This window comes from Callorhinchus milii, unplaced genomic scaffold (assembly GCF_018977255.1).
Source record: "Callorhinchus milii isolate IMCB2004 unplaced genomic scaffold, IMCB_Cmil_1.0 Scaffold12, whole genome shotgun sequence".
Classification (NCBI taxonomy): Eukaryota; Metazoa; Chordata; class Chondrichthyes; order Chimaeriformes; family Callorhinchidae; genus Callorhinchus; species Callorhinchus milii.
This window is the reverse complement of record NW_024704753.1, coordinates 5478189-5766546: the sequence shown is the minus strand read 5'-3', so window position 1 is coordinate 5766546 and position 288358 is coordinate 5478189. Positions and strand designations below refer to the sequence as shown.

General features: G+C 39.1%; 1 protein-coding gene across 2 annotated transcripts; it reads right to left on the bottom strand.

Moving 5' to 3' along the window:
* Nucleotides 1-91044: 91044 nt before the first annotated feature.
* Nucleotides 91045-234637, bottom strand: suclg2 (succinate-CoA ligase GDP-forming subunit beta). 2 transcript variants are annotated; one of them, XM_042339477.1, is made up of 11 exons: nucleotides 234506-234637; nucleotides 189361-189502; nucleotides 163966-164065; nucleotides 162546-162636; nucleotides 162112-162264; nucleotides 161623-161712; nucleotides 160201-160297; nucleotides 152804-152965; nucleotides 152264-152406; nucleotides 110050-110170; nucleotides 91045-92048 (listed from the first exon to the last, which is right to left on the bottom strand). In XM_042339477.1, the coding sequence occupies exons 1-11, from the start codon at nucleotides 234584-234586 to the stop codon at nucleotides 91933-91935; spliced, it is 1296 nt and encodes a 431-aa protein (XP_042195411.1). In that variant the 5' UTR covers nucleotides 234587-234637; the 3' UTR covers nucleotides 91045-91932. The 2 variants fall into 2 exon arrangements, with proteins under 2 accessions (XP_042195411.1, XP_042195412.1); XM_042339478.1 differs by lacking the exon at nucleotides 234506-234637 and adding an exon at nucleotides 234459-234501.
* Nucleotides 234638-288358: the final 53721 nt, after the last annotated feature.

The following is a 288358-nucleotide window of genomic DNA, read 5'->3' as shown; positions in this document are numbered from 1 at the left end:
CCTTCCTCTTTGACCGTGCCTTTGTTCACCCTCCTTCCCCCCTTGCCCTCCACCCTCGCCCCTCGCCCCAGCTCTGGTCCGAAACACTGATTGTCCAGCGCCTTGGGACATACTCCCGACGTGAAAGGTGCAATACAAATGTAATTTTTGTTGTTTGTTTGTTGTCTCGAAGACATGATAAGGTGTTATATTAAATGCAGGGTTCTTATTATTTTAAATAAATTAACAGGTCTGTATATTTCCTCTTGCACTTAAGTCTAGATTTATTCTATTTTCTTTCTCTATTTTAGATTTGAAGACCTGCAGAATTTGGATTCTGCATTTTAAAATGTTGCATTCAGTCTTTGAAGTTGGTTTTCTGTAGTTTCTTTAAAGAAACTTACAAAAATCTGCCTTCAAAGTTAAGAATCTTTGCCAAATTTTTGATATAATCCACCACACAGTGTATAAGAGCCTTATATTTTAGCTTTCATAAGTTGTTATGTTTCTACAATATTTAGTTGCAAGAAAAATAAATTACGTGTAAAATGAGCATACAATCTATGAGGGAGTCAATAGGCAATAACAACTATGGTTAACTTCACCGGTTGTAGAAGCAACGTGTTGTGGAATGGATCACAGTATGTCTCTTTGTTATTCCACTAATACCAAGAATGAAGCAGACAAACTATATAAAGGACCTCTCATTTTCTCCACTCTTCTTGAATCATCGCAAATGATAGTGTTGATGCAATATCGGACAAAGTCTGTTCTCACTTGGTTCTTAGATGCTGTTTATCACGGTCTGCCCGGGTATCAAAATACAAATCACGTGTATGCTAGCGCTAAGAATACAGCCAGAAAATGATCTCTCTGTAATTGAAGTGTGTTGTAATGTTTCTAATTTATAAATCAGATTTATATTTACCTGAATGCTTAATTCAGTGTTGGCAGAGATGAGTCAAAGGTAGAAGTGGGGAATGTAAACTGCACCAGAAATAGTTTATCTTTCAATAGGAGATTAAATCTTGATGATTCTGTAATTGAATGTTGTGGATTTGATTGGAAGCAGAGAATAATACAAGGGTTTCAAATTGCTGGGCTGAACTGAGGTCTCTCAGGAGGAAGGTTGCCAAGTGCTGACAGAAAGCTAAAATGGAATATTTCAATAGTGTAAATCAGAGAGCTGCATCTATCAGAAGCCTCTGAGTAGAATAGAATCAACTTTAGATTGCACCACTTGAAATCTCAGTAGCATTTCTCTCTGGGTTTTAAACATTTCAATGAGCTAGGTACGGTGGGGGTGTGTGTCTAATCAATCTTTCAGAACAAATAACTCCAGGAGGCTAGGAAGGGAGAGAGTGTGTGGGGGAAGAATGTTCTTCCTCCATACACTCTCACTTCAATCATCCCAAACTTACATTTTACTTTAAGGAAAGCGCTGCAGGATTGAGATTTGTGTCTTTCTAGGATTAGTTTGGTTGCATTTCCATAACATAACAAAGAATCCATTTCACCTTGCTGTCTGGAATGGATACTTGCAGGCCATTTATTGTTCAGGGATACATGATTAGTGGAGTGTTTCTGGATTTACAATGCACTTTTTATACTGCGAACTGTGAGCTGTTATTCAGCAAGCAGTGGCATCTAACATAGGGTTAAGTGGTGTGGGGCCTATCTGGCAGTATCTAACCAAAAAGGTCCAGTCTAATGTTCCAGTATGTTATTCCAGATGGATCTTGTCAATATTAGGGTTCCCTAGAGAACTTTACTGGGTCCACTGATTTTCTTAATTGGCATAAAGTCTCTCCCATCTGCTCTTGATAAAGTGTTTTCTGCCAAACTGTATAATCTTAGTGGCATCTTGAGCTGCTTGCATTTATAAAGACATCTACCAGTAAAGAAGGGCCTTAATGGTGCCTGGAAAGCTAAGTATCTGGCTCAACAAATATAAACTTTGGTCCACCTAAATAAAATGGACGTACGTTTGATAGAACTTGGCAGGTAATTTAGATAAGTTTATTATCCTAATACTGATTCACTGTTTTGTAAGAAGTAACTTAAGGGGTTGAGCAGATTTTTCCCCCTATGTCTTAGAAACACGGTGTGGGGAGGGGTGAAGTGGGCACTCAAAGGAGAAGCTTCACTTTCTAAACAGGGAATACTATTTGTTTGACAGGAATGGGGTATTGGTGCTGTTTGCAAACAAAACTGGATGAACATTCTGTGAGTGCAGCCCTATTGGATCGTATGGTGAGGATGAGGGAAATTGTGACTAGGATTATTCTAGATGTTAAATTAATCTCCACTGACTGAAAATAACGAAGTTCAGTATAGAAATAGGTCATTTTGTGAACTTTACTGTTAACTGGATTGTGGTTCTTGCTTTGAAATTATTCTGATTAAAAAAAACACATGATTGCATCTGATGGTAAGAATTGCCATCTTCTAAGTAAGATTGGTGACATACCAAGAGACTATACTTATTTGAGAAGTAGATACCACCACAAGATAATAGACAGTAGTAGCGGACAGGTAGATGAAAGACAGAGGTCTGAACATCGAATGTTAAATTTTACAGGCAACCTTACAAGTCCAGAGTCAGCATTTACAAAGCTGTTGAGCAAACAGTGTTACATAAAGTACATGAGACACAATCCATCATTGCTATTAGTTCAGTCTCCCAGCTCTCTGGGACTGCCTCTGTGAAAGTAACCATTTAATGAATGATGACTTCGGCAAAGGAAGTGGTTCAACCAATCACTGGGAAAATGGGACAAAGAAACCATCCCATTGGAACTGTGTAATAGATCCTTGAGCAGATTCCCAAACACCTGCCTTCTCGTTTCAAACATGGCCAAGTCTTGTTACAGGAAACGTGTTATCTGTTCATACTAAAGAATGCTCCGTACCTTATCGCAACTGAATATTCTCCAATTCGTGAGGTGACCCTTTATATAGTAACTCATTCTCAAACACAGTTCTCCTCATCTGAAAGCACTCCTAATGCCCCTTCCCAGTTCCCTACTGATATCAACAACAACTACAAGATTAAATTTGTATAGCGCCTTTCACATCGGGAGGACGTCCCCAGGCGCTGGACAGAGTACAGCATTTCAGATATCATCTATTTATAATAATAATAATTATAATAATTGCATTTGATATAGCGCCTTATCACATCATTGAGACATCTCAAAGCCCTTCACCGAATATATTATACAGTGGGTTGACTGTATTTTGTTCCAAATGAGCAGAATAAGACTGCCTTCCTTCTGTGCTGTAAATTCCAATGTTGTATTTTACTGAAATATTAAATTTTTTGCTACAAAGCTTTTACTTTCTAAATTTAGCAGCTGATGCAGAGATACATATTTGGAGTCCTGAGCCTAGTTTGAAGAAACCTTTCAGATCCACCAAGTCTCGGAACACGGGGAGAAGACGTGTGCTGCCTAATTGACATCTGCTTTATTTCCTTTGCTGGGAATTGATGTCAAGGCAAAGTTGGGCCTTTGCTGTCCCTGATAGATTTCTCATATGCTAAAGCTGCCTTTGGGCTTCAAATATCCATTTGGCACCTGACAGTATTCCTGTTCCTTATCTATGTATCTTTGCACCAAGCACAAGATCAGTCTCCCTGACGGCAATTTCGAGCGGGATTTGTTCTGCTAATTTCTCTATTAGAACACAATGATGAAATCTTCAGCCCATCAGAGTGATGCATGATGTGAATATTCATAAGATTTCTATACAAAGGCTTTCTGGTGATGGTTCTTTCCTTCTGGAGGCTTGATGTGAAAAGCCATTCATATTCATCTTGTCATGTTTCTCAACCTGACTGACTGCAGCAGTCTAAAGACAGTTGCTCAATCATGAAGCTACATAAGCAAGATATAGTTGGTGAAACACAAGTGCGGGGCTCTAAATTATGTGTATATCTCTGTCTCACTAAGCTGGATCCTGTAAATGCAGAATGTAAATTCCACAAAATTATTAAACTGAAAAAAACACCTTATTTCGTTCTTGGAATACATTGAAAATGCAAAACAACCGAGCGATCTATTTGCTAATAACTATAATGAATGTCACATCATATTTTATGCTGAACAGGAGCAGAGAGCAGTACTTCATGTTTTAATTAGTTGAATTAGTTAAACATCCAGGAACAGTTATTATATCCATCAAGCAGACAGTATATTTTACACTTAAAATACATCATACGAGTATTACATAAGTCCTTACAATTGTAGGCAGTGAAAAACTGGAATGTCACTGGGATTCCAGCTCTGGGATGTGGAATTTAATCCAGACAGATTGATTGGATTCAAGTTATAACAGAAGTTATAATAACAGCAATTTGCTTTTATATGCAGTTGTGCTCTTTAAGATAATGTCTCGAAAGTCCTTCTTTTGTTGTGCTAAGCAAATTTTTCCAATGCGTTTGTTCCCGTTTGGTTTTGCTTGCTGCTGCTCTCTATCAGAGAATCATTTTGATTTAGTTGGAAAGATTCTGGGTTAGAAGGTTGTGGGTTCAAGACCCAACATTCGGTCTTGAGCTCCTAGTCTTGGCTGACACTCTTAGATTATGTTGCATTGTCATAGGTGCTTTCTTTCAGTTGAGATGTTAATCCTGTTTTGCGGTGGATGTTAAAGATCCCATCGGACCTTTGCAAAAGAGAAGGAAGCTTCTCCTTTGTGCCTTGGCTAGTAATCATCCAGATAAATTGGTCATTAACCCTCTGGCTGTGTGTAGCACCCTGTTGTCGCAAATGGGTGCCTACAAAACCAATCACTGCACTTTGAGATGTTTCAATGTGATAATGTGTTATAAAAAAGCTAGTGGTGTGTGTGTGTTTAGGGGTAGAGGCAGTATTTTAGTTCTGCGCCTGAAATGCCAAACTAACTTTCTCTTTCAGGCGTTTAAGCTCTGGGACGCTATGTTACATGAGGGGCGCTATATAAATGCAAGTTGCTGTTGTTGATGTGCCATGGCCAGCAATTCGCCCAGATAAAATGGATCATTCACTTTATAGCTGTTTGTGGGACATTGTTGTGTGCAAATCAGCTGCTGTGTTCACCTGCAAAATATACAATCACTGCACTGTACAGTAACGTATCAAGTGATTTGAGATATTGCAAAGACATGATAAGGTGTTATATCAAATGCAAGAATTATTATTATTATTGATCTGCTGTGAATTCACTGCATTCCTAATTTTATTTTGGATTTCCAGTGTCTACATTTTCATTTTATTTTTCTGAACAAGCAATTTGAGTAACAGGCCACACAGGAGAATTATCACAAGTAGCACCGTGTTATTGAAGGGACAGCCCAAGATCACAGCATCAGCATTGGTCTCACAAATACTAGAGGAAATACACAGATGAGAAATTTGCTGCACAGCAGTTAGAGATGTTGGGGCAAAGGGCACTTATCTGATGTTTGCCTGTAGGAAGGTCTTCCTTTCTGTGATGAGATATATAAGCTCCTGCAGTCCTTAGAGAGTGAGGTAAAGGAGAAACGTTGCCTTTGTGTGCTTAATGATTTAATCAGAATCTGCCCTGAAGGCTATTGATGAGGGCCATTCAATTTGCCTCTCAGCATGAGTGTCCGTACACAGCAGTTCAGCTATTCCTGACTGTGCAACACCGGGAAATTTAGAAGGTATTCAGTATTCAGCACAATGAATAGATTCCACGACACTTTTCAAGACCTTGTGTAACTAACACTTGAGCAACAGTAATGGAACAAGGATATGGAACTTTGAAGCTTTAACAATCTTGCATAGCTTGGATGAGGGTGAAACCCAGTATTATGAATAGACAGGCTGTCAATCTATCTTTGGTAGATGTGACAGGAATAGGATTGTCCTAATAGTTTCATGCTGTGTTTAGTTTGCAAGAGTCTAACATACTCTGACTGCTAAATGTTATGCTGTCTTTTGCAACATTTTATAATAGTTTCCAATTATTAGAATTTTGCAGAGAAGATTGCTCCATTTTGCACTCAGCCTTTTCTAGATCCCAAAGGCCATAGAATACACAGAAATCGCTGACACAGCCAATCAACACATTGAAGTGCCACACCAGCTTACAATTGACCTGTTCTCAGGTACTCTGAGAGAGCTAGTGCCTGTAATTACTAGCCATTTCACCCCACCGTATGAAAGATTACCTTGGGAAGTTGATGTTATCACCTACAGAAGCAATGGGGTCACCTCACCCATCTATCTCCCAAAGCTACCACCATATGCTGGGGTCCAGACAGAGGCAAGTTATTACTGACCTGTTGGGGCTGAGTGCCATGTGTTTTGGGGGGACTGTGGTGGGAATGCCCTTTAGACCGATATACCTTAGTGTTCCATCCCATTGGAATCTCCAATGATGCCTGTTTTGCACTGTAGCCAAAAGCATACTCAACTTAAATACAGTTAAAATTCATTACTTACGATTAATACACATCCATGTGTTAATATCTCTTGTAAAGTACTGTGGTGTCTACAGTACTGAACACATATGTGCAGACATTAATATGGCAGCTCAGGAGTCCAAATGTTTGCCTGGAAAATATGATTTGTTAATTTCAGTGGATATTGGAAAGCTTCCAAATGTTACTTGCATGAGATCGTGGCAGCTGTTTTTGCTGCAGACTCTGGAGAACGTATTTTTGCAAAATCGGAGTAAAACCAGCAGTAATAAAGTTTAAAGGCCGATTGCTTAATCTCTCTCTGAAATCAGGCGCAATATATGACACCATCGGTGGCCGTGCCTTCAGCCACTATGCCCCGAAACCCTGGAACTCTCTCCCTCAATCCCTTTGCCTTGCCCCCTCCCTCCTTCACAACTTTCAAATCCTGCCTAAAGACCTTCTTTTTGACCGTGCTTATGGTCGCCTCCCCATTCCCTCTCCCCCGGCTCGTTGTCGGCCACTGCCAAGTGTTCCAGGCACTACCCCATGTGAAGGGCACTTTATAAATGGAAGTTGTTGTTGTTGTTGCTGTGCGCAATTAGCTGCCAGGTTTCACCCACAAAATATACAGTCAATTCACTTTACAGTACATTAACAGACGTGTTCCCCCCCAACCCCCCACCCACCCTCCACCCCACACACACTCCAATTACCTTTTCCCCCCACTTCATCCTCTCCTGATTTATTCTGGGCTCTGGTTCTGTGGACATTGATCAACATTTGGTAGCTTGGCCAAATGACCACTCTTTCTTTGAGAACAGAGACAGTGAAGTGTCATGCAAGTTAATTATCCATAAGGCACATCACTGCCAAACCTCATCCTGGCTTAACCTGTGTCACACTTCCCAGGGAGGAGGAGGAGGAGAGGGTCACTGGAGAGTCATAAGGACATGCAACAAACCTGACTGTTTCTCTCCTCCCTTAAGCACGGTGGTTATCAAGTGTCAACCAAGGTGGAATGAACTAATTCAACACAGATCAGGTTTAAGCATAAATGAAGTACACAAGATGTTCCACTTATGTGAAAAGCACAATGTTAGTGTGAGTTGCTGTTGGTAGTGTTGGATCTGACTGGTTTATGGCTCTGTTCCTGAGCAAGCAGATATAGAATGAAATGCTGAAATAACACATTGATACACACATGTAGAACATCAATTATTGAACGCACCCAGAGAAACAGAATGAAATTTATTCTTGCCCTGAAGTAAACATCAAACCCATCAAAGTAATGTTAACATCTGCCAAGCATTCCTTCGAGCTGAAATCTTTAAAGGTTCAACAAAAATGAAAAGACTTTTATGACCCATCGAGCCCAACCCATAATAATAATAATAATAATCCTTGTTTTTTATAAAGCACCTTTCATATCAGGCAAACATCTCAAAGAGCTTCACAGGATTCACTGTGAAGTGTAGTGACTGTATTTTGTTGGCAACCACAAGACAACAACCCAATTTGTGCACAGTAATGTCCCACAAAACAGCCTTGAAGTGAATAATGAATTTTATCTGAGGGATTGTTGGCCAGTAATTAGGAGAAGCTCGCTTCTTTTTTTGAGGAAATGTGTGTACTAAGGAGTGTTAATCAAGCATGTTGACTCATGTGTATCATTATTTGAACCTCTAAATAAAAATGCAGTTCCAAATGATACTCTATGTTAAATGCCAGATGCTTTTCCGTTTTCCTCTCTTCTTCTTGTTCAATATTCCCACTCGCCAACTTTCTAGTGGCTCAATAAAGGTACCCATCATCCACCTCGTGAGGGCTCAAATCCACGCTTGTCGGATGTCAAGTGACCAACTAGTGACTATCCTCCTTGGGGGGAGGTAAGAAGGGTCTCCTTGGAGCTGAACTGGTTCCAATGTGACATGTCTGGCAATGGAATGCCAGAATCGAGCCAGTCCTCTATGGTGGTCTCAGTAGTCCTGTTCCTCTGCCAGGCGGGTCCGCAGTATTCCAGGGCACTGCTGATGACACAGCAGTGGCTCATCTGCAGGACCTGAAAGGGCAGACCAGTCACTGGGAGCAGGGATTCATTCCTCGCAGTTCCTGTTAACCCTTCAAGCCAAAGACCTAATGGGTAGGGTGGTCCCAGCTGGACAAGCAGAGGGAAAGCTTACCAGAAGCAATGTCACTGGCAATCTATGAAGCTTTCGCTGGTTAGACTCCAGCAGTACCCCAATGCACAAGCTTTCGCTTTTGCAAACCTTCGCCTAATACTTTCCAGAATGAGCTAAGTAGGATGTATTCCTCCAGGGAGAGAGTGTGCATTCCAACAATCTAACTCTGGGATTTCCATGTGTAGGTGGGATGCATGGAAATCTCAGATGGGTTTGGACACCCTTAAGGATGGTGATGAGTTTCCACGTGTGTCAGACATTCAGCTGACCCCCAAAAAAGTGATCAAATAGAAATCCTGGCTTATTCTTCTCCTTCTTACCCTTAGCCCAGGAAGAATAGGACCAATTGTAACATTCCAGCTGCTTCTTCTCTTATATTACCTAACTCAGCACAGACTGGGAATTGAACCTGCAACCTTTTGGCTCAGCAGTGATCCCTCCTCATTTGTTACAGTTGAATCAATTGAAGTGTTAGAGATTAGTGATCACCTTGAAAGACAGTCCATAGTTGACGTTTTGAAGCATAAAATACATGAGATGAATTAACATACCTGGATTGATTTTTCTGTACCAGTCTTTATAACTTCAGCTAATTCTCATAAACCTGCGCTGATTCATAATACACACACACGAAAACCAGCATGTGGGGCATTCAGATATTTGTATGTAAATCCTATTGGAAAGAAGGACTTGTATTTTTTCATATTCCAATGCATCTTAAATGAATCCGCTTCTGCAACGCTGAGAGGAATTTCATCTAATCTCTCAGTATTTGACTTCAATTTTTAAAATTCAGTGTGAAGAGATCTTGCCCAGTGGTGGATCAATTTGGAGTGCTTGCTTTGAATTCCTTTGGCATTACAAGTGCTTGTTGCCCACTTAGAGACAAGCTACTGGAATCAGCGTCGCCAGTTCAAGATCACAAGACAGGTTTTGATAAAGAAGGTTCTTCAGCCCATTTCGAGATCTTATCTGGTCTGTGCCCATTCAGGTGGACATTAAAGATACCATGGAACTATTCATCTCTCCAGAACACTCACCTGATCATTCTCCCATCATAGGACCAAGATTTTTCTTAAATGAGTCCATCACCCTGGCTTCAACCACCTTTCCTGGTAAACTTGTTCCAGATGTTAATTACCTTCAAAGTAAAGAAATACTTTCTGGTATCTGTCTTGAAACTGCCCTTTGAAACCCTGAACCTGAGTCCTCTGGGTATACTGCTGAGCTTGCATTTGTAAAGTGTAATGAATGTGTATCTGTCGGAGAACACGGCAGCTAGTTTGCACACAGCAACGCCCCACAAATGGTGAATGAAGAGAGTGATCAATTTTATCTGAGAGATTGTTAGCCAGGGTACTGGAAGAAACTGCCTTTTATTTTTGAATAGTGCCATGAGATCTTTAATGTGCACCTGAATGGGCACAGACCAGATAAGATCTCGAATCGCCTCTTTAAGGATCACCCGCACGGTTGCTTCAGAGCAGAACTTTCTTGGATTCTGTGCAGCACCTGGTCAGAAGACAGTGTAACATTTTTAATGTAGACAATTAGCCGAAATGAACCCTAGATTCTCTACATTGGCAAACGATAGCATTAGTTCCACAAACCGTGTTGATTAATAGTTTTAATTTGCTTAAGCTGTCTACAGAATTCTTCGGAGGCAGACATTGCTTAAATCCCTATAATTAGAGCTACGAATGCCAAATTTGCATGTGTTAACTAGGGTGCAACATTAATTAAGTATTGCAGGCGCAACTCTACAAAGGGAGTTCCTGAAAGTTTGAGCACTGTTGACACTTCCTTGGGGATTTATTATGTTGACAAACAGCACATGGCACACACAAATATGCAAACAGACACTCTTAGCCATTCATGTATGCAGTAAATCTATGTAAACTGAGTTCAGTTATGTCTAGTGGGTCATTAGCAGTGGCAGAGTTGTGTATTGTTATGGAAAATTATCTGATAAACATAGCACTACGATACTTTGACTCAGTGTGATTTGTGTTTAGATGATCTTCAGTCATTATTTCCTACTAGATCTGCATGCCTTACTCTGTCAATCACATATAATTCCACAGGAATTAAACGCCAGCAAAGTGCTTACTTAAACTACGTTTGTTATTCCTGTATATTCTAAAGCAGCGGCCTATAAATACATGGGATATTAATTCCTGTATAACATGAAATATATCACTGTGACTACAGTTCGTTTTCATATAGGCATAGGGGTTACATTTCAAAATTTTGCAAACCTTGTTATGTTCAAAATGTAATAATCTTGTGATTACATGAGCAATGTGTTCACTGGATAAAACAACTTACTACAATTTAAGCCAATTCAGTCACTGAAATTATAGCATTAATAAGATTAAATCCAATAGTAATTGATCTAGAGCTCCAGTCACATCACTTTTATACTTGAATGAATCTTGAAACGTTTTACTCATCCAAACAAGAATTTGATTTGAAATACTATAGACATTGGTGGTGTGATTGACAACTAAGATGTGCTTTGTCTACAAACCGCACCTTAAATGACAGGGAAGACATCTGATGTTGAGATTATTCCTCGATCGAAAAGTTATAGCTTTGCAGAAGGATTGGAGTGACTGAGCATCAAAGTGGTAGGGAATTTGCTTCATATGTCTCAGTGGAGCTTGATACCAATTCACTCAACAGACATTTTGAAAGTAGCTACTGAGGGAAGGCAAATGGTAACTTGGCTCAGGGCTGCTGACTCCCAGAACACTCCTCTGTGAGAGTGGTAGGGTGTCTACTATCATCCCCTTGACCTGCTCACTGTCCTAAAGTTTATAGAAATGGGACGAAGAGTTTCAAAGCCATGTCAAAGGAGTTAAAACGGGAGCACAATAGAGAGCTATATTAGGTAAGATGTATTTGGTCATGCATATAACTCTTCATGCTCCACACAGCACTTTCTGATTGTACCTGTCCCCCAACAAAAGAGGGATTGAGGGATTGAAATGCTCCCTCATAAGGAGGGAGGACAAATTTCCGAGCAAAGTACCACTGGCAGCACCACTCTTGGTCTCAGACCTGTTGCGGGGGAATCTGAAAAGCGGCGAAAAATAAATTACAGAAAGAACGTTTTCTGAGTATAATACAAACTCCTTTAGGCTATTTTTTTGTTTCATCTTGGGTTTATCTCGTGTTATTAGCTTCTTTCAAATAAACAGTCATAGACTTGTGAATAAATAAACAAAGTTTGGTCCACAGATTGTGCTCTAAAACCTATAGAATTGTATGTTTGGAGGCATCTTCCAAAGTAAAATGTTGCAGGTTGAGAAAATCGACAATAACAGGTAGCATTGTCATACTTAAAATCAGAAGGAAATACAATTGTGTGTTTTTTTTTCTTTTGCCGACAATATTTAGGAAACACTGGCTGGCTAATTCTGAGAATATGACATTCACTCCAAATCAATTTTTTTTTGAGCTGCGCTGCATTAAAATATTTAAACAGACTAAGATAATAATATAACGCCAGTTAAATTGCTTTATAATTCTTAATCAAAATGCATCCTGTAATCATGAGCAACAGCCATCTCTGAATTCCACTGCTCTGTTTAGCAGAGCAAGTTGCACTTGTGTTGTTGCTATGCAACAGCATGAAATGTCCTCCTCCACAAATAGGATTGTGTTAAAAATGAGCAGTTGTACCTTGGGGTATTTGTCTGAAAATTGAAATACTTGTGCAAGGACCAACGCTATCATGATTCCCAGCATTTTGTAGCTTCTAACTACAAAGCTAGGTTGGTCATGTTTAGGCTAAAGATTTATATTCTTATCGAACCAGGGCTTCAAATAATGAAAAAAATAATGAAACATTTCACTTGTGCACATTACCCAATGACCTTGACTTCACAGAGTTCAACCGCCTCAAACTATTTTTTTCTCTGACTTACTAATGAACTATTTGTTCCTGGCTTCGCTGTCTTCTGCAAGTCTTCAAAACTGGCTTGTCTCCAATCATGTAGAAATATTTAAAATTATGAGAGAGCTCCTTTAAGCACAGGTGGGCAAGATAACAAAAGTGATCTTGAAAAAGTGCTTTTGTAGAAACTTGCTCTCGATTTTTTTGGGTTTTCACTAAGTCAGTAAGTAGGAGCGCGGGATGAGTTGGAATACACTGCAATCAGCGGTTTGCCAGTAAGTCTGGTTAGCACCAAGAAACTGATTAGGTGTTCTTGCAAATTACCTTTTATGCTATGTAACGGTTTCTAATAAAATTGCCGATGGTCCACAGAAAAGGAGATTTTAATTCTTGGGGATTTTCACACAGAATGGATGAACTGTAAAATCAAGGTCCCATCTGCCTGTTCAGGTGTAAGTTAAAGATCCCATTGCACTATTCAAAAAGATAAGGGTGTTTCTCCCTGTGTACTGGCCAACAATCCCTTATAAAAAAAAGGGCATTCATTTAATGCCTGTTTGTGACACAGATAACAATTGTTAACTATCTTAATGAGAAATGACCCTGTTAAAACCAGTTGGAGATTTGTACTGTGAATGTGAATAAATATTTTGATATTTAATCATTTAAAACATTTTTTAAAAATGTTAAGACATTACAAGAGACAGTGAGTAGATTGACAGAATTTCACTCTTCCAAATGTATAGATTTTTAATTTATATTGGTCTACATTATTCCCAAAGCCCAGGCTCACAAATTTGAATCCCAGGCTTCCCAAATTGATTGCTATCATTGGAAAATCCATCAGGTTTTAAGCAGACCACTAGAGGGTGCTCCGTGAGAGAACAAAATACAACAATAATCCTTACATTTGATATAACGCTTTTCATGCTTCAAAGGATATCCTGTAAAATCCACGACTGTTTGTGGGACACTGCTGTGCGCAATTGGCTGCCACGTTTCGCCCACAAATATACGGTCAATTCACTTTACAGTCTATTCTGTGAAGCGCTTTGAGATGTCGAGAAGATGTGAAAAGTGTTGTATAAAAAAGGATTATTATTATATTATAAGTGTAGTAACTGTGTATTTTATACACGAGCGGTAAAGCAATGCCTCACAAACAGCCGTGAAGGGAATGACCAATTCTATTTGGGGCATTGTTGGCCAGGACACCGGAGAAACTCCCTTCTTTTTTCGAATGGTGCCATGGCATATTTAAACCAAGACCTTGATTTAACATTTCATCCAAAGGATGACACTTCTGACAATGCAGCCCATCCCCAGTACTGTACTGGATAGTCAGTCTAGACTATGTGAGTGCAAAGTCCCGACATAGGTCTTGAAGCAATTAAGTCAGGCTGCCATAAATAGCTTAATGTGATGAAAAACATGCAAAATACCTTGTGGAAGAACCACTATAACAACAACAACTTGCAGTTACAGAGCACCCCTCACACAGGGTAGCGTCCCAGAGTGCTTTCAGAAAGAAAGAAAGAAAGAAAGAAAGAGAGAGAGAGAAGGAAGGAAGGAAGGAAAAGAAGGGTGCTTTCTGTCAGTTGGTCAATAGCGCCATTGACTGGGGATAAAGCAATAGGCGACTTAGCTGTCCCAGGTGAAGGAGCTTAGCAACTGTGGAGGACCTAATGAACGTAAGATATAGATATAATAGCTTTAAAAAAACATCTTCACTCATTGCCAAAGAGGGTTTGTCCTTCGATGTTCTTCAGCACAAGAAGGCAAAATCTATTCTCATTGAGGTAGTAGTAACCTGTGGAGTCCTGTAGCTTAGTGGTTAAAGCACTCGCCTTGCAAGCGAGACACTTGGATTCAATTCCAGGCAGGGCGAAACCTTAGGCAAATTTCTCCACACGCCTAATAATAATCCCTTCAAAAAAACAAAACAATAATAAATTGGTCATTTTTCAATCCACGACTGTTTGTGGGACACTGCTGTGCGCAATTGGCTGCTGCGTTTTGCCCACAAATTTACAGTCAATTCACTTTACAGTCTATTCTGTGAAGCGCTTTGAGATGTCGAGAAGACGTGAAAAGCGCTATATCAAATGCAAGGATTATTATATTATTATTATTTGTGGAGTCCTGTAGCTCAGTGATTAGAGCACTTGCTTTGCGAGCGAGAGACCTGAGTTCAATTCCAGTCAGAGGGCGAAACCTTGGGCAAGTTTCCTTACTCCACACAGAGCCTAATAATAATCCCTCCAAAACCAAAAACAATAATAAATTGGTCATTTTCAATCTACGACTGTTTGTGGGACATTGCTGTGCGCAATTGGCTGCCGCGTTCGCCCACAAATATACAGTCAATTCACTTTACAGTGTGTTCTGTGAAGCGCTTTGGGACGTCCTCCCGACGTGAAAAGCGCTATATCAAATGCAAGGATTATTATTATTATTATTATAACCTTTAGAAGTTATGGATAGTCTTGATGTGTTCTATCATAATAAAGAACTAGGGACAAAACAAAGCAGACTGAAAGAGGTTTTTGTTACGAGAAAACATTGGAAACACCAACTGGATTGGGACTTTTACACCACCCTCTCCTTAATGAGGGGCCAGGTAATTAAGCACAAGCAATTGGGATACCTCGCCTGGACAGGGAATAAATTGCTAAAAGCAGAAATGAGAATCTTTTTATTCACTACACAACACTGTTAGTCGCGACATGTTAGCACAACTATCCCTGCTTAGCCCATCACTGTTTGCAAAATCATAGTCATCGACTATATGCCAAATAATCATGGCAGTCTCTCATTCAGATTGAAGTTGCCATTCATGTTCAAATAATAATAATAATAACCCTTTGCGTCGTTGAGATGTCTCAAATCGCTTCACAGAATATACTATAAAGTGCAGTGACTGTGTGTTTTGTGGGTGGAAACCATGCAAGTTGGGAAGAGTAAAGAAAGGTTTAAGCAAACTGAGTTCAGAGGGGAAGAGAGCTGCCTGCTTCTCCGCACACAATGTTAATTAAAAGACAATATGCTCACAGCACAGAGTGTATTACACACAGTGGCAGCCACCTTTCAATTAAGAAGAAATTACCCTGCAGAGAAGAGACTCCAATAAGTGAGCAACGGTTTCACCCATCACTGTGAAGACAACCATGATTTTAATTTGCTGAAGCAATGGCAAATTTGTATGTTATTTAAGGGTATTTTTTTTCTGTTGATCCGTTGTGATAACAACCTAGATCAACACAACAGGAACTCGAACAATGAGCCCTGGAATCTGCAGGAGATAACATAAAAAAAGGACTGGGTCAGAAATTCTTCCTGCCACCAAGGATACTAGCAGTGACGAGGTGCATTCTACTCTATTAGCAGCACCTTGTCAATGTCACTACACATGGGCAAATTTTCACCCTAAATGTCTGTTTTCTGCAATGTAGAAAAAAGGATTTGACCCCAATGGATCAGCGAGTTTATTCAATGTTCAGCTGAGCATTGCAAGCCAGGGAATATCTCAGGTTAAATCCCAAATGTGCCCTAGATAAATTAGCTGATTTCACCCAAGGTGCTATACACATGGCTTGTGTTGCTCCTCTTAATATCATTCCAACAGAAATATGCTGGAGATATACAGGGCTATCGGGATAGAGCTGGGGAATGGGATTAATTTGGACAGGTCTTTCAAAGAGCCAGCAAAGACACAGAGGGCCGAATGGCCTCCTTCTGAGCTGTATGATTCTATGATATACATTTATCACATTGGATGAGTACAGTATTGAGTTTGGCTTCAATGCTCTTACCTTCTCTGCACCCGTCAATGAGCCTGGCAACACTCACTGTCTAGGCTTATCATTAATAATGGATGCTTAAGTGAGGTATAAGAGGATGACTGGCACCCATAGAACCCAATAATACAAATAATAATCCTTGCATTTGGTATAGCCCTTCTTGTGTCTTCTAGACGACTCAAAGCGTTTCACAGAATATACTGTAAAATGAATTGACCCAATGGAAACAAATGGAGACCTACGCCCTCTTAAGGCACTGAAGGATAGTGTGGGTGATTGTAGGGGAGAATTGAGCAGAAGAGAACCGAAACATCTCGTCATTCATTTCTCGGTTTATCCAGCTTTATCTTTTCTGATACCTGCATTTATCCAGGAAACTTTCAAACCAATTGATTTAGCTGAAGGAGTCATGTTTGTGATTAGTTGTCTAACGCAGTTGAGGGTCGTTGAGACTTCGATCCTATCACACCCTGGGGACTCTGGCCGGACTGCTCCAGTTAACTGCAACAGGTGAGAGGCATCTCGCTCTGTAAATCAGCAGAGGCAGGCTCACATTTAAATCGAATTATCAGCCAAGATAAGATACAGGTTAACCATTTGGTGGCTTGCCTTCCCAGTGCAGCCGATGCTTGATCTGAACTGCATTGAGTACACGTTCTGCTGTAAAGCAAAATCAAGTTCCAAACAACAAAGTATACAGATGATTCACTTTATAATATATTCTGTGAAGCACATTGAGATGTCTCAATGAAGTGATAAGATACTATTTGAAATACAAGGATTATCATTTTTTTTAAAAAAAGATTTGCATTTCAATTTACAATTTTATCTTTAATTTTTTATCATCTCCCTACAAAAAATGCACAGGCACTACACTGTACAGTGATTGCTGTGAAGTGCTTTGAGATGTCTGCCATATGTGAAAGGCTCTGTATCAAATGCAAGAGTTATAATTTTTTTGCATTCGATTTGGTTTATAACAGAGCAGAATGTAGTCCTGTAACTGTGCATCTCTGGGAGAACTTAATTTCCATTTCTCTCATTCCTTACAAACTTTTCTGATATTGGCATCTACATTGCTTTATTTATTTAAGGAATATCATTAAGATATACCACAAATTAGATCCCGATACTCCTTAAAGGGATGCTGTTGGAATTCTGGTCGACCTATGCTTTGGGAGTAGATTGCGTTGACATGAGGAATGCAGGGATTCAACTGAAAGGAATTAGGAATTTTACCGCAGCTTTGAGATCCTGGAAGAGAATGTCTTTCAAGAGAAATGGATTGAGTCTGATCTCAGGGCAAAGTCGGCCCTCTAAAAAACTAATCGGTGGATAATCTTTGAGTTTAACAAACTGTGCAGCCTAATATTAATCTTCCTGGTTAGTGTTGCAATCACCTTTCCTGCTGTCATGTTGAATTAATCAAAAAGTAATAAATCAGTATATGTGCGTGATACCCCATTCAGCTACAGTTACTACAACATCAATGCAATAAAACACTTGTCTGGACAGTTAGCGTAGACTAATGTGGTCACAACGCATTGTCTTGTGGTAACTGTTCTATAATCTTTTCATATCAGTAACTGACTATTTATTTGCCAAGGGATGATGGTGTAGATGGTTATGCTTCTTGTGGCTGGTGTGGGCCTTATCAGAACAAGTTTTTGTGGTATGTGGAGGGATTATCAAGATGCGTCTTAGTCTATTATCAGTCTGTATAATGTTATAGCTGTCAAAACAAATGTGACAGATCTTAACAGATGAAAAGTTAATATTCAAGTATTTCTAAATTGGACACATGGTCAACTTTTTGTCAACCTAAAACACTGAGTGCCATTGCTATTGATTTTACAAAGTGCAGATGTGCTGCAGTTGCAAAGGCGGCAAATGAAAAACTACACAGTGATGTTCAATATTCCCTATTTATTGCAAGATGAGCCTGTACTTAAAAGTCCATCATTAGTAGCTTTCCGAATGCAGTCATCTTGGATCATCAAACCATTCCCGTCTCACAAGCCTACACTCCAGACATCCAGGAAGGAAGTCATTAATCTTTGCCTTCATTTTTCATTTCCTCCTTTACATGTCTCCTCCAAAGACTGAAAAATCGTACATTGATTTCACTCAGAGATAATGTTAATTCAATCAATACGCGGCGATGAGCAGTACACATCAGGATGTGTCATCTCTTCTACCTGTCAATAGACAGGCACTGCAGGAAGTTATAATTATGAACCAAAAATACCAGAAGTTCCCTCGTTCGGCTCTGGTCACAGCTGTTTTCAATGCAAGATACTCTACCTTCCATCTCTGGCCTACACAAAACCTCCGTGTAATATCATTCTAGGTTTGCCGTGTCTGAAATAATTAAATAAATGAGCTCTCTACTGCACTGGGTCGAAAGTATTAATACACTAGTTAATAAAGCTGGTTCCAGTTCAAAGGATAAAACGCTTGTAGGTTCCTACCTTTATTATATACTTTCATGCAAAATCTGCTTCATATTCATAATTGAAAATGGTTTTCTTAATCTGGAAGCATGTCACAATTTGAGTGGGGAATTTGGTCTGTTCAGTAACAGTTCACCCTGTTTCAGAATGCTTTTCACCGAGACGGATGCTTCAACCCTCTCAAGGGGATTGCAAACCTAAATTAAGAGAACATCGTAATACAGAACGAGATGACAACAACAACAACAACAACTTGTATTTATATAGCGGCCTTCACGTGGGGTAGCGTCTCGGAGCACTTAACGTCTTACAGTGGTACATTTTCCCAGTAAGTCAAGCGCTTATTTTCTTTTTAATACTTCCTTTTCTAGGTGCAAACTATTCTGAAGTGTTCGCGAACGTGATATTTTGAAAGCCGGTCAATTGATTTCAGGCAATCGAGCTACAGCCAAGAAAACAATTATATCCATCGAACTATTGGTCAGAGTAATGCACCTCAGTGTTACCCTCTTCACCAAGCAGATCAATTGCCAACTGTAAAAACCTCCTTTGTTTAGCTTTTAGGAAACAGGTTCAGTTGGTAACACTATACTATCACTGAGGACTCAAATGAGAGGACAGAAAGCTAGCAAATTTCAAAAAGCTACGAAAGCAATTGCTACCAAATAAACATATATTCATAACAGCTGTTGTGAAAGTGGAATGCATCAATGCTATGAAACGTACTCATTACCATATCATATTATGTCATAGCCCATTTAATATACATTTCTAAACTACCAAACTACATCCGAGCAATTTCTGGATAACCTGCCGCATTACGCAGTAGGTGTAAAGAGCTCTCTTTAATGCTATGACAAACCATGAATGCTTTATCAAACAAAATGAACAAGCCTGACTGCTAAGTTAACTCTTCACCTTCATTGAAGAGGCACCAGAAGCCGTTCATTACTTTTCCTTTATCTTCTGAGAAGAGTGACAGGTTTATTCCTTTAACCCATTTTCACGTGCTTTTAATTGCTCTCAACTTCTCTCTTTCAGATATCTTTATTTCACTTAATTTTCATTGATTTCTTTTCCTTTTAATCCAGCTTCTACTTGTATTGATTTTGGTATAGGTCTTTGGCATTTTCAAGAAACTCGGCAGAAATGTAGTGCAAGCTACCACTGACAGCATGCAGGACTTCAGTGAATCTAAGGGCTAGACTAACTGACTAACTGATGACCTTCCTCTTTGACTGTGATTACGGTCACCTCCTCCTTCCCCCCAGCTCAGCATCAGGTTCCATCACTGTTAAGCGCTCCGAGACGCTGCCTTGTGTGAGTGCGCTATATAAATGCAAGTTGTTGTACCAAAAAGGAAAAACAAAAAGAGCTCTTTTAATTAGGTTATAACCACAAAGTACAAATCAAAAATCCACAAGATATGAGAGAGGATTTGGCTGAAATATTCATTGGCAGCTCTGGCCTATTTAAACCTGAATACTCCCAGCTGTTTAGGTGAAATTATACTGTCATTGAGATGTTTGCTACTTTTCTTAATGAAACATAATTTGTCTACAAATAAACAGTCACTACATTCTACAGTAAATTCTGTGAAGTGCTTTGATGCTACATGAGGGACAAAACATTTTGCAGTCAGAGAAAGGACATGAAATGTCAGTCTGATCTCTATTTATAACAGCAAAAAGGGTCTGATTTATTTTGACATTTGATTTCCATTTGCTGTCGTAATGCACCCACTTTGGCTCTGATTATGCAGTTTCAGAATTTAAAAAATAAGGTATTTTTCCTAGTTAATTCCCCTAGGTTGCATTCTTCTTAAAAACATGGTATTTCGTATTTAATATGCATTATTATCTTTAGCTGCTGTGCACCCTGACATGCTTATAATTGTGTAGTGCATTCTTCTGCACTAATAAACTGCTTTTCACCCCAACCTTTGTTAATGTTTATTGTACTGTTCGTAGGCTAGCTCTCTTAATAAAACCGAGTACTTCAGGAGGTCTTTACTACTAAGATACCTTTTGGATCAATGTGACTAATAGAATCCTGGTTTAGTCATTCACTTTATGGCTTTTTGTGGGACATTGTTGCGCACAAATTGGCTGCCTCATTCACGTAAAGAATACGCAAACACACTTTACAGGAAATTCTGTGAAGCCCTTTGAGATGTCCTCCCGACAGGTAGTATCCATAACTCTATCTGTCTAGCGCCTTGGGACGTCCTCCCGATGTGAAAGGAGCTTTACAAATGGAATTTTGTTGCTGTTGTTGTATATGAAATGTAAGGGTTATTTAGCAGTGCAGTGCAATACAGTGAAGTCTGTTCATTCAGCAAACAGAATGTAAGGTACCGACTTATGCCCACATTTGTCCATACAGCTGAATATCAACATCAGACACATACCCAAATAATACAACAATTAGAGGCCAGGTGTATTTCACAGAGAATGAAGAAATTCAACGTGTCTGCCGCCTTTCGCCCACAAATCTATAGTCAATTTACTTTACAGTCTATTCTGTGAAGTGCTTTGAGATGTTGAGAAGACGTGAAAAGCGCTATATCAAATGCAAGTATTATTATTATTATTATTATAACATCTCACCTCTGAAGGGATGAGATCAGAGTTAGCAGAGACATGAAAAGAGGTTAGTTGTCTGCCCTATGAACACAGTGTGGAGATGGGTAGAACATAAATATGGAACATAAGTGTTTGATAAAGAATTTTTTTTCATTTATACAACATAACCACAAAAAATCCCCATGGTTTTAACCTTCAAGTTTTACTGATGTTTCTTAGAAAAATAAAGTGAATTCCAGATTATGGATGGGTTTGAGAATGCTCCAAAATTCTGCAAGATTTTAAATTTTAAACTAAACGATCCTAATGATAGGGAGGGACCATGTGAAACTTTGGGTCTATAATATATAGCCTGTGTTTCATGTAATGAGACAAAATCACCTCATTTGTCAAACAATTGGCAAACTCTCGAAGACTTTAAGTAAATAAGATGTGAATTCCATGATTAGCAACATTTATCTTAAAAGCAATGCTTTGTTGGCAAATTTTATTTCTTTTCGGGAGGAATTTGATTCTGTTCTATTTGATTGTACTGACCAAAACAATTACTTATCTAGCTGGCCACACAGGTTTACAGAACACTTTGCTCTATGCACGTTCCAAATGAAACAAACAGGATTTGCCATTGATTTAAACGCACTTGTAAATCTCCTTGGTTTGAGGTTTTCTCATTTTAAATCTTCCATTGGCAGGAAGGGTGATTGGAAGAAAGGACACTTGCTATAGACTCTTACTCCATTTGAACAGGTAATCTGAAATATAGCATTCCTTTCGTGGAACTTTTGCGGGAATTATATGGGTGAATCCCATATCCCTTTTCTCAAACAAATAAGGGGAGACAATGAAACTGCACTGCAGCTTTTGCAATCTCTATTGTAGTTAAGTCAGATATCCAGGTCAGATAAATAACACAATTATTATTATTTTTTACATTCTGTACAGTATTATGCTGTTGCATTATTTTTCCAAAAGCTTCTTAGGTTTTGTTAATCTATAAAATTGCTGTGCTTAATCCTACGATCTTTTCTGTAGTAATAAAACAATCTAAGCAGTCTTTCATTCTTTATCATTTTCATTCTTTATTATGCTATGCTTGTTTTATCAAACTTTTTTTTAAATGCATGAGCTGCAATAAACAGATAGCATTTAATGGAAAGCATGTACCATAAGCACTAGAAAATAGCACATGTAATTTAGAAATTATATGTTAGTCCATATTATATGTTAGTTAGAAATTAATTTAATCCAATCTCCGATTCCTTTGGAAATCAGAGATTGGATTGTTGAACCATAAATTATTTTTAAAGATGCCACAAATATTTATTGTAATTTTCCAATTCTATCTTTAATACAACTTTTAAAGAGTAGTCTATTTGGCAAGTTGTGCATAGCACATAACTTGAACAATTAGCAATACTGCAGTTAAGTGTTTTAAAGTAATTTCTTTGACTTGCAATATTATAAGATTGCGGTGTGACATTGGGGTCAAATTTGCAGATTGTTTTATTCCATTCCATATGCTAATCAGCACAATTAATAATAATCCTTGCATTTGATGCATTTGATCCTCGCTTCCTCTCTTGCCTCCTTCAAGGCCGGTCTCAAGATCCTTCTCTTTGACCGTGCCTTTGGTCTCCCTCCCACCTCTCTGCCCTCGCCCCTACACCACGCCTCCCCTATGTTCAGGCCCTGACACCTGACTGTTCAACAAAAACAACAACAAAATTACATTTATAGAGCGCCTTTCACGTCGGGAGGACATCTTGGGGATGCCTTGGGAAGCCCTTCAGCGCTTTGGGCTGTCCTCCCGACTTGAAAGGTGCTCTGTAAATGTAATTTTTTTGTTGTTGTTGTGTGCTAATTGCTGCCCATTTTCATTCACAAAACACACTTTCCAAGATATCCTCTGAAGAGCTTTGAGACTTTCTCCTGATGTGAAAGACACTATACAGAAAGGAATTACGATTAATGTTGTTATTATTATTACATGGGGAACACAAAGAACTTTCTCACAGCTTGCTTCGCTTGATTCTCGAGGCATATTGAAAAACATCTATAAGGTTAGGTTCTTTTTGGCACAGTTGAAAATTCACCTGCATTGCTCAGGCCCCCTTCCCCCAAACCAAACCACCGCTCGCTGCTAGCTCATAGATTAAAGAAGAGTGGGATCAGCTGACGAACTATACAGAAGGCTGCCAGCTGTTTGGTTATAAAAAACATCTGGTAGTTTTCAGCTAACATTTTCAACTTTGCTGTGTCTTCTAATGAGCAGGTGAACTTTGGCAGAAAAATGTTGAAATTCTTATTAATGATAGAAACTCAACTGAACAGATGGTCACACATCGAAGAGGTCAAAATCTATTTCATTTATTTTCCCGAGCATTTTTATCAGGATGCAAAACTCATTGTAATGAAAATGGAGTTTATATTTCTAGAGCATGTTACAGTCGAGTAAAATTGGAGCCTATTATGAAGTGGAATTTGGAGTCATAAAATTCCTAGTCATCTTATAGCAGGATGTGATGAAGAGTGATCAGTAGAAGATGTATTCTTGTTGTGATGTGGTTTGGGCAGTCCAATGTCAGGATTTTTAGATAAGATAAAATGTTGGGATCTACAATTCAATTGTCTTATAAGTGAACCCACCGCTGTATATGTTTCTCCAGATAACAGTAAGTAATAAACAATCCTTATAGCGCCTTATCACATCTTCGTGACATCTCAAAGCGCTTCAGAGAATATACTGTAAAGTGAATTGACTGTATATTTTGTCGGTGAAACACGGCAGCCAATTACGCCCAGCATTGTCCCACAAACAGTCGTGGATTGAGTTACCAATTTGTTTTAATTTTTCTTTTTTTTAAGGGATTACCCCCGGAAAAGTGATCCGCCAATCGACTAACAATAACAAGATGACATTTGTTTAGTGCCTTTCACGTCGGGAGAACGTCCCAAGGCGCTGACAACCAGTTTCCTACATACTGCTAGGTAAACAGAGGCGTGGGCAGTAAGGAAACTTGCCTAATATTTCACCCTGCCCAGGAATCGAACCTAGGTCTTCTCGCTTGCAAGGCGAGTGGTCTAACCACTGAGCTACAGGACTCCACATTATTATACTGTTCAGCAAGATTTATACATTTAAGGCTAACGTTATTTCAGGGGAAATATCCATAATATCTTCATCAAAGTATTTAGGTTTATCTAAGTTCTAGTCTAGGGGAACTTCAGCTTTCCTTATGGTCAGAAGGGCAATACCAATCAGCATGGAAATTGCTGCTTAATATGGACAGTTCAGCCTTTTGGGAATGTGCTTGGCTTCAAGCGCTTAAGTTAATCTATCAACCTTTGATTCAATGAATGGATATTCCATCTCACCAGGAACCAACCCACTGTGTCGTTGATTGTATCTATTATATTTGCCAAATTTAAGCTGTGTAAGTCTTTGGGAATGAACCAAACTCTATAGAAAATGTTGAATGCTTACAATGTACCTAAATACTTGGACTGACTTCATTGATGCCTTCTGATTATTTTTTCACTAGCTCAGCTTTCTGGACTGTTTCTCCAGTGACTTTCCCAATGACTCCTGTAGTTTATACATTATATACTTACATGTTATGCCTTTTATGTTCCTTTAGAAATCTTTCTTTCTCTGATAGTTGCTGTTCTAAAAATAGTTGGCCCTAGATTGTTTAAACTGAAGGATCTGAGCAGTAGGAGTTGAAAGAATCATTCTTCAAGGAGTTTATGTTTCTTGCACAATTATCCTAAATTTAGTCTTATGTTTGAGCAATTCCTAGTCTTGGTTGACACTCCGATGATCTCCCAAGTCAACCAATTTCTGCAAGAAGTGGATAGAAACTCATTGTAATGTTTATTACACCAAAACCAAAGTGCCAAATAGTTTCAATATAGAATGATGACTTGCCACAGTGATTAGAAATGAAATGAAAGCAAAATAAAAGAGAGGCCAACAACAAATTTCAGAAGAGCTTCTTATTACACAACAGGAATTGGCGCTATTTTTGCAGAATATGCTGCATAGTGTTGTCTTGACTCGGATATTTTGGCACAAGTCGATTCATTAATTAAATCTTTCACATACAAATCATGCAAACAAGTCAAGTCAGTTTCCAAGGGCTCATTAATTTTATGACATCACATTAGGAACAGACATCTTTGAAAACAAGCATATTATTCTTCATTACAATACAATACAAAATTACATTTGTATAGCACCTTTCAAGTCGGGAGGACATCCCAAAGCACTGCACAATCAGAGATTTGTGATCATGTGGATAACTCTTTAGCCTTCCCAATTAAACTAAAATTAAGTTTTGTAACACTGCATAGCCTTCAATCTGGCAACAATTCCACGTCCACTTTCCTAGTTCTGAGATTCTAAGAGCTACGATTTCTCAGAAGACAACTGAAGTGGGTATTGTGGACATTTGTGGAGTCCTGTAGCTCAGTGGTTAGAGTACTCGCCTCGCAAGTGAGAGACCTGGGTTCAATTCCTGGCATGGTGAAACGTTGGACAAGTTTCCTAACTCCACACGCTCTACTTACCTAGCATTAAGTTATTAGTCGATTGGCAGATCACTTTTCCGGGGTAATAATTCCTTCAAACAATAATAATAAATTGTTCACTCAATCCACGACTGTTTGTGGGACACTGCTGCGTGCAATTGAATGCTGCATTTCACCCACAAAATATACAGTCAATTCACTTTCCAGTATATTCTGTGATGCGCTTCAAGGACGTAATAAGGCGCTATATCAAAATGCAAGGACTATTTAAAGCTTCTCTGGGATTTGACAAGTATGTGCTGGTGAGCACTTTACAGTTAATGCAAGATCAAATGCAATTTTATTAGAAATAGATGGATATGGGGGGAACAGAAAGTTTAGAAATATCAAAAGGCGGTATGGTTAGTGTATACACCCTGAGAAGGACGAAACTTCTGTACCAATAATTAAATGAAACATTTTATAGTTCTATTGTATTCTATGCTGAACCATAACTGAGCTCTTTTCTTTGCGGACACAACTTGCACACAGTCATGTATTCTGGACAAAGCTAACAACGTACCTGGGGAAAACAGGAACAAACTGCAACTTCAAACCTCATCTTAGTCACTTTTAACTGGAGGCAGATTAAGATGGATTCCTCGCGCACACTTTCTGGGTAGAAGAGATCAATTTACATTGGAAAAGTAAACGTATCTTTTAATGTCTCCAATCAGCACAGCTGCGCAGGAATCAGATATTCAAAGGCTTATCTTATTATCTGCCACTTTTAAACATCATTGCATAAATAGGTGTTTATAACACACACATAGGTAGTATAATCTGATTTGACTCAGCAAAAAATAATCCTGTGGCTCCGGTGGTGCCAGCAATATGAAACATGAAGCCATGGTTTTAACATGGTTAATAAAGACAGAAGTCGCTGGGAACACTCATCAAGTCAGGCAGCATCTATGGAGAGAGGAAAGTGAGTTAACGTTTCAGGTTGTCTGACAGATTTCCAGCATCTGCAGTATTTTGCTTTTTGTTTAACATGTGCTCCTTGATGTCTCTCCAGTCAGTGATCTTGCTGAATTTTCCACAGAGCTGAGATCTGAGGAGCCTCTGAATATTGGCAAATCAACAGGACTTTTCAGGTCCGTCAAAATAAAAAAAAAGTATTTATGTTAATGTAAAAGGAGAAAGAAAAAAAAGACTTAAAGCAACTGAGATCAGGCACTTAAGACAATCTCAGAGTTCAGATTACTTAGGCCAAGTGATTAAAGTTTCTTGTCGTGGTTTCTGTCAGTCTCTGAAAGCTCCCCCGCCCCTCCTCAATATTTTGCAACTCCATCAGATGTCCACATTTTAGCTAAAGATATAAACAAAGCCTGGCTTTCAGTTTTAACAGACTGGTTAAATCCAGTTCAAACTCAACTCATTGGTAATATTAACGCTTTTCTGAATCTTTGCAGTGAAAATGCAAACCACAGGTTAAAATGCACAATTAAAAACAACTTTAACAATTGACCAAATCTGAACCATAGGATATGTTTCAATAGCTAAACAAATAAAACAACACTTAAGAGAGTTCTTATAACCTGTGAAAATTCATACTTGTCAGTTTTGTACGTGTGGAAAATTTCCAATAAATCGCAAAGTAAACTTGATACCGCAAGTAAAATCAATGTGAAATTGAAGCCAATGTGAAATTAATTTCCAGGGAATGAAAACTACGAAAAAAAGTAATGCTCTGTTAACTCATTTTTTTAATTAAATTGAGCAAATCAAAGTTTAATTTTTTTAAAACATGTTTGTTTACAAAATATAGTCAGTACACTTTACAGTAAATAATGTGAAGTGTTTCCTAACATCCTCTCGATGTGAAAGGTGCTATATCAAATGTAAGGATCATCATTAATATCATTACATACTAATATATACATTTATCTTCATCCTCTTGAAGAAGTTGGTATATATAGGGCAGGATTTCCTCTGTATCTGAAAGACTATAGTTTTTCTTAGCATTCAGCTTTTTCTAGCCTGGAAAACTGGCATCACTTTAGGATAGATGAATTTGAAAATTCCTCCTTTATTTCTAACCCAAAACCTAGAAGTGCAAGTGCTCATGAGAAGTGACGATTTACCGAGAAGAAAGGTACACACTTTATGTGTGACACTGAAAATACCCCCCAGTTCTTAATAATTATCTGGAGAGAAGCTCAAGAATTTCTGGAATAATTGATTGGTAAGTCACTTGGACTGTTGTTAGAGAAAAGCACTAAGACTGACCTTGGTAGGATTTAACACAGTAAAATGCAGCTTTAACCTAAAGGCGTGTGCCCTTCTAACCACCAAAAGAGCTGTAAGATGGGCTCCTACTGGGATTAAAAGCCTCATTGGAGATGTAGAGAGTAAATGAAGCGTGATGCACAGAGCGTGTGCCCATGAGTCAGTGACTGAGAGTGGGCAGACTATATTCCGCTATTTTAAACCATCACTCGAGATCTGTAGCCGAGCTCTCTAGTGGTCTAGTTCTAGCTAAAAGGCTTACAGCTGAGTGGTTTTGATCATGTAAGTTTGTTTAACATGCATAATTCATGAAGGGTACATATCACCACCCTTGAATAACTTTTCACTTACAGCATGCTTGATGGGAAGAGATTGACAGGAGAGTACGACCTGGGAAATCTGACATTATCACATCACGTGTCCCAAGGAAGGACATCAGGTAGCAATCAGTTCACGAGTGCGGCTACAATTCTGTACAGAGCTGACTCCAAGTGCAGTAAACTTTGCTCAGCTCAGCCTTTGCTGGTGTGTGTGTGTCAGCCTGGCTCAGTGATAGCACTCTCACCTCTGTGTCAGAGGTTGTGGGTTCAAGTCCCCACATCGGGACTTGAACTCACATAGTCTAAGCTGATACTCCAATGCATTGTCAGAGGTGCCGTCCTTCGGATGAGACCTTAAACTGAGGTCCAGTCTGCCTGTTCAGGTGGACATTAAAGATCCCATGCTATTGAACAAGGGAAGTGATTTTCCCCTGGGGTCCTGGCCAAAATAAAATTGGTCATTGTGGAACATCGCTGTGCGCAATTGTGTTGCAGTGTTTGCATGACAGTCACTCCATTTCTGTGGAGTGCTTTGAGACAGCCTTCCGTCATGAAAAAGCACTATACCAAATGCAAGAATATTATATTGATTTCAAACAGTGCCGTGCGATCATGAACAGGTAGAGGGGGCTCATTTTGATGACTCATATGAAAGACGGTACTTCCAACAACACAATTCTCCCTCCAGCACTACACTGGTGCGGCAACCTAGACTGCGAGCGAATTATTATCAATTTTATATCTATTTTATATCTATTTTTATCTCCCCCTTTGTCTCCTGAAGTTTAAATTTTACGAAACATGTTTTTCTGAATTAGATTATGCCCTGGAAATTGATTTGTACAGCATCTACTTTCTTCTCTGATTTTAAAGAATACTTTAAGAAACTCATCTTTTTTATTTATGTAATTTAGCTTTTTCTTCGCAGTTCCACATTTCTGTTTCACAGCTGAGAATACCCGCAGTTAATTCCCTCTCTGGTGTACATATGATAGAATCTCAATGGTCTAAGCTTGACTGTCAGATCAGGGACGAGGAAACAGCGTCAGACAGGGATTTAGATACCTGATAAATTATTCATTATCCATTGCAATCAACAGCAATTACCTCATTGAAATATATATTTTAAAACATTTCATTTACAGGGTATTTATACACTTAGAATATCATTGTGCCAGAAGCAGCCAGTTGGCTCAATCTAATACATAACCTTGGGAGCTTCCCCAGTAATCTCATACCCTGGTAATTGAACAATTGTAACAAAACCAAAAAAAATTAAGCATGCACTTTCCACCCCGAACACTTACAGCAACTAAATCACACAAGACATTGACTCAGAGGTGTGAGAAATAGGACCATTAACCCACACACTGCCAGGAGGTTACTGATAAATTCCAAGCTTCCTGGGTCCGCATATTTCTTTAGGTTTTCATTCAGTCCTCGTGTGAAAACTAAAACAAGCAATAATATTACACTCTACAGATACACAGATAACAGATGTTTATTGCTAACGCTATTCACCGTGTAGGATAAGCTTTGGAGAAAATTAGATTGAAATCATTCAATGGTTGACTTCTGTTTGACCCATCTTCCTTTTTGCTCCCTCTCTTCTTTTTCATTCTTAGCATTCTTAACTTTGCATTGAAGGTAAAACTGATGAACACTGTAAATATTTGAAATAAACAGATTGACCTGCATCTGAAAGAGAAAGTGAGCTCAGTATGTCGGGTGTAAACTCTTCAAAAGAACACATTATTTTCCTCGGTCCTAAAGATGGATCATGTGTTAACCTGACTTTCTCCCCCAATGATCGCACCCAAAACTGACTGAGGTACAGAAGGACACTCGAGATGTAACCAAAGAACGTCCCGAAAATGTATGTACAGTAAACATGTGCGCATACAGTGAACATCGGGGCACTTTCTGAAAGCAGCAAGTGCACCTTATCAGGGTGTGTGAGGGCGCACACATGGATTGGTCTACATGGGGGCGATTCCCAACTGTGTTAAAGGGAGCATCCCAAAATACGTGTATGTGCGGTGAAGGAATGTACCGTAAACAAAGGATTGCATTTTGTATCGGGAGAAAAGGGAAAAATTGTAACAGAAGATGTTATGTTTGTTTTGGATTTCTATTGTACTAAATATTATATTTATAAATAAATATATATTTTCAAAAAAAACAAAGTTAACCTGTCTTTCTCTTTCATATAATGGTCGAGCTGATGTGCGTTTGTTGTGTTTTGGGCCACAGCTTCATATTAGGGCTCGTTTTCCTGCAGATAAAGAGAAAACATTTATCACACAGTATGGATTATCCTACTCTTTTGTCCTGTTAATTTTTATTGCCGTTAACCTGACAAAATTTTATTTTGCTGTTGTTAAAGTCTACATGAGAAATATTTGCAACAGTGTTCATCTGTAGAAAAATAAGATTCTCCTGCACCCAAACCACATTGAACTTTCTCTCTTAATTTATTTGTTCTTTTCATCATTCCTTTCCTTCTCAGCTTCTCTAATCTTTATTTAACCCTCCACCCAAACTCCCCCACCAATTATTTTGATGCCATGGAACTGAAAAAACACTCTTGAAGTGAGACAAGTCCTAAAGGAACTATTTGGATGCAGAGGAAAGATAATAATAATAATCCTTACATTTGACATAGTGCCTTATCACATCGTTGAGATGTCTCAAAGCCCGTCACAGAATATATTGTAAAGGGGATTAATTGTGTTTTCTGATTAGATTGTAACCCTGATAATGTTATGGCTCTCTATGGTCTTCACAGATGTACAAGGAGGCTCTGCCAAACAGGTAAGTATCAGGTGAAATATTTAACATTCACAAACCACTCACGTTCCCAAGTAAAGAAATGCCCCTTGAATAGATAATAGATTCCACATCCAAATAAGAGTCTTTACTACTGTTCAAGATGTTTTACTTAAAACAATTGTGTAGAAAAGTATAAATTACAACTTCATCAAAAAGACATAAATTATGAACTGAAAAATTTCTTGCTGCTTAAATTTAAATGCTATAGAAGTTACATCTGGTTGGTGCCTTTTGATTATAGAATTATCCAAAGGGTTGACTCAAGTGAAGCAAGCGAATGTGACACATTCGTTTTTCCCCTCATCTTACCCCCAAATGATAACATCCACAGACTTTATTTACCTGAAGATCAGAAGTAAACAACATTTTGAGGAATCTAAATTTTGTTTTAAAGCAAATACAAACATGTTCCCTATTAATTGGGGAAGGCAAATTTGCCTTTTTTCCTTTTGTCTTGCCCTCTATTTCCTACAGGTTTTATAAAAATAAGTGGCGATGTGAAACATGAATTTAGTTCATTCTGACCGGTACATGAATTTTTAAGCATGACTGTCATAGAGTATTATAGTTTCAAAGCCTTCTAACAGTGTTGCCAAATTATATGTTTCTTGTGTAACATTAAAAGAGTCTCCCTTTTGCACGATTCTAAAATAATTAAATCGACTGAATTCACGCTTTGCTGTTTCAATTCGGTCTGTGAACTGTATAGAATTCTACAATAATGGCAAAACCCCAACTCATTCCAGATGTTTGTTACAACAACAGCAACAACAACAAACACTTGCATTTATATAGTGCCCCTTCACGCCAGATGGCGTCTTGAAGCACTTTGCTTTATGAGGTCCTGATAACAACATATCATTTCATTTGGAATGCAATACAGCATCCTATAATTAAGCATGCAGATGATGTGCTTTGCATAGTGCGATAAACCCAATGTTTCTAAGCAGAATAATATGTTCAAAAGATTCAAAAATAGTGAGTTAAACACATCAGTAATTTTGATAACTTCATATTCAATGAAAAATATAAATCTAACTCCTTATACTTGATATAGTGCCTTTCATGTCAGGATGATGTCTCCCCTCTCTTTTTGAAAAGAACTGTGGAATTGTTTCACCCATAAAATACACAGTCAATCCATTTAACAGCTGTGAAGCGCTTTGAGACGACATGATAAATAAAGCGCTATATCCAACACAAGGATTATTTATTTGGAGTCCTGTAGCTTAGTGGTTAGAGTGTAATAATTCCTTAAAAAAAGTTAATAATAATAAATTGGTCATTTCAATCCACGACTCTTTGTGGGACACTGCTGTGTGTAATTGGCTGCCGCGTTTTGCTGACAAAATATACAGTCAATTCACTTTACAATATATTCTGTGAAGCGCTTTGGGATGTCTCGAAGATGTGATAAGGCGCTATAAGGATTGTTTATTACTTACTGTTATCTGGAGAAACATATACAGCGGTGGGTTCACTTATAAGACAATTGAATTGTAGATCCCAACATTTTATCTTATCTAAAAATCCTGACATTGGACTGCCCAAACCACATCACAACAAGAATACATCTTCTACTGATCACTCTTCATCACATCCTGCTATAAGATGACTAGGAATTTTATGACTCCAAATTCCACTTCATAATAGGCTCCAATTTTACTCGACTGTAACATGCTCTAGAAATATAAACTCCATTTTCATTACAATGAGTTTTGCATCCTGATAAAAATGCTCGGGAAAATAAATGAAATAGATTTTGACCTCTTCGATGTGTGACCATCTGTTCAGTTGAGTTTCTATCATTAATAAGAATTTCAACATTTTTCTGCCAAAGTTCACCTGCTCATTAGAAGACACAGCAAAGTTGAAAATGTTAGCTGAAAACTACCAGATGTTTTTTATAACCAAACAGCTGGCAGCCTTCTGTATAGTTCGTCAGCTGATCCCACTCTTCTTTAATCTATGAGCTAGCAGCGAGCGGTGGTTTGGTTTGGGGGAAGGGGGCCTGAGCAATGCAGGTGAATTTTCAACTGTGCCAAAAAGAACCTAACCTTATAGATGTTTTTCAATATGCCTCGAGAATCAAGCGAAGCAAGCTGTGAGAAAGTTCTTTGTGTTCCCCATGTAATAATAATAACAACATTAATCGTAATTCCTTTCTGTATAGTGTCTTTCACATCAGGAGAAAGTCTCAAAGCTCTTCAGAGGATATCTTGGAAAGTGTGTTTTGTGAATGAAAATGGGCAGCAATTAGCACACAACAACAACAAAAAAATTACATTTACAGAGCACCTTTCAAGTCGGGAGGACAGCCCAAAGCGCTGAAGGGCTTCCCAAGGCATCCCCAAGATGTCCTCCCGACGTGAAAGGCGCTCTATAAATGTAATTTTGTTGTTGTTTTTGTTGAACAGTCAGGTGTCAGGGCCTGAACATAGGGGAGGCGTGGTGTAGGGGCGAGGGCAGAGAGGTGGGAGGGAGACCAAAGGCACGGTCAAAGAGAAGGATCTTGAGACCGGCCTTGAAGGAGGCAAGAGAGGAAGCGAGGCGAAGGGACCGTGGGATGGAGTGTGGGGGCAGAGAGGCTGAAAGCCCGGCCACCGATGGTAGGGCGGGTCGGGTGGGAGACACAGAGCAGACCGGAGCCCGCTGAGCAGAGGAAGCGGGCAGGTTGGTAGGGAGTCAGCAGGTCAGAAAGATTGGAGTGGGTAAGGCCTCGAAAGGCCGATGAGGAGGGAGTTTCCGTAATCGAGCCTTGATGTGACAAATGCATGGGTGAGGGTTTCGGCAGCCTGAGGGATGAGGCAGTGGCGGAGTCTGGCAATGTTGCGGAGATGGTGGTAGGCAGTGCCGGTCATTGTGCGGATGTGGGGTAGAAAGGACAGGTCAGGGTCAAGCAAAACACAGCAATGTCTCACAAACAGTCACAAAGTGAGGGACCAATTTTTATGTGAAGAATTGTTGGCCAGGACACCGCGGGAAACTCCCTTCTCTTTTCAGTTAGTGCAATGGAATAATTTACGTCCACCCAAACAGGCAGACAGGGCATTGATTTAATGTCTCATTCAAAAGATTGTATCTCCAACTCCCCCAGATTTGTTCTGAAGTATTAGCCTGGAGCATGAGCTCAAGGTCCTGACAGGGAGGCTTGAACCCACAAACATTTGACTCAGAGGTGAGAGTCCTACCAACTGAACCAGGTTGACATAGATGTAAACAGATGCCCCTCCTTATTTGGCCAAGCAACAATTTACCAATAGAATTAAGTTTTGTTTATAAATTTAGGCCCTGTAGAAATCACAAAATCAAACTGTGTTTTCAAATCCCTTCATGCCCTGGCACCTCCCTACCTCTCCAACCTGCTTACTCCCCAACCCACTACCCACTGCCTCCGTTTGACTGGCTCCGGCCTCCTGCATGTCCCTCGTGGCCTCCGTTCCACCATCAGTGGCTGCCCTTTCAGCCACTACTCCCCAAAACTCTGGAACACTCTTCCTTTATCCCTCTGCTTTGTCCCTTCCTTCCCAATCTTCAGATCATGCCTGAAGAACTTCCTCTTCGACCGTGCATATGATCACCTCTCCCCTCCCCCTGGCTCGGTGTCATGCTCCGCCATTGTCAAGCGCTCAGGGACGCTACCCTGTGTAAGGGACGCTATATAAATGCAAGTTGTTGTCCTATGTTTCATTATCACCAATGAATCTTCTCTTCAAGAATTTCTTTTCCTGCTCACCCATTACTCAGCAGCGAGCCTCTGTGCAACCCAAGCTGGGATGATTAATTCAGAATTGACCAGGCATTGAGTCACATCCACCTTCTCTATGGGCTTTTGGTGGATTTACTGACTGAAAGGGCACACCTCCAGCACTGCCTATACTCTTATATATCCTATGTACAGCACGAACAGATCTACAAATGTTACATGAATAGTCCATCCATAACAACTGTCTCAAAGTCTGACATCAGAAAACTGATGGAACAGGTTAGCAAGTCATTCATTTTGAGACAGCAATTAGTTGCTCACTGGTTAAAAAGTAGTTCCCCCAAAGCAGTTAAATTGGCTGCAATCTACAAACAAACTAGTAAAAGATTTTGAATTGCTTATGAGGATTTGTATGCAATGTGTGTTTTACAATAGATAAAATGGAAAATGTGCTGTATAGGTGTCTACACATATGGCAATTCTCTAATCAGTCACTACACTTCAAATTATATCCTGCAAAGTCCTTGTGATGTGAAAAGCTGAATAAAATATAAGGATTATTATTGTTCATGTTATTATTAACCTATCTGCCATGTTTGTCAGCATACAATACAATTTACATTTATATAGCGCTTTTCACGTCGGGAGAATATCTCAAAGCTGGAAAAAAAATCCTACGTAACCTCCATTTAATTTCTAATGAATCTTATTCAGTAAAACATTTCCTTTGTGTAAAACATGTGAGATACATTCTTGTTGTTGCTGCCTCCTGACTGTGCTGTTGTTTATACAGTGTATACGTTCTGCACATTTTATTCCAGCCTAAAGTCGTACATCTTCAGTGACAGACACAAAGAAAGATTAAAACCCAGTAAACCCTGAGCACCCAGATTCCGTGGAGTTTAGTTTGCATGACTGAATAAAGAGCAGGGCAGCAGCATTAAATCCTCTGAGAGCAGGGAAACATTATCGGTATCCCTCAGTGTTAGAGTGGAACATCATCTGGACTCACCAGTTTGAGAGAGAAGCATTAAAGGCAGAAACAAGGAGGGATAACAAGATTTGTAATTACTTTCTGAGCGCAGTTTTTATTACAGAAATCAAAGCGAAATATTAATATGCATTCCATTTGAAGGTTGTGCTAAAGTTCCTTTTAAATTCTAGTCCATGCTCAGGAACTTACTAAAGAAAACCATGTCAGTTGTTGGCGGTGCTAGTACAGAAGGCAGGCTTATATGAATGGGGTGCACTTTAGCTGTGATAGAGGCGAGAGTGGGAGGAAGGGAAGGGGGTATATTCTTCAATAGCATTGCCTGCAGCTGGTCATTCCTCCTGCCTTCTGCTGAACTCAGTTTGAGGATAAAGTGTTGGCTCAGTAAAATCTAATATGACAGCGAGAAAGTGGTGTTAAATGATGTCAAATATCTCAGAGTTTGAATCCAACCAGAGGCAAGTGATGAAGGTCATATACCGCTGACTAGTGTTTAGTTCGCAAATGATATGAGATCTGTCAATTCAGTGCGGTCGTTAACTGAGGTAAAGCAACCTCGCCAATCTCCTACTGCAGTCAAGATATACAAATGCGCGTAAATGATCTTAAAAAAACAAAGATTTTGGATTGTGGATGTTAAAGTTTCGGTAATCAACTATTGATTGATTGACTAAAAATAGTTGCGTTTTTTAGTTCTTTATGACAGGTATTTAAAAGTCATTCCAGCCTTGCCAACAATGCAAACCTGTGTTGCCATTTCTTAGCCCTCAGATTTTTGCTTCTGTCTGGATGATCACATTTAAAAAATTGCTCCCCTTCTTCTCTCACTGCACAGTCAACGACAGGCAACAGTCTGTGCCACAATCTAAATTTCCTTTTGATTCTTAACACTGAAACATCAGTTACATGTGACTTCATAATTCAGAGCTCTGAGACGCCATCTAAAAAAAGACTATCCAATAAAGTACAATAAATGTAACAATGCTTTGTAAAATCTGCTGTCAAAAATAGACTGTCAGTTAAAAGTGCCCTTCAGCTATCAGTGGGGTAAAATGTTGAATGTTGAAAGGGTTACTATTTTAGCATCAGCAACAATTGCAACCGCTTTGTATCTCAAAGACTCTGTTTTCCAGAATCTTGGAGATACAAAGCGGAAATGAATACAGTGCAGTCTGTCTGTGCATCTTGTGCATGATATACATTGTATTAAACAGAAAATTCATTTCAGTACAAATGAATGGATGGTATTACAGCATATCTGACCTGATCTTTCCAACTGAGAACATGAGCTGAGGAAAACAGTTTTGTAACCAAATTACGCAAAAGGGAGGAAGCCACGAATGGCACTCAGTGAAATGGAACATTTATAATAATATATAATATAATAATCCTTGCACTTCATACAGCGCCTTATCACATCTTCGAGACGTCTCAAAGCACTTCACAGAATATATTGTAAAGTGAATTGACTGTATATTTTGTGGGCAAAACGGGGCAGCCAATGTCCCACAAACAGTCGTGGACTGAGTGACCAAATAATTTTTATTTATTTTGAAGGAATTATTACCGCCTAGTACCATTTCCTAGTACTGAGCTGCATTAGTACCATTTCCTAGTTGTGAGCTGCATTATGCTCAATAAATATTCCATTGCAGTATCTTTCCAGTTTACATCATTCCATTTATCAAACCCTTGGGGTAATTTATATTGAACTGGTCCAGCTTTGCCCTCCCACTCACCATCTGCCCAGATGACTGATATATTGGAAATCAAAGCCAGAACAAAACAGCGTCAACCCAAGGGCACTGCTTTGCTACCAGACCAGGTGCCAAACTGCCAAGTAACCCTGAGAGCCCAATGGCTAACATACTGTCAGATTTCTTTCCTGCATCTTTGCCCCTCTTAAACAAACCACTCTAGGCTCTGGATATGTATGCCTCTGTCTCCTTTTATCTTTTCATTTGCATTTTGTATTTCTGATGCAATATGATGCACAAGGCCTTGAAGAATTAACTCTTTCACAAGCACAGATGCTTTCCTCTTTGGCTCTCCCTTTATACATATTTGCTTCAGACAAAAAAGCGAAGGCAAGGCTTAACGTGGATGGTTAATAATAAAATAACTAAACTGTACATTTCATATAACGCCTTTCACCTTGAGAAAACATCTCAAAGCAACAAAACAACAACTTGTGCACTTCACATGGGATAGTATCTCGGAGCGCTTAACAGTGGCGGAACCTGGCGCCGAACTGGGGGGAGGGAGGAGGTGACCGTAAGCACAGTTAAAGCACTTCAAAGGATTTACTGAATTGTGTAGTGACTGTATTTAGCAGACACATTTTAAGGAACTAAGCAACTAATCTACCTATTGGAGTCCAGTACATTTGATTTTAGGCAAAAATATATTAAAACAAGTTCAGACACCTTGCAGAATGAGCTGAGAATGAATTGTTGGAGCAGTTTACTGGGCAGCGTGTTGGACAGTGTGTGGACAATGTGTTCCACAGTGTGCAGTGCAGTGTGTGGGCAGTGTGCTGGGCCGTGTGTTGTGCAGCGTGTTGGACAGTGTGTTGTGTAGTGTGTTGGACAGTGTGCTGAGCCGTGTGTTGTGCAGTGTGTTGGACAGTGTGCTGGGCAGTATGCTGGGCTGTGTGTTGGCCAGTGTGTTGGGCAGTGTGTTGTGTAGTGTGTTGGGCAGTGTGTTGTGTAGTGTGTTGGGCAATGTGTTGTGCAGTGTGTTGGGCAGTGTACTGTGCAGCGTGTTGGACAGTGTGTTGGGCAGTGTGCTGGGCAGCGTGTGGGCAGTATGCTGTGCAGCGCGTTGGACAGTGTGTTGGGCAGTGTGTTGGGCAATGTATTGGACAGTGTGTTGGGCAGTGTGCTGGGCAGTGTGCTGGGCAGCGTGTTGGACAGTGTGCTGGGCAGTGTGCTGGGCAGTGTGCTGGGCAGTGTGCTGGGCAGGGTGAGTGCTGAGCTGGGCAGTGTGCTGGGCAGTGTGTTGGGCAGTGTGCTGTGCAGTGTGTCGGGCAGGGTGCCGGGGTGAGTCCTGGGCTGGGCAGTGTGCTGGGCAGTGTGTTGGGCAGTGTGCTGTGCAGTGTGTCGGGCAGGGTGCCGGGGTGAGTGCTGGGCTGGGCAGTGTGCTGGGCAGTGTGTTGGGCAGTGTGCTGGGCAGTGTGCTGGGCAGTGTGCTGGGCAGTGTGCTGGGCAGGGTGAGTGCTGGGCTGGGCAGTGTGCTGGGCAGTGTGTTGGGCAGTGTGCTGTGCAGTGTGTTGGGCAGGGTGCCGGGGTGAGTGCTGGGCTGGGCAGTGCACTGGGAGTTAGGATCCTAAATGTGTTGTAAGGTTCGGAAACTGAAGCTCTGCCTTTTGCATTACCCTGTCATTCTTTTTACTCCTTATTAGATCTTGTTACCTCACTAGCTGGCATTTTAGTGCAATCAATTATAATTTAATGAAACTGCAGAAGTAGTTTAAAAATCACATTTGTGAGGTCTTTCGAGTCTGTTCAGTACTGCTGGCCTGGAGACTCCAGGTGACGGTGATGACAGATCTGTTTCGTAGGCAGGTCTTGAGGGGCAGACCAGTCACTGGTATTCTTGCTAGACTGCTCTCTATGGCAAGCCATGGGGTTTCAGCTGGTTAAACTCCAGCAGTTACCCCATCACACAAGCTGGGATCCCCAAGATTTGGCTGTTGCCAACCTGCACCTAATACTCTCCAGAAAAAGATTTAAAAAAGGTGTGTCCCTCCAGGAAGAGAGTATGCATTTTCTGGGAGGTGTTGTGGGCAGTGAGGGAGTCCTGTAGCTCAGTGATCAGAGCACTCGCCTTGTAAGCGGGAGACCTGGGTTTGATTCCTGGCAGGGCAAAGTGTTGGGCAAGCTTCCTTGCTCCAAAAAAATTTGGTCACTCAATCCCTGATTGTTTGTTGGACATTGGTGTGCAAAAATTGTCTGCCGCGCTTGCCTGCTAAATACATCGTCACTACAGTTTTAACAGTATATCTTTGAAGCCCTTTGACATGTGCTCTAGATATCAAATGCAAAAATTACAATTATTATTTAACTTTAAATACAAAGGAGTGTGTTTATGAAACGGTAATGAAAATGAAAACATGAAGGAGCTCCACCATTTGAAATGACACTGGTTCCTTGGAGCTCATGGTAAAACATTTTGACTGAATTATGATTTCCTGCCTTCACTTTCCTGCACTGCTTTCCAACCTTTTCTCTCTCCTAGTAGCTAAATTAAACCCCCTGCACCTGAACTAGGTTTTTATATCTTATTAGTATCTATAGGTCACAATTTCCATATTGCTCTGTTGCTTTTATGCAGTCATTCCTCTGCCTGCTTTGAAGTGCTTGTGAGCAACCTGACAGTAATTGCCTGTGTCTGTAATTGGCTGCTCAGCTGTGGCAAGGCGAGGGCTGGGGAAAAACACATATCAGAACAGCTGTCAAACACCCAAACCTGGACAAGCGCCATGGAAACCAGTCAGTGAGAGCATGAGCCAAAGCTGCCTCCGAGAAAGCACACAGTGCCTGTCCGTCCACTTAAACAGGGTTGCGTACCCCAAAAGAAAACAGCTTTCAGTTACATAGTGCCCTTCATGTCGGGTGACGTCTCCGAGCGCTTTACAGGATGTCAGATGCCAAGCAAGGGAGAGGAGGGAGGGGGGAGGAGAGGAGGGAGGGATGGGGGAGTGGGGAGGCTGCTTTAGGCATGTTCACAGGGGTAGGTTTTGAGGCAAGACTTGCAGATGGACAGAGAGAGAGGTGATGAAATGGCGGGACAGAGGAGGAAATTCCAGAGGTTAGTGTGAGGGAACTGAAGATTCAGCCACAGATGGTGATCCGAGAGATAAGGAGGTACCAGGGTGTAGATGGATTCGTAGGTGATAATATTACAATGTGACAGGCAGTTTTGTGAAGTAACAATGGCGCTCATTTTGCTTGATAACTTCAAGCAGGAATAAGCACGACAAAAATAACAAGGAGCCCAGAAGGCTCTCCCCTCCCATTTTGCACAACAACAGATGGAGATGAAGTATTTTGGGTTTGATACTGATGCTCTGTTTAATCTGGAGATTGATTCTAATATTCGTTTGGATGTAACACATTGTGCGTAGTGTTGGAAGGAAAACAATGTGGCACAGGATTTTACAGTAAAATCCTGTGTAGCAATTTCAGATGTTTTGACTACATGACAATGTGCAAATGCAAGGATTATTATCACTTTAATATGAATAAGATACATGAAAATCTAATCACAAAAGCTTTGTAAAAGCATAAATACAGTAGTTTGGCAAAGGTTGTTCTATATTGAATTTTCCATCTATAAAATGCATCGGAATAAAAAGTGATGCATACTGGTTAGGGTTTCAAGGATGAGCCCATTCATTAATAAATATCTTCATCCAGCAAATGTCAATACCACCCCCTTATTAATGGAAGGATCAGAAGGCAGCAAATCCACAGGTTCTGCAACACTCAGGCACGCTCAATACTGAGAACAACATTCAGACACAGGAGTGCAGCATTTGCTAGGCACGACCGACATGCTATAAACAGATTTCAGGCCGAATTGAAACGGATTAACTTAATGAACATTGCAATCTTGTTAAAACAAAAAAATCGATCGTGTTTGGAAATGTTTGGAAACATTTGGATTACCAAAGCGATTTCGTTTCACTGTTAAGTAAAACCTAATTTTAACAATTTGATCAATTGCAAACCCGAACAAAGCACAAAAAATGACCAAATCATTTTCTGTACCATATTTCATGTGAAATCCACCTATTCATTTTCTGAGAAAGAACAAAGGTATTTATATACAGATGTGCTACCCACTTATCTCGAATTTCTGCTTTCAATTCCATCCCAGCAACACCTGACCTCAAGGTCTCACTTGTGCCCAGTAAAACCACCACAGTGACACAATATCTAGTAGCTTTCAGCCTAATTTGATGCTTTGCAGTTTCTTTAAAGCCTAGAGATTTGCTCCATAGGAGGAAGTGGCACTAATTTTCACCTGACATGGACAGAGTGTGAGTGCTCATTTTATTGCAGCTAACCTCTCGGCGGCTTTTAGTCTCATTAGTGGGATCTCTGCTTGTTGCTTCCAGTGAGTATCCCCCCCATCTTCGCCATGCAAATATTACGATTCATATAAGTATCGCCAGATCAAATCCTACAAAATACTGCATCAGAATGCCTGATACTCTACACAGTAAAACTGATACACCGTACATCACAGTTTATTTCTGCTCCTGAAATCTGTGCAAGTGATACATATTTGCCTCATTTGCAAAAGTCAATTGAACTTTAATCTCAAAGTTTGAAGTTCACAAGATGACAATTGGGAGAAATTTCACCTGGGTCTAGACTTATTCCAGTAATGTACTATTTGAGAAGGTTCAGAATTTATTAAATTCTTGAATACAATCTTTTAACTTCGAAACCAGCTTTCTGGAAGTTTCATAGAATCATATAATATTACAGCTCAAAAGGAGGCCATTCAGCCCAACATGACTGTACTGGCTCTTTGGAAGAGATGCCCAATCAGTCCCAATCCCCCGCTCTTTCCCCAAACCCCTGCAATTTTTTTCTTTTCGAGTATCTATCTAATTCCCTTTTGAAGGTTATTATTGAATCTGTTTCCACCACCCTTTCAGGCAGTGCATTTCTTCATAACAACTACAGCAAACCAGTTCAGAGTTAAAGCTATATTGTGTAGTTGGTTTGTGTCTATGTCTCAGCAGCTGTATTATAAGTGGTGCAAAAACAAATTTCCAGGTCATCAAATCACTTCTGATATCACTTGAAGGAAGCACAGCTAATAACACTTTCTCCCACTTAAGACCCATTCTATAAGTGAGACAGGGTTATAATACTTAACAAGACAGTTGAACAAGAAAACATTGGTTTAGAGTCATGAAGGGTAGTTTCAGTACAGATGTCAGGACATTTTTCTTTATGCAGGACAATGACTTGAACTGGTTGTTAGGACAGCTAATTCATGCCAGGATACTGGACTTATTTGAAAAGCAGCTTGATGCCTCAATGAGGGGATAGTAGGGTGGGTATCCTGGAGGGCTGACATCAGGGCTGTTGGGCCTTCTTCATCCAGACTGATCTTGTGATCTTAAAGGGTCCCTCTTTGATTGTAAGGAATAGCACCCGCTGTTATTTTGTAGTTTATTGACCAGTTAGCAGATTTCTCCTATATTGTTGCAGGATGTTGGATGTTTTTCTCAGCTCTTACTGTATTTGTCAAAAACATTCCATCGTCAAAGCTCACAGAAATGTGACTTTTCAATTATAACCTTGTAAAAGCTGCGTCTTTATCTATATTTTGAGAGAAAACTCGATTTCCAGATTATTGCCTGCGGTGAAAGTAGGAGAAGCAATCATCAACGCAACTCGTATCTGCTGGAAGAATCTTCAAACCTTGATGCCCAGATTTCAAACTCTAATGGTTTATCCAAAATGGACTCTCTTTACCCGTAGGTGGTCAGGTTAAGTGGAATCCTATGGATGCACATTCCCCTTCCCCAAGAACTGAAGACTTAATTCTCATCCCATTTCACTGTTTGAAACACAATCTGCACAATTCCATTGGTGAAAACTAATACTACAACTGCAATGCACTTAGAATTGCATTCTGTATCTAAGAAAACATTTGATTGAAGCTTCCCTTTACCATAGGTCCTTTCAAAATATTTCTGAAAAGAATCATTTTGGTGGATTTTTGTGCAACAAAACTAGCATTTATATAACTTCTTATACCTCCCCTGACATGTTGTGAACTTGTATGTAGTTTTGAGCACCCATAACCACTACAAATTAGATTGAGACTTTTCAAAATCATTTTGCATGGGACCCTGTGATCGGACAGAAACAAAGAGACCATTATTTAATATATATGCCATTATTTAACGGACTGAACGAAAATCCCAAACCCAAATTGAAAGAAGAGTGCAGTAACTTCCTGTACCATCAATTTGTATACTGGGTTTTCTGTTATCTGTGAATTCCTGCAACAAATTAATTAAACTTTTTATAGGAGCGATGGGGTTTAATTTGCACAATTTCTTAACGGATTTATTTATAAGAAATGTACATTTATCAAATTCTCAAAGATTGGTTGTGTTGGTGAATGCATTATTGACTGTATAAGACATTACTGAGTGCATTCTTCAGCGTGTTCCACCTTTGAGAGATTTGATTTACAAAGAACGTACTGCCTGGAAAATGCCACTTGGCCCAGCCGGTCTGTGCCAATTATTTCCAATTTCATATTTAACATTCTGTCAGATAATCGGAGCCTAAGATAATTCAAGCTTTAGGCAGGTTACAAACAAAATATTAATAATATAGGCATACCGATTAAAAACACATACTGAATCTCACATCTCCAGGCACTATTATCCACCTCTCTTAAACCAAGTCTCTTGTTGTGTAATGATATGCCATGTCAACCAGATCCTTTCAATGGCAGAGTGAGTTGGAAGTAAAAGACTCTTTATTTAAGTATTTAAGTACTTCATTTATCGGTGTCTGGCCTGAAATGATCTGTATTTCTTTATCAGCAAGGCTCAACTAAGATCTATTGGTTGCTGTTGCTACCCAAATCACAGGGGTGCACCTACTTAAAATGTATTTATAATAATATAATTTATAATAATAATCCTTGCATTTGATATAGTGCCTTATCACGTCTTTGAGATATCTCAAAGTGCTTTACAGAATACATTGTACAGTTAATTGACTAAATATTTTGTGAGCAAAATGAGGCAGCCAATTTCGCACAGCAGTGTCCCACAAACAGTAATGGATTGAGTGACTAAATTATTATTATTATTTTTTTGAAGCAATTATTACCGCCGGAAAAATGATCTGCCAATCAATTAACAACCGACTTCCTACTTACTGCTGCGTAAACAGAAACGTGTAGAGTAAGGAAACTTGCCCAATGTATTGCCCTGTTGGGAATCAAACCTAGGTCTCTCGCTTGTAAGGCAAGTGCTCTAACCACTCAGTCAAAGGATGTGATTGCTTTGGGGAATGTAACACCTTTACACTTCTTTGCACCCCAGTGCTAGGGTCAAAAATACTTCTAGGACAATTTAGATACAGAGCAAAGTTCCCTTTGCATGATTCCAACAAAGTACCTTAACCTCCAACTCCAGATAATTGCTCCTACTGGATTAATGTGCCATTGCCATCATCCACACTAACAATACTTCTTTGAGTAAGAACTGTCACAGATTTGAGACTTTATTTCCCTTAGGACAACAGAATACCAAAGACTTTGAGCCCTTCTGTCTGAAAAGATTCAAATCCAAGTCACATTGCACAATATAATGCCTTTTTGACAAAATACATATTTATCCCATGAAACACTTAGAGATAGCAAGAACTCCCAAGGTGATCAATTTGTCCGGATGATTATTGGCCAACACATCAGAAGAACCGCATTTCCTTTTCAAATAGAACCATGGATTTTCTAATTCTATCTGAACAGGCAGTTGTGACCTGTGTTTATAGTTTCACCCGAAGGACAGCAACTCTGACAGTGAAGAATTCTCCCAGTACTGCACCGGATTTTAACCTAGACTATGAAAGTGTGGATCTTGAACCCATACCTGAAGAAAACACTGCTAACTAAGCCAAGCTGACACTTAAAAGTATTCACTTAGCTGGAAAGTCATGGTTGCTGAGAATACTAGTTTTGCAGAGGTTTGGCCTAATCGTAATCCAACTCTAATTAAACTGAGAGATTGCTGAAAAAATACATTACCACACTGTGATTACTTGTTCCTTAAAATCATGCCGATGACATTGGCTTAATCTTGCTGAACTACTGATGTGACATTTGAAATGGTCTGAAACTATAACGTGACAGAAAGATCAATGATTCTCATCTAGGAAAGGACATGACAAGTCTCATTATAATCCCCTGATATCACGTTATACACGAGCCCCTAAACCACATCAATACTCCATATTCACATGACATTATTCACCCATGACAAGCTTGGGTCCAACTCTGCTCCTGTAACATTTGTTAGCTAACAACTAAATGGTTAACTACTTAACCATTTCTGTTCCTGAACACTTCAAGCTGCATAGATAGATATTAATACGTTTTAAACACTGTAATTCCACCAAGTCGTTTCCCTGGAATACTGCTTTTGGCTTAAATGTTAAGATCATGCAGAATTGTGGAAAATCATTAATTTGGAAGCCAGTTTTCTGCAGTTCTTAAAAAATACTGAGACTGAATTTAAGAATCTTTCAAAACTCTGCAAAATCTTAATTTTAAGACAAAATTGTCTTACTGGCTAAGACAAGATGCAATTTCATTTTTTTGGAGTGAAAAAGAAATTAATGTATTTGAGTAAATATTTTTGAGTAAATATAAGGCATTTTTTTCCAGTTTGGCAAGTGATCATATAACATGCTCTTTGGTTAAAAAAATGCAATACAATTGGGGGAATGAAAATGACCCTGAAAATGTTAACTTCACTCAGCCTCACAATAGTATGTTGCTCTACTAAAGGTATGCAATTATTTCTGCCTCCCCTGCGAGGAATTGATAAATTATTGCCATATCGAACGGGAAACTCAAGCCCAGTGGGAAATGGACTGAGATTCTCAACACTCATTTAAATCCAACTAGTATTAAGCGAGGATATCTTCATTTTATCCAGGTTTGACCGAAATAAGTGTTCTAAATCTAAGTAGAAGCCAATGATTACAGATTGTGTGTGCTCTAACTCTAGTTGGCATTTATAACTGGGTTCCTCTCATTCAGTTGTGGTAGCACAGGCTTGGCATCAACTTTGGAGTTTGTGGCTATCTAAATCTGGATCATACGAAAACAAAGACAGCATTCACCATATGATAAGCGCTGCCAATGCTGCCCCGCATGAAGGATGTTATATAAATGCAAGTTGTGATTGTTCTATTCACTCTAATTCACTGAAGACTTTCATATCTCCTCCAACCTAAAATCTAATCTTCCTTCAGGAACACTTGCAAAGACCCTTCAGAATGCATACAGCGAACATACACCTGTAAAGGTGAGTTAAAATGAAGAGCATACGAGTGGAACATAAAGGTCTGGGAAGGGTAAAGTGAAGAGTGAATGGAACTGCACCCTATTATCTTGGCCTAAATCATGCACTGCACTGCTGAACTGACTCCATGTCCTTCTGCCTTTGAGAGCTTTGAGTCATCATCGCGACATGAAAGGTGCTATGTAAATTGCATGTCTCTTGTCTTCACAGTTCTATTCCATCCAGTCTCATCTCCATGAATGCTTTCATCCCTCTTTCCTTATACTATCTCCACTCCTGCCCCCCACCCGCCCCCCCATTCTCATTGAATTATTCTTTCATCATAAGCTTGGGTTTGACTCATTACTTGTAACTTGTGATAGTTAACAACCTGATAACTATTTTTGTTTTGACCTAATTTTGACCCCTTCAACCAAACTACCCCTCATAGTCCACTCTAAACACGACTGCCTGTAACTTTTTCACTTGATTGAAAAGATTTTCCAGAGGAGTTTTTGTACGTGTGCCTTCAATCCATTTTGTGACAGATCTTCAGCTTTTAATTGCCCCGAAACTGCAGCCACAAATAAAAACAAATTGACCTTTTGAGATCATAGAGCAAAAAAAGGGCAATCTATGCTTCTCACATTAGGAATCTATACCCAGAGGATGGTTTCCATTTCTTTATTATATTGTTTGTATTGTTTGAGGATTCACATTTATCTCATTGGATTCGCTAAAGAATCTTTTAATGTCTTAGGTGTTAAGACAATTTTCCTTAAAAAAAGAATCTGGACTTTAGAAGTGAAAGCAAAATATTGCCTGTGGTATTGACAAGACAGCAGAGAAGAGGCAAGCTGAGCAATATATGGGGTTCAATCGATGCACGTTCCAGTGGATCTTTCCCCCCAATTTGTTTCCATCATTTTGTGGTACATTTCAAAATACAGTACTTTCAGAATACAGGATGAGACAGACACACTGCTCAATTCCCATGGTTAACTCCACATTAGGTAACATCTCTTGCAATATAATGTTTTTAGAAATAACGATGCAGTACAATATAATTGGAGAGTGATCCTGTATAACACACAGTGCAATTTCTGTTATTTTCATTGTGCACAATTGGTTACCCATAAAATACACAGCCAATCCACTTTACAATATATGAAGTGCTTTAGGACGTCTCAACGACGTGACAAGGTGCTACATTAAATTCAAGGATTATTATATAATAACTTGGTAACTTTCTGTGCTATTTTCTCTGGAAGGTATGTGAGAGTAAATGTTTTGAATTTTTCTGCTTAGTTTACCTGTTAACTTTTCTCCGTGCATCTCTTTCTACGTCCTCTCCAAGTCTCTGCACAAGAGTTACAGAATGTTGCAGAACATCCAATGCAGTTAAATCATCAATCTTTTCCAAATCAAAACTCATCTTGTGTTAGAGATTGAATGAAACAGTGTTTTTCACGGCTAACAATGGGTTATAAAAACATAACTGATTTCAATTACCATTCTCTCCCTAACTGAAAATATAGGACGAAAGCAAATATAAATATACTCAAATCTCCGTTAAAAATTGTTACATTTTAATATTTTTTTCAGAATCAATCAGCCTTTATCCTGCAGCTAACCTTCATTTATCAGCGTCTCTGCATGTCTGTGGTAAGTACATGAAAATTGTAAGCAATCAATTGTGCACTTAACAGAAGAGCCTTGCATCATGTCAGTTTCCAGCTCAACAGTCGTAGAATGTGTCAGTGAAGGAAAAGGTTGAATAATAAAATGAGAGGGAAACAGAGGAGTGAGAAGACAGCACGAAATCCCGAAAAGCAGAAATAAAATAAAACACTGAAAAGGTTAAAAAAGTTTGGAACTTAAATCTCGTGTAAAATGACTTTGTTCTAAAATGCACGCTTCAGCAGGCCCTGATCCAGCAAACAACAATTAACTCTGTTTGAATGACTGTGTATAGAGGAATTACACAATCTAGATGAGAATTCCCCAAACAGGAGAAGGCAAGCCTGTGGCTCCTTGCCCCTGGTATGCCAGACGCATGTCAGAACTGACACAGAACACCGAGGTATGGTTAAAGCAATGAAGCAATGCAGCAGAACAAAAGAAATGTTGGAGACAACTTTTTGGTTGTTGAAAACAGTGAAAGTGGGTTGCTTGCAATCTCTGTTCAGTTTCCATGCGGTTACGCTCTTGGTTAGGCTCTATTTATTCTAACCTTATCCAAATATACAATACTTGTGTTCTGGTTAGAGAGATGCCTTCAAGATGCTTAATCTATGGACAATAAAGAAATGGCAGACTTGTTGAATGAATAATGTGCTTCCATTTTCACAGTAGACAAAGAGGTCAAAATACCAGTGGTACAAGGGATCCTAAAAATAAGCCAAAGAGAAGTACTACATGGATTTAATATAAATACCAAACATGGTTATGGAGAAAATAATGGGACTAAAAATAGACAAATCTCCAGGATCTGATGGATTCCATCTCAGGGAAGGGGAGGAAATTGCAGATGCATTAGTCATAATTTTCCAAAGCTCTATATTTGGGAATTGTGCCCTTGGATTGGAAAACTGCAAATGTCACTCCATTATTTAAGGAAGGGAGACAGAAAATAGGTAACTACAGACCTGTCAGCTTAATTTCAGTTGTTGGGAAGTTACTGGAATCTCTCATCAGGAACAGAGTGACTGAGCACCTCGACAACTATGCGCTAATCAAAGAGCATCAGCATGGATTTGTGACAGGCAGGTCATGTCTGACAAATCTAATTGAATTTTTTGAGGAGGTCACTAACATGGTGGATAACAGAGTGTCTATGGATGTCGTCTACATGGACTTTAAGAAGGCATTTGATAAGGTTCCGCACAAGAGGTTATTAGTAAAAATGAAAGCACCTGGAATTGAAGGTAATTGCGACGTAGTTTGGGCAAAACTGTGCCAGACTGAATTCAATGTGGGGAAGTGTGAGGTCATCCATGCCAAGGAGACTCCACTTACCTCCCCACAAGGAGGATAGTCACTAGTTGGCCGTTCAACATCCTGCAAGCACAGGTTTGAGCCTCACATGGTGGATAGTAGGTACAAGGAACTCCCTGAGAGCTTCCCGGCGGGCAACGCACCTCAGCATGAAATAGGTGATAGTATTGTCACACGTCCCTTCCCATTGAGCGATGGTTCCACCAATTTGAGGTGCGGCGTTTAAGCAGCAGCTGCTTGCCTCTCTGCAGGCCAATCAACAACAACAACAACCACTTGCTCTTATCTAGCGCCCTCCAATCCAGGTGGTGTCCCGCACCAGGCTTCGGGACCACATCACTCCCACCCTCGTTCGCCTCCACTGGCTCCCCATCCCCCAGAGGATCGAATTCAAGATCCTCATCCTCACCTACAAGGCCATTCACGGCCTTGCTCCCTCCTACCTCTCTGACCTACTATCCCCCTACTTACCTGCCCATACCCTCCGTTCCTCTGGCTCCGGTCTCCTCCACATCCCCCGCCCCAACCGCCCTACCATCGGTGGCCGGTCCTTCAACCTCTCAGCCCCGAGGCTCTGGAACTCTATCCCCCAGTGCCTTCGCCGCTTCCTCCCTTTCCTCCTTCAAGGCCGGTCTCAAGACCTTTCTCTTTGACCGTGCCTTCAGCTCCCCTCTCAACTCTCTACCCCCTCCTCGCTCCCTCCCTTCCCTCCCCTCACCCTGACCATTTCCCCCCTACTCGGGTCCTGACCCAACTGTAGAGCGCCTTGGGACGTCCTCCCGACATGAAAGGCGCTCTATAAATGGAATCTTGTTCTTGTTGCGTTTTAGAGTATTTAACAATGGTGGAGCCCAAGGCCGAGGGTGAGGGGGAAGGTGACCGCAAGACCGGTCGAAAAGGAAGGTCTTCAGGTGCAACCTGAAGGAGGGGAAGAGGCGAAGGGGTTGAGTGACGGAGTTCCAAAGTTTTGGGATGTAGTGGCTGAAGGCATGGTTGCTGATGGTGGAGCAGAAGATTCGGGGGACGCAGAGGAGGGCGGATCCAGTAGAGCGGAGGCAGAGAGTACTGCTGTGGGGAATGAGGAGGTTAGAGACATAGGAGGTGGCAAGGAATGGAGGGATTTAAACACTAGAGTGAAGATCTTGAAGCTGATCTGCTCTGTGCCAGGGAACCAGTGGAGTTTGTCAAGGACTGGAGTAATCGGGCGTACGAAGTTTGGTGTGGGTGAGAATGCAGGCAGATGAGTTTTGAATGAGCTGAAATTCGTGGATAGTGGAGGAGGGGAGATCGGCGAGGAAGGCATTAGAGTAGTCCAGCCGAAGGTGACAAAGGCATGGACAAAGGTTTAAGCAGCTTTTGAGGTGAAATATTTGCGGCGATGGGCAAGGTGGCGGAGATGGAAGTAAGTGGTGCTGGTCAGGGACCGGATGTGGGGGAGGAAGGATAACTGGGGATCGAACTCAGAGAGTTTTAAGGATAGGTCAGATAGGTTGAGGATGTTGTAACTGTGGGACAGAAGATGTCGGCGAGAGCCAAAGAGTATGGCTTCCGACCTGTTGATGTTTAACTGCAGGAAATTTGCTCTCATCCAGCTCTTGATGTTCAACAGACAAACTGACAGAACATCAGGGGACTGGGGGTCGCAGCTGGAGGTGGAAAAGTAGAGTTGAGTGTCATCCACATATATGTGGAAGTTAACCCTGTGTCTGCGGATGACATCCCCAAGAGGGAACATGCAGATGAGGAAGAGAAAGGGGCCAAAGATAATTGGGTGGAACCGAGAAGAAAAGCCATTTGGAGAAATGTAGTGTTGGCGGTTTGTAAGGTAGGACTTGAACTAAGCTAGTGCGATGTCACTGAGGTGGATGATGAAGGATAGGCAGTGGAGGAGGATGGCGTGATCGGCTGTGTCGAATGCGGTGGAGAGGTCCAGGAGGATGAGGAGGCAGAGCTCTGGTCACAGATAGAGAGAATATCATTTATGATGAGTGCTGTCTCTTTACTGTGGGCAGGACGGAAACCGGACTGGAGGGGTTTGAGTAGGGTGTGGAGGGAGAGGTGTGCATGAAGTTGGTTGGCAACAATGTGTTCCAGAGCTTTGGCAAGGAGGTTTGAGATCGGGGGTTATTGGCCGAGGTTGGAGGGATCGAGGGTAGGTTTTAAGGAGGGGGGGTGTTGACTGCGGTTTTGAGGGCGAGTGGGACTGATCCTGAGGAGAGAAACTGGTTAATAGTGTCTCCCAGCAGTGGGCAGAGAAAGGGGAGCTGAGTAATTAGCAATTGGGTAGGGAGGGGGTCGAGGCAGCAGGTGATGGGTTTCATTGTAGTGATGGTGGTTGAGAACGAACAAGGAGAGATGGGAGCAAATGAATGAAGGATGGGGCTGTGGTAGGAGCTGAGGGTGGGGTGGCTGAGGGAGATGGAATGGGGGTGGTGGTAGGCGACACGGAACAGAGGGATGAAGCAGCCAGGTGAATGTTGTCAATTTTAGAGTAAAGGAAGTCTATGACCTCTTCGCACTTGGCGTTAGATGTGATGATTGAGGGGCTCGAGGGGCCGCATGGAGGAGGTGGTGGGTGGTAGAGAATAGGATTTTGGAGTTATTGTTGACCTCCAGTATGATGTTTGAGTAGTGCGCAGTTTTTGCTTGTGACAGGGAATGGTGGTAGGTGTGAAGATGCTCGAGCCACAGCTGGTGGTGAACTATGAGGCTGGTTTTCTGCCACCTGCACTCGAGCAGCCGGGTTTGGGATTTTAGGGAGCGGAGATGGCTGTTGCACCAGAGCGAGCGGTGGGTTTGGAGACGATCCTGGATTTCAGGGGGACAAGGGAGTTGAAGGTGGAGGAGAGGCGATCATGGAGCAGCTTGACGGCTACTTCAGGGTCGTTGCGGGTGGAAGGGAATCAAGGTGGATTCCAGGCGCTGGATGTACGAATGTGTGTTTATAAACTCGAACTCCAGGTAACGCCTTCCAGCATCTGTCACCCCAAGCCTCGGGTTCCTCATCAGCTATCTACACAGTATACAGGATTCTGAGGCAGGATAAATATTCATTCTCTATTCTTGATACTGCTAAATTTGCTTACCTCATAAACCTTACCTTACAAACCTCTGCAGTTTCACGATAACAAGTTTCACCTTTGATACTGAGGGAAACTAATAATACTTAAATAAAAGAAAGTCTGTGAAATTCAGAGTTTGAATACGCCCAGCCTTTAATGTTCATATTCTTCACATCCTCTGCCGAAATACACCCTAAAGACATAGTTTGTCAATCTCCACTGAGGATAAGCAAGTTTAAAAAGGCATTAATGGATAATAAATTATTGAGGGCCTACTGAAAACTGTCTGTGAACAGTACGTCCATTAACAGCTGATGTCTGATGCATTCTCTTCACAAGTAAAGAGCTTCCCTGCACCAGATTATGCTGCCCTGTAGTAAGGTAATATATGGAGCAACACAATGCTGCTGACTTTAAATAGCTACATAAACCATCAAGAAGAAAGGAAAGGGGTTAAGTGATCAATCCTGGGGGCAGGCTAGCTCAGTGGATCCAGCACTCGTATTATTCCAGCTCGGACTTGGGTTCACCTCCAGTTCAGATTGCTCGGATGAAAATTACCACTTTCTGTAAGTTTGTGTCGTTCTCAACCCAATTCCAGTCAATAAAGATCAATGGTGTAAAACTGCTATAAATTGGCAGCCAATTTAAATTGGCAGCCATGGGCAGAAAACGAAGATGGCTAAATTTGCACTGGTAAATTTGGTTTTCTGAATTTAGGGTTAACGCAGTACTAGTGCTACTACAATCAGAGGAGTGCGTGTTACTGATACTGATAGGGATGGATAAGAAAATAGTTTCATTCCACACCACTAACCACATCCATCACCAAAACATATGTACGTGTATAATCCACAGGAATACAATTTATATATATCAATTTGTTCCAGGCAAGAGGAGAACACTTAACCACTATCCAGTGATTCTCCTGCTGGAAATGATGTGTGTAAATGTCAAGTAAGGAAAGAATTGAGCACTGCTGTGATAGCCCCCACAATCTGTATTATGCTGGGACAAACTATGCAGGCTCATACACTGAGAACTTTGTACAACTAGTAAAAAAAAACGTGAAAAGTTGAAAATAAAAGTTTTAAACGTGCTGTTTTTGCACTATTTTATCTTTCCCCATTTTCCTCTCCTGTTTTTATATCAACTTCATTGTCATTTTATTTCTGAATAATGGAGCGTGGTCAAATTTTACTAGCATTGTTTTTCATACTTGCTAGTTCTTAACTCACCAGGAGTTAAATATTCCTGCAAAGACTCAGTCAATCAATGCTCTGGCATAACTGGGCAATTTGTTTCTCACAAGTCTCCCAGTCCAAAAGTGATATAGATCGACACTTAAAAGGAGTTGAAAGACTAAACCTAGAAGCATTGGGTGACTCAAATGTAAATTTGAATCTTAATTCAAAGATTGAAAACAAAGCAGAATGGAAGAGAATCTCAATCAAGCAGGAAACGCAAGTTACAGATGAAGAATTCCCAGAATTAGGGAATTCCCAGGGTTAGGTGACTGAGCTGAAATAATGCCATTGGTGTATACCCTCTCAGCCACCTTGGAGATAAATGCTATAGACAATCACTGAGGAAATTAGACTTTTTCACTCCCAGAAGCTGACAATCACCCCTAGAATTCAGAAGTTCTTTTAAATTTTTATCATTAGAGGAGAGCCTCAAATGTTTCAAATTTTATGTCTCAAATTTTAAAGTATTGAACTGAAATAAAGAAATGGTAGCAGAAAGTTACATGTATCACTGACCGTTGACTCCACATTTCAGAAGCTATCTAATGATGGAAGGTTAATTCAGGCACATATTTTAATTATTCATGCAAATTGATTAATAATGTGCCTTCATCAGCCCTTGACTAGGGACTGATTTTGTTTTCTCTGCACTCAGGGTTGGAACAAATACTGCAACGTATCAATGAATTGCAGTGGATTTCTGGTGTGGAATCCATATCTACTTAGTTCTATGGGACGTGAAACTTTGAATTCTCTTTTCATAGATTAAATTGTAAGCTCAGTGTCCTAGGTGTACCAGAAATGACAATACGGCCCAGATAAACAAAAGTTACCTGCTTTAAGCTTTAAAATGACAAATTATTCTCAAAAAGCTTCTCAGATAAACTTAGTCTGTGTTAGTAAATTTTATGGTTCATCATAAAATTACTAGGAAACTAAACAATGGTGGCTGCATTAAACACTCCTGGAACAGCGACAGCTTGACTCTTACTCTGCTCTCTTCTAACTTTTCGCCCACAAAATATGCAATCAATTCATTTTACAGTATATCCTGTGAAGCGCTTTAAGACATCTCGAAGATGTGATAAGGCGCTATATCAAATGCAAGGATTATTATTAACATTGTCTTAGTTTTAACCGTAGAAGATCGCCCCCGACTGCGGGAGAATAGCATTTTACCACGGCCCCCACCAGTGACCTGCTTGAATGTTATTGCCAAACTTTGCCAAATTCTGGGTAATACAATCATAGAATATTACAGTACAGAAGGAGGCCATTCAGCCATCGTGCCTGTGGCCAGCTCTTTGGAAGAGTTACCCAATCAGTTCCACCCCCCCCGCTCTTTCCCCACATCCTTGCAAATTTTTCTTTTTCGACTACCTATCCAATTCCCTTGTGGATATTGTTATTTCAGGCAGTGCATTCCAGAATGCAACAACTCCCTATGTAAAAAAAATTCTCCTCATCTCGCTTCTGGTTCTTTTGACAATTATCTTAAATCTATGTCCCTTGGTTACCAACCCACCTGCCAGTAGAAACAGTTTCTCCCTACCTACTTTATCAGAACCCCTCATAATTTTGTACACTTCTATTAAATCTCCCCTTAACCTTTTCTGCTCTAAGGAGAACAATTCCAGTTTCTCAACTCTCTCCACATAACTAAATTTCCTCATGCTTGGTACCATTCTGGTAAATCTCCTTTGCACCCTCTCCAAGGCCTTGATATCCTTCCTAAAGTGTGGTGCCCAGAATTGGATACAATACTCCAGTTTAGACCTAACTAGTGACTTATAAAGGTTTAATAATAATAATAATAATAATCCTTGCATTTGATATAGCGCTTTTCACGACGGGAGGACGTCGCAAAGTGCTTCACAGAACACACTGTAAAGTAAATTGACTGTATATTTATGGGCGAACGCGGCAGCCAATTGCGCACAGCAATGTCCCACAAACAGTCGTAGATTGAAAATGACCAATTTATTATTGTTTTGGGTTTTTGAGGGATTATTATTAGGCAAGTGGAGTAAGGAAACTTACTTACTTTAGCAGAACTTCCTTGCTTTGTTACTCTATGTCTCTATTTATAAAGCCCATATGCATTTTAACAGCTCTATCAACCTGTCCTGCCACCTTCAAAGACCTGTGTATATAAACCCCAGGTTTCTCTGCTCCTGAATCCCTTTTAAAATGGTACTATTAGTGTATTTTGCCTCTCCTCATTCTTCCTCCCATTAAACTTCATCTTCCACGTGTCTGCCCATTTCACCAATCTGTCTATGTCCTCCTGCAGTCTGCTACCATCCTCCTCATCAATTAGTATCTTCCCAAATTTTACGTCATTTGCAAACTTTAAAATGTTGCTCTCTATACACAAGTCCAAGTCATTTATGTTGTATTATGCTCCATGCCCATGCTCACTGGCATCTGACCCAAAATAGGCAAAGTTTTTAAAGCTTATTCATAAACGCTCCAAGACCCACATGGAGGGTGCTAAAAATGCAAATTGTTGTTGCTGAGATAATTTTTTAAAACATATTTGGCAACAAATATATTATTTGAATTGATAACTGCTAATTTGTTTTTAACTGTGCATAAAGGATCACAGAACATTCCACAGATTCTGTGGCAAAACAACTAAGAAACAGTCAATAAAATGACCACAATAAATGGTTAAAATGAAATACTATAAGAAGCTTTCGAATTAAAAAAAACAATGCAATATGAAAACTTAAACTGGAATTCTTGCTCAGCAGTAAAGCACTAAATGTTTAATTAAAATTGTTAAAAAGCACCAGAAACCATCTTGAATGTCAATTTCCAAAGTTAATTCTTGTGTTCGAGTGGTTAATGCATTTGTGTTGTATTATTCCAGGACCTGCTTTAAACCTGTGTCGGCAAATAAGTCTGAGCCAATAAAACAAATCAAAATACAATTTCCACAGACACCCAGTGTCTGCTGTCCTCACCTTGTGCACACATTAGCTGTAAAGTGCAGTCTGAGCTGGTGTAAACTGTACCACCAAAGGAAACCGGACCCAATTCTGATATCGTAAAAAGGCTACAAGGCTCAGTATCAAGGGATGCATAACCACTAGACCTCTGAGTGTGTGTATCTCACGGTGTTTCACTGGTTTCTCAGGCAGACTGAAATCTCCTTCAGGGATGCCACATTCCATCACCCCATAACACAGAAGCAAAGCCTCGCAAAGCAATCACATCTTGACATTCCATCAAAATTATATAAATTTGCTCCTTTGAAATAATATTGGAAATCACCTGCCCTGGTCTGTCAATGTCATGTTGAGTGATTGGGGAGATCCTTCACTCCTGGGTATTAGTTAACAACTTCTGTGATTAACCCCATGTTATATAAAGGAAACCCAGGGTGTCTCGCTCTTTGATTTTTCTCTACCACTTTCTACAGCTAAGAAAGCCAGAGCACCTCATGTAGGGATTTGCAAGCACAAGCCCACGTATCTCAGGTATTGATCCATGAGATGCTGCTGTTGAGGTGCCTTATGTTCACAGTGTTGGGCCAAATCGATGCGAAAGGTACAACAGCATAAATTTTATTTAAGGCAAGAGATCTGGACGGAATCACACCAGGGACTACATGGAAGAGATCATTTTGCCAGAATATCAATTCACACCACTGAGGCATAAATATAGCGCAGTCTGCTCAAAAATATACCCCTAAAAGTTATGCTGCACCAAAGAATCTTTATGGGAGCATTTTAATAACTTCAAAAACTATTGTTTTTTGAAACTGAAGTAGCAAAGACCCTATTGTGTTTCTGTGGATGTGAGCCTAGGTGGACATATCTCGCTCTATGCGTATGTGAGTATAGGTATATGTACTGAGTATTCAGCGCCTTGGCACGTCCTCCTGGAGTGAAAGGCACTATGCAAATGTAATAATCCCAAGCAGACATTTCTGTCTATCTTTGATAAGATGAGACACACAGCCTGGAGGTAACTTCACTGCATGTTGTTCCATCTCCAGTTCTTTATCATTTTGGGTGTCAGCCTGGCTCAGTTGGCCGCACTCTCATCTCAGAGGCAAAAGGTTGTGGGTTCAAGCCTCAAAGAGGAACTTGGACCTCATAGTGTAGCCTAACAGTGCTGAGGAGTGTTCCATTATCCGAGATGTTGTCCTTCGGATGAGATGTCCAAGATCCTGCCTATAATAATCCTTACATTTGCATTTGATATAGCGCCTTATCAAGCCTTCGAGACATCTCAAAGCATTTCATAGAATATACTGCAAAGTGAATTGACTGTATATTTTTTGTCGGCAAACCTGTTCTACCTGTTCAGATGGACGTTAAAGATCCTTTGACACTATTTGAAAAAAGAAGGGAATTTCTCCTGGTATCCTGGTCAAGAATACCCCAGATAAAATTGGTCATTCGCTTCATAGCTATTGTAGAAATTGTTGTGTGCAATGTGTCTGGTATTTTCACAGATAAAATATACAGTCACAGTAAATTCTGTACAGTAAATTCTGTGAGGCGCTTTGAGACATCTTCTTGATGTGAAAGGTGCTATATCAAAAGCAAGGCAATTGATCCTTTCCTCGTGGCAACATTGACATTCTGGTATAATAGATCGAGCCCACCAGAAAGTCTTGCGCTCCCCCTGTGTAAAGACCAAGTTTGAAACCTTCACATATTTTTAATACTTCAGACAGGAGTTTGCCATCCATCTATAGAAATCAGAAACCTATTACATTTCAAAAGCTCCCTCCTTAACAATGCCAAAAGCAGCAAGTATTGCTCTTTAAGTTACATTTCCACAACTTAATGTTCATAAAATAGGTTTTGCGTGAGCAAAATAATTTATGTAGACAACTTGGATAAAAGTATTCCAAGTGTCAACCACTTTTAGAGCACTTGATGTGTGTATCTATGTACATGTCAGAACAAGAGATTATATCTGCTTAGGACAGTCCTAATGTGCTATGAACTTTTCAATATGTTATAGCTCTTTAGTCCATTGAAACAAAAAAACAAGTTGTAATTGCAACTGGCAGAAAAACTCAGAGCCCCATTCCACAGATGTTACTTGGAAGATGAAAACAGGAAAGGAGGATAAGGAAGAGCGGAAGTCGAAGGAGGTTTGGGGGGAGGTGGTGGTGGTGGTGGGAGGGGGAGGGGTGGGTGGTGTTGGAGGAGGGGTGCAAAATCTTTAGCTGAATAAACAATGGATAAAACACACATACAGGAGTTTCTCGACTATATTGTGTACATTAGTGTCTGCTTGTTTGCTCATTTCAGTGGCTGCACAGAGATAAAACAGGTCCATCAATGTCAATATCTAATGAAGGACGTGTAGAGCATAAACTATTTAATAGCAATTTTGTATTTGAAAATATATTAAATGATGTATTTAATGAAGGGCAGTAAAACACACTTTACATTTTTATAGCACCTTTCATGTTGGGAGGAAGCACAATGCTAAATTCGACCAGTATTAATGTATCAGAGCTTTATGTGCTGTTATATAAACACAACAGGCAAGTGAAGAGATTGATAGCCAGCTCCTGGGAGCACTGCAAAAGGTAACCCAATCTAATGCACTAATTCAGCAGGCAGCTGATCAGTATTCATACAGACCCTTTTTGCCAGTTATATAATTTTTAGAAATAGGGAAGCTCATCAGAAAATAATTCAGAAAAATTGACACGTTTGCAAACTAGAAACTGGAAGCAGCGAGGTCATTTGACGGCAATAATAAGTGAAGAACCTTGCTCTTATTTTATAAATATTTCATGGCATGTCACCTGAGCCTTAGTAAAGCTGTAACAGTGCACATCGAATGGATGCTTAGCAGCTGTGAAATGACACAAACTGAACTAATTATGCAAAGATCTTGAGAATGTAAGACCACAGTCAGTGAAACTTGACAGGTCACGTCATGAATTTGGGCTACACTCAAAATAACAGGTCACACTCTCATAGATCCAGATTTCCTATCATTTTGTTCAATGGGTGTCATTTTTCATTTGGCTCAATGTAACATAATGGCCAGTATAGAATTGAAGGCCTTTTGTTGAATGTTTCCCTCACCTTGCTCAAATATGTTGTGTTGAAACGAGCTTCTAACAGATTGCTTCTAAAATTAACACTTAAATCTATCTGCTCATAGACTTTCTGCTATGGACTGAATGTTTAGCTGCCCTATTTTATGCACTTTCTGGCCTAGTTTGTGCAGTAAAGCTCGTTTATACAGCAATGTCTTTGCTGGCCATTCAGAAGTGCATTATAGAAAGAGGATCTGTGGGTACTCAGTTATGTTGGATCAGAGGTTAAGGTTGACCTTAACAAAGATTTCATAAACAGTAAAACATTAAGGAAACCTATTGTACTTATATGGGTTTATTTTCCCCATCCAAAAGAAGCAGATGAATGAAATTGCCCAAAGGGTAGTCAGACAATCACAAAATATGTCAAACTGCAGTGACTGAACCAAAGAGCTGCTGAGAGAGCCAATTGGTCCCCAGTCAAATTAATTTCCAAAGGCAGAACAGGAATAAAGACATTCTTTAAGTCTTTGCCCTACAGCAGAATGAACAATTGCTGAGCTTGGTATCCGAATCCTATACTCTGCAGACCAGCCATCTGCCACAAAACATATCGGAAACTTGCAGAATGAGGGATAGTGCTGTATGGTGCTGATGAGCGTGGGGGTCTAACTGACGTTTTCAGAATGACGAATGGTTTTGAAAGATTGAATAGAGAAAGATTGTTTCCATTGCTTGGTGAAGTACTGGCAAGATGGCATCATTCAACGATTATCACCAGAAAAAGAAAAAGCAAGATGGTGGGTGTTAACAATTAGAATGTTTTATTACAAAACCCAGTCACCACACTTCAAGGCAAAAAATCCTGTGAAGCACTTTGAGATGTCTTGGCAAAATGATAAGGCGATATATCAAATGCAAGGATTATTATTACAAATGACTTAACGTTGTCTTCAATATAACACTTTAACGGCAAATGGATATTTTAGGAAAAATAATATTGTAGGTTATTGCAAAAAACCTAAAGAAATGGAGTTAGAGTAGAAAACTCCAATGGGTGCACAGCTCAGACACCATGGGTCAAATGGTTTCCTTCTATGTTGTAAATTTTCTATAATTTTATAAGTCATTTCAGACAGTGAATGTGAATGACAGGCTACAATCTCTTAATGTAAGAAGACTCTGATGGGTTACTTCCAATGGCTTAGTCTTAACCTACATCAATAACCTACATCTAGGGCATAAGGAATTAATGCTATTCTGTCTCTAATGTGATAATCTGAATCCTGTAAAGGACAAAACCAAAGTCTCTGAGGATTGAGTTGTGGTTTGGCAAAGGAGATGTGCAAACAAGCGGTATACAGAGACTGGTGGTGACAAAAATACAAAATTCAGACACATAGCGCTAGCAATAACCTTCATTTTATAACATATAATAACGGAATCTAAAATGAGTGCTGAGCTAATAAAAATTAAAAACATGCTAATGCCCTTAATTATGCAAGTATCCAATGAAAACCTATGCAAAACCTCCTGTATTCATTTTCATTGGCAATTAATTTCATAACTAAGGGCATAACTTGTATATATTTGAACATGGTGAACAAGTGGACCGTTAATGAATTTTATGCCATGTCTCATGGTCCATTCAAAATCTAAGGTTCTTTATTATCAAAGAATGGGGAAAAATTTGCAACAGTTCATATATATACATAAATAAAAAATAATATATATACAATTCAGTCAATTCACTTTACAGTACATTCTGTGAAGAGCTTCGAGACGTCTTAATGACGTGATAAGGCGCTATATCAAATGTAACGATTATTATTATTATTATTAACATGCACTGGACTTGGGGTGAACCCTTTCTTAGGCACTCCTCTCTCCACCCAAACGCTCGCTTTCACTTACATCCAGTCAAGATATAAATCTTAGCAAAACATTTGTAGCTTGCCTCCAGGACTATGAATTTGAACTTTTATACAACTTAGTTTGCACTACATAACATCGTATTTCAACAAAGTAAAATCAAATCACGCTGGTTTGGTTGACCTGTCAATTCACTGACGAATGTTTCACACAACCTATATATTTGGTCCCCCGCTGGGATCCTTTGGACACTGTCGGACCTTCTAGATTACGGGTCTGATCTGAATCCTCCCGGGGTGGGGGGGGGGGGGCTAAAAGAACAGCCATCAAGAACATTCTTTTCCACAGCATTAAACTAAAGACCATTCAATTAATGCACCACAAAGAACACAAAATATACATTATGGTCAAAGAATCATTTAAGCAACGAACGATTTTGTCTACCAGTGAAATGCATTTCAGCAGACAACCCTTTAGAACTCCCTGGTCTTTATTCATGTGCCTCCTTGACTTGTTCGCAAGAAAAACAATGGGCTAATGTGTGTTCCAGCTACTGACCCATCCGGCCACCCAGAGACTATCCAAACTATTGGCTATCTGAGTGGAAACTAATCCACTAGCCTGAATAAATCCTGATTGAATGACTTTGTTGCAAATAGGTTCAGAGTGCGTAGCCATGCAGAGTTTTTACAGGCTGGTGGTAGACATCTCAAAGACATCTCTTTGCCCCCGCTCTGTACCTGAATGCTTCAGTTGCAATTTGAAGACCTATGAAAAGAGGCGTCGCACCAAAGCTCCCGATCCTGAAAGCCACACGCACACCAGTTATTGTAATCAGAGAAAGCTGTCAATCCCACCACAATGTTTCTGACATGAAAGGTCATCTGTATTGAGATCCTTACCTTAAATGCTCAGCAGATCAATTCATCTGCTAAAGAGCTTGCTGAGGAAACAAATTCAAGCAATGTTTGAAAGAAAGAACTCCACTTCACAACACTTTGCTCTTGTCATTAGTGGTGCTCTGGGAGTACATTTTGTAACACATGGCTGATTTCAGCGTATGCAAACTGTAAATTCATGTATATGGAACAGTACAGCTGTAGCAACAAACAGAAGGGGATTTTATCTTTTACTTATAAGTAGTTGAATGCAAAAACTATTAGATTGTAAGGGGCAGTACGGTAATGTGAATGGAACCTTTTTAATTGACATAGAATCTACAGCTCCCAAAAGAGGCCATTCGGCCCAACTAGTGCGTGCCAGTATTTATACTCCACCTGAGGCTCCACCTATTCTAATGCCCCCTCCCGATCTCCTCCTCCTCCCTCCCACCCTCTCCATGCCCTTCTCCATCATGTATGTTTCAAGTTTCCTCTTAAATGCACATCTGGTCTTTAGATTCTAATTGTGTTTCACAAAGACAAAATGTTGGGTTGATGCTAACACTCCAGCTGTCACTTTCAGGAACGCTCGAGGTTTAAATTGATTTTACCATATATTTACTGAATACAACAACCCACTGAGTAACTCCTGGCATATTGTTTTATTAAGCTTGAATCCTGTCAAATTCGGTGCTTTCCTTTTTCAGAGTTATTTGGGCATTTCTGCATCTCCGCCCATGCCCTCCATTGCCATTCATGCAGGCCACTATTAATAATATTATTATTATTATTACTCGCTGAATAAGAGTGATCTGATTCACAGCAATCATTGAAGCTATAATATTAAAGCAAACGTGCATACTCATTTAAAATCAGTTTGTTACTATGATGAGTATGGTGGGTGTTCTGGAGGGATGAGATTAGATTAGCCAAAGGGCCTTCTTCATAAAAAACAAACTTGTGATCTTGTGACTAGCTGTGGCAAACTGCAGTTTATTGTAGCTCACTTAACGTGTGAACATTTTAACATTATAGCAAAACAATTCAAATATGCCCTTGTTTGTAACAGTATGTTTGTGCAGGTTCAGATTTTGTTCAAACACACCAAAATTATCCTCATTTCAAAAAAATACAAGTTCCTCTGTGTCACTGTCCTCCAAATAGATCTTTAAATGAACCAAACGAACAGTAACACGATCTGTGTAATTAGCACACAATCCCGTGGTTGTGTCACTATTAACGGCAGGGCAGAGAGCAAAGAGCTAAAGATACTGTTTCTCTCCAGGTCTTTGCATCGTGTCTGCCTGTCCAAGAAATGCCTGAAAGAGACATTTCAACATGTCAGTTATTTTAACCTCTGTCTAGAGCTTAAGTATATCATTGACTCTAATATTAATGTCATCAAAACATCATATCAGTTCTTAGCACTAGCTCATGACAAATTGTCAGCAACCTTGCCTTACAAAGGTCCAGATTCAGATTTAAAAATGAAACTGCTTATTTCGCAATGGCTATATAGTCACATATTGATTTATTCTTGGTCCGACATTAACAGCAAAAAAATATCATTGACATCAGGCCTAGATGTTAAGTCCAGTGACCCTTGTAATAATACCTTTTATTGCTTTATAGCAGCATAATGGAATATTATACTAAAGACCCAACATACATCTTAATTAATCCCTGTAAAAGCATGATTGCTTAAAATGGGCTGTTGCATAGAATTTGCAATGCAGCATAATTGGCTAGGATTACATATGTTTAAAGACAAAGTGAATTTATGAACACAGTGGGTAAAAAAAATTTAAATCCAAGTTGCACATTTTAATCCCGTTTTTATTCCTTCGATGTAACGACAAGAAAAAGTGTGTGTGGTGTCATCAATTGTTATCAATAGCAACGTATATCTATTTACCGAGCAGTAAGTAGGAATCTGACGGTTAGTCAATTGCTGGATTGCTTTTCTGGGGAGTAATAATCCCTTAAAAGAAACTCAATCGCTCAATCCATGACTGTTGTGGGACACTGTTGTGCGCGATTGGCTGCTGCGTTTTGCCCACAAAATATACAGTCAATTCAATTACATTATATTCTGTGAAGCGCTTTGAGACCTCTCAAAGACATAATAGGGCACTGTACCAAATGCAAGGATTATTATTATATCAAACCTGATGGACAATGCACAATTTCCGAACTGCTGATGGCAAGTTAAAAAGCAAGGGTTTCCCTGGAGATTTAAAGTGCAAACTTACTTGGAGTCTGTGCGTATATGGTAATCGTTTTGACTAATCAAGTTTCGATCTTGAAATTGTCTCAAAAATAGTGACCGGCTTGCTGTTATTAGTTACTCACACCCTTAGGCAATTAATAATAATAATAATAATAATCCTTGCATTTGATATAGCGCTTTTCACATCGGGAGGACGTCCCAAAGCGCTTCACAGAACACACTGTAAAGTGAATTCACTGTATATTTGTGGGCGAACGCGGCAGCCAATTGCGCACAGCAATGTCCCACAAACAGTCGTAGATTGAAAATGACCAATTTATTATTGTTTTGTTTTGGAGGGATTATTATTAGGCTCTGTGTGGAGTAAGGAAACTTGCCCAATCGGCAGCTTCCTAACTCAAACTCTGGGTCAAAGACAATCAGTGCCCCTAACCTCCACCAGTACAAAATCTGGAAAGAAGAAACTGCGCCAAGATACATTTTGATTGCAGTTTATATAAAGGAATTCCACATGAGGAGAGGTTTGAAAAGGAACACTTTTCTGCTTCTATTGACTGTAGTGTATGGGAACTCTCAGAAATTAATGAAAAAGTAATGCATGTTTGAAGCCTGGTTTGTTCAGGGAACTCATGATAGTATTTCAATACAAATTCTAACAGGTCAACTACAAAAAAACAGTGCGGGTCAGAATCTCATCTTGTCACCTAGATTAAAAACTAATTTCTCTGAAAGATTTCCTATATTGAAGCTTTTCATGCAAATAAATAACACAGGGCCCAATCCCCTCGTCCTCATTAGTTGTGCATGCTATGAATTTTAACAGAATATTTTGTGCTTCCTACCAATTACATGCATTATAAAGAAAAATAGTGTCTTGCCATCAATATGATTAGCTTGAATTCTGAAACCCTGCTCCATGAGATTGGCCGTCATGGTGGCTCATCCCTATATTGACAGTTTAATCTTTTTCTTTCCCTTACAAGATTAAAAGTGTGCTGACGGTACTTTATTCACAACAATGAAATGGCAAAACAAATTGGAGTCAGCCTGTAACTTAGAAACAAATTTTGATTTAGGAATTAGGGAGCAATTTAAAAAAGATGATGGCAGATTGTCCACGTTTATAGATTAATTATGGACATTTCTGGCGGAAAATGACTAAAATAAACTGTTTTATCTTTATGTCTGACCTCTATCGTTTTTCAATTGTATTGTAATATACAATTCACTGTTTTTTTTCAGTGTTGTTTCCTGTGAATGCTTGTATAGTTAGGTTGTATATTTACTGTTGTGTTTTCTGTGGAAAAATCATTTTTTCCACTTTGCGCTTGTGTAATGAAACCCTACCCAAAGTGTGCCTGGCAAGGCATCTTCAATATTCTGATTTTAGTGCAGGTGTAATCTTAAACATTCATTCTCAGTGCTGTGGATATGAGCAGCTGAATTCAGGTATTCGCTCCCAAAATGTGCTGCAGATTCAGAAGATTTGTAGGCCTGATCAGTTAGCCCAGCTCAGTTGATAGCACTCTCGCCTTTGAGTCTGAAGGCTGTGGGTCCGAGCTCCACATCAGGACCTTGAACTCACAGTCTAGGCTGACATTCCTCTGAAGTTTCTGGGCATTGCAGTGGTTCGAGATGCTGTCCTTTGTATGACATGTTAAACCGAGGTCCTGTCTGCCTGTCTGTTCAAGTGGATGTCAAAGACCCGAGAATGGATGGTCAGAACGTATCTGTGGAGAAGAATCTGTTGTCAAGTACCGATAATTTGACTGTTATGTAATTGAGCTTGTTTCAAAGCACATTTACCTGTCAACTATCAGGGTCAATTTCATCAGAAGGTCACCTCGTTTCTCAATATTACTTGTTCCTGATATTTTGTGGGTGAAACGTGGCAGCCCTTCTAGACCTAATAAACAAGGGACTGCTGATATTACAGTAAACTTCCTTGATTATTCTTTTAACTGTTTTCACTGTAAATGAGAAAACAAAGGAACAGTGGATTAAACAAGCAAGCTTATATACCAACGTCCTGGATTCTATCACCCTCACCATTAACGGTGGCATATCCTATGTTAACATTCGCACCAGTTTCTCAGTGCATTGCCAAGTTTGCGGAGTCCTGTAGCCCAGTGATTAGAGCACTCACCTAACAAGCAAGAGAACCCAGGTTTGATTCCTGGCAGGGTGAAATGTTGGGCAAGTTTCCTTACTCCCCTGCCCGCCTCTGTTTACCTAGCAGTAAGGGTAACCCGATTGTTAATCGATTAGCGGATCGCTTTTCAGGGATAATAATCCCTCCAATTTTTAAAAAAGAAAATAATTTGGTCACTGAATCCATGACTGTTTGCAGGACACTGCTGTACACAATTGGCTGTCTTGTTTCACCTACAAAATATACAGTCAATTCACTTTACAGTATATCCTGTGAAGCGCTTTGAGGCATCTTGAAGACGTGATAAGGCGCTATATCAAATGTAAGGATTATTATTATTATTATTATTACATTTAGTCCTGTACGTGCTCTTTTTTCTATATGTCTGCATTCAGTATAGGGCTGTGTTAATTCTAGAAAGGAGGCTTTCAAGTGCATCTGACTGTTAGACTAAACAAGGTTGAAGATTGATGTTAAAGATCCCATAGCAGTATTCGAAAAGGGAAAGAAGTTTCCCCCAAATAAAATTGGTGATTCAATTTATGGATGTTTGTGGAACATTGCTGTGTGCAAATTTCAAATACAAAATACAAAGTCATTACACTTTGCCCCGTGAAGCACTTTGAGATGTCCTCCTGACATGACAGGAGCTATATCAAATGGAAGAAGTGTTATTATGAATCTCTAAGCAAGCCTAGCAGAGACAAAAGGCATAGATATTATTAATAATTATAATGATCCTTGCATGTGATATAGTGCTTTACCACTTCATTAAGACATTTCAAAGTACTTCACAGAATATACTGTAAAGTAAATTGATTGTACATTTTGTATATTTTAGCTATTGTGATACAAACCGATAACAGTGAGGAATTGCATTACAAGCCATTTCCAAAGTACTTATTCAGAAGTTTTTGACTGAAAGTTCTCAAAATCACACAAATCAAGGTAAGCATAAAGACCTGTACTGTTCGAATACGAAAACCTTCCATCCCCTAAATTTTCTGGTTCTATTTCTGAGCATTTAAGAAAATGTCATTTGTTGATGATGTTTGTGTGGCATGGACACAATTTTAGCTTCTGTGTCTACAGGACTGTAAAAGGTCACACTGTGGGCCATCTTACCTTCTAGGTTTCCTTTAGTCACTGCTGAACAAATCAGCAATCTGCCCCTTGGCTGACAGAGTAGCCTGGCGATAAGGCTAAACTGGATTTCCGTTAGATCACAGAGATGTGATTCTCTTTGCTCCGATCGATCAGCACTGAAAGAGAGAAGATAACTGCACACACCCATTAAAATTAGAACTAATTGGAATTTGACAGAATAATTCAATAACTATCAGAATTTCAACACAATTAAATCGAAAACAAAACCAGGTCCATCTCACAGAACACAAAACAGTACAAAAGCAAGAATTTGGAAAACACAAGTATTTTGTGTTTTGCTATTATTTCTCATTTGTATCTGGTAAATGTGACTCTGGATGTGATGTAGTAATCTGGTTTGATTAGAGACATGCTTCAGGTTTTTCTACCCTCTTTCTTCTTGTTTTTAATGAGTCCTTTTAAACCTAAATTTTCTTTGAAGTAGTTACTCATTACCTTACAAAACATCCCAAACAAATCTAACTATAGCAACAAACATATTTCTGCCTCAAACCTTTTTATTTCATGTGCCATTTCTATTTTGATTAGAGTATATCAAAATACTTAACTCATTCTAACAGGTTACAGAACTAAAACGCTGAATCCCAATTAACACCTACAAGTTAAGGACATTTAATGATAGTAATAATAATAGCTGCAGTTGAGGATTTACAACAAACTGTAGTAATACAAATACAGGGCATGCATTTGTAGGTGAATGCAGCAACCAATTTGCACACAACAATATTTATGGTAAAAAGTAGCCCTACTTAACATCCATGGTTGCTCAGTAATAAATTGCTGCTGATTACACCACTGGTTCTGAGGTAATCATCCCATTCCTCTGGAAACCACTGGAAGTCTTAAAAATCACCCTTTAACAAGAAGCTCAGGCAGAGGAATCCTACAAAGAGATAAGAGCTGGGAATGACAGTGTACCCTTGCTTAGCAGGACTTCACTTAGAGCAGAAGGCAACACAAACATCTAAACAATCAATGCCTGAGGTCACTGGACACCAACAACTTCAAAAGATGCATTGCGGTAAGAGAAAAGTCAAGTGCGTGGGTCTGTAAACAGGATTAATGCTCATCCTTGCTACCGGAGCATCTACAGAGACTCAATTCCATAAAACACACCATCAAGAAATATAGCTACAATAGCACAAGTGGTTCAGTTTCACTTCCCCCTCCTCTCACCTTATATAGTTGCAATAATAAAGCTGACATCTTTGTCATTAACAGGGCAATAGAATATGTCCTGAGTTTGGCAATCGTGGTTGAGAAAGAGAGTAATAATAATAATAATAATCCTTGTATTTGATATAGCGCCTTATCAAGTCTTTGAGAAATCTCAAAATGCTTCAAATAATATACTGTAAAGCAAATATTTTATAGGTGAAACGCGGTAGCCAATTGCGCACAACAGTGTCCCACAAACAATCATGAATTGAGTAACCAAATTATTATTTTTTTAAGGGATTCTTACCCCAAAAAAGCGATCTGCCAATCGACTAACAACTAGGTTCCTACTTACTGCTAGGTAAACAGAGGCATGTGAAGTAAGGAAACTTGCCCAATGTTTCACTTTGCGCGCGCATTGAACCCAGGTCCTTTCACTTGCAAGTGCTCTAATCACTAAAATGGCTCCCGTCTGAACCAGTAAGCTGATGGAGACTCCATTAATATCCTGAAGACTGTAGTCAAACTCTGGCACTACTGTATTGAAAAGAAATACAAGAGAGAACAGACAATATGTGTCTGAGATATCTTAGACATGGAAGAATTTCTTCTGTGTAATTGAAAGCATTGGGGAACATGTCAGGACATACTTCCTATCATTTGCACTTGTCCATCAGTGATGTCTATAATAAGGACCCAATTTAATATATGTTTATCTATAAGACCCCAAAAGTTTTTTTCTCTAAAATTACACTTTTGGTTGGCTATTATTCATGTCCAAACTTTTTGACCACAACTATATCACCTTCATGTTAGGGATTTGTTTCAATAAACAATATTCATCAGTACAGTGCAACAGCAATCATGCTCGCTGTCACTGCTAATTATTACTTATAAAATGTATGCAGACATTCGCCTCTGCAATGTACGGTTACTCCACTTTACAGTATATTCTGTGAAGCACTTTGAGATGTCTCAACGATGTGATAAGGCACAGTACTGAATGAAAGTATTATTATATTATAACCTGTGAAGCACTTTGAGACGTCCTCCTGATTTGAAAGGTGCTACATCAACTGTAAGGACTATTATTATTGGAATTTGGTTGTGGTGTAATATCATTGATATCTAGTATATAAAATATATATTTTTAAAAAGTAACAATGTATTTCCTACATCATTTTTTTTAACTCAACCAATGCTTAAGAAAAAACCCCACTAACCTTTTAAAGTATCAGAGATGTTGTTTGCCTGCTCATCTCCAGCTACTCCCAGTGTTTGCGGTATCATGGTTGGAATTTTAACATTAGCAAAACTAGCAGCTGCTGACTGCTCGCGGTAGCTTGCTCCACTCATTATGCCCTATGCTTCATCACATCGAAAAATCATCAGTGACAATCCACTTTCCTGGGTGAAAAGCTCAAAAGACATAGAGAAGCTCAAGGCCCGATGAAAGGTATTTGATGTCAATAGCATTTGACATATGCAGGTTTGATATGTTCGCTGCTTATAAGTGATGCCAAAAGAATGCATCTTGTGAGAATAATGTAAAGAACAGAGGACAAAGATCTAAACTAGTTCAGATAATTGCTGTTAGCTGTGCAAGGTCACCTTCAGTCCCACACAGGAAGCTCTCCCAGCCGAGTGCAAACACCAGGGAAGGTAGTTTTTTTATGATCAGTCAACACTGTGAAGTACAAAATGCAGCAGATATGGATTAAACATTCAGACGCTGTATAGTTGCAAAACCCTGAACTATATGTTCTTCATCAGCAATTCTCAGGTGTGAAATTAATACAGGATTATTTATAATCAATTATTAATTACAATTAATAGAATACTGGAGCTCGCTGCCAGAAGCTGTGGTTGAAGCAAATACTATTAATATATTTAAGAGCAAACTTAGGGAGAAGGGTTAGAGGGCTAGTGGCTAATAAAAGGTACATTTCGAAGCCTTCTGTTCTCTGCAAAGAGCTACTGAGCCCCAAATTGGACTGTTAATCAGGACAGTGTGTCATTTAATGTTATGATCATGCTTCCTGTGGGGTGCACTTAATGTAATTACTGATACAGTTTTCAAAAAAAAACTCAAATCAGATTAAATTTGTTACTAATATTTACAACTTGTGAATGGCCAGTGTTTCCCTCCGTCCCCCCAACTTGTGTCCAGAACCGGCTCTGTAAAATACCCCGTGATGTTATTCTGTGTAAAGTGCGCTCTATTAATGCAAGCTGTTTTTGTTGCTTCATTCCATTGTATTAATGAAATGAAGAACAGGCGGTTGCTTGAGCTAAATGAGAGGATGATTCATAAACTGAATTCACATCCATTGCATGACTGTTCATTGCAATGGCATCAATACATTTCCAATATTCCATTTTATTTCCTTAAAAATAATTGAATGATTTATACAGATGTATTTCTATTAATATGCAGTAGTCAGTTAGAGTAGTACATTTCTTCAATCATGACAAATTGCTATTGTAGAATTAACCTGCTATGCGAGATGTGTAACAATTGCTTTGAGTTTTGTGTTATCGTTATTTTTCATGTTCCACACAAATTGTAATATGTCTCCTGCCACGATTGGCCTTCCTGCAAGTCACAACATCTATTTATGAGCCACAAAAACAAACATTGATTATGCTTTCTTTCAATCAGAAAAATACTTCATCACAAAATGCAATTTTAATTAATTAGTGTCAAATTTCAAACAAGGAAATGTGTTTGCATTTCTTTTAATGCAGTGTTACCTGGTCCATTATAGTACTTCCCTCAATGGAAATCTCTTTGCAGTTAATTATTCTAAGCCATAACACTTTAAAGACTAAACAAAATTGCTGGAAATTCACACAGTTCATTCACTTATGGCAGATCTGTTCACCAAATGATCATTTGAGTCCTGTTTTTGACCCAAGAAAAAGTGTAAACTAAAAACATTATAATTTGTCTGAAGAAAGAAACGTGTTTAAATTTGAGAAATTAAGTTGAGGGAAAACTGTTTTCTCAGGTGAGCTGATTCTGGGGCTAATATTATACTGAAAGATTAATTGTATTTTGTACACCATCTTCAACCAAAGACACTCTCAACAGGCACTACAAACCAACAACACATCGCCCTATTAGTACAAAACGCTTGCCATATACTGTACCAATTTATAAGCTACATAAATTCTGTAGGTCGACAATTTGAAGCACTGATAAACGTCCCACTGCTAACTCAGCTGGGACTAGCCTATTATGGTGTTGGTTGGCAGGATTATCAAGGGCCATGAGGAAGAATCCTCTCCTCACCCCAGGGATGTGTCAACCCTTCCAGGACCCAGTGATGAACCAAAAGTCTTGTCAATCATCACAGAGCAGGCAGGCCTATCTGGCTCAGCTATTTAAATGATTAAGTCAACCACAGAGAGTTAACTCCATTCACCCAACACCAGGTATATCACCAAAGAGACATCTTAACCTCTTTGCCCCTTATCCCCAAGAAGTCACAGGTTGGTTATCAGACAGTTGATCAGTGTGTGTTTGTACTACCTAAGGTGAACGATGAAAGTTAAATCCAACATAAAATATAACTCAATATGTTTTTACTGCTCCACAATGAATTTAAGAAGAGGTTAAACCTCGGGCAAATGTAGAAATGGTGCATTAATTTCTACACTGAAACCTGTAATACCAGCCTTTGGCTAGTGGTGTCCCCTAGTGCACACCAATGCACAGCACCACGTAAACTCAAAGGCCAGGATTTTCACTAAGGCATTAAATTAGTGAAATCAAAATAGTCACAAAGAAAAATACAAACTTTTTCCCATACTATTACATTTCATCACATTTTTTTGCACAAAAGCAGGATCTTTGGATTAATATGGTATCAGGAATGACTGCATATACATTTTTGGGGTTCAAAGGAAACCAATGCAGGGAACCCTAAAGTTTGTTTTAATGGAGAGATAATGTTTGTTCTTTTGCCTTCTCCACAAGGTATTCTTTCAGAAAGTGGTTGAGCTCCCCTCACATCTCGCACAGTGGTTCCAACAGCCCTCAGGGCAAACAGTTTAATTCTGGAAAGGAATAATAACACTTACATTTGATGTAGTGCCTTTCACTTCAGGAAAGCGCTTCACAAGATATGATGTGCAATACTTTTGCAGTCAAACCTGGCAGCCAATTTGCAAACCTCCATGAAGTGAAGTGAATGACCAATTTTATCTCAGGGATTGTTGACCACGAGACAAAGAGAAACTCCCTTCTCTTGTCGTAGGATGCCATGGCATCTTTAACGTTCACCTGAACAGGCAGATGGGGGACTTGGTTTAACTTCTCATCCAAGATAGAGACATTTTACAATAAAGAACAAATAAACAATGAATTAAATATGATTGAATATTTTCATTGTGTTTAATACTTCAGTCTTGACTGGCTGCTACAGACCTCACTTTTTTCTCACATCACTGGTGACCGCCAGCTGCGTGACCTTTAACCTTTCAAGTTGCTGAACCGCTTTACTCAGAATTCCTTTTAATTTGTACCGACAATTGATGGCAAAATAAGAATCAGAAATTCAATCTTATGGGAATGGCTCATCTCAGATTTAACAACACGATCACAGATTGCAATGAACAAATCTCCAAATGGACTTAATGATTTGTTTTGCTGAGGGGGTAACGGATGGAGTGGGGGTGGGTGGGGTGGGGGAGAGAGCGATGGGGGTGTGGGGAACAGAGGGGGTGGAATCTTGCAGTGGAGGGAAGGTTTAACTAACGTAGATGATGAAATAATGGAATATTATAGAGTTTCTGCTTGATTAACTTTGATTCAGGGATTGGATAGATTCGCCAGAGTTTGTGGCTAAAGCCATCTTTTTAAATAATAATAATAATAATAGTATTCATGATGCACTAGGCTGTGCGTGGGTTTGAGGGGGAATCATTTTAATGAGCCAAGTGTGAGCCGATCTCTTGTTGTTACACATATTATTAAATTTTTAACTCCAATGGCTCAAAGACTCACTTTAGTGCTAAGGTTTGTGTGCCAGCAGTATCTTAGCCACTGATTCATATTGACCCAATATTTCTTTTCTTTTTTATCAGGCCTTTTCAGGGCAGCAATGCTTTGTCACCAGAAACTGACATCTAACGTTTCCTCAGAGTCTCCTAACTGGTGTAAAAAAAGGATGCACAGTCGGCCTGGCAAGTAAAACATCCCTCTTCAGATCTGAGATTATCTTATTGTCTTGCTCCCAGTCTCTATGGCTATTATAATAAGAACATTTCTTGCTATTTTTAATGTTAGGGCCTACAATGCTGAAATATCTCAGAGCAATTCTGCAAAGTGAAGCGACTGTTTGTATTTGAAGGCAAATGCCAGCAGTCAATTTGTGCACAGCAATGTCCCACAAACAGTCATAAAGTTTGGCTAATATACTTTAAAAGATGGCTAATTTTATGTGGGGGATTGTTAGCCGGGACATCCATCTCCCTTCGAATAGTGCCATGGGACCTTTAAACATCTGCTTTGAACAGGCAGTCGGGACCTTGGTTTAACATCTCACCCAAAGGACGACACACTAACAATGCTGTTCTGGTGAAAGAATATCTTTGAAAAGTTTTTTTGTATTTGTACTGAATTAATTGAAGCATCAAATCTTTCTTTATCATTTATTCAGTAGCTGTTCTTTTGTTCATACTTGCCCTTCACAATTCAACCTTCCCACCAGCCAGGCAGCCAACATTGTGGCTATTGACTACGTCACCTATTCTGCAAGACAGGACTGTGTCAAATGCATCATTTGATTGATTTATGATTCCCTTATGCTTTTTGAGGTTAGCGTGCACACAGAGGATAATGCCCAGATTTAAAATCAATATCATATACTGATGATTCACCATTGCATCTAATAGAAATCAGCTTAGCCCTTCAGTACACCTAATTTAGCCAAGAATTCTCAGTGAAATATTACAGTTCTCTTCTTGCCATCCTTTGTAGTACTCGGCAAGCCAGGGTGACTTTGAATATCAACTTGGACAATATTGTATGATTGAATTAATGGTGTAAAGTGAGGAAGAAGCTGTGGCCAGGTTAGCATTCTCTCTGTGTGTGACCACATACCAGCCGTGTCCAAAATGTCAGCAATCACTCTGGCAGCTTTGGTCAGTGACATTTTAAAATCCCACCTTTTTTTTCTAGCAGCAAATTATTTTATGGTGAGGACCTTCAATTCTTTTTCAGTTCAGTATTTTTTTCCTCATTCATTTAACTATTTTTTATTGTACTCTCTTTTGCCTGTTGTTAAAGTCTTGCTACAAGCTTCATTTGCGTTTTGAAATAAATTCAAGTTGTCTTTTGATTTTTTTCACTCCATTTTTTCCTTTTCTTCCAGCGTTCTTCACATCATCTCTTTCCTTCACTTTTCAACTCTCGCCTTTTTTTTCTCTTTCGGTCTCTCTCACCAAAGCACTTTCTTGTTAAACAGGTAATATTTTTAACTGGATTTTACCTTGGTATTATACATGGGTGGAGTATTGTATTACTAGTCCTGAAATTCAGAGTTACTGTTTTGAAATAAGTGGTCTGGGAGATGTATTACTTATTTAAATTGTCTTCTAACCATTATTTGCAAGTTGGGCTTTGGACTGGAGTCTAACGATCATTACTGAATCACTTGAAGTGACATTAAAGGAGAGGAACCACTGTTTGTAGCATGCATTTCATTTAAAACATTGAAACAGAGATGTCTTTGTGTATACCTAATTTTAAGTTAACTACACATAAAGGTGGTTAAACCCAAGAATAAAACATTGACAGTTGTGAGCTCCTGTTGAGTAATGTTTGGTCAATGTAATGAATTGTACAGGTTCCTAGTAATTGCAGAATTGTTAAAGGTTTGATTCTTTTTCCAGTTTAATAATAATGGTAATGAATTTGATTGCTCAAAATGTAGCTGGAGCAATTTTCACGTCTAATGAGAAAGGTTCAATTCCAGTGTTCATATCCTGGTTGTGCCGTGTTACGCAAGTAATTCTCATGATACTGTACAAAATAAACCTCTCCACCATTTTAATTTAAACCTGCAATTTTTTTCAAGCCGATAAAAGCAATATTAGTCTGACAATTCAACCCAGTCCCAGCCTCAATTAAAGTGGAAATGAATCTGTGATTTGCCACAGGCAGAGAGATAAAAACAAAGAAAAAAGGAAACCATGTGTAATTGAATTTTACACAAAAGCTCCCGATATAACAAAGCACCAAGTTGTCTCTTTATTGGAAGCTCCCAGATGATCTATAGGCAAACACAAGTGCTATTAGCAGCTACGTGATACAACATTACTTTGAGTCACTGTTGAAGATTTCTATTGATTACTTGAAAATGATTCTTTTCAAACTAACAGGGAATAGCATTCGCAAAGCAAAATGTACTGATGCCTATCAGCGTTGAACAAATATTGGCCTTTGGACTGTATTTGGTTAAACGCCCGACTCTTAATAATCACAAGTGATCTAAAATTGGTTACGGTTCTTTATAAAATTTTTGTCTGCTGCAACAAAATGCACCGAAAGGATTTTTATTGATTATCAATACCCATTAATCACAGAATCCTTTACTATATTAGACCTTATGAATGATTTCTTTATGATAACCGTACAATTTACCAGTATGCTAGCTGTTATAAGAACATAAGAACTTATAAGAACATTAGAATTTGCTAGGCAAAAGAGGACCAAGGTCCATCCAGTTTGCCTTCCACCATCCTGGCAGTCGCTTGACATGTCGTGTCCCAAGCTATATATTGTATCCCAAAATATTATTTTCTAACAGAAACCTATCTAATTTGTTCTTGAAACAAACAACACTTTGGTACTTTTCCAGCTAAGACTGTCCTACACATCACAGGTTTAATTAAGTTGTTTTAAAATACCTTCAATTTTAAATCAAAGCAATGACCTCCTTCCTCTCTCCACCACAGGCTGGAATTAACAACAAAATAGTTGCTGATTACCTCCCCCTAAAAACACTACACTTTTATAATATTTCAGTGGAGACACCAAACAATGTGAGCAGGTTAACAAACCAGGATGTGGAATTAGGAAAGAAGATTGCAGGGATCCAGAATTTGTTTAATGACTTGTGTAAAATTATTTCCGACCAACAGTAATAATAATAACCTTGCATTTGATATAGCGACTTATCATGTCTTCGAGACATCTCAAAGCTCTTCATAGAATATACTGTAAAGAAAATTGACTATATATTTTATGGGTGAAACGCACCCATATAATGTGGTACAATAATAAACCTGCACATCTAAAAGCACTGTGCAAACTTTCCTTGACTTGCTCATAACATTAATTTGTATTAAAACGTCATAACTCCCAGATTTGTAAAGAAAAGGAGGAATATGATTTTCCTAGTTTCCAAAAAATCTTGACAAATTGCTCATGATTTGTAACCCTGAAACAGTACCTTTTCCAGCGGCAAATCAGTAGAACTACCAGCAACCTTCCAACTATCAATAATTATTAGGGAGGAATAGTTCTTTGCAACAAATAATGTTATTGCATTATTCATGTGTGCTGCCTAGAGGCATTTAATGGTGCTATACGCTCAACAATTTGGATCAGTTCCATAATTTCAGCCATACCTCCTCTTAAATGGCTGAACTCTAGTGCTTAACATAGATTGGTTTGCGCACTGTAGGGGAGATATTCCACTTGGGTCTTGATTTACTTTATGTAGTAGTTCAGGGCATCTACAAATTAGCAAATTCTTGAATAAAGCCTAAATTTTGATGCTGATTTTCTATAACTTATTTTAAGAACTACAGAAAGCCAGGTTCAAAGTTAAGACTGAATTCGCCAAATTGTGGATGCTCCAAAAAGCTACAAAACAGAGCGCATCTTTGATCCAGGTGAAATGTCTCCTGCCGAGACCCTCTTCCACACATTCATCACATTCCAGGCTCGACTACGCAAACTCTCTGTTTGTCAGCCTCCCCAACTTCTCCCTCCACAGGTTGCAGATCATCCAGAACTCAGTAGCCCATCTCTCGCACCAGGCTCCGCGACCCTATCACCCCCATCCTCGCCGGCTACACTGGCTCACCATCACACAGAGGATTACAGTTCAAGATCCTGGTCTTCGCCTGCAAAGCCCTTCAAGGCCTTGCTCCTCCATACCTCAGTGACCTCCTAACTCCCTACCAATCTATCTGTTCCCTCTGCTCAGTGGGCGCTGGCCTGCTTCGCGTCCTCTGCTTTGCCTGCCCCACCATTGGAGGGCGGGCCTTCAGCCTTTCTGCCCCCACTCTCTGGAACTCCATCCCACAGTCCCTCTGCCTCACCCCCTCCCTTGCCTCCTTCAAGAACCATCTCAAGACTCCTCTTTGATCATTCCTTCGGTCACCCTTCTACCCCTACCTTCCCTACCCTCCACTCTAACCGATCCCGATCCCCAGCTCGGGTGTGGATCCCCGACTATCCAGTGCCTTGGAACGTGAAAGGCGTTATACAAATGTAATTTATTGTTGTGTATCTCTCCGTCATTTAACATCAATCCCTTTTGAAGACATTTCTGCTGATCCTTTCATGGCTTGTTATGTAACATTTTCAAGCCATTACAACCACTAGAATTAGGTACTAGTTCTAATGAGGGACATTATATAGAATCATAAAATCTTACAGCACAAAAGGAGGCCATCTGGCCCATCGTGCCTATGAAAGAGCTATCCAACTAATCCGACTCCTCCGTTCTAACTCCATAGACTCTACAATTTTTTCCTTTACAAATATCTATCCAGTCATAATAATAATCCTTCCATTTAATATAGTGCCTTATCACATCTTCAAGACATCTCAGAGCGCTTCACAGGTTATGCTGTAAAGTGAATTAACTGTATATTTTGTGGGCGACAACAGCAGCCAATTGTACACAGCAGTGTCCCACAAACGGTTGTGGATTGAGTTACCTTTTTTTAAATTTATTTTTTATTTGTTTGAAGAAAAGCAATCCGACAGTCGACTAACAACTGGGTACCTACTTATTGTTAGATAAACAGAGGCGTGTGGAGTAACAAAACTTGCCCAACATTTTGCCCTGCTGGGAATTGAACCCAGGTCTCTCGCTTGCTCTAACCACTGAGCTACAGGACTATACAATTCGCTTGAATTCCAGATCATAACAACTCTCTGGGTAAAAAAAATGTTTCTGCGTCTCCCCTTTGGTTCTTTTGCCAATTATCTTAAATATAATGTCCTTTATATGCAACAATCTCAACACTTCAGGCGCAACTAGTCAAACAGAGTCGTTTGTATCTCTTCAAAGTCAAGATACATAGGAGATACATCTTTTATCTTATAAAAACAGTAAAAGATAAACATTACCTTTATATTCTGAAGTGGAAAGCTACTGTGCTCATAGAAGATGTCAAGGAATCTGCCACTCCCAATGTGCTACGTTAGAAGATTAAACTCGTAAGAACTCACGGAAAATATTAACAATATAACTTTAATTATTCCCACTTTCCTAGTGTTTTAACGCATTTCTGAATGTAGCTAAACCACAGGAGTTCCAATTCCAATAATGCACCTCACGATTAAATTCTCCCAAAAGGGGTATCAAATTAACCTTTGTTTCTTTCCACTATTCCCCTGTGACTAGCGACCTCTGCCTACTTGATCCTCCAGGAGCTCTGGTCTCTACGATATTGTTACTGATAATTTTTCAACCTGTCATCTTTCTGACAACATTCTATTTCTGAATACGCGCTCCCGAAAGCCATTTTGGTTATTTATAACAGAGCTCATCAACTGCGCAGTTCAGCAAATTTTCCAATTAACAGTCCACTCAGTCATGCAATGACCTCTTTCCACATCTGCCTTCTCAATTTCCTGCTCCCTCTTTAGCCTACAAGCACTTAATTAATCTGAGATAACAAACTCTATGGAAGGAAAAGATCATTGATACATCTTCACTTCAGTCATCTAAAACGAACAATTATGGAGGCCGGAGTTCAACACTGTGCTTTTAGCCGGCAATCTCTTCTACAACTTCATACAAAACTCAAATCAAACATGGTTTGAACATTCACCAAAAGTTCCCAGTCCACAGCGAGCAAGAACTGCATATATCAGAATTCTATTACCAACAATTATCTTCATTGTTAACCTATTTGCAATAAAGGTTATGTGACATAGGTTTGTCAAAATGTGAGAAACTGAAACAGGCAGTTTTAATATCCGTATTCTGCTTTTAAATTTGTATATTAAGAATGTCAGCTATTAAGGATATCAATTGAACTTAATGAATATTAGTCCAATGTTGCTGTGAATGTTTCTGCAATTATACTTTTAATTTGACTTCATGTTAACTGTCCGTATAATGAAACTGTAACACCAGCCTCCTGGGTAGCTATTAAACGAACCAGAGAAACATATTTCAGTGAGGCTGAATTGTAACAGGGTGCTTCTTTGTAGTGATCATGCTGGGCTTTCTATTATAATGAAAATACATCTTCAGGAAGTGAGAAAAAGGGTGGTGAAGAGTGAATTCTGGGCTCAGAAGACAGACAGGGGGAACATGTTGTGTTATATTAATATAATTATACTATTGAATAACAGTCAACCTTATTCAGTAACAATTAGGAGGGTGGGGGAGTTATGATGATAATAATAATAATAATAATAATCCATGCATTTGATATAGCACCTTATCACGTTGTTGAGACGTCTCAAAATTCTTCACAGAACATACTGTAAAGTGAATTGATTGTATATTTTGTGGGTGAAACGTGTTGTACTGCTGAGGAATATTTTACACTAAATGATCATGAAACAGTCCTGAATTCTTCTATACAAGTACAAATTCATTGTTATTTAAATAATTTGGTTAATTTATTACTGCACTCTGTGTTTTTCTATTGGGATGCATTTAGGGTTCACTTCCCTACTTATTTGCAAGCACGGACATTTGTCTGACTACTCAATAAGAAATAAAATTTAAAAGATAAAGGTTTTATCTATATTAAAACCAAATACTGGTTTCTGGGAAAATCAACCGAAGAGGAAGACTATGATCTTGGTGCAAGAAAGGTTTACCAGGATATCTGAGTCCTTGAAACAATTCCTGGCAGCGAATTATGCTGAAAAGTTGTTTGAATGCCACTTGCTTCCTTTCCCTCCTTAATAATAATAATAAAGAGCTAAACAAATTCTGAAATTAAGTCTAAATTTCTTCTCTTGGCTCGAATACAGTTTGCAGAAAGCATGTGATTCTTTAAATGCCCAAGTAATGTTTGAAGGACTGCAAGGTGAAGAGACTGAGCCAGGGAAACCCAGCACCTCCTTATGAAATGCACAATAAACGGCTGAAGGGTCCTGGTAAATACTACAGGTAAGGAAATGAGATTACATTTAATCCACTGATTTTGACACAAATAATTATCCAGGCTTCAAAGTAGTTAACTTCAGTTTGCAATGCATAATTCGGACAATCCAGCACCTACCTGCCCATTAAGAAATTGTGTCATGTGACGTTTTCTCTGTATATATGTACGAATTGGGATCTTAATAGATGGCGATTTTTAACTTGGAATCCAAGTGGGGACTCCATGTATTCGGAAGTATGTTACACACTTTACACTGACTCGAGGGAACACTATACTAAAAGGAGTTCACATAAATCACACTGGCGTGATGGACGTCCGGGTTACTCATCTAAGAAAATTGCCACAAATGAGCCCTCACCATGTCCCATGTGATTGACCTTCAATTTAATCTAGAAACAGAAAAAAAAGTGGAATCAGAATGATTTACAAATGTGTGTAAAGCTAAGCAAACTTCACCCTTCATCCTTTCATTTGATACAGCACATTTCACGTTGTGAGGACATCTCAAAACGTTTCACAGGATTTACTGTAAAGTTGGCGATTGCGCATTCTGTGGGTGAAATGCTTGTGAATCTTGCAGAACACATTAGCTCTGCTGCTACAAAAGAACACCCACTGGGTGCACACACTGAGAGAGAACATATGAGAGAACATACAGGATAGTAGTTTCATGTAGCAGTGGGAAGCGATGCTGGGAGAAACTACTGAGTCACACTAGGAAACCCGCACAATGAAAACGTTTGCACTTGACCCCAGTGGTGTAGAGATCAGGTACTTCATCAAACGTCCTGTTATACCACGTGGAGCTGAGAGAACTTCATAAATCACACTGGGCCAAATCCAGAACATTGAGGGATTTTGTGCATTGGATGATCAACCTCTGCTGATATTCAGAACAACAGCAAAAATAATCAATCATTCACAGGGACAGGGTGAAATTTCCCCTAATACTCCCTGGATTGCCAAAAGACAAACAAAGACATTGCAAGCACCCATGTTTCCACTGATCATTGAGTGGTTCTGAATGGTGTTAAATTTGTATTGCTGCTTAAAACTGCTTGTAGCATACAAAATACACAGTCACTCCACATTACAGTATATGCTATCAAGCACTTTAGGACGTCCTCCCATACATGACAGGCACTATATCAAATGTAAAGGTTGTTTTTCAACTACCGCCTCCTGAGAGGTGCTGAAGGTTTATTTTTCTCAGGCCAAACATGGTTGAATCATTGAAAGCAAGAAAACAATTGACTTTTTTCACGGAGGTTTGATCTCGTTTTTCCCCCTCCCCAAGTATTGTCAGTACATAAATGGACTGACAGCACAAGACGTAAACCACCAGTGAAGGCTGAAAAGATGGCCGTCAAAATTTATCAGTGTCACAGTGGTTCTTTTGAGATTCCAGCCTGACTAACTTTTTATTTTATTTTATTTTACGTAGTTCCCGTGAAACTCTGGTATATACATAGGAGCAGGGTGAGCAAATTGTCCTGCTTACAGTGAGTATCATATGGGATTCCTTGGAAATATGGGAAAACTGATGATCCAGCCACACATGTAAGGAAATAGAGCCACAAAACTTTAAGCTTTAGGATATGGCAGAAGAGTCCTGTAGCTCACTGGTTAGAGCACTCAGCTCGCAAATGAGAGACGTGGGTTCAATTCCCGGTAGGGCGAAATGTTGGGTGAGTTTCCTTACACCACAAGCCTCCGTTTACCTAGTAGTAAGTAGGAACTCGGTTGTTAGTCAATTGGCGGATTTCTTTTCCGGGGTAATAGTACTTAAAAAAATAATAATTTGGTCATTCAATCCACAACTGTTTGTGGGACACTGCTGTGCACAAATGGCTGCTGCGTTTCGCCCACAAATACACAGTCAATTCACTTTACAGTATATTCTGTGAAACATTTTGAGACGTCGAGAAGACGTGAAAAGCGCTATATCAAATGCAAGGATTATTATTAATATTATAAGAGACAGAACAAGCTAAAGTGTGGTGAATACAGAATCCCATTTTGTTTCAGTTTTCCCTAATAATGCAAAGGTACCTCGCTTCTTCAATAAAGGGAAACAATAGCTTGATATTCCTCACAATGTCTTACTGAAGGATTAGTACTGGGACTGTTGGGAGCATATAATGTATTCATAGGATGATGCTCATTTTTATGACATTCACCTTCCTGTGCAGTAGTGATGGTAAGTGGATCTATCTCAAGAGGTTTGCTTTATTTCTGTTTAAGATTGGAGGAATATTTGTATCTCTTGCCTCATCTGGGAGGCAAGGTGTGATTGTGTTTGTGGGTAGGGGGAGTATTCCAAAAAGGGAATCAGTTACTTTAGGGAAGTGCTGTGTAATGTGGGCAATATCTCATGTTGAGGCATGCACTTGCGATGATTGGCAAGTAATAGAGAAAGGTTTACGTGCTTCAGTTGCTCAATAATCACTCAAAATGCAACAAACAGAACAGACTGAAACTGATTATGTCCAGCTCTCAGAAACACAGCCAATAGCACAGCTAGCTTAACCCTTCACTAGATATTGCTTCCAACTCTAAGGTTTTCCTCCGCAGCATGTTATTATCCTACATGAAGTTACACGATGCACCTACATAAATGCTAATCCTCCATGCTAGGCACTTGCCATTTTTGAATACTTTTGAAGATAATGGCTCATCACGTTGCTGTAGTTTCCAGGTCAGAGAGGTAGGAGGGGGCGAGGCCATGGATGACCTAAAGGTGAGGACGAGGATCTTGAACCCGATCCTCTGGGGGATGGAGAGCCAGTGGAGTCGGGCGAGGGTGGGAGTGATGGGGTTACCGAGCCTGGTCCATGAGAGTACACAAGCTGCAGAGTTTTGGATGATCTGCAGCTTGTGAAGGGAAGAGTTAAGACATTACGAAGACATGATAAGGTGCTGTATCAAATGCAAAGATTATTATTATTATATTTTCTCTGTTTTATAGTCTCAGACCATTTTCTCTGCTGATGGTCTAAAGAGATGGGTAGGCAACTAGACATCTGAAAGTTTTCACCAATGTCGCAAGGAATTAGTGAAATATCAATATTTCTTTGCTCCCATCTGCTTAGTGCTGTACATGATATGTTGTGCAAATCACTAGCTGAAGCCTTGAGTATAAGGGCCAGGATGTGAAGTGGAGAATCCTATTCTCTGAATCGGTGCACTAACATATTTCAACATTGGGTCATTGATTTTCAAATTGTGAATATTTTTGTTCTGCAATTACAATGCACATTTTAGAAGAATAAACACAGTTGTTTTGCAAAGTCAAACATTATAATGATAACAGCCACTTTGGAGCCCACTCTGAAGCCCACGTAAAATAGTATTGTTGGTGCACAGCAGCACTGGACTGTGTTGGAGAAGATATTATACTTGGCATTTAATATTCATTGTGTGGTGCCTAATTTTGTGCAGTAACAATGAATAAAATATCTGTTTTAGCCCAGAGCCACTAAGATTTTTCACTTGCAACTGCAGTGTGACAAGTGGCAATAATAACATTCAGCTCCCAAAATTATCAATAACCAGCCAGATGGAATTTTGTCTCATCTGAAGGACCTGACCTCCGACAAGGCAGTGCCCCCCTAGTACTGCACTGGAGTGCCAGTCTAGACTGTGTCCCAACCTGGTCCTTGAACACATTAACCTTGTGACTCAGAAGTGAGATTGCCAGCAACTGAGCCAGGCTGACACTTTAACATTGAGTGTAATAAATTACTAATATTTAAAACATACGTTATTAAATGCCGGTTACATTTAAAAATGTGTGCAGAACTATAAGTATGAATATCTTCACAAATCATATATTACTGCAGCATATTAGAACAATCGGAGTGTTACTGTAAATCCCAATTCATGAAAAGTACCTTTTTTAAATGAGCTATTTGCTCAAGGAGTTTTAGCTTCTATAAATATTTCAATGCACACAATAATAATGATATACAAGGACGTATATTATTGGTGAATAATGCTTGCTTGATTTAATTTATAAAAGTGAACTGCATGAAGCTCCAAAGTGCTTTGGTAACAAACAAAAATAACTGCACTTGATAACCATGACTTTGGATCATTTGAAATGAATTGCACAGTATTTTCAAGTGTTTTGATATTTTATCAAAAAACACTTAATCAGACCGAGAAACATCTTGATATTCGGGCAAATCATCTGTTCTGCAGTAAATTTGTTTCACATTCGTAATTTAATGCATTAAGAATTTGTTTACCAGGCAGAAAGTAGTTCAGAAAAATACATTTAGAGTCTGGGAGATAGTGCTTCAATGTGTTTTTCACTGATATTAAGGAGTAATATGCAGTGAACAGTGGCACTTTGTCAACTCTTGTGAAGAATTTCATAATTTTTCACCTCTGAACCTCAACACAATGTTAAACATTCTGTCATGTGAGGGTACTTTGAAAGGGGAATTTGAATTTGAATTGACAGCCTTTCAAATTGATCAAAATTAAAATAATACAAAGAAAGAATGTAATTGTTTTTATAGCTCCTGATCACAATGAAAGGTCTTAAAATACATCACAGATGATTACTGTCAAGTATGGTGGCCATATTTGTATGCAACAGTGGCAGCTACTTGTGCCAGCAATGAGCTTCAAACAGCCAACAAGATAAATGATCAATTAACCTAGAGGATAGTTGGCCAGGACTATTTCAAGTAGTATAACAGGATTGTTTATGTCCATCTGATTCCACGAATACAGAACCTTGTTGATCTCAGTCATTTCACTCAATTCAGTAAAGCACTAACTCAAACAATAGAACTCACCGAATTGACACCTAGTTGGTAGGTGTTAAAATGTTTTGGCAACCTTTTGACTTGTGCTTCTGCTGCAAATGGATGCAGTACGTTATGCCACCAGATTGCATTCACCATCAAAATGTAAGCATTAAGCAAGCGCATGTTCCAAACCACAGCCCTGAGAATAATATTCCAAAGTAATCCTTATATTATTCCTCTCCTCGATAATCTTTTTACGGTGATATAGATGTCATGGGCTAATCCTTTGCTCTGGGCAAAGACGTACAAACAGAAAGGCTGTACTTGATAAAATTAATAGACTGTGTTAACATGTTCTTTTTGGAATTAAATACAGCTAAATACAGGTAAATACAGATACCTCGTCACATGGATAGTAATCAACAAGTGGAAGGATTACCAGGAAGGATATTTGAGAACTGGACATTGGACTTATTTAAGAAACTTCTTGATGTCTTGTCGAGTTGGAATTCTGCAAGGATGCGATATTGTGGGCTAAATGATCTTCCTTCCCCACATATCTCTCCTGGCATGAAAAAAAGAATGGGTCAGGCCAATAACTAATAGTAGAACCTTGCTACAAGGGAAACCTGGCTGTTAGTTGATTGGCGGATCGTTTTTCTGGGGGTAATCACTAGTCCGGAGGTAATAACTTTCAGCGCCTTGGGACATCCTCCCAACGTGAAAGGCACTTTGCAAACATAATGTTGTTGTAATAATTCCTCAAAAAAATTTAGTCACTCAATCCACAACCGATTGTGCAACACTGCTGTTTACAATTGGCTGCTGCATTTTACCCACAAAATATACAGTCAATTCAATTTACAGTATATTCCGGGAAGCGCTTTGAGACGTCTTGAAGACGTGATAAGGGGCTATATCAAATGCAAGAATTATTATTATTATTACATTTCGTGCCAATGCGATGGTGTATCAATGATACCAAGCTTTAGTGACTCGCCTCCACTGAATGCCTCAGCACAGTTCGAGAGCAACATTAACACTGGGATTCTCATTTAAGTAAAATGGAAACATATGAAATCAAAAGACTCGAGAACTTTAAAAACTGTGCGGTTTCATGGAGGTTCATTCAGTAGTATTATGAAAACACAATTGAGTTCCAGCAGTGAAATTAGGTTTGGAAAATGTGCAAACTATTATAAATCATTGAAAACACTGTCAGCTTTCATACCATATCCATTATTGTGATAACATACAAACGTGGAAGTTTATGAATTTTGTACAGATAAAACTACAGATACAATTACGGTTTCTGTCTGTATTTGACAAAAAAATATTATGGCGAAGCAGCTAAATGTGTTACGTGTAGAATCTTAAAGAGGCACGGTCTATTGTAAATAGCTTGGGAAATAAAACTTTGTTTACCCAGTACTGTAACATTATGCCACAATTTGCATCAAAACAAGCCACTAAACATCAATTTACAGCAATATATTGCACTGCTCTTCCTCACTCTGAGGTAAAATGTTTTTTTTAAGAGAGATTTCAAGGCCAAGGATTACAAACTAACTATTTACAAGGCTAAAAACAAACGATTTTTGCCTCCTTTCTGCAAAAACAAAAACAGGAATTGCAATTTCAGTAACACAATACTGAAATGATCTGTCTGGAAACGTAAATGTACGAATCATTTATTTTTTAATAAGTCATTTAGATTCTTACATAGCTAATCGTTTGGAATAATGTAGCATTTGATGAAAAAAAATTAAGTTTCTTTTTAATAGGTCTAATCTTCTGCTGTCAGATGTGCATATCTTGTATACTCCCTACCTTTAGATTATTGAAGCAAATGCATTTCTCTGTGGGGTATAGTGGAAAGCATGACTCCCGCTGGTTTATTTTTTTAAAAAGCAGGCTAGAAAAGCTTATTTTAGCCTTTAATGTCGCGCATCAAAACATTCATTGAGAGATTAAACTTTCAGTTTCAATGTAATGCAAGATTTAAATGGAATATTAGAAAACTGAAGCATGTTATTTAGCAGGCATTAAATCTGCAGTATTGCTTGTTGTACAATACATTGGGTGTCATCATAACCTGTCGGAGCTGAGTACATCACATCAATCTTTTAAAGGCAATTAAAGAACACAGCTCACCAGAAATAATAGCCTGTACTGAAAATGATTATTTTCACATAAATGCTGAACTCTTCATGTTCATCGCAATGTTTCAAACAAAGTTTCTGCAAATTCCCTTCATAAGTATTTCTTTGAGTGGGAAAAATACTTTTCATAACACAAGAGACAAACCTTTTTTTCCTTGTGTTATTAACTGCTGGAATTATTCAGATAAGAATGAGAGAATACATTGAGAACATGATAATAAAAGCGTTCCAAGTACTAAAATTAAGAGCACAAGATGCTATCCTGCATAAAGGGTGCTATAACAATCCAAGTTGTTGGTGCTGTGAACACATTCACTACATAATTTTCTCACCTTAAAACATCAATTCCTTTGGGGTAAGAAGTCTGAGATTGGCCTTTCCTTTTCCCAGGAGTGATGCCATGTTGTGCTTCTCTAGGAAATGTGGGCTGGTTGGTAATTATCGCTTGTGTTTTCAAGGGTATCAGATGGGGCTGTGGATCCTGACACGAGTGGTGACCATGTTGTGGCTCTGATCATTGACCAAACCTGCTGGCAGTGGAGGGGAGGGGCAAGGCGGAGGGACTGTGGGATGCAGTTCCAGAGGGCCTTGACTCTAGCCAACATGCACCTAATACTTGCATGAATTAGGTAACCTGGTGTGTCACTTTGGAAAAATAATGCACTCTGCTCCAGTCAAGGGGGACCCTCCATGTATAGCTGGCTTGCACACATGGAACTCAGAGTCTGGTTTAGATACTCTTAAGCATAGTGATCGGTTTGTTCATATATCAGGCACTTGGCTGATCAAAGTAAACATTGCTATTTATAATCAGTTTTCAACCTTATAAGGGAAGGTTCTGACATCGATTTAGCAGAAGACAACTGTAAAAAAGGTAAAGTGATATAAGTGAGACATGTAAATATAGACTTTGGAAGGTGTATTTTACTAATCTGAATATGGCACTTGTCGACAAGTGTTTTCACCATGTCTTGAGGCAGCTTATCTTTTAGTTCAGTCTGGTTGATAAACCTACAGAATGTGTTGTGTTCTGGACACTATTAGTGCCCTTGAAGCTCCTAATAATTTCAATAATTTATTTGCTTGACTCAGGTTCATAGAAATATTATTTTAACTTTGTAGGACTTGAGCAGTGAGGATGTGTCTGGACTACTTTGTGGAATCCTAGCTACCTGATCTTCAAAAGGACACTGATGCATTGAAGAGGTTTCAGTGAAGAATAACAGAATAATAATTAAAAGTCTCAAGAGTGTAAGGAAGGTAAGACGCTCATAGAATTAACTCGTACACTGGGAAATAGATGAACAACGATAGTAAAACTGAACTAAGTCCATAGAAAGTAAGAATATATGCTTAATGTATACTCAAATGTAAATGAGTGATTACAAAAAGATCTGTCATAATCCTCACATTAGTAATATGGATATATGTTTAATTTAATGCCGTTTATAGTCTCTCTAAACTGTCCTTTTCTGAATAAAACACACGACAGAACCAACCCTCCTCTGTCTTCTCTCCCCTCCTGTAGCTTTGGCAAACCAACCTCAATCAACATCCAGAAAGAAAAACTATTGGGATAAGAGGTAAGAGGCCCATACTTCAGCAAGTATAATCCTGTTTAAGAGTAGAGTAGAGTTCAGGGATACTGAACAAAATGAATTCTAGCTGAACTTTTCCAGATGACTAAACATTCAAAGATATTAATTTGGATTATGACAGATGGCTGCTAGAAAAGACAGTCTCTCTTTTATTCCTAATGAATAACCATCCAATCTTGAGATGTTTTTAACTATAGAATTTGGGAATAACAGCATGAAGTTCAACAAATCAGACGAGCTGCAAGGAAATAGCACTGAAGCATTCACATGGGCTGCTCTTGGGAACTAAAAACAATAAAAACAGATCTCATTTATTTTTCAACCACATCCATATAAGTTTAAGTATTTTATTTGTATTTTGGAAGACTTTTGTTACAACAGCAATAGGTGATACAGATTTGTATTCACATACTTGCACTGATATACTCCGTTTCACAATCTTGTTTAAACCTACCACCACAAATGCATTAAAGCCACCAAAGGGTGAACAGACTTTGAAAGTGGTTTTTGTAGTTTGATGAAAATGCATTTCACAAAAAGAAAATGACCAGCGACAACAGGAAAAAAAACATATTTAAAATATGAGATTGATGGATTCTATTTTTTCCCCCACTGGAACCTGACATTAATGTAGATCGCCCACTCATTTACTAATGTGTGCCTATCTTCAGGCTGAGCCAAACCCGACCTGACTTTCCTTGCAGTGTTGGAGGTTAAAGGCTTTCAAGAGCGTTCCAATCTGATTAAGTGTGTGTCTGTTGCTGTACAATCAGTGGTGCTATTTTAATCCATCTTAAGGCGAAGGCAAAGGCTGAGCTCTCTTCACATCATCTTGCAATTGTTAAAGATTATAGAGATGCCTATGAAAAGAACTATCTTGTGCAACTAGATTTCTCAGACATAGACAATTTATTTTAAAAAATGGAAAACAAATGATCTAAGTTGCGTAAAAAGGGAGGCTAGTCACAGTGATTGTTGAATTGAACATGTGTGGGTGCTCAATGTGCAAGTCATTATATTTGTATAAAGTGTGCATTTGAAGTTCTGTAAAACGATCCCTGATAAATCCTCTGTAAAAATGTACGTATTGACACTTCCATATATTATTTTGGTTATTATCTTTAGTAACCATAGAAAATTAGGACTAAATTTAGTGGAAACTAGTAATTTGGCAAATACATTATGAAGAAAGTTTGCTTGAAGGTATGTTCCTTCAAAAGGTTATTTGTGAGGAACACTAGCAACAGCCTTTTTAGCTGCATCTTCCAAGTCGATGGCAGAGGTGATTGGCAGACCGCTTTCACTCAAGATACGCTTGGCTTCGTGAACATTGGTTCCTGGAAACACAAAGGGAACAGACGGTGATGGATGACAGTTAAAAAATTAAACCAACAAGTATTCACCATCCCACCCACACCCCCCCCCCCCCCCCCCTCCCCACAAGGATAGGATTTGCAGATTAAAGTGGGATCCAAATCTCAATCAGACTTTTATTCAACATAAACAAAGAGCATTGCTTTGTTAAAATTGCTGCTGGACTGAAAGCTGGAAATCTATGCTAATCATATCTCTGGAACCTTCAGCATAAGCTAGAAATGTAGTGATCATTGAAAATGAGGAGCAATTGCACTGAGCATGCAAGCTATGTGCAAGAAGAGCTCCTGTCACTTCCTTCATGAACGGACATCAGCAGTACTTCCTGCAGGAAATGGGAAAGTGGGGAAATAACATGGCTGCAGTGTTGATGCTCTTGTGAGGTTGTAGTTTGAGTCACAATGGGATCCATCTATTTCCCATTGCAGCGCCTTGGGATGTCCTCCCGATGTGAAAAGCACTATACAAAAGTAATTTTGTTTTTGTTGACAGAGTAACAATTTAATTTGCCGATGGATCTGCAAGTTAATTAGACTGTCCTGTTTGAGGGCCAAAAGAAAAATGTTGGTCAGTGCGCTCAAACCCTTAATTGGACTTGATTGACCCCAAAGTGCTTGGTCTCCTCATATTCCATGTGTTTCTCATACTGTGCATGAGGTTGATCTACAGCTGCACCTAAGCCAGCATACATTGAGGTGCAATGCCACAAACACTTAAGTGGTGCCTTTAAGATCTTAATGCAACAGAAGAGCACAGATACGACCTCCTTACTACCCCATCTACAATTTCTTTCTAGCAGTAGATAAGGTGAGGCAAGAAACAGAAAGGGAGCTTCCCAGCCAACTTGGATGTTCTGGTATCTGGCACACTCGTATCATAGTCAAGTATGAAGTCATGGATGAATATAAGGGTCAAGAGATAGTGAAGCATACACCATTCATACAGCCTCTATTTGCATATGTTTTCTGACAGATTTGATACGGTTTGAGACTTGGCTCCAATAATCCACTTTCTCATTATTATCCTTCAAACCATGAATATGAACAATGGGAAGTTGTACAACTCAGTTTTCTGTGGCAGGCATTCAACTCAAGCGGGATATATGTAACATGTAACAGTGGTTTTCCTTCTAGTTGCTTGACATTGCCTTTTCGTATTTCTCGATCCTATTATTTTTAGAGCTACTTCTTGGTGAATTACATGTGAATTTGGGTGTAGCTTCTTTCTTTGAGTCAGTTCCACCGAGAGTGCAACACAAATCACTAACATTAACTCATCTCATTTTAACATTGTCCAAATAAACAATATACAACATTTCTCATTTGAGAAATAACCTAGGTGTGTGGCTTTAACAAGTTCCCAAAGCTAAAATATATTTGCTTGAGGAGAGCAAAAAGGCTCAGCAATAAAGCTATCAACAAAATGACACAACTCAGTCTGGGATGAATCAGGACAGCGTCTCTGCCTATCTACGACTGTTGGATTTCTGTTGCGTAAAAAGGCATCTCTTCCACAACCCGTATGACTTGGAACAAGATATGTTCCACTTGCAGTCTCAAGCACCTCATCGTACTGGAAAGGATGATACAACACCCAATAAGAAGTGAGAGGGTAAAAAGAACAGTAGTAAATATCACAAAATACATTCCGAGAATAAAAATAAAATTTCAGTCAGTCTCAATTGGCTCACATGAAATGGCTCACATGAATAAGATTTGATTAAGCAAAAAAGTCAGCTGTCAATCACAGGTTTGTTGAAACAATATGAATTTAGTGCTTTAGTTGTTACTCAGACTCATGTGGAATCTTCCTGAATCTGCATTAGCCACTGGAAAATAAGCGAAGTGTAACAAGCCCACCTTTGTGGGGACTTTCAAAGGACAGTGGACCTTTGAAGAATTCGGCTCCTGTGATTGAAGATCAGGCATGAAGGAAGCTAAGGTGGGAGGGGATAAAAACTTCAAAGTTCAGTGAAATGAACAAAGCCTTAAGATTCTGTCAATTTGTTACAGCACTGATGGAAACATTTTGCAGAAGGAGTTTCTAAATTTCAATGCAATAAAGTATTTTGTTCCAATAGACCTTAGATTTATTGCTTGGCAAGTGAACACTCTGAAAACTAATTTAAGAGATCATTTCTGCATGATAGGCTGCAGTCATTGACATTTAATCCTGGATTATTTTTTTAAATAAAGCTTAACTTGCACTTGAATATTTTGTTCATATAATGATCCCAGGTTGACATAAAACACAATATAGCAAATATACTTTTGAAATTGTATTTTACGTTTCTAAATACTATTGAGTAAATATATATAAATATATACACATTTCACTTACTGTATTTTAACTATAGATTTAACAGCACATTTGTGTGTATATCTACTCAGTTCCCCTACTTCCCAAATAAAGCTACACATAACCCTGACTTCACAATAAGATACATTTCAAAATCAACACCCCCAAAATTCTAATACATAGGATCAGAGTTGTAAAGGCGAATTTAAAACACCAAATCTGCAGAGGTTAATCCGCAGCTGGAATGTGTTACAAGAAAGGACAGTTGAGGCCAAAACACAAGACTCATTTGAGAAACAGTTTAATGCCATGATGGGTTAATGGTATGGTTCACCCTCTGAAAGGACAAAATCAATTGGGATGAAGGATCTTCTGCATATAAATAATTCTTGATCTTGTTCAGAAGTTTCCTTCTTAAGAAAGTCAATACATATGGGTAAAATGCCAAATAGGTACTGTAAGACTTAAATGCCAATCCATCAAGTTTCACATTAACCTACTTATAATGTATAAGTAAATGCGCAACACAAATGTAATTATTGATTCAAAACTCTGAGTCCCATATAGACTGTGTCAATAATAGATATCCTGTTTCATCATGACTTTAATCTCGGTTCCCTTAGATCGTTCACAGCACAGAAACAGCCTTGGTCAAAGTGCCAACTGACATTTTGTCCATCTGCAACCAAAGCTCCCTCTGTCTCCTCGTTCTCCTTGACCCCTCTGCGGCCTTCGACACTGTCGACCATTCTATCCTCCTCCACCGCCTCTCCTCTCAGGGCTCTGTCCTTTCTCCTTTTCGATATCTATATGCTCCCTTTGGTAAGGCCGAGAAGCAGGGAGTTGGCGTGTCGAACCTTCTGTCTCTCTGCCTCATCGCTCCCTCATCCACAGACATGGGGTCAACTTCCACATGTATACGGATGACACCTAAATTTATCTCTCTATCTCCACGCTCGATTCCAGGACCACTACTGTCCTGACAGAGCTCCACATCTCCAGGCACTGGCAGCATCACCATCCATGGAAGCACACTCCACCTCCCTGAGTCAGTCCGGAACAATAGCGTCTTGTTTGACTCTCAACTGTCCTTTCTACCCCAGATCCGTGCCATGACCTACTCTGCTTTCCCCCACCTCCGCAACATCGCCCAGCTCCGGCACGGCCTCTCCCCTCAGGCCGCTAAGACCCTCATCCACGCATTTGTTACATCTTGGGTCGACTACGCTAACTCCCTGCTTGTCGGCCTTACCAAATTTTTCCTCCACAAGCTGCAGATCCTCCCAAAGTCTGCAGCTCATCTTCTCTTCCGCACCAGGCTCCGTGAACCTGCCCAATTGTTGACTTCACCCACCCACTCTGTGCTCTGGGGAATGTCCTCACCCCCACTCTCGCCCGGCTCCACTGGTGCCCCATCCCCCAGAGGATAGAGTTCAAAATCCTCATCCTCGACTTCAAAACCCTCCAGGGCCTTGCTCATTCCTACCTCTGTGACCTGCTGACACCATATCAATCTGTTTGTTCCCTCCGCTCAGCAGGCTCCTAACCCTGCCCGGCCCGCAGCACTAGCACCATTGGAAGTCGGGCCTTCCGTCTCTCTGCCCCCACCATTTGGAACTTGCTCCCTCCACCGCCTCCTTCAAGGCACGACTTTAGACCCTCCTCTTCTACCACCATTCTACCCTGACCCTCCCTGCCCTCCACTCCTCCTGATCCTGCTCGGGTCCAAATCCCTGACTGACCAGCGCCTTCATCCTCTCAATGTGAAAGGCGCTATACAAATATAATTTGTTGCTGTTGTTTCTCTATAATCTATGCTACAATAGGGTCCATTTTCAAAACCAAATGATTTTTTTGAAAAACAATTTCTCAGGAGGAAGCGGACTTTATAGTAAGTGATCATTTAGGTTTTAATTAAAAAATTGAATTAATTTTGGTCTTTTAATGACATTATATAACAGGATCCCAAAATTAGCATTTCCATCCGAGTGATATCTACGAATTAAGCAGAAATTGTAATATTTTCCAGAAATTGGCAATGTTGTAATAAAATGTATAAGGTATTAAACAGCACTTGAACACATAATTATTTAACATTAGAATATACACTTCTCCACACCACGCAGCTAACTGCTAAAATGCAATAAAGCATTTCGTGCTCATGACAATGTGTTGAGCAAACGCACTGCGGAAGTTGCATTTTGCAGGTTTGTCGTATGGCACTTTGGAACTGCCTGAATGTTGTGTCTGCTACGTTTCCCTAACTGAGACTAATTTGCTTATTGAGCAATTTGAAATCAGTAGAGCAATTTTTTGAACACCAAAGTTAATCACACAATAATCCTAACTGAACTTGTATTAAGCGAATAGATAAGTATGAGAAATGTAGTGTGGCAACATTAATAACAGGTCCAGCATCTTGTTGTTATAGAACAACTGACAATACAATAGGACTGAGATATATATTCAGATATATTGTACCTTGGCCCTTCATATAACACTCATTACTTATATCTTCCTCACTGATATAGGAAGCACATAAACATTCTGCTAGAACTTGACCTTTGCTATAACTTTTCTTGTAATATTTAAAGATAGCATTTGAGAGATGTATAGCATTGGCTTCATTTAAGCCATTCATCTGAATTTGTAACAAGTCACAAAAGGAATGCTAGACAAATCTAAAGGCAGTCAGTTGTTCCTTCTAACTAATCTATACTTAATTTATTCTGAATTTCTTATTTTCAACCATCACTACTATCTGTATACACAGCTAAATTAGTCTGACCACTTTTCTACCATAAAATAGTCACTGCAACATAATTTCAGGAGATCATGGAATATCCCAGGCAATAAGATAAAACCTACTGCAGGAATTTTGAAGAAACTTTTTGCAGATCTTTTATGAACATACATTGATGTAAACAGGTGCATTTGCAATGCCTATCAGATGCAAGAACTGAGAACAAACAACAACTTGCATTTATATAGCACCCTTCACGGAGCATAGTATTTTTTTTGCACAAATCATTTACAAACTCCAACCCGTGCCATTCTTTAGAAAGTTTCTGTGTCTGTTTGGCAGTGAATTTAACTGTTTTAAATGGTTACCAAAAAATGTTTAAGAGTCAGAAAATCCTATTCAATTGCAGTTTCTTCGATTAATTTTAATAATAATAATAATAATCCTTGCATTTGATATAGCGCTTTTCACGTCGGGAGGACGTCCCAAAGCGCTTCACAGAACACACTGTAAAGTGAATTGACTGTATATTTGTGGGCGAACGCGACAGCCAATTGCGCACAGCAATGTCCCACAAACAGTCGTAGAATGAAAATGACCAATTTATTATTGTTTTTGGTTTTGGAGGGATCATTATTAGGCTCTGTGTGGAGTAAGGAAATTTGCCCAAGGTTTCGCCCTCTGCCTGGAATTGAACTCAGGTCTCTCGCTCGCAAAGCAAGTGCTCTAACCACTGAGCTACAGGACTCCACATTTTGATGGAAAAGTACCTTCTCTAAGGGAGGGAAGGGAACTGGGTTTCATTGGTGCAGCTGCAGTTTCTGCTTTTTTTTTAATGGATTAGTTTGGGGAAATTAGGAGCTATCTATGGAGGACATTCCCCAGAGCACAGAGTCAGTGGGTGAAGTCAACAATTGGGCAGCTGTTTCATGAGCTACAGAAGGACCAGGTCTGTTAGGCTAAATGGCTGTTTATCATTCTAAGGCAAACAGAACCTCAACATCTCATCTGAAGGACTGCACTTCAATCAATGTAAAAAAAACCTCTGCTAATGAGAAGACCATCTCATCTAACTGCAGAGTAAACCCAAAAGAAGCCAAACAGAGCTAAAGTATTCCAAGCACCTAAAAAAAGATATAAAACAACACAAGATAGTTTTGCTTCATTTCCTTATCTTTGGCAGAGTTGAGATATTTGTGAATATTAATTTTGTTGACAGCTGCTCACTGTACATCACCAGTTATTTAGTGCAGTATGAAATGCTACATTAGTTTTGGTGCTACTGCAGGTTGGCGTAAGTCCACGCCTGAATGAAGTATGCTAAATAAATGAACGCAAGAAGTGTTTGACATACCGGGGTTAGTTTTTATTTTCATCTACATAAATCAAAAAAGCCAAGGCTGTCACTTTCCATTAAAATTTGTTTCAGACTACGGTTTTGCAACATGACGAAAAGACACAGCGAAGGCAGGCAACTCATAAAAAAAAGTTCCAACTTTTTTTATAATACCGTACATTCTTAACAAAGAGTGTCTATATTTCCTCTTCACTGTGGGATGTCATGTAAGAAACACTTAAAGGCTGGGCTGATGGTATTTTTGAGCACAGCAACATTTATAGCCTTGCTGAGAGAATTATCTTTCAGCCTTGCTAAATATTTAATCATGTCTTCCTTTACTTGATGGGAAAAATAAAATCACACTACTTCCTTAAAAATAATCAATTTTAATTAACTACTGTGGAACGGTCTTGAAGCCAGTTTCATAATGGAATGAGAAGTACTCTTCAATATTTTACCATTAACCTTCTGGCACTTGGTGGCGGCAAAGAACTGTGAGCTGAGTTTCCTGCTCAGCCTGATATGTGAATTAAGTGCATCCTGGCTTTATTTTCAAGGTGTTACCTATCAGAAACTTGACTTGACAGGTTATCCACATCATTTCCTGCTGCAGGGCAGGAATATTAACCTAAGTATTGTAATGGGGTGCAATATATTGTTTACAACAATGAATGTTTCAGCATATTCCGTTCAGTGGAAATGACATTTGGAACTGAATGAAAAAATAATAATAATCCTTGCATTTGATATTGCGCTTTTCACATTTTCTAGATGTCTCAAAGCGCTTCACAGAATATACTGTAAAGTGAATTGACTATATTTTGTGGGCAAAACGTGGCAGCCAATTGCGCACAGCAGTGTCCCACAAAACAGTCATGGGTTGACCTGACCAATTTATTATTGTTTTTGTTTCTTCAGGGATTATCATCAGATGTATGGAGTAAGGAAACTTGCCCAAGGTTTCGCCCAGCTGGGAATCAAACCCAGGTCTCTCACTTGCCAGGCGAGTGCTCTAACCACTGAGCATTAATTACTTAATGATCAACCAACATTTTAAGTCCAACATTTAAGGCATTTAAACATTTAACAGATATAGCAGAACCCTGTTCGAAGGCAGTCATTGGGGTCCATGAGTTCCAACCCACCTTATAATGGGGAGTGAGCAGGAGCGGCTGTGGTTAGCGGTTCCGCATCGTGACATTAACAACAACAACAAAATTACATTTGTAAAGCGCCCTTGGGGGTGCAGGGTTGGGGTGAGGGAGGGCAGAGAGGTAGGAGGGCGGCTAACGACATGGTCGAAAACGAGGGTCTTGAGTCAGGCCTTGAAGGAGTTAAGGGAGGGAGCCCTGAGGAGCACCACACAAGACTGTGCAGGGGCTGGAAGAGAAACCATTGGCGGAGACAAATTGGAGACGTCAGTACAAATGTGATTGATAAGACCTGAACCATTCAAGGACAGAACCTTGAAGGTTGAGGTGAGAGGAGAGGTGGTGGAGGAGGATGGAGTGGTCCACAATATCAAAGGCAACAGAGAGGTCGAGAAGGTTGAGGAGGCAGAGGAACCCCCGGTCACAGATGGACAGGATGTCATTTGTCACCTTGACCGGAGCAGCTTCCGTCCTGTGAGTAGCACGGAAGCCCAATTGGAGGGGCTCATGAAGGGAGTGGTAGGAGAGGAATGAGTGAAGCTGGGAAGCAATGACTCTTTCAAGGACCTTGGAAAGAAAAGGGAGGTTGGGGATGGGCCAATATTTAGAAAGCAGGGATGGGTCCAGGAAAGGTTTTTTCAGGATGGGGGATAGCAGTCACATTTGTAGTGACGTCACTGTGCACATGCACAGAAAGCTGCCTGGTTCCATTAGTGCACCTTGCTTTCAAGTTACTTGTGCCAATGAAGAATATCTAAGATGGTATTTTCACCGCCCATTGTAAACTGAGGGAAGAACCTCATGAACTTAAATAATGGGACAGAATTTACCCTTTTCAAAGAGACTGATATTTCCCCAGATTTACCCCATAATGTTACCTACCAGTCACAAAACTACATATGTATATTTATTTAACTGGTAATCTGAGGAAAATAACACATATGTATATTTTAAAAATATGTTTGAGATGGCTCATGTTTTTTTGGATAATTTTCAAAATATACTTTCAATTCAATTCACCGCAGTCTAATCCTTACAATTTAGTACTCTAATGTTAAAATGCACTCTGCATTTTACTGTCATGAATTATGTTATAGAACCAGAAGAGTTAAACTTCTGAGTTTGATAACAAGGTTGCTGATCTCTGCTTTTACAATGATGCAATGAATGGCCCACCAGTAACATTTACAATACCTATTTCTCCACTTTCAGTCAGGTGACGAGATGGTACCAATAACAAAAGCACAATTCCACTTGTGATAAAGACCTGACACTTCATCTGTCTCAGGATACAGTGAGCACACTGCGTGCTACCTCAATAAGAGTTACTTTAGAAGTTAAAATGCCCTTGGCACGTTCACCCTCTTCCCTCAAGTGCAAGGAGAAGGGTATTTATGCAGAGGGAAGATGTCAAGTTTAATTTATGTTGATGTTTAATTTCACTGGATCTTAATGTAATTACCTATTGGATGCTTGTAAGGAATTAAACCCAAAAAAGCAAATGATTATTTTTGGCATCAAATTAAAAACAGAGAATAAGGAACTGGATTCTTGTGCTGTAAACAATTGTAATCAGGATGCACAATGACATGTACAGTAATGAATGAGTCAATTTTCTGCACAAGATTAGAGAGCACATTTTTAACCACAAAGTTGTGCTGCATTCTGATAGATTAAAAAGTCACAGAGCCACCACAACTGTCAGTGTGATTGATTAAATGGTATCCCAGCTATCACCAGTCTTGTGTGCATGTCAGCCCCACTCCCACCTTTGTCAGCAATCACACTGGCTAAGTACACAAACTGATTCACTTGCTCAATCTCCTCTCCTTCAATCGCCATTTTCTTCTGTGCACCCTGCTGATTGCCAGCTACCTCTCATCCATTTGGCTCAGGACTTATTACCCAAAAGACTGAACTTCTCAGTTTCCATACTGAGATGAACTATTGTCTGCAACAACACTGAGAAGTTATCAGTGAGCAACGCATTCAAATTTCTTAAGCGTTCGGTCATTTATTCGGATGCTGATATTTTATTGCACATTGAATGAGTCATGATGGGTTCCATAATAAAGCTGAATCAGTGGGTGATAATACACAACCCTGACATTGCTGATCTGATTGAAAACTAATTTAATGCATATCTTCAATCTGTCCACTCAAATTTTGCAAAAGTCACATCTTCCCTAGTGAATAAAGTGTAATGTGTAAATGCAAGCCATCATATCAGAACTTAGGGAAGCCATTTAAAACTTACATACAAAAATTTTGCTTGCATTCAAGGGGTTCTTTAAATGTATCTGTGCGGCCTAACTCCACTATAATTGTCCTGAATTCTATACTTACATAGAGCAGTTATGCATTACCTTAAAGATAAGGTGGCCCAGAGGGGGTTCGATGGAGTTCTTTGAAATTATGAGGGTTTTGATTGAGTAAATAGGGAGGAAATTATTTCCATTGGTCAGCAAGTAAGTCAGTGAATGGATGGCATCAGTTTAAGATAATTAGCAAGAGAGCCAAGGGGGAGATTAGGAGGATTGTTTCAGAAGAGTTGTGAGAATGTGCTGAGTGTCTCTCCATCCTTGTGATAAAGCTATCCCACATTGGCAATGAATCCGATTCAGGCAGCAGATGGGTAGAAATGTGAAGCTCTTAGTTGCTTACTGAATTTTCTTTAAATTAATAGATCAATATTAATAGCTCAGTTTGGCAAATGTCAATGGTTGTTTAACATAATTGGTGATTTGGCCACTAACAACTTGCCTGAGGCAAATGGCTCCATCCACCACCAGTGGAAATTATTCCCATATAGTCAAACACATTGATAGTACAGAAACAAACTGTCCTGTGTGCAAACAGTCCTCTATTATGGATCTGAGTTCCTGGGGATGCAGCGGAGAGGCTTACTCCAACCCATCTGCAAAGTCCAGGATCAAGCAGTGAGGTAGATTTGTGGCAAACACGGGAAGTGGCTACAGAGAGGGAAAGTTTCTGCCTACACTGTCCTTTCGCTAAGCACCCCGGAGGCAAAATCAGCTTCACAGTGGGGACGTCTATTTGCCAAGGCACCTCGCAAGAGGACCTGGATTGAGCAGCTGGTATTGAGTAACCCTGTTGCGTGGCATTGGACTTGGACCTCAAAAACATCAAGCTGGCTAGCACGTCACAAGCTGTCATGTAAAGGTCCACCCACCACGCTGAAGGTAGATGTCCACCAGATAACTGATGAGGAAACTCTGAGGGTTGGAGCAACAGCGGCTGACCTGGAGTCCGAGTTTGTGACACACACTTGTATGTCCAGCACCTGGAATCCACCTTGATTGGCCAACAGAGAGGCAAGCAGCTGCTGCTTAAACACTGAACCTCCAATTGATAAAACACCACTCAATGGGAAGGGATGTGTGCCCGAGCTGCGGACAGGAAGATGGTGGCAATGCTCTCACCCATTTTATGCTGAGCTGTGTTGTCCATTGGGAAGCTCGCAAGGAATTCTTTGTACCTACCTTTGTACCTCCACCTAGTGAGGCTGAAACTCACGTTTGTCAGATGTCAAACGACCAATTAGTGACATCCTCCTTAGGGGGAGGTAAGTGGGGTCTCCTTGGAGCTGAACTCGCTCCAAGGTGACATGTCTGGCATTGGAATCCCGGAATCAAGCCTGCCCTCTGTGGCCGTCTCAGTAATCCGGTTCCTGAGCCAGGGGGTATCCCAGGGCACTGCTGATGACAACACAGCCAGCCTGGCTCATTGGCAGGACCTAGAAGGGCAGTCCTTAAGAGGCAGAGAGTCATTCCACTCAGCTCCTGTTATCCCTGCAAGCCAAAGCCCTAATGGGTCGGGTGATCCTAGCTGGGCAAGCGGCGGGAAAGCTAGCGGGACAGCAATATCAATGGCAAGCTATGCGGTTTTAGCTGGTTAGACTCCAGTAGTAACCCAACGCGCGCCCTGGGTCTCCAAGCCTTGGCTATTGCCAACCTGCACCTAATACTTTCCGGAATTCGGAAAGCAGGATGCGTCGCTCCATTCCACAATCTATCTGTAGGCTTTCCATGTATAGGTGAGGTACATAAAAATCTCAGCTTGGTTTGGATGCTCTTATGCATGATGATGGGTTTCCGCATATGTCAGACACCCGGCTGACTAAAAAAAACAGTGTGGAAGAACTGAAAGAGACCACAGGGGATCAGACTGTGAAGGATAACAGTGAAAGAAGCACCAAAGACCTGATGATGGAAAGATACACACAGTAAGGTAACCCCCAAGTTTAATTTGCTTTCTTTTTCAGCTTTACAAAGCTGTTAAGTAACTTGCCTCAGGCTAGCTGGGGAGTGGAATTCCCAGAGTTGATATAAATGTATGTATTTAAAAAGCATGAAAAGGATTTCCATTTTGCAAAACAAATACATTCGAAGTAGAAAGCAAAACAGCTGATCAGAGTCAGACCAGACTGTCACATCTTTTTCCCATTCCTAATTGATAGGAATTGGCTCCATAGTTTAAACAGGACAGAGAGCTAATGTACTCATTAAATGACACAATGGATAACTGTGGCCTTTATGTAACTCATTTGCAGGGCTCAGACCCATCACCAAATTCTCCAATCGTCTCCCTTACACAGTACAACGACTGGAGTCCTGTAGCTCAGGACACTGTTGTGTGCAATTGGTTGCTGCATTTCGCCCACAAAATATAGTCAATTCCCCTCACAGTATATTATGCAAACGCTTTGAGACGGCTCAAAGACGGCATAAGGTGCTATATCAAATGCAAGGATTATTTTATTAACTTACATTTACATAGCGCTTTTCACACCAGATATCGTGTTCCAGATGAAAACACATGCTATAGCGACTAACCGGTACCCTGTGCTAAAAAAAAGGCTGAATTCCAGATCGTCAGGTCACTGAGAGTCAACTTCCTACACGTTAGATGCACATGCATTATATGCAGGAAGTGCCACTTACATTACTCCCTGCACGTTGCTCATGTGTATTGGGCATGTGTGTTTTGCAAAGTTAGTGTCAATTCCTGCACATAGCGGTGATCTGATGACACAAAAGTTTGCCATTTATTTCACCTCACTTTGCTTATATTGTGGCCACTGAGATATTGGACCCAGCTGAATGTGCTAGGTAGGTTTCCTTGTACTTTGATAGGTTATTTTTAAAATGCCATTCTGATAACAGATATTAAATATATTTTTCCCTAATACCAACATGCGAAGGATGAAGATGAATTTCATAAATGTCTGGGCTTTAAAAAAAGAGATGGCCCCTACATAATTTTTCAAATTTATTAAAGAAACCCTCACATTGTGGTTAGTTCCACTTCAAACATGCTATGGTTTTCTGATTTCATGCATGGCTGTAGCACAAAGAGAGATAAATAGGAACAAGTGTTCTGGTACCTTAGCACATTCTGCAAAAAAAAATTGCCAACAAAAATGGCATTCAAACAAAATTTGTGGAAGACGTGCCAAGCTCATTTGATTATATTCATACCTTGGCAGCCACTACTGACTGAAACCTCATCACAATTGATCAACTCCTTAAAAAAAACAGACCTGGGTAGATATTTGTGCAGATTTAGAACACATTCTGCAAGAGGCATTTTTTGTGCTGTGGGTTGGAGGGAAAGATGGAATGTTGTGTGCGGAAGGTAAAGAAATACCTGATGGAAAATTGATTATTGTTATTTTTACTCCTCTGTCTTTCTCCTTTCTCTTGTTAATACTTTTTGCAATTTATATTTCCCTCAGTTTCAGTTATTGCACTTTTAGAGCTTCCTGCAACTACTTGAATTTGTTAGGTTTTGCTCCCATCCCTATATTTCTTGACTGTATCTGGTAGTTCTTTCAGTCCGTTTCTAAATGTCCTGCGCCCTTGGCTGTGTTATATCCTTAGTCTTATTGCAAATTGTCTGTAATAACTTGTATTTCTGCCAGGATTTGATTGATTTTGCTTTGTTTCAATTATTTCAGAATCTTGTGATGGAACATTCTGAAATAATTCTCACGTGTACTTTAGAGAGTGGCATTTCTCCCAGCAGGGCTGTCCTGTCAATTCCTTTCTTTTTTCAGCCAATATATACATTTTTTTTAAATCCATGTTGAATGCTCACATAATCTTTTGAAAATGTACTTGCTGTTTACAAGCCTTCATCTTCTTCCCATTAAAGGTCTCTGCTGCCGGATATGCAACTCCTCTGCTCACTATTAGAACAAGGCAGAGGATTTTGAAACATTTCCATTTCTGATGATAATCCTAGGACAAGTGCAATCCAGCACGCAACATGTGCAAATGTGTGTAATGTGAAGAAAGAAAATGAACAGAAAAGTAAGCAGATTTAATACAACAAGCAACTGAATAAACTATATTGGGGGGGGGGGGTTTGGGGGCAAGAAGAGGGAGAATGCTGAATACTTGTTTGCACTCAGTCAGACATTTATTGAAGACTGTAGCTTCATGCCACTAATGTTCACTCTGATAAACTATGCAACATTATCCAGAGGTCTGACCCCAGGTAATCAGAGAAGCTTGCTGCCATAATAATAATAATGCTTGCATTTGATACAACGTCTTATCACGTCTTTGAGACGTCTCAAAGTGCTTCATAGAACATACTGTAAAGTGTTATGACTGTGTGTTTTGTAGGCAAAATGTGGCAGACAATTGCGCACAGCAGAGTCCCCCAAATAGTTGTGGATTGAGTGACCAAATAATTATTTTTGTGAAGGGATTATTATTAATCCCAGAAAAGTGATCCGTAATCAGAGGTTTGTGTGTGTGGAGTAAGGAAACTTGCCTAAGGTTTCACCTTGACCCGGTTAGAGTGCTTTAACCGCTACTTTACAGGACTCCACAGATCAGCCCCTGCCCTGACATTGATGAAATCCTCACTTCTTTAAAGCTGCCATTTTGAAGGGGATTTCATAAACTGTTCAATAACATTCAACCATTAAAAATGTGTAGTTAATAATCTGATGTTCAATATTCCTGTTGCTATGCAGCAACAAATACAAAAACAAAGGTTTTACCTATCTGTCTTATACATTGGCCTTCATATACCAGACAAAAGTAAATATTTATCTGTATGGCCCAGCCTCCAGAAATTCCCATTTTCATTTTCTTGCCACAACTTTGCTTTGCAAGCCAGTATCTCATTTCCATGTTAATGTGAGGTTTTCTACACAATATTTGCAAAGAAGGCAATTAATCACTTCCCTGTCAAGGGAATTAAGAGCAAATATAATTTCATGATATTCTGCACAATTCAATTCATAAAACCTCAGTATAGAATGATACGGTGACCCTTTTGTAAAATCACATTGAGGAACAGGCATTTCAAGCACTCAGGTATCTACATTTTCTCAACCTTCCAAGGCATTACATGTTTCAGTATTTACTTTAATACAAATGTGAAAAACATCATCCAGTCAGGCTACCCTAAAGAAACAGTGTTCCCTTTCATTTAACTAAACAGTCTGCACTTGAAACGCTGCGGGAAACAGTCATTGAAAAATAATGCCCATAGACATCCACAGACATAAAGAGAAATGACATGTAAGGTTTTTGAAAATTATTTTACAAGCAATCATGAAAAGCCTGTGACAGTAAATGTTACATTTATCCAGTCATTTCTACTGAAGCAGTTCCCTGACTTAACAATGTACTTTTTATATTCTAATGGCTGGATTCATTATTGAAGCCAACTGTTCAAAAGATTGAACTCTACACTTTCAATCTTGCTGCCTGTTTAATAATAATTCTTACATTTGATAGAATGTCTATAACATCAAAACATCTCAAAGCACTTCACATGTAATTGCGGTCAAGTGTAGTGATTGTGTTTCTAGGCAAAAACAGCAGCCTTATTAAGTTGCTTCTTTCATTCATATACAATGTTTTGGTAAATATCTTTGGTTTTCAGACCTGCTTGGACTATTTTCATCTTCCTCTTGCGTTGTTATAAAGCTCAGGTTTCTTTGCAGTCCACTAAAACAGAATCCGTCTGATCACGTTTCAAGTCAGCATTGACTAAACTATATGCCATGCTTTCCACAAGTGGGGGCATTTAGTTGATGACTTCTCATTGTACACCCATATCCTCAGTTTATCACAAAGGACAAAAGCAGTGAAAGGTGACCAGCAGTGAACAATTGCAGCATTTTTGTATTACAGATGATGAGCAATTTTGGGTTTGCTCTAAACCTCCCTGGCTTTAAACGGCTTTTTTGGGGGTCAGCCAGGTGTCTGACACATTCAGAAACCCACCACCATGCTTAATAGTACCCAAACCAAACTGAGAATTCCATGCATCCCACCTTACACGTGGAAATTCCAGACATAAATTGTTGGCATGGAATGCACACTCTCTACCTAGAGAGATGTATCCTGCTTACCTAATTCCATAAAGTATCAGGCACAGGTTGGCAATAAATTCCAGAATGTGTGTTAGGGCACTGCTGAAGTCTAACCAGCTAAAACCGCAAAGCTTGCCATTGATAGCACTGTCTGACAAGTTTTCCCTCTGCTAGTCCAGCTGGGACCATTCCACCTATTAGAACTTTGGCTTGGAGGGTTAACAGGAGCTGAGGAGGATGGAGGATTTCCAGCCCCCCAGGGCATAATCGCCCTTCCAGGTCCTGCCATTAAACACACAGCATCACTATTGGAATCTGAATCGAAATATATATTTTAAACAACGCTAAAAAGTATAGATTCACAATATTCTACATCAAGAAAATCTTTTAGTAACAGCTAAAGATTTTCAGAAAAATCTTTAGAGATTCACAAAGGCTACCATCCTCCCAAATTTGAATATTAATTTGATAAATTATTGCATTGATTTCCTGATCTTGATGTATGTGGGCTACCAAAATAACAGGTAGCAAATGGGTATCAAATAAGGTAGAAACTGCATAAAATGTATATTTAGTTAGCTCAGGTGAGCTTATTTTGACTACAGTTTGCAAAGTTCGTATCAATTTATTTCCGAATCAGTTTTTACGTTACCTATCATTCTCTCTGTTGCAGTTTGTTTAAATCAAATCGAGAATGATTGTGAATAAATTTAATTTGAATGACCTTCTTGGTTGCAAATGTTTGAATTTCTATTTTGATGCATTCAACTCCGCGTGACTAAAACTACAGTAAAAATTGCATTATGTGACCACCTCTTTTGAAGAAGGCTTCCTTTTTGTTCTACTGCACGGATTTTAATGGAAATATGCCTGAGTGAAAGATTTCATAAATGATTCAAAGACTTGAACATGTTTACTTAAATCACAAATAAAAACAGAAGTTGCTGGGAACATGCAGCATGTCAGGAAGCATCTATGGAGAGGAAAATGAGTTAAAACTTCAAATCTATGTCTTTTCGTTGAAACATTAACTCATTTTTCTCTCTCCATAGATGCTGCCTGACCTGCTGCGAGTTCCCAGCGACTTCTGTTTTTATTTCAGATTTCCAGCATCTGCAGTATTTTGCTTTTTATTTATATTACATATCAACCACTACTTTGGGTAAAAGAAACATAAGCATAAACCATATAATATTATAGTTAAATTGAAAGGGAAATGATTATTTAACAGTTACCTTTGATAAATGACATTTGTTGTAAAAATGTATCATCTGAAAATTAATTGTTGAATCAAAATAATAGTTCCAACTTGCTTGTGCCACCAAAAGTACAGTGTCTCCTTCAACTAAAATACTGTATATTTACATTGAAAATAGATTATTATCTGTATTTTCACATCTAAACAACATTCTAGGATGAGTTAATGCTAGGGTATCTTTTACCTAAGGAGTCTAACTTGCTTTATGAGAATAAGAAATCCCATTTTGACCCAAAAGAACACTGTTCCAGAAGTAGGTTGTGTCCTCCTCCACTGCCCCACCTCTCACTTCAACTTTCATGGTTCTGCCCTTGACTGGTTCAGATCCTACCTTTAAACGCCATTCTTATTGAGAAATCCTGCTAATAATAAATAATAATAATAATAATCCTTGCATTTGATATAGCAATTTTCACGTCTTCGCGATGTCTCAAAGCGCTTCACAGAATATACTATAAAGTGAATTTACTGTAGATTTGTGGGCGAGTCATATGGCAAGTGTATCATATAGCATATGGCATATGCATCATATGGCAAGTGTGCACAGCAGTGTCCCACAAACAATCGTGAATTGAGTGACCAAATTATTATTTTTTTAAGGATTATCATTCTCGGAAAAGCGATCCAATTAATTTATAGAATTAATTAGGCTCAATTATGCATTAAATCAACAAGAAGTCTGGTAAGCCTCTGTTAAGTGCCAAGGAAATGTTACGAAGAATCAAATTTGAAAATGTAGTTTACATACAATATACAGTACAAAGTATCCAGTGGCTTTTTTGCACCAATTTAGATCAATCATCCAATACTTACCCTCAAGTCTCACAACCAGTGGCACCTTCAATTGAAGCTCACGGCATGCCTTTGTTATTCCATTTGCTACGATTGCACAGTTTACTATTCCTCCAAAAATGTTGACAAGTATCGCTTCAACCTGGTAACAAAACATCAAAGGCAATTCTTAAAAAAAAACTTGCTGGTTATCAAGTATACATAATAGTTTAAAATGAACACAAAGAGACAAGCAAAGACTATTCAGAAGCCAAACCAGTTAACCAGTGGGGGGGTGGGGGGGGCAAAGGCATATACATGGAGATGAAACCTCGCAAAGTCACTTCTGACATTAAAATAATGCTATCTAATAATTTCAACCTCTTTCCGCATCATATGGGAAGCCTCTCTCGAAGATCTATTATTTTGAAACCAATAATAATTGTGCTCAATTGTGCTCAAATAATCCCAGGAAGAAATCGAGGTACCACCTTGTAAACCAAAACAGTTGAATCAGGTTAATCTTGATGACGATGCTGTCCATGGGAACTTCCCATGATGAGCTCAGCAAGTGATAGCAGGTATCAAATCGAGAGCTTTCATTTTTCATACATTTTTGAAATCCAGCACTAATTACGGACCACAAAGTACATTATCATTTATTTATAAAGCAGATGATATTTGTGTTTTAATTTTAGTGAAGCATTACCAACAATGACTATAATTTAACTGTTTCTTCAAACATGCTAATATTTTGTAATATTAGGACGGTATTATTCACAATACAATATAAATTTATAATTATATATACCACCTTTCACGTCAGAAGGAGTCCCAAGGCACTCATGCCTTGGCATCCGAGGAACGGAAGCTGGGGAGGAGGTGGTAGGGGGGAGATGACCTAAGGCATCTTTTCCCTTCCCTGAAAGAGGTGAGGGATTTCAAGATGGGAGTTCCAGAGAGTGGGGGCGAATAGGCTGAAAGCTACACTTAGTTACACTTGTTCCAGTTGGAGTCATGCACTTTTAGTAATAATTAATTACAATGCTAGTTTATGGCAGACATTTGTAAATAAATCATAACTCAGCTCATTCTTTCGCAGATTGCAATCTCTCATGCTGCGGCAGTATATTATTTGCAAGGATGAGCTCATAACCTGTTAATCAGCAGCTGCTTAATGTTGGCAAGAAAAGCATGCGTATAAGCAGGCATTATAAAGGAATCTAAATGTGCAAATGATTATTATAAAGTCAAACCTGTCTGTTGCAACTTTCTCAACTAGCTTAGGAAAAGCTAAAAGATTTCTGTTTGAAGAAAAATGCAAAGAACAACATGATTTCTGCCTTCATTGTCTCCCAAACTATATGAAAGGTGCTCACTTGTACTTGGGTTTGGTTTATGACCCTGACAATTTGACCATGTGAATCCAATTCTGTCTGTCGCACCCAACATTCATAAATACAAACTTCCCATCAGTGCTCACTGAGTAGTGATCAGGAATGGGATCCCTGGTTGATTATTCCTAGCTCTGGGCAATCATGTTAAATGTAGCTCATCCACTGTTGTACTGGTTTAAATACAGACCAAACCTGGGACCTTTTATATGACTTAGTTTCACACCAGATGGTGGCTTTACAAGCTTGGCCGTCAGTGGAGATAATGAACAATTTTTGAAGCCTCTAATAATAAGTGTGTATTTGGTGAAAGTTTCAAATAGCAAATTGTACAAAATGGACACCATTTTCTTTGGGCATAAGAGAGATTTACCACAGGTGTGGAAATGAATCTTGGATTGTACTTATACATAGCAGTGCCACTGGATGTCCTTGCAGCAGAGTGTATGAAAACGAATAGCTATGTCGTATTTAGGTACTGAATATTTGAAATTATGGAAATGCAGCCCTGCAAAACTGAAATAAAAAAAGTGCCTTTTAGCAGTTAAGCAAGGTTAAATTCTTTGAGAAGTGAAAAGATAAACCCAAAGGACCTAATTATAAAAATAACAGAGATGACAGTGCATGGATGAAGTCTAAATAATGCACATCTTTATTGATAACTGTTCCATATTAACATTTACATAAACCTATTGAACTGCTTGCACTTTCAATTCTATTTTTAACATAAAATTCTGTAGAAATTGTGAGCCACACTTAATTATCAAGACAGGCAGGAAGGCAAACAAAAATGGAAAGTGCAGACCTGTTAAAATTAATGTTTTTTTTAGCAGCAGAAGCACAGTGTCATTTAAATAACAATCTTGAATGAAAGCTTAGAGCCACGCTTCGTGTATAAAGCAAGATAGAGTATAAAGGTTGAGATCAAACTGTGAAGGAAAGAGATTTAGTATTTGCCAATAGCCACACAAATGCAACTAAATAGTAAGAGGATTCAGAGCTGAATGGTCTTGAACATTTCTAAACCAGAAGGAAGATGACAGAAACCGTAGCAACCGATTAAAAAAAATGTGAAATCGAGTAGTTATGTAAGCTCAATTTTTGAACATAATTATGGTGACCAACGCATTTTATAGGCAATATTTGTAGTTGATTCAATCTATTTCAAACCTAGATTCCAATCCTCAGATAACATTACTGTGGGATATAAAAAGTAAATAACTACTGAGGTGAGAGTGGTGAGTACAATTGTTAAAATGTCCAATGCCAAAACACCAGTCTAGGGTTAATTATATTGTGCTGCAACAGATTTAAACACAAAAATAAAAATAAGGTCCAGAGGTTAAGACTAGGATTTAGTTCAGTATTAATTATTTTATTTTGCACTATGAATCAAGTAGATTATTGCTAGTAGATGGCCCATATTTCTCAATAATTTATTTATTTCTCCACGACACACCTTTACACACAATGGGACAGTACTACATTTTGAACCCATCATACACTAAAATCTTGCTTCAGAAATTGCTTCTATGAATACCACAAATATCTTTTTGTGAATAATTTAATTTTCAAGAACATCTTTCCAAAGTCTAGATAAATTATTTTCAAAATAAACAGTATATTACATACAATAAACACCACCAGCTTATTGTGTATAACTCCATGTATAATTCTCAATTTCATAGAAGGCACAGAGATTGTGAAGTCAATATCAACACAACAGGACTAAAACCGACTAAATTTACCCTGTGAAATTATTATATACTATCTAAACTTGATTTCTTTAGATGAAAAGTGTAACTGCTTGTCAACTGGGAAAGGTTGGATGTTCTTAAATTTGACTTTTATCATAGGAAAGTTACAGTTAGAGAGCAGATGTTAGAGGAGAGTGATTCAGTGTTAAACTCTTCTACATCAGAGAATATTGGGTTACAATTCAGTCCTTTCATCTCTAAGGCCTGGATTCAAAATCTAGAGCAGACTATTGAGATGAAAGTCTCGTCTGGCCCTACATAACACAAGGTTTGGTAGTTCCAACACAGCTCCTAGTGGATATGAGCCCATAGCACAAAACTGACCTAAAATTGGTAATCTCACTAAATGCTCATGCTGACATTCAATTAGGTCAATTAGAAATCCTAGATAATTCTTCACATCAACATAAAAGTGTGAAGGCTCCTCTTTTCAAGTTTGAATTTTTATACTCATTCCTCATTCATAAATAAAGTAACTGGAAAATGAGCCTCTGCCCACTCCAAAAAAACAATAACAGTGGATCGTGTGAAGAGTGGTTGAGTACATTCTCTGCAGAGCTGCTGATAAACCCTTCTGTACCACATGCATTGTGATTTTGGACCATATCAGCAAAGTGTCAATCGATAAAGTATTTGGAGACCAAAAGGCACAAACAACAGACCACACACTGGAAAGTCACCTAGTAGAGCCGCTAAAAAGCACAAAAAAATGACCTTGTGTGGAAAGGCAACTGGAGGCTGTGAAGTGACAGAACCGTTTCTTTGTTAGTATAATATCTAGAAACCACATAACCTCAAAACTTTCAGAGTATCTGACAAAGAATGTTTCAAACTGTCTGAAAAAAATCCCCAAATGGATTAATAGTACTGTTAGGAGTTTTATGAATACCTCAATTGATGGAAAAATTGTAAACAAATTCCTTTAAAATGTGCCTTTCAATAAGAGCATTGGCTACTATGATGTGTGCTGTAAATTACATAGGATCTCTGTAATATGTGATGCATCAAATAAGCAAAAATCATTTACTAATAAGTCATAGTGGGAAACCATCAGATAGTCAATCCTAAAGCTATTTTAAGCGCTCTGAGACGTTACCCTGGGAGGAGGGCGCTATATAAGTTGTTGCTGTTGCTGTTAAAAAGCAATTTTGCAGAATCAATTTTAAGAATATATTTTAGAATTTTCTGTCGAAATGTTATGACTAAACTAAATCATCATCAACCTTCCATAGCTCTAAATAGAAGCAGTGCATAGGAAACCACCTCAGTCTTCAACAACTTAACTGTCAATTCAGTAATATATAATTGTAAGGTTAAGTGGTCTGCTGCCAGAATACACTCATGTGCTGAAGCATTCATCAAGCTATTTATATGTATTGTTCAAAAATGAAGAGAGCGTCAGCAACCAAAAGCTCCATTAACTAAAATGTTTTTTGGTAATCTAAAACTGTGTACTAACATTGTATCAAACCATAAGTGCTAGCAAAGGGTGCCATGGAGTATTTTATAGAAATATCTGATCTCATTTTCCATTTACTTGTAGCAAAGAGGGGCTAAAAACAAACCATAAATCTAATTGTTATGGCAATGCATACACTCTGTATATTACAACTAAACACTCACAGTTTCAATTACAGGTAGCACATTCGTAGACTAGCTATTTCCTTAGCTTCTTGTAAGTGGATTTTCCAAACTACTTCCAACATGCAAAAAATATTGTTATCTAATCTTAGAGCAATCACAGAAAGTAATCTTGCAAATTCATTCTACAGCAGCAATCAACATCAGGCACCTATATATTTTAAGTGTGTCTTTATCTCCAATATCATTGGTGACCCTGATGTAATCCTCTGTCCTCAGTCGGATTGGTTTATTTCATGGAACAAGCTGCTTAGCAGATGTCACTAAACCCCATGTGAAATGAATTAAAAACATCAGCAAATAACTCTTCAGAGGCTTAGAATGATTGAAACCTGACAAATCTTTACCCTAAGATACCTAGCCGATTGACGTACCATTTTCTCGCAAGACAAACTCAGCACTATGGATTTTTATTTTCTTCTTTGCTTCGTTTTTTGTTGTTCCTTATTTGATTTTGTAAGGCACATTGTTAAGGCTACAGTGAATGATCCAGGAGGATGTGCAATGGAATAGGCGATAGAGAGCTCAGGAATATACAGTACAAGGCAAAACCAAGGTGCTTTTATTAGTCATACTCATAGCTTGTCTGTTACACCGTGACGTTTTTGTCACGAAGGTACAATTATATTTGGTAATAAAATTTAAGAATTTGAAGTTGGTTTCTTAATCTCTGCTCTGCTTTTTCTTTTGAGTTCTTAAGAATTCAGAATTAATTCTTCAATCCAAATGCAAGTAAAAAAATGTTTGAAAAGCCAATCATAATCTTATTAGAGCACAAAACCCTTGTTCTTACCTTCAAGGTCCTCCACAGCCTTACTCTCCTCTACCTCTCTGACCTCATAACCCCATATTAGTCTGCCCGTCCCCTCCGCTCGGCGGACACCAGCCTGCTTCAGGTACCTTGCACTTTCTGCCCCACCACTGGCGGTCGGCATTCAGCCCGACCGCCAGTCTGAGGGATATTCTGAGGGATGGGGAGCCAGTGGAGTCGGACGAGGGTGGGAGTGATGGGGTCATGGAGTCTGGTGCGCGAGAGTACACGAGCTGCAGATTTTTGGATGATCTGCAGCTTGTGAAAGGAAGGGTTGGGAAGGCCGATGAGGAGGGAGTTTCCGTAATCGAGCCTTGATGTGACAAATGCGTGGGTGAGGGTTTCGGCAGCCTGAGGGGTGAGGCAGTGACGGAGTCTGGCAATGCTGCGGAGGTGGTGGTAGGCAGTGCCTGTCATGGCGCGGATGTGGGGGAGAAATGCCAGTTCAGGGTCAAATAAGATACCCAGGTTCCTGACTGGCTTAGTGAGGTTGAGTGTGCAAAAACAACAAAAACAACAAGATTCCATTCATAGAGCGCCTTTCACGTCGGGAGGACGTCCCAAGGCGCTGGACAGTTGGGTCAGGACCCGAGCAGGTGGGAAATGGTCAGGGTGAGGGGAGGGAAGGGAGGGAGCGAGGAGGGGGTAGAGAGTCGAGAGGGGAGCTGAAGGCACGGTCAAAGAGAAAGGTCTTGAGACCGGCCTTGAAAGAGGAAAGGGAGGAAGCGGCGAAGGCACTGGGGGATGGAGGTTCCAGAGCCTAGAGGCTGAGAGGCTGAAGGCCCGACCACCGATCGTAGGGCGGTTGGGGCGGGGGTTGTGGAGCAGACCGGAGCCAGAGGAACGGAGAGTAGGGGCAGGTAGGTAGGGGGATAGTAGGTCAGAGAGGTAGGAGGGAGCGAGGCCGTGAATGGCCTTGTAGATGAGGATCTTGAATTCGCCGTGGAGGCTGATGCTGATGCTGCCAGCTCCTGAGGTGTGGAGACACTGGCGTGAGCCAATCAGGAGGGCCTCGGTCTTGCTGAGGTTGAGTTGGAGAAAATTTGCCCTCGTCCAGGATTTGATGTCGGACAGGCAGTCGGTCAGGACGCCAGTCGTCCTGGAGTTGAGGGTGGAGGCAGAGAGGTAGAGTTGGGTGTCATCCATATACATGTGGAAATTTACCCCATGTCTGCGGATGATGTCACCAAGGGGAAGCATGTAGAGGGTGAAGAGGAGGGGACCGAAGACAGAGCCCTGAGGAACACCGCATGATGGTGCGGGGCTGGAGGAGAAGTCGTTTGCCGTGACAAAGTGGAGGCGATGTGAAAGGTAGGACCTGAACCAGTCAAGGACAGAACCTTGAAGATTGAGGTGGGAGGAGAGACGGTGGAGGAGGATTGAGTGGTCCATGGTGTCAAAGGCGGCGGAGAGGTCGAGGAGGAAGAGGAGGCAGAGAGAGCCCCGGTCACACATGGTCAGGACGCCATTTGTGACCTTGACCAGAGCAGTTTCCAAATCCAATTGGAGGGGCTCAAGGAGGGAGTGGGAGGAGAGGAAAGAGCGAAGCTGGGAGGCAACGGCTCTCTCAAGGACCTTGGATAGGAAAGGGAGGTTTGAGATGGGCAGGTAGCTGAATAACTGTGACGAGTCAAGGGAAGGTTTCTTCAGGGTGGGGGTGATAGTGGCTGTTTTGAGGGGGGAAGGAACGGTACCAGATGACAGGGAGAGGTTGATGATGTCGGCGAGTAGTAGGGCAAGGAGGTGGAGCCAGGATTTAAGGAGAGGGGTGGGGATGGGGTCCAGGGAGTAGGTGGTGGGCTTCATGGAGGAAATAGTGATGAAGACAGAGGAGGGGTTGACAGGTTCAAAGGTGTGGAAGGAGGGATGGGTAGTGGTCGGAGTGTGGGGGGTGGGGGGGTAGGAAGTTTGGGGGGCAGTGGCAGCTGAGTGGATTCCCTCGATTTTGGACTTGAGAAGTCCAGCATTTTCTTGCAGTGAGAGTCAGAGAAAAGAATCTGTGAGGTGTGGTGGGGAGGGCGAGGAGCCGGTTAGTGGTGGAGAATAGGAGTCTGCTTCATCTCTAGGATTAACCTGGAGTAGAAGGATGATTTGGCTGAGGCGAGAGCGGAGCGGTAGGTCTTGATGAGGTCCAGGCAGATGTGTTGGTGGACCGTTAGGCCGGATTTGAGCCAAGTCAGTTCGGCAGCCCACACCTGGCTCTTAAGCAAGCGGAGGTGGCTGGTGAACTAGGGTGAGGATCGGGAATAGGAGGCAGATTGGGAAGTGAGCAAGGGCGTCAAGTGTGATGGAGAGGGTGCTGTGGAGGAGAGTAAACGCAGCGAGGGGTTTAGTGCAAGTGGTGGCCCGGAGTTCAGAGGACTCAAGGCAATGGAGAGGGATTGTGGGGAGATCTTCTTCCACGGGCAGTAGAAGATGGTGGTAGGTTTGGAGTCAGTGGGGAGAGGGATATGGGAGTTGAGGGAGATAATAATAATAATAATAATCCTTGCATTTGATATAGCGCTTTTCACATCGGGAGGAAGTCCCAAAGCGCTTCACAGAACACACTGTAAAGTGAATTGACTTTATATTTGTGGGCGAACGCGGCAGCCAATTGGGCACAGCAGTGTCCCACAAACAGTCGTAGATTGAAAATGACCAATTTATTATTGCTTTTGGTTTTGTAGGGATTATTATTAGGTGTGTGGAGTAAGGAAACTTGCCCAAGGTTTCGCCCTCTGCCTGGAATTGAACCCAGGTCTCTCACTTGCAAAGGGAGTGCTCTAACCACTGAGCTACCGGACAGGATGAGCTACAGGATGAAATAGTGATCAAAGATTTCCTTGTCAGTGATGGTGACATCTGAGACGCTGAGGTCCCGGGTGATCACCAGATCGAGCGGGTGACCGTGGGTGTGGGTAGCAGAGTGGACGTGGAGGGAAAGGTTGAAAGAGGAGAAGTCTGAGGAGATGGAGCAGGAGGGGGTGAAGTGAAGGTTTATTTATTCCATTATGCTATTTGGTACTTTTATTTATTAGGACATAAATTTGCAGATGGTTTCAAATCTATGGGTTTATAAAGATTTTTTTAAATATAGTAGTTAAAATTGGATACAATTATCCACTAGAGGGCAGGGCAGTTCACACTAACTATTTTACAACCAACTTAAGCTGAATTGGTCAAAACCAAGTTCCAGGTCACTGAAATCACCTTAAAGATGGAATTAAATTAGAAATGTCCAGAGGACAGAAATTCAACAACAAATATAATGTTTATTATTTACAAAGACTGAGTCAGGAAGTATAGGTTAGTGCCATCAAATGCCATCAGCTTTCAGAAATTAAGACAATTGAAGCTGAGGGAAAAAAGGCAGAGATGGTGATCACAAGAGTTAAAGAGCTGGGTGTGGTGAAGAAAGAGACTATGTGAGATGAATGAGGGGAGAGATAGAACCAAGGGAAGTGTGACTGAGCTAGGTGAGGAATGTGAGAGCGGCAGAACGAGAGAGAGGGTGTGAGGGATAAGAGAACAGGAATGAAGCAAGGCGGCAGAGATAGAAGAAAGGAGGGAGATGAATGAAAAAGATATGTGTGAAGGAAAGAGAAATAGATTTGCCAGTGATGAGAGAAAAAGAATTGAAGAGAAAACATTCATATAATAAACTATTACATGAAAATCTTCATTTCACCTTCTGGAAAAACAAGAAAAAAAAAGTATATGTGTGAAGAGAAGAGGCTCATTGGAATGACCACAAATGAGAAGGGAAACCAGCAAAGACATATATCTAATTGAGGGGGGTGGGAATTGGGAGTAGATAGTGGTGAAGATCATGATTTTCCAACTCACTATTTATAGCTTTTTTCCAGAGTTCCTAAATTTTAATTTTTCTTACTTTTAAAATATCACTATGGGTGCAATAACCCATATTGTTAGGACAATAAACTGGGAAGGTCATGCAATGTGGTGCAATAACTGATTGAAATACCAAAAAGCAATATCTCCACAGGTTTAACAAGTGAACAGAGTTGCATTAAGTCACTGATGACACAATCCATCTTGCAGTTGAATTATAAGCAGATGAACATAATCATTATGAGGCCAGATGTTTACAGATGAATATTAGAGAAAAGGACATCAAATTGTTGTAAAGCACAAGGCATACTTGACTGGTTTTAGTTACATTGGGCTGTATTTGAACACAGAACATGTTGGAATGTTATCATGCAGTAAGCCTGAGACAGCACAGACATGCTTGAACAAACCCATCTAAGGCTCATTTTTTTTTAAATACATGGTTTTGTAAACACATTAAAGTTACCATCGAATTAAGGACAACCCTGTTAAAACTGCAAATCTTCCACAATACGATTTGAGCATTGATGCTAATAGTACCAAGAAACGTACAGTTTGGATACATCTGTTCGGCCAGATAAAGCACAACCTCCCATCAACTACACAAACATCGTCTTTAATGCCTGTGTATTTTCCGTAATCATATAGTCTGTGGGAATAGCAAACAATCAAGGGTACAAGATCCTGGAAACGTATATGAAAGCTATTATCATTAGGAGATGTTTGAACTAATTCATGCCTTTCTGTCATATAATGGAATAAAATCCTGGAGCCTGAATTTGTTTCATAAATGATTTAATAACATAGCAGTGACAAACACACCACTTAAATCTGCCAGATTTACCAGACCATTTGCAAGTTGATTAAGAAATGAATACTTGTTGCCTAATATAGTTAAAAATGTTTGTAAATCATTCTCTTTCAATCAAGAGAGTACAAATTATTTTTCTTTTGTGTACTATTTAAGATTCATTTTAATAGCTCCAGTTGGGCACATTATAAAAGTTCATTATCAGTGTAAAAATGAGCTTTAACTTTAATAGAAATATTCTACTAAAACACAAATCCAGGACCCAGGGTCTTTGGTACAAGTGACCACTCTACATACAGAAGGCTAGATATTGAGAATGCTCAACTTGAAAACTGAAGAAAACTAATTAAGAGAAGCAGTAAATCATTTGCAAATATACAATGTAATAGAGCAATGTAATCTATCCAGCTGTATTAATGACAGGGCTTGCATTTTTAATACACAAAATGATTTGGGTACTATTTAAATATTGAAATTGCACTTGGTAATGTGTTATTTAATTTTACTACACATAAATTATTGCTTCTTTTAAAGTTTTTTTTAAATCTCATCCTTAGAAAGACGGTGGTTTGAGTTCACCAACCTATTGATGAATGTATTAGGCAAAATTTTTGGAGGGAGCCAGTTACAAAGTTTACATTTTTTTTTCCTTTTCTCAATTTGTAAAATTAAACTTTCTTTGCAATACATATATATTTGCCTAGACAGAACTCACATGGGTGAGATCTTTTAATATAAACTGCTTACACAAACAGCATCACTTCAACAGTGCAGACCTACTTATACAGGACTGTAAAAAGTGAAATTCATATGATGTCTTGTAGTAACACAGCAGATCTTCAATAACAGTTGGCTACCAATTGATTTGCCCCCTGATAGAATTGAAGATATACTTAGTGGGGAAACTAACAATACAGCTGACAGGAAAAGTTCTGATATTATTACTGTGTAGTTCTTGGTTACTACTTTCTTGCAGCTACAAAACTCAATTATGCATTGATTTTTTAAAAAATAAAGTAACTAGACAGGTGGGGAAAAGATCCTGCTGCAGTCTCTACGTATTTACATTTGTCTCGATCGAAAGATTTTCGGGCCAGTCTGAAATAATGGGCATGACCTAATTATAGTTAATATAAACAGATGTTACATCACCAATCAGTACTTAAAACTACAACTTAAGGAGAAGCCAAGGGAGGCAAGTACAAAATAAAATTACAATGCTCTTGTGGTTATGCTGGTAGACCTATTATAGATTACTGCCAAATGATATCACTACGTGTCCAGTTACCTGTTAATGATAGTTTTGAGTAAATCATTATTTCCTACAACACTGTAGATTAAGTAAAAAGATTTTTGGCATATATTACCATGTACAGTAATATACTTGGAGTCCTGTAGCTCAGTGGTTAGAGCACTCGCTTTGCAAGCGAGAGACCTGAGTTCAATTCCAGGCAGAGGGCGAAACCTTGGGCAAGTTTCCTTACTCCACACAGAGCCTAATAATAATCCCTCCAAAAAAAAAAAAAACAATAAGAAATTGGTCATTTTCAATCTACGACTGTTTGTGGGACATTGCTGTGCCCAATTGGCTGCCGCGTTCGCCCACAAATATACAGTCAATTCACTTTACAGTGTGTTCTGTGAAGCGCTTTGGGACATCCTCCCGACGTGAAAAGCGCTATATCAAATGCAAGGATTATTATTATTATTATATTATTACAGTAATAATACGGTAGGTACCATATTTATTTGCTTTCAAGCAGGATCTCCTTAGAGCTGAACTGGCTCCAAAGTGACATGCCTGGCAACAAAATGTTGGAATTGAGTCAGCCCTCTGTGGCAGTCTCGGAAGTCCAGTTCCTGAGTAGGGCAGTTCCGCAGTATTCCAGGGCATTGCTGATGACAGCACAGTCAGCCTGGCTCATCAGACCTGGATGGGCAAACCACTCACTGGGTGAAGGGAGTCATCCCACTCAGCTCCTGTTAAAAATGCAAGCCAAAGCCCTAATGGGGAGGGTGGTCTCAGCCGGGTAAGCAGTGGGAAAGCTTGCTGGACAGCAATATCAATAGCAAGCTATACGGTTTTAGCTTTGGACCCCAGCAGTTACCCCAACGCAGACTTTCGGGTCCCCAAGCCTTGGCTCTTGCCAACTTGCACCTAATACTTTCCGGAATTAGATGAGCAGGATGTTTCCCTCCAGGGAGAGAGTGTGCATTCCATTCCAACAATTTATCTCTGGGATTTCCATGTGTAGCTGGGATGCTTGGAAATCTCAGTTTGGTTTTGATACTCTTAAGCATGGTAATGGGTGTCCACATGTGTCTGACAACCAACTGACCAAAAAAAATGTTGCTTTTACTGTTTTTTTTTAAATATAAGGAACACAGAATTCCACCTCTCAGTATGATGTAGAGGCCCCATTGGGACCTGAGCTCATAGTATGATGTGACACAACAGTACAGTATTGGGGAATCTCTGTCAGAGGTCCCTTCCTTCATGGGAGACTGTAAAGCAAGAATCTGTCAAAGATCCCATGACAGTATTCGAAAAGCATAAGGAGTTTCTCCTGGTGTCCTGGCCATCAATCCTCCACATCAATTCGCCCCATGGATGTTTGTGGGACTTATCTGTGTGAAAATGGCTGCCAAGTTTGCCTATTAAAAAAAGCTTCTATATTTCAGAATAATTACTGTAATGGTTTTGAAACATTGCAACATTTTAGGCACTATAAAAATGCAAGCTATTTCTTTCCAATGTGCATGAATGTATTTAATGTGAATCCACTGAAAAAATATTCATTGAATTCTATAATTGATATGCAATCATGTTTGGAACATGATTTAAAAAAATACAATTTTGAAAACAAATATTTCAAGAAAACGCAATGCAAGGAAAACCAATGTTGCAGTCTAATTGTGAACCTATTCATTGATTTATCAAAATATTTCTGTCTGCCTTGCTCTAGAAAATATAGCTCTTGTCAGTGTCATTTACATTACATAGGGGGAGATAGTGGAGGAGCAAAAACAGAGCTGTGTTTTGCTGCTCATTGAAACAAGACAAGTGTCTGCATTATTCTGATTTGGGAATGAAACCTGCCACTCCACCGTGAACAAGTAATTGAGGGCTAACACCCCTCCCCACCCCGTAACCAGTTTATTTTGAGAAAGAAGGTTGAAGTGCTTCAAGGCAACTGAAAATCATTATTGTGGCGGATGTGACTTTATTTGCAAAGATGATATCTCTGTCACATTCATGCTATTAGGTTCATCATAAGGTTGAATTCTTCAACTAATTGTGACAATCGTGGACTTTTATTTCAGCAAGAGTTGTGCAGAAAAATTTGGATACTGTCTGCAAAGCTACCAAAGATACCAAACTCTCCAATCATGTTTTGTTTGTTGTCTGTCCCAGCAAGGGGTATACCAATAAACTGTCTTAAATCAAATCCGCTAAGATATTGGGCCCAGAAACCACACTATGCATGAGGTTGCTTTAAATTCTAGCACAAGAAAGTCAATTCTGGCCTGAGAACTTAAAACTATCTGGAACTACTGGTGCTGAAAATAGTCTTATTCTCTGTTTGCAAACTTAGATCGGTTATAATTTCAAGAGCTTCAAGGAAGTAATTTTAGAGTAGGATCCCCTCAGAACTTTCTGAAGTTCCAGATGACAAAGGTAGCTAAGTCTCCTTTGTGATTTGGTGTATTAGATACCAAGCTCCGGGACACTACCCTGGGTGAAGGCGCTATATGAATGCAAGTTGTTGTACTTGGATGATTCTATCTCATCTAGACAGAAATAAGACTGGTGAGACCAGCTGCACAGTGCAATCCAGTCCAGTCTGAATCAATCGCACCCAAATTACATTAAAGCAGATATAGATTGTCATCTGTTTTTGAATAGCACAGCCAAACAACTACATATACTGACCCAATACTCTGCTTTCCTAAGATCTTCAAAAGAATTAAAAGTACCTTCTTGGATGAAGCTTTTTTGAATGAATATATCAACCTAGATACTGCTAGTCATCCACTAGCTAGCAGATGTCAAACCATCAAACAGCAATTGCTATATATCATCATGAAAGAACCAGAAATTTGGGAAAAGGATAACAACGGTCAAATTAAGCCAATCCAAAAGCTTGTGTCCTTCTCCCCCTCCTTTAGATGATGACAACATGTTCAGCTAATTAATATATTTGCTTCCCCTTTGATTGAAACTTGCTTTCTTTAAACCAACAGAAAGATCAAACGTTGTTTTCTAATTTTTTAAGCTATTCATTGAGATAAGAATAATGGGAAGCAATTTTCTTTTTTTGAAATCCTCTCCTGAGTCCCCTGCAGGCGCTGACTCTGCCGAGGTAGTCTCACAGGCTCCAGCAGTCTCCAACAACAACAAGAACAAAATTACATTTGTATAACGCCTTTCACGTCGGGAGAACATTTCAAGGCCTGGACAGACAGAGTTACGGACCCGACCTGGGGGTCGGGGTCGTTGGAGGGTAGTGGGGAAAGCAGGGAGATCAAAAGCTGGTCAAAGAGGAGGGTCTTGAGATGGGTCTTGAAGGTGGCAAGGAAGTGGGCGAGGTGGAGGCACTGCGGGATGGAATTCCAGAGAGGGGCTGCAGAGTGGCAGAAGGCCCGCCCGCCAATAGTGGGGCAAGCGAGGCGGGGGACGTGAAGCAGGTCGGAGCCTGCTAAGCAGAGGGAGCAAGCAGGATGTTAGGTGGTTCGGAAGTCACAGAGGTAGGGGGGAGCAAGACCATGGAGGGCTTTGTAGGTGAGGACCAGGATCTTGAACTGTATCCTTTGTGTGATGGGAAGCCAATGGAGTTGGGCAAGGATGGGGGTGATAGGGTCGCGGAGCTTAGTGCGGGAGAGGACAAGGGCTGCAGAATTCTGGATGATCTGCAGACTGTGGAGGGAGGAGTTGGAGAGGTCGACAAGCAGTGAGTTTGTACAGTCAAGCCTTGATGTAATGAAGGTGTGTATGAGGGTTTTGGCGGCCTGCGGTGTGAGACAGTGTTGCAGCAGGGCAACGTTGCGGAGGTGGAGGAAGGCAAAGCGGGTCATTGCGCTGATGTGGGGTAGAAAGGATAGTTGAGGGTCAAACAAGACCCCAAGGTTCCAGACTGGCTTAGCAAGGTGAAGTGTGCAACCATGGATTCTTCCCCCCCCACCACCACCCCCCACAAACCCCCCCCCAGCACAGCCTGGATCTGACACTACGGGCGCGGACGTGTGTACGTGTGGGCGCGGATTTACTGCACTGAAGCTGTGTGACAGCGTTGGAGTTTGAGAGGCATTACACCCCAATTCCTATCCCTCCCTCCCTCTCTCTCTCTCTCTCTCTCTCACACGCTCACACTCTCTCTCACACGCTCATACTCTCACACACACGCTCACACTCTCACACACACTCTATTTCTCACACGCAGCCTGTCACGTACACACACACACACACGCACACCATCTCTCACGCTCTCGTCCTCTCTTTCTCACCCACTCGCTCTCATTGTGGAGTCCTGCAGCTCAGTGGTTAGAGCACTCGCTTTGCGAGCGAGAGACCTGAGTTCAATTCCAGGCAGAGGGCGAAACCTTGGGCAAGTTTCCTCACTCCACACAGAGCCTAATAATAATCCCTCCAAAACCAAACAATAATAAATTGGTCATTTTCAATCTACAACTGTTTGTGGGACATTGCTGTGCGCAATTGGCTGCCGCGTTCACCCACAAATATACAGTCAATTCACTTTACAGTGTGTTCTGTGAAGCGCTTTGGGGCGTCCTCCCGACGTGAAAAGCGCTATATCAAATGCAAGGATTATTATTATTATTATTATTATGGATGGTGATACTGTCAGCTCCTGAGGTGAGGAGGCACTGATGGGAGCCAATCAGGAGGGCCTCGGTCTTGTTCAACTGCAGAAAGTTAGCTCTCATCCAGGAATAGATGTCCGACAGGCATTCAGTCATGGCAGCAGTGGTTCTGGAGTCAAGGGTGGAGGCAGAGAGGAACAGTTGGGCGTCATCTGCATACATGTGGAAGTTGACCCCATGTCTGCGGATGATGTCACCAAGAGGGAGCATACAGTACCTTGCCGAGTGCTTGCTCTTCATGTGCGAACGTAGACTGTGTGAATCAGCTGTTTATTTGATGGGGGGAGGGGTGGGGGTGTGGAGAGGGAGATGGGGTGCACTGGATAGTGAGCAGAAGCAGGACCCTGGTTGACCTTGCCTTGTCTTAGACAGAAGGCACAATACCTCATCTTCATTATCCACAAGATCATACCTACGGTCACCTCACGCTTGGGTCAGGCTCTGCCACTGTTAAGCGCTCCGACATGCTACCCTCTGTGAAGGGAGCTATATAAATTCAAGTTGTTGTTCTTATTTATTAAATCCAGACCAATGTGTAATCCTAGCCGTACTCCCAGTTCCTGCAGTTGTTTTATTAAACTCTCAGAGCCAAGCTTTCCAAAGCTCCTGTGAAATGCAATTCAAGGTCCAGAACTTTTAAACACATGAGCAAACTGATAGTACACATATTTCCTTAAAAAGCATCACATTATTAGGAAGTGATACAGATCAAAACATTTTTTTTAAATAAGAACACTTTGAAGGAAGAAATTTTAAAATGATACAGAAATGCTGCAAAGCAAACTGACACCTCATACACATTGTTCATAGGATAATGCCACTTTCTAGCATATCAATGATAAAATAATCTCTGTAGAAGAAAAGAGTAGTTTTTCCTTAAGGGTGCAGGGTTAAAAAGCACTTTCACGACATTAAATACAAATAATCAAACACAATCCTGAACTAAAAATGATCTTATTTCCATTATAATCAATTAATTCATTAATTGGTCATCAACACTCAGCAACATTTATGAATTCTGCATCTGTAAACAACTATACTGATGCTAAATATGTTGATTCACATCCTGACAAAAAAATTGCAATAATTAATCAGCACACTATTTAATCCAAATCAGTGGGATAAAACCCAGAACTTGTAAGATTATTACTCTGAAGTAGTCCTTTACATGCATTTGTGCAACTATCTAAATTATCAGTTGAAACACATGTCCTTCCCTATTCAGTCAAAACAATACTGAACCGCTGATGCATGTCTGGAATATATCAGTCAAAATTCATTTTATGCCTCTTCATTGTTAAAACTAATAAAATCTCACAACACATAAAACATTCTCCACAGTGGCCTATAAAAATCATTATTAAAGATTATCTATTAAATGCAGGCTGTTCTAATTACATTCTCCACCTACACTGCCAATTGAATATTTACAATAAAAAGCTTGTTATGCAATGAGAATTTGAGGTCAGGGATTAAATTCAATGCTTTAGAAAAAAAAAGTAGGCCCAAGGAATGCCATTTCTTTTATAATGCTTTACAAAGATTTACGAGAATTTGAGATAAAGGGCTGACAAGTTATGGGAATAGGATTTTATGCAACTGCCTTATAATCAAATTTAAATTATGTTAACAAAATTTGATACAGTGAAATCTAGTTTATACTGTATCATACGCTTTTGCAGTTATAATCTGATCATCCTGCAATTTTGGAACAAGACTATTTTTAAGATTCAAACCTTTAAAGCAAATTGCGGAATCTCAATTAACACACAAAATTGTGTTAATCCAACCCAAATTTAACATACAATTTTATGTAAATCAATTAAGTAGGAGGCAATATAGACTTGGTAGCTCAATCTTAAGGGGGGAGAACGTACAGAGAGATCTGTGTGTTTCAAGTAAGCGAATCATTAAAGGTAGCGGGGCAGGTAGATAAGGCAGTAAAAAAGGCATTTGGTGTACTGAGATTTATTAGTAGGGGCATAGAGTATAAGAGCAGGGAGGTTATGGTTAATCTATACAAAACACTGGTCAGGCCTCAGCTGGAGTACTGCATCCAGTTCTGGGCACCTTACTTCAGGAAGGACATTAAGGCACTGGAAAGGGTGCAGAGGAGATTCACGAGAATGATACCAGGAATGGGGAACCTTAGCTATGAGGACAGGCTGGAGAAGTTAGGACTTTTACCATTCGAGCAGAGAAGGTTACACGGGGACCTGATAGAGGTCTTCAAGATCATGAAAGGTTTCGACAGGCGAGATAAGGAAAAGCTGTTTCCGCTGGTAGGTGTGTCTGTGTCCCGTGGTCACAGTCTTAAGATATCTACCAAAAGAAGCAGAGGGGAAGTTAGAAGAAATTTTTTCACTCAGCGAGTTGTTCGAATTTGGAATGATCTGCCTGAAAGGGTAGTGAAGTTCGATTCGATAACAGCTTTTAAGAGAGAACTGGATAGGTATCTGGGGAAGACGGGTTTGCAGGGTTATGGGGAGAAAGCTGGTGATTGGGGTTAGTGAAAGTGACTTGTTCTGTCAAAGAGCCGCACAGACTTGATGGGCCGAATGGCCTCCTTCTGTGCCATAACATTCTATGAATCTGTGCATCTATGAAAAAAATTCTCCTTTGTGAAGTATCCCATCATTAGTCCAATGGCAGGAGCATATAAAAGCATGTAAGAAAAATCTGCCCACTTTAGTCAATCCACATTAATCTACATTATGTTAAAAGATGTGTTAAGAAGATACTAAACCAACTAACCCACTGCAAAAGGATGGGGGGGTTACAAAATATTTACTTTATGTAAGCAAAGGGGAGCAGAAGGAAAAATCTTAGCTTGAATAATGATGGTTACAGTGAATTTTGTTTAGAACATTCAAGTCGAGGTTGCAGGGTGGTACAGATAGAGAGATAGGAGCAGGTAGAGAGGGAGGGAGAGAAAGAAAGAGAGCGAGTGAAGAAGATCTTACAGCTATCTCGAGTTTTTCAGCAGTTAACCTCAGAAAACAGAAAGATAAATTATAACTACAGTAAACTCCTCATAACGTATAACTCCAAGGGAAAAAAACTCAGTGAATTATCTGGAATATCAAGTTAAGCATATATATGAGTATATAAATAATATATATATATATATATGAATACATAAATACATTTGGGATATTAACAGCATGATGACTTAAATGTTAGTGACAAGTTAAGCCATGGTCCAGTTATCTGGAGTTTACAATATAGTATTGAACAGCAATTTCTAACTCAGATTATAAAATGTTATTAGCATTTTATTATTGTTTGTGCTTTCAATGTGTCCTTTTAGCTAAGGACAGTCAAAATAATAACCTCCTGCTTTCTACATAAGTGTTACGTGGACTGTTGTAATTGTGCACAGTGAAACCTGGCATTAAACTATTGAGTGTATATGAAAATATTGCCAATGCAAAAAATCAAACAGAGCACTAAAAGATTAATTTCTAAATAGATTGATGCTCAGATGGTGGGGAAAATAGTATTCTTCAAAACAACAAAAGAGTTGCATGTGCAGAAATTTTACAAGTTGGCTTGGAATAAAGGATGAATGAGAAATAATTATCCAGCCTAGTGAAGCATGACAGCTTCTCCTTGCTGATACAGAAAAAATCTACACAATTGTGTCACAAATCAGTCCAAACAGACAAATCTCTTGTCAGCGAGACCTCGGATTCTCACTCATGTCCAAAAACCGGTGAAGAAATGGAAAGCGACCTTTGTGGTAAAAGATATTCTGTATTGTCGGAAAACAATGAAATAAGAGAAAAATGCTACCCTTTCAAGAATGATTCACAGAAACAATGAAGTGCTGCATTAGGTGCACAAAACACCTCTGTAACAAGACTGCAGCAGAATATAAAAAACATAAGAGCATTTTTTTCTAAAAAGCTGCATGGTCAATCAAACTGCTAATATATTGTAATTTATTCACACAGAAGGTCAATTATCCAAATGATTGTAATTCAAATTGCACGTGGCCTTGGCAGCCAATGAGCCATTTGAAGAGCATCTGTTACATTTTCTAGACATAAATTTTTCTTTCCTTCTTTCCCGCCTTTCCCTATCCCAACTGGCTTGTAAAGTCAGACTAGGGAGAAAACATTACGGGCCTTTCAAATTTCTATATTCAAACCGTGGGCTGTTATGCATGCAAAGTTATTTTTAATATTAATTTTGCATAACTAGTCCACAAACATCTTGCATTATGTAAAATTAAGCGCCATACAATTCATCTAAATTTATGCCCTGCATCGTTTTTCAGAACAAGACTTTTGTTTTCTTTTAAAAATGCAATGTGATTTATCCAGTAGGCTGGAGCACTGTTACACACAATGGAGTGGCAGGGTGTGGGTATGTGCCCAATATCCTCCATATGCAAGTTCCCTATCTCAACTGTCCTATTGTGAAGAGACTTACAGTGAAAGACCCATGCAACCTCACTAGAAGGAATGCAATGGTCATCCTGCACTCCCATACATTTGCTTTTAAAGCAGCGTTGGCAGACGCTGCTCTGACTCAGACAGGTTAGGTGCATGGTGTACAGAAATTCGAGGAGGGGAATCGGAAATGCATTTCAGAAGAAACTAACCAAACAATTTTCCTCTTTTCCACATTGATTCCGCTCCTACCAACACACACACACACACACAACACTAGGTTCAGAATGCCATCGCTTCCAGCATTTCAATGATAACCACTTTAAAGGTAGAATTCGAATATAAAGTGGCAAACAAAGGCCTATTGTAATAATAATATATATTATATATAATCAGGAAAACCCTCAGCAACAAGTAAATGCAGATAGGTTTCTGCCTTATAACTAGTACAATTCTAAGGTAAGATGAAACTGCTATTAAAATTACAGGGAATTCCAATTTCCTTGATAATACAGATTAACATCACATTTGGAAGTGGAAGAGATCTATTTATTTGGAAAGAAAATGAGCATTTACTTTACCACTTCACTATCTAATATGAGTGCTAATCAAGGAGTCCAGTGGTTAGAGCACTTGCCTTGCAAGCAAGAGACCTGGGTTCGATTCCCGGCAGGGAGAAACCTTGGGCAAGTTTCCTTACTCCACTCGCTTGGTAATAATCATGAAAAAAAGATAAATAAATTGGTCATTTCAATCCAGGACTGTTTGTGGGACACTGCTGTGCGCAATTGGCTGCCGCGTTTCGCCCACAAATATACGGTCAATTCACTTTACAGTATATTCTGTGAAGCGCTTTGAGACGTCTAGAAGATGCGAAAAAGCGCTATATCAAATGCAAAGATTATTATTATTATTAATCTCTCTATTTACAAATCGTCACATCAACGAAATATTCTGTAATTAGGAAAGTTTGTTACCTATATAGTGAGCACAAATCAATTTATTCCAATATAATTTTTCTGATATCGCTTTGTTCCAGTGCTATAGAACTGCATAAATATTTGATTGAGAAGTGTGTTAAATGCAAATCTGGCCTTTCATGTCATAACCAGTAGAATGCATGAAACTGCCCACCAAAACTGACAATGCAATAAGGATGACAAAAAAGGAACATTAAGGTAGCAATTTGTCTGTTATTTTTCATCACTTCAAAATACAGTTATAGTGAAGCCCCTGCTGTTTCCTTCTAGCTTAAGTTTTTGCCTCGAATTGTAAACTTTTTAAAAAAAATTTGATAATCTAATCAGAAGTGTTTGTGATGAAAACCCTTATTAATAGCATTTTATTCAAACATTTCTTTGGTCTCAGCAGAAGACAGGTGCTCAAAAGCTACTTGCCGAAGCTCTCAGTAGTGAGATTTTACTATTTGCTGGCTGTTTCTTTTTCTAACAATAATAAATAATAATCCTTGCTTTTAATATAGCGTTTTTCGCGTCTTCTAGATGTCTCAAAGCGCTTCACGCAATATACTGTGAAGTGACTGTATATTTTTTGTGGGCAAAACGCAGCAGCTGATTGTGCACAGCAGTGTCCCACAAACAGTCATGGGTTGAAGTGACCAATTTTTTTCTTGAGGGATTATCATCAGGCATGTGAGGTAAGGAAACTTGCCCAAGGTTTCGACCTGCCGGGAATCTCTCAGTTGTTCAAAAAGGACAACTGAAATATGCATGCAGTTAGAAGTGTTTTATGGTAACTGACTGGCATTTGTTTACTCTGAAAGTTGGATATTGTTTAAGTCTAAATTTCAGTAAAACTACTTTTTCTACATTTAGAAATATATTTGTCTGTGTGCAATGCAGCAAGGATCGCAGACAATGCAAAATAAAAGACTTAAAAAAACATCTCTACTTGTCAGGAAACTTTCAGTATTGTGCTGGTTCACAGTTAGACTGCTACGTTGGTTCTCATGATGGAAAGGATCTGCTGATGTGATATATCCAGTGGGTTTATTGCCGACTGGTTGCCATTCTTCTGGGTAAAGGGCAGCATCCTTCTTTATCTTGCTCCTCTCAGTACTCATATTAGAGGCTTAATGATGGTAAGATTCAAGCAGAGGATTCCTCAGAAGAATAGCAAACAAATGGAGATGGACCGTCAAAGGTCTCCTCTGTCCATTTCTTGGCCTGTACAAATTTAAATATTACAGTACTTCAAATATGGCATATAGTATATATATTAACTGGGCATATCAAAAATCTTTCTGGAGCTGAGGCAAAGAAAAAATCTATTTTAATGTAAAAGGACTCTTCCCAAAGCGTAACCTTTTCTTTCATCAATTATAACTGTATGTTACTCCAAGACATTTATATTACCATAACTGCTCCTCACATAAAGGCTACTTTATATGGTGTAGATCCAGAATAGTAGTTTTTTATACTATTAGCAGAGTCCCGTAGCGTAGTGGTTAGTGCGCTCGCCTCGCTAGTGAGGACTCGGGTTCGATTCCCATGTGGGGCAAAACCTTTCCTTATTCTACATGCCTCTGTTTACTAGCAGTAAATAGGAACCCAGTTGTTAGTCGATTGGCGGATTGCTTTCCAGGGTAATAATCCCTTCATAAAAATATATATAAATAAATAATAATTTGGTCACTCAATTCATGACTGTTTGTGGGAGACTGCTGTGCCCAATTGGCTGCCGTATTTGCGCACAAAATACACAGTCCATTACACTTTACAATATAAACTGTGTACAATTCATGTATTGTTACGTGTATTACTCCAGCCAAAAAACAACACTGATCACACTAAAGCGCTTTGAGACGCCTCAACAATGTGATAAGCCGCTGATTGGAATTATGTTCACCATCTTATTCTGTATATTTCTGCAGGTAAAAGGACTTTTGTTAGCGTGTTGGAAAATATGAAAGAAAGGCCTTTAACTTCAAGATATCGGATGTTTTTTTATGATGAGATTCCGTTCACATGAAAAGTTGAGCATAGAAACAAATACAGTATTTGATTGTGTGGAACTGGATCCTGGTCAAAGCAATTCAGATACCATAACTTACCAGGTTTTTACTGATCCAAACTGAAATTTTGAGCAGGTTATGCTCAAATTGGTTTTGAGAAGACAGTCAACAGTCAATCAGAATAAGAGTATTTTGACAGGTATGACTGAATACTATTATTAGGTTACAATGATTTTTACAGCTCAAGTCTTTTTTCAGACATGAAATCACTTTTGAAGTGAAATGTTAACCATGTTGCTCTTACCTGATGATGGACAAGCTTTTTGCACAGTGGTAAAAATTAAAGTATTCAGAAAATTCAGTTGATGTTTTCTTGCAAAAGGAAGGCCTTGTAATAGGGGTTAAATGTACCTACATTTTATTATGCTTGGAATACAGTAAACCTTCAACAAAATATATCAGATTTCAGTTACTTTAAAACATTTGTTTCCCTTGACATATTTGGTAGTGCCAATTAATGGTTTGCATGCTTCACATAGCATGTCAAGAGCATGTGTGTTGGAAACAAGGAAGGAGATAGAAAAAAAATCAACACCAGTCTCTCAGAGTTAAAGTTGAAATGTGATCGCAAACTGAAAGAAAGGGAGCAGAAATTCACAAACATTGCTGGCAGTGTAAATCATTCATTCCATTTCTGCTCCTCACATCTTTTCTTCTCAATCTAGTCTCTCTGCAGCTTCTATTTTTCAGTCACTGCTTTCTGTCTCACCCCCATCTCATTTCTTTCCACCCTGCCAGTCTCTATCTCACCCCTATCTGGCTTATCTGCTTCTTTCCTCCCTGCTTGTATTTTCTTAAGGTCTATTTCCTCATCTTATTTTTGATGATTATTATATTCCTGTTGCTTCTCTAATTTTGTATAGACAGCGGTATTTGAATATTCAACAAAGGACACAGAATAGGTTGCCAATTATTTTAAGGAAAATGCGATAAAACCCTCAAGAACTTTAAAACAGGCAAGAATGTTTTAAAAAAAACTTTTATAGTATAAATATATTTCATGTGATAAGCTCCAATCAAATCTCCCATGAACCAATGTTTATTTTACAAAATCCACTACTTATTGAAATGTACTTATATCATTCAACATAGAACTATTTCTCCATGCATACAAGCACGTATTTTTGGGGTGGAATATTCATCGTACTTAATTTCCGTATGCAATATGCAGATCTAAAGAAGATAATTTTTTTCGATTGTGCTGCATAACTCCCATTTAGAGCATTAAGCAGATGTATTGCTGCAAATGTTTTTTAAAATAAGTATTTATTTGCAGACCATAATCACCAATTCAAGCAATACATCTTCCTGAAGTATTCTATAAGTTGCTATAATTTTAATTCCTAGGCTTCTTAGCAACCATTTTCTACTAATATTGTCCTTAGGCTCTAATAAAATATCTTAATTGGCCTTATTGTTGGTGCATGAGGGAACATTTTGGTTTTAAGTATTTCAAGTAGAATGGAAATTAAGTTAAAAACAATCCATCATTGGCAGCAATAAATTAAACTGCAACTGCATAAATAAATAGCAACACATATTGGTAATGGACTTAGTTAAATTAAATTGATGGATGAAGTTAGGATAACATTTGCAGAGCATCCCATCTTCTAAAATAGCACTAAGGAGAAAATATTATCCTTCAAATATTTAATAATCATGTTAATGCTTTACTGAGTTAATATCCTAAACAGAAAAATAAAACTGAGAAAGAACAGACCAGGATCATGCTTCAACAATCTTGCGTTCATAATAGACAGAAGAAATCTCCCACTGTTAAGGGCCCAACTGACTTATGAGCCATGTATGACTCATACCATGCTCCAGCAAAAAACATTCTGAAAATGTACATGGATCTCTATCAGCAATTCCATCAAAATATGATAGGTTTAATTATTATTAAAAAGCACCAAAATGATAGGATACATGGCTATTGCCCTTTCTGTGCCCTGATATAGGTTTGGACGACTCTATAGTGCTTGCCAAGTTACACCTTATTTCTTTAAAAAAAACAGCGAGGAGTACAATTGCAGGGATAGAGATCAAATATTGTGAAACACAATCAGATTTGGGGCGAATTGGCAACAAAATAATAGGAGTAATCAGAAAGAATGAAGTGACAGAACAAGAATGGTCCACAAGTGAAATGGCATTGTTGAATATTAAGCAACAAAGACAAATGTATCAAATGCAAAGATTATCATTACCCTTACCTCCAGTTTGTTGCTAAACTATTAGGATTAGTGCCTTGTGGCCCAATTCAATCTGTTACCAAATGCACTAGAAGCAAGCAACTGTGATGAGAATCATGCAGTAGCTGTAGAAATGAAATGAACCACTTTTAAGAGAGAATTAGATAGATATTTGGGGAGGATAAATTTGCAGGGCTATGGGGAGGGAGCGCAGGAATGGGATTGAATTGGATAGCTCTTTTCAAAGAGCTGGCACAGACACGATGAGCCAAATGGCCTCCGTCTGTGTTTGTATAATTCTATGATTCTGTGAAATGTTTTATACAATGAGAGTAAAACCAACTCCATTATGTTAATTACTATTAGTTAATAGTAGTAATACAAAAACTGAGACTAGTTTGAAATTTCTGTTTATGCAATATTGAAAAATGCAATGTTCCACATGGGTATAATTACAATGTTGACCTCTCTAATGGGATTTCTCCATTATAATCTTACATTATCACAGTTGCGACATAAACTTCAATTGGGATTTCAGCCCTTCAGTGAAGGGAAGAGTCACTGTTGTGCTGACACACCATCTCCCAGTCAGAGAACTTGGCGAGACTCACTACCCATCGCTCACTTGGGATTTTGGTATTTTGAAAATATCAATCTTGGCCATTCTGCTCTTAATTTCGTCAGAGCTTCCTTTGAAACATTGAGAAAATCTGCATGACACATTCATATTTTGATGGAAGACTCTAAAGTGCAAAGCAAGACTGTTACAACAAAGTCTTTCCTGCACTTAAAACAAAATGTTAAGTCAGGAAAATAGACCTTGACATTCAGAATGATGGGCCAAATTGGACACAATACTGAAGACAGTTCTCAACATCCTGTGCGGTATATTTTCCTTCACCCAAATGTAAGAAGGCATTTCCTTCAACTGAGTTAAAACAACACAATCATCATTATGAAGGTTCATTTATACATTATAAGAGGAAGAAGTCACATGTCACCTGTTCAGCATACCAGCAATGGTTGATATGATATATGAAGGATAGAAAAAACAGAACTATTTGCTTCTGGAATATGCATTCAATTGCCTTTTCTGTTCCCTGTAGCTAAAAGGGTGGTAGTGCTGACAGGATAAAAGGGGTGAATTTTTTTATAAACCATACAAATGGAAGACCATCATCTTGTTAATTGGCATGTAACTAAGTACTCTTCTCTACTTCAAAAAGCAATGTAAATGACTTTCTAAAACTGAATTAATTAATTTAAAATTTCAAACAAAATGTTGGTGCAGGATTTTTATATGAATGGATGGTATGTTTAGCATCTTTAGCATTAAGATATGTTCGCTTTTGGTGAATTAACACCTCTGGGAACAAACTATGAAATGGCTGACTCCACTATGTTCTGTGCATGAAAACATTTGGAGCCAACCTCTGCCTTTTTTTGCTTGTTTCAGTATTTCTGACCAGGGTAGTGCTTTTTCTGCCCCTAAGTTTGTACTTCAATTCATTATTCATTTCTGCTTTCAAGTTTCAAGATCTATGACTGGCAGTGCAACCAGAGCTTCACTCAAAGTAAAACTACATTAAGGCAATGTCACTATCAGATAAGCAACACAGAGTACAAGGATACAGAGCACTACATAATAGATTTTTAACCATGTCTTCGTAGCTTGAAATGTAATCTATGGAAAATATAACCTGGTAACTTGTTATTTAGATTGAGTGCAGAAACACATTTTTGATTCTGAAATCTAAAGGTGAAAAGATGGCATGTGATTTAATTATTTTGATACACATTAACACGTGGAAATTCTTATAGTCTGAATTAAAGTAATGAAATATTTGAGCAACTGAAAAATCTACATAATTTTTTCTCAAAAAAAATCGCAACTGTTCTTCATTAAAATATGCAAATGTTTCTAGATGGGTTAATTACTCACCATTCAACAGCATCTGATATGTGTAACTGGAAAGATTTTGCACTGAGCTATATTGCTGAGTATACAGAGAATGTGCAATTTTCACAGTAAACATGTTGATAACTTCAATGTACTTTATTTAAACCCTTCCCAGGAAAAACATCAGGAAAACTACTCAAGAAAGCAGAATGTTAAACCTTTCCATTTTGAATAGGAAAGTCAAGTTGCCAAACAATCAAAAATGTTCTAACCCCATAAGCAATTCCATGCTCAAAGTGACAGCAGCAATATTCTACGTAATTAGACCGCTATTGGTATTAGTGGTGCATTAAGTTACAGTGAACATAAGTAATGAAACATATGAGCAACTGAAAAATCTACATTCTTTATTCTCTTCTTCACATCAATACCATGCTACATAACTGTCTGTGTGTCCGTTACTCTCCCTCTCTTTAAAGAAATCATACATGAGTGAAAAAGGATGAATATGTGTGGTTAATTAGGATGGGTGGAGGCTGACAAGGAATATAAACACCGACATTTTGGTTGAATGGCCTGTTTCGGTGCTGTACAGTCTATGCAATTCTAAATCTTTCAATATTCATACCTCCAAAAGAGTTGTTTGAAATGATGGCGTTAATCTAAAGAAAAAGTTTTAAATTAGGGTTATCAGAGTCATTAAACCCCTCATCTTATTTCGGTTAGGTATGTTCAAGGTATACATGAGAATACATTAGAATATACAGCACAGAAACAGGCCATTCGGCCCAACTGGTCTATGCCTATGTTTATGTTCCACATGAACCTCCTCTTGCCCTTCCTCAACTAAGCCTTCAAGCAAAACCTTCTATTCCTTTCTTCCTGATGTATCTATCTAGCTTTCCCTTAACTACATCTATGCTATTTACCTTAACAACTCCTTGTGGTAGTGTAAACATTCCCACTCCTCTCTGTGTGAAGAAACTTCTTCTAACTTCCCTATTTGATCTATTTGTGACTATTTTACATTGTTAGCCCCTGGTTTTGGTCTCCCCCACAAGTGGAAACATCTTCCCTATGTCTACCCTATCAAAACTTTTCATAATTTTAAAGACCTCTATCAGGTCACCCCTTACCCTCCTCTTTTCAAGAGAAGAGTCCAAGCATGTTCAGCCTTTCCTGATAGGTATAACCTCTCAGTTCTGGGATCATCTTTGTGAATCTCTTTTCCACCCTCTCCAGTGCCTCTACATCCCTTCTATAATGTGGGGACCAGAACTGCACACATTATTCTAAGTGTGGTCTAACCAAGGTTCAATAGAAGTTTACCATAACTTCCCTGCTTTTCATTTCTATCCCTCTCTAAAAAAAACAATGCCTGGTTTGTTCTTTTTATGGCCTAATAAACCTGCATTGCTACTTTTAGTGAATTGTGTATGTGTACAACTAGATCCCTTTGCTCCTCTACCCCATTTAGGTTTTTATTTTCCAGGTTGTTCAAAGTTACAAAACGACTCCGTAGTTCATAGAGCTGTCCAGTGTGTTGTACGTAGAATGACAGGAACATGACTCTTGTTCTAATCTCCTGCAATCTCACTGGGTATGTCAATCAACACTTTAGACCTGTGCAAAACTAACAAAGAGCTAATTGAAATCATCAACAGTATTGATTTTTTAAGAAAACATCTCAACTTGTTCTGGTTGGACGTGAGTAAAATATAAGATCCTATAATTAAATTTAAAATGAAAAAAACTACACAGTAATTTGAAGGAAAAACATCTATATTATTACAGACATGGTTAAAATGTTTTTTTAAAAAAAGTATAGCTACACATTTAATATTTAAAACAATTTTCAAAAAACATTTGAACTTAAATTGTTTTTACTGCAAAATAATTGAACAGAAACAACAACAACAACAAGATTCCATTTATAGAGCGCCTTTCACGTCGGGAGGACGTCCCAAGGAGCTGGACAGTTGGGTCAGGACCTGTGCAGGGGGGAAATGGTCAGGGTGAGGGAAGGGAGGGAGCGAGGAGGGGGTAGAGAGTCAAGAGGGGAGCTGAAGGCACGGTCAAAGAGAAAGGTCTTGAAGGAGGAAAGGGAGGAAGCGGCGAAGGCACTGGGGGATGGAGTTCCAGAGCCTCGGGGCTGAGAGGCTGAAGGCCCGGCCACCGATGGTAGGGCAGTTGGGGCGGGGGATGTGGAGCAGACCGGAGCCAGAGGAACGGAGGGTACGAGCAGGTACGTGGGAGGATAGTAGGTCGGAGAGGTAGGAGGGAGCGAGGCCGTGAATGGCCTTGTAGGTGAGGATGAGGATCTTGAATTCGATCCTCTGGGGGATGGGGAGCCAGTGGAGGCGAGCGAGGGTGGGAGTGATGTGGCCGCGAAGCCTGGTGCGGGACAATACACGAGCTGCAGAGTTCTGAATGCTTAAAGCTAACATGGACAAATTGCATCACTATAGATTAAGAAGGCATATTGACAGATGAAGTAATATAAAGATTTGATAGAAAGCTAAGAAAAGTAGTATTTGGTGAGGAGGAAAGTAGCAGACTGCAAGAGAACACTAGTGAAATGGCAGATACATGGCAGATGAAATTTAATGTGGAGAAATGCAAAGTAATGCATTTTGGGAGGAAGAATGAGGAGAGGCGATATAAACTAGATGGTACAATCATAAAGGATTGCAGGAACAGAGGGACCTGGGGGTCCACATAAACAAATCTTTGAAGGTGGCAGTACAGGAAGATAAAGCTGCTAAAAGAACATACGGGATCCTTTGCTTTATAAATGGAGGCATAGAATACAAAAGGAGGTTATGATGAACCTTTATAAAACACTGGTTAGGCCTCAGCGAGAGACTGTGTTCAGTTCTGGGCACCACACTTTAGGAAGGATATCGAGGCATTGGAGAGGATATAAAGGAGATGTACCAGGATGGTACCAGGAATGAGGGACTTCAGTTATCAGGAGAGGCGAGAGAAGCTGGGATTACTCTCGGAGCAGAGAAGGTTAAGGGGAGGTGTTCAAAATTATAAGGGGATTCAATAGGGTGAACAGCGAGAAATTGTTTCCATTAGTGGGTGGGTCAGTAACGAGAGGACACAGATTTAAAATAGTCGCCAAAAGAACCAGAGGGGAGGTGAGGAGAAATTTTTTCACACAGCGAGTTGTTCGGATCTGGAAAGCGTTGCCTGAAGCGGTGGTTGAAGCCTATTCAATAACAACTTTCAAGAGAGAAGTAGATAGATATTTGGAGAGGACAAATTCGCTGGGCTATGGGGAGAGAGCGAGGGAGTGGGATTAATTTGAACAACTCTTTCAAATTGCCGGCATGAACACGATGGGCCGAATAGCCTCCTTCTCTGCTGTATGATTCTATGATTTGATGATTTATTGGCATACATAGATTTAAAATCTCCCACCATTCACTTCACTGTTTACCAAAATAAATTCACCAATCTCGGTGACATCAGCACTTAGTCATAACAACAACAATCCTTGTACTTGATATAGCACCTTACCACACCATGAAGACGTCTCAAAGTGCTTCACAAGATTTTACTGTGAAATGTAGCGGCTGTGTATTGTAGAGCTTTATATCCAAATCAACCCCATTAGAATGTTTCCATGTATGCTCATAATGAGGATGTACTGTGAACCCATACAATACCTGAAGGACCCACCTTCCAATGCTGACTAGTTGGCAGCCCCTGCTAAATAAAATGGCAACCTTCCCAGTTGTTTGCTCCAGCCATCACTTCCGGGGTGTTGCACATGTGCTCACTTTGTGAAGAGTTTGGCGCTTCTTGCCCATACCGTGCAAGCGATGTAAGGTGACCTGACAACTAAAAATTCAGCCTTTTTTTTTCGCTTTGTTTTATTCTAGGGGTCTGAGTTGACGGACTGAGATCCACTGACTTATAAAAGAGTTGCTCTGCAGAAGTATGCCTGGCTACCTGTGTCCCATAAAAGACAAATAACCTTGTACTGTGGTATACTCCTTATGGTTGAGGTGTGTGAAACAAATAATTTGCAATGTTCAGCAAGTCCTTTTTTAACATAAATTGTGTTCATCAAAAGATTACACCCTATCTAAAATTTTATAGCTAGCCTTATTCTTTCTTCAACATAATGTTCATAAGTAATAGCATCTCCTGGTTAAGTATTCATCAATGCACAGTATGGCGTTAACAAGCTAAATTGCCAGCATAGTATACAGCCATATAGTCATAAATATTCCAGGCATTTACTTTTGCCTTTAATAGCTGTTATAATTCATATTTGTCATAAGTGAGGTTTGCAAGATAAATTAACTTGTTTGAATTTCTCACAATCTGGTGAATGGAATTTGATGCAACTCTATGACTGAAGTCAAAGACAGCAGTGAGATATACGAATTTCTCTTGGAGGGAATTAGCAATTAGTGGAGTCCTGTAGCTCAGTGGTTAGAGCACTCGCTTTGCAAGTGAGAGACCTGAGTTCAATTCCAGGCAGAGGGCGAAACCTTGGGCAAGTTTCCTTACTCCACACAGAGCCTAATAATAATCCATCCAAAACCAAAAACAATAATAAAAATTGGTCATTTTCAATCTACGACTGTTTGTGGGACATTGCTGTGCGCAATTGGCTGCCGCGTTCGCCCACAAATATACAGTCAATTCACTTTACAGTGTGTTCTGTGAAGCGCTTTGGGACGTCCTCCCGACGTGAAAAGCGCTATATCAAATGCAAGGATTATTATTATTATTATTATTATTATTATCTGAACTGGTTTGACATTTATTTTCCAATCTTCAGTGATTTCCCGGAAGAAGGTATTTTCCTTTGGTATACTTGCATTTAAAGATGGATAGAGTTTAATACTGAAGGCAGGGTAGCCGTGCATTTAGCCACAATGCCCCGAAACTCTGGAACTCTCTCCCTCAAGCCCTTCGTCTTGCGGCCTCCCTCCCCACCTTCAAATACCCTAAAGAACTTCCTTTTTGATCTTGCTTACGGTCACCGCCACCCCTTCCTCTCCCCCGGCATCAGACTTTGCCACTTTCAAACCTCTAGGACCCTGCCCGGCGTGCAGAACAGTAACAACAACAACAGCAAAATTACATTTGTAAAGCGTCTTTCACATTGGGAGGATGTCCCAAGGCGCTGGACAGACAGAGTTATGGACCCGAGCTGAGGATCAGGGTAAGAGATGGGGGAGGGCAGACGGGGAAGCAGGGAGATCGAAAGCACGGTCGAAGAGGAGGGTCTCGAGGCCAGTCGTGAAGGTGACAAGGGAGGGGGTGATACGGAGGGTAGTGGGTTGGGGAGTAAGCAGGTCGGAAAGTTAGGGAGGTGCCAGGGCATGAAAGAATATGAAAACAAGTGTGAAGATCTTGAAATTGATCTGTTTACAGAAGCAACCACATTTCTGCTGTTTGGCATAGAGCATTTCTGCACAAACATTAAATGCAATCCATGTGTTGTAATGTGTATTACTCCAGCCAAAAAAACACTGATCACATTGAAGTACTTTGAGACGTGTCGAAGATGTGATAAGGTGCTATATCAAATTCAAGGATTATTATTATTAGAAAGAAGAATACAACTCTTAGTTGACTCACATCACCAAAAAACAATGGCAGCTGTTTCATCGTGAAAATCAATAATCCATAAATGTTTCAGGACCATCACAACCATAAACTATTTCCGACTTGAATTTTTAAACTTAAATTTAAATTAAGACAACGTTCAATGTCTTCTAATCAATCAAAATATGTGATAAAAAATTGGTTACATTAAATCACTTGCTTAAATTACTTTCTGATAGGATTCTTCTATAAAACTCCTGTAAAATTCAATATGTTCCAATTATTTTAAAACTTATGAATGAAGCAAATTCTAAAGTGTTCACTTTAAATTCTAGCAGCATAAAAAGGTAAAAAATGAGTAGAAAATCTTAGCTTCATAATCCACTCCAGTCTGACATGCTCTGTCAGCCTTGGGCTCCATATGGATAAAGCCAATACAAAAGCTGCGTTCGGGAAGCGAAAAAGTCAGTGTTGATCATTCATTCTCATCAAAGAGTAAGTAAATGGAGATCAATTCATAACTTATGTAAAAAGAGGATGAAACACATCTGGAGATAATTTTGTGTCCTTCCAGAGTACAAAGAATTTAAAGAGAGAAGACCAAACCAATGGAAGCTGAAAAACCATGGTCATATATCTATAATAATCCTTGCATTTGATATAGCGCCTTATCACATTGTTGAGACGTCTCAAAGCGCTTAATCTACAGTTGTCATTATGTGCAATTAACCAATAATTTCTTATTCCTCTTTCAGGTCAAGCAATATCGTTCTCTTTCTTTTATTATCCCTATAGTTTAGATGCCAATTGACAAGTCCTTTTCAGGCTACAAAACTATTCTATTTTCATTTAACATAACATAACATGTAGGAGCAGGAGTAGGCCATTCGGAGTCTAATCTAACTCCAGCTAATAACATAACCTTGCCTTATCCCCATATCCCTTAATCCCTTTTGCAATAAGAAATATATCTATCTAAGTCTTGATTATGTTCAAGGACTGAGCGTCAACAGCTCTTTGAGGTAGCGAGTTCTTAGCAGATCACATTTCTATAGCCATAATATAATAATAAAGTAATATAATCTGCAATGTGATCATCTATGGGAATGCAGTCAAGGATTGGTGTAGCATTGGTAAAAGATCTAAACATTTTACAATGGACTACGTATTTTAAAAAGGTGTATTACTAAAACTTACGAAAGGTGAATAGAAAACAAAGCTTTTAGTTAACCACTGCAGTAAAGTTTGGAACATTTCAAAACTGTCAATTTAGTCTCTCATTACTAATTAACAGAACAATTAGAAACTGTTGCATCTGCTTCAGACCACTAATTGCTTGATGTGCTCCCCTGCCTGCCTCTCAGTCAGAAATGCTTGAAATGGGGAGAAAATGTCACACTGATCACTTTACAAGAATGCTTGGTAAAACACTTTGCTCATTCAATGAAACAAAAATATCTGCAATTAGAGCTGTTGAACATTTGTTGAAGCTTTAATGATCAAGCCACAAAATAAAGCCAAGTGGATTTTGGACTGGAAGAGGGGACTGACAGCACCTTCTTGGATTAGTCTGAGATGCCCTAGACAAAGGTCAAACACTGCACACGTGTGGACTGTATTCTAATAACGCAATTATACTGCTGCAGTGTATACTATTGGATAATGGCAGTAGTATACCAATATATACTACTGCTATATCTAATAATAGTGATTTGAAAAAGAAATTGGCATTTAAATTAGCTGAGGGCTGATTTGAACACCGTACACCACAACTAAGCAGATTTGTCGAGGTTTGCTTGCTGGCAACATAGTTCTGTTTGTATTATTTTTAGTTATGGAAGTAGCTCTTTAACAATACTAAAAGTCAAAAGGACAATTTGAAGAAAACAAATAATAACAAAATCCTGATAAGATTTTATAATCTGAGTTAGAAATTGAATACGTTGTTCAATACTATATAGTAAATTCCTGGTAACTCAAACCTGAATTAACTTGTCACTAACACTTAGTCATAAGAACATAAAAATTTGCTAGGCGAAAGAAGACCAAGGTCCATCTAGTTCTCCTTCCACCATCCTAGCAGTCACTTGACATGGCATGCCCCAATCTATATATTGTATCCCTAGATATTATTTTCTAGCAGAAATCTATCTAATTTGTTCTTGAAATAAATCACATTTTCTTCTTCCACTGTCTCCCGAAGGAGCCTGTTTCATAAGTTGACTACTCTCTCACTGAAGTAGTGTTTCCGCAGATTTGTTCTGAATTTACCCCCTTCAATCGCAGTGTTTGTCATGCTGCCAATGTCCTGGCTGGAATTTATTCATGTAACTCGTTTTCCTTAGAGTGATGAGGTATAAGGAGTTTACTGAACTTAACATATATTGTATTGTTCACTTAATTTTACAATACAATATTACATTTGGATAACGCATTTTACGTCGGGAAGACGTCCCAAAGAATCTGTAGTATGAACTCAGTCTACAATCCATCGATTTGTTTCCTGGTGATTTCATAATACTCCTTAATTTGCCAATCAGACCATCCACTAATTGTGAATTAGTTGAATTCTTTGAGATGTAACTGTGATATCCAAGGATTGTTTCACCCACAAATCATACACTCAATTCACTTTACAGTCTATTCTATGAAGCGTTTTGAGTCGTCTAGAAGACATGATACGGCGCTATATCAAATGCAAGGATTATTGTTATTGTGGAACAGTAATGGGTAATCAAACATTAAAAGAAATGAATCCTTTCTATTTCAATAACATTGCTATTTATTTAGAACCATTTAGTGAGACTAACGCAGTTTTAAACTGTACGTTTGGTGGTGTATCAAAATGACTTAGACAGCGTTTCACCAAACATGCAAAATAAGCGGGGATTCAGGAGCACAAAATACCACACATGGAGCCTCAATCCTAACAGCAAAGGTAGTGGGAATGGTGCCATTCACACCTGCGCAGTATGGTGGTGTGAATCATATAAGATTAACACTGCTGTGCTCCTAAACGGATTATGTTTTTAAAAAAACAATTAAAGAAGTAATGGTAAGACAGGCTCTTTAATAGCTTTAAAATCACCAGATATTAGTGTTCTGTACACAAAGAGCTGCAGAACAGAAAAGCATTTCTATTTTTCAACCTAATTCAAAATAATGTGGAGTGCAAAGTATAAATCAGGTTTCCCTTTCCATATTAGACTGCTGGCAGTGTAGGTGCTTTGTTCTCAGCAGTATAAACGGCAGTATAACACTGCTACAAATTTAACACCTTCAGAGTCCCAGAAACACAAGCTTGATGGCATAACAGTTAATGGCTCCCCAATGTCCAGAGCTGTTCATTCAGTAGCACAGGAACTAAAAGGTTTCTAAGCCATTTCCAGCTATGGTACTCAGACAAACCCTTTTTTTTGCTGCCTGCCAATGCTTAGCTCGATCTGTTTAGTAAAGCTGCAACCTACAGGCCCAAACAAATAACTATTCATGCATCTGCATCACCACTATAAATAGCAGAAAAAGTTCCCCTTCTTGCAATGTTAAATTTTGATTAAAGGCAAATCCTTCACGATCCAGAGAGCACATTCTCAATCAGCAGTTGTGGGTCAAAACCTCCAGGGAAACACCAGGAACTACACAATTCTGATAAGATTTCTCTGACTTTGAAGCAAAAGGTAATTTGGTCTTTTATATTCTTTCAATGGCAAGTCATGCTTTGCAGCCCCAGACTTTAATAAAAAGGATTTGCTTTAAAGTTTGAAAATTTGTTACTGAGGCAAGAGCTGCTCAGGGGTCTATATTCATTCCAGTATGTATACAATAATGTTTGGAAATTCAAAACATTAACAAAATGAAAACAAAAATAGATAGAATGCACCAAAGTATCTACCCATCAAAATATCATTTAATGAACTAGAAATAGCCACTATGTTGTTTTTTGAAGCAATCTTGATCAATCTTGGAGTAACAGAGAGTTCCTTATCTCACATTTAAATTCTAATTGAAGAGACATCCAAAAAGAGGAGCTGGGTGCAGAAATGACAAAACCTGGTGGGAGTAATGATCCAAGGTCATTAATATTTAATTCATAAAACGACACAATTCAAAGTCTTTTGATAGGTATGAGGAATGAAATAGTGCAGGATTATTTAGTCAATTTTATTTTTTTTGTCTCAAATTAATTAACGTCAAGCACTGTTTTACGTTGTAGACTGTTAACTCTGACAGCCTGCTAATACTGCATTAAAAATAACGAGTTTCATTCACTTTTATTAGTCAATTAATTATCGGTGGCAATGCCCGATGGCTCGGTTAGCAAAAGCACTGCCTAGTGTAGAAATTTATTGCAGTCCATGAAAAATATTATAACATTTTAATTACATTACATGGTGGTAGCTTTGGTGCAATTGTACATAGATCTGCTTTTTCAGGATCGTAAACTAAATGGCACAACAATTTATAATCTTGTTTTAAAACTCTATTCTTATAAAGAATTTCCGCAGCAACACATGCTCGCAATACGTCTTACTGAAGTAGCATCTATCTTTGTATCAAAATTTTGGAGTTGAAGATAATTTTTTCTGTAAAGCCAAGAGTATACTTTAGGTACAATAAGGCCAACGCAGGCCCTGGGCATCACTAAGTACAGGCTCGACTATCTATTTTATTATGAAAGTCAGACCATTTTAAACTGGAACAAAATTTCACTTGGCTCAAGGGAACTTTTAGCTAATTCTACCTGCTCACAAAACCTTGCTCTTCAATATTCGAGTGCTTTGCATATGTATAAAGTACTTAAATAAGTCATTAACAAAATTAACTTTATCAGCTTTATTAACTGCAGATCTCAAGGGTGCAGCTAGCTACGAAGTTTTTAAAATGGGCTATAAATATAACATTTATTTATAGCCCAAGACTACTGGAGCTTTAAAAACAAATTATTTTAATGTCTGCTTGCCTTGTACCCTTTCCATCAGCCTAACATTTAAAATGTCTTTAGTGCCCCTTACTCTTACTCTGCTGGGAGCTTGGGTGTAATTCACTGAAAGTGAATCTTAGCAATTGTGAGGTGTTCAGTTTGATCCAACACCCAACATCGTCACCTATCAGAAAGGAACTGGGGGAGGAACAGACAAAAAGAGGTTGATATTACAATCAACCTACATAGGGAACACACAAATATTGATACTGAAAAACGTGTTAATCCACTTATCCTCCTTCCTCGGTTAAATAAGTCTCCAGCTAACCCTGTGCCCTATTTCTACATCACCTCAGTCCAATCAGTACACACAAACCTTTTTTTTACTGACAAGAAAATCCACCTGTTATCTTGTTATCACAGACATCTATCTACTTGCACCTCAGCCTAAATCATTCTCCATTATGCTTTGATTCTTCCTGCATTTATTCAAAGCTAGATTCTACCAACATTGCAACATTTGGGTTTTATCTCAGTCCTGGTCAAATCAACCACTTTATTTTGCTGCTTTTTGTTTTATTGGGAAAGTCAAAACAACAGGGTTGAGATTCAGATAAAAACAATTTGAAAATACAATTTTGATAATAATCTCACCCCTTTGTGAAAATAAACATACCAACCAATCATATGAGGAATTTGCTATATATAGAAAGCAGGAAATTAGAAGCATAGTAGTAATAATAATAATCCTTACATTTGATATAGTGCTTTTCACGTCTTTTAGACATCTCAAAAGTGCTTCACAAAATATACTGTAAAGTGAATTGACTATATTTTGTGGGCAAAATGCGATAGCCAAATAATATAGAATAACATTAAAATCACTTTTTAACACAAAAATAGAAAAGCTAGCAATCCAAAGGAAATCAATTAGCAGAGGAAAGAGAACGAGAAAACGTTTGGTATAAATTATTATGTTTTTTTTCTTATTTGCAGCATCACAGTGTTTTTTCTCATCTTTCATCACATGCTATATACTCTGAAAAAGGCTTTGATGGGAACTGCATCTTTAGCACATTTTGTTTGTCTCCACAGCAACATGAAAATAATTTGAACTATACCTCATAATTAAATTACTTCAACCTGATATTTCATGGAAAAGCATATATTTTATTTGTAACTCTGGACCTCATCAGATGTCAATTTCATTCAAATTCAATGCCACTAGTTACTTCACAGAGTAATCCCTGCCTCCTTAGCTTTTTTGAACAGAGCTGCTTTCACTTCCTTTATCAGCAGGAGATCTCTCTACAGTCCTCTTTCAACTGATATACAGCCACATCCCAGACGCTTGAGTAGGTTCATTACTGTAATTTTTTTTCATCTGCACAGTGCGTGAGCTGAAAGTGTGCAGAACCAGTCAACCCATAGAGACAGAAATTTCCATATACCTGCCAGCCATCTAAGGCTTAAAGGTAAGTAGCATATTAGGTACCATTGGAATCACAACAGTTTAGAAGTTTGCTTTACATCACTGTCAAAATGAATTCTAGTTACAACTGTCAGCTGTCCATCAAACCAGGATGTGCGATACATTTTCTTGGATAGGTACGCTTATGTGAAAAATAGTTAGCCACTGCCTATCACTCCCTTTGGAATATATGCCTCTGTTAGGTCAATTCATAAAGTGTCATTGGTTAGGAAACCTTAAAAAAATCCAAAGCCCATTTACTAATTTGCAAAAGGCCATGAAACATTGAAGAGAGAACATTGAAAAAAAAATCATGTTTTGAGGAAAAATAAGAAGACTTACACTGTGTTTATTCTGCAGTGTGGTGATGTGTACAAGTAAGCCTGGTATATACTTACTGTACAAAACACTGAATCAGTGTAAAATAAAACTTGATTGCAGAGTTTTGCATGTGGGTATTTGTTTTTTATATACTATTAAAGAACTCTTATTGCTGAATTGATCAATATCAGTTCTGAGCGTTTTGAATGGACCACCAGGAAAGTGAACCCAATGGAATTATTACCCACCATGTTGTATCAAGAATGGATCTCAAATACAATTCACTGGCTCAACCTCCATTTATACTATAGGTTTGGCGCAAAATCCTACTGATTCACCATCAAACATGCAATATAAGTGCTGCATTAAAACAAATCAAATGGGATTTTGCACCGGAGTATATTACATTGCATGCTAAAGTAAAACAAAGTATAGCACTCTGCCTGTTGCTCTCACAAGGGGATAGAGAAACAATAGGGACTGGCACCATTTCTGGAAAGCAGCTGACAAATGCTCCATTTAAAGTTGTAATGAAAGGTAATAATATATAATAAAACAGCAACCATCAACAGGTTTTAGTAGTTGGAACACGTATGCCACAGGGAAATACAGCAGTTCTGACAAAAATCCGACTTATAGTCCCACCTTGATTTCACATAAATGAAAACAAAATGAGATGTTGCAAAATTGCCCAATACATTTTGCAGACTTTCAAATGAAACATTTTAACTGTGGCAAGAAGCGACGGTGTCAAATTATGATGTTAAAACCTGTTCACAGATTCTATTAAGGTCTGTACAGGCTCCTCCGGAAGTTAATGACATTACAGATTTGGATTTCTCTTACAGCATTATAAGACCCATAAACTACATAAAGGGTAATTTCTGACTGCAACATATTGTGGAAGATAATTAAGAGAAAATTCAACAGTCTGGTAAATTATTTATAGCAAAAAGATAAGTTTAATTCACCCATGTTTCTTCCTGAGCTTCAAACTGCAAGATAGCAGACATTCAGAACAAAAGATGTGACATGTGAATTCTCAAGGGTACGGTGCTAGAGTATGCAATAAAATGAACTGGATCAAAATCATCTAAAGAACAGGATTCCATTAGTTCAGGTAAAACAGCGAATTACTGCAAACCACCATTATTAAGGTATCTTGTCTCCCTTACACATAAATAGTTTAACTACCATCTGTAGCTGAATGACAGAAGAAATTTCATGCCCAGTTTACATTTTCTTTTAGATCAACGTCTGAAGGAAAATTTCAAAGCTAATAAAATTTATCTGCAGGTTTCAATTGAGCAAAGCACGACAGGAGCCCTTCAACCAGCGCGGATTCATCCTTAACCTAACACCTCTTGAGAGGTAAAGGAGAGCATGAAAAACCATGAACAATTCTGTCTACATTGCATCCAACAGAACAGAAAAGGCCAGATGTAATGGAGTATGTGAAAGGTCCTACTTGCTTGAAATGTGACAACATTTCTATCTAATGATTTCAAATTACCTGTATTGTTTGAAAGACAAAGGTGGGCAAGTTTCCAGCTGTATATCCTGTATGTTAGCCTTTCATTAACAATTGATTTGAATTCAAACTACTTCTTAATTTATACAACGTTGGGTCAATTTGTCCCCGATATATAATTGAGATTTGGTATATAACTTCCTTTGCTACTAAAGTCCTCCAGCATTTCTCAGTGATTTTTTTTATTGACACAATGCTGTGTACAACAATTTTACATTTATATAGCATATTTCACGTCGGGAGGACATTTGTAAACAACTTCACGGAGCCAGCTGGGAGCCGGAGCTGGAGGTCGAGGAGATGAGGAAGGAAGACGTGGGGTAAGATATCAAAATGCGTGATCAAAAAAGTCCTAAAAATACAATGACATGTATTATGAAAGGCAAGCGTTTACGTTACGCTTACCATTGAAATCGAGTCTAACCTTAGAATTTGGAATTTGGAAGTCTGAAAAATATCATTTAGGATCTGTACAGCTTTTTCCTCTTTTACTGTTTATTTATGCTGAAGTGCATCTTCCTACAGTGACTTTGGGTTTGATCATTGGTAGCTTTACTCAACTTTATTCTAATGGAAAAACGGAAAGTACAGATTGAATGTTTCCAAGTTAGGGAAATGTTAAGCACTGAAAATCACAGGACATGGAAACTGTAATAATAGCTTCAATTGCCTCTAAATCCAACTCTGCAAAGTAGAAAGTTGGAGAACAGGAAGGTGAAGTGAACATCGGCCCTTTCAAAATATTAAGGAATGTTTGTGCTTGTTAAAAAAGTCATCTTACCCGAGTATCAGCTGAAAGCAGCTTAAAGGCCTGGTACACCTGGTTCTCCTGCACACCACCACCCAGGTCCAGGAAGTTTGCTGGTTTTCCCCCATGAAGATCAATAATATCACATGTTGCCATGGCAAGGCCAGCTCCATTAACTGTTTACAAAAGACATTCAGAACTCGGTAATCATCCTTGCATTTGTTAAAGTGGCTATAATGTCAAAACACCTCGTGAAAACACTTCACAACCAATTTCTGTCAAGTGTGGTGACTATTTGTAAGCAAATAGGAAAAATGAATGGAAGTACCATGAACACACATTTACTTGAATGAAAATTGATTGAACAGCTTAAAAATGTTTCACACTGCCTCTAAAATGTAACAAAACAGTTTGTTCATAGTGGTATAGTTTATAGCATATTATTTGTGCATAATTTACAAATTAATAAATGTGCACAATAAAGAACAAATTTATATCCAGATATATGGAAACTTTCAGGTTTTTTTTACATATCACTTACAAGAACTGACTCCACAGACTCGTTTCACTTACCAAAGCAAGCAATGTTTCCATCCATCCCAATATATTTGAGGTCATGCTTTGCTGCTTCAGTTTCCATGAGGTCACTTTCCGACGTGTCATCCTGAGAAAAAACATCCCGTTGTCTGAATTGTGCATTGTCATCAAAGTTGATTTTGGCATCAAAGCAAACAACTGAAAGACAAAAAGAGAAATGAGGTCAACAAAAACATTTACAAATTATATAATGAGACTACCTCACAAGTGAGTCAATTAATATGCAGTTATCAGTCAATTTTAGCAGGAATAGCTCTCCAAAAATAACTCAATTTTTTCAGAGGGAAACCAGATTCACCAAAAAATTATGAATAAAACTACACAAAACTATTTTAAATAACAGTTGTGAAAATTAAACATGAAATGTTTGTAAATGTCAGACCTGCTTGGTTGTTAGCCTCTCGCCTCTGAGTCAGAGGTTGTAAGTTCAAGCTGCATGCCAAGTTGTAGCTCATAGGCTATGTAGAACTCAGTACAAGTAATATAGCATTTATTTGCTCAACTTACCTTCAATTCAACAACAACAACTTGCACTTATATAGCGCCCTCAGCACAGGGTAGCATCTCAGAGCACTTAACAGTAGCGGAGCCTGACTCAATTCAGAAGTAAAATGGAATTTAAAAACAGGATGCTGCCATTAATCATTCCTATGAAGCAATAATGAGTAATGTGCCAGAAGTTCCATATCATTCTCATGTTGCTCAGTTCAGCATTCAATTATGAATTAATATCACAAAAATGCTGAGATTTTCAAGGAGAAAACAAAAAGCATACTTTAGATTTTAGAAATTTCTCCCATTTTAATCTTCAAATCTAAGATTGTACATGATTGTAAAAAAAAATCCTGAATTCAGTTGTAATTTAGAAGTCAATTTTGCCAAAGAACTGTTGAAATCAGGCTTCTAAATTAAGACTGAATTTAGGAATTTCAAACAATTTTGCCGGATGTTAAAATCTAAAGACTAAATGGTCTTGCATGTTAAGACTTGGGAAATTTGGGCCTGGTCTTGGATGCAATTACTAACTTTTTCAAACATTTGTTAATCATACATCACTAATTTTATATATATATTTATACATGGCTAATTATATATACATATATATATAGCTAATTATTGTACGGATAGGGTTGACATTTACAGGACTGAATTACTTTCCAGTAACATTTCACAAAAGATAATACATATTGGAAAATTGACAAAAGGTACAATTTACACCAAACTGATCAGAAGAAGGAAAAAAGGTATGATCCTTTATCAGCTTGAAAGAAATGTCATGATCCCATAACAGATAAAAGAAAAATCCCTTTCATAGCTATCTAACCTTACAATTATAGAAAAACAAGTGGAAGGTTACAGGCTGAAAAAACTGACCCTTGGTAGAAGGTACCATGAATTGCAGATTAATCGCACTGCAGAAAATCAGGAGGTGATTGGGCATGGTGGAGAGGAGGTAAAATTAATGGTTGTGTGTATATTTTCGAAAGCTTTTTTTAAAAAGCCAGACAATAAAAAAAACACAGAATCTTTTGGGTAAGTCTTGCTCTCTGTGCATCTGCATGCATGGAAACAGTAATTGGCTATTGCAACAATTGGGAGAGTTCTCCAGAGAGATGTAAGATTAAGGTCCTCGCAAAAAACATGGATTATAAAGACTAAGAGAATATAAATGTCCCCGAATAAAAATGTACTGTTACAGTTTGAAGAATCTGAATTACAGTGTACAGTTTCTGAAACTATACATTGTAATTCAGGTTCTTCAAACTGAAACACAAACATTACATTTTTATAACAAACAAATTAAACATCAATAGTTTTTTTTTGCTAAACTGGCAAAGTTAACAAAATTGCAAGCCTTAATTTGTTTAGAACAATAATAATTGTATAATAAATCAATCGGAAATACTTCTGCAGTGAAATTAGAATATCTAGCAGATAATAACCAACTTTACCTTTTGCCCCCTGTAAACATGTTTTATTATGTCTTTGTTTCAACATTGATTATTGAAATGTTTATGTGTTATTCAATTAAATTATAAGTGCAAACTGACCAGTATAAAACTCCTTGCCTGTAAAACACAATAGAGCTTTAACCTGTCAGTGGTGAAAGACCAGAAGCACTGCATACCAGCTGCCCACACTGCAACTAACACTCCTGGCACCACAAAGTGCTTGGAAATGGAGAAGAGAATGGCCAAAGTGAAGAAGGTGGGAATTGAAAGGTACCAAAGAAATAATGAACTGTGAGCAATTTAGGAACAAAATATGAAGACGACAACAAGACACAAACAGAGATGGTTTAGATGTAGGAAGGAAAAGAATGATAACATGGGAGAAATTTTTAAAAATAAATTAGCAGCTGGAACTAGTTGGGAGATAATGACTCAAAATAGGACACATTCCAATATGAAGCAAAATTTCAACACCAAATTTCAAAAAAAAATCTGATCTTATACATTGCTGTTAAGAGGGGAAAAGGTAGCAGAATTGTGTGCATTTTTATTACTAAAAAATCCTACAGTGTAGCAGATTTATGAATGTAAATTTAATAATAAAGGCAAATTGGGCCATGTAATCAAAACCTATTTTGAATAATTGTTCTAAGTAGCTCGATGAACCAGAATTCTGTGCATCGTGCTACTTATGTTCAGCACCAAGCTACTACAAATAATCCCCAACACCCCATCCCCACTTACATTTCCAGTCAGGCACTAACATTTTTCTGACATGGGGGAAAGAAGGATGGAGAATTCTTTCTAGAAATGCTTCAGTGATGTCTTTGATTAGGGAATGGAAATCATTTAAGATTACTGCAATTTGACCATGTAATTTTTTATTACGGTTTCCACATGGGACGGGAGGGAGGAAGCTTGTTGTGTGAATGTTGTTATTGATTTGAAGAATTGTCAACATTGGCTGCCGCGTTCGCCCACAAATATACAGTCAATTCACTTTGCAGTGTGTTCTGTGAAGCGCTTTGGGACGTCCTCCCGACGTGAAAAGTGCTATATCAAATGCAACGATTATTATTATTATTATTATTATTATCCTCCAAACACCACGCTCTAAGTGTTGGAGCTGGAAGAACCCAGTGGGTGACCTGAAACACTGACGGTCAGAACTGACCTGCCATAGTCAGCAGCACAAGACAAAGAGAAAATCCATAATGCTTGGTTAATGTGTGATGATTGCTTCAGGTCACATTCTGGCAAATCCTATCAGTTGAAAAATTCTTAAAAAGTTGCCCAAAGTACAGCTCTGGAATGAGTTGAGTGCAACTGGTTTGAGGGAGGACGGTGGCGGATGAGAAGAAGATTCTACCTTTAGGATTGTAACAATTAAGAATCCCTTCAGCTAACTGAACTCTCTAACTTTCTACTGAGTCTCGATAACTTTCGATAACTGAGAAAAAAAAACTTTAGGACAGTATGGAGCACTGCACTGTCAGGAAAGCAAAGCAAGTAAAATGAAACAACAGATACAGTATTTAATTCATTAACTTACTAAAGCCACAGAAAATGTTTGTTCACAAAAAAAGTTGTAAATTCAAATGGTGAGTACATTACTAAATTCATACCCCAGGTCGGAATCATAGGGAAGCAGTCTGGGTTAAATTTCTACACACACCATGTAAAGCAGCCTATCAGGTGATGGCATCCAAAGGTAAACGGTTTGTGAAATATTAATACAGCTGACACATGCACTCTAATGGAACTGGATTTTAACCCATGGTCTAAAAGAGATTGCAAATATTCCAGAATAGATAGAATTTCACAGGGTAGCAGATGGATGGGTCTGACAACAAAATAAGTAAACCTTTAAATTGTGAGATTTATTGCTAAATTATTACCATGCACTATTTAGCATGATGCGTAAGGAGGGGAAATGCAGCAAAGGTGAATGTATACATGTATAGGTTTGCACCACAAATATGATAACAGCTCACATTATATGGATACAAGTCCACAGGTCAAGCAAAGTGTGGAGCTATGCATTCAAATTTAATGGGTTGCAAGTTACAACTGAAAGCTCATTTCCGGGTCCACCCCTCAATTTAGAAGTATTATATCAGTGAAGGGAATAGAAAAGAGTTTGACGGAAGATCAACAGAGAGATGCCACAGATGTCACATCTGTCTATCCAGGTAACTACCACACTGACTGACTCTTGGCAGGAAGAAAATATTAAAATGGAAGACTTTCTGGATTCTAGTTAAACGAATGGCAATATATTCCAGAAATTATATTTCTTGCTAACAGAAGGTAGCTTGAGAGAAAGTAAAGGTTGATGTCAGCCGACGTGATAAGGTGCTATATCAAATGCAAGGATTATTATTATTATTTTCCCATTAGCAGCAGATTTTTTATATAATAGCACTGAAACACTATTTTAGAAAGCAGTGGACTTTACACTGTATGGAGGTGTGCTTGACATCAACAGAACCTCAAAGCATGCATTATAATTTGAATGAATATGTCAATTATATTTCAAATGATTACATGAAAGCACTAAACCAAATTTCACATTGAGTTCTAATTATATAATAATCCTGGCATTTAATCTAGCTCCTTTGGAATCGGGGGACGACTCAAAGCACCTTTACAGGAAAGTGTAGTGACTGTGCATTTTGTAGACAATCGATCATTGAAGGAAACGATAAATGGGAGGTTACACTGCATAAAAGGTGATGGTGATAATAAAAACATGACCATTTTATGCTCATTTCTCACCAACTCATCCCAAATATTGCGGAAACAAAATGAAACTTCTAAATTATGCATCTTTTTATGAATTTGGGCAGTAACACTGGTGAGATCACACTCAATCAGAACTGCATGAAACACACCAGCTGACACTGCTGCCAGCTAGACGTTAAAAATTAATAATCAAGTCATTTCTAATAAAGAAAAAAGTTTGGGAATGTCTCCTGGCGCGAAGAGAATTGGCAGAAAAGCTTGTCCAAACGTAAGTAAGTTATGATGAGAGTTGCAACATAGGAAAATATCCAGTATCAAAATGTGCATTGACATGCAAATCATGAAATTTAGTACAGAATGGCATCATTCATATCCATGGTTATCATTTTAATTAGTCTCTGCTTTTATTTTTCCATGTTGCTATTTTCATGTTTATTAGGATTAGTTGTTATAGATTGTTTTCTCTGTTCTGAGACCCAGAAGGCAATTGCCTTCTTGCAGTAAAACAATTTCACAGATAAAATCTGTTAAATGTTATCATATCAATTTTTCCTCCATTTTACGTTCTACTTGAATCCACCTCATTACAGCAAAAAACCTAGAAGCAGATGCACGTGCTCTATATTATTCATGAATAAACTGTCAAATCCAACTACTTAAGCACATTACCAAGGTAATTATTTTTGCATATTAATGAAATTATTTTATATTCTCACAAATATTTTTGAAGTTTCATTTCAGTTTCTGTAATATTTTGCTGGGGTTAGCTAGAGATTTGCAGGAAATCACCTTGCTTATTTTTGCCACCATCTTTTATGCATTATGACCCCACATTTATCATTCACTTTAATGTTGTGCTTCAGAAGTTCAAAGAGCTTTCTGGAAACTGACCATGGTTAGGAAAAGTGGAAGGTGGGGGAAGTGGAAATCAGCAGCCTATGAAAATACTATCTTAGAGCTTGACGAAGATTTGTTTGTCATTCGGCTGAAATCATCTCATCATTGTTCCTACTCGCATTAGTGAACACTTTTTAATCAACACGAGTAATCACAGTTCTTCAATCAAGATTACCTTTACAATAATACAAGTTAACTGTTTATAGAAGGTAGCAATAGACACCACCAGATAGTTTTCAAAATAAAAGTATTGCCTCAAGTCCATATCTTTCATTCTAAAAACAAACTGAGACAACATGAAGGTATTCCATACTTGCTGCCTATCTGACAACGTCAGCTTGCTCAGGTTCAATACAGCATCACAGATCTTCACATATTGAATTTAAAAACAAAACATGGGTTTCAATAATGAATCCTCAATTTTATTTTATATGAACTTCTCCTGAAAGTTCATCATTTTTCTTATACATATTAATTGTGCTTCTTTGAAATTTCACTTTAACAATACATCACAAAGATGGTTTAAGAATGAGTAGACCAATAGATAGCTAAAATAATTGGATTACTGCCATACTTTTCAATTCATTTTACCTTATTTGTATTTGAAAATATTTTTCCTGCTCTAATATGGTGTTCAAATGCAGGCGTTTTAACCTTTAAAAGAAATTGACCAATTAACCTGTAAAATACCACATACATGGTTACATCAAAATTTATCAACACCCTTCAGTAACTTATCTACTGATGTGAAGAATTACCTTTCAAACAGGATTACACATGTAAGATTAGCTCCAAGGGTTTCACTAACGTAATCAATAATTTAATTATTTCTGAGAATTCCTAGACAGCAACACACAGAAATAAGACTGATCAGGATTTAGACTTCGTCAGCATGAAAAATCATAAGGATTTCTCTCTCAACAGAGCAAATCTCCACCCCATACAAAACGAGGTGAAAGGAAACAACTCTTAAAACAGAACACAACAATTCCTTCCTTTCACCTGTCTGAAATGTGCCCCCACAAAGGTTGGAGAATTGGTTACTTTCTTCATTGCACCCTGTAAAGAGAAGAGATTCCAACTAATTGAAACACCATTTTAACCTCCATTGTGTATTGATTTGGTGTACTCATGTTATCCTAATGTAACATGTCAACTACTACCTATTCCAATACTAATTCCCTGGAAATCTTAGTTTTGATCCTTGGTTGACAATTTCAGTAATCATGAGCTTTGTAAATGTTTTGTCGACAGCTAATTTCCGATTTAGCAATTCTACAAGGCACAACTGGTTTTGTAAAAAAACACTGGTTGTCTTTCAACTGTTAAGCGCTCTGAGACACTACCCTGTGTGGAGGGCACTATATAAGTGCAAGTTGTTGTATTATTTTAATAAACATGAGGGAGAATAGAAAAGACAAATTGTAGAGTTTTTTCCATTGTTTATAGAAAAAGAATCTCAGTAACAGGAGAGAAGAGCCATCTTTTTTAAAAAAAATCCTAATTCTGGATTATTCCAATGTTTTCAATGAAAAACACGGCATTGACAAATGCCGACTCTCGGTGATACAGTCTTGTCTTACGATTATAAAGTTAAAAGAGAGTGAGTGGCTAATTTAACTACTCAGGGTGTCTGTCTCCAGCCTATTCAAGCTTGAATATGTAATGCTAGAATTATATTCAGTCAAAGTGAACTATTAGTACATTTGTGGTCACTAATTATTTCTTTTGATGTGTAAACCAAAAACAAAAGGCATGCATCTGTTCCCAGCCTCTTACCTTGTCCATCTGGAGTTTCACCAAAGGGATTGATTTCTACTTGAGTGGCGTCAACTTTCAAAAACAGATTGTACAGTTTCTTAATCTGATCTGCAGCCTGTTTAATAAAATAAACACAATCAGAAAGATATATTGTATAAGAAAGATGCAAAATTGTAATTCTACGCAAAATAATCTCTCACATGTGATTTAATTGCAGTATCTTACAGATCATTCTGTAAGGTTGCCATCAGATTCATTTTTCACTTGTCAACTGAACAGAAGAAATATCCATCACACTGATATATTAAACTATTATATTCAATATATTGCATAAAAACAGATTAATGCAGAAGAAAACAAAATCATTTTGTTCTGCACAAAACACAGCAGCCATTGTAAATCAAAGGTTACACGTATATTTATTCCTAATTCTAACCATGTGCCTGAGTTTTAAATAATGTTCTGAAGATGTCCTTATAAACTCTACATTAGCCACTTTACAAAGGTAGCATGTAGCATGGCATTGCAGTGTTAACATCATTAGATTGTTAATCACAATTTATGAAAACAATCAAATTAATCAGCTCAGAGATGATTTGAGGCTCAGCGTGAGTGAGTATATCTATTACATAATTTCAATTAAGCCACACATCCATTTTGACATTCAACAATACTAGTTTAAATTTTTAATATTATTAAAACTTATTAATTAGAGAACATTGCCTATTTTATAAGGACTTAGAACCATTTTAAGTTTCTATCACTGAACGTTCCCCAGAAACCCCAAGATTTTAATGCTCATCAATCAGGCTTCCTGCTTGGGCGTTGAAGTTTCTTTTGGCAAGCTTATTCTGAATGAGTTGTAGGTTTTTTTTTGAGTGAGTACTGTTTTTTCGAGGAATTGATCTCGTCTGTGCGAGTCATAGAATGGTATCTATTATATGCTGTATGATATTATATGCTGCATAACTATTATATAATCGGAGAGATACGCAGACATTGTGTGAAGGTCTGGAGCCTGATCACAGTGCTCAGCGAGTCTGAGAATAATATTGTTGGCGGCCGCACCACAGACGCCAGGCACCACACCTTGCCGTAAATCCCCTGGGAAGAGCGTCAGACGGTACTGGGGTGTGGCCTCACCCCCACCACCTCCCATAGCAACTGTGGACTGGCTGCTTTACTAGGAGAATGGCAGCAGCAGGTCATGGCAACCGTAAGCGGCAGTCCCTGTATGTGAAAGACAGCTTTTAAAATTATTATTATAAAGTCAGTTTTAAACACTGTCTCTCCTCCGAATCCAGAAAGAAAAATAATGTGAATTTCAATTATTTGTAGTCACACATTCACAAATTATTATTATGCCATTGTTGATGTCAGCTGAGCAGAATTTTTTTTTTGAGGATGCCTCTCTCACGCTCACTTTCTTTGATATCATACCTGCTGCTGTAGTGGCCCTTTAAATCCAAGGTTGGCTGCCATTTGAAGGGCCTGGTCACTTTTCACCCCTTCAAAGATGTCAATAATCTCCTGTGAAATGAAAGTAACAGAATATTTTACAGCAAATCACATCACTGTCAGATTAAAGAAAACAAGTTAAACGCCTCAAAAGAATGGCAATCGGGCAGTTCAATTCTGACAAGTCTGTTCTTCCCGTATATCAAGTCTGTACCAGTTGCCTTTTTAACAAATAAGTATAATTACTCCACAATCTATCTAAAAATCCTTAAACATCAGTCTTTAGTGTGGCACGGTGACAAGACAATATGACACCGACATTCACATTAAATTGCCACACAGATGGTATGAGCAAATTCTTGTGCTGTTATGTTTTAAAAGCTAGGCTAACACCTGCTGCCCACCATCAGTTTAATCCATTGCAGAAATGATAGCTGAATAGCTTCAGTAAAGTTATAGGGTTCAGCATACCTTGAAGATTAGTTCAGGATTAGTGACTGCCACTTCTTCAATGTCCATTCCTCCCTGGGGGCTCCCAACTATTACTGGTCCATTACTGGTTCTGTCCATCATAATGGCTAAATATGTTTCTCTGGCAATATCCAAGGCCTCTGCCACCATCACCTTGATAACACATCAATTAGAAGCAAGTCATTTAGTTTAATAGCCGTATAATTCAGCTATTTATCTTAAAAGGTTGTTTTACTTTGGGGGCTGTGCGTCAATTACTGTATTTTCATTCACGTTTTATTATTGTTTAATCCATGAATATATTTTCAGAAGTTCAATATCAGCATTTACTCAGTTTTTTTTAACAAAAAGAGCCTTATAATATCTAACACTTGAGATAAAGAACCATCGAAAAATCCTTTATTTGTTTATTTTGAAACATCTTTTCCCATTACCTTGTTGACCTTAACACCTTCCTTTGCCGTCTGCTTGGTAATGAGGCTGTACCCAAGCATTTGCTTTGCCAGCTGTGCAACATCATCTGGACTAAAAATACAAAGAAAATGTAGAAATACGAACAAATATGAACAGCCTTTCCGCTTTTACTATACTGTATCTTTGAAAATTATCTGGAAATATGTTGAATGCCATATTTGTAATCCTTTGAGATTAAGATGGAAAACATTTGTTTGTGGGCATCTTGCTCCAGAACCTTACAGCATCAAAATTTTCACAAAATGAAAGGACCAACCATTCTCCAGTCAGCACTGTATAATTGTAATGCTATATTACTACCACTAGAAGTCACATCTGAGCTACAGAACCATTAGAGCTCGCTCTACGGGCAACTATAGGTACTGGGTATCTTAATTTATTCCAGTACTCATATCCCACAAGTTCAACAAACCTTACTTTGCCACTTTCTACCAGGAATAGGTCCTATACTTTGATCCATTAGGATTTTCAAAACCTAGAAACACATGAATATGATAATTTCTGAAACAAATGTTTTTATTAAAAGCAACTGTCATTTTGTGTTTACTTGAATTTCCATTCGAATCAATGTCTCATTTTCAATTCAATTTGTTATTTTCAAATATGCAGAAATAGTTTTGGTGTTCCCTGCAAGATGAAAAAGATTTGGCTTAACATTCTGAACAGGCAATAAACTAATATTTTCATATCTAAATTCTACTATTTATATAGGCCCAATCCTACATAAAATTAAGACCATGAGTACATTTCTGAATGTATTAATTCTTAATTTCCCAGTTACATGTATACGATTTGTCAACTAATAAGATTGATGAACACAACTATATAAAGCTCCATATTTACAAACATGTATTAGCCAGCTGTATTAAAAGACCCCCATCCAGTAAAGGTAGTAATGGTTGTCACTTTTTTAACACGCCCACTAGATGTATTAATTGCTAATCCCATATTGAAAGAGCATATTAACTTGCATTAAGATTTGCATGCCAAATACTACTGTAAGGAATCCCTACATCACATACCTAGTGCATTAAACACGCTTTAACTATTGTTATTTCACACAAAACATTCAGTTTACTAATATTTCCTGAAAAGTAGTACATTTGCACTCAGTGTAACATTGGGAGAGACAATTTTCTTAAAGGAGCATCACATACTGTACTTAAGCTTTTTGGAACAGCAAAATAGTTTATAAAATATTTAACAAGTTCATAAATATATTTGACTACATGGCTGTGAGTTGTGGTTCTGAATAGTAATAGCACTTGTGGCCTCAACAACTACAAGCCCTAAGTTAACCATTGCACCACAGAATCAAGCATGGCTAGAGAGAGAGTTAGAGAGAAGAAAATAATTTTCTCAAGAAAACTTTGAACATACTTTTTGGTTAAATGCACTCCTCCTTTCAATCCACTGGTGAAGTTGCCTTTTCCTCTGCCACCAGCCAGGATCTGAGCTTTTAAAACAATTTCCTTTGCTTCTGTGGGAGAGAAACACAATAACATACTATTTATTGTCCAGCAAATTATTCAGCGGTTGTGGTATTTCTTCACAAATAAAATTCTGCTGTGGAATTCAGATTTTCTTTTTAAAAAATGCACTATTTAATAAGTTAGCAAGCAACCCTTAGAATCTCCTATACATCAACATCTAGCTGAACAGACTGAATACTTCTCTGCTGAGTAAACACAGATCTACTTGATTATTCTTTGACCATTTGAAAGGTACAGGTTAATTATAATTTACAAATATGTTTTTAAATTAATTTAGTATATCACCCACAAAGATTTCAAATCATTGGCTTTAAAAAGGTGAATGCTTTGCGTTTAATACAACAACAAAATTACATTTGTATAGGCCTTTCATGTTGGGAGGACGTCCCAAGGCGCTGTTTAAACTGCTGTCCACAAACTGCATGTTTGAGTATTCCTTGGTTAAGACTAAACACGTAATCTGGCTAGCAGTTTGTAGTCTAGTACAAAACGTGTCAGCTGTCTCCAGTCGCTGCATCAATATAGCCATTGACATTTAAGACTGTGAAAATAAAAATTGTACTGTGTGCAAAAACAAGCTCAAGTGCCACTAAAGGTTCAGAAACCAACAGTATCAATCTTCAATCTCTATTGGCCTACATCATCCCTGGCAACTGAAATCTAAATCCTTTCACCACAAAATAATTCAAGAATGTTAATAGCAGTTAAAAAAATTAATATCCCATAAAACAAATGTCAGCAGCCGTGTAATTTATGGTGTATGAAAGCTACTACTTGTTTCCAATCAAAACCCCATGTAAATTATTTAATTAATAGACATTTCATTTTCTCCATGTCTCTTCTACTGGCTGCTTAGCAATTTTAATATTTTAAAATCCTCCTTTCAAACAAGCAAATACCAGTCCTCCTCGTTCAATACTCCCAAAAATACATCTTACTCTGACTTTTACACAGATTCTATTCTAAGCCATTTAATGTGAAATATTGTCCTCAATCTTTCAGTCTTATGGTTATTTCATACTTTATATATCTGTTAATAAATATCAACTCAATCTTCTTCAAAGAAGAACTGGATAAATATCTCATTAAGAATGGAACTGGAAGTAATAGGGATAAGACGTGTTAAAATAACCAATCCTAAATTTAATGGTGGGATTAGAAAGGTCTGTTAGGGGCAACGAGCCAGGGTTCAATAGTGGATATGTGAAGGACACATGAATAAATAATTATTTGCGAAGGACAGGTTTGCAGGGCTATGGGGAGAGAGCGGGGCAGTGGGATTGATTTGGACAGCTCTTTTCAAAGAGCCGGCACAGGCACGATGGGCTGAATGGCCTCCTTCTGTGCTGTATAATTCTATGATTCTATCAACATAGAATAGAACCATACAGTTTATCTCACTAAAAATAATTACATTTAAAGGGGTTTCAAAAATTTCAGAAAGCCCAGATCCAATCTCTAAAGGTAAAATTCAACATCATTGACAATGGCCTCCTTCTGTGCTGTATAATTCTATGATTCTATAATTGTGTATTGTGTCCAAGATGGCAGAGCACAGCACAAGATTGGTTTGGAAGACGAAGGCCCTTCAGTTTATCTAATCTCATGGTTCCAAACCCACCCTCTGAAAAATTCTGCACCATTTATGCAGGATTTCTCAGGAGAGTGATTAGAAGGCATAGAGTCTACAATCAGATATGTTGTGTATTATCAATGGATAGTCAAGACTTAATGGGCTAATACACTTTTGCATACTATGATCTCACTTCTACAGCTCAATTAGCAATACTCAAGTTTGCTTATTCTTGGATCAACTAAGTAGCAGCATTGAACATATCTGTGGAGGAGTACATCACTTCAAGGCTCTGAATAAGGGAACAATGGCATACCAAAAAATCAACAGTAAATAGAAGATAATTTGTTTTTATGGCTCTACTTTAATCCAGACAAAGAAAAAGCAATTGCTTGGTGAGTAATAAGTCAACTCCCGCTTGGCAAATTCTATCCCATTCATGGAGTATATGTAATTCCTATTTTTGCTTTGTATATTCATCATATTACATTTATCTGTATTGAACTCCATTTGCCAGATCAGCCCAGATATATACTGACAAACTCTTAAGATCTTGGCTGCTTTTCTGATTCCACAGTCCTAACCCCTCCAAGATTGGTGCCAACTGCATATTGAAGTGTCTTGCATTGTGTATGTGATATGGGTATGTAAGAGTACATTACGAAGAGGAAGGATCATAATAATGAAGGAGCTTGAAATATGTTACATGGCAAAGTAATTCCAAGTACAGATCCATCTTGGACGCAATACACAAGAATGTTAAATGCTGCTTATCTCAGCAGGTTCATTAATATTTAAAACCAATGTTAATCCCTAACAGTGACGAATGACAAGCCAACCTAAAAATGCTTCAAATTTAGCTGGTTTTGAGAAAGAATTTAGGACCCATTTGTTTCCCCCGAATTTAGATGATTAATATCTACTTCTTGTTTTGTTTTAACTAAACAGTGGGCTGTTTGCATAGGATAGAATTTAATTTCTCAACAACGTTGCAGTGTGTGTGTGATATGTGTGTGTACATGCATATCACAATTTTTTATATCTCATCATCATAGCAGAGGTTGTCTGTAATTACTGCCACTAAAAACTTTCCTTTTTGTCCTTTTTTTTAAAAAAAAACATCCCTTGTGGTCTGCTGCTTTTACACCAATCTTCATTATCCATTTCAGGCCTTTAACTCTGTGAATATTCAAACCCCCTGGGTTATCCAGGTTAGCCAAAATAATCCAAAAGCTGAAACATCATCTTAATCAATCCTGTGCACTTACTTCAGTGATTTATTTACGGTGTGAACTGGTTTTATGAAACTATTACTTAAGTGAAGCTACTGGACAACTCTAAGGCGCTGCTATATGACAACAAAGATTTTGCTTTATTTCCTCTAAAATCATATGTGAGAAATGTGATATTATAGACAGAATGAAATGAACAATATAATGGACATCTGTCATATGAGTCAATACAGTTGAAGCCTACCTTGGGATCTGCGATTACTCAAACTGTGCAGTGCCTACAGCAAAATGAACAGCTGTTTTCTACGTAATCACTTGTTTATTACTTAACCACTGCAGCAGTTACAGCAGTGAAACATGGTAAAATTGACAAATGCATTATTTGCAATACTACTCATCAGTGACCACTAGGACATACAACATTAAGACCATATTATGAAGAAAAAAAGTTTTAAAATTGACATATTGCATTCCCATGGTCACCTTGTTTAGATTAACGCTCTACCTCTTTTGTTGGGGTTATAATGTAGATATTCTGTTTGTGTTGAGATTTGGTGCAAAATGCTTTATCCCCATTTGTGGTCTAGGGACTGAAATATATTTTAGAGTGGTAAGGACAGTCTTAGCGACACAAAGTCTGTGACCTGGGTGAGTTACTGAAACAAAAAGGCAGGAAAGGATCACGTGGGTCTTGGAGGGGGAATCTACTGATAATAATAATAATAATAATAATCCTTGCATTTGATATAGCGCTTTTCATGTCGGGAGGACGTCCCAAAGCGCTTCACAGAATATACTGTAAAGTGAGTTGACTGTATATTTTGTGGGCGAACGCGGCAGCCAATTGCGCACAGCAATGTCCCACAAACAGTCATAGATTGAAAATGACCAATTTAATTATTGTTTTTGTTTTTTGGAGGGATTATTATTATATACTGATATATTGAAAAGGGAGGAGATTGAAAATGGAGGGAACAAGTATTAATGCGATACATTGAAAAGAGGAGGAGTTAGGATTATATAAAAGTGGGGGGTCCCTGAACTTGGGGGTCGCATTTCACTTTTAGTGTCATCAAGGAGGTATGTGCCTGACCTGAGAGTCTTGTTTCCAGGTCAAGATTGTTTTTTCTTTGTTAACTAATTTGGGGAAAAATTGCTAGTGTCATAGTTTTGTATCAGGTTATTTTCTATTTCTTAATGTTGAAACAGTTATCATGTTCCAGGTAGTGAAAGTTAGGCATAGGGTTAAGGACCAAAAAAACAGTTGAGTTTTCTATATAGTGAGTCTGTGTAAAAATTAAGGAGAGAGGGAGAGACACAGCAGATTATTGCTGAATTCAGCAGCGAAGGACGCTGATGAATGCAGTCCTTTGTTGTGCAATAAGGTATTGGGATTACCTGTTGTCGTGTGCATATTCTCATTAGTGGAGTTTCACTCAAAGAGGGAACTTGCACGAAACAGAGACAGGACTGATATAGAGGCCGTCTAGTACACCGAGAGCTTTGTCATAACCCGGGTATACAACTAGGGGTGAGAAGCCTTGCAGCACTTTCACAAATTATATTCCAGACAATGTTGCAGTATTGTTCTTATTGTGTGGGTTTCTTCATTTTTTGTGAAAGATCAAACTCCATAAACAATGGTTTGTTGTTCATCATCCTTTTTTGGCACGAAGGAGCATTCAGAGTTTGGATTCAAGAACGTATTGCTCATTACAAATTGTTCCGACAGAAGCAATGCTGAAATGGTGCAAACAAGTGCAATATGAATAAAAAGGTTTTCAAAATAATTACAGGATATGCTGAACGCTACCATCCTGTTCACCCCCTCCACTCAGCGGGCTCCGGCCTGCTTCACGTCCCCTGCCTCGCTTGCCCCACTATTGGCGGGTAGGCCTTACGCCACTCTGCCCCCACCCTCTGGAACTCCATCCTGCAATTCCTCCGTCTCGCCCCCTCTCTTGCCACCTTCAAGACCCACCTCAAGACCCTCCTCTTCGACCGTGATTTCGATCTCCCTGCTTCCCCCCCTGCCCTCCATCCTCCCCCGACCCCCAGCTCGAGTCCATAACTCTGTCTGTCCAGCACCTTGGAATGTTCTCCCGACGTGAAAGGCGCTACATAAGTGTAATTTTGTTGTTGTTCTTATATTGCAATGAATAGCACATACTACAGAAGAATCAACACTTAATTTGGCTGAAGGAAACAGATGACGAAATGGCAACACTAGCAGGATCAATAATTCCTTCTTATTGTGCACAGAGAGAGATATCACAAGACCGATATTATTACCACTGTGCACTTAGTAAGTGTATTTGACATTCCTACAGAAAACACTGTTGGAGTACCTCTCTCTCCCTTCTCAAAGTCGCCATAGTGACAAATATATTTCAATTCCTCCCACTAAAAATCTATACTCATAACTCTGCGGCTCTTGGGAATTGAGGTTTCCAAGTTAAGCACAGCTCTGTCCTGTTACCTCCCACCACATCTTAATTTACTTCTCAGATATTGTCCTTCTTTGCCTTTCACTCAGCAGGACTCAAATTAATCTTACAACTCACTCATTGTAGTATTCAGCTCCCATTTACCACAATAAATAATGTGATTTTGTATTGCAACTCCCTGCCGTTAATTTCCCCGCACTTTGATACCATGGTAGTACCAAAAGCAAGGACAGGCCCTGAAGGTGAGAGAAATTTTGGTGCAGAAAAACAATTTCAGACGAGCCCCTTACATGGCTCTACAAATAAATGTCATCAAATGTGCTAGGGTACTACACCATACAGAGCAGAAAGGTCCCAAGTTTGATCCTAAGTCTACGCTGTGTTTACGTATTCCAGAGCAGCAATCAGAACACCTGTTATATATGTCCTGGATATGGAGGTCGGGGCAGGAGAAGAGAAAAATCAGCCTCTGCTTCAATCTTGTTGCATAACCAGTAACATCTGTTGATCAATATAGAATGTATAGCATTTTTGAAAGCAGTGTTGTACAGTGGAATAGCTCCATATCGACCTGTCTGCTCTCTCCACTCAGCCAGCTCCACATCACAGAATGCTCCACATCCCCCACCCCACGTCACCATCGGCAGTCGGGCCTTCTGCCTCTCTGCCCTCACCCTTTGGAACTGCATCCTACAGTCCCTTTGCCTTGCTCCCTCTCCTGCCTCCTTCAAGGCACGTCTCAAGACCCTCCTCTTCGACCGTGCCTTCGGTCATCCTCCTATCCTCCCTGCCCTCTATCCCTCTTGATCACATCCCCCGCTCGAATCTAAATCTCTGACTGTCCAGCGCCTTGGGACGTTCTCCTGGCATGAAAGACGCTATACAAATGTTGTTTGTTGTTGTTAATTCCATTATAGTCTTGCCGCATTGCCTACCGATGTAATCTTTCTAACCCCATTCTACTGTTTATTCCCTTGGTTCTTTCGAATCTGGACGTTCATTCATTGCTCACTTCTTCCGTCTCATTGTATTGGTGGTCGAGCAGTCAGTCATTCCACTTTTGCCCTCTGGAACTAGTTACCAAATTTATTTTTCTTGTTTCCACTCACCCTGCCTTCATAAACCCTTGTAAAAACATCTCTCTGTGACAGTGATTTTGATCAACATTCTTATTTAAAGAACAACCTTCTTTCCCACTACTTGATGGTCCCTATATAATGTTTGTTAAGTGGTTTGAAACATTCATCCTACGTGAAACCTGGTAGATAAGCACAAATTATTGTAAATGAGGTTTTCTCATTGGTCTTAGTCATCTATAAGTGTAGAGTTTTACAAATGTATCTTAATTAACTGTCAATGACAACAACAACTTGCACTTATATAGCGCCTTCCCTGCAGGAAAGGGTCTTGGAGTGCTTAACAGTGGCAGAGGCTGACTCCGAGCCGGTGGGGGGGTGTGAAGGTAACCGTAAGCACGGTCAAAAAGGAAGGCTTTCAGGCGGGACTTGAAAAAGGGGAAAGCGGGGGCAAAGCAAAGGGTTTGAGAGAAAGTGTTCCAGAGTTTTGGGGCGCAGTGGCTAAAACCGCAACCTCCAACAGTGGGGCAGAGGACACGAGGAACAAGCAGGAGGCTGGTGCCAGTCGAGCGGAGGTGTCAGGTGGTGGATTGGGGAGTGAGGAGGTGGAGTGGTAGGGAGGTACCAGGGAGTGAAGGGATTTGAAAATCTTAAGATCGATCTGTTTGGTGATTGGGAGCCAGTGGAGCCTGGCCAGAACTAGTGAGATGAGGGTACGGAGTTTGGAACGAGTAAGTATATTTACTGTCATCAGTAAAAGCTGCGAAAGGGATTTGATTAGCAAGTCACACAACTTTTATGTAAGCAGATTTTTTTTTAAGCTTGATATTCTCTTTGAATTTCAGAATGGATATCTTGCTGGAGGTAACAGATGATCTTATGCGATCTGTTATTTAATTAAGCAATAATCTATTCTACCGAGGGACCATATGAAGATACCAGCCCTCAAACACCTACAGTTAAAAATTGTCAGAATCACTTCTCTAATACAACAGTTTGCTGCTTCAAAAAAAATGTAAGTGTCATAAAATAACTAGACCAAACAATACAATTATCTATCACCTGAAAGATCTCAGATTCAAATAATGCAGCAGAAAGCAAACGTGTGACCTGGATTAAAATTCTGCAGAGACTGTACTTGTTCATCCCCATTCATTAGAAACAATGGGTTACCCATATTGGATAAAAATTGTTAAAAATAAGACTCAGAAGCAAGCAAGATAAAGTTTACATCATTATTTTTGAAAAGAATGTACTTGTTTTGTGCTCAATTCTATAACACGCAGAAAACTGTAAATAAACTACAAATATACACTATTCACATTTGCCTGCATTATTCTTCTATCTAGAAAAGAAGGAAATAAAGTTGTCATATACAGTAAACAACCACTGCTTATGGTGCAGCTAGCAACTAAGCTAACTTGGGAAGGCAAGTACCAGTAAGTGCCTCAGGGGTTAACGTGACTGTACTGTCAAACAGATGCACATTGACATAATTACTGCAGGACTAGAGAATAAACTAAAACTTGGATGACGAAGAGCTTTGAAATCAGGGTTCGGCACTCATTACTCTGTAGATTCAGAGCAATGTATTTAAATGTACGGTTGACAGTTTTAATCTTTCTTTTCAACCTAAAATTACAACTAAAGTGCTCTCTGTGGAAGCAGTTTCTGTCTTACGTAAATTTTGACAAAATCAGTTTTTTTACCAAACTGATAACATGAGCAAAAATTCTCTGCTACAACAGCTATTTATAAAGGTTGCAAAAATCATTACAAATAATCAAAATGGGAACATGTAGGAAAATGTCTCAAATGTGAAGAAAGGATACACGGAACAAAACTACCCAATTTTAAAATGTTTAATTCTATCTTGGTTGCAGGGAATTTTTAGATGACATTTGGTCCTAACGTTTCTAATGAATGGGGGATGAACGAGTACACTCCGTCTAAAATTGTTGTCCCTAACTATGTGCAAGTATGGATCCTTTTGTTCCATACTTGTTTTATAGTCATCTAGCAGTACCACTCTTTATGTATCTGTGATGAACGTACAACTGCTATTCTTTACCGAAAAGGATTTTCCCAGGTGAGCTCGGCTTTCAAAATGTATTCAAACAGTGGAGGAAGCCGACAAGCTTTGGGACTTGTGCTACATGTGTATTGTAAAACCTCTTGGCGAATGAGTGCTCTAATATAGCGTTGAGTGTCCTCGTCGTGTGGTATCCACTCATTTATAATGTGAGAAGATCCTGAAGCCTATCTTAATATAACAAAAAAATTCTACAAAGGTGTTGTGAAAACGTGACGTGAGACTACAGCGGGTTACTAGATTTTTTCCAATAGATATGTAGAACAAAGAATCAGAAATTGTATTCTTTCCTAATTTGACCAAACTGGGCCAATTAACTCAATGCAGCCAGAAAAGAAGCATTTTATGGTACAGCTAGCAATTAAGCTAACTTGGGAGGGCAAGTACCAAGAGGCATGTGTATACCATCCGCCAGAAGTACCCAGGGCCACCTTATGGATTTTATTAATGCTCCTGCTGATGTCAGGATTCTGTCAGTATGCAGAATTGCAATGCTGGGATTAGGATCTGGTTCCAAAGATATTCCTGCTGTCAGAAGCTGAAGTTCAATGAAAAAGAGGCTGACTGCTTTGAGATTATCAGTAACTGAACCAGATCTGTGGCTTATTCCATCCTTGCTGGAAATTTGGAATATCCTTCACCAAAACATATCACTTCCTAAACAATAATAAGCAATAAAAATAAAGTCGAGAGAAAAGTAACTTAATATGTAGGGGAATCTTCATGCCTTCACCTAGGCCTCCAATAATAGTAATCCCTCCAATAATAATCCCTCCAAAACTAAAAACAATAATTAAATTGATCATTTTCAATCTACGACTGTTTGTGGGACATTGCTGTGCACAATTGGCTGCCGCGTTCGCCCACAAATATACAGTCAATTCACTTTACAGTGTGTTCTGTGAAGCGCTTTGGGACGTCCTCCCGATGTGAAAAGCGCTATATCAAATGCAAGGATTATTATTATTATTATTATTATTATTACCCCGAGGTATGAAATGGGAATTTTACTTGTTAATGAAAGGTTGCACAAAGAGCACACGTGTGTCAACACCTTCACTTAAGCATTGTCCTTTATACAGCAGGCAGCAGTCTATATTCAGCAATAATTTGTGATTTCTTTTCATATTCTGCATAGAATGTTGGAATATTATCCTAGTGCACTAAAATATTTTAAAAATATTTTATAGAATTGTGGATTAGATACCTAAATGAACTCATTTGCTCAGGAACTTTTACATTCGGGCACAATGCTGCAGCTTATTTCAAAGTTGCCCAATTATCAGGCAGAATTTCAAATTGATGATCACAACAGGAATGTAAATTAGCTGAACTTAGTTCATTAGCTTTTGGGGAAAGGGCTCACATTAAAACAAGCAGTATATAAATTGACCTGATGTTTGTTAAAATCCATTACCCTTGGACAACAAATGCTGTTGATTGTAGCTGCTTTAAAACCAGTGGGTGAATCAGTATCAGAGCAGACTGCTGAGATAGAGGCATCTCCTACTCTTATGGTATTTGATCCCTTAGGATCAAATACATTTATTGAGAAGATGTCTGAGTATCAATGGGACTTAGAATTAGCAGTAAACACAAACCGATTCAGTCAGGGATACACATACAATGAATTCCCTTTAGTGTAAACAAATCCAGAGTCAATCTGCTTTCATTCAACCTGAGGTTAATAATGTACGGAAATCGTAATATGACAATTCGCTGGCCTCAAGAAAAGGTCAGCTTCGTCACTGATCCCAGGAGCTATGATTAACCACATATTTGTACCTGAAGATGTTGAGGTCCTCAGGTGATCAAGGGAGGTTGTTAGTAATTGATATTATTATTGGAGATTCTCTGCGTGTAGTGTTAATTGAATGCAGGATGAAAATAACAAATACTCCAAATATACAGAAATTGATTTAGTGGCCCACCAAAACCCAAACATTTACCCCTGTGCCATCCTCACAGATGGCAGGACAATTATGCCCTGTTTAACTTGTACCTTGCAGCAGCATAAAGATTGACAGAAGGGTAAGGAGCTGTTCTAATTACCACATCATATTTACATTACTAATTTCCTCATTCATGTGGCTTGTAGTCTGTACCTGCCCCATGGAATTAGGTCTGAAGCAAAATAAGGGTAACAGAGGCCGAGAGTGGTACCCAATTGTCAAATTACTTTAATTTTGTGCTGGTCTCCACTGCACTACTTTATTTTGCTTCAGGCTTGGTACTGTGCAGGTTCCACAAGTAAACCTACAAATGAACCAATGGTAGTAAACTGAGCTGGCACTGGTAGGCTTTCTCAGTCACTTTTCAAAATGCTGCTGGCATCAATTTGACGAGCTGAACTAGAAATCAATTACCCTTATGAAACAACAGGCCATATGTTGTCTTAAAGGCTGTGTTGCCAGATGGTCAGTTATCAGATGTCTGTAGGATTATATGATAATCTAACCATTAAATAAAGAGAAAGGAGTTACATTTGTTGCACTATCTTTAAAAACACCTAGCAATGTTTTAGTCCTAAATTAAATTTTATTTTTATCAGAAAGTTTGAGCAATTAAGCAAATGGTACATAAGAGATTTAGAGAAAGTCAGGCCTAAATTGAATGTTTAATTATTCTAATATCTTATTTGTCATGATGTTGGTAGATATTGTAGTTGCTTAAATACATGAAAAAGAATGTTTATCCAAGTTAATCTTTAATGTTGGCCATTTAGATGGATTTTGTGGTGAGGTGCCTGAGGCTACCAAATAAAGTATTCCACAGTTTTAATCTTAAAAATAGTGTAAGAGTACATTACAGTATTATGGCAAAAAGGTGAATTTGTACTCCATAACAAGCATATATTTAGTATCCTTGTTTCTGAAATCATGAATAGCAACAGTAACAGCTCAGTGTGAATCATCCTATTATATGATGCTGATAGCATTCATATATGTAATAAATAAATTCTCCCTTCTGAATAAAGTTTCTACAACAATGCAATTGACTAATGCAGATCTTGACATAACAGGACCATGCTACTACGGTTTTGAGTGGGGTTTATTACACAGATATAATGTGCTACAATGATACATTAATTTAAAGGACCCTCTATTAAACATTTTGGAAAGAGCTTCTAAAATGAGAGCACATCTGTCCCTTTATAGCAAAGTGCGATATTTCACTCTTTCCCTTATGAGTGCACTTTTCTGAATGCTGTAACTAATTAACAAGCACATCATCTGTACTTAACCAGTATGGGAAAGTGCAATTTTAGCTATCGCGCTGCATATTACTGGCCAGCAAGTTAGTGCTCCCTGCAACTTATCTATCAAGTATACTGTAGTTACTTTGAAAAACGTTTCTAGAGTTTAGACATCACAATTTATAATCATTAATTTGTGACACGAGTCCTCTGTAGATGAAGGTGTCAGTGTTACCTGCAATGACTAAGATTGGATCCACCTGATTAAATTATTCATGAGTCTATCATTTACATATGTCACCTTTTGCACTAATGTATAGTTGTCATTTACTTAGTATTTTTATCCTAAGTGAATGACAACTAAACATTAGTGCAAAAACAGCCAAAAACTCAAAGCACATCTCAGAACTCAAACTCATTGAAAACATATCTGTATATCTAAAATGACAACTCACGTAATCCGACTATCCCATTTATACTGGAAACTTCAGACTTGCATGTTCCATTGGTCTTTATATCTACGGAGCCTTCACATACTTGTATATTACACAATATATTGCACAATTATATATTACTTGTATATTTATTTGCAGAACACTTGTGAAGAGTAGCTTAGTTTTTTCCACTGGTATTTCTGTAATAACTTTGAAGAACACAATAGAGCGTTATCACTGGAAGCTAAACCTCATAAATAGGAATCATCATAGCACATGCTGTGTATCCAGTATTTTACGGTGATTAAATTGAGCCATTAAAAAATAATCCTCCATGTGCTGCTTCACTGAACAGCACAAATCCCAGAAAATCAGGTAACAGATTAGTTCCAAAATGATTACTTACTATCTTGCACCTTTGAAATAGTGTAAATTGTAAAGCTTACCTATTAATTTTGTTCAGTAATATTCCAGCAACTATATAAATATCAACCAGAACCTCAGGGCAATGAAACTATCAGTACTCAACTCCAAGCTTTTTCTCCCTCCAATAATCTGCCATCTTTTATTCCTTGATTTACTTTACACACTGCTTCAGAACATGTTCAATAGACCTGGTTTTGAAATTGCCAAGAGGCTGCTGTTGCTGTAGATTCTGCCTGTTTTCAATGTGAAGACACCATAAGCAACATTGAAATAACTGAGCATAAACCTCAGAAAGACAGCCAATGGACCCAACAGCAGAAGGAGCTGTCTACTTTAATGTTCTGGGTACTCTTGTCTCCAGAGGCAAGTTGATGACCCACTTTTGGACGTGTTGATAACTGCCTCGTAGGCAACATTTGTATATTACAGTGCTGGAAGACAAACTCAGCATAAACCCAACTAATACTTCTTGATTTCTAAGGCACCAATCTTCCAGATAAATTAGTTATTCATAGCATGGCTGGTTGTGGGACCTCCCTGGTGCAAAATAGCTGCTCTGGTAAATGATAGGTAAATGAGAAATCACCTGTGAAGTGCTTTGAGATGTTTTAACATTAAAACACTATCAAATGCAAGGTTTATTATTTATCCCACCCTCTTGCCTGCTATGTTTGGTCTTGGCATCATCCCCTATGATCACTTGGCCCGTTACAAAAGCAGGTTTCTCAATTTAAAAAAATTGCTACCGCTTGTATACTATAATTCTCTCAGAATGTGAGTTACAAAACAACTAACAGGAATCAGGAATTACAGCGATAAGGACAGATTGGAGGGTAGCATTAAGTAACTGAGTTTTTTTTAAAAATGTACCCTGATTCTGGCTGTTCAGAGAGCTCAGTAATTTTCTTCAAAATGCATTGGGAAATAAATTCAGTTGTGCTGCAGGCACACACAGACATAGGAGTCCTAAACAGGAATAGAATAAATGAGGCACTTAAAGTAATGTATATAATCTTAAACTATGCATTTCTGGAATATCCACTGTATAGCCTAAATTATATATACAGTATTGCAAATATTTAATGTACTAATTGCAAGGTAATATTCTCAATGTAATTATATTACATTGTGAATATATGTGGAGTCCTGTAGTATATTGGTTCGAGCACTCGCCTCAAAAGTGAGAGGACCTGGGCACAAGCGAGGGGAGGGCGAAACGTTGGGCATGTTTCCTTACTCCACACACCTCTGTTTACCTAGCTGTAAGTTATTCGATTGGTGGATCGCTTTTCCGGCAGTAATAATCCCTTCCCCCCCAGAAACAACAACAACAACAAGATTTAATTTATAGAGCGCCTTTCACGTCGGGAGGACGTCCCAAGGCGCTGGACAGTTGGGTCAGGACCCGAGCAGGGGGGAAATAGTCAGGGTGAGGGGAGGGAAGGGAGGGAGCGAGGAGGGGGTAGAGAAGAAAATAATAATAATAATTTGATCACTGTTTAATAGTAATAATAATCTACGACTGTATGTGGGACACTGCTGTGCGCAATTGGCTGCCACGTTTTGTCCACAAAATATAAAGTGAATTCACTTTAAAGTATATTCTGTGAAGCGCTTTGAGGTGTCTCAATGACATACGGCACTATATTAAATGCAAGGGTTATAATTATTATAAAATATGCAGCACAGAAATGCTAATACAATACTGCTATTTCTCCATAAAACAAAATATTCCCTAGTACTCTAAATGGAAGCAGTAGCCACAAATGTTAAATACTTTTTTTTCTGTTTAATTTGTTCAAAACCTCCTCATCAAGATTCTGATTTGCTTGTATTTACTCTAGTGAAAACACTCTAGTCTCCAGTATACTCACATTCACAAAACTCACACTCTTCCAAGCCTAGACAAAATTAATACATACATATTTGACTTCACTTTCATTGAAAAGGGAGCTACAATTATGAAAGCAGTAATGTTCTGATAGAATTCTGGTGGGTGAAGGTTTATAGTTCCTTAGCTTCTCGGTTAGTATTCCTGTAGAGAAGAATCAGTGTGACAGATTTAGTACTCATATTTTCCTAACTGACAATCGTATTCCTAAAACACAGCATTTTGTGAATCAAATAATCTTAATGGTATAAGTAAGACTCTCCATTGCAGGACTTTATATTTATGCAATTTCAGACTGAGGTCTCATTGCATCTCCCTATAACACAATCTTTGGCTGACTAATACTCCTCTTTACACTCCAGCATTCCAGAGGGAGCAGTACCACCAGTAAATAGACCTGCTTGGAGCTATTTTTCTGGCTTTAGGCGGATCTTTTTCTGGCTACATTTACCTACACCATATCACAACTTCAGTTCACATTACAGCCCTACCAAGACCTCCACAAATGATGCATTACAGAATTCAGCAGTAGTGAAATTTCACAGTAGTAATAATAATAATCCTTGTATAGCAGCTTATCATATCTTTGAGACGTCTCAAAGCGCTTCACAGAATATACCGTAAAGTGAATTGATTATATTTTGCGGGCGCGCGGCAGCCAATTGTGCACAGCAGTGTCCCACAAACAGTCATTGATTGAGTGACCAATTACTCACTTTTGTTTTTGAAGGAATTACTTACTGCTAGGTAAACAGAGGAGTGTGGAGTAAGGAAACTTCCCCAACCTTTCGCCCTGCCCAGGAATCAAATCCAGGTGCTCTCGCTTGCAAAGCTAGTGCTCTAATGAGTTACAGGGTTCCTCACTGTGCTACAGGACTCCTGTATTGGAGATTCTAGGATAACCAAGTCATCCTCTTGTTGAAGCAGCTCTGAAATATAAATAGTGATGCGGTACGATCAATTTTGCTCAAAAAACTACAGCTCTACTTAGTTCAATTGGTCATCATGCGTGTAAGTAGAGTCTAGATACACCAGAGTGGGATAAATATGCAAACATTCCAAAAGATCCAAATACCATAGCTTGGTTCAAAACTACCTTATGTCAGAGTACATAATCTTCTGTTTGTTTTGAAAAGTATGTTAAGTGTTTGCAAATAGCTTGCGAAAGATGAAAGTACACAACTCTTATCCCTCCGAAATGCATGGGAACAGAATTTGCCCAGCTCTTTAGCCTCAATTTCTTTTTGAGCTTCCACAATCTAACATATATAAATAAAACCAGATTATGTTAGCCGTATATATTACATATTTTTTTATGTGTGTACAGCTAATTTTCTTACATTTAAATAAGTGAACAGATGTCCGGTTTACAAACTACAAATCAAAGTGAAGACTAATAAACAAAAACTATTATGTTTATTAAGCTAAAAAAAATCATCCAGCTCCAACTGCAACAGGAACATATGGCTCAATGCAATTTGGGATTGGTGTATTGTGCCAACTGAACCAGGCTGACACATAAACTATATAAACATATATAGAACTGTAACATTATTTTTAATTTATTTAGATTTATATTACTATAAACAGTCATTCGTTGCACTATGAGCTGTTGGAAGAATTTTTGGAGTGGGGAAGAGAATGGTTTGATATTTATAGTGGTAGCTGTTGCGTTATTTTCAGAGATTTATCTGAAGTGTTGCCTGCATTTGGTATTGCTTAAATTTATTTTTGATTGACATTATCGATCTCTCCCATTCATCTACTGAATGTGAGGCTTCATGGCATTAATAACTTTGAAAGCATCTCCTTATAGTCATGTTTAAAAACATGAATCTTTCAGTTTATAATGGTCAGCCAATTTGCAACATCTCAAAACTATTCTATGAGTTGCAGCAAACACAAAAAGTACATAAACAAATGGTTATTTTCAATGAATGAAGTTACTGTTCCCAAATGAGAATGTTTTCCTCTTTATAGAACCATATGCTGTTATTGTGGATCAAAGAAGGTGATCAGTGCAAGTAAGCATCCATACCATAAGCTATACTTTTATTTATATCTTGGTTCAAATTAAAATGGTTATGAAGGAATATATTCAGTTTGTGGTTTGCCACTGGCCCATCTTAACAACTGGCACATAAGAATGGTAATAAGCAAGCCTTCAGTCATACTGTATGACAGCCAAGGACAGGTCTCTCTATGGGATGGCCTTTCTGCCATTATCTACAACACAGCTGTGAAATAGCAACAAGGTGAAACCTGAACCTCCTGCCAAATCCCCTGTGCTCATCTTGCCTGCACAGCAAGCCCTCGGTTCAGAGAGAGCGAACAGTCTAATTTCTGGCTCTTCTGTGTTCTGTCAAAATCTCTGTATAATCCCTATTATATGCATGCCAAGCACGTTCTGACATTGCAGAGTAGGTGTGTATATTTAGCTTGACATGCTCCCTCTTAAGAGTTGTAGAACAGGCTGATTTTCTTTCCTTTACTATGGTACAGTACATTCAAATATAGAGCGTGCATAATCACAATTTCTGTTCCAACATTCTCCCCTGCCGAACAGAACAATGCTCACATGACCTTTATGCAACGATTTGCTCACTGAACAATGTATAAGTATATAGTAACCATACCCAATTTGACTTTTTTGTCATGTTGGGCAGAGTAACTGGGTGGAACCACAGTCAGCTATAACAAGGCTATTGTCTCACAAATTTGACCCTTGTGGTTGCTGAGAGGACTCAAAAAGGTGCAGAATTTGTACTATTGTGCCTGAGGGCAAATCAGAGATTTCCCAGAGCTCTCCTACTCCATTTGAGTGACGTTTAATGAATTTCTTAACGCAGGTGACAGAGTTCCTTAGATGGACACCGTCAAATATAGGGTATATTCTGATGCACACCACAATTTATGTTCAAAATGACAGCACAGCTTCAATGTAAAAACTCCTGATTGCATCTTCAACTAACGCATTGTGCTCATAAATCTAATTTAATCCATTGTTCATTTTTAAAGCAAATTAACAACAAAGCCATTTCTCTGGTTTCTAAATAAAGCATCCCAAAATTGAATTGAATTATTTTCAATAAATCAACAGAACAGTGTTGGACAGTTAGTCATTCTGCTAGGATTTTATCTAACATACAACACAATAAGTGACCCGAACATTAATGTCAGGCTTCCAAAATGAGATTTTGATTTGTTAGACCCCTGGCAATTACTTGCCAGTTGTGCGCATCTGTTTACAAAAAGCCTGATGTAAACTGGCTAACCAGGATATCTTACACTGGTTGGCTACAAAGGTAAACAATCACATGAAATAACACCCACATTGCATTGTATTTTCCTCTTTATAGCGCAAGATTTTTCTTGTATTTCAACATATTAGATCATTCACTGCCACGTGGAACCTCTCCCGAGCAAGGACTGGACCAGACTGATAAGTGATCTACAGCCGAGTTCTTCTTTCTAAATTACTCCATTACACTGATTTCAAGAGGCTCTGACAAAGGAATGGAACTACACAACATTTGCAGTAACAGGGTGCTTTGTCAGACCTGGCATGTAATGAAGAAATGGATTATTTAACACTCTAATAAAGCTGCAATAATCATACAATTGCTTACATCTTTATATCACTGTAAAAGAAATGTGTTTCATTTACATTTATGGAAAGTCTACTGCAAATAATGGAATTGCAGAAGCATGCTCTGATGCATTTTATGTTTTTAACAGTTACTCACATGAATAACGGGTAGTAACACAAACAAATATTATATTTACATTCATCAGGTTGAAAACTGTGGACAGATATCAGGTTTTGCACCATGTTCTCCAACCCACCTATGTGAAGCATGTTGGAAAACATGGTGCAAAATCTGAACATGGCTCGAGGATCTCCACAACTACCGCCACTCCCTTTCGTAGGCCAAAACTGCCTTTTAATCCCAAACCATTTTGGAGACCAAAAATAACCCAAAGGCACTGTTCTCCACCACCTCCTCCAAGCACACCCCCAAGCTGCCTTCATCCACATTTCAAACTCCAAGTGCAAAGAGGTCCCAGAAGTCTTTGTGTCAAAGATGAAAATATCCGCTTGGCTGCATCCTCCTCCCTTACGTCCCTTTCTTCAACCCCCAGACCGTCTACACCACCCCCTCCTTCCACTCCCCCCTCCCTAAACCACTTTGCGATGATTACGCCCCCTTTTCTCCCAGATGAATCCCACCACCTGCTGCCTCGACCCTCTCCCCATCCTCTCCCCCCTGCTGGCTGACAGTCAACCTGTCGCTCTCCTCAGATTGTTCCTCTCCCCCTTAAAACCGCTGTCATCATTCCTTTTCTCAAAAAAATCACCATTGACTCAACATCACAAATTACCCTCCTATTTCTAACTGCCCTTCCTTGCCAAATCTCTGGAACGTATTGTCGCAAACCAGCTTTGCTCTTGCCTCTCCCTCCACTCCCTTCTCGAGCCCCTCCAGTCTGGTTTTCGCCTTGCACACAGCATAGAGACGGCGCTTGTGAAGGTCACAAATAACAGCCTCTCTCTCTGTGACCTGGGCTCCCTCTGTCTCCTCGTCCTCCTGGACCGCTCCACCGCGTTCGACACAGTCGACAACGCCATCCTCATCCCCTGCCTCTCCTCCTTTATCCACCTCAGTGGGACCTCCTGGTTCAAGTCCTACCTAATAAACCGCCTTCATTTTATTTCTTCAGTTTCTCCTCCCGCCCCCGACCGGTCACCTGTGATGTACCGCAGGGGTCTTGGCAATGTCATCCGCAGAATGCCACATGTATGCCAGATGACACACTCGTTTTGTGGTTTCTAGATTGAGGTCTCAGTTATTTTATTGACACACTGAAAAGTGTTAGCAAATTTAATGACATACTGAAAAGTTTGTTAAATACTGTAATCTCCTGAAAACTATGGATCTAACTGCAGAAAACTGCAGTGACTGTGGAAAAGTATGTTGTGAAGATCTTTTAATTAGAGCCATGTTATATGCTGTTTATATACACCAGAGTTGCTTAGTTTATATGAAGATTGAAATGCTATCTGGATATTTTTTATTAAAATATAAATTACAGATTTGTTATTTTAATGCTTCAGACTAGTTTGGGTGTTCGTGTAATTGCCCCTTAGAAAACTGCACATCCTAGTTACAGTACAATAATATGCAATTGATGATTTCTATGGGACCATTTCACTAGTAGATGCTTCTGTAGGCACCGACTCATTTACATGTGGAACATTCATCAGACCACTTTTTGCATGCTGTTAAAGGTTGAATAATAAATTGTGAAATTATATTGCTGACTTGATTTCAAGATCCTCATCCTCACCTACAAGGCCATTCACGGCCTTGCTCCCTCCTACCTCTCCAACCTACTATCTCCCTACCTACCTGCCCGTACCCTCCGTTCCTCCGGCTCCGGTCTGCTCCACGTTCCCCGCCCCAATCGCCCTACCATTGGTGGTCGGGCCTTCAGCCTCTCACCCCCGAGGCTCTGGAACTCCATCCCCCAGTGCCTTCGCCTTGCTTCCTCCCTCTCCTCTTTCAAGGCCGGTCTCAAAACCTTTCTCTTTGACCGAGCCTTCAGCTCCCCTCTCGACTCTCTTCCCCCTCCTCGCTCCTCCCATCCCTCCCCTCACCCTGACCATTTCCCCCCTCCTCGCTCCCTCCCCTCCCCTCACCCTGACCATTTCCCCCCTGCTCGGGTCCTGACCCAACTGTGCAGCGCCTTGGGACGTCCTCCTGACGTGAAAGGCGCTTTATAAATGGAATCTTGTTGTTGTTGTTGTTCCAACAAAACCACACATCTATGCAACATCTGCTTGTTAAATTACCAGACTGAGAAAACTACAGTACCCTTACAGAGAATCCTAGAATCAACTTTATTTGAACTGGATCGCAATATTCCACATGAAAAGAAGGTAAAAGTAAATTTAAACAATCTCTTCAACCCTTTAATGATCTTAGTTCATCTCACAAATATGCTTTTCTGAGTAATCCCCGTTAGTAATGCAAGTATGATTCATTTAGATTACCCATCCAACGTCCCACAAGATTGTTTCACTTTTCTTCCATAACATCTAACAACATAAAACATTTTCGTATAAAATCTTTAGTGAACAGATCTTGCTGTATGCTTTATGTGGCAATGGACCACTAGACTGATATGAAATAACGGCTGAATTAAACCGAAAATGTGGAAGAACCCCAGTGTTGACAGGTATTTAACACTAAATTTCACATTTAGTAGTCAATTCTCATTCAGTGTATATTTACTAAATCATAGGTCTTCGGCAACCTGATTTTCAATTTTGTAGCAGTATCTTCTATAATATGAGAGCATGTAGAGGTAAAGTGGAAAAATGTGCTTGCTGATAACAGTATGGGAAGCAACATACCAAGTCTCCAATATAAAAGCTGTTGATGGATGCTCAGCTTGACCCACATGATTACGCAGCTCGACGCTACAATAATAAATCTCAAGGGAATGGGGAGAACAGAAGCAATTAAATATAAGTAGGCAGTAAATATGCATTGAAGTTTCTTTACACCATAATTTCAGAAATTCATTTTCCCAAAAGAGGATGACAGAAGTTAAGGCAGAGAGGATGATAAAAAACAATCGTTTCCCATGGAGTATTTGTTCATCTCAATCTACATCTATTCCTCAATAAAGTTTCAGAGAAAATATCTATCTAATTACCTTAAATTACCTCGTGGAGTCCTGTAGCTCAGTGGTTAGAGCACTCGCTTTGAAAGCGAGAGACCTGAGTTCAATTCTAGGCAGAGCGAAACCTTGGGCAAGTTTCCTTACTCCACACGCCTAATAATAATCCCTCCAAAAAAACAAAAAAACAATAATAAATTGGTCATTTTCAATCTACGACTGTTTGTGGGACATTGCTGTGCGCAATTGGCTGCCGCGTTCACTCACAAATATACAGTCAATTCACTTTACAGTGTGTTCTGTGAAGCGCTTTGGGACGTCCTCCCAATGTGAAAAGCGCTATATCAAATGCAAGGATTATTATTATTATTAAAGGAGTTAATCCTTTAAAATTCTTACACTATTTACTGATATTGATGTGGATCTGTTTCTACGTATGTGCCAACTTTTTTTAATGTTAAAAATCTAACATTAACCCATGTTAAACCTATGCTCTCTAACTGTTTAAGTCAAATTGCTGGTTTAGATCTTAGATCCGCATATCACCCATTTTTCTTTCCAATAAATTAAAAAGTCTACCCTGAGAACATCTTATAATTTGGGGAATGAAACTGAATTCTGAATCATTCTTGCGTTCTCCGAATTCTTTTTAATGCTTTGATGTTATTCCAAAGGCAGGGTGTCTAAAAACCACAAATATGATTGCAAATCCACTCCCATTCCACCAGTGATGTACACATGTTTTGTTGATTTAGTCAAATTTCTTCAAAGCGCAATCTAGTTATTGGCTGGAAACTTTCAGTGAATGATCAATAAGCATAACCATTTCTATAATCAATAACCATTTCAATAATCAATAACCATTTCTTCTCCACCTCTGCTAATAGGCATGCCTTCATTGCGTTCACAGCTTTACCATTTCATTTTTCTACATCAAAATCCATCTAAACACCATGAGGCTGGTTAACTAGTCTAAAACTTTTTAAGCACTATTTAGCCTCCTTTTATTGAGATTATCAGCAAATTTATAGCAAAATAAAAGTATCCCCCCCATGTTATTTAGGAATTGTGTTTTATCCAATATGCAGAATAAATTTTAAAACACTCTAGTTATCGGTATCCAGATCTGACTATCAAAGCAAAATGTTGCAGTTCATGGTTGTGCTAGCTGATTTTTAAATCACTTATAATAACTAAGGACTAATCTGCTGTTATTTCAGTGATTAGGAAAGAAACACAGAAAAAAAATTGTTAACTTTTTTCAGGCTTAACACATATTGGTATAAATAAGATAAGAACATAAGAACTTGCTAGGCGAAAGAAGACCAAAGTCCATCTAGTTCACCTTCCACCATCCTGGCAGTTGCTTGACATGTTGTGTCCTAAACTATATACTGTATCCTGAGGTATTATTTTCTAGTAGAAATCTATCTCATTTGTTCTTGAAACAAACGTCATTTTTGCTTCCACCGTCTGTCTGCCTAGGGAGTCTGTTCCATACGTTTGATACTCGCTCACCGAAGTAGTGTTCCCGCAGATTTGTTCTGAATTTACCTCCCCTTCAAGAGCAGGCCGTCCTTTGGTTCTACTGTTCAGTACAAGATTAACATCTTATTGTGGTCTACATTATGTATTCCCATCAGAATCTTAAAGACCGTTGATGCTCATCCAAGTTTGGATTTGTCAATGATGAGCACTAGGCGTGGTGTAAATTATAGTTATAATTTAATACATCAAACACAAAGATTTTAAACCACTGCAGCAAATTATTAAATTAAGAGCATTCCTAACAAAAAACAACTAGCATTATTAATCTTACATTTGACAATTACACTCGATTCCAGTAGAATCTATACATATAATCTCACAATCCTGTTAAGATTGTTTTTAAAAATGTGCTCAATTTCTAGCATCCGCAAGGTTGTGTAGATAGTAATAGCTTCCAGCAACATTAGTTTATTTTTAAGAATCCCAAAACAGTAATTGTTTTTGAAACTCGCTCTCTTGGTCAGTCTAAAAAAATCAATATATCTAAGAATAGGCAATGTTATTTTAAATCACAATTTGTAAAACTGCTTCATACTCAAAGCTGACTTGAACATGTGGAAAGTCAACTTTAAAGGATGGAAACCATATTGAAGTTTGTAGCTTAATATAGTATTGGGGCACTCAGGTTTCTAACTGCAGAATTACATCAGGGACTCAAGGTGCATATAACTGGCTTACGGTAAGAGATTGGAAAGGATTTAGAGCAGAAGGATGTTGCCAGCTACAAACAAGCTGCAAAGAAAGGTTAAAGATTTTGGTCAATACCAGCTGCGAGTGTCTACATAGATGCCAATTGCCTGGATTCTATGCTCTAGACATTGTATTGTTGCATGCGATATATGCATTTGATTGTACAGACGATCGAGTTCAACATTAATTCAGTTTTTTCATCCTAGAATTTGGCCTTGCAATAATGTGGGTACAATTTTTTAAGATACATTTCTGATGTTCAAAATCAGCTGCAGATCCTATCAATGCAACTGATTAAAATCCTTGTGTGTGTTCGTAGATTTTGTACCCCTCTGATCAATACTCACCTTTGCAATTGCTGGAATTCTCAATCCTTTGAAGTACCGTTTGAAACCATTTACAATACAGTACTGGAAACGGTTTGCATCTCCAAAAGCACTGAGCAGCTGCTCAGAATGTAGACTGTACCATCCAACAGCAACATTACAAAGCAATCATTTTTCATTTCTACTTTAGATCATTAAAATAGACTCTTATCGGCATTCCAATGGTCACAAACAGTGACACAAGGTTTGCAGCCTAACACAGTGGATATTGAGGAAGATGTGGAGAGGAAGGTTATGGGACAACTTAAGGCAAACTCCTCTTTGCAGTCACACACTCCTGGAATTCTCTGATAGTTTTATGAAGAATATGTTTACTTGGAAGATAAAAACTGTAATTTCCTGTTATGTGGGTCAGTAGAAGCAAAAACATTATGGAGTTTCAAAGTGAAACTGAATACCGTTACAAAATCAATAATGTACACAGCAGGAATCATTCAAACACCCTATGATGCCACAGAGTTTTATGTAAAAATTATTTGGGGCACAGCTCCAGGTTCCAGATTCCAAATGCACTGCCTCTGGTTCCTACTCCTAATAAACCCAGCAAACTTTGGTAGGAGCCTGAACTGATCTGTGCTCTTGGCTCTTGCCATTCCGAATTTCAGTGCCAAATCTGACAATATTTATCTTGATAAGATATCTGATATGTAGATCACATAAATATAGCTAATATAAGTCTCCTGTAAAAAGTACTCAGTTTGAGTATAGTGGGTAGAGGGATGAGCTTCGGTGGAATTAATGATCTTCTCACAACCTTAATTTTTCTCATCTTCCTTACTAGTAATATTTGTGATCAGGTCATAAAGCAGTGAAGATTCATATAAGTGTATTGCATCGCCTATCAGTATTGTTTGTTTGCAGAAAGCACTCCCCATCCATCAGCATATTGATCAAATACTTTTAAATCACAAAGTATTGCTAATGTGAGGTATCATATGAAAATTTAAACCATTAAACTGTCAATCAATATCAGATTTTACTATGGGTTAACATATTGTAAGATATAAAAAAAACGACAAATACACAAGCCTCCAGTGAAGTGATCACCTGCTTTCCAATGGAAAATTTATCACTAATGATTACACTCTCAGCAAGCAGGAGTAGAAAACCTGACTAAGGTTTGCCTCCCAAGCCCAGCAGCTCTAAGATGAAATGTAGGATCCTTATTGTTGTACTGGCACAGAACAACTCAGAATGGGGAGCAAACATAGGAGTTTCTGGATCTGTACGACTCAGTTTCACACTATACAGTTCAGGGGAACTACAACAAACAGATAGTAAAGTGTATTTTTTTGTCAAATCGAGTTTGCATTAAGCATTGTTATTGCCATCGTTTGCAAAAACAGCAATTGCATTGAAATGTTTTTAAATCAAACTAATCTATAACATGCTCATCAACCTGAGGGTTGCATCCATGTGCTGTCCAATTGGGCCTTTGGAGGTACTATGGAAATGTCTAATCTCATCAGATCTTAGTCGTCTTAATCAAGGTTACCAGCACTATGAAATGTAACATCAAAAGTTATCTGCAATCAACTGTTTATTTAGCAGTGCAGTGTTGCTTTCACACTGTTGGAAATTCTACCCAACATTACTGAACTTACTCAGTCTCTTAGCAGCCTCCAGGGCATCTTTTGAGGAATCAGCAACAAAGAATCGCTGAACTGTGACCCCATGATCCGCCATGAGTTTTTTGCTCTGGTACTCTTGCAGGTTCAGCCATCTCACAGGGATTACTTGGACCATCTGCGTTTTTTTAGTGAAGAGAAGAGGGAAAAAAGAGGTAAGATCAGCTGTCCAACTAGTCTTATGATTTCAGCCTACCTTGCTGATTTAAAGAAAATTAAGCACAATATTAATACTATAATCAAGATAGGCATGGTCATTTTCTCCAGCAATTTGACATGTCTGTACCACAAGGCTGTGAGGTCTATTCCTTTATCTGTAATTCCCAAAAGTTCAGCATTGTTGCCCTATCTAATCCGCCAACTGATTTAATTACTATTATTCCAGCATTATGGGAGTCTCTACCCCTGTAAGCATGTATCAAGATTCTCTGAGAAGATGTTAATGAAACAGATTTGGAGATAAGGGAGACAAGGTTGAGCTGCTTCAGCATCTGCCACTGAGGGCTACTCATGTAAACGCTTGTTTTTAGTTGTTTGTTATCTCAGCACCACTGAGATAGAAGCAAAACACCATGGTCTCTTGTCCTGAAATATTCCAAGTTTACTGCAATCTATGTACAGTACCAAAACAAATGAAGTCAAAAAACAGTGTTCAATATTCTCGCATTTTTTTATTCTAGTCTGCTGTAACTGTTAAATTAAAGCAAATTTGTATATTATCTCTAATTTGAAATAGAAAAATATTTCGAATACTTCACCTCCACTTGGATATTATGTATTTTTCTATGTAGCTCTGTGAAGTGCTTTCAGACGTCTAGAAGACGTGAAAAGCGCTATATCAAATGCAAGGATTATTATTATTACTTTATCCAAATTTTTAAAACTTCCCTTTTACTAATTTCCATCCTATTTTTTTCTGCCAATGTTAACTTTTTTTCTCCCAATTTTAATTTTATAAGCTTTCACTTACATTCTTTTCTTCAAAATGAACAATGGGAACAATGTTTTTTTACCTCTGGTTTTCAAGCAGATAAAAATATGGCTTTTACAAGATGGTTTCACTGAACTGTGGACTGATTTGGGGCACATCATGGATGCTACTAGATCAACACGGTGTACCCATCAAGGAGAGAATTGCTACTGCAAATAAGTGGGTCCATCAGTGGCCTCTAGAAGGAGATCATGCTCATTAAACTGTCTGACCCTCTTTTCATAGTTTAATCAACTAAAGCCCAGGAGCAAACTTGAATATTTGCTCGTGAGTTTTGGTTGATTTTCTCTGAATATTTTCCACTATTTTTAGAACAGAAAGGAAAAAGTAGGATGCACTTCACACTACTCACTGCTGAACAGTGTCGATGTATTATTGAAACAGTTCAAAGAGCTGTATGGAAACTTCAAATGAACAGTCTGTATGACATTGCCCTGGCATATCAGCTACCTTCTCAGGTCTAGATAGTGCTGAATAATGTAAATAAATCTTTTTATCCTTTCTTCAAAATGTTCCCCCCATCTAAGGACAGTTCCATTGCTGTCAGCTATCCTCCAATATCTTACCAACGAAGGCATTCTTCATGTATAAGCCTAGATAGTTACTGTCTACCACAAGTTTAATTGACTAATAGACTTTAAACCAATATTGTGTTATTTTCTCAATCCAAGTCTCAGTTGACTTGTTGCAATTTCAATATAAGCAACAAAGATATGCCAACGTTGAACACCAATGAATAAGATAAAAAGTCCCAAGTGCAATTGCCAGAGTTAAAATAAAAGCTTTTTTTGAAAAAAGTAAACATTTACTGTTAACCTTTACATAAAATTAGCGACTTAAAAATAAAAATTGGAAATCTGAAATACTCAAACCATGAAGCTCTCTATTTCAGCTGTTGCTGACTTAAAGTGGATTCAGAGCATTTTCTATCTTTAATTTTAATAAAATCTAACGTTTCAGCTTTAAGCAGTGAGTAAAGTTTTAAATTGTATTGCACAGAAGATGAAGGGTGATTAAAATTAAAATTAGAATTCTATATCTTTGATAAGTGAGTACATGTCCACATATCTTTCAGAATCAAAGCAGCCACAGGCTGAAAGAAAATTACTACAGTTGATAGACTGACTGGCTTCAGATAGAAAAAAACGAGCTAGCTAATAAAGTTTGAAAGTACTGGACTGAAGAAAACACTGCTCAAAGACAAGTTAATATAGTTTTTGCTGTTTTTAAAATTCTATTTACTGTATTTACAGAAACAAATATTCCTTTGAAGGCTGGAAGAATTTAAAGCAAATATGTTTTTACTGTTGTAATATTTGGGATTTCTGAAGTTGTCCCAGTTTACTAAAGTTAACCCACATCTTTGTCCAATATAATTTTGTCCAAAATTTAGGTCATGTATATTAACATGCACTTCTAGAAAGCATCTCAAGTAAAACATGTTCTTGATAGGCAATGATTCAGGTCCTTAAAAATTAGGAAATCTATTTCTACAAAGATCAGGCAGCATAATGTCAGTGGTTAGAGCACTCGCCTCGAAAGCGAGAGACCTGGGTTCGATTCCTGGCAAGGTGAAACCTTGGGCAAGTTTCCTTACTCCACATGCCTGATAATAATCCCTCAAGAAAAAAATAATATATTGGTCACTTCAATCCATGACTGTTTGTGGGACGCTGCTGTACCCTATTGGCTGCTGCGTTTTGCCCACAAATACAGTCAATTCACTTTGCAGTATATTCTGTGAAATGCTTTGCGACGTCTAGAAGATGTGAAAAGCGCTATATCAAGTGCGAGGATTATTATTATTGTTATTATCCATTCACGATTTGGTTCTGAACCAAAAGATTACAAAAGTCTTGGGGTTTGTATGAGTTAAATTCAGTCAGTTCTCAACCAATTTAATTATTTAGCTGGACACTTACACTAAACCCCAGCTCGCGGGACTGAACACCTGCCCCATTAGTCCAGCTAGCTGGGGTTTGGTGTAAGTGCAACTGACTACACCCCCATACTACTCTTTATACATAAAGATTTCTGGATAGACTAGGATATATTGTACATACAATTTCATTTGTAAAAATATACAATTACTCAACATTGAAATGCAATAACACATGTACCCCTACATCAAATAATAGAACTACTCCACCAAAAACACGATAGAAATCATACTTCAAAATTCAACATTAAGCAGAATTTGTGAATTTCATAAAACAATGAAAGTCCTCAAGGTTATCCCTGCTTCTTATGCTGAAAAGTGTACTGAAAATTCAATCCACTAAAAATGTTTTGTGCTAGATTTTTTTTCTTCATCCTAATTGTCCTTTTACTTTTGTACATCAAGTCGAAAGCTGCATAATCACATATAACAACAAAATTACAGTTGTGTAGTGCCTTTTACATCAGGAGGTCGTCTCAAGGCGCTGGACAGTCAGCGTATCGGACCCGAGCTGGGGGTCGGGATCGGGGAGGGTGGAGGGAAGGGGGGGAAGCAGACTGATTGAAAGAACGATCGAAGAGGAGGGTCTTGAGATGGGTCTTGAAGAAGGCAAGGGAGGGCGCGAGGCAGAGGGTCTGCGGGATGGAGTTCCAGAGGGTGGAGTCAGAGTAGCAGAAGGCCTGCCCGCCAATGGTGGGGGGTGCGAGGCGGGGGATGTGAAGCAGCAACAACAACAAGATTCCATTTATAGAGCGCCTTTCACGTCGGGAGGATGTCCCAAGGCGCTGTACAGTTGGGTCAGGACCCGAGCAGGGGGGAAATGGTCAGGGTGAGGGGAGGGAAGGGAGGGAGCGAGGAAGGAGGAGGGAGAAGAGAGTCGAGAGGGGAGCTGAAGGCACGGTTGAAGAGAAAGGTCTTGAGACCGGCCTTGAAGGAGGAAAGGGAGGAAGCGGCGAAGGCACTGGGGGATGGAGTTCCAGAGCCTCGGGGCTGAGAGGCTGAAGGCCCGGCCACCGATGGTAGGGCGGTTGGGGCGGGGGATGTGGAGCAGACCGGAGCCAGAGGAACGGAGGGTACGGGAAGGTAAGTAGGGGGATAGTAGGTCAGAGAGGTAGGAGGGAGCTGTTAAATCCAGATTTCGATGTGCGATTGCTCTTAAAGACCTGAAAAACTCAACACGGAGTCAGTGCGATATACATCCAAAAAACGCTTTATTTCATATATATATGAGGTGCAGAGCGGTAGCAACAACTCTCTCAAGATACTGCTCCCCACACTGCACACCAGATAAAAACAACATCTGACTTTTATACATGTTCCATTTTCCCATAATTGGTTGTCTGTTTCTTTCATAAAAAGAGATATGGGTCCCGGGTTCCTTAGCACAATAACATATACATTGATAGTTGCAAACCAAAACAAAGCTGAGCTTACACCAAATGCGAAAACATGTTTTGTCTCATTGCCTTTGCTTATTCTGTAACTTTTGCGATTGCCCAAAGATGTTACATTCCCACACTTTCCACAGAGCAAGGCCGTGAATGGCCTTGTAGGTGAGGATGAGGATCTTGAATTCGATCCTCTGGGGGATGGGGAGCCAGTGGAGGCGAGCGAGGGTGGGAGTGATGTGGTCGCGGTGTCTGGTGCGGGACAGTACACGAGCTGCAGAGTTCTGAATGATCTGCAGTGTGGAGGGAGGGCCGGGAAGGCCGGAGAGAAGAGAGTTCCCATAGTCCAGCCTTGAGGTGATAAAGGGGTGGACCAGAGTTTCAGCAGCGTGAGGGGTGAGGTAGTGCCGTAGTCTGGCGATGTTCCGGAGGTGATGGAAGGCGGTGCCAGTTGCGGCGCGGATAGGCCGGAGCCCGCTCAGCAGAGGGAGTGGGCAAGATGGTAGGGGGTTAGGAGATCACAGAGGTAGGGGGGAGCAAGACCAAAGAGGGCTTTGAAGCCCTGCCCTTATAACACTGCCAAAATATCAGAATGACAAATGATTCCTCGAGTACAGGTGCAACTCAAATCAGTTTGGGACTTGGCTCCAAACCAGAAATATACAAAGTTCAAGTTCTAGGGCTTGTATCAGTTAAACAAATTCTGTCAGTTTTCAACCAGGACAATAGACAAGTCATCTTTCATGGTAAGAAAAGTTTCAATACTGGATCTGTTTGCCGGCTGATCATGAAGTATTCACAGTGATGAAGCTTAGTTCTGAGGATCACAAACACAAATTGGACTTATTGATCACTCTGTCCCCCCCATCGTTCCATGGTTTATAAACCGGGTTTTAGTTATGAACAAAAATTATTATTATCTCAAAATATAAGGCAAAAATGATTCTGTGTATCACAAATGACCTGGCAGAGTTTATAACCAATTAAAAATGGCCTGAATGTAGATATTTGCACAGTAATTTCTTATCATTGCAAATGTGGTTTCTCTTAAAAGCTAATGAATATTTTATTGTTGCAGTGCACAAGAATTGCCACTGGACTACTTTTTTAAATCTATTTCATGAATGCAACAATTCTGCATGAAAATACAACTATAGCCACAACTTTGCTATTTAATGAAAACAAAATAATAATAATTGAGACGTCTCCTTGTTCACCCTATCGAATCCCGTCGTAATTTTGAAAACTTCTATTAAGTCTCCTCTTAACCTTCTCTGCTCTGAGAGTAATCCCAGCTTCTCTAGCTTCTCCTGATAACTGAAGTCCCTCATTCCTGGTACCATCCTGGTAAATCTCCTTTGCACCCTCTCCACTGCCTTGACATCCTTCCTAAAGTGTGGTGCCCAGAACTGAACACGGTCTCTCGCTGAGGCCTAACCAGTGTTTTATAAAGGTTCATCATAACTTCCTGACTTTTGTATTCTATGCCCCTATTTATAAAGCCTAGTATCCCATATGCTTTTTTTTAACTGCTTTATCTACCTGTCCTGCCACCTTCAAAGATTTATGTATATGAATCCTCAGATCTCTCTGTTCCTTCACCCCCTTTAAGATTCTACCATCAGCTTATATCGCCTCTCCTCATTCTTCCTCCCAAAATGCAGCACTTCGCATTTATCCACACTAACTCATGGAGTCCTGTAGCTCAGTGGTTAGAGCACTCGCTTTGCAAGTGAGAGACCTGAGTTCAATTCCAGGCAGAGGGCGAAACCTTGGGCAAGTTTCCTTACTCCACACTCCTAATAATAATCCCTCCAAAACCAAAAACAATAATAAATTGGTCATTTTCAATCCACGACTGTTTGTGGGACATTGCTATGCGCAATTGGCTGCCGCGTTCACCCACAAATATACAGTCAATTCACTTTACAGTGTGTTCTGTGAAGTGCTTTGGGACGTCCTCCCGACGTGAAAAGCGCTATATCAAATGCAAGGATTATTATTATTATTATTAAACTTCATCTGCCACGTGTCTGCCCATTTTACCAGTCTGTCTATGTCCTCTTGCAGTCTGCTACTATCCTTCTCACTGTTTACTACTTTTCCTAGCTTAGTATCATCTGCAAACTTGGAAATTGTACTCCCTATACCCAAGTCCAGGTCATTTATATCAACCAAAAACAGCAGTGGTCCCAATACTGACTCCTGAGGGACAACACTGGACACTTCCCTCTTGTCAGAAAAGCAACTGTTCACCACCACTCTCTGCTTTCTGTCTCCCAGACAGTTCTGTGTCTATGCTGCCACTGTCCCTTTAATACCGTGGGCTTCTATTTTGCTTGCAAGTCTCTTATGTGGCACTTTATCAAACTCCTTTTGAAAATCCGTATAAACTACATCAACTGCACTACCCTCATCCACCCTCTCCGTTACTTCATCAAAAGACTCTATCAGGTGTGTTAGACACGATTTGCCTTTAACAAATCTGTCCTTTATTAACCCATAGTTTTCTAAGTGAAAATTTATTTTGTCCCGGATTATAGTTTCTAGAAGTTTCCCCACTACCAATGTTATGCTGACTGGCTGTAGTTCCCAGCTTTATCCTTCTACCCTTTTTATACAGGGGAGCAACATTTGCAACCCTCCAGACCTCTGGGACCACCCAGGTATCCAAGGAGGATTAAAAGATTGGGCCAGAGCCTCTGTTATTTCCATTCTTACTTCCCTCAGTAACCTAGAATGTATCCCATCCAGACCGAGTGACTTATCTACCTTGAGCACCGACAAACTTTTTAATACCTCCTCTCGGTTTATTTTTATCTTATCCAATTTCTCTACCCTCTCCTCCAATACTGTGGCATTGGCTGCATCCTCTTCTTTTGTGAAGACGGATGCAAAGTACTCATTCATATGCCTGTGAAGAGATGCATTTTCAAAATGCAATCAACCAATGGAGTGAACTTTTTTGTCCATGATTCACAATAATTAGTAGTCCAAAAAAATATATTTTCTGAAAATTGTTATGCATCAAGGTTACTATTTCCTACTAATACCCTATCAAGATTGCAGCTTGATGTTTCAACTTCAACAGGGAATGGATTCAACATCCTTCCTGGGGTTATTTCCCAATGGTACTTGACCAAGACAGTTGAATTATTTATCCGAATCTTAATGACAGAGTAGAGAATATTAAACGTTCTCAGCCTGCAGTCTTAACTGCTATTTCATTGAAATCCTGTGTTATATAGTAGTAATAATTTCAAAATAGGTCACAGTCTGTAAAAATGTGGGAAACCCATATCAAAATTAAAGGAGGTTAAAGAGCTATGTGCTTATTCAAGTAATTCTTTATAACTATTTTATAACTGTTGATTCAACATTTGAAAATACATTGCTGATAGATAACCCACAAGATAGCAGTCAACTGTCACCTACCAAAGTTACCAATTTGCTTAGTATCTGTATGTAATGCTAAAAGTTAATCAACAATAAACCATCAATCCGAAATACCAGAATTTCCATTTGTACATCGTAGCTGTATAGGTCACCAGGGCAAGATTCACTCTTCTCTCCTGGGAAGGCATCTAAGGTCTTCCATTTCTAGTAAACTTAAAAGGAGACGCTGAATAAGGAAGAAAGCAGCACTCAGTGAATCGCTGCTCCTGCCAAACATCATGAAGCAGTGGACAAATAATCCTTCTGCTCTGCTACATGGTAGTGAAGCATCCTCTAATTGAGGGTAAACATCCTGCAATAGATACAATTGGGATGAATCACCAAAGGAGCAGTAGTGTTTTGAAAAGAAAGTCCAATGCTAATAATGAACTGAGAGCATAGTTAATTGTAAGTCCTCATACCGGGAATGCAGAGAGGGAGCCATTAGCATTACAATTGAACAATTGATATAGTTTCCAAAAATTATGTAATGCTTTCTTACAAAGTACAATATGTAGTTTTCAGAAGTATATTCTGTATCATCTTAAACACAAGAGTGCATTGACAGACAGTAGTAGAACCTGGAGACCTTACTGTGTTCACAGGTACTGCCAACAGACCTAATTAAAGCCCTGGTATTTCTCCCCATTGGTCCCACGTTGTCTAGTTGTCTCCTTTTCTCACCATCCAGCTCCAGATGTCTCTTTCAACCACAAATCGACTCCAGATGTCCACTACAGATGTAAACACTTCCCACCTGACTTCAACCACCATGCAGCCATTTATAGTCTCAGCATGGCTGCACTCTTCTCCTATAGATGTTGAACTTCCTGGCATGTTTCCAAATGACCTTACATCCTCCCATCTTTTCTTGACAGACCCACATACAGAGGCTATTCTTTCGTACAATCATAAATAGAGAAACATACACACATAAAAGCAAAAGTGACCAATGTAAACTAGTTATAAAAGAGAAGCAATAGGCACACAGAAATAAAAGGAAAATATCAAAGAAGCTATGAATAAAAATATATTTTTTTAAAGATTTAGATAGAAGAATTACACATCTACTGTACAAATGAAAGACGAATAGCATAAAAGGATAAGATTCAATTATTTGAATCAAAACATCAAGGTATTCTACTTGTATTAAGTAGGAAACAAACAAATGTATCATGTAATTAATAGGAAAAGCAGTATATATTACTGAGATTCTTGGACAAAACCTGCCCCCCACTCCCGTGGGATGTAAAAAATCCCAGGTGAAAGATTTTCTAGTTACAATCCAGTTCCCAGTTAACAGAAGATCACTAATTAAAGCATAGGGAAGAGAATAATCAAATATTGACACAGTGTAATTGCTTGCCGTCTTTGAAAACTAAGAACCACATTCTTGTATATTTATTAAAACTTGTAACCAATGCATGATGAGGTTTTTTCTGTCAGGCAGACAAGCAATGAAGGCTTCCTTATAACAAAGGTCTGGCATTTTATTCCATCATTTAATTACAATGGCATGTCTTACTCAGACCAACAATCCACTCTGGGACAGCCTCAATTGTTAATGAAATGCAAATGGAAAATTCCTGCCCATTGAAATATTGTGATGTGTATCATAACCCTGGATTAAGTCATCATTTTAACATCGATAATAAAAGCAGTTCTTTTCTAAGAAACCCCTTCATTAAAAAGCAACACATTTCGGATGTATCCTGACTTTGTTATTTGTTATCCAAATAATATAAGATCTACAACAGGGGGAGTTGAATGAAGCAGCCTCAAACTGAAATGGAAATCAAACTTATCCATCTGACCACTGATAGAAAATGTGCACGCAAACTATCAATGGAATTAATCAAATTCATAGTTTATGAGTCAACATGTTCCTGGTCCCATGTTATTTGCAGACACTGTTATTTCTGTAGTTCAGTGATTAGAGCACTTGCCTCACAAGCGAGAGACCTAGGTTTGATTCCCGGCAGGTCGAAACATTGAGCAATTTCCTTACTCCACATGCCTGATAATAATCCCTCAAGAAATTAAAATAAAATAATAATTTGATCACTCAATCCACAACTGTTTGTGGGACACTGCTGCGTGCAATTGGCTGCCGCCTTTCGCCCACAAATATACAGTCAATTCAGTTTATAGTATATTCTGTGAAGCGCTTTGAGACGTCCAGAAGACCTGAAAAGCGCTATATCAAGTGTAAGGATTATTATATATATTATATTTCAAAAAGGTTTTATAAGCGTTTCAAAAAGAACTCTTCCAAGACTGCATTTAAAAAATGTTCTCCTTTTTGAGTCTTTATGATAAACAAAAACATTAAATCTAAAGAGCTACCTGGTGGCTTATTAGTATTAATCGAAATATTTAACAAGAGAATTCAGGGGCAGCCTAGTTGTTATGAACAATCTATTGATGAGTGTTTTTAGTCAAACTCAGTTGGCATAAGATTGCTGCAGTGGAGCCAGAATTTCTGGTGCGTAATTTGATCAATATAAACAAGGGAATAATTATAACATGCAGTTTCCTGTAAACAGCACACAAAGGAGATGTCAATATAAGTCCATTTGCTTAATTATTTTTTTAAAATAAACATACTCTTCTTTTATACCAAGTATATCCTTTATAAACTTGAAGTTTGAATTTCTGAGTGTTATAGTGTATCGATCTTCTAGGCCAACAGTGAATTACATGAACCAAGTGCAGAGAGAAGCTAATGCCATCAGTCCGCCACATTTGTTTTAGACTTTATAAATTACTGTGAATGGGGACAAACTGAATCAGACATTCCAATTAAATAAAACACTCAGGTCCACCCTCACAAACCTTGCAAGGAATAAACAAAAGTTTTCAACTTATGGGTTTTAACTAAACCCATCAATCTCTCGGTTTCTCAAATGCACTTAACGAGTTTAATTACTCCACGCTCTATCATTCACCTATCCATCTACATGGGCTGCCACCACTTGAACCTTTACCCTTTAGAGATCTCACAACCAAATTGTTCTTTCACCTAAGTTTTCATGAACTTGATTGTCAATGTTGGAGATGGGTTTATATTAGAAAGATAGCATTTATAACCAAACTTCTACTTTAACAATACCAGATAAGTAAAATGCACAAAATTAAGTGCCAACAAGCACAAAATATTAGATTATATATTACAATAAAATATACATTTATATAGTTCTTTCATGGCAAGAGGACATTTCAAAGCACACTGTTCAACAAATAGAAGTATACGCTTATTTACACGAATCTAAAGATCAAGTATAGAACAGGTATAACCATAACCTGAAATCTGATACACAAAATACCCTACAATTAGTAAACTTTTATAAAACCCTGGCGGTTTTCTATTTTTACTTTAATACTCTTCCACAGCTGTAAGGAATTACAATTTTATTTTTTCAGAGCTTCTTTTAATCAATGGCAATTATATTTTAAAATTGATCACTATAACAAAGCATTCAAAACCAATCAGATGCATTTTTAATTAAACTATGGGCTCGGTGGTAAGTCGCAATTCCCATCTGTTCAATGGAAATTGGGCATGGTCAACTAGTACACAGATATTCAATGCCAATGGATTATGCCCATTTGCCAACTTTCTGGACAGTTTTTAAAACAAAAAAGTCTTACAGAAATGCATCTCTGAAAGACAATCTTAATTACTTTACCTATACTTCAAATATATGAAAGAAACCATTTCCCATATTACTGAATATAACTGAGATATTCTCAGCATAGTAGTCCAATTAATCGAACATATTGTTCTATGGAGACTATAACACAAGGGAAGATGTAACCTTAATTGACAGTCATGCTATGCAAAAATCACATTTCACAGTATTCTGTTCCCTGAGTCACACCTATGGGGACTTGATAGGCGCCTCTTAATATGTGTGAGTATATGTCCCAAAAAACATTCTTGCTGAATTCTTATCTTATTCTCTGACTTCAAGATGCGATTTAGAAATGACTCTAAGATCATTTAAAGGGAGCTCTGGCTGTTATTCTAATATTGGGCCACTAAAAAACAAATATATACAAAGTGTTTAGAAATAAATTAAGTGGAGACATAAGTGGTACCCTAATTTTGCCCTATTAAATCGATGAGCTAAACGTGGTGTCTATTCCTTGGTTCAGATGGCTCCAGATTTTCTCTTCAGATCGGCCAATGTGTTCACCCCCATTAAATTACATAGAGCCACTCCTGAATGCATCTGTAACTTCCCCGTAGCACATCAGTGTAACAACCCAACAAACCGTGAGGCAGCTAGTGTCCAGATTTTTTAAAACATTCCTTGTTCTAGTACACCTTCACAGTCATGTTTTCTTCTGTAGTTATGAGGAATATTTCAGCCCAAAAGTATTCCGCTTAGAACTTCTTTCTCCCTTAATTCAAGGATCTTACTGTCATGTAGGCAAACTCTAATACAATTTTAGTATTGATTTGGTTCTTCAGTCATTTCTAACAATGTTAACAGATTAAAGTTCAGATTTATCTCCAATAGCATCGCAATAGCTGTGCAAGCAGAATCTACTGCAGCATCTTAACGTTGCAGTTTATAAATCACAATGTTATGAAAAACATGGGCAGAGAAAATGAAGACAAGCAAATTACAAACAATTAAACCAAAACAAAGACTATTTTTCCTCTCATACCGAAGAAATTGAATCTACTCTACATACTGGGCTATAAAAGCAAATCAAGCAGGACTGAGTTTAATAGCTCATCAGAGTCTCATCAGAAATGCAAAGTGCAACCTATCATGTTCTGAGTATAGAGCACATGAATGTCATTGATATATATTTAAGGATCACCTAGCATTTGATATCATTTTATCATATTAAATTTGGCTTATTATTCTTCTTGGATCTAATTGACTATCAAGAATGTAAACTGCTGACTTTATAGACTTTACTGATAAGTAATACACCTTGAGATTAACTGAGTAAAACACATTTTTTTTGATTGGTTAGTCCTACTACTTAAAAAGGCAGGCTAGTTAATGCAGTGTACACACATTAAACACACGTGTTTATTATTATTACTATTATTATTGTTACATGGAGCTGGGGGGGACAGAATGTAAACGGACCTGTATGATTATTTAAAACATTAATCAGGTGATACAATTTTATAATCTAAATCAGCACTGAAATATTACCAAGAAAAAAAGCTAAGATTCAAATATTTTTACCATCATGCTGAATATTTTACCAAATATGGGTATTGAACCCAAACCCATGACGTCATTAGAAAGGGATTTGATACACAAGTGAATATTATTATAATAAGACTTTCATTTGATATAATGCTTTACCACATTGTCAAACAGTCTTGAAGCACTTCACTGGATTTTACTATCAAAAGTAGCGACATGGCAGCCAATTTGCGCATAAAAATGTCCCACACAGTCATGAAATAAGGCACCTCCAACACCACACACCGCAATGGAGTGTCACCGTAGACTAAAGAGCTCAAAGTTTCAATTTAGGAGTTGAACTCACAACCTTCTGACATTTTGGAGAGAGTGCTAGGCTGACGCTTGAAGAAAAATAATATTGAAGATTATGGAGAAGGAGCAGGAGAATGGGTTTACAGTGAATAGCTCCAGCATCAGCACAGATACATAGTCATAATGGCTCTTTTTTGTGAAGTAAATACTGTAGTTCTATGACTCTGACATTAGACGGCAAGTGACAGTTTCAGTTCAAAGCTGCAGATGCATGAAGCAGAGCTGCTGATCTGCAGTTCATGTCAAAGAGTTCAGAACCAGAAAGCTGTGACAATACAACCCTTCTTTTGATATGGGGCAAATCTCTAAATGATTACTCCATATAATAATATTACAATATCCTTCAGTTCCCTCCTTATGGCCATTACATAATGAGCTTTTTTTTAAACTTGGGTACCATTTTAATTCACAACAGAATTGACTAAGAACATAACATATATAAGATATACAATATCCAAGGGAAAAAAAACATGGGAAAAAAAACATAGAATTTCAAGTCAATAGCATGGCACAGTGCTTGTAGTCATCTACTGTGCCATTTTCCAGGATTTTTTAAAATAAAGTAAGTCTAGATTCTAGTAAAGGCAGGGAACGAGTTGGCCATTTGAAACTAACAGAAATAAATCAGTAAGAACGATCAAAATGCCTTTTTATATAGTAATGAATTAGAAAAAAGCCTTCTCAATAAAGTTTAAACAGATCATTTTAACCTTTATTAAAAACATATTCATCTAAATTCTGCTTCAAATTAAACAACTACCCCTTTGCTATATATCATATTTGGTGTTTTAGTTATTTGCAATGTTGAGGGTTGAAACAGCGATACAGAACATTTCTCCCGGCTCACAAATGAGGGCATTGACAAGAAGCAAAAGCCATCCTGCACTTGAGATCAACAGTTACACAAAGCGACAGATCCTGAATATCAATTGCATCCCTGAATCACAAGACCTTTTTTTGTTGTTGTCCCCATTTGAAAATCACACAAAACTCTAGTAAAAATTGCTTTTAATGTTGCTTATGCACAGATGATAGTTTTTTTTCATCTGCTTCACTCCAGTTATAGAATATCACCGATCAAAACACAACGATTCATCTAAATTCTCTACGAGGTGACTAGAGAATGAATGCACACAAATGCTATATCATTCTGATTTAAAAAATGAAGCAATTTTTGAACATCTTACATTAAAATTAAGACTGCATAAGTGTGTTTGTTGTAAAAGTTATTTAAACGTAAAATCACAGCTTTTGTTGTAGAAGAAGAATGGTCTGACACAGGGCAGACAAAAGATCACATGGTGTATTTGTTCAAGTTTCATCAGTACGTTGGTCAATTTTCAAAGTAAAAGAGCACCAAGTGAAAACAGAAAGTTCACAATGTGTTAATTTTGCCATTCTTGCAAGAAAATTAAGGCCACATGATACCCCTTAGAACAGCCTGACATATAACAACTCCAAAGGTAATAGAAAAACATCCTGCGTAAAACCAACACAGGTCTTACTTACTTGTGTAATGCTGCATGAAGTACAGTGGACAGTTTAGTGTCTACATGAACCAAGATCTGCAGATCCCATGGTGGTTATTTACAAAGAGCCACACATAGGAGGTTTGGGCTTTGCTAAGCTGATTACATATTTTTCGTCTCCAAAGAACATTACATTGAACAGCTGTAACTTTACAATGAACTCTGAACTTCACAACAGTTCACCAACTCTTGAATTTAATTCAACTGTATTCTTTACCATTAAACAGTGCATTGAAAATTTCAAACAATTGGTTCAGCCTATTTCATCCCACCCTTCCAGGATACACACCCTACCGTCTTCCCTTCAGTGTATCAAGCAGTGTTTGTCTTAAACGAGTCCAGCATTTGGCAAATTTGAAACTAGAAAATCATTTGGCAAATTTGAAGCTATCCAAATCATATGCCTTGCTTCCCTCATTTAGGGATGTGCATTGCATTTCAAGCAATCACAAAGAAAAGTAGATTTTATAACACTGAATAGACCATGTTTCAATATGTTGTTGGATCTATGTTTTTCCCGATGAGAGAAGGAAAAATGCATTTAAGAAAAGCAAATAATCGGGAGGCTGATCTCACACACCTCAGTTGGCTTAACAGTCCATTTAGATCATTTTTAGTTTTGTTTTGTTGAGCAATCTAGCTGCAATATGAAAATAATATCTTCAATTTAAAAACAACAAAATTACATTTATAGAGCGTCTTTCACGCCGGGAGGCCATCCCAAGGCACTGGACAGTCAGGGGCCAGGACCCGAGCATAGGGGAGGGGTGGGGGAGTGGAGAGGGAAGGCGGAGAGGTGGGAGGGTGACTGAAGGCACGATCAAAGAGGAGGGTCTCGAGACTGGTCTTGAAGAAGGCAAGGGAGGAAGCGAGGTAAAGGGTCCGTGGAATGGAGTTTCAGAGTGTGGAGGCAGAGAGGCTAAAAGCCGGGCCACCAATGGTAGGGCGGATCGTGTGGGAGACATGGAGTAGGTCGGAGGCCGCTAAATGGAGGAAGAGGGCATGTTGGTAGGTAGACAGCAGGTCATAGAGGTAGGAGGGGGCAAGGCCATGGATGGCCTTGAAAGTGAGGACGAGGGTTTTGAATTCGAACCTCTGAGGGATGGGGAGCCAGTGGAGTCGGGCGAGGGTGGGAGTGATGGGGTCATGGAGTCTGGTGCGCGAGAGTACACGAGCTGCAGAGTTTTGGATGATCTGCAGCTTGTGAAGGGAAGAGTGTGGAAGGCCGATGAGGAGGGAGTTGCCATAATCGAGCCTTGATGTGACGAATGCGTGGGTGAGGGTTTCGGCAGCCTGAGGGGTGAGGCAGTGGCGGAGTCTAGCAATGTTGCAGAGGTGGTGGTAGGCAGTGCCTGTCATGGCGCGGATGTGGGGGAGAAAGGACAGTTCAGGGTCAAACAAGATACCCAGGCTCCTGACTGGCTTAGTGAGGTTGAGTGTGCAGCCGTGGAGGCTGATGCTGCCAGCGCCTGAGGTGCGGAGGCGCTGGTGCGAGCCAATCAGGAGGGCCTCGGTCTTGCTGACGTTGAGTTGGAGAAAGTTGTCCCTCGTCCAGAACTTGATGTCGTTCAGGCAGTCGGTCAGGACGCCAGTAGTCCTGGAGTTGAGGGTGGAGGCAGAGAGATACAGTTGGGTGTCATCCTCATACATGTGGAAATTTACCCCATGTCTGCGGATGATGTCACCAAGGGGGAGCATGTAGAGGGTGAAGAGGAGGGGACCGAGGACAGAGCCCTGAGGAACATTACACGAGATGGTGTGGAGGCTGGAGGAAAAGCCGTTTGCTATAAATCTAAAAAAGGTTTAGATTTATAACGGCGTGGTTTGTAGCAATGTATAGTGCATTGTACTCTTAAAATTTCAACTTTAATTTCTTTGACTGCAATTCTTTTGCGATTAAAATAATACTGTAAGTGTATTCTGCTTCTGCTTCAGCAATTGGAAATGTTCAATGGATTAATAAAATGAATATGTTGCATATAAAGTCACTCAACAGTTATTGTACACACATACACAAAACAAAAATAGCAAGACTCAGAAACCATACTTTAACAACCAGAATTTAAAAATGTGTTCAATAATCGACAGATGCTGATGAAAGTGAAGAGATATGTAGCTATTCTTAAAAATCTTAATTTATCTGTAGTAAGTATAAAGTTCAAAACAGTCTTTCCTAAATTCCTCATTAAATTATATTCAGATAAAAATAATGAAGAGCATCCTGCATCATTTGCTACGTTGTACTGTGATGATCACTAACTGCTGCCAGACTAAGCTCATTAGTAGCTAAAATAATGTACATTTCAGAAATCGATACAAATCATTGATCAGTAGAAAGTCTCTTTACAAAATCTATTAAATCTTCCCCTCATTATTCAATGATCCATTTTAGTTCCTGTATTCCAGAAAGTGAATTAACACAGTTTCTGATTACGATATGTGTATACATAAATGGAGAAACAGACAACCTAAACAGCTAAAGGAATAATTCATACCGCGCACAAATCTGTAATGTTTTTTCAGCGTTTGACATAAAAGGTCACACCCTTTATAAAATTATATAATGTCAGCCTAACTCAATCTTAAAGGCCTCTCATCTAGAACATACAACCCTTCAAAAAGGGCAGATTGCTTTCTTTTCAGCAAAAGCTCAGAAGTTTTTGTATTAGAAGTCAGGTAAAAAAAACAGCTTATAGAGTATGCATGCCATGCGTGTACAATAGAAGGATTAATTTATTGTGCCAAAGCTAGAACAAGTTTATTTCCGTTTTGACAAGAGCCCTTTCAGGCCTACAGTGGAACCTGCTAAATACTAAAAAGGTGCAGGCATCAAGTGCATTTAAACAATAGATCCTGAGATTGTAGTCCATAAGCAGCCACTTTAAATCAGCATCACACAGTTCTCATCTAACCTGCAAATCAGTGCAGGATACAGAACAAAGAAGTTCTATTTTTATTTTTGAGAAGAGATAATTCCTACGAAGTCAGCATACTGCTCTGTACATACTAATTGAGGAGGTACTTTCAAATACCATTCTTAAGCATTTGAACCCAACATGTTAAAGAGTATATATGCAGTGTATGTGCTGTAGCAGAGAGACACAGATTCCAGCAGTAGTTCCATTAACACAGTACTCACACCTGTCTCATGCAAAAAAAATGTACAATATACAATCCATTTCCTAGCCTAAAACAATTTCTTAGTGCACCAGCTGTATGAATAATTTAAGAATAACTTTGCCAATAAATTATTTACATGGCTTACTTCAATGGATGCAAAAGGTACTGTATTTATAAATTAGCTTACAGCAAACTATTGGTAAGTCCAAGTCATGTTGCAATAAATAGATGTGTTGATTAGCATTGGTACTTGTGAACATATATATATATGCTCAATTTGCAAAATTTGCCAATAAAGTCTCTGATTACAGTTACAATGAACACATTGTAAAATTAGGAAATATAACTTTATTAAAGCAAGAGACACAGTAAAATCCCTTCACCAGAATAAAGTATATCAGATGATCATTGATGAATAGCATACTTATCAGATTCACAAGGTCACAACCTGCAACACACCACATACTCCAGCACAGAAACAATTTCCATTTACGGTATTATCATCGCTTAGGTCAGCAAAGTTTTGCTGCATATTATTAATCACTTGCATGATTAATGGGGTCATTTGCATTTGTAATTTTAATGCATATGTTACAACAGATTCTGGATAAAAGAGACCTCAATACAAGCACTGTATCTGCAAACATAATCTGATATTGTTGCTCTTTGCTACCATTCTTTATATTCCATTGCAAATTCTGTCAGCCCCAAGATGGCCAGGATTTTTTTTACATTAAACTATATTATATTTGAAAGAATCTGGGTCACATTTAAATTGCAGCACTTCTAGGTTTAAATCAGCTTCTTCTAAAACTTGTTGAGTGACACACAGCTTTTCAGAAGCATAAACAAATACCCCATTGATGTTTGTGACATAAATTCATAGTTTTATGAATCTGCAACACCATCAAAGGAACTGGGAAAATATCAATGGTGCAGAAATTAATCTAACTGTATCTTAGAGTAAAAACTCATAATTTGACGACTGAATTTTCTGTAATTAAAAGCAAGTTATTTGCCACATAACAGCGTAAAGATTAAATGTAAATAACCACCAATCATCTAGCTTTGTATATGGTGCATTGTAAATGGTGGATAATTCAACATTTTCCAGTTCATGCAATGACTACTCAGGATGCTTGGAAATAAAGCCTGGGTTAAATCATGCAGACTCCAACAAAATATGACCAGTACAAGGCTGAAAAACATATCTGTAGAATTTTATAAGCTCAACACTTCTGTACAGATGGAATGTTTTTACGGCAAAATAACAAGCTGGTTGTGAAATATAACGTACTGGTAATTGGAAATACAATTGTGGTACGCTGCACAAACTACTGGATTTGTCTTTCTTGGGAAAATGTATCAATGTTGGTAAAACCCCCAAATAATAATGGCTTAATATCAATAACTAAAATTTGAATGTCTTAACTAAATGAGCTCTATATTACTGAACCTTTCCATTGTATTATAAGAGGAAGAAGAAGAACGACTTGCATTTATATAGCGCCTCATGCAGAATAGCATCCTTGTGTGAACAGTGCTATATAAATGCAAGTTTATATAATATATAAATGCTATATAAATCAATGTCACCCAGCACCAAGCCAGGGGGAGATGAGGTGACCATATAGGCATGAAGAGGAGGGTCCTCAGCCACGATCTGAAGACGGGGAAGGAAGGAGCAAGACGGAGGGATAGAGGAAGCATGTTCCAGAGTTTTGGGGCGTAATGGCTGAAAGTGCGGCCGCCAATGGTGGAACAGAAGCTTAGTTTGACCTATGTAAGAAACACAAAATATAAAATAAATTTGCTGGAAAGCTCTTTTGCAGTTTGAGACAACAAACCAACATAATTCAGTCTCATATGCAACATTCCTCTTTAAATTAAATTTTTTATGGACTTTTATTCAGATTTGGAAACTGGACCAGGACAACAACAGCAGAGAAATATAGTGGGTTCCTGTCATTTTCATTTTGCCAGTTGCAAGAGTGCTAATAAGAATGAAGTGACAGGAACAACAATTCGTCAAGAAGACATTAGTTCTCTGAGAAAAATGTTGACAGCAAATTATTTTGAAATTGAATCATGACAAACAAATCATACAATTTGCACTTTCTACTGGATTACAGCATCTGTGCTGCATTTAACATTGATGAAAAAACTATTTATTTTTCAACAGCCAAAATAGTACTGGGCCCACAAGACATTAACACCATAACAATGAATCTTGTAGCATTTAAAGTTGGACCAATAAAAGCTCAATGTCCAATAATTTAGTCTAATTCTTGCCACCAATGAAACAATAAAATGAGCTAAAATGGCTAGCTTAATTTATTAGGTAGGAATCCACACTAAACTTCCTATGAGTTTAACTGTAATGAACAACCCAGTGGGTTCCACATCAGAATAGATACTATACTTGATCAATTCATGCTTTTAATCTTCTCAAACTCCATTATCCTGGTATAAAACTACATTGGATTATTCATTGCAGTGATTGACTTGTCAGAGCATGCTTCTATTTACAAAATTCAAATGCAAGAATCAACCCCAAGAACAAAAAAGCATTTTTTTTTGTTTTGTTTTCAAAGTGTAAGATTCTAAAGTCAAAATTGGAAATAAAAGCAAATCAAAAATGGTTATCTAGAAATGCCTCTTTATCCTCTACCACATCATTTACCCAGCAGGATCGCTCACTGCAGCCTTAGTAATGCATGGAGACTTTCACATTGTCAACTGAGGCAAATCACAAAGAATCAATAAACTAATCATTTGAAAGTCCAGATTTTAATTTATAATGGAAAATTCTCTGTAATAAACTTTCACTTTGGAATGCTTAGCATCTGCTTCGCTTAGCAGTAATCCCAGTTCATTTAATATTTCCATAACTGTATCAACTTAACAAACAATTTCCAAAAGCATTCTAAGGCTAAAGATTCAATCCCAGAAGTAGAGATGTATGAGGATGGGAATTCAGCACTTGAACAGGTAAATCTTCTTCTTCTATGCTCTTCTTTATACTAATAAAACGACAATGTCTGTCTGTGTGTCAGCCACGATCTCAATAACCAATTGAGGTAGAGACATGATCTACACCTCAGCGGAAAGGCCTTGTATTTGGGAGTGTCATGGGCATATTTGTTTTCGGGGATCTTCTATTGTTGATGAGTTATGACCTAAACAAGATCATCACACATGTATGGCAGTCTTGCGCTGCAGTGACACCGGGTGGCCGTGCCAACTCCCAGTGGTGCTGTGGCATCGTGCATCACAAAGCACATACGTACGCATGCAGCATGCAAGGGCTCAGATAAAGCCAAGTGGCGGGAACAAGCTAAAGATGCCTAAGTAAACATCAAGTTTTTCAAGTACAAATAAAAATGCCAGACAAAAGAAAGTAGGCCAGTGAAATGCAACTAAAGAACAAAGAACAGAACGGCTGCATTGCATTAACTCAAGGACTCAGTAAACCCCTTTGGTTACAGTAGTTTTATGGCCCTTTGATAGGATTCTTCTATCAACGACCCAAACAAGCTCATCGCACATGTATGGGAGTTTTGCTTAAGGTGTACAGACAGTGTTTATGGTTTGTGAATGGTATCACTGAAATCTACATTCCATATTGGATCCTTTGGTTGCAAGCGCAGCTGCAACAGGTACAGAGAGTATCTAATATGCAGAATCATTTGAGTAGGATCACCATCACTCCTACCTTGAAAAAACCCTCCCTTGATGCGTCGAAGCTATCAAGCTACCGGCCCATCTCCAACCTCCCCTTCCTGTCCAATGTCCTTGAAAGAGTTGTCGCCTCCCAGCTGCGCTCTTTCCTCTCCACCCATTCATTATTCGAACCCCTTCAGTCGGGTTTCCGTGCTGCCCATAGCATAAAAACTGCCCTGGTCAAGGTCACCAATGACATCCTGACCATCTGCGTCCAGGGCTCCCTCTGCCTCCTTGTCGTATCGGCAGCATTCGATACGGTCGACCACGCTATCCTCGTCCATCGCTTGTCCTCCCACCTCAACCTTCAAGGCCCTGTCCTTGAGTGGTTTAGGTCGTACCTCTCCCACCGTCTTCATTTTGTGTCCACAAACGGCGTTTCCTCCAGCCCCCACACTGTCTCGTGTGGTGTCCCTCAGGGCTCTGTCCTCGGTCCCCTCCTCTTCACCCTCTATATGCTCCCCCTTGGGGACATCATCCGCAGACATGGGGTTAACTTCCACATGTATGCGGATGACATCAAACTCTACCTTTCCTCCTCTACTCTCAACTCCACGACCACCGATGTCCTGACAGCTGCCTGTCCGACATCGAGTCCTGGACGAGAGACAACTTTCTTCAGCTCAACGTGCGCAAAACTGAGGCCATCCTGATTGGCTCACGTCAGCGCCTCCGCACCTCAGGCGCTGCTGACAGCATCAGCATCCAAGGCTGCACTCTCCACCTCTCAAAGCCATCAGGAACCTCGGGGTTCTGTTCGACCCTGAGCTGTCCTTTCTCCCTCATATCCGCGCCACAACTGGCACCGCCTTCCATCATCTCCGGAACATCGCCAGACTACGGCACTACCTCACCCCTCACGCGGCTGAAACTCTGGTCCACGCCTTTATCACCTCAAGGCTGGACTATGGGAACTCTCTCCTCGCCGGCCTTCCCGGCCCTCCCTCCACACTGCAGGTCATTCAGAACTCTGCAGCTCGTGTACTGTCCCGCACCAGACACCGCGACCACATCACTCCCACCCTCGCTCGCCTCCACTGGCTCCCCATCCCCCAGAGGATCGAATTCAAGATCCTCAACCTCACCTACAAGGCCATTCACGGCCTTGCTCCCTCCTACCTCTCCGACCTACTATCCCCCTACTTACCTGCCTGTACCCTCCGTTCCTCTGGCTCGGGTCTGCTCCACATCCCCCGCCCTAACCGCCCTACCATCGGTGGCCGGGCCTTCAGCCTCTCAGCCCCGAGGCTCTGGAACTGCATCCCCCAGTGCCTTCGCCGCTTCCTCCCTTTATCCTTCAAGGCCGGTCTCAAGACCTTTCTCTTTGACCGTGCCTTCAGCTCCCCTCTCGACTCTCTGCTCCCTCCTCGCTCCCTCCCTTCCCTCACTGCTCGGGTCCTGACCCAACTGTACAGCGCCTTGGGACATCCTCCCGATGTGAAAGGCGCTCTATAAATGGAATATTGTTGTTGTTGTTGTAGGATAATAGTTAACTCCTCAGCGAAACCCAAGTAATCAAAGGCATAAGAAATAAGGATTACTCTTGCAGGAACTGTTAATAAGACAACATGGTACAAATGTTGTGATACCCAACTGAAATCCTGAATTTTGCTCTTTGGGTGTCCTCTCAAAAAACATGCCTCATGGTGCCAATGATAAAGGTATACTTCAGGTAGCACATTGCTTGAAGGAAATTAACCAACTTCCGAGTTACCCACCAAGATATCAGATGGGCGAATTGATGACATTTACCACAGAAACTGTTCTGTATAAGAGATTAATTGGATCACCATCTTATATAGCATTTGGTTCACACTTGCAACAATAAAGGCATGAGGCACTTTGGGTTTTCATAAATATCAGCTTCCACACTCATTGACTACACAGTGTGCTCCCTTACTTTTGGGTGACATGAAAGATAGCTCCCAGCATACACCAAGAATGATCACATTAATCATCTGATGTATACTTGAAGAGCTGATCTTATGCAGCAATCCTGCAGAGACCTTTGCTTATCTTGTCAAGCATCAATCAATTATTGCACTATAACAAATTTTACTAACAGTAGGAGCAAGAGGTAGTATGGCTAAATTATGCAGTAATGACAAATCTTCATTCAACTGAAATCAGCAACAGTATCCAAAAGTGTACTCGTATTTTACAGATACAGTATTAACTTATCCTATCTGACCCAAATAGAATGAACAAAATCCTCGACCGTCAATGTGTTCACTCCCAATTCACTGATGAAAAGCACTTCTGCCTTATAACACGGTCAAATCAGGAAAAGAAAAAAAGTCACCCGTGAGCCATTACCTCACAACTCCAGAGTCTCCTGTGTAAATCTAGAGTTCGCAAGTACACAATCTATCTATCCAGCACTGCATCAAATTACTTCTATTGTGTCAGCAGACATGAAGCTGTAAATGTGCACTCATTTATTTAGGTATTGCTCTGCTTTGAACTAACGTTTGTGTACTTCCACTACTACCAAGATGCATACAGTAACATATTTGATTAGCAGATCAATTCCATTCCATTATCAATTTGATATTTGGTGTGTTGAAATCATTTCAGAATTTATAGACACCACACATTGGAATCAGTCATCAGACACTATTATTTGTAGATAATAAATTCCACATCATCTGCACTATAATTTTAAAATAAGGGTTCATGTTCAGCAGCAAAGACAACACAAGGCATTCCCTTCAAGCTATTCAGAGGTCCAGAATTAACATTGAGGTCTATCACACAATCACTAACATTAGCAATACTTTTCTCATACGATTACCATGGGAAATCCTATTATAGACATAATTATAGACATAATTATAGTGTAAAGAAAGATCACTAGTGTTGGCAATTTGTATCCATCTATGTACCTTTTAAGCAAATAATTGACTCTGCCTCTACAGCCTTCTGGGACAGTGAAACCCAATTTTTCACAACTCTCTGTCTGAAGAAATGTTTCTGATCTTTTTTTCTGAAAAGAATTTAAAGACTCTGCCCCCTTTTTTTCAGATCCCGCTACCAGAGGTAAGAGTTGTCCCCTACCTAGGCTGTCAACTTGCTAAATTGTTTTAAAATACCTTCTATGAAGAACACCATGAAATGGCAAACTAATTTTTCAATATGTTAGAGTCATGTACACTAACAACTTTGATAACATCAGAAAGTTTAGGGGAACCCAGTTGATCACCCAAATAACACTTCAGTTAATTTGTTTAAGTTAAAACATTTATAACTTAATTTGTTCCTATAAGTTGCTTCATGAAGTTGTATTTCAATGGCAACGTTATAAAGTCCCATTCCCTCCAAGTTGCCCCCTTCATTTAAGTTGGTCAGATCCAGTGAAATCCCTATCTTTCATCAGCAAGGCAAAAAGTCTATTATAGTTGGATGACACAGGTCAAATTGTTCTTTTACTTAAAACGCTGAACAGTTTTGTGGGTCAGACATAAAATCAAAACTCAAATGAGATCCAAGAATTACATACCTCATTCTGGAAATTAAACTTCATGTATTGTGAACTAAGTAGCTATGTAACTATGATGTACAACTCCAGGAAAGGAAAAAAAGAAGTCCTTTTTTATCAGTGTAAAAAAAAGTATTTAACTCTCTGCCATCCTATCTTCATATGCTAGAGTTGAAATGATTGGTTTCCAATTTGTGAATTAATGGGCTGAAATTACGTGTTTGCATTGCTAGCATTAGGAATCTAATTTGACATGTGGGGGAGCAGGGTGGGGGGGCAGGGGTTGCTTTTCAAAAATACTCCAGAAGTTAGACAGCTTTTTTGAACGACAAATTAAAACTCTTGCTGTTTCAATACAGACCCTTAATTGGAGCTGTTTTTTACTGTACAATTATAAAACAATTTACATTTCTGTAAAAGTTTAATTGTCGCCGTGTGAATTTTGTCTGCATTTTCCATTTAAAATGTGAAAAACAACCACAGTACAATAATAGATTTTTTCTTTCCAAATTTGAGTTGTGTCTGGACAGCATTCTGGGTTGTATAACAATTTTTTTTTAAACGCAGGAAAATCCGATTTTTTTTAATCCTGGAATTATATTTTTTAATCCTGGAAGCATTTTGAAACATCTTGAAGACATGATAAAGCCCTATATCAAATGCAAGGAATATTATTAATAATAATAGAGCACTGAGTCTATCAACAACAACTTTCATTTATTTTTTATATATATAGATCACGGAGATGGTGGTGGGATCTATTTGGGGTGAAAATTAACATGGACATGTTGGTCCGAATGGACCATTTTCCGCTGTTCAGTCTTTGTAAATCATATGGTCTTAAATGCAATTTTTCCTCCATTACATGGAACAAATGTACAAAGTAAATCAGAAGACATTTCTTTGTTAGTATTTTATTAGTTAACTTAGTTAATAAAATAGAGTAGGTGAGACTTACATGGGTCATTTTATTTCCCAAAAGGTTACTTAAATAGTAAATTCCTGGTAACCCGTCACATCAAGGGAAAAGAGTACAGTGACAAGTTATCCGGAATGGTGAATTAGGCATATGTATAAATACTTAAATAAATGCAAACAGGATATTGACAGTATGGCTCAAAACAGTAGAGACATGTCAAGTTATCGTGAATTATTTCTATATAGAGCGTAATTGCCATAATATGTACTGCATCTATTAAGATTGTGCTGTTTGTATTTTTCATACTAAAAAGTCCATACAAGTATCCAATTCCTCCATTTTCTGATATGATGAGCAAGTATCAGTAAGGATGCAGAATACCACAATATCAGCTGTTTAATAATATGGACTTTGTTAGGTATATTTTCACCCATATACGGCTCAGGAAGCAGCCCATTGTTTTAACTGCTAGGTCAGCATTTTCATTCAGGAGAGCACAGCTCTCGTTTGCACAATCAATAAAATGTTACGTTAATATTGCATTTGCTGAATAAAATGATGAAATAATAAGGTCAATATCACAGCACTCGGAACTTTTACAATAATTGCTACCATACAAATACAATGAAATAAACATGTATTGTTGATTTTTGCATTCTCTTAACCTTCCCTTCTTTAGGGCAAAGTGTACAGTGTAATACAAAATTGCAAGTCGCATTTGCACTGGTTCTAAAGAGCAACCAATGATCTTGATCTCTGACACAACAGTGAAGTCTTAAAACAGTATATTCATTTTCCTACAGAATGAAATAAAATAAAATAAAATCTCACAACACTGGCTTCAAACAGAATTACTAACCAAGCCTCGCCCAGCTAGCATCTTCTGAAATATCAGTGTTGTTGAAAGAAAATTGGTAGAACATAGCAAGCGTTATTTCAGGAATTCTAAAGTGTAACCTTGCTAACCCAAAGTATTTTGTATCAACTGCAGAACACAATGATCATGTTTACTTTGGCTGATTATTCCGAGGGGTTCTATAGGTTATAATCTTTCATGCTTTTGAAATACAAATCCAATTTTATGGTGAGTGAGCAACACCTAATAATTGGAAATCTCAAACCATGAAGGACTTCGAACCTTAATTTGCTGATAAATAATGGACAGTGGACCAATGTCAGTCAAAGGATTAATGTATTTCTTACTTGTAAGAATGCCTAATAATATTAACTTAGTCCTTTCTACAATTAGGATTTTAACTAAGTAGTATATAAAGCTCAATTTTTTAAATCTAATTTTACCATTATTTGCTTATTAAGTAATTGAAGGAAAATATTACCCTTTACTCCCCATTACATTACCTTCATTACATTATTAATAACAATCCTTGCATTTAATATAGCACCTATAACATCGAGAAGTCTTGAAGCATTACCGAGTTTCTGTAAAGTGCAGTGACTATATAGATGAAGGCAACCATTATTTTATAGGGCAGCTCATGGCAACCCTGGATTTCTATTAAACCGTAACAATGCTTTCTGACTCACTACAACCCTAAAATGGTTTCTGTGTCAATGCCTCCTCTCATTTGTCCATACAGTCAAATTAGTCTCTCTCAAGAGGAAAAGTCAAATTAGACACTGAACATTTGTTTTGTCTTCGTGGGGTGGGGGAGTTTTTTCAATTAGTGCCTCCAGTCCACCCATCAGTCTACATTAAGGTTGAGCTCTCTGGAACATTCCATCTCATCTTTATCTCTACATTCAGCATTAGAATGGAAAATGGAAGACAGGTCTGGACTCCAAAGATAAAGCAAAAAGAGCGAGTAAACAGTGAAATGTTAATGAATAATTGGCAAGTCACTGACTAGAGGGCATCAATTTAAGATAATTTGCAAAAAAGTAAAAGGGAAAATTAGGAGGAATTTTCTTTAAACTGAGAGCTGTTAGGATGTGGGACGCCCTGCTCGGTGGTCTAATGGTCTAGGAAGCATAATCCATATTACAACAACTTGCAATTTTATAGTGACCTTCATGCTGGTCACTTCAGAATCTCAGAGCATTTTCAAGAAGGAACTATTTTGATCTGTAAAAAGCAGAATTTGCAGGGGTATGGGGAAAGCAAGTAAAAGGTAGGCAAATTGTACTTTCAAAGAGAAAGTACAGATAAAATGGGCTGAACGGCCTCCGACCCTGCTGTAAATTTCTAAGGAATTGATCATTTTTCTTCTAATGCATAACACGTCAATCTTAATGGGACGGTAAAATATAGAGAAACATAGCACAACTCTTCAAAGGGAATGTTAATTTATTTGTACTTGTGCTGAGTAAAATGAACTGTAAGAATCTGAATACCTTGAACAAAGTAGATGGACTGTAGTTGAACCAAATGGGTCTTTTTCAGTACAGTATTGGCATGTTTCTAGGGTTTATCTATTCATCATCTTTGTCACGAGCAATGTAAGACAGGAAATTACAGAATTTGAATGGTGAAGAGAAACAGTAACTTATGAAAGAGTCATCTGTTAAACACAAATAAATACTCTATGTAATTATTTCTTCTGTATTTTAAAGATTTGGAATCTACATAGGAATAGAAAGGAAGGAATTACCAACAAAAGCATATGTTCATCCAATCACCCAACAATGTAATTCATTCTCTGAAAATAAATACATATCAACAACAAAATTCTCTTTATGATAAAAATGAAAACCTACTTTTAAAAAAACACGATTTTTATCTCACTCAAATCCCATCACAATATGAGGACAAGTGCTGTTATAGCATTTCCTTAGGTATAATAGTGAGGTAAATTATATTACATTATACATCTACTATGAAGAAACCATCATCAAAAAACATTTCTATTAGTTCAATCTTATAATTAAACATTAATAAGCACATAGGGATCTTTCCCCGATTATTCAAAATGCACCATTTTCATTAAATTCCATTGTTCTACTTTAAGAATCGCTATTCGAAAGCTTTCTTCTATTAATTGTTTAGAACATATACCTCCTGCAGCACAACTGCTAAACCATGAGTAGCAGCATGTGCATCACAAACGTTAATGTAAAAGCAGTTTACTGTAAAAAGTTTTAACAGCCTTCCAATTTTAATTTGTTAGTAATAGACTTCATCAAACAAGTGAAATGAAATCTCTCTCCTATAAATTAAAAATGTGCCTTTGAGGACAAAACTCCTGAACCCATTATTATTTTAGCCGGAGTCCAATAGTGTATTAATAAGTACCGTTTCTTCCACAGATCCAACTGCTAGGCTTTCATAGAATTATTTATTTTGGACTCATTAATTTTAGTTACAATGACAAAAGTGGACTTTTTTTAAAAAAAAACTGGGCAAAATTTAGTAGACTTTCTATGGAGTATCTTTAAAACCAGACCCAATCCTTGCTTTTCATCCAGGAATTGAGTGTTTTTAATTTGGCCATTTTTCTTATTTCTACCAAAATGCATAAGAAAACAAATCAATTTACCTGTCCTCTCTCTTGAATAATTATGTTAGAGAATACAAAAAGTAGTATATAAATGTATATTATATATATATATATACATACACACATGCATACTTTATTTCCCTTCCCATTTTTAAGATATCCCCCTCATTATTACATCTTCCCCATCACTCATCAGACTCAGTTAGCAATCAGTCAAGCAAACAAGCAACTTGATCCAATGATTCTGCTCACGTTTTTTCAACCTTTCATTGTTGCAGTAATCTTAAAAAAAATCATTCACCAATCCTTTCATTGTTTTTATTTTGCTGTTCAGCTCACACAACTTTCAAGCTCAATTTATTCATAATTGGAAGAACATTTTTGTAATATTCTCCATGCATTTTAAACAAAACTATCATACTATAATAGCAAGCAAGATCCTTCTATGTTGCATTGAGAAGTGCTATTGTAGTGTTACAATGATTCTAACATGAAGTTTAAAAGATCCTAACATTAAGTTTAATAGATTGAGTATACTGCTCCATAATTAAACAATTACAAATTACTATATGCATCTCAGTCTTCTTGTAAAACTGCATAACGTACTCATGCTAATGCAATACCAGCACAAGAACAATGATAATCCTTGCATTTGATATAGCGCTTTTCACGTCTTCTCGACATCTCAAAGCGCTTCACAGAATAGACTGTAAAGTGAATTGACCGTATATTTGTGGGTGAAACGCAGCAGCCAATTGGGCACAGCAGTGTCCCAAACAGTCGTGGATTGAAAATGACCAATTTATTATTGCTTTTTGTTTTTTTGAGGGATTATTATCAGGCATGTGGAGTAAGGAAATTTGCCCAAGGTTTCGCCCTGCTGGAATTGAACCCAGGTCTCTCGCTTGCACTTCAGGCTCTGACAGCATCAGCATCCAAGGCTGCACTCTCCACCTCTCAAAGCCAGTCAGGAACCTCGGTGTTCTGTTCGACCCTGAGCTGTCCTTTCTCCCTCATATCCGCACCACAACTGGCACCGCCTTCCATCATCTCCGGAACATCGCCAGACTACGGCACTACCTCACCCCTCACGCTGCTGAAACTCTGGTCCACGCCTTTATCACCTCATGGCTGGACTATGGGAACCCTCTCCTCGCCGGCCTTCCCGGCCCTCCCTCCACACTGCAGGTCATTCAGAACTCTGCAGCTCGTGTACTGTCCCGCACCAGACACCGCGACCACATCACTCCCACCCTCGCTCGCCTCCACTGGCTCCCCATCCCCCAGAGGATCGAATTCAAGATCCTCATCCTCACCTACAAGGCCATTCACGGCCTTGCTCCCTCCTACCTCTCCGACCTACTATCCCCCTACTTACCTGCCCGTACCCTCCGTTTCTCTGGCTCCGGTCTGCTCCACACCCCTCGCCCCAACCGCCCTACCATCGGTGGCCGGGCCTTCAGCCTCTCAGTCCCGAGGCTCTGGAACTCTATCCCCCAGTGCCTTCGCAGCTTCCTCCCTCTCCTCCTCTCAAGACCTTTCTCTTTGACCGTGCCTTCAGCTCCCTCTCGACTCTCTACCCCCTCCTCGCTCCCTCCCTTCCCTCCCCTCCCCCTGACCATTTCCCCCTCTGCTCGGGTCCCGACCCAACTGACCAGCGCCTTGGGACGTCCTCCTGACGTGAAAGGCGCTCTATAAATGCAATCTTGTTGTTGTTGAGGCGAGTGCTCTATCCACTGAGCTACAGGACTCCTACTCCAAGAATACTCCTGGTTTTGGAAGATTTCTTTTCTATCTGCTGTCTGCAGCTATTTATATAAAATGTTTAAGTCAATCTGGCAATTCCCTTCTCAATGTACAAATTTATTTCAGCATCTGTCGGCTAATGTTCTAAACATAGAAGGCCAATGGTACAAATTATGCCATAAATAGCAAATTTATTTCCAACTTTCACACCACTAGAAAACTATGTTGCTCTCACTTTCACTCTTGCTGCACACAATGAAGAATGAATAAAACTTTCTATAGACAGTATCATTCTACCCACTTGGCTTCCCTTTTACATTTGTCAATAGGATATGAATCCTAGAAATATTTAGTAGTATTGTACGATATATCACAGTATGCTAAAGCACTTTAGCTAAAGTTTTTAAGTCTCTGAATTTTTTTTTTCCGTGGTCCAATGTAAAGATGTTTTCATCATATTACACATGAACAGAAGAAACCCAGGCTGTCAAAATGCCAGAGCGCAGTGAATGAATTTATGAAAATTGTTCATTTCAAAAATAACAAGTTAAATGACTGGCATCCTTTTTTGGGGGGGGTGGGGGGTGGGGGGCTGAAGTTTTATTCTTGAGTTAAGAATAATTAGGAAAACATTTATCCTCATTAGGGTAAACCATTACTTTTGATCACTACTCTTTATCTCTAGCGCTCAAGTCCAAGGTCAGATGAGGGAAACTGACACAAGGGAAGACAAGTGTTGTCTTCTATTCCTTCAGTTTAAGCAATACTCCAGGCCATAATACCATCTCCAATTGTCAAACTGAATAAAATCCATGACTAAAAATGTCAAGAATAAAAATGTCATTTGGTTCAGTAGCTCAGAAAAGAAGGAATACCTCTTCCAATGTTCATATTGAAACTGCACCCATCGAGAGGGAAGGCCAGCATTGTTGTTCAGCTATATTAAATGGAATACCAAATACTTTAAAAGTAAAGTAGAAAAATGTTCATCCCTCACCATAATGAGAAAACAACAGTTCTATGCAAGAGCAAGCAAGCAATTTCATTGAGACCTATAGCTTGCCATCCAAACTGCTTTAAACTTGACTTGTCATCATTCTACAATACTTCAAACCATGTACAAAATAAAAACTGTAATGATAAAATCTGTATTTAAAAGGCAAGCCTAGGATGAATAGCATGCCAGTTTAACTGGATTCAAAAAACCCATAGGACTATCCTTGCAGCGAATGGTGCGGGCACTCCACTTAGCAAAGTGATATAATCAGAATTTATTAGAGAAATGCCAGAGGGCAAATATCTTTATTTGCTATGCTACTGCTACCCAATATCAGTTTTTATATGCCACAGAGCTACTGCATTTTAAACAGAGCACAATACACCATACATTTATAAGAGAAAATTGTGCAAAGCTGTATTCGTCTTTTGTTATTTAATAAGCTGTTCTGACCTTTTCATTAATTGATTGTCAACTAAAATGTATTGGGTCATTAAACTTTTTAGATTAACCATGCTACTGTACTGCATATGGCCAGAGCATCTACAAGCATTCACAACACCACCATTAATCTAACATTTGTTCTCAACACTACAAAGAAAGAACATTCTTGTCACTTATTTATAGAATTGAATGGTCTTTTCATAAAAAACATTCAGCCCCTCAATTCAATAGGTAAGCACTTCTGAAGTTTTAGGCAGCTATACAGTTCTTATCGTAAACATTCTACAAGCAACTGTCTTCATACAAATATACCGTTCTGCTCCACACACAGTACATCAGAAATGTTCAAGCACTTGGGATGACACCTGACCTCCCATGTAAATCATGTAAAGACTTTGTTTCAATTGAGTAATTTGTTCTGACAATATAACCATACACATTCACTCAATTCCTACATGTAGAAGGTGATCTGAATGAAGCTTTCTGTTGGATATAGAATACTCCTGTGTGAAAGATATCAGTTAACAATGAATATTATCCCACACAACTTCAAATCTAAAGCATGATATTAAAAAAACTCTCTGGCCAGCTAACTTTGAATGACTTCATACAATGCATACAATGATGCTGCTTGCAGTATGAAGTGGCAAGGAACAAATTTGTATTGATTACCCTTTGTAAATTGAGTTCTCAAACTCAGCTGCACTGCTCTGGGTTGGTATGCCGAACTTCATAATAAGAGAAACCCAAAGATGATGCGTATTTTTTGTTGATTAAAATCACAGTATTTCAATTAATTTTTCTGACCAAAAACATTCTTATCTAAGAATTACAATGGCCACTTAATTCTAAAATTCCATTATTTAGTCAAGGAACTACAAAATTTGTATTAAATGCTATACTGTGATTGAGTAACGGTTCATCATTAACAAAAGTTGCACATCACCAGTACTTATATTGATCTGGGTTCACAGCACTTTAGATTTCTGTGCACTCTCCAAATATGCATTGATTATTTTTGTAAACATTATCTCCTCAGCATTTTCTAAAACATTCCTTTAGATTATTTTGCATTATGATGTATGTTTCTACAATGCAAAAATGCTTTAGTATCTCAGGCAGAATACCAAAGCAGTATGAACATTTTGTATTCATTATACAGCCAATAGCAACAAACAAAAATCTAACATTAAATCAGAACCTTTGTTGAAAAGGCCAAAGATTGAACATCCTTTTAGTGTATTGGTAACAAAACACCTTTTTGACCAAAAATGGTTTTAATTCGTTAGCATTTAATTTTAAAATGTCATTCCATTATTAATTTATTGTATATTTAATTCCATAGAAAAAAATTCAAACTTTTTTTACTCATAAATAGGATCATGTACTTTGATCTTATGTAATTCCTATGAGGTAAATTGGATACAAAACTCCCCAACAAACCACTGAACTATATATTTTTATTGAGTTCTGTCTGAAAAGGATTGACAAATGAGTGGCTATTCAAGGTTGACCATGTTAGTTGATGAAACCAAATTGGTTACTAATAATGGAGAAATGATGGACAGAATACAGAGAGGTCTGTGTAGGTTAGTTGAGATTAGATTAGATAGGCTGAACAGTGGCAGATCATAGAATCACAGAATTGTACAGCACAAAAAGAGGCCATTCGGCCCATCGAGTCTGTGCCGGCCCTTTGAAAAGAGCAATGTAACGTCAATCCCACTCCCCAGCCCTTTCCCCATAACCCTGCAGACCCGTCCTCTTCAAATACCCATCCATCAGGTTTTAAAAAGTTGTTATCGAATCGGCCTCGACCACCCTTTCAGGCAATGCGTTCCAGATTCGAACAACTCGCTGCATGAAAACATTTCTTCTCACCTCCCCTCTGCCTCTTTTAGAGACTATTTTGAATCTGTGACCTCGAGTCACCGACACACCCACCAGTGGAAACAGTTTTTCCCTTTCTAACCTATCAAATCCCCTCATGATTTTGAAGACCTCTATTAGGTCTCCTCGTAACCGTCTCTGCTCCAATGAGAATAATCCTATCCTCTCGAGCCTTTCCTCATAATCAAGGTCCCTCATTCCTGGTACCATCCTCGTAAATCTCCTCTGCACCCTTTCCAATGCCTTAACATCCTCTTCCTATAGTGTGGTGCCCAGAACTGGGCGCAGTATTCTAACTGAGGCCTAACCAGTGTTTTATATAGGTTAATCATAACCTCCTGACTCTTGTACTCTATGCTCCTATTTATAAAGCCTAGTATCCCATATGCCCTTTTTACAGCTTTATCTACCTGTCCTGCCACCTTCAAGGATTCATTTACCTGCACCCCCAGGTCTCTCTGTTCTTCACCCCTTAAGATTGTATTACCAGCCTATATTGCCTCCCCTCATTCTTTCTACCAAAATGCATTACTTCGCATTTCTCCACATTGAAACTCATCTGCCATGTGTCTGCCCATTTTACCATTCTGTCTATGTCTTCCTGCAGTTGGCTGCTATCCTTCTCACTGTTTACCACCCTACCTAACTTTGTGTTGTCCGCAAACTTGGAAATGGTACTTGCTATACCCAAGTCCAGATCATTTATGTATATTAAGAAGAGCAGTGGTCCTAATACCGATCCCTGGGGGACGCCACTGTACACTTCCCTCCAGTCAGAAAAGCAGCCGTTCACCACAACTCTCTGCTTTCTGTCTCCCGGCCAGTTCTGGATCCATGCTGCCACTGTCCCTTTTATACCATGGGCTTCTATCTTTCTTACAAGTCTTTCATGTGGCACTTTGTCAAATGCCTTTTGAAAGTCCATATAAACGACATCAACTGCACTACCTTTATCCACCCTCTCCATTACCGCATCGAAAAATTCTATTAGATTTGCCTTTAACAAATCCGTGCTGGCTGTCCCCAATTAACCCATATTCTTCCAAGTGAAGATTTATTCTGTCCCGGATTATAGTCTCCAGGAGTTTCCCCACTACTGATGTTAGGCTGACTGGCCTGTAGTTCCCAGGTTTGTCCTTCTGTCCCTTTTTGTACAGGGGAGTAACATCGGCGACTCTCCAGTCCTCTGGCACCACCCCTGTGTCTAACGAAGATTGAAAAATTGTAGCCAAAGCCTCCGCTATTTGTACCCGTGCCTCCCATAGTATCCTTGGCTGCATCCCGTCCGGACCGGGCGACTTATCTACCTTCAACCCAGTCAACCTTTTCAGTACTTCCTCTCTGTTTACACTTATCCTATCCATTTCCTCTACCCTCTCCTCCGATACTGCGGCATTTGGTGCATCCACTTCTTTTGTGAAGACAGATGCAAAGTGCTCATTCAGAACATCAGCCGTGCCCTCTGCCTCCACAATAAGATTTCTGTATCTTGGGTTTGACATTTGTCATACACCTTTTTCTGTTTCATTCTAGATACAATTATCTTCGTCATCCAGGGAGGTTTGGATGCCCGACTGTTCCCTTTTGTGGGAATGTATTTATTCCGTCCCTGAACTATCTCATCATTGAAGAATTCCCACTGCTCTATAGTTGTTTTACCTGCCAATCTTTCTTTCCAGTCCACCTTGACTAGGTCCCTTTTTAACTCACTGAAATTTGCCCTCTTCCAGTTGAGTATCTTCACCTTAGATGGTTCCTTGTCCCTTTCCATATACACTCTGAATCTAATGATATTGTGATCACTATTGCCCAGATGCTCTCCCACTGAAACCTGCTCCACTTGCCTTACTTCATTCCCCAGAACTAGATCCAGCACTGATTCCTTCCTCGTTGGGCTGGAAACGTACTGATCAAAAAAGTTGTCCTGTATGCATTTTAGGAATCTTTCGCCCTCCTTGCCCTTTGCGCTGCTGTTTTGCCAGTCTATGTTGGGATAATTAAAGTCCCCCATTATCACGACTCTTTTGGCCTTGCATCTGTCTGAGATCTGCTTGCAGATCTGCTCATCTATTTCCTTCCCACTATTTGGTGGTCTATAGTATACCCCTACCAGCCTAACAGCTCTTTTTTTGTTCCTTAACTCTAACCAGATAGATTCCGTTTTGGGGCCCTCCAGTACCTCAACCCTTTCCACGGCTATAACTGTATCCTTGATTAACATTGCCACACCCTCTCCTTTTTTCCCTTCCCTATCCCTCCTGAATACATTATAGCCAGGAATATTCAGCTCCCATTCCTGTCCTCCTGTCCTGTCCTCCCATTCCTGAAGCCCTCTTTTCTGGACCATTTCTCCAGCCAAGCATTCATATGCTTGATCCTGCCATTATGGTACTTATTTGCCCGAAGCACAGGGAGTAATCCAGAGATCACCACCTTGGATGTTCTATTCTTTAGTTTGTTCCCCAGCTTTTGATATTCACCCTGTAGCGTCTCAGCCCTTTCTTTTACCAATATCATGGATCCCAACCTGGATCACCACTTCTGGATGTTCCACTTCCCCTGAAGAATTTTTTCCACCCGTTCTGTGATGTCTAAGACTGTTGCACCAGGGAGGCAACATACCATGCTACTTAATTAAGATGCTACTTAATGTAAAACTTCATAAAGTGATGGAACCACTGAATGATACTCTTACTGGAAACATCCCATAAGATCCCATAAGAATAAGAATAAATGAGGCTACTGGTAGATAGCTCACTCAAATCATCCACACACTGTACAGCGGCAGCAAGATTTTGGAGGAATAGCTCAAGGGAAAGGCCATAAATCATAGAAGGGATTAGTTAACTTGTACAAAGTTAAATGGCCCTATCTGGAATATGTGTGTGTATTTCTCATACTGGAATTAAAATAGGGATATTCTGACACCAGAGGGTAAAATAACTTGATTTAGCAGCTTATCACATTGTCAAAACATCCCAAAGCGCTTCACAGGATTATATAAAAATCCTTACATTTGATATTGCACCCCATCATATCATCAAAATGTTTCAAAGTACTTCACAGGAGATTTAGTGTAGTTACTGTTTATCTGTAGACATATGCAGCAGCCAATTTGAACACAGCAATTACCCCCAAAAAGCCGTGAAAATCCAATTTTTAACTAGAAAGTTGTTGGCCAGGATATGAGAAACTTTTTTTAAAATCTTTTCAAATAGTGCCTTGGCATCCTTAACATCTATCTGAACAGGCAGATGGAACCTCAGTCTCATGTCTCATCCAAAGGGTGACACCTCAAAAAATGTAGTGTGAAGTGTAGTGATTGTGTATCTGTAGCTGAAGGCAGCAGTCAGGATGCTGCAGGAATTTTTTTTTTTTACTTTGAGAAAAGAAGATGCTGTCTACATCGCCATATTGCCAAACTGATGTGCAGTAGGAAGCCTGATGTCAGTATCCTTGATGTGTACGACTAAATATACATCAAAGAATGTGGGCAGAGAAAATACGTGGATATGAATATCTCACAAGCAGGAATGTTAACAGACCTATAGATTTAATTACTTGCTGCTGAAAGTGGTCAATTTAGGTAACAGTTACTCAAGAACACAAGCAGCATTGACAATTGTAAGAGAGAATTAGTAGCTTGGAAAGGGGGGGGTGTTGGGGGGAGAAGAGTTGAAAGCGTGCAGTATTTTGTACAAGGTAAATATTCTGAGTACAGTAAGCACTACTTAATGACTGCAATTTCTTTTTAAAAAAAAGTTTTTTGATGTCACAAGACCTTAAGCAACTTAGTCTAAAAGGATTTAAGAAGGAAGCGAATTCAGGGCCATATCTGAGACCCAACCATGTGAAAGGCGCAATACAAATGCAAGTTGTTGTTGTAATATAATCTTTGGGTTTAAATAACAATTCAAAGCACAAACTGCAATGTCCCAGTTCACTGAGTCACATGCAACCCCAGAAATATTTTGATTTTCCTGATATGAATTTTCCTCATCATGGGAGTACTGTAGCTCAGTGGTTAGAGCACTCGCCTCGCAAGCAAGAGACCTGGGTTCTATTCCTGATAGGGCGAAATGTTGGGCAAGTTTCCTTACTCCACATGCTTCTGTTTACCTAGCAGTAAGTAGGAACCCGGTTGTTAGTCAATTGGCGGATCACTTTTCCGAGAGTAATAATCCCTTTAAAAAANTGTGGTCACTCAATCCACGATTGTTTGTGGGACAATGCTGTGTGCAATTGGCTACTGCGTTTCACCCACAAAAAAATAATAATCCTTGCATTTGACAGAGCTTTTCACGTCTTCTAGACGTTTCAAAGCACTTCACAGAATATACTTTAAAGTATATTTTGCCGGATTATTTTCCAGGGATAATAATCTTTCATTAAAAATATGGAAAGCAAATGGTCACTCCATCCACGACTGTTTGGCTGCCGCATTTCACACACAAATATATCCTGTGAAGTGCCTTGAGACGTCTAGAAGATGAGAAAAGCGCTATATCAAATGCAAGGATTATTATTATATATCTATTGTTTTCTTATCTACCATACAGTACCCAATACACAATACTAATTTACAAACTTTTACAGGTTGGCCCCAGGCTTTTGGTGCCCTAATATTTAACTTCAGGTAAAAAAAATACTGTAACTCAGTGGGAGCGGACAGGATGGTAGTGGGTTAGGAGGTCGCAAAGGTAGGGGGGAGTGAGGACACAGAGGGCTTTGAAGGTGAGGACCAGGATATTGACTGTATCCTCTGTGTGATGGATGGTTAATACAGTTCAATATATTAACGAATTTGCAGAAATGAAAAGTGCAAGGTATGGTTGTAACAAAATCGAATAAACATTTCAAACACACAACATTTTTTTAAAGAAATATCAGGAGCTTTACTTATATGAAAGATTTTGCTTAGAAATTAAAAAAGTGATAGACAAGCTAGGCATAAACTGAATATTGAATATGAAATAATTAGATGGCATTGAAGGAATGCATTGTGTAGGAAAGAAATCATTAAAACTGGTGCAGTTCACTTTTCCCAATCAAATCAATCACATACATTTTGCATAAAGCTCATACAACGATCAGCTGATTTTTCTGTAACTTCATTTATTAGCAACAAACATAGGATACCATTCAGGTCCTATTAAACGGTGAGCAGAACCTTGCACGTAGCACAATCAAAATACACATTTAAATGTGGTATCCCACCAAGTCCCTAACCATACGAAGTAACTCATTGTAGAACGTTTAGAGTTTTATCCATTTATTTCAATAAAACAAAAAAATGAAAGAACTACAATTGGAGTCCGCCATGGAAAAATCCAGTTACATTTGGAGAGATTTATGGCGGAGGAAATTGTTTCTTTCTTTCCCTCCTACATCTCCCCCACATAGACTTTCTGTCCTCTCCCGAAGGTGCTGAAAAATACCATGATATAGTTTCATTGGCACTGGCACTCTTTCACTAACTCAAATAAATGACCAGTGCCTACATCTCCTCTGACAGTGTATAACAAGTTATTTCACTTTTGGGAAACCCTGCTAAGCCAAACCCTGACATGCACACAAACGAGGCACTTTACAGCAAGGACTATTACATATACAGATCAGAGGTGGGAACCCTGATTTTGTATTTCCACTTCGCTCTATGGTTCTGAGGCCAACTGTAGCACTTCTCATTTGCGTATTTTCATTGCTGGGGCGTTGGTTTGACATAATACTCTTTTCCCTTATTTTTTTCAGTAAATTTCGACAGAGCAGAACATCAACATGGTGTGACACTTGGTAAACCTCCTGAGAGGAAAGTCCAATGAACATGTCTCAACACACAGGTGTATCAGCATTGCTCTTGAAACCACAATGTCAATTGTATATAATGCTTTGTTGTTAACAAAATAAAACATGGAATAGATACAATCCTCAACAATCTGAGTCACTTTCACCATTACACAAACCTCATTCATTTTATGTATCGGTATTAATTCCTGAGGTCAAGCAGTGTAGTAAATAATAATAATACCTGCATTTGATATAGCGCTTTTCATGTCTTCTAGACATATCAAAGCGCTTCACAGAATATACTGTAAAGTGAATTGACTGTATATGTGTGGGCGAAATGCGGCAGCCAATTGCGCACAGAAGGTGTCCCACAAACAGTCGTGGATCGAAGTGACCAATTTATTATTGGGTTTTTTTCTTGAGGGATTATTATCAGCCGTGTGGAGTAAGGAAACTTGCCCAAGCTTTCGCCCTGCCAGGAATCGAACCCAGGTCTCTCACTTGTGAGGCAAGTGCTCCAAACACTGAGCTACAGAACTCCACTAAATATAAATGAGGTCAGTGAAACAATATAAAACTACAACAGAGTCAACATTTTCAGTTCTACAATAATGTTAAACTCAGTCCATAGAATAAATAAAATATTGCTCTCGGTGTTGTGTGTTCCAATTGTTCTTTTACCTGTGAGAAACACTTTCACTTTCTGTCTTCAAGTGTCTCTACATTGCTGTTATTGCATTCCAGCAGGACATGATAAATTGATCCATAAACAAAACACAATTGAATATTACATAAAAATCTAACACCTTCAAACCTAAATCAAATTTTCCCATAAAAATTTCATAGGTTCATTATTGCAGGAGTTGTGCATTAATTCTTAAAATACAAGTCGCCTTGTTAACTCTTATACTGCCAGCAGATCGAAGGAAATACTGTCTATCAGCCATCCAGTTCTGTATAACTTAACATCCACCTGAACAGACAAATGGAACGGTTTAACATCTCAGCCCAATCCACAAAATAATCTGTACATGTGGTTAATTTTTAGCTTTCTTGATAGCGCTATTGGTAAATACATTGATCAATGAATAAACTGGTAAAGCCATAGACAACTAAATTACAAAGTTCAATTCCGAGTCCCAAGTTCGCAGTTTATGCTGAGTTAACTAGTCTTTGTAGAGTAGCTTTAGCGGTGCTCAGCATTCAGCATTCACTAGTCTTAAGAGGGAAACAAAACAGTCAATGTTCTTGCTCACAATCCAGAGGAAGTGTTGGAAAGTATACAAATATGTGCAAGACAAGCAAGAACATGCTCATCTCTAATTTCCCCAGAAGGCACAGCCTTCGGACACTAGTGACACGATTGTTTGTGGGACACTGCTGTGCGCAATTGGCTGCTGTGTTTCACCGACAAAATATACAGTCGATTCACTTTACAGCATATTCTGTGAAGCGCTTTGAGACATCTCGAAGACGTGATAAGGCGCTGTATCAAATGCAAGGATTATTATTACTGTTATTATTGAGGGTTTCATGTGAAGAATGGTCATTTGGGCAAGGTAATGGAGGGTAGCCAGCATTTATTGAACCATGTCTCAGCATGAGTCTACACCATCAGCAAGGTCGAGAAAACTGGAGAGCAAAAAAGAAAAACAAATATTTAAAGCACTTTTTAAAAGAAAATTCCCATTCACTCCTATCACCCAAAGCATTGCTGAGTCCAAATGTTATCACTGATAAACAAACTCTTGCCCCCCATTCCGAGATGACCTTGCATTCATTTAGTCTCTAACTAATCCTATCAGATAGATGACAAATTTACATTACAACTCTGCCCTTGATGGCAATGTCCCCAAACTTGCCAACAACCTGCAATACCGACTTGAGCAAAAAGTAGCAAATTGTTTACTCCACGAACAAAGTCAAAAGGTTACAAAATCCTCTCATCTTTTCAATTTGAAACTTTTTTTTATTTTTGAAATCAATTATATTCTCAAAAAACTCCTTAAGTCCAGAGAGAGAGAAGTGTGCTTTGATTTTCTGCTGCGAGCTTGGTTCACCTCATATCTTATAAACCCTCCAACATTGGATTTACACAAATATAACGTTTTTTTCAAAAAACACGTATTCTTGGGCTTGAACAGTAAAAAGAATTGTGCAGCATAACAATTCTTAAAGATCTCCACTGAGGTAAACTGGAAGCTAATTTACTTCAGCAAAATCTGCTTAGCTGCTTACTTCAACCTAGTGAAGTCCTTGGTGGCATGATTTGTTGGTTTGTCTTTTGGACTATCCCTAAGATGAGGTGGGATATGTAATCATACACAAGAAATGTTTTTAAAAGACAGAGAATTGTCTCGACGAATATCTAATCACAGGTCTATAAAATAACAGTGAATTGAGCTAAGGGTGACTGGAATGAACTCTTATAATTAACAATATTCATGGCAACGACAAAGGCAACATTTCAGACAAGCTCCGTTTCAAATGTTGACTTTTGCATTGCTGATAGAAATAAAAATTGAGGGACAAATTATGGTCAAATGTTACTTTCACCACAATGTTTATCAACGAGATTTGTGATGTTGTATTGTATATTTGTAAACAAACTTAAATAGGCTGACAAATATTTTTCATGACCGTGGCAACTCTTCAAAAATGTTAAGGTGGTGAAAATTGTATACTCAAACCACTGTAATTTAATCATAAAAGTACCAACAATATCCATTTACTCCAAGTGGCTACCTTTAACTGGGTGCAGCCAACATTTATTCAGGTTTTTACCTTGTGCTGGATCTACCCCCACCTTTTTGCTCTTTTCTATTTCCGAGACTGACAGCATTGCTCCCAGGGTGATCGGGACACATTTGAAACAATTAAACAACTTTCGAAACGTGGTTCTGAATTCCATTGCAAAAAACAAAAAAAAGTAAGGAGTAACATTCTGAGATAGAAATAGTCAACAAGATCAAAACAGCAGTAAATACCAAAACATTAAACACAGAGAGGGACAAAGAAGAGAGATTAGAACTCAATTCAGGGAGATTACGCAATGGTTTTTAAATGTCTTTCTACTTCGCCTGCAAAGTACGGTCCCTGCACTTTACAGTGAATCCTGTGAAGTGCTTTGCAGCATCCTGACCCAATCAGTATATCAAATGCAAGCATTATTATTACTATTATTACTTCAAATTATAACCTTGCATTTATTTCACCATTAACAACCCTAATTCTTGAGCAACAACACGATAATATATGTATCATCCAGAGTCGCAAGCTGATACTGCACAGAACCTGAGGCAGCGCTGCGTTTTAAAATTAAGTTTCTGTACAAACTCTCGAACGTCTATCTACTATTATTGTGATAAGGCACTATATCAAATGCAAGGATTATTATCCTTGTACAATGTTGTCGGAGTCCTGTAGCTCAGTCGTTAGAGCACTCGCTTCATAAGCGAGAGACCTGGGTTCAATTCCCGGACCGGGCGAAATATTGGGAAAGTTTCCTTACTCCACACACCTCTGTTTACCGAGCAGTAGATAGAAACCCGGTTGTTAGTCGATCGGTGGATCGCTTTTCCGGGGGAAATAATTCCTTCAAAAAAAAATAACAATAAATTGGCGATTTCAACCCATGACTGTATTTAGGGCACTGCTGTACACAATTGGCTGCCGCGTTTCGTCCACAAAATCAATTCACTTTACAGTATATTCTGTGAAGCGCTTTGAGACTACTCGAAGACGTGATAAGGCGCTATATCAAACGCAAGGATTATTATTATTATTATTCACTATTATTACTACAAATGGTAGGGCGAAGGCAATGCCCAGCCTCGAGCGACACAAGGCGGCCGCCGCTCACGGCAGCAGTGCCATGTACAAGGCGCTAAACCAGAGGTAAAGATTATCATCTCCAGGAACAGAAAGTTACAGAAAGTAAAAGGCACAACTGTGACAGTCACGAGTCCTCCTCCTCCTCCTCCTCCTCCTCGTCCTCCTGCCACATAGGCAGAGGCTGCTGACAGCCGGGTAAGGTGACAGGTCACTCACTCCCTCACTTACTCACTCACTCACTTCACTCCTTCACTCCCTCACTCACTCCCTCACTCCCTCCTTCCCTCACTTACTCCTTCACTCACTCACTCCTTCCTTCACTCACTTACTCCCTCACTCACTCCTTCACTCCCTCACTCACTCCCTCACTCACTCCTTCACTCACTCACTCCTTCACTCACTCACTTACTCCCTCACTCACTCCTTCACTCACTCACTCCCTCACTCACTCACTCACTCCTTCACTCACTCCCTCCTTCATTCACTCCTTCACTCACTCCCTCACTCACTTACTCCCTCACTCACTCCCTCCTTCACTCACTCACTCCCTCCTTCACTCCCTCCTTCACTCCCTCACTCCCTCCTTCACTCCCTCACTCCCTCCTTCCCTCCTTCCCTCACTCCCTCCTTCCCTCACTCCCTCCTTCCCTCACTCCCTCCTTCACTCCCTCCCTCACTCCCTCCCTCCCTCACTCCCCGGTAGGACAGGAGAAAGAGAACGACTTCGCCGCAAGTTTCCAAACTTTCTAACCCTGAGAGCGAGCCCGGGCCCGGGCCCGGGGCGGCCCGCACGGCCCCCGGGCCGCACAGCCCCGCGTGTCCCCCCCCCGCCCCCCCGGGAGGCTCAGGCCTCGCCGTGTCTTACATTCCAGACCATAGCCCGAGCTGCCGCCGCGGGGGGGGGACACGCACCTGAGTGTTGCGGGGGGTGGGGCGCGGGGCCGCTCTCCTCAGCGCCCCGGAGACCCGCAGCGACAGCCCGACAGCCGCCATGTTCCCGGGAGCGAGCGGCGGGAGCGCGCCTCACAGCCCCGTACACCGCCCCACACACCGTCCCCGTACACCGCCCCACACACCGCCCCTATACACCGCCCCACACACCGCACCTATACACCGCCCCACACACTGTCCCTATACACCGCCCCACACACCGCCCCCTACACCGCCCACACACCGCCCCACACACCGCCTCACACACCGCCCCCGTACACCGCCCCACACACTGTCCCTATACACCGCCCCACACACCGCCCCCATACACCGCCTCACACACCGCCCCACACACCGCCCCCGTACACCGCCCCACACACCGCCCCCATACACCGCCTCACACACCGCCCCATACACCGCCTCACACACCGCCCTACACCGCCCACACACCGCCCTACACCGCCCCACACACCGTCCCTATACACCGCCCCACACACCGTCCCCATACACCGCCCCACACACCGCCCCCATACACCGCCTCACACACCGCCCCACACACCGCCTCACACACCGCCCCCGTACACCGCCCCACACACTGTCCCTATACACCGCCCACACACCCTATACACCGCCCCACACACCGTCCCCATACACCGCCCCACACACCGCCCCTATACACCGCCCCACACACACACCGTCCCTGTACACCGCCCCACACACCGTCCCTATACACCGCCCCACACACACTCCCTATACACCGCCCCACACACCGTCCCTATACACCGCCCCACACACACACCGCCCCATACACCGTCCCTCTACACCGCCCCACACACTGTCCCTATACACCGCCTCACACACTGTCCCTATACACCGCCCCACACACTGTCCCTACACACAACTCTAATACTGTTCACAAAGCCCTGATACAGTCAATACAGCCCTCATACAGTCAATATAGCCCTGATACAGTCAATATAGCCCTGATACAGTCAATATAGCCCTGATACAGTCAATATAGCCCTGATACAGTCAATATAGCCCTGATACAGTGAATATAGCCCTGATACAGTCAATATAGCCCTGATACAGTCAATATAGTTCTGATACAGTGAATATAGCTCTGATTCAGTGAATATAGCCCTGATACAGTCCATGCAGCCCTGATACAGTGAATATAGATACATTCAACATAGATAGCCCTGATCCAGAGCTGATATTGTCCTGATAGTCAAAATAGCACTAATATAGTGCTGACAGTCAATATAGCCATGATACAGCATTGATAGTCAATACAGTGAAGGGTTTGCACCTGAGTGGGGGCTGGAGTCAAGCATGTTTGGAGGGCAAGGGGTGGGTGGAGGTGTGAAAATGACCAAAGACGAGGTAAAAGAGAAAGATCTTGAGGAGGGCCTTGAAGGAGGCAAGGGAAGGGGCGACCCCTGACACAGGAAAGGTATAAACAAAACACAAAATACTGCAGATGCTAGAAATCTGAAAACAAAAACAGAAGTCGCTGGGAACACTCAGCAGGTCAGGCAACATCTATGGAGAAAGGAAAGTGAGTCAACATTTCGGTTCTACCACCCTTCGTCAGAACTAGACAAAGGTCCTACGAAGGTTCGTGGACCCAAAATGTTGACTCTCTTTCCTTTCTCCATAGATGCTGCCTGACCTGCTGAGTGTTCCCAGCGACTTCTATTTTTGTTTACAGGAAAGGTACAGGCACAGCTAATATAGCTCTTATTTAGCTCTGGCACCACTAATACAGCCCTGACACAGCCAATATAGCCCTGATAAGGCCAACGCAGCTTTAACACCATAAAAACATTTTCAGGTTGTAGGTATCATGTCAAATTATTATTTGATATACACAGACAAGAATGAACAGCTGTGATTCTCTTACGTGTATGTTAAATAATACAAAGACTCTGCCATTGCCAAGAATTAAACCATTTGCACCACATAATGTGCACATTCATCCATATGAGTGTTCCTACATGGAATTGGATGTTCGTACGAGAATATCAAGTAAATACATAACCTCAAATGGACACAGATAAAATGTACAGTATGTCTACTTCAACGGTAATTGACCAGTGAGTGATTTGGAATGACATAAAATGGGCAGGAATGTGTGAATGGTTAAATTTGCATTGGCACTAAAAGGAGATGATTGAGGTTTACACAAACCTCTTGTGTCAATACTGGATCATCCTTTGCTAGCACCGGCTGTTGGAATCCTTCCTTATCCATAGCCACTGTATGGGACAGTTCCTCAATGATCTCTGGATGGGTGCCTTTCTAAATGCCAAGGTTATGTAAGGTTACCCACCTACCACAAAGGAATTGCACACTTTGGAATGGTTGATGCAACAAAATACCACCTGACCAATCTGAGGGCTGAAGTCAATGTTTGAAAGCATTTTGCATTTGTTATATCATTTATCAGGTCATTTTTATGCTTCCTTGTACCTATGTTCTGCTGGTACTTATGAGTTTTATCAGGATTATTCCAGAAGTGGGTACCTGAGCCATTCTCCACTCTTTCCTTTCTAGTTATCATTGTATCAATGATATGGCCCCAATCAGAGTGGAGACATGATCCCCCAGTAATAATAATATTAATAATAGTAATCCTTGCATTTGATATAGCACCTTATCACATCATTGAGACGTTTCAAAGTGTAGTCCCAGATGCTAATGTTGCAGGTAACTTTCTGAGGAAGAATTTATGGGTTAAACTGGATTTAGGGCATTCATCATGATGATCATTTTCTGGTCTTTGCAAATTACTGGACTCTTCAGAGAATATAATCTCTTTTAATTGATGTAGACCATCAAATTGACTGTAAATGTCCAGTGTGAACCATGCCTACCACTCAATGGAAACGTCAGCAATAAACATAAAAGTATTACTATCTCTCCCAACTATTTCCCTGCTCTTGTGAAAATGGATGAACTTGCAAGTCCTCCACAGAACTACATCAGTCACCCCTGGAATTCAGGTAAATCTGATGTCTTGTCAAATGTCTGAAACTCACATTTTGGTGCCTGGAAAGTCTAAGAGCCAAACAAAAAATATGTCTGACATTACTTTATAGCCAGAGTGAGAGACGTTAGAATCACAAATGAACTGTTTAAATCAATTCCAGGATTGCACATTATAACAGATTCAGGAGAAGACCACCAATTGGTCGTGTAATTATTCAATAGTTTATTTGAGCAATCAATATAAACAATCAGCAAGTTGAACAGGTTGGCCTAATTTTTCTTCAAATTGAGATGATGTGTTTTAAGTCCGACTCGCCTTCCTTGGTCTGATTCACAAGCCTCCCTGCCTGCAGGCCTAGTTCATACACATTGAATAAACATGAGGCAAAACCCCTTGGGTCCCTGATTCATTCTACTGGTCTTCCCCCATTAAACATTCCTGATCCCCATCTCAAGACATTTAAAATACCCCTCTGCCAAAATTGTTGCCAGAGCAGGTAAATTAACTGGGACGGCGCTCCTGATATCTCCTGAACATGTCGTCATTATTACTTTCCCATGCTCTTCATCACTTAATTCTGGGTGTTGCATTCCGAAGGACACCATATGGTGCATAGCATCGGCCGGGCCAATAACCATACTTATGATCCTGACTCAGAAAACAACGCTTTTACCTCTGTATTTGCTATCAGCTGATTTACAATGGTGTGACCCTGTGCTACTCTGACATTATCAAACCTGTCAGTTCTTACTCTGGCGGCTACTGGCATGGGCTCTTCAACGAGAGGGGGCTTACTTTCCCAAACTGGAGCAGTGGCCTGAGATTCTACTGATTGATTATACTACAGGGGTCCCTTATACAAGGGATAATGATAATGAACTGCCTCATCTTTTAGCATGTCACAATCTATGTCATCATCACCCTCCTCTCCATACTTTGCCAGTAGGCATTCAGCTATTCTCCGGGCTCAATCGGTACCCGCTATTGTTGTAATAACATCTAACACCACTTATGATATTCCAGGTTTGAAGGCAGCTTTGTGAAAGATGCTCTCAAAGTCTGCATGTCATTTAATCTCCCTTTCAATTTCTGCACTTCTCTCAATTCCTAATTTTCTCTGAATGTAACCCCAGCCCTCACCCACTGTGCCATAGTAGTGGCTAGCTGAGACTGCAATTCGGAAATTTTGCCCAATGATTTTATTTTTACTTGTTTTATCTCTTAGGGTTCATGTATGTGCTCTATTTTTTCCTCACTTCTCTCCACAACTTCTCTCCACACAAAGATGTGTTGCATACATTAACAACTGTCTGGTCGATTTCACTTTAATCTGACCATCAAAGACTTCTTTATCTAGGTGACTTTGCATCTCCCTATAGACTGGACCCTCTTTGGACATCAGAGGAGCTAATCCTTCCTTGCCCACAATCCTGGACAACTTTTTCTCAAAAGCCCTTGTGGCTTCCATGGTCATTTTACTCTATAGGAGGGTCTCACTATCATCCCTGTAAATTGCAGTACAGTTCTCTCGTCCTGATCGACCAGTTTTGAACCTAGTGTTTCGAAACCTATCTATATCACTTACTCAGTTAAACGTAGATCAATTATACAGTCTCCTCCTGGCTGGCTCGCCAATTTGCAACAGATTCAGGAGGAGACCACCAATTGGTTGTGTAATTGTCCAATAGTTTACTTAAGCAATCAATATAAACAGTTAACAAGTTGAACAACTTAGCCTAACTTATTCTTCAAACTGAGACCATAGATACAATAAAATCGATATTATCCGATTCCACTGGGAACTATGACAACGACTTCACTCTTCCAATGTTACTTCTTTCTTTTAGGTGTGATTAACTCTGCCTCCCCTTCCTTTGTCTGATTCACAAGCCTTTGTTTCTCCACTTGTTTTTCCACTTACCGTGCTCAAGGATGTGATTACTCAGACCTTGAGACGGGTGGACATGTAACTGAGAGAAGACGACCAAGGAAAGGAATATCATCAGAAACTGACCTCAACCACAAGAACAACAAAACAACTTGCATTTATATAGCGTACATCATGAGGGGTAGCGTCCCAGAGTGCTCAACCGGGTCAAGCCAATATATCTTTACCTTCTGCTAACATATTCCTCTTCGCTAATCGTTTGAGGTAGGTTACATTCTAAAAGTATATAAAGATTAATGAAAAAGTCTTAAAAACATTAAATATTGTAAGTATAATCTTACAACATACCTCAGACAAACGTCTGAAGCACCATGTACACTGCTATTTGGATAAATCACAAAAGCACACAAAACCAAAATAGCTGCTCCCTGAAACCTCCTGCATATCGCCCTTTTCCTGGATCTTCATATCCCACGTTATTTCTAATTCTCTTCTTGTACACTAAGCAGTAACTAGCACCTGCTCCTTTAGCAACTCGCATTTGGAAGAGGTGCCCAGAAAGATAATATGTAGAGGCAGTCTTGTAGTTAATAATGCTGACTACAATATCACAGCTTTGTCCCCAAATGTGATGTTCTACATCTTTGGACAATTATGCTGTATGTATATGCATTATGTGACTGAGGAAAATAATGTACATATGTACCCAAATTAATTTATACAGTGGATATAGAGCAAATGACAGTTACTGAAAACACCATATGGGTGGCCAAAGAGAATGGAATGAATAAGGGAAAGTGCCAGGCAGGTCAGCATAAATATAGCCAAGATGCAAACATAAAGTTTAACCTAGAGATATCAAGACAACATCATCATTAAGCTGAGAATTTATAGAATTGTATTTGTATTTGTAAGTCAGAGTTCATCAGATTTTAGCTCCAATCCAACCTTGAATTGCCAGTATAAGTGAGGTATTATTGTTATATATACTTTGATCTTTCAGATAATCCACGTAAACTCTTCTTTGTTTTCTTTTCAACTGTGTGATTTACGGTCTAATGGTCGATCAGCTATGTCAGTGCTTTTCATCCATTACAGATCACATAGGTAGCTTGTAACATGTAGGTCTGTTTAGATTGATGATAGCCACCACAAAGTTCTGATAGAATATCTCTTTGGCAGACAGTGAAATGACATAACTTATTCTCCCTCAGTGATCTCAGCTGATGTGGTTTAAAGTGAGTTCATGAACAAGACCAGAGAGTGCGTAACTCCCATAAAATGTTGCAACTTAAATAAAAGTTGAATTTGCAGGACTTAGTATTTGCATGCCTGGTTAGAGATTATTTTGTTGTACAATAAGCAGAATGAATTAAGAAATTAATTGAATTAATATTAAAACAAGTTGCCCAGGTTATCTTAGTCAACACACTGGGCAGAAAATACTCAAAAGTGGATACGCACTCACCACTTGAGATGATGGGACCAAAAACATTTGAGCCTAAACTTTCCTCCAGAATAAAGTTTCTTAGTGTTGGAATTAGTTTGACATGGATCCCCCACAGCCTTGAAGAATGGCTACTCAGTGAATTACTGAAGGCTAGCTGGCTTCCTGAAACCATACCCCAACCTATTTCTAGAAACAGTCTTGCCTTGTTCACTTCACTTATATCAGTCAGTGGGGAACTTGTTCATTCGTCCCATTGATGAAATTACTGATCCAAAGCAACATTTTTGGGACGGTGAATCTATTGCTGTCAGGTGGCTGAGGCATGAGACTCAAGCCATCTTTGATCCGTAACCTTAAGGTACTCTTTGCTGTCTGAAAAACTGAACAGAACTTAAACCACAACTAAAACGGAGTCAATTTTTGATGCCACAATGTCACTAGGGCCAAACTAAGGGTTCTACAATGTTCACACCTTCAGCTTTTACTTTCAGAATAAAGGCCTGATCATATTGCAGTTACTATTCCATCTGCCTGTGTTGCATTTGCAACCCAAGAGGACCTGATGGAGAACCTCTTTAAACTCCATATCTTCCTCCAGCATTCCCATTGCTCAGCTGGGGCACAACAGTATCTATCTAGCAGATGGAGACTCACTGCGAAAAATGGTGACAGCTATTCAGCTGAAAAAGCAAATGCCATGAGAAAAAGAGAAAACAGGATACCTTTCAGTTGCAATCGATTGCCCAAGGCTAAAAACTGAATCAAAGCACTTTTCTTAAAACAAAAGAACCACAGTTCACATTAAGTATTCTTTGGAATATTCACACACAATACAAAATATATTTTAGCCCAAAAAGTACCTGATAGACACCATTTGGAGGTGACCTAAAATTGCAATCCATAGTTTTAATACAGATATCTGTAAAATCATAGAAACTTACAGTGCAGAAGGAGGCCACTTAGTCCATCAAGTCTACACAGGTCTCAGAGTAAACTATACTTTCAACCCCATAACCTTCTTGAAATCCACAACAGATTCTGCTTCTATCACTTTACTTGTCAGGGCATTCCGAATCCCAGTAACTATCTATGCCGCCTCGTCACTGACTCCCAAACAAGTGGAAATAGCTTTATTATGGTCTGTGAAAAAAATCACAATTTAAAGATAATGCAAATATAATATTGAGATATAATATATAATATTTAATTCCTTTCCACTTCACATGGTTGCAGGGGTAACCTTTCTTTTAACATTGAGTAACCTATGTGGAATATATCAACAAAGGGTGAAAGATTTACAAAACAGCAATCAGGAAACTTTGAAAAACGGCATTGAATCTCTGAACTGACAAACCGGATCAAATTAGAAATTTCCCACTCTTTATGTAAAATAAATCTATTAGAGTCTGTGAGCACCGGTGATTCTTTATAAATCCCAGCACTGAAAACAATTGTGATTATTTTGCTGTTTGCAATTGCCATAGTTTGTTTTAACATGTAGTGCTGTTGAAATCTTTCAGGAAAGTGGTTTGGAGAGCTTACAATGTGAGGGAGCTTAATTAACAGCTACTTGTAGCAATGAAATTATATGATCACTGTAGCATCCAGGGTTAATGATTATCTATTAATATTATTCAGCTCCCCAATGCTGCCAGGTGAGGTAACTCCTACAGATCAGCTTTTCCTAATTATGTCATCAGCTCTCAGTGTTAAACAAATTAACAATTTGATGTAGCGAAAAAAAAGTTATTAAAGTTAATCATAAAACTTGTTTTGAATGATGGAATAATCCAAAAGCTGGGATTTGTACCTACAGCCTTTTCCGCTCAACACTTACAAGGCTAGTTTCATGACCAATTATGTCAGGTTAATTGGCTTCCATTGTTACCACCAGAAACTGAAAAAAACGGTGTTTGATACAAAAAGCAATTTATGAAATCAAAAGCAAACCTGTTTCTGCCTTCCAAGATGATTATACTTCTGGGGCGGGGAGAGTCCAGTGGGGTCTCCTTGGTTATGTGCTTGGAAACAGAATGTTGGAATCAAGGCAAAATAGATTCAATAGATTCGGTAAACTGGTTCCAGAGCCAGTCGGGCACACAATACTCCAGGGCACTCCTGATGGCAGACCAACACCCTGGCTTGTTGGCAGAACTTGGGAGGGCAGACTAATCACTAGGGCAGGGATTCTTCTCATTCAGCACCTATTAACCCAGCAAGCCAAAGGCCTATGAGCTAGGATGGTCCTGGACAGATAAGCAATGGGAAGCTTGACAGGCAGTGCTCCCAATGGCAAAGTACGCAGCTTTAGCTGCTGAAACTCCAGCAGTACCCCGATGCACACTTTAGGTCTCAAAGCCTTGACCTTAACCAATCTGCGCCTACTACTCTCTGAGTTAGGTAAATAGAGTGTGTTTCTCCGGGGAGAGAGTGCCCATTCCATTCTAGAGTCAGGATAATTTCTGTACATGTGGACATGCACATGTGGAACTCTCAGTCCGATTTGAACATAATACAATACAAATACAAAATTCAAGTTGCAATTATATACTGCCTTTTACATTTGAGAAAACATCTCACAGCTCTTGATACTCTTAAGCATGGTGATGGGTTGGATTTCTGTCTCAGATGTGTCAGACTGAAAAATAAATCTTAAATAAATAATAATAATCCTTGCATTTGATGCGCCTTATCGCATCACCGAGAGGTCTCAAAGCCCTTCAGAGTGTATCCTGTGAAGTGGAATTACTGTGTATTTTGTGGGCAAAATGTCTTCTAAGATGATAAAATCTTTTCTTGTGACAAGAGTGCTGTGTTAATAATATTGGAACAAATGAAATGTTAAAAAGGCAGATAATATTACAATATTACCATTTTTATGACAACAATGGATGCTTTATTGATAAATATTTGAATACTGTCCAATAAATTGCCATATAGATTTAAACGACTTGCCAAATGAGCTGAAAACTTACAGAACCAGCTTCAAAGCTAAATAAAACTATTTTCTTTTGTGCCTGAAACTAAATGTCAAATCTAAAATGATTGGTGTTGGAAAATATAGAATGATAGTAGCTGTCTTGTGTAGGTGACAAGGGCCTTTCTTGAATTAATTGAAAGGATGTGTGACCACTTCACAACTTGCAGCATAAGGATTCTAACATGTCCTATTCCCCTCAAAGAAGAAAAATCAATAATATTCCATCTTTCACATTCTTAAATCAACCTACAAATGACATGATGTGGGATCACAGGTTAAGTAGAGAAAGCATTTCAGAGTACAATTTTCCCAGAGTACATCTCAGATACGTCCAGACTTGGTTCCACATCTTTAATGAACTCTTATTTCACTCATAATTGTGCAAAAATGCTGGCACTACCAACCAAAAGGGTTGCTTTGCCCACAAAATATACAGTCAATTCACTTTACAGTATATTTTGTGAAGCGCTTTGAGACATCTTGAAGAAGTGATAAGGCACTGTATCAAATGCAAGGATTATTATAATTCTAACATTCTATTGTCAGGCACATAACCTTGAAGCTAACTGAGCCCCAAGGAGAGCACGCTATAACGTAATATATTGCAACAACAACAATATTACATTTGTATAGTGTCTTTCACGTCGGGAGGATGTCCCAAGGTGCTGGACAGAGTACAGCATTTTAGACGTGAGCTGGGGTCAGGGGGGTAGGAGGGAGGGGAGGGGAAGGGGGGTGGCCGATGGCATGGTCGAAGAGGAGGGTCTTGAGGCGGGTCTTGAAGGAGGCTAAGGCTAAGGAGGGGACCAATAATAAATTGGTCACTTTGATCCACGACTGCCGCATTTCGCCCACAAATATACAGTCAATTCACTTTACAGTCTATTCTGTGAAGATGTTGAGAAGACGTGAAAAGCGCTATATCAAATGCAAAGATTATTATAGTGTGTTCCTGAAGGGAAGGAGAGGGAAGACGGAAGAAGATCTATTCTCAAGCCACTCGCATGGCCTCTCAGCAACTAATTCAGTACAGCAGGTTCGCTGGACTGGAAGCAGCATTCCTGCCGTCTCTCTGTGCAGCTTTTGGTGTGTGGCCAAGAGATATGAGAGGAAGAAAAACTGAAGAAAAATAGAGTGAACTTAGCCTCGAGATATGAAAGTAAAAAAAAAAATCCTTTTCCTCTCTGATTTTAGAAGTTATGGCCAAATTGGTAAGGAAACTGTCAATGTTGAAATGTTCACATTAAACTAAAATCAGTGAAAGTGCCAACACTCATTAGCAAGAACACTGGATGCATTTCAGAATGCTAATACAATTTGGAATGATTCACTAAATACGTGTACTCAGTTTGTTTCATTCATTACTTACCAAATTGCACACACTTAATAAAAAGTTTCACGTATTCCAATTATACTGCAGCATTCACAGTACAGTATATACATTTCTATGTATCATTGCCACTGGCAAAATAAATCTTCTCAAACATTGAAGTACACTATAGGAATAAAAAATATTCAGATAGTGAGAAGAGCAGGAATACACATTTCCCCATTGCTGATGTCTTTCTTTTTAAAGGTAGTTAGAACATTTAGAATTCTTGGTTGAACAAAGAAACACCAGAAAGTCTGGAATAAGGAAGGTTACACAAACCTGAAAAACTATCATTGAATCCTCCAAACTAGCTCCTGGGAACATTTTTTGCACAGTTACTCTTGGGAAGATGCAATCATGTTAAAACTCAAAAATATTCATTCATCCTGACGTACCCAGTACTATTCAACACAGATATTATACAATCATAGAATCCTACAACACAGAAGACGGTCATTCAGCCCATCGTGTCCTATAGACTGTGGAGAACATTTGTTCATGTCAGTACACATTTAACTAAAGCCTCTGATCCTTTGCCCAACCAGATATTTATCCAGATATTCTTTGAAAGAGTTAATCAACACAACATCAAATGATTTTGCTATTCCACATACTGTGGGGAAAAAATGACTTATCGTCTTTAATCTCACTTGGGGCTGACTAATTTTAAACTTCTGTCCTCTAGTTTTATGTTTTCCAAAATATAAAGTGAAACACCTGCAGGCATTCTTGTACTTTCAGGTACTGTTACAGCTAAACTCTGAAACTAAGAGCTGATTTAGATTTTTATATCTCATTTTCCAGCAGTCATTATTATGACTGAACTCAATTTGCAGAACAAATTAGTGAAGTAATGATGTCCTGCCCTTCAATGTTGTATTTTGTCTTATACACAGAAAACTGTACAATGCAGTGTTTGCTTTGCAAGACAAGGGGATGCAGATGTCACTATGCTAAGAGACGTACAGTGAATAGTGACAAACAGAAAAATAAATGCAAAGGGACATAGGTATGTTGAACAAGAGAGCAGAACTGTGCTAAAAGACGTTTGATGTAAAATAGTGTGAGTGTGATATAAAAAGTGTAGTACATAGACAACAACAACAACAAAATTACATTTATAAAGTGCCTTTCACGTCGGGAGGACATCCCAAGGCGCTGATAACCTGAGAAGAGAGGATGAGATGTATCCCAAATGGGAAGCACGGTGTGGGGCAGGAGAAAGATATGAATATTAAGATTTAGACATCAATAAATCTGAAAATTACTAATGACTGTAGCCTGGCACCTTTGTTTAAAAATTGAAGATTGTGCACAATTGTAGAAAGTTGTTCAATTAATTCCTAATTTTGCAGTTTCTTTTTAAGAAACTCAGAAATTCAGCATTGAATTTAGGGCTCAACTGAATTATTTTTCCAAAAATTCTGCACAAGGATCATGAAAGATTTCAGCCCTTCTGTGCAGGATGAAACTTTAGGCAAATTTCCTTACTCCACACACCTCCCTTTACCTAGCAGTAGGTAGAAAATCGGTTGTTAGTTGATTGTCGGATCACTTTTCCAGGGGTAATAATTCCTTCAATATAAATAAAAATAATTTGGTCACTCAATCGAAGACTGTTTGTGGGACACTGCTGTTTGCAATTGGCTGTCACATTTCGCCCACAAAATATTCAGTCAATTCACTTTACAGTATGTTCTGTGAAACGCTTTGAGATGTCTCTAAGATGTGATAAGATGCTATATAAAGTGCAAGGATTATTATTATTTATTACTATAATATGTTGGTTGGCTACCATCCTATTCTGCCTCTCCAGTTATATGAAGAGGTTTGTCCAGCCCAATCATTCCAATTCTAATGAAACCCAAAACCTTAGATTATTTTTCATTTTCAGTTGCTGATCAGCTATATGTAGATTTCCATTCTTTTCTATTTGTCCTGCAGATTTCCACTATTCACAGATCTTTCTGTCTTGCCTCCAATGTTATTTCTATCGTCTATTTCTTCAACTGCACATCTGGAATGAAGCGCCCTGAGGCGTTGTCCTATGTGAAAGGTGCAATACAAATGTAAGTTAAATTATTCTTCAGAAAATGAAACTATGATTAAATGCCTAATTATGTTAACTGCAATGCTGCATCTTTCCATTCCCTCCGCATTTGTGAATAATCCTTCTTATTAAGTGAAAGAGTTTCACCAATATTGGTGACATCTTATTGTATTAGTTAATAATACTAAGTGAGAAGTTGAGCCTCAAGTTAAGCTTAACTTGACTGATTTCCTAAGCTCATAGACAAACCGCTTCATTCTTTGCTCCTGGCTTTGCTCAAATAACGCCTCATCTCCCAATTTAACAATTTCTGTCATAATATTAAATACTTGAGTCGCATTTCCTTTACATTTGCATTCTCTTTTATCGGTCAAAGATTTAAATCCTCAACCATGTTTGCTACTCTTCATACCATTTCCAAAGCCTTGTATCTTTGTGTAAGTGTATTGAGCAGAGCAGACACAATACTGTAATATTGGACCTATTTATGCTATATTATTAGAATGGGAGCCTGAGGAGAAACAAAATTAAACTTCAGAAAAGTATAAATTTTAATTTTAATACATTTTCTAAGATTCTTACAATTCATCATCAATCAGAGATCAGTGTGGACTTAACAGCTTCTTGAATCTGGCCTCCAATTTCTTGTTTAACCCAAATTAACACTGTGCTCTTAATTGATCCCTGATTAAATAGTTCCACATTTGGGTAGATTTCACGCAGAGATTAACTCTGAATCAACGGATTCACATGTCCTTTGAATCTTGTGACATTTCACAAAATGAGCTACTTTTAAATTTAGTTCAACTTTCTGGCTGATATCAATGAGTAATGATCCACAAACAGCAATGAGATGAATGACCAAATAGGCTTTTTAAAATGATTTGGGATGAGAAAGGAATATTGGCCAGGAAAGAGGAGATATTTCATGTTCTGCCTTAAAATAGTTTAACATAGTTTAAAATAGTTGAACAGCTTCAATATCCTCCCGAACAACCAGAACAGTCAGATGGAACATTCGATTAAGTTCTTATCTGAAGATCTCCAGCAAAACACCCTAAGTACTGCGCTAGAGTGCCAGCCTAGATTGTGTGTTCAAGTCTTGATTCAAGACTCGGACTCGCAGCTTTTTGACTCAAAGACAAGAGTGCTAATAAATGGTAATCGACCATTTACACAAATTTGTACTCATGGAGCAGTGTTAATTGTTTTGCTTGAATAAACATGAGAATTGGCTATCTAGGCCTTTTCACTGGGTGTAAAATATATACAAGACAGACTGAAAACTCAGAACCTCACAGTGAAGAGAAGTAAGAGAGAAAGGAATATTACTCCTCTCTCCATTGCATACATCTATTTCTGCGGATTATTTTTCCATATTAATTGCTTTTTAAATCAAAAATTCAATTTCATGCAATGCATGAAAAAATATCAAAATGTCTCAAAACACTTCATGGTTAATCACTCTCAAGTGTAGTGACTGTGTATTTGTAGGCAAATGCAGAAGCCATTTTACATACAGCAATGTTCCATAAAGAACCTTGAAGTGAAAGACCAAATTTGTCTGGAGGATTGTTAGCCGGGACACCCCAGTACTGCACTACAGCATCAGCCCAGACCCGAGGTTGACACGGGACTTGAACCCACAACTTGGAGTCCTGCAGCTCAGTGATTGGAGCACTCACCTGGCAAACAAGAGAACCTGGATTTGATTCCCGGCAAGGTGAAACATTAGGCAAGTTTTCTCACTCCACACCCTCTGTTTACCTCACAGTAAGTAGCTACCCGGTTTTTAGTCGATTGTCGGATCGCTTTTCTGGGGCTAATTCCTTCTAAAACAATAATAATAAATAAATTGAACACTCAATCCACAATTGGCTGCCGCGTTTTGCCCACAAAATATAGTCAATTCACTTTTTTAGTGTATTCTGTGAAGCACTTAGAGACGTCTCGAAGACTTGATCACGTGCTATACCAAATGCAAGGATTGTAATATTATTATTATAACTTTCTCACCCATGGCATGGATGGTGCTGTCTGATCCAAGCTGAGAATTCTGCTATTTCAGATTAAACACATTTTAAACATAATCCAAATGGGAAGCAGGGAGTGGGGCAGGGAAAATATATGAGTATTGAGATTTAGACATCAATTAATCTGAAATTACTAATGACTGTAGCATGACACCTTTGTTTAAAAATTGAAGATTGTGCACAATTGTAGAAAATTGTTCACATTCCTAATTTTGTTGTTCCTTTTTAAGAACTGCAGAAATTCAGCTTTGAATTTCGGGCTCAACTGAATTGTTTTTCCAAACATTCTGCAAAAAGATCATGAGAGATTTCAGCCCTTCTGTGCAGGGTGAAACGTTAGGCAAGTTTCTTACTCCACACGCCTCTGTTTACCTTGCAGTAAGTAAGAACTGGTGGTTAGTCGATTGGCTAGGTTCGCTTTTCCTTCAGAAAAATAATAACAATTTGGTTACTCAATCCACAACTGTTTGTGAGACACTGCTGTGCGCAATTGGCTGCCATGTTTCAATTCACTATACAGTATATTCTGTGACGCTCTATGAGATGTCTAGAGGATGTGATCAAGAGCTATATTAATTGCAAGGATTACTATTGTTATTATTATTTAACGCCACCAAAATCTCAAATCTGTCTTGTATTGTTTTTAACCTGAAGATTTCAGATCATTTATGCTGGGGATCATGAATCTTATAACATGATGCACTGCAAGGGATGGGATTGTTAACTGAGTCACCGAGCAGTGTACAACCTGACAGTGGAACAGTGTGAGCATAGGGTTCAAATCGGTAAACAGGAACATTGCAGATTTACAACAATCAGCATCCCAAAGAGAAAACATTTGGGCAAAGCCTTTCAACAGACACATTCTTCTGTGAATTTCTATCATTTCTCCTTGGGTTACAAATTTCCAACTTCTGCAGGGGCTTCTTTTGTTTTGTTTCACTTACATACCTGATCTAGTTTGAGATTCCTACATTGGAAACTAATGAGGACCTTGACCCTTTTGTAGAAAAGCCAGAGAATAATATTAGCTTGCAAGAGTTTTCCCAGAAACTTACCTGCAGGCTTTTTAACAAGGAAAGACATAGTTGAGGGTTTTGCTGTTTCACTGGACTCATTAACTGAAAAGCATTCAGTTGAGGACATTAGAACCTCGATCAACCCTCAGTCAGATTGGGGTGGGGGGACGTGTTAAGACTGAAGGCAACCCAAAGGACAAGGAGAAAGAGGAAAATAAGAGCTTAAAACCTTTCGCATTTGGAAACCCAAAAGAATAGATTTAAAACTGCGTTCTTGAAGCACTGCGTGAAATAAATTCCGGGCTCTTTAAAAATTAATAAGATAAAAAGGCTAGAAACCCATCCTAGTTCTGTAGCTCGGAGGTGCCATACATTCTATTTTGAGTTGAGTTGGCCTTGTGAATTTCATTTCCAGTTCTGCTGAGGGAATTTGAAAAATGGCAATTAAGGAACTGCTAGGGCAGGGAGTTTAGACAGTTTCTATGTAAGTACATGGAGGTGAGGACAAAGGGAAGGGCACATGAGTGATGTGAAGGACTTTAACACTTTGTGTCTTCATATGGATGACAATAATACCACCATCATGTGAACCGATTGATTGACATTTTGATTACGAACTAAACCAAGAGAAATAAAGTATAATCTGCTCTAGGTGTTGATGGAGTACAACCAATGCTGCAATATTATTTGTGTAAAATCACGGGGTATTTTACTTTAATTTAACATGGTATTTTCAGCACATAATGTATCACAGAAAAACAGCTGCAGGTTGTGCTGATAGAATAATAAATAACACATTTGATGTCAAATGTCAGATTGAAGAAACTTCTTAAGTTAATGTAATTCCAATAAAAATTATCAATGGCTTCTGTAGAAAACAAATTATAAACTATGAATTATTAAACTATTCCCTACAGAATGAAAACAAAGTACTGTACCACTGTGAGGAATCTTACTCACCAAAGTAATTCCCTTTTCTCCAAAGAAATATCTTCCTCACGCAGACACTCATGGATTTGCTCTGCACTTGTACTGCTATCCAGAAGATTGAACATTTCATACAAGGTGCCTCCTTGTGCAGTTGGGTGCCCTTCTATATAAATCCTGCTCTAATGGACACATTCACTTCAAAAGAAAAAAACGGAGAAAAAAGGCTAGAGAAAGTAACAAGATATCTCCCCAAAAAGAAAATTAAGTGGGGAAGGAGAGCAGGCTTGTCCCTGTGCGTAAAAAATTCTCTTACAGAGAATTGAAATTACTATGACTAAAGTTTCCTTTAGATCACACAATAACTCTCATGGGCAGACTTCCATTGAAATGTTACTAACAAGAGAGTCATAATACAAAATACGCATGCAACAGAAACCATCAGATGTCTTAAAAGGTAGTAACTGATAATAACTAGGAGGGAAAAAAATATTTATAGGCAGCTATATTGTTATACCCAGGACTGCCCTTCACAATATAACCTGGCAAGCAAGGTTTACGTAATAATATTTTAAGAGGTTATACAGAGAGAAGACAGATGCATCGTGTTTTTTAATGGGCCTGCTGCTCTCACAAAGGAGAAGTTGTTATCTTTCATATATAAACCCCTAATGATTGGTGAACAAGATTTGCCGAATTCATGTGCTTTAGAGATCCAATTTGTAAACAATGTTTTTGGCAATGAGGTGCCCAATGTCCCATTCCACACGAGAGACAAAGAGAGCATCCGAAAACCATGAGGTTATTTACAGTCAATACAAGAAGGATTTCCTCTGCTCATGTCTGGGAAATGGAATATTCACTTGAGATTGAAAATATAAAGATAAATCTCTGACCGATAATAAACTAAATAGGATGGAAAACCAAAATGAATATCAGGAAAAGATCTAGGATTCAGAAGAAAGGCAACCGCATCTTTAAATATTTTGCGATCCTGATGCAGTCATCAAACTGCTAAATGATCGCCTTTCTGCAACCCTCAACTCCCCTGTACCCCTGAAATCCAGGTCTGTCTCCAAATCTACCCACTCCCCCTGGTGTAACAGCCACCTCTGCTCCCTCAAAACTAAAACCCGGATGCTCGAGCGCAGACGGCACAAATCCAGCCTCACAATCCATTGCCAGCTGTGGCTCGAGGATCTCTTAAACTACTACCTCTCCCTCTCACAAACCAACACTGCCTTTTACTACAAAACCATTTTGGAGACCAAAAACAATCCAAAGCCACTGTTCTCCACCATCCATCACCTCCTCCGCACATCCCCCCAAGCTGCCTCCGTCCTCACCTCAGACGCCAAGTGCAAAGAGGTCCCAAACTTCTGTGTGTCAAAGATCGAAAACATCAGCTTGGCTGCATCCTCCTCCCCTACGTTCCCTTCCACACTCCGCAGACTGTCTACACCACCCCCTACTTCCACCACAGCTCCTACCTTTTCCCCACTCTTTTGCTCTGATTACTCCGCCCAGATTACTGCCCCTTCTTTCTCAACCAACATCTCCCAGATGAAGCCCATCACCTGCTGCCTTGACCCCCTCCCCACCCAGCTGCTAGTCACCCAACTCCCCCTCCTCTCCCCGCTGCTAGCCAACACAGTAAACCAGTTGTTCTCCTCAGGTTCTGTTCCTCTCCCCCCCTAAAACTGCTGTCATAACTCCCCTCTTCAAAACAAAACACCCTTGACCCTTCCAACCTCACAAATTACTGTCCCATTTCCAACCTGCCCTTCCTTGCCAAAGCTCTGGAATGCATTGTCGCCAACCAGCTTTGCTCTCACCTCTCCCTCCACTCCCTCCTCGAACCCCTCCAGCCCTGCCCATAGCACAGAGACGACACTTGTCAAGGTTATGAGCAACATCTCTCTCGGTAACCAAGGCTCCCTCTGTCTCTTTGTTCTCCTGGACCTCTCTGCCTCGTTCGACACAGTCGACCATGCCATCCTCCGACACAGCCTCTCCTCCCTCATCCACTTCAGTGGGACCGCACTAGCCTGTTTCAAGACCTAGCTAACAAACTGTCTTCGCTTAATCTCCTCAAACGGATTCTCCTGCCGCCCCCACCCAGTCACCTGTGGGGTACCTCAGGGCTCCACCCTTGGCCGCTTTGTCTTCCTCATCTATATGCTCCTTCTTGGCAGTGTATCCACAGACATGTGGTAATCTTCCACATGTACGTGGATGACACACAAATCTACTTCTTCTCCTCCAGTTCCAAGTCCGCAGATGTTCTCTCAGCTTGTCTGGCAGACATCAGGGCCTGGAGGATCGAAAACTTCCTACAACTAAGTGTTGACAAGACAAAAGCCATACTCATTGGCTCTCGTCAACGTCTTCTATCCTGCAGCTTTGACATCCTCAACCTCCCCAGCCTATCCTTCAGACTTAATAAACCAGTGCGCAACCCAGGCCTGAGGTTTAACCCACAGCTGTTCTTCCTTCCCTACTTCCAGTCCCTGACCAGGACCGCCTTCGTCCACCTCCGCCACATTGCCCACCTCCAACCGTACCTTACCCCAGACACAGCTGAAACACTCGTCCATGTGCCTGTCACCTCCCAATTCGACTTCTCAAAAGCCCTCTTTGCTGGTCTCATCAGCTCCACCATGTACAGGATTCAGCTGATTCAAATGTTTGCCGCTCACATACTCCCCTGCACTAAATTCCGCAGCCCATCACACCGGTTCTAGCCAGACTCCACTGGTTCCCTATCGCCGAACAGATCGTTTTCAAATCCCTTGATGCTCTGGCATCTAACCTGCTTACTCCCCAACCCACAACCCGCTGCCTCTCCGGCCTTCTGCATGTCTCTTGTGCCCCACGTTCCACCATTCACGGCCGTACTTTCAGCCATTACGCCTCAAAACTCTGGAACACTCTTCCTCTATCCCTCTGCCTTGCCCCTTCCTTCCCATCTTCAGGTGGCGCCTTAAGACCTTCCTATTCGACTTTGCTACCATCTCCTCCCACTCCCCCCGGCTTGGCATTGTGCTCTACTACTCTCAAGCGCTCTGGGCCGCTACCCTGCGTGAGGGGCGCTATATAAATACAAGTTGTTGTTGTTTACCCATTTCCACATAATTCACTGTCAAGCTCAAACATCTGTGCAGCGACTACTGGCAGTTACGTAATGCGAAACATCAACATATTAACAAGGTAAAATAAGTTCAATCAAAGTATACAAAATGTACAATGAGCAGAATTTTTAGGATGGCATCTTCTTCCCTCTGCTGTGTATTTACCCAGCTTTCTACAATCCCGAACAACCCGGAGAGATCTGTGTGGGACTCATACATTGACGTACGTAAGGAAGTCAGTGCACAGTACGGTGCTTTATGATAGAGGTGCACCTTTAAGGCATGAAAGGCTATGATTCAGGTTCAAGTTAAAGAAGTACCTGGTTGATGCGAAGTTCATTTTCAATTGAAATAGCTAACTTCACGTGGCACTTTCACTGTATTCTCAACCCAGTTTACCAAACCTGCAGAACTCTGCAAACAGATTTAAGCTTATCGCCTGCTCAGGCCATGATAAATATACCCCCAGATCCGCTAAGCCTCAGAGGCAGAAGAAGATTGTCAATTTTCTGGCTTAATTACTTCCAGCATCAATTAAGTACCTTAATTGTTGTTTTCAACCTTGTTTTCACTAACTGCTGTTCTCGGGTTGCAGCACGGTGAGAAAGCTTTAAACAGATGAAATACCCTCACTGCTGAAACATGCATTAATTTTAGCAACAGGAGGAATATTGCTCCTGCAGTGTCAACTACATTACGATCATCTACCATCCACTCATATCCTAAAGGAATTCCGATAAATTGTTCAGTACAACTTGCCTTTCATAAGAGCACCTCAGCTTGGATTTATTGCCTTTACTCCTGCTGGATGCTCTTGAATTGATTACTATATAATAGACTCCAATATTTTTCCCACTGCAGTTGTCAAAATAACAAGTTAGGAATTCCCAGGATCATGTTTCTGCCCTTTTTGAAAGATTGAATCCCATTATCTACTTTCTAGGGTTTTTGGTACCAATGAGCTTTATAAAACCTCCATCATAGTGGCTTTATTTCTAATTCTTCATGATGCTATTGGATGATTCCATCTGGATCCGATCTCTTAGAAATCTTTAAGTATTGCAAGTTCTTAATGAGCATTTTAATGCTGATCACTGCATAGGTTCGGGCAACCACATGCAGATGTGTTTCACATTGCAATATCCAACTCTTGTGTTGTGAAAAAAAAGGCCTTGGTAACAGCAAATTATGTGATTTCCCCTCTCATTTTATTCTCCTTTCAATTCCCCTGTCATCCCAAATCACTTTTTTTTAAACTCTTAATATTTTAGTCACTGTAAGCTAAAACATTCTGGAAGTTATACATTTTTAACTCTCATGGAAACACAAAATTTTACTGATGTGTAACATTGTTTACAAGGGTTCAATATAAGGTACTGAGACATTGACTGACACATGACATGCTTCCAAATGAATGTATTGCATGTAGCGTTCAAAAGGTGTCTGATGCATATATATGTTATATATTCATTGAAATTTCAGTACAAAAGGAGGCTATTTGTCCATTATACTGATTCCCTGCTGGAATTATCCATTCTAATCCCATTTCTTAATATCTTAATTCTTCAAGTCTTTTATGTAATTCACCTTTTTAAAGATATGATTGATTCTGTATCAATAGCCACTTGTGCTAACAGGTATTACATCCTAAAAACCCCTGGTGTAAAAAAAACTGTTCTTGTAACTTCCCCTTTTATGCTTCCAGTGAGTTCACGGTTCCCCCATTGCCCCTTCACCAACCACTGGAAATAATCTTTCACTATATAGATGTAGTGAAGCTTCATGGACATTACTTGAATGCATCATGAACACATAAATACAGTAACTGAGAGCTGTAACAATGTGAAACCAGTTTTTACAGATATTTTAACACACTTATATTTTCAAACAACAACCACAAAATTACATTTATAGAGCGCCTTTCACGTCAGGAGGTCGTCCCAAAGCGCTGGACAGTCAGGGGTCGAGACCCGAGCATGTGGGAGGGGTGGGATAGGGGTGAGGGAAGGGAGAGAGGTGGGAGGGTGACCGAAGGCACGATCGAAGAGAAAGGTCTTGAGACCGGCCTTGAAAGAGGTAAGGGAGGAAGCGAGGCGAAGGGGCCATGGGATGGAGTTTCAGAATGTGGGGGCAGCAATATTTTCAGTCGGTTTTGTTGTTAATGTTGGAAGTAAAACATAATTTGTCATTATAATGACTCAATCACAACAACTTACATTTATATACCGTCCTTCACGCAGTGTAGCATCTCGGAGCGCTTAATCAACTACAGATATGAATATTATTTCACCTCTTCTTCATTACAATAAAGTATTTACTTTTTTTCCAGTAATGGAAGTAAACCAAAACCCTGAATGCTGAAAATCTGAAATAAAACCCAGAACATCCAGGGGAATCGATAGCAGATCAATCAGCATCAGAAAGAGAATGAAGGGTTAACATCTCAGCTGTGGCCCTCATGAAAGCACAGAAACTGGGCTGAGACTGATCAGATCTTCAGACCTGATAAACCCTGCCACTGGCAAAGCTGGGGTGTCCATTCAATCAGCCTGAGATGGTTGTTGAACACACGTTCCAGTGACAATAAGACAATGCGCCACTGAATCTACAACACTGAGATCACTCACCTCAATCAAATCTTCTCCTAAAAACAAATTAAAAATGTTTACAAAGAATTTTGATTAAACTTCATATCATATTTTTAAAATTGATTAAATAGGGAGTTCTAATGACAGAAGCCCTGCTGGTGAAGAGCTAACAAGGCCGGCAGTGTGTGTGAGGTGAGTTATTTTTTTCTCTTCCCTCTCCTGAGTGATGTGCAGATGATTCCCATTGCTGCCAGTGAAACTCCAGTGATTTGCCAAAGTTGCAATGTTTGTAATGTGTTCCACAGGTGGTGACAGTTGTTGGCAGGCATTTTTCAACCATGGGGAACAAACATCCTATTATATGTCCTTACCCTATTGTTAGCCGATGCACACATTTTCTAGTGTAACAATAGGGGATACAGTCACTGACTGTTTTCAACTGTGCCAATTAATTGCTCACTTTCAGAGTCTTGGGCTCAGTAATTCCTTCCAGCCAACACTCTCAATGATTTTGAAAAGATCCATCATTTAATCATAATCATTCAAATTTGAGATACCTTGGGACGTCCTCCCAACGTGAAAGGCACTATACAAATGTCATTTTGTATTTTGCATTATAAATAATGGAAGGTTTTATTCCACCCCAAAAATTACCAATTTAAACATACAGTAATGTCTTGCAATTGTTTTCTTTCCACTGATACTGATACTGATGGTGGGTCTACTGACGGAGCAACAGATTCACATTGTGCCTGAAACCCAGCTACACAGACGTCAGCACTGGGGATGCTTTTGTGGAGGAGAAAGAAGGGCCTATTCCCGGCAAAAACTGCTCAGTCCTTTTTGAGTCTGTAGGAATTTCCACATTTAAGCAGCAGGTTTATTTCCTCTCTCATGTTAAGAATTGTGAGTGAACGTGAAGTCACAATATCACAAAATCGGAAGAAATGTTTAGATTTAGCTCATTTAATATCATTCTTCAAGAATACCCACCCTACTGTCCTTCCATTACAGCACCAAGCTGTTTTTAAATTAATTCAGTAGGCTGACCTCAACCACCCTTCCAGTAACCTGTTTCAGGTTAATTACCCTCTGAATAAATAAATAGTTCCTGGCATCTATCCTGAAATTGCCCCTTGCAATTCTTACCCTGCAATCCCAGTGCATCAAATAATGCTCTGAGTTTACTTTCTGAATCCCATTCAAAATTGTATATACAATCTCTCCTTTTAACATTTGATGGGCCTTATACCAAATCTTCAACTCAAAATGTACCTGTTTACACTGATAGGAATGTGTGGCCCTCACGTTGCTGTGGTATGCAAGTCAGGCAACAAGCTTTGTGTTTTACAGCAGTCTATTCGTAACTACCACCAAAGCATGAACAAAAGGAGAGATGACAGTACATTACGTTTGGGGTCAATGGGAGACATATTTGAAAATAAAAATTTAAAAATACATTTGACAGTCTTCTGGTTTTAATGAAGATTTTCATATGTGACTTAATAATTTAAAGTGTGTGGGCAGCAAGTACTTAGATAGTGACAATATTCCAATTTTCACTGGGATAAAATTAATGAAAATAAGAAGTCAGACTCCCAATTCTTTTTCAATCAGCTGACTGGTGCGAATAACTTGATCTATTGCTTCTATATAGTGTAACTTAATGATAGTCTCTCATTGCTTGATTCATTATATTGGTTGTAATCTGCACCCATCCTAGCTAGTCAGCAATAATGATGCTCTAATATTTATTGTCCTAAACAAAATGCTAGTGCTATATGAATCTGAACTATTCTGCAATAATGTGAATTATTTGAAAGCACTTTTAATTAAAAAAGTATGTAAAAGATGTCATAATTATTTCATCATAAAATGTGTCTACAGCCCAATATGCACAACTGCAACTATGCAATTGGTGGATTTGAAAGTGTGGCTATGTGGAGTCCTGCAGCTCAGTGGTTAGAGCACTCGCCTCGGAAGCAAGAGGACCTGGGTTCGATGCCCAACAGGGCAAAATGTTGGGCAAGTTTCCATACTCTACATGCCTCTCTAGCTGTAGGTAAGAAATCGGTTGTTAGTCGATTGTCGGATCACTTTTCCGGGGGTAATAATTCCTTCAATATAAATAAAAATAATTTGGTCACTCAATCCACAACTGTTTGTGGGACATTGCTGTGCGCAATTGGCTGTCGCTTTTCCCCCACAAAATATACCGTCAATTCACTTTACAGTATATTCTGTGAAGCGCTTTGAGATGTCTTGAAGATGCGTTAAGGCACTATATAAAGTGCAAGGATTATTATTATTATTATATGTTGGTTGGCTTCCAACCTATTCTACCTCTCCAATTATATGAAGAGGCTTGTCCAGCCCAATCATTCCAGTTCCACTGAAACCCAAAACCTTAGACTGTTTTTCATTTTCAGTTACTGATCAGCTATATGTAGATTTCCATACTTTTCTATTTGTCCTGCAGATTTCCACTATTCACAGATCTTTCTGTCTCTCCTCCAATGTTATTTCTATCACCCATTTCTTCGTCCATACATACAGTCCCTTTTCCCTGTGCCCTCGCTAAGCATCTGAAATGAAGTGCCCTGAGTTGTTATCCTATGTCAAAGGTGCAATATAAATGTAAGTTAAATTATTGTTCAGAAAATGAAACTATGTTTTGTAAATTAAATGTTACAATTATAAACTGCAGAAATTTTATCTATCAAATTCTCTCGTTCGCTTCCCTTTTGTTTGTATGGAAATCTGGTCTGATTTATATCCTCAAAGTTGACACGTTTACTCTTTACTATTGGTACCTATGACTACTGTAGTAGTCACATAGTCAACAACAAGCCTTTTTTAAAAAAAAGCACATCTGGAATCCCGAAAATACTAAACCAAGAAAAAATTATTAAATGCCTTATTATGTTAATAGCAATGCTGCATCTTTCCATTTCCTCCACATTTGTGAATAATCCTTCTTATTAAGTGAAAGAGTTTCACCAATATTGGTGACATCTTATTGTACTAGTTAATATTACTAAGTGAGAAGTTAAGCCTCAAGTGAAGCTTAACTTGTCTGATTTCCTAAGCTCATAGACAAACCGTTTCATTCTTTGCTCCTGGCTTTGCTCAAATAGCTCCTCATCTCCCAATTTAACAATTTCTGTCATAATATTAAATACTTGAGTCGCATTTCCTTTACATTTGCATTCTCTTTTATCGGTCAAAGAATTAAATCCTCAACCATATTTGCTACTCTTCATACCATTTCCAAAGCCTTGTATCTTTGTGTAAGTGTGTTGAGCAGAGCAGACACAATACTGTAATATTGGACTTATTTATGCTATATTAATACATTAATTTGGAGTCCTGTAGCTCGGTGGTTAGAGCACTCGCTTTGCAAGTGAGAGACCTGAGTTCAATTCCAGGCAGAGGGCGAAACCTTGGGCAAGTTTCCTTACTCCACACGCCTAATAATAATCCCTCCAAAAACCCAAAACAATAATAAATTGGTCATTTTCAATGTACGACTGTTTGTGGGACATTGCTGTGCGCAATTGGCTGCCGCGTTCACCCACAAATAGACAGTCAATTCACTTTACAGTATATTCTGTGAAGCGCTTTGGGACATCCTCCCGACGTGAAAAGCGCTATATCAAATGCAAGGATTATTATTATTATTATTATTAGAATGGGAGCCTGAGGAGAAACAAAATTAAACTTCAGAAAAGTATAAATTTTAATTTAAATACATTTTCTAAGATTCTTACAATTCATCATCAATCAGAGGTCAGTGTGGACCTAACAGCTTCTTGAATCTGGCCTCCAATTTCTTGTAAAACTCAAATTAAAACTGTGCTCTTATTTGATCCTTGATTAAATAGTTCCACATCTGAGGTTGTTGGAATATGATATATGTAATGAAACGCTTTAAGGCAGGGCCGCATAAATTGTAAACGTTAAGTTCTTAATCTTATTTATATGAATCAAAATGGCGGATAACACCAAATGCTGCAAACCAGTAATATAAGTAAAATGTTTCACTGCCCAAAAGGTAGCCAGCAGATGTCGGTCACAAAAGTCGTACTGTTTCTCCACACCAGTTAAAATTTGTGAAGAATACGTGACTGGCATAATGGTCTCTTGCATGTCCTGACATAAAACCGCTGCCAGACTTTCTGCTGTGGTGGTGACTTCCAAGAGGAAGGGCTGATGAGGGTCTGCGGATACCAGACATGTCGCTTGCATAACTGCCATTTTCAGCTGTTCAAAGGAAGTTGTATGAACTTTTTCCCAGACTTGGATGAGATTGTCAGTGGGCTGTTTGAGTAACTTGTATAGAGGTTTGGCTAGTTCGGCGAATTGCGGAATGACAGAGCGTTGATTGTCAACCAGTCTGAGAAACGATTCGTAGCGCTGTTTTGGACACTGGTAGCGGAAGTCGTTGAGTAATATCAACCTTGTGGGAGTGTGGAAAGCGTCCTTCTGATCATAAATATACTCTGAGGAAATTAACCTCCGAACGCAGAATTTGAGCTTTGCGGGAGTTAATTTTCAATCCTGCGTGTGCCAGACACCGGATGACTTCGCTTAACACTCCGAGGTGTTCCTCTTTAGTTTTGATAACAATTAAAATGTCATCAACGGATTGTAAAACCTCTGGACTTTTTGCAGGGTCTCAGGACTTCAGTCATTCACTTGTGGAAAATAGTAGGAGAGTCATGGAACCCCTGAGGTAACCTAACCCAGGTGTACTGGCGATCTTGGAAAGTGAATGAGAATTTATATCGGTCTTCTTTTCGGATGGAAATGCTCCAGAAACCATTTGAAATATCTAAAGTGGAAAACCAGCGACCCCCTTTGGGTACTTGGGAAAGGCTAGTGGAAGAATCACTCACCACCGGGAAGCAAGCCGGAGTGATAGCATTCAGTTTACGGTAATTGGTAAGGTAAGGCGCCAACTGCCGTCAGGTTTCTTTACAGGCCAAATAGGAGAGTTGGTGGTGAAAGTGCCTTCTCGGATCACCCCTTGCTCTAATAAAGAGGAATTAGTGTCTTCCACAAAGGGATGAGTTTCGATGGGAATACGATACTGCTTAGCTGACCTGTGGGATGTCCCATTAATGCCTTCGTCCCCCTTTTGTGGCCACCTGTGTCCAAGACCCCGGCCCCGGATGGGATTCCAGTGTACATTGACGGATCCTCTTATCACATTACGAGCTCTCCCCACACAAGCTTTGCAGTTATATTACCTGACAAAACTCTGCAGTACAAATGTACCCTCCGCTCCGCCCAATTCGCTGAACTGGCAGCATTTCTTACAGCAGTGCAGGCTACTGAGACAGTAGCTGCCAACGTATGGTCGTACGCTGTCAACATATGTTGTCAACACGGTGATTTTATTGCCTTTATATGCCTCACAAGGTTTTACTACCGCTGACCCATCGATTCCTCCTGGTAACGATTTGGAAGGCTCTCCAGGATAGACAGACATCCTTATGTCTGTCCAAAGTGAAGTCCAAAATAGACTCCGAACACACAAAGGGAAATACACAGACAGACCACGCCACCAAACAAGTCGCCATCCAGGGCAACTTGTGATTGGCCCCGACTGATGCAGAGGTGATGGTGGTCCAACGACACAAAACGACTACCGATGATCTCGTCTCACTCCAGAATCAATGGGAGCCCTACTGTATTGTTAAAGCATGACATGATCAGAATTGCCCTCTGCCACAACCTACCTCATGGGCTCGCCTCCATCGGCTTTACAAACTGCCCCAGCCAAATGCACAGGCGGACACAATATTCCGAGACTCCCCCCAATATAAGCGTACCTTTTTGAAAAAGCTGAGTGAAAAGAATAAAACCGCGCTCGGGGTCTCAGTGTCCACTAACACCCCTTGGGATGAGTTGCTGAATAAAGTATGTCTGGCAGATAAACAGGCTAAGCGCTGTCATGACCCAACTGTGCAGCGCCTTGGGACGTCCTCCTGACGTGAAAGGCGCTTTATAAATGGAATCTTGTTGTTGTTGTTGTTGTTGAGGTTCAGGTGAAAAAGGAAGTGTGTGAGGTGGAGGGCCCCTCCTACTCCAACTGGGAGTCAAATAGAGTGGGTTATGGCCGCTGTTAGAATATGATATATGTAATGAAACACTTTAAGGCAGGGGCGCATAAAATTGTAAACGTTAAGTTATTAATCTCGTTTATATGAATCAAAATGGCGGATAACACCATTTTGAACTCAAACCATCACTCAACATCTGTTAATAACATAACTTGTTTTTGTCTGGTTAAGAAGAAATGGTCAACATGAAATGTTGAAGTAAGACAACCATTGGCCTTGGGAGGAAAGAAGCTATTTTGTAGTCAAAACGCCCGGTTCTTGGGATAAACAGAAGTAACAGCACGCTTGAGTCTTTTCCCAGTTGCGAAAGCCCGACGTGCTTGATAATTGATTGGATGAACAAAAAGGTATAAAGTTGAAAGGTTGTTGACATAAAGCAGCAGAATTGGCAGGGAACCCAGGCACACAGAGGCGGAGGGCTAAAGCACGCTGACTGCTCCAGAGCCGAGTAGTATATGTGTTATGCATTCTTGCTGTGCTTATATTTGAATAAACTGAGTTAGCCACAAAACTTTATTGTCTGGTCTTTTGACTCGAACACTGGGACTTGAGATCCCAACAGGTAGATTTCATGCAGGGATTAACTTGGAATCAACTGATTCACGAAGCAGCATGTCCTTTGAATCTTGTGACATTTCACAAAATGAGTTACTTTTAAATTTAGTTCAACTTTCTGGCTGATGTGAATGAGTAATGATCCACAAACAGCAATGAGATGAATGATTTGGGATGAGAAAGAAAAATTGGCCAGGAGAGAGGAGATATTTCATGTTCTGCCTTAAAATAGTTTAAAATAGTTGAACAGCTTCAATATCCTCCCAAACAACCAGAACAACTAGAACAACCAGAACAGTCAGATGGAACATTCGATTAAGTACTTATCTGAAGATCTCCAGCAAAACACCCTAAGTACTGCGCTAGAGTGCCAGCCTAGATTGTGTGTTCAAGTCTTGATTCAAGACTCGGACTCGCAGCTTTTCGACTCAAAGACAAGAGTGCTATTAAATGGTAATCGACCATTTACACAAATTTGTACTCATGGAGCAGTGTTACTGTTTGCTCGAATAAACATGAGAATTGGCTATCTAGGCCTTTTCACTGGGGGTAAAATATATACAAGACAGACTGAAAACTCAGAACCTCACAGTGAATAGAAGTAAGAGAGAAAGGAACATTACTCTTCTCTTCGTTGCATACATCTATTTCTGCGGATTATTTTTCCATATTAATTGCTTTTTAAATCAAAAATTCAATTTCATGCAATGCACTTAGGTTAGAAATTTGCATTCAACTGAATGTTTATTTCAGGCTGCTAATTTATTGGATAAATGTATGAAGTATTATATTTGTTTTAATATAATGATCATGAATCTCATTAGTGTAATAAGAATAATGTCTTGCATTTAATATACCACCTAAAATATCAAAATGTCTCAAAACACTTCATGGTTAATCACTCTCAAGTGTAGTGACTGTGTATTTGTAGGCAAATGCAGAAGCCATTTTACATACAGCAACGTTCCATAAAGAACCTTGAAGTGAAAGACCAAATTTGTCTGGAGGATTGTTAGCCGGGACACCCCAGTACTGCACTACAGCATCAGCCCAGACCCAAGGTTGACACGGGACTTGAACCCACAACTTGGAGTCCTGCAGCTCAGTGATTGGAGCACTCACCTGGCAAACAAGAGAACCTGGATTTGATTCCCGGCAAGGTGAAACATTAGGCAAGTTTTCTCACTCCACACCCTCTGTTTATCTCGCAGTAAGTAGTTACCCGGTTGTTAGTCGATTGTCAGATTGCTTTTCCGGAGGTAATTCCTTCTAAAAAAATAATAAATAATTTGGACACTCAATCCACAACTGTTTATGGGACACTGCTATGCACAATTGGCTGCCGTGTTTTGCCCACAATATACATTCAATTCACTTTACAGTGTATTCTGTGAAACGCTTTGAGACGTCTCGAAGAACTTGATAACGTGCTATACCAAATGCAAGGATGGTTTTATTATTATTACAACTTTCTCACCCATGGTATGGATGGTGCTGTCTGATCCAAGCTGAGAATTCTGCTATTTCAGATGAAACACATTTTAAGCATTTGATGAAGAGCTTTGTAAGAATGATGTGAATGACAAAGTCTGGATGGTTAGCAGAACCTAATGCACCCATCACTTTACAAACAAGATTCAGCTCACTGATTGTCTTTGTAAGAGCTTAATTTATCTCCACATCACCTTAGAAAAAAAACTTTGAAATAAAGCTTTTGATTCATCAGTTGTCATCCTTATGAATGTGACCTTTAACTTAGTAACCTCAGAGAGCTGTGTTTAGTGAGGCAAGAAAAATACCAATTGAAAATAGCTCAAGATCTTGATAAAGTAAAGAGAAAATATAATCGTTGCATGATATATCGCCTTTCAAATTGGAAGGACATGTTAAAGTGCTTCCCAGGATTTACTGTAAAATGTAGTGACTGTGTATTTTGTAGGCAAACAAGGCAACCAATTTACACACAACAATGTCCCACAAATAGCTGGGAAGTCAATGACTCATTTTATTTCCTATTTCGGCACACTTTCTGTCATCTTCTTAACAATGATGGGCTGCTGACTTAAAACTGAAGGATCCGATCATTTGTATGATCCCACCAGCAGTGAAAGAAACCAACATTTACTTTGCGGAATTACTGCTGGGAGTTATCCGTTTATTAATATCTGCTTTTGAAAGCAGAATACAATTCCTCATCAGTCCTACTTTTCTTTTATGAACAACTTTATTTTTGGGATGGAGGTGGGGTACATTGTAATACATATTTGCTCTACTCTTTTATCTTTTGCTTCCTTCTTTCTTGACTATTTCTAAAGAGCAGGCACCATCTCTCAGGCAGCTTTCAAAGCTGCATTAAGCCAGTTACTTGGAGATGTGCAAAAGAAGTGAGGAATACATTTCCTTGCATGTGAAGAAACGACCGGTTTCCACTCAGCACCCGCTCTTGATGACACAACCACAATTGAGGGAATCTATGCAGGGTGCTGCAGGCGTGAAAAAGCATTTTATCACCTCCTATGGCAGCACAAAATGAGCACAAATACACTGCAACATCCTTGCATTGTTATTTTCACCACAAATAGCGTTACAGTCAGACAACGTGATATTTATTCAATGCAGCGCAGGTTCTCATATTACCCCCCAGTATGAATCCTACAAGTTGGTGCAGATGGGTCAGTGGATACTTCGCAGAGAAGCAGGTCGGCAGTGACATATGGGTAAACAATTCTTCACTTACCACAGAAATACAAGAAGAAGAGTCTGTATCATTGGTTCCATCAGTACTGTTTTAAGAACTCTCATGCAATATTCAAAATGGTAAGAAAATTGTCTCCTGCTCTCGGCAGCAAGCTTCCTGTGATCTGGATAGTGCTCATCTTAACCAGATCAGTTTGTTTATGTATAACATTGCTGCTTTTTCCCATGGGCCCAGCACACTAGACAACACTAAAATGAATCTGGCATGTTTTACACTTCATTACATTTTCAATAATCTAGGGTATGATGTGAACAGATGAACACACTTTTATATTACTTTTGTAAGGGAAGATAAGTGTTCCCTGCTGAAATAAGAGAGTAATTTCACCTGGATCTAGATTTATTCTTTTTAAGCAGCAAATTAAAGCAAACGGAATTTGGCAAATTGTTGAATTCAGTCTTAACTTTGAAACTGGTTTTCTGTAGTTTCTTCAAAGAACTTAGAGAAAAAATAGCTCTTGTTGAAGCAGAAAGCATCAACAATAATAAAAATAATAATAATCCTTTCATTTGATATCGCGCCTTATCACGTCTTCTAGGCGTTTCAAAGCACTTCACAGAATATACTGTAAAGTGAATTGACTGTAAATGTTACAAATCAATGTAAGAAACTTGATGCATACATAAGGGAGAAGGCATCCAGAGGAGGGGAATTGGAGAGGTGGAGGTTTGTGGAGTATAAACTCTTGGGCCACATTTCGATGTTGTATTCATGCTATGTAAAAATTAAGTCTATATTTAAGAAGTTGTCAAATTCAATATGCATTCAACAACAACAACAACAAGATTTCATTTATAGAGCGCCTTTCACGTCAGCAGGACGTCCCAAGGCGCTGGACAGTTGGGTCAGGACCCGAGCAGAGGGAAAATGGTCAGGGTGAGGGGAGAGAAGGGAGGGAGGGAGCGAGGAGGGGGTAGAGAGTCAAGAGGGGAGCTGAAGGCACGGTCGAAGAGAAAGGTCTTGAGACCGGCCTTGAAGGAGGAAAGGGAGGAAGCGGCGAAGGCACTGGGGGTTGGAGTTCCAGAGCCTCGGGGCTGAGAGGCTGAAGGCCCGACCACCAATGGTAGGGCAGTTGGGGCGGGGGATGTGGAGCAGACCGGAGCCAGAAGAACGGAGGTTACGGGCAGGTAAGTAGGGGGATAGTAGGTCGGAGAGGTAGGAGGGAGCAAAGCCATGAATGGCCTTGTAGGTGAGGATGAGGATCTTGAATTTGATCCTCTGAGGGATGGGGAGCCAGTGGAGGGGAGCGAGGTGGTCGCAAAGCCTGGTGCGGGACAGTACACGAGCTGCAGAGTTCTGAATGACCTGCAGCTTGTGGAGGGAGGTGCCGGGAAGGCCGGCGAGGAGAGAGTTCCCATAGTCCAGCCTTGAGGTGATACCAGGGTTTCAGCAGCGTGAGGGGTGAGGTAGTGCTATAGTCTGGCGATGTTCCGGAGGTGGTGGAAGGCGGTGCCAGTTGTAGTGCTGATATGAGGAAGAAAGGACAGCTCAGGGTCGAACAGAACACCGAGGTTCCTGATGGCTTTGAGAGGTGGAGAGTGCAGCCTTGGATGCTGATGCTGTCAGCACCTGAGGTGCGGAGGCGTTGATGTGAGCCAATCAGGAGGGCCTCAGTTTTGCGCACGTTGAGCTGAAGAAAGTTGTCTCTCGTCCAGGACTCGATGTCAGACCGGCAGGCTGTCAGGACATCGGTGGTCGTGGAGTTGAGGGTAGAAGAGGAAAGGAAGAGTTGGGTGTCATCCGCATACATGTGGAAGTTAACCCCATATCTGCGGATGATGTCCCCAAGGGGGAGCATATAGAGGGTGAAGAGGAGGGGACCGAGGACAGAGCCCTGAGGGACACCGCACGAGACACTGCGGGGGCTGGAGGAGAAGTGGTTTGTGGAAACAAAATGAAGACGGTGGGAGAGGTACGACCTAAACCACTCAAGGACAGGACCTTGAAGGTTGAGGTGGGAGGACACGCGGTGGAGGAGGATAGTGTGGTCGACCGTATCGAATGCTGCCGATAGGTCGAAAAGGACGAGGAGGTCGCAGATGGTCAAGATGTCATTGGTGACCTTCACCAGGGAGGCTTCTGTGCTATGGGCAGCACGGAAACCTGACTGAAGGGGTTCGAATAATGACTGGGTGGAGAGGAAAGAGCGCAGCTGGGAATGTGAACAGAGCCAGAGGAGAGGGACAGGTTGATGATGTCTGTGAGAAGTGGGGCAAGGAGGTGGAGCTGGGAGATAAAGAGTGGAGTGGGAATGGGGTCAAGGGAGCAGGTGGTGGGTTTCAGGGACAGGATGAGGTTGGTGACAGAGGGTGGGGAAACGGGTTCAAAGGTGTGTAGGAGAGGATGGGTAGGAGTCGGAGTGTGGGAGGGAGGGGGTGGGGGATGGGTGGAAGTTGGAGGGGCAGTGACCGCGGAGCGGATTCCCTTGATTTTGGATTCAAGGAAATCCAGCATCTCCTCGCAGTGAAGGTTGGAGGAGATGACCTGCGCGGGGTGGCGGGGGGACGGAGGAGTCAGGATGTGGTAGAGAACAGAAGCCTGGGGTTGTTCTTCGCCTCCAGGATTATCCTGGAATAGAAGGACAACTTGGCCGAGGCTAGAGTGGAGCAGTAGATTTTGAGGAGGTCCAGCCAGATTTGTCGGTGGACCGTTAGGCCAGATTTGACGCAGGTGCGTTCAGCGGCCCGCACCTGGCTCTTTAGTGAGCGGAGGTGGGTGGTGAACCAGGGGGAGGAGCGGGAGTAGGAGACAGTACGGGAGGTGATGGGGGCAAGAGTGTCGAGTGTGGAGGAGAGGGTGTTGTGGAGGAGGGTGAGAGGAGAAGAGGGGTCAGTGAGGGTTGAAGGCCAGAGGGAGAGGAGTTCAGAGGACTCCAAGGCAGCGGTTAGGGATTGTGGGGGTAACTTCTTCAAGTGGCGGTAGAAGATGGTGGTGGGTCTGGTGGAGGTGGGGACGGGGGTGGAGGTGGTGAAGGAGATGAAGTGGTGATCGGAGACGGCCTTGTCGGTAATGGTGACATCCAAGACACTGAGGGCCCGGGTGATCACCAAATCGAGTGGGTGGCCGTGACTGTTAGTGGCGGAGTTGATGTGGAGGGAGAGGTTGAGCGAGGAGAGCAGGGAGGAGAAGTCCAAGGAGATGGAGCAGGAGCGGGTGAAGTGCAGGTTGAAGTCACCCAGAATGATGAGGCGATCAGAGCAGAGGCAGAGAGATGTTAGTAGGGTAGAAATATTGGAGATGAAGGTGGGAGAGGTTTTAGGGGGCCGGTAGAGGAGGAGGATTTTGAGTGATATATGCGATATAAGCAAAGTAAATCTAAACCCAGGTGGAATTCCTGTGTGTCTGTATCTATATAATCATGTCATTCACCATAATGTATACTCAAAAAGAAAATACTTGGATCCAAACAGCTACGTCAGTCGTCAAAAGTACTTCCTTGAGCCCAAGGACCTAATTCTGCTTTTTACATAAAACCACAGTGCAATCACTCCCAGTAATACCCGTTGTTTCATTGAGAAATTATTTCCTCTGGTGGGGGAATCCAGAACAAGGGGACATATCTTAAAATTAGAGCTAAGCCATTTTAGGAGTGAAATTAGGAAACAGATATTCACTCAAAGCGTAGTGGCAATCCGGAACTCCCCCAAAAGGCCATGGATGCTCGATCCATTCACATTTTCAAGATGGAGGTAGATAGTTATTTGTTAGGTCAGGATATTAAGGGATTATGGGGCAAGGGCGGGTAACTGGACATGGATCAGCCATGATCTTATAAAATGGCGGAACAGGCTCAAGGGGCTGAATAGCCTGCTCCTGTTTCTATGTTTCTATGTTCCAGAGAAAAGGTGAATAAAGAATTTGTCCACAAAAAAATTGTACAAGAATAAACAATGGCTTAGGTTAATAGCAGAGACTACTTTCTAGATTAATTTTGCTCTGTCGACTGAAGGGAATTTGTGATATAAACTGCTCTCTGTTTTAAAATAAAATTGCAATAAATGTTACTGATTTATGTTACAATAAATGTTACTAAGTTCATGCTCAGAATGAATGACAACCTCACCACTGTCAGTTGATTTTGAGCTTTAGGTTAACTATGCCAAGAGGCCTAATTCTCAGATGAATTCGGGAATGCAATGCCAAGAAGAATAATGTGATTAATCAGGTTGATATTTCTTCAGGGACTGGTTTTCCTATTGGATTTGTTAGTAAGAAAAATGTTTTACACTTGTATCCCGTACTTAAAAGTCATGATTGGTTATACTATTTGATAGTAGTTCAAAATGTTAGTGTACTTTGAAAGGCTTCAGATCAACAGTAACATTTTACAACAGTGTCAATTTATGATTACTTCAGATTCTGATTGAATAATTATCATTCTTCATTATCTTCGTTCCTTTGAAACTATTTGACAGAAATCCATTTCTGAAAAGTAGTATTGTCAGGAAAAGGTGACATAAACCACATTTTTCTGATCTGAACACTGTTTGAGATAATTTAGTGCTTTGCGGTCACAATTCATCAACATGAAAATAAGGTGCATTTCGCTTTCTGACACCCACGAGATATCTTGGGAGAATACTACTGTCTATTAGCGTGACCTGCTACAGTTACATGCCATCCTTTCAGAATCTTTACCACATGTGGTTAGGCAGCTTAGAAACCTTGGCATTGATAGAGGAGAGGCAACAGAGTATATCTTTGAATGAAAACAACGTGGACTGTAGGACACCAACCATTCTGTGAGAAGCAGAACATGTTAATGTTTGCATAGAGTGTCACACCTAGGTGTCATTCACCTGACAAACCCTGCTTAATTCTGGAACAGCGTGAGTCAGCTTCAACATGATCTTTGTGGTTAGATCCCAAACATGGCCCAAGGTGTAATATGTACCAATTGACTGAAATGGCATGCGGCCAAGAAGAGAATAACAAGATCTTGCCCGGAGAAGCAGCAGAACTTCAAACTGTTTTGATTGATGAAAAGATTTAGACTCTTTTTCATGATTGTTTTATCAAATGACAAGAACAACTTGCACTTATCTAGCGCCCTTCATGCAGGCTAGCGTCTCAGAGCGCTTAACAGTGGTGGAGCCTGACTCCAAGCCAGAAACTTGTGTTCCTTTCACAACAGTCATGCTATGCCAAGGAATGGTAATAGCGTCTGACAATCAAAATATACCTTGGGATAGTTAATATTACTTAATATTAAAAGTGTTTCTTTTAAAGATCATACACATCATAACTGGGCCAGGTTTTTAAAAATCAGAGAATGCTATCAATAATGAGAGATTTGATAGGTCTCCTACTAATGTGTTGTCCTCTCAGTCATCAAATGTTTCATTCTAATCTCTCAAACTCGATCATTTCAAGCCAAAATGCAAATGACAGCAGTTGCCTGCAGTGATATTTCTAAGTCATGGAGATATCAGATTGACAAGAACTCTCAATTGATTCTTTAGCCATTATAGAGGGGCTACTGTTAAACAAAGATGTGGACATTAAGGAAAGTATTTATTCACTGATAGACTTCAACAAACAGGTAGTAGTGTTGCTGCCTACTTTTCAATAACATATAATTTGGCATGAACATAATGAGGTGAGGTTAAGCAGAAGCTAGCAGCAGAATAAAAAACGTGATTTGGTAAAGATATCTGGAATTGTGGATTACATTCCACAGAAATTAAAGAAATGACATAGAAAGTTGCTATTTCAATATTTACATGTTGATGTTCTCTTTTCATCCATTCAATGCTCCAGTTACATGTTCTCAGGCTCCAGAACTGTAAAACTCACTGTGTTATTGATTGTATTGTCATTTTTGTTTCGTAAATAAACATTCATTTCATCACCTTATACAACCTCGTACTGAAAGGGTTATTTTTGCATCATGAAATATCATCAATTGAATATATTTGTAGATTAATAGTTTCAGTTTAAGTAGTCCCTTGCCTTTGCACCATCTCTCTCTTTTTCCAAAAACTTTTGAAAAACACTCACTTAGATAATAATGATAATCGTTACATTTGATGTAGTGCTTTATCACGTCTTTGAGACGTCTCAAAGCGCTTCACAGAATATACTGTAAAGTGAATTGACAGTGTATTTTGTGGGCGAAACAAAATATATAGATTTACCATTAGGCAACCTCCTCAAATCCCCTCCCTTTCTCTTCTCCCCAATCTGATCAGTGATCTGGATTGTCTTTTGTGCGCTTTGAGACATTATCTTGCTGTACAAGTAAAACATGTTGTTACCGTAGTGAACCAAATCACACTAGAAATGCTGATAGTAAAACCTATCATGTTCTATAATAATTCTGACACAGTAATCAGAAGAAGCAAGAACGCTACCAACTGAGACAAATTGACACAGAGAAGGTAAGAAGTATGGCAATATATGACAGACAGCTACAACTTGCTCTCTGCAATTTGGAGGACCTGGTAGGAGATATGGAAGAAAGAACATGACACAAAAAAANTGCATTAAAATTGGTGCACAACAGGACCAATTGTCTCCTCACAAAAGACAATATATGTCACCTTTGAGGGCACTTAATCCACAGTGCCTACTGCACAAGGTATTCCTGGCACAGTTACAATCCATCAGTATTAGTCATAGATGTTGATAATAGGCCTTCTGTAACCTTCCACTCCACTGTCGTTCATCCAGCATTGCTAACCCCTACACATACGCTGCACCTGTAACGCCACCTAAATAAGATACACAAAGAGATTCATGGCACACATGAGATGAAGATGATATTCAATTAATGATAATTCTTGTATTTGATGTTGGGTCATTCACATCGAGAAGATGTCCCAAAGCACTTCACAGGACTTACTATATATTGTGATGTCTGCATTTTGTAGACAAATGCAGCTGCCAAATTGAATCCAGAAATGTCCCTCAAACAGCTATGAAGTGAGCAACCAATTTTATCTGGGGGATTGTTGACCAGGAAAAACTCAGTTCTCTGGTTGAATAGTCTCATAGGATCTTAAACACGCACCTGAACAGGTATAGACAGGTCCTCACATTAAAGTCACTTAGACTGCAGAACAGCAGCGCTGACAATCTATTAGTGTGAGAGTCCTGCCACCCGAGACATACTCACACCCAGTAAACTCGGCAGTGGTGTTCTTTTGCTTTAAGGTTAACTCTGTTTTCTGTGGGGTAGAATTCACAGATCAGTACAGTTGACTGAGTAAATAATCCACTGGAACAGTATCCTGACACTTCACCATTGTCTTTTCACCTCTCCTTTTTTNACTGCACTAGCAGACAAGGGGACGTCAATTTCCTTCAGTCATACTTATGCTCAAAGAAGAGAAAATGTATTCTATGGCACTGAATAAATGGTTCTATCTGATTTTCTAGGGGTCCTCTATTGCAACAAAAAGTCCTTCCTTTTCCTGATGTTGGATGGCAGCTTTATTTAATCCTCTGGCCTCAAAGATGCATTTCATTTCACTTTGGAATGTGGGTAATATTTTTCAGCCTGTTTGAAATGTCAAATTTTACCACAGAAAGCAGTTTATTTCAGAAATTTTCACATAAATGTCATAAACCATTTGTCAATTCAAAGGAAAATTTAAGATGATTTCTATTGTCCTATCTATATACAGATCCTTGGTGCTCCAATATCTTTATTAATTGCTGATTCAAATTGACATCACTGGCCCCAGTAACACCTCACGGCCAACAAATCCATAGATGTAAATAGATACGGGGCTATTTTCTTCTTCACAGTTGTGCAGCGCTTCACAGAGCTTCCAAGTATTATGGCCTGGTGCATTGCAATATGTCACAAAAAGACAGGCGCCTCTTTGCAGGCATACAGTGAAATGTTTCAGACTTCGACATTTGATCTCGTCTAGCCAATGTAACTCTCGTGCTCCTTAATGATTAAAATAAAATCGTTTGTGTCAAAAACTTGATCCATTTGTGTTTTGGTGACATTGAATGTAAGTCATCTCCCACAGCACCTCTGTCAGTATGCTTGAGTTTATTAAACTTGGGAGTGCTGTAATCTAATTCTTAAGGATATGTGAGTTTAACGGCAATGTTATTACTAAACTATATAATGAAATGCGGAATAATGTACACTTAAGAATGACTGACATGGTTGTAATCAGATTATGTAGTAAATCACAAAAGAGTTTGAGTCGTCTATAATAATTTTTTCAGTCCCAAGATTAGATTACATCTTTGAGCTCATTCCCTGGTACCTGCTGTTGTTAATAATACATGCAGTTTCATTTATCTGTCTGAGTTTCCATTTGTGCTGTGAGTAATGCCTATTAGATATGACTCAGGTATAGTGGTCTACACCTATTTTAAATAAGTTTTACAATCAGCAGACAGAAGGGTAGCTTATACTTAACTCTGAAGTTTGTCATCCATTGGAAGCTCTTCAAAGAACTAGGACCACAAGCCTGGAGATTGAACAACAGCATCAAAATGTTAACTGGCTACAATATTGCTCAAAATGTGGTTGCTATGATTGGGAGGAAAAGCATTTTAAGGACTGCTTTATCAGTAAAAGAACATCTTTTGAAGATGCATTAATAATGTCCCAAAGTGAAGAAGGAGCTTAATGCTTTCAAGGGAAAACATCCAGTGGAAGATAAATATTTTGCTGAGAAATCATAACTGCCTAAGTGGATATCCAGAGTATGATTTATGCAGATAGTTACTAATCCATTCCTGGGAAAGATTTTTGGATTCTGTTGGAAACATTCACTTAATCAGTTACTATAATAATAGTAATAATAACCCTTGCATTTGATATAGCACCTCATCGTGTCTTTTAGACGTCTTAAAGCGCTTCACAGAATATACTGTAAAGTAAATTGACTGTATATTTGTGGGCGATACACGGCAGCCAATTGCACACAGCAGTGTCCCACAAACAGTCATGGATTGAAGTGACCAACTTATTATTGTTTTTTTCTTCTTGTGGGATTATTATTAGCATGTGGAGTAAGGTAACTTACCCAAGGTTTTGCCCTGCTGGGAATCAAACCCAGGTCTCTCGATTGCAAGGCGAGTGCTCTAACCACTGAGGTACAGGACTCCATGTCCCAAATGTCCCAAAGTGCTTCACAGAATATACTGTAAAGTGAATTGACTGTATGTTTTGTGGGCAAAGTGGTTGTAATTATGTTGTAAGATATCAAGGAGAGGTAAACTAGTCTTGGTTCAGTGGTATAATTTGAGTTGATCGATTTCAAGGTCACCAAACCTTTCTTGGCTACAAGTCCCACCCTTTTCTGATGCACGCTTTGCCCTTCTGTAGCCTTGCTTGGCCCTTTAGTCCTGACTATATTTCCATCCCACTCTCTGAGTTGTATATTTGGGGGTTGTCAGTCACTGTCACCTGTTTTTCACACTTTGCACGAATACAAAACAAATCTCCTCTAACCAGGTTTTGTATATGTATTTCCACTGTGTCATATTTTAAGATGATGGATGGCTGAGAGGTTGAATCTCGTTTGCAAATGAAATCTGACTCCATCGACAGGGAGAAATGATACCGCAACAGAAAATGGTGGAAATCAAAATAGCAACCAAGAACAAGAGTGAGACAAATGGGTAAAATTTACCAGAGATTTACCCCGAAGATCGGAAGTGATAAATTACAGAACTCACACCATCATGATCTGTGAACTCCGAAAAGGTTTTCATTTCTAGTGAACTCAGGTGCAGATCAGTCAGGGGTTGGAAATTGAATCCTGTTTATGTGGCAAATGAGTGTTCAGAGTTGACACCGATGTTAATTATTAACAACTTGTTATGTTTTTAAGCAGCAAATGAACAAACACAAATTGGTTTGCTGAATAGATTTGGATGAAAGACAACACAAATGGAGACTATAACCCCATTAAAGAAATTTGTTCCTGAAATATATTTGGACATTCTGAGGCACCAAAATGTTTTGAGAAATTTTCATATTCTTAAAAGAGTGAACCAAACAATCATTGGTGATGGATTGCCTCCAATTGAAAATTAAGAATCAAAATTGATTGAAAGGGTTCACCAGTTCTTCTGGTCGTCATTTCTATTCTTTTGACCTGGACCAGTAATGAAGTCAGGCCCAGTTCCCAGATTTTATTAATAATCATTCAAGTCTTACTTGAACTAAACACAGTTAAACTAACGTTAGAGTAAGTATCAGAGTCCCACCAGACAAAGTCAGATTTCCTGACTACTGTACCTTAACTAATCTAATCCCAATCCAGAAGCCTCTACCTGGTTCGAATTCTTGCTTAATATTCATTCTAGTCTGTATCTTGACTGCAAATTAACACAATTCCTTTGAATCTTAAATTGTTCTAAAACCAAAGTATACAGTGACCCAGTTCCCCACTAGTTCCTGCCTGTCACCAAATTGAGTTTACTCCTGGTATACAGTCAGAGATGCTGTTCCATGTAGCTGACACTTTTTCACAGAACACTCACTTAATATCGGAACAATGACGATCAATTTCCCCACAATGAACGTTCTGCGCCCTCAGTGTGAAGTAACCCTTATCTTCAGATGTTAAGCTCTTGAATCACATTTGTTGATAATTGCTATAGGCTGTACGCAGTTCTTTGAATCTCTGCTCACTTGTGAGATTATGGTGAGATTTATCAACAATGTTCTTGTGAAGAGTGGCAACTGAATGGTTTTGGCATGTGATATTTCTGGCCTAGATATTTACTCATGCATAGGGGTTAGACAGAAGTGTTCAATAGAAAATTAACAACACTGAACAGCAATATCTCTCCTCTTGTCTCTGATTGAGTCTGGAATGTACCTCTTTAACCGTGCTTTAACTCATCTTCCCCCTCCCCACTCCCACTCACGGCTCAGGTGCCCGGACGGCAGTGTCCAGGTGCCTTGAGATATCGCCCGGCATGAAAGGCGATATATAAATTGTATTGTATTAAAATGACTTGAACAGTAAGTGGGCAGTAGGAGCATTAATGCAAAGAGCTTATTTTTTCATAATTCGCTGGTCTTCCTTCTTTACACGATCTCTATGTCTTTTTATGGAAACAGGAAGCATGTTGTAACTATCAGGATTCTCATTATCTCAAATTACTCAAATGAATGTGTCGGTTTTGAAGCAATTTCCATCTGAATAATATCCACAAATGAGCCTCTGTCTTAGATACAGATGCATGGTGCAAAATAAATATATTTCCTGGCATTGTTTGCTGCTGCAGTTATAGAAATATTTATTCCATGCTATTGTATTCTAAACAATGTCATTACTCAAAGACAGATAGGGCCATTAATGCAATGAAGAGCTAAAACACTGCATTTGTTATACACGAAGAGTGATATAGTTTGTCATATGAGAAGAGCTCTGGTTGCAATGTATAATCTGGAAGAATTTATATTTTGCCTATCGGCTACGAACAATGCTTTAAAGATAGATAGTATCCCACAATAATTAATTCCTTGTCCCATTTTTTTTTACAGCTCTCAAATTCCACACATACCAACTATTGTGTGTTTTTACACAATAGCACAGAAAATCTTGTGATCTTATTGTTATAGTGAAAGATTTTTATGTATCACATGCACTTGATTTTGTTAGCATACTGAAATGTAAGTGGGGGCAGGCAGGGGGTGGGGACGGGGGGGTGGGGGGATGTGGGCGAAGGTAAGGTTAATCGCAGGGTCTACAAAAATGTGTTCCTGTCAAATTATTTTAGGGTCCAGTCTTTCAGACCTGAATTTGAACTTTTACCTGGATATGAAAGGCTGCTCAGCAGTTTTCAGGTCAGCTTAAAGAGACATGGATTGTAATGACAAATGCTGAAGCCACGAAACCTGTCAGACAGAAGCTGAATTGATTTCATGAGGCTATGCCCGAACATTTCAGACTCTTCGGTGCCAAAAGCTCAACTTTTACATTGTCAATAGTGAAACACGATAATATGCAGTGTTGAGGCTCAAATAGCATTCACTGAAAATACATTGAACCATGATCGGAGACATTTAGCGATAATGTTGGTCTCATGGCCTTACTGTTCAATAAACTTTTTCGCACAGAGTGATAGGCTGTTAATAGGTAACATTTCTGTTCAGCGTTATGCGGAGTGCCTTTGGCGTGATTATAATGGCAATTCCCATTCGAGGCCAAGATCATCAAAGATGATGTGCGTGATCCCTTAATAATGGCTTCAAGAGTTCCTAAACAATTCGTATATTGACGTTTGTTAATGAGCGACAAGACTCACTCAAAATATTTGTAAAAGTCTCGATCACTGCAAAAATTTATAGGAAATAACTGGACAAGGAAATATTCTGTATATAATAATGGTATTTTCTACTGTTCAATATTCATGAGTGACATCCTTGATACTCTGAATGTAAGTCAGAATATTATTTAAGCAACTCATATGAATAACAATGATCTCAACAAGCTAACAGGTCACAGAGGTCTGAAACCTTGATCACAAGCCATCAGTAGCCAAACTCCTCAGAGATCATCTTGTCTGTGTGTTTGTATGCAGATATACAATTAGAAGCACACATTTGGCTTCTGGGTTTCACTTCATTCAATTTTGTGCACACTCCCCTTAAAACTATCTCGATTGGGGTTGAAATTCTAGAAAACTGAAGATTACTACTGATTAAAAAGACTATGTCTGCCGCATTTCACAATCTGCCCTTTAAAACTCATGTTCTGAAATTGTAACATGGATGTTATTTCACTGAAAATAATGGGATTTGATAGCGTTTAATATTTATGAACCACAACCTAGTTCTGACCCAGATATCTGGAACATAATTCAGATTATTATTTAAGCTTCACACGAATCAAAAAAAAATATTCGAAACGGGTCACTGAGGGTCTAAAACCTAGATGACGTCATATTAAAAGTCATCCTGCTTAAGGTTGAAGAAGTGTTTCTCTGCAGTATGAAAGTGAAGGGATATGATTTCCCTGAAGCTTAGGTTGGAACAAGAGTTTGCCACAGAGGAGGTGAGCCTCGGCTTCAGCCCCTTCTCCACAGGGTAAGTAAAAACTAGGTTACTGTTACCAAGGGATTCAAAGTACGTTTATGAATGAGAAATTAAGCAGATGCACTATTTAAGAATAAATTCCCATTTGATATACCTTTTCACATATTTAATGTTAAATGGAAAGAGGAAGGGGCAGGCAAGCAGGAAGGCCATCAATCAATTGGCTGCAACTCTTGCACTGACTGAAGTGAAGCCACAGTGCGATAGCATGTCAGAGAGATCCAATAATAATCCTTGCATTTGATATAGCGCTTTTCACATCGGGAGGACGTCCCAAAGCGCTTCACAGAACACACTGTAAAGTGAATTGACTGTATATTTATGGGCGAAAGCGGCAGCCAATTGCGCACAGCAATGTCCCACAAACAGTCATGGATTGAAAATGACCAATTTATTATTGGTTTTTTTTGGAGGGATTATTATTAGGCTCTGTGTGGAACGTCCTCCCGACGTGAAAGGCGCTCTATAAATGCAATCTTGTTGTTGTTGTTGTTGAGGCGAGTGCTCTAACCACTGAGCTACAGGACTCCACAATGTCCAAGAACAGATATAGGTGAAATACATGCTAGAAACCATGCATTTCCTATACTATAACTTGCAATTGTAGACTAGCATTATTGAGAATCTTTAAATTAAAAAGAAAAAACCAGAGACCTGTTTAATTTTACAATTTGCAGGTGATTTTAAAGGTTATAAACTTACAAAAAAAGTTTGATGATTTTTTTCCATTCTTGGTTGTAAAATTATATCATTCTGTAAAATTATATCATTCTGATCCAGATTTAACTCAAATGGTCTTTAGGTCTCTGTTGCGGAAAAAGCTGGTCTCCAGGTTCATCTTGCACTTAATTAATTATTAGGAGAAGCCTAAATTCCCAGGCGATTGAATCAAGGATAACTGTAAGTGCTTAAATCCAATTATATAATTAAACATAGAGCTTGCCTGGCCTGTGTGTCTACAGAATAAAACCTGGTGTATGTTTTAAGTAGATGGGCAAAGAAGTGCCAGGTGACTTCAACGTAGATAATAGTAATGCATATTGGGACCTGGAATGGTAATACACAATGAAGGCCTATTCATTGGCAGAAGGAAATGGACTTGGATGAAATTACTGATCAGTCACTGACAGCTTATTGTCACTATGAAGCTGTCATCAAGAAAACTAATCAAATTCTAGGTTGCATTTTAAGCAAATTTGGCCATAAACCAGTATAAACTCATTTGAATTGGGCTCCTTAGACTTCAGTTGTGTTGCCGATTTGACACACAGATCATATTGAACAGATGGAAATTCCCAAACACTCACCTTTGATGCTGCTATTCTTTTTCCTCTGTGATAACTCAAGTGTTGACCCACCGGGAGTGATTCTAGTTCTAAATTTATTTCAAAGTGGGTTGCCAGGCTGGCATCTTCATCAGCTTTCTCTATCCTCAGGAGGTGCAGGTTTTAGTTTGCGCGTTGAGTTTCACAGTGAAGCAGCAACATTGAGTTAATGTCAGGATTTGCCACACTGAGGCACCCAGTACCTTTAAACAGATCACTATGATGTGCTAATGCATTCTGTTCACTTTTATCAATGTTCTTTAGCAACTTTACTACATCTAGATTCGCTCCTTGGATCAATTTTCAACTCATATCTGACACATAAAACTCACAAGTATAGCATTGTCTATTTTTACATTGTAATACATGCTTGCCCAATTTGTTCCTACACATTCAGAAAAAAACTGTCTTTTATTTCTTCAAAGCTGAAACCAGTGTTTTCCTGAAATCTTTTCAATCCAAATTCTGGAATTGCATTGTCCTATGACCCAGTGTCAATTTCAAACATTGGAATGTGTTTGTTTGTTTGTTTGTCTCCATGTCTCCATGTCTCCAATTGACAATTACCTAAAAAAAGATTCTTCACACTTTCAGGTATCATTTCTGCATCATCAATATTGAAAGATCCTTTGCAAAGTGATTATTACGTTTATTTCTATACTATTAAGGCTTGTAATAGCCAAGACATTGACCTCTTCTCTTCTTCACATCCATAGTATTTGCATTTTAATGGTATTTCAAGTTGGTTTGTACCGGAATAGAATTTGAACTTACATTCTGGTGTTGTTCAATTTGTTTTGATGTCACCTGGGCTCTTTGTAATGGAGATCACAGCATGCACATCAAATCATTTATGAGATGTTTCTTCTCACAGTCGTACCCTCCTGAAGATGGTTTCTCACGCTGAGATACAATTCCATGGGTGCCTATAAGTCTGTAGTGTCTCAGATTTGTGATATATGAGCCTAACCTATGAATGTCAGCATGTTGTTCAACCAGGAGATGGGAGTGGGGCGGAGAGAGGCAGGAAGCAATGATGAAGGGAAATAACACCTGAGTTGGATTTTATTCTCACTTACTGTTACTGTGAGGCGAGATAACACTTTTTTACTCCTCTTGCTGAAATATGTGAGTATTTCATATTTCTTGTGCCTTTACTTCAACACAATGTGAAGAGTGCAACACTGCAGCTTCTCTTACATTCTCTTACATTCAAACACAATTTAAAACTGTTGCACCCAGTCCCTCCAGTTTTTTGACGTACTTCACTTAAAGCTTAATTGCTTGGGTAACTGTAATGCAGATCCTTTTGCCAAGAATGAATCTTTTGGAATGCTGTCATATACTAAGTGACATTGACATGCGCTTTGGGGATCCAAAGTCTGCACCCATCCACTTGGAGAAATACAACAGGAGAAGGAGGAGATGGCAACAAGGATTTATATGGGGGGGGGGGGGTTACAAAAATATTTAACAAAGTGAGTGTGAAATTGTTACATGTTTAGATGAATCCTTAACAACAGGAGGAGACTGTAAACCACAGTTAGTTGAGAAATGTTTGTGTGAATAAAACATACAGTAAAATGTCACGTAACCTTGAACAATGTATGTATTATTGCTGGCTCAGAATGTCAGAGATTCTTCTGCAGCGAATAACAGTTAATCATGTATGTATATTTATTTCAGAGCAGCTGGAATGGCAGCCTTGGTAGAAATAAGACCATACTAAAATTGCCACATCATGAGACAATCATTACTGTTTCACTAGTTTGTAGAAATATTTGCCAATTAGATGAAGATTGACTAGATGACTTCTACTGGATAAGAAATCTATTCAGGTACTTGAAGAACAGCTTGGTGCCATTCTGATGTTTGATTATTCCATTAAATCTCTCTTCCCACCTACTGGGGGGATATGAAGGTATTTCTTAGACAGATGATTGTTTCGTTTGTCTGATTTTGCAAGAATAACTGATAAAGAAAGAACTCTGAATTTAAAGAGAAATTCATTCTGGAGAAAATACATGGGACATAACAGCTTCCTTTACAAAACAAGAAAATCACCATAATAAATGCATTTTTTTTTCCCCTGATGGTCTTTGTCCTTCACTTTTCTTCTCTTCTTCTTAGGAGTTTGGCTCAATTTTCTTTCAATTATGATATGTTTTATAGAGCCAGCTGCCCTCAGATAACTCGCCCAAGTGCTTATCATTCATATGTGAGCTTTAACAGTAAGCATAATAATAATAATATAATAATCCTTGCATTTGATATAGCGCTTTTCACGTCGGGAGGACGTCCCAAAGCGCTTCACAGAACACACTGTAAAGTGAATTGACTGTATATTTGTGGGCGAACGCGGCAGCCAATTGCACACAGCAATGTCCCACAAACAGTCATGGATTGAAAATGACCAATTTATTATTGTTTTGTTTTTTTGGAGGGATTATTATTAGGCTCTGTGTGGAGTAAGGAAACTTGCCCAAGGTTTCGCCCTCTGCCTGGAATTGAACTCAGGTCTCTCACTTGCAAAGCAAGTGCTCTAACCACTGAGCTACAGGACTCCATTGAGCTACAGGACTCCACTGAGCTACAGGACTCCAGTGAGCTACAGGACTCCAGCATGAGGAGGCATAGTGCTCATTGAGTTTAACACCTATTTTCTACCATTATTTTCCTTATAGATTAAAAGATATACATCTAACCTCAGCAAAATGTGGATCACTTTTAAAAAAATCTTATTGTTTGCATCCTATAGAGAGTTCACTTTCAATAAATATTTGGAAAAATACTTTAAAGATACTGATAATTGTTAATATTTTCAAGGTACAAATGATATAACTGATCAGGCCATTGAATTTTAAAATGCAATTGCAGCGGTTGGCCTGACTGTGACTTTATATCTTGTCATCAGTTGTGAAAAAGCATAACTGACCGTTCCTGAGCAATTATCTATAATGTTGAATTCAAAGGCTTCACATTCCATCATATTCCACATCAAATGAGTTTTCCAAAATCTAGAGTAGTGATTTTCTCCTTCAACAGTGGTTTGTATGCCTATGACCTTTTTGCCCATGAAATACATTGGGTCCTTCTGACTCTGCACTATAAACATTTAATGATTTTTATTCTCTGACTACATTACACTGAACTAGTCCTTTTTACCATTACACCGAACCGGTCCTTTTACCTTTGCATCAACTTGAGATTACCATTTGACTGCTGACAAATTGAACAATAGGTATCATTCTTATCATTTCCACCTCAGGCAGGCTAAAGTGAAAAAACTGAGCGTTTTATGTGCATTCTACTTTGCCATCATTTCAATTTGATTGACACTGTTACCAGATAACTCACTGACTCTGCATACTTGGAGAATCTATTAGCAACTTGGAAATAAGTATGAAGGGACATAAAGAAAAACCCACAGGAGTCATAAAGTGGCATTTATCAGACCTGTCACATCTTTGCTAGAGGTAATAGCAGCATTTTGGTTTTATTCTGCCATGTCTATGGAGAATAATATTTTGCAGTTAGAAAGGAGAAGACTTTTCACCATTTATCATGTTGTTTGAAATAAAATAGCCTGAAAGACAGGGACATTTTCTATTTATTTTAAATCTACTACTGAAATATAATGGATACTTACATCTTTTCGTCACAGAAAATGACTGCTTTTTGTTGTTTGCTACATTGTCCAATATAGAAATCACTATAAATAATGATCTGTTAGAATCTTTACAGTGCAAGAAAACACTTCTTACTTGTCGTTTTACTAGGTGCAGTTTTTGCATTACTTCAAAAATGGTAGATTTCAATTTCTTCAAGAAATATCCTGTATCTATCTGTGTATTCTCTTCGCACATTTTGCACTAAACTGTAATTTCATTGAATACTGAGTTAACTGCATGAACTGCGTTAATCATGTTAATCAAACCTAATAGAACTTGATTCAGCAAAGCAATTTGCAATGAGCCAATTATGTTTAACGAGCCATCATTAAGCTCCATATTCAGTATGATTTAGGGCTCACTGTATCACATGTAACTTTGAACGAGCAAGAAGGCCAAAATATTTCATCCAAAATTGTTAATAAGTGCTCCTCAAAAACACAATGACATTTCGAGGTAGCATTGTTACAACAACATATGCTTTATGGGAGCTTTGTCTTCTAGTTTGCAAAATATTACAACAACAAAATGCACAGAGAGAAGTAAAATCTCATTATTCTTTAATAAATATTTGACAAAATCAATAATAATAAAAATCCTTAAATTTAATATAGCACCTTTTACATCAGGAGGGCTTCTCAAATTCACTTCAAGGGATTTTACTGTGAAGTGCAGTGACTGTGTATTTTGTAGGTGTATTTATTAGCTCAGTTGACTCATCCATTTCTGTTCAATAAGCAACAAACACAATAAGTTCAAGGAGATTATCCAAGAACAGACATGTGCAAGCCCATATTGCTGATTTCCCCCCAGCTTTTCCTTTTGCTACCACATTACTGCATTCCCTCTCACCACTTTTCTCCCAATCTACCTCTCAGCTTTCAACGCTCCAACATCTATTGCTTTCTCTCGCTTATCGTTTTGTTCTCAGCTCATCTCTGCACTCCCCAACCTTTTCCCTTATCTGATTGAAGCCCGATTGACTGATCCCAACATCTCTGCCTCAAAATGTGCATTTCTCGCAATGGGGAAAACTATCACTTTCAAGCCACAATCAGAAAACCAATATAGCTTTAAAAAATTATGAAGCTTGATGATTTACAGAGAAGTGAGTGACTGAGTGATATTGGCTGACATAATCCAAACCTTTCAGACTCATGCATTATGAGGTCACGTTACTCACTGATTTACTTTTCTGTGAGATCAAATATAAATCACTGTTCCTCATTGTTTGTTCCGCATTTACTGACATTCTTAGTTCCTCGATGACTGAAGTACACTATCACTGGCTGAAGTACAACATTACTGAGCTCATGCATTACTCCGCTTACTACCTGTCTTAATCTGAAATCTATCACCTAGAAATTCTTCACTATCACATTCTCCAAATGGCCATGGAACACAATAGCCATGTCAGCAGCAATGTTGCGTAAAAATTTCCTCCTGAGATTGCAGAATTATACTTCACTTGTGTCTTTCGCAATTGTAATTTACAAATCTTGAAACAACACAGCGGAAATCAGTGATCATCTCTGTGAGTGTGACATGCCATTTTTTGGTAGTGTACAAGCAGAGTAGTCATATTATTTAGAACTATGTATCTATCCACAGTATGTAGAACGAGAGCTATATTTATTCACCTATGCTTGGAATTATCATGTCTCCAGATGTCAAGGCAGGTTGATGGTATGTACTTGATAATTACATATGATTAATATCTAACTGCTAGGATTACATTTTCTGATTTCTCACATGGTAGTTTGCTGCAAACCCTACCTTGAAGTACAAAATAGAATATGTTTTCTCATTGTCCTCTCGTCTTCTGAAGATGCCAAGTCTTGTTGGAGTTTCGTCCATAAAATCAATAATCATTCCACTTTACAGTATATTCTGTGAAGTGCTTTGAGACATCTCAACGACATGATAAGGTGCTTTCTATATCAAATGCAAGGATTATTATTATTATTATTATCATACAGTTGCCACCCAACATCTTGTTGATGGTCCACGTATGAACCTAGACAATGAATATGATCAGGTTATTAATTCTGAAGAACTTTTCTGGTTGCCCTCCTAATACCCTAAGCATAATATTTTTGAACATTCTTTGTTTGTGTAATCTTGATATTAATTTCCGATCAAAAATAAATGAAGAATGTGAGTGATATCTGCAATTAGCTTCCTCAGATAACTGCCAAGCCTTTTTAGAAGCAAATTAAATTTAGTTTTTATAATTAAGAGCAGCTGACAAAGATCTTCAGGAATCAGTGTATCAATAAAACAAAATATATTCATGAATTACATTTTCAGCAATGATTGTGCCTAATGATTTAAATAGATTAATGCTTTTCGATCATCTTTAATTTAAACCTTCCAAGAGACAGCTTTATTTCTGTGCAGAAAGGCTGAATGACATTTGAGAAGGGAATCAACAACCCAGATTGAAAAAAAAGACAACAAATCTTTTTTTCTTGTTTGCTGACAGCATCTCATTCAAACAGTAAATAAATCGTTTTCCTTTACTGACATTATAACTTATAGAGACAGGAACACTTCAGGTTTGTTCCAACTTTGTTAACATTTAATCCAATTTATAGAAGCACTTGAATAATTTTGACAACCACTTTTTTATTACAATAAACTCTTAAGGGTGTGATGCTAATGAGTCATAAAATGCATGAATTTATCTGATAAAATTGTATTACAATTATGTTAACTCCTGTTATGAGTCACATTTTTGTATTATAATCTTCAAAATAATATTCTTTTAATATTCAATTAGGTAATGCAATAAAGCAAGTGACATAAACACATGTAACAATGTAATTTATATGCAAACTATTATTCAAAATAGTTGGTGTTATTATTGACTTTGATCCATTATAACTGTTAAGATCTACCATGGTCTCTTATTGATTCTTTTGGACTTTATGGAAGGAAATATCTAGGGGATAAAATTTGCGGTGCTTCTTAACATATTATTTGCATTAATTAGCCCAAGAAATGGGTTAAGAAACAATATAATTTTTATTGCTGACAATGCAGCATACCTCCAGCACTGCATTGAAGTGTCATCTTAAACTACATGAGTTCAAGTTCCAACGTGGGATTTGAACTCACAATCTTCTGACTGAGAGTGTTACCACTGAGCCAAACTCTTCATTTCTTTGGCAATAACCCTTGAATGAAGAAGGGGCTGTATTCTGGGGTAGCAGAAAACATAAAAAAGGATTGTCCTCGGTTTGGGTTTCGGAACATAACAATGGGTGATTTTTCATGTGCATCAATATAACTTGGAACATGTCTAAACTATCCAATGCCAATCAAAGACCTGATATGGTCTCTGGCACCTAAGCCATGATCACCATCACACCTCTCCCCCTCCCACCACTGCACTGTCTCGTGTAGCCCACCGGCTGATGCTGTCCTGCTGATCGTTCACTCCCGGTCTCTGCATGTGCGTTTTGTCTGCCGCCCCAACCCGAGCCACTCCCCCTGGAAATGCTCCTCCTCCTAACCACCTCTATCCACTACTCCCTCTCTGTCCTTCTCTCCCACCACCCTCCCCACCTTCTCTCTCTCCTGGACCCCATCATTACCTCCCTCTGCTCCAGACTGGGCACCCTCCGCCGGGCCCATCATGGCTCCCAGGGTTGGTTGTCCCAGAGCAGCCACTCCAACTGTCCCATCACTCATTCTCTCTGCGCCAACCATCTCTGAAAGACGAACATCCCTTTCCCCTCCCTCATCCTACCCTCTCTAACTCTCCCCCCTTCCTCAAACTCCACAGTTATCTCTCCCCCACGACCCCAAATCCTCTCCATACCACTTTCTCCTCCATCCCCCCCACCAGTAAACCCATCCACATTTCCCTACAAAATGCACGCTCCCTCTCCAATAAAGCCCTCACTATCCATGACCTCATCCTGGATGAG

Coding starts and splice junctions, on each gene's coding strand:
- suclg2 (XM_042339477.1), bottom strand. CDS start 234,586: ATGGCGGCTGTCGGGCTGTCGCTGCGGGTCTCCGGGGCGCTGAGGAGA. Junction 152,966..160,200: donor TGAAACTCCAGATGGACAAG/GTAAGAGGCTGG, acceptor TTTGTCTTTCAG/TTGTTTGCTTTGATGCCAAA. Junction 92,049..110,049: donor ACTGGTTGTGAGACTTGAGG/GTAAGTATTGGA, acceptor TTGTGTTTCCAG/GAACCAATGTTCACGAAGCC.